The sequence below is a fragment of the Chiloscyllium plagiosum genome, unplaced genomic scaffold, assembly GCF_037043375.1.
Source record: "Chiloscyllium plagiosum isolate Xiang-an unplaced genomic scaffold, Cpla_swu_hap1 HiC_scaffold_8, whole genome shotgun sequence".
NCBI classification, from domain to species: domain Eukaryota; kingdom Metazoa; phylum Chordata; class Chondrichthyes; order Orectolobiformes; family Hemiscylliidae; genus Chiloscyllium; species Chiloscyllium plagiosum.
Window position 1 is genome coordinate 53,399,676 of NW_028270146.1, and position 288,358 is coordinate 53,688,033.

The 288,358-nt window shown below is 41.1% G+C and overlaps 2 protein-coding genes across 5 annotated transcripts; both read right to left on the bottom strand.

Moving 5' to 3' along the window:
- Positions 1-468: 468 nt before the first annotated feature.
- On the bottom strand, positions 469-126,280 carry pygl (phosphorylase, glycogen, liver). Its single transcript, XM_087990212.1, has 20 exons — positions 126,029-126,280; positions 116,914-117,015; positions 106,658-106,736; positions 103,892-103,995; positions 84,048-84,179; positions 72,982-73,093; positions 61,939-62,021; positions 56,031-56,171; positions 54,485-54,577; positions 53,800-53,946; positions 47,521-47,684; positions 39,721-39,835; positions 31,602-31,703; positions 31,358-31,505; positions 30,201-30,259; positions 17,698-17,839; positions 14,437-14,644; positions 10,320-10,454; positions 1,596-1,662; positions 469-624 (listed from the first exon to the last, which is right to left on the bottom strand). The coding sequence occupies exons 1-20, from the start codon at positions 126,278-126,280 to the stop codon at positions 469-471; spliced, it is 2,541 nt and encodes an 846-aa protein (XP_087846338.1).
- Positions 126,281-148,392: 22,112 nt separating this feature from the next.
- On the bottom strand, positions 148,393-241,054 carry trim9 (tripartite motif containing 9). 4 transcript variants are annotated; one of them, XM_043697628.2, is made up of 11 exons: positions 239,738-241,053; positions 202,505-202,600; positions 199,822-199,944; positions 182,427-182,537; positions 181,429-181,582; positions 174,460-174,605; positions 169,284-169,422; positions 168,791-168,814; positions 154,175-154,478; positions 149,945-150,107; positions 148,393-148,758 (listed from the first exon to the last, which is right to left on the bottom strand). In XM_043697628.2, the coding sequence occupies exons 1-11, from the start codon at positions 240,515-240,517 to the stop codon at positions 148,657-148,659; spliced, it is 2,142 nt and encodes a 713-aa protein (XP_043553563.1). In that variant the 5' UTR covers positions 240,518-241,053; the 3' UTR covers positions 148,393-148,656. The 4 variants fall into 4 exon arrangements, with proteins under 4 accessions (XP_043553563.1, XP_043553561.1, XP_087845976.1 ...); XM_043697626.2 differs by having other exon boundaries at positions 174,460-174,617; positions 239,738-241,049; XM_087989850.1 differs by lacking the exon at positions 168,791-168,814 and having other exon boundaries at positions 239,738-241,054.
- Positions 241,055-288,358: the final 47,304 nt, after the last annotated feature.

Below are 288,358 nucleotides of genomic sequence, written 5' to 3' on the forward strand. Positions count from 1 at the left end.
TGATGACAACATCAATTGTTTTACCCCGTGAGATAATGACAATACTCCATGTATATGGCAATTGAAAACTAAATTTAAAAATGTTTTAGGTGTCTATGGAATTATGTTTTGAAAAAATTCACCTTGACCTGGTAATGTTTATGCTTGTAATAAAATTATGGTGTTGCAACAGCAGGTTAAAACAAAATATTCTTTTAGATAAAATTGTGGCTGGATACCAACTCTTTGCTATGTTTGAAGTTGAAACTGCATTTTGTAAAAAATATAGAATATGCTTCTTTGGAAATTAAGTCCTGCAATTACTAAATGGTAAATTGTAAACGATCTCAGGCATTGTGAAATATTAAATTATGAACTTAACATGTTTTATTTGGTTGAAACTGAAAAAGGCTAGCCAAAATGCTCATACTCCCTCTTTACACTTATAATTTTGTACAAAGTAATGTATTTAAAATTCACACTGAAGTTCTAGGTATCCTTTGATTCGGTAGGAGCAGGAATCTTCAAGAATTTGGGTTCAACACCCCAGATATCACGGGCATACTCTGTAATAGCTCGATCGCTGGAGAACTTTCCAGAAGAAGCTATGTTTTTAATTACTATTTTGGTCCATTCTATTGGGTTCTGTAAAAATATACAGATAAAACATAAAATATGCTGATTTTTTCTAACAAATATTATCCAATTACTTATGAACTTTCATCATAGTTTCTCACAGAGGATCCTAATAAATGAAAATACCAATTCTTCTCGTAACCTTAGCTCAGTTTTCAACTTCTGTGAAGGGGAAGTAGCACACAGGATTACTACATCCCAATTTAACTGTACCGCTGCAAATGGATGTAACTATGACACATATAGGCCAAGTATTGCAAAGGAATTGAGGAGAAGTGGCTATCTTAGGCCTTTTACTTCAATTTCCTCCTCATGTTTTCCAAAAACACTGACACTTCAAAAATTTAATGTTAGGGCAAATATACCTCAGACAGCTGTGGGCCAGGAACAATCCAAAAAACAGAGAAGCTGTTTTTCAAGTGCTTAAAAATGCTGTTCTCTAAGGATGGTGGTGAGATCCACAGTTGCAAGTGTCACAGTTTAAGCTGACATTTGAAATGCATATTATCTGTACTGATAAATGTAAACTTTAACCGCTGATGTTTCAATTCTTCCCAACACAAGGAAACTGTAGAATGGGTTATCTGAATGCCAAAACCTTTGCCTATATTGTAATGGCTGGTAAAGCATATCCAGCTTGCATACTTCCTGTTCCCCATATTAGAAACATAGGCATCTGCTTATTGCTTGAAAAACAGTCATATCTCCATGATATGCTCCTTACTACAAACTATCTTTCACTATTAGTTAGATGCCACCTACGTACTTGAAACCAGCACTATTTCTCCTATGCTTTACTTATTTTCAAAAATTAACTTGAATATAAGCTAAAACATAATTTCGAACTGCGAAATGTGCGTGTTATACAACTTAATGTGAACAATGCTGAAATAAAGGCTAGGTCTAGATTACTTAAGTGCTTTATGTAGAGCTTTACATTAAAATGTGTTAACAGTATTGGAGGAGTACAATATTCTGACCTGGTATAATTGGTTGACTTTTTCTTGAATACTGATATAGGATTCAAAATCAGCAAACACTTTGAACCTGGGATAAAAAGTAATGTGAAACATTGTTAAACTATAGAAGAAGGCTATTAGAATTGAATTATAAATTACAAAGTTGAAATTGCTCAGCATGTTAACAATTATTAGGAAATCTGGAAATAGAAAAGCACTCTTTTTAATTCCACTTCTGAAATTGTGTAGAAAGTGGGACAAGATTGTCACTTGCATCTACTTTCCTGTTAAGACATTATTGGTTGAAGCACAGCTGGTGAGATCACATTAAGCATCCCAGAACTTGCCTGTTATTCCCAATATAGGATGTTGGAAGTCCTAAGCAAGACTTACTTGCTCCATAAAACACCTCCGGATAGGTTGATTAGGGAATATCAAGAGTGAATTCCAGGATTGAAATCTGGTGGAGGTGAGGCTCAGAAGCTTAAATATCAGTTTCTATGAACACTGATCATGAGCAAAGCATCAAGTTTAGTTTTTGGGCTGTTTAATACTTCCACTTCTAATTTTGTTCAGTTTGGCTGCAAGCAAAATCCCTACCTTTCCCACATTGATACTGGTGCCTCAATTTTGCTAAACATATTGGTGAACTCCATGTGAAATTTGATCACACTGAATTCAGACCAAGTCAGCACTGGGGCCAGTCAAGAGGTGAAAGTTTAGTTCTTGCTCAAATTCCAGTGAGGAACTTTTGTGGTCACTTGACTAAATATGTGGTAGCAATTAGAAAATGAAATAACGGCATACATGAAGCTTCAATTATAGTAACACTGTTAACCTGTTATTTAACTTTCTAGATGTTTGATGTAAGATGCACATCAGAACCTTGTGAAAGTCTTGACATGCTGACCACTGTGGAAAGTGAACTTCTGACAGGCAATTCCTCAGCTCTCTGGGTCCCTCTATAAAACATTCTCATTCAGTATACTAATCCTGGCTGACCATAAATGTTTTCCCTTTAACCACCTCACTATCCGTCTGACTAGACTGATCCCCAATCTATCATCACATCCATCGACTAACTTTATACACTTGCGTCACCAACCCTACCTACTGACCTTACCCATCTACGCATCCTTAGTTTACAAGAAATGTTCGACATAATATAGATTACCATGTCTGTGTTGACCATGGTCCCATTTGTTTGTACATGGTTTATATCCCTCCATTCCCTGCCTGTTCATGTCTCTGTATAAATGCCTCTTAAAATTTGATGCCTTATCTACTTCTACCACCTCCCTTGAAAGCACATTCCAGGAACCTACCATACTGTGTAAAAAAACACTTGGCTCTCACATCTCCTTTAAGTTTCCCCCTCTCACCTTAAACATATGCCCCTTAGTATTTGATATTTCCACTCTTGGAAAAAAGTCTTTGACTGTCCATTCTATCCATGCCGTTCATAATTTTTTATAGACGGGCAGGAGGCAGGAAGAATACAGCAAGCCAAGGAAGTTTCAGGGAGTGGAGAAGTTGGCGTTTCGAGTGTAACCCTTCTCAGAACTGGGGATAGGTGTGGGGGGAGCTGCAGATAAAGGGGGTGGTGGGGGCAGGGTGGTGAAGTGGGGATAGGTGAAGACAGGCAGAGGGTACGACCTGGTTGGTCAATGGAAGGAATTAATCCGGTTGGTGGCAGAGAATATTGAAAGCGATAGGGTGGGGTTGGGAAGGGAGCCGGGGATGGGGAGGGAGATTATTTGAAATTGGAGAACTCAATGTTGAGTCCTCCGGGCTATTGGCAGCCCAGGCAGAAGATGAGGTGTTGTTCCTCCAATTTGTGCTATGGTTTGTTTTGGCAATGGAGGAGGCCAAGGATGATCACGTCAGAAAGGGAGTAGTTGGGCGAATTGAAATGGGCGGTGACTGGGAGGTCCGATTGGCCCCTGTGGACCTGGCTGCGATACTTGGTGAACCGTCTCCCCAATGTAGAGACCGCATCAGAAGCACTTGATGCAGTAAACTATGTTGGAAGAGAGACAGGTGAATCTCAGTCTCACCTGGAAGGACTGTTTGGAGGTTTGGATGGAGGTGGTGGGGGGGGGGGGGTAGTGTACAGGTAGGTTTTGTTTCTTTTCTGATTGCAGTGGGAGGTATGGGGTGTTTGCGGGGATTGGTGGGGAGAGTGGTGCAAACCAAAGACTGTCGAAGGGAATGGTTTTTGCAGAGCGGAGTGGGGAGGGGAAGATGTTCTTGGTGATGGGATCTAGTTGGAGTTGGTGGAAGTGTTTAAGGATGATGCGTTGGATGTGGAAACTGGTGGGGTGGTAGGTGTCTTGTCTTTAGTGCATTGGGGGTGGGTTTAGAGCAGTGGAACAGGGAGTGGAGGTGGTTTGGCGGAGGGCCGTCTGGATGACGGAGGGAAGAAAAGCATGTTGTTCAAAATAGGTGGACTTCGGGGATGCTGGCAAGTGAAATGTCTCCTCATCTGAGCAGATGTGGCAGAGGTGGAGGAACTGGGAGAATGGGATGGGTGGGGGTAATGGAGAAATTGATGCGGCTGATGTCATTTCGGCAGTCTGCAATGAAGAGGTATAAGGCTGTCAGGTCGTGATCAAGTGGAGGAGGAAGGTTGAAGGATTGAGAAGGGGTCGTCCAAGGGAGGTTGGCAGTTCTTGTCAAAGAAAGAGGCATGGAGGCGGAGGCGGTGGAAGAAAAGCTCCACGTTGTGGCGGATCCGGAATTCGTTGAGGTGGGGTTGGAGGAGTATGAATGTGAGCCCTTTCCTGAGGAAAGTCACCTCAATTTCTCTACCACCCTCACCCGCTGCATCCTTACCCCTCCGAATGTGCAGGACTCTACTTGTTCTGCAACAATCCTCGGTTCACCATCAAACCGCCTCCACCATACCCACTCCCCACCCCAACAAAGGCGGGATGGTGGTTATCTGGAGAACGGTCATCAATGTTGCAGAGGCCGAATGCCAACTCTCCAACACCATGTCCTACCTCCCCTTTGCCCACAACCCTATCGCAACCCATCAGGCCAAAATCTGTCAGACCACACTGTCAGAGCGAAGACAATTTTGGCTATTGTAAAGCCGAATGGACTGTATCAGTTTAAAGTCATGCCATTTGGTATGAAAAATGCACCAGCTACATTTCAGAGACTAACCAATAAGGGCATTGCTGGATTAGCCAACTGTGTCGTATATACAGGTGACCTGGTGAATTTTAGTCACACATGGAAGGAACATTTGCAACATTTATCAGACTTGTTCATTCGACTTCGGAAGGCAGGCTTGGTGATAAACATAGCTAAAAGTGAATTTGCCAAAGCTGAAGTCACCTTCCTGAGCCATGTTATTTTGATGGGTATATGAATAGAAAGGGTTTGGAGAAATGCTTGAAGGTGGGACTAGATTGGGTTGGGATATCTGGTCGGCATGGACGGGTTGGACCGAAGGGTCTGTTTCCATGCTGTACATCTCTATGACTATGACTCTATAAGTAACTTAATAATTTATCCCAATTTTTGACAAATTCCTCATTGTCCAATTTAATTTGAGGAATGTCCAATTCAGGATCCTCTGAACTTGGTTCTTGGTGTTGTAACCAATAACACAGTTTCCTTTGGATTTCCTTCCCTGTCAAAATACCTTTTGAGCATATTCACATGTTACACTCACTGAGATTTCTTTGTGTCTGCAGTCCTTACCAAATAGTCCACCTCACTCAATTTCCTTTTTACTTGATAAGGTCCACGAAATCTTGCTTTTAATGGATCACCTATCATTGGAGGTAACACCCTTATTCCCGATAGCAAAATTGTGAAATTTTGATTTCTTGTCTGCTTCCTGTTTCATTGTATGCTATGATACTTGTAAATGCTGTCTAGCCAACTTCCCCACTCATTAAATCATTCCTGAAAATTTCACACATAGTTCAAATATGTGGTCTCTGAATTCTGACATAAATTTCTCCATCATCAAGTCCTCTCACTTTATGCCCAAAAACTAATTCAAATGGACTGAATTTGTCAATTCATTTGGTGCATCTCTGATCACAAAAAGCACAAGGGGAATTCCCTCATCCCAATCATCTGGATAGTCCTGACTATAAGCCCTCAACGTGGTCTTTAATGTCTGATGCTGCCTTTCTAGCGCTCCCTGCAACTCTTGATAGTACACACTAGATTTGATTTGTTTTATTCCTAAGCTGTCAAATCTCCAAAAACCTCAGAACTCTCATTTGAGACACACTGGTGGAAAATGTAGGGAAACAAACAGGATTAAGAATCAGGATCTGATCATGACAAATGCTCATTACATTTAAATAACTACATCAGAAATTCAACTACTTGCTACTGGGAGAGAATAAGATAGCTCAAACACTGAAGTTAACCAAACAGAGAGCACCTTATGAACCATTTTTGCTAAATTATTTCCTATAGAATTAATATGTCACTGAAGGGTATAGGCTGGACAAACATAAAATGTGGACATGGACATCTTTCTTTTTCCTCTCTAAATTAAGTTTACAACAAACAGAAAATCTGATGAAATGCATGTAAAATATTATTCAGTCCATCTTTTTTCTGTCCCCTCACTCCCTTCTACTATTTTGCAAAAAAGACATTTGGCGCTTATACAACCAACAGTATGTATTCCAGCAACGAGCATTCGATTCAATTTGGTCAAAGATTAGATCGAAGCAATTGCTTTACCTAGGTAATACGGTCTCCTTTTTGTGGTTATTGGGATTACTTAAAAATTTACATGTGTTCAGACAGTAACACAAGATGGTTTAAACAGAGGACAACAATTTATTTACCTCATTATACACACAAGCATACCGTCCATAACTTTCTTGAATAATTTCGATGTGAAGTTTGACCCTTGATCTGATTGTAACTCTGTGGGTAGTCTGTACCTAGTGAACAATATGAGTAACTCCTCTACAATCCTTTTACTGCATAATGGGACAGCCTCTGGAAATATAGTGACACGTCCATTATTGTTAACAAATACTGATTCCCACTTATTGTTTTAGATAGGGTTATTAGATTAGATTACTTTACAGTGTGGAAACAAGCCCTTCGGCCCAACAAGTCCACACCGACCCGCCGAAGCGCAAACTACCCATACCCCTACATTTACCCCTTAGCTAACACTACGGACAATTTAGCATGGCCAATTCACCTGACCTGCACATCTTTGGACTGTGGGAGGAAACCGGAGCACCCGGAGGAAACCCACGCAGACACGGTTCCTACGCAATCAATTAAGACTCTTGTAAAATATTCCTCAAATGCAGGAATGTATATGAAGGATGTGGATTTTAGTACTGCTGTGGTTTTCCAATGATCTGACATGTATGACATGTCTGGAAAAATTCAACTACATCCTTGTGCAGTCTAGGCCAGTAAAAATGTTTTTGTGTTTTAGTTTGCATTTTCTCACTCCTAAATGACCCCCTAGACATAGCTCATGTGCCACTCACAACACTTTCTTTCTATAACCCACTGGCAAGGTGATTTGATGAACTTCTACCTATTTCTCATCTGCCTGAATATGTGATGGTGTTCATTTCCTCATTGAGACATTATTTTCAAGATAATGACATTCAGGGATACATTCGGATTCTCTTTCTGTGTATGCCTTTTGATACAATTGCTTTAAATTTTCATCTTTCTGCTATAACTCAGTTAATTTATCTGAGCTAACGATGTCTGCTGTGTCAACTATCTGCTCCTGGTTTATGTCAACCATCTGATGAAACAAGGTGTCTGCTAATTCCACTTCAACTTTCTTATCTCAATTCTTTGATCTCACCTGTTTCAACTGGTGACTTTGTGACCTCACTACCATACAGTCAGGAAAAATCCCAGGATGTGTCCTGTAATAGTTCAGTTGCTGAGTTTCCACTGGCTTTTCAACCACAACAGACAGCACTCCTACCTGTGAACCAGCTATATCATTAGCAAGGAAAAATTGTATTCTTGGAACTGAGAGTTTGTCCAGTACTCCTATCACGACTTCTCCACTCTTCACTGGACACTCTAACCTCACTTTAGATAACTGAGCGCTTCTTGTCTCACCACAAATTCCTGCTATTAGTACCTTTTCTGGCAATAGTCTTTCAGAGGTATATATTTCCTCATCTTTCAACATCACAGATTGAGAGGATCCTGTATCTCTAAATATTGTATCCCTTTTACCTTCTGCTCCTGGCCTATGCGAGTCAACTTTACCTTCACAGGCATATGGTTTAAGGAGATCTGGCACTTCCTCCTTAACCAATCTCCAACCAGTTTGTATATTCTGGTGCAATGTTCTAGCCTCCACTGTGCTTTTCGTTACCACTCCAACAAAATTCACTGGCTTATCCTGTTTATCTACATCTGGCTTCCCAGTGCTTTTCCTAGCCCACCAACACCGTGATTTTATGTGGCCTACTTTATTGTAGTGAAAACACTGGAGCTTTTCAACTTCTCTGTCACCTTCAAGGATTTCCTTTTTACCCGGTAGTAAGTTATCCTTATGATCTTCACCAAGATCTTTCCCTTTCCCTTTCCATGTGAGGATTCCTCTTTTCCTCAATTTCTATCCCTCATGGATCGAAACTGATTTTGGAAGCCAAATTTTGATTTCTGACCAATGCATAATCATCAGCCATTTCAGCTGCTAATCTTGCTGCTTAACTCTCTGCTCTTCCACATGAGTTCTCACTACTTCAGAAAGTGAATTTTTGAACTTCTGTCTAAGTGCCATTTTTGAAGTTCACACTCCCTTTCTTTCTTCCTTTCCTCTCTCTCCTTTTCTCTCTCTTCTGTCTTTTTTTCTTTTTGTTCTGCTAAAGCAATTTGTTCTTTTTCTCTTTCCTCTGCTTTTAATTGCAATTCAAACTGTTAAATTTCTGTTGCCCTTTCCTTGTCTTTTGCCTTTAATTCAAGCTGCTTCATTTTCTATTGAGTTTTAGTCATATCCAAAGATCCTGATGGTGTTTCCAGCAAATTTAAATGCTGAGTTATTACTGTAATTATCATGGAAGAGGCTGCTCCAACCCCAGCTTGTCGCTAATTGCAGCAGCTTGGTCCTAATCATTTTTTGCAAAACTCCCAAAGTCCCTTCTTCCACCCCCAGAAAATTCTTGGTGACTGAAAGAGCCATTGCTATCCCAAACATGGTTTAAACCATCCAAATTCAATACCTGGAACAAAAAACACTAATACCTACCACTCGCTGCTTTCGAGTCCAACAACACTAATCCCAATTTGGAACTACAGAACAAATCCCGCAAAGAGCCCCCAATCTGCTATGGACCAGGCCAGATCTCCCTCCCCCCACCTCCCCCAAACACATTTCCAGCAAGCAGCCCAAACCCTAACTTTGCTAGTTGTTTTAAGCAGGTGTAACATGGGTACTCTAGGAATAATGCAGCTGGCCAATCTACTTAGTTTTAAACAAAACAGAATTTATTTACAAGATTACCAAATGAAACATAAACAAAAGAGAACAGAATACAGAATAACTTAACCTATCTGAAAACCCAACAGATTATCTCAACTTAATGATGCTGTTCCAAATACTTGCAACAATAAACACCGCTGCTGTAGTTCTGTTCGCCGAGCTGGAAGTTTTTGTTGCAAAGGTTTCATCCCCTGTCTAGGTGACATCCACAGTGCTTGGGAGCCTCCTGTGAAGCGCTTCTGTGGTGTTTCCTCCGGCATTTATAGTGGCCTGTCCCTGCCGCTTCCGGTTGTCAGTTTCAGCTGTCCGCTGTAGTGGCCGGTATATTGGGTCCAGGTCGATGTGTTTGTTGATGGAGTTTGTGGATGAGTGCCATGCAACATGAATTTGACTGGGACAACACTACCATTATAGGGCAAGCCAAACAAAGAACAGCCAGGGAATTCCTAGAAGCTTGGCACTCATCCACAAACTCCATCAACAAACACATCGACCTGGACCCAATATACCGGCCACTACAGCGGACAGCTGAAACTGACAACCAGAAGCGGCAGGGACAGGCCACTATAAATGCCGGAGGAAACACCGCAGAAGCGCTTCACAGGAGGCTCCCAAGCACTGAGGATGTCACCTAGACAGGGGACGAAACCTTTGCAACAAAAACTTCCAGCTCGGCGAACAGAACCACAGCAACGAGCACCCAAGCTACAAATCTTCTCACAAACTTTGAACAATAAACACCCCTTGGCACAAAAGGTAAAATCAAACACAGGGTCTCACAGGAGAGATGTCAGAGAGAGGGTACTAGCATGGACCTGCTTTTTTGGGTCTGCCGCCTCAAATGACTACTGTGCTAAAACCAAACCAAACCAAACCAGAGAAAATCTGAGCTGGGACAATTGGCCATTCCCCTTTCATTGTACAAGTGTTTTCCTTTTAAAACTTAAAAGCCTTTTACCTGAGGCAGTATCTGTTAGCTATAATCAAATTGGCCCTAAAACTCTTCAACTTGGACTTTTTGCAGTCTGTGTCTTTTACAACCTTGCTGAAAAAAAACCAAGGACAGCATAACCTTGTTAAAGGAGCAGCATCGTCACAGAATGCAATATGCTCCAAAACATGTTAGGAAAGGAGAAGGAGGAAAGCTGGGAATGAGTAAAGAGAACTGGCTAATACTAAATCATTGGGAGAGGTAGAATTGGGACTTCATATTTGGCAGAAACAGATACAAAAGATATAAGACATTAATGACTTCTAAACATCATTAGAATTGTTACCTATCATGATGAAAAAGCATATTCAGAATATCTCGGAAAAGTTCAGGTTGATTTGGAGAAAAATATCCACTTGCAATCTGATCGATCACTTCTTTCAATTCTGGAATTTTTTCATAATATTGGGAAGCATTATATCTGGAAGCAATATCAACATAAGTTAGCAATGAATAATCTGATATCCTGAAGCAGGATAGATCATCAAATGCAATTGAGGTTGAGGAAATAATAACTTGAGAAATAGTAATAGATATTTAACAAAATATTTTATGAAATTGGTTTCAGGAAGAAAATCACATTTCTCCCACTTAGCAGTTAAATTTTGTAGCAATCTTAGTACATCATCTTGTGTACTTCTTTTCAAGATTAGCCTTTCGCCATCATTACTTATACTTTCCTGCCATACTATGATAATGAGTATTTAATTAAATGTTAGGTATTACTAAGAAAATTAGGTATTAGAAGAGATTTAAAAACTTCCAAACACACTGAGGTTTGAGACAAAGGGGTAAGCTAATCATAAATGACTCTGTCCTCCTCACCATGTTTTCCTTTTATGATTCCAACTATAGTAATACTAAACAAGTCAGACGTCAGAATGGCAGGTTTTATTTTTCCTTTTTGATTACTGTGGAGGTCAGTCATTGACAGCCTCATGTGAATATGTTCAATGTACTTTTAACAATAAAACATAAAAGCGTATCAGTGAACAAAAACTATATTGTGCTGTACAATAACTATTTGAAACATAGGAGAAAGTGAGGACTGCAGATGCTGGAGATCAGAGCTGAAAAGGTGTTGCTGGAAAAGCGCAGCAGGTCAGGCATGAAGAAGGGCTCATGCCCGAAACGTTGATTCTCCTGCTCCTTGGATGCTGCCTGACCTGCTGCGCTTTTCCAGCAACACATTTTCAGCTATTTGAAACATACCCAATATAAATATCGGAAAGTATATTCAATCCTTTTGTCCCAGCAATAAGTACAGATACCCCAACCTTAGAGACGATTCATACCCATTTCCATGCTAATGCTCCCTGTTTAGCTGGCACAGCTGTATATAAGTTTCCTTTTTGACAAATATTTTTGCATACAATTGATGGTATTTTCTTCAACCGATATCTTTGAGACTTTTAAACAAGCTGCAAACTCAGCTCACTTTTACTGTTGAACATTGGTGCAAAACTCAAGTTTTCAAAAGCCTTGTTGGATGTCTTCCTCTCTGATACTTCCACAACTTTCTCCATAGACCAGCACTGTGTGATTTGGAAAACTGCTACTATTAACACCGCAGCTGTACTAGACCTCTTTGAATGAAACTGTTTCTCTGTTCCCTCGCTTTTGCTTACTCTCTGGATTGCAAAGCTCAGCAACACCTTAGCAATTATCTCCCAGGTAGGAGGGAGGGTAGGGCTTTTTAGTCATTTTGCTGAAATCACATGATTTCTTGGAATTCTCGTTTTATCTCTATTCAAAATAATTTTCTGGCCTTGTATTTAAAAAAGATCTGACATTTACAGAACTGAAAACTTAAATCTAAGTTTCCTCTAATTTTACTTTTCTTTCCAAAGAATAATATTATGAGGCTTCATCACAATTTCAAATCTCAGTCTGTGCAGTATTGTTTGAAACACTCCTGTAAATGAAGGGGACATAAAAGTTTTAGGAATGTACAAAGAACAGGGGTATTAAAGAAAGCAAGCAGTGCAGAAACATTCATTTGCAATTGATGCAAGGAGTACTTTATGCTTTGTTCTTACTCATACTAGGTTATTTTTATGCTCTTTCCAATGCAGTTCTTGAATACAAGGCTTCTTACTTTCTCTTGTAGGGGCTGAAGTATTCTCATTTGACCATCTTCAAAACTAGTCATCATAATTGCGTAAATGGCAGAGAAGTAGGAAAATAAGGCCATATGGGCAAACTATGGCACACAGCTATTATTTTCTATTTTCTAACAGTTGTCAAGATAAATCTGTTCATCAGTTTATAGCCTAAATCACAATATGCTGAACCATCAATCTTTAAGAGTAAAGACAAGAGTTTTAAAAAGTCCAAAAGGTAATAATTAATTGCTCCTTTCATTTTGCTTGCCTCTAGATTTTAAGACCTGCTGCCCCTATTAATGGGTATATTTTGATTCAGTTTACAAGTTCAATTTACATCTAACATATCATCCTCTGATCCACTTGTTCCATGTATTTGCCTGTGCTCTGAGCTGAAAATCACTTTTGATTTCCTAGGCCTTTGGACTTGTTGGTTTGATCGGCTTTGGTTGCCTTGATTCTATTTCAATGGATTCTAGGCTTTAATGTGAGCTTCAACACTGCTTTCTACTGAGATTGTATTATCTGCCAGACTACTTTAATTACAATACCTGTTCTGATACAGCTTTCTACACCTTCACTGGGATTAAACTCTGTCAGCTTTATGGTTTCCTCCAGGCTCCCTGTAGCCACTAATTCTGCACTGCTCCAATGGCACTCTGGATTCCTGCAACATCCTACATTAGACTGGACTAGTTCCTTAAAACCTCAATGCTGTTCTCAATTCATTTCTCTTCCACCCAACTCCCTCATTTGCACTCCTCCTTTCTGGACTGCCATTGATTTTGGTTCCTTTATTTAAATCCCTTTGCTCCTCTGCTATTATAATAGATTTGTGGATCACACTTAATGCTAGACGCTACTATGCACCTCTGCTTGGCATTAACATTTATTATCTTGAAAAATGGTTTACTTTCCAATGTTCTCATGCCCTCTGAACAAATCCCACAAGTATACTGACTAAAACTTTGTATCTTGAATACTTCCTGGATTCATTCACTCTGATAATTCTTCTTGAACCTAGGCATTAGTTCAAGCTGATTTCACTCCATCTATAAGTCAACTTCATACCAATACAAAATCTCATACTTGATCTTTATATAAAAATCATTTCCTTCTTGTCATCTCTTTACAACCCTGACTTGACTGCTGTAATTTCTGCCATGCCAATAAATTCTGAAATTGCTCAGTGTTAATTTGCATAGCACATTTTGGTTACTGCTCCATTACTTTTATGTCTCCTTTTCCCCTCAGTTCCTTCTCTCCTGCTTCCTAACCTTCCTGTTAGATAGTCATTGTGTCTTTATTTAAACTAACATTGACTGTTGTAAATACCTACCTTGTTCATCCATGCCCTTTAGGAGTGGAAATCTGCCATACCTATAGTCTGGCATACTTGTTACTCCAAACCCACACCAGCGCAGTTGACTCTTAACTATTCTCTGCAAAGGGGTGACTTTTTCACACAGAAGGTGGTACAGGTATGGAATGAGCTGCCAGAGGAAGTGGTGGAGGCTGGTACAATTACAACATTTAAGAGGCATTTGGATGGGTATATGAATAGGAAGGGTTTGGAGGGATATGGGCCAGGTGCTGGCAGGTGGGACTAGATTGGGTTGGGATATCTGGTCGGCATGGAAAGGTTGGACTGAAGGGTCTGTTTCCATGCTGTACATATCTATGACTCTATGTCACTCAAATGCAACAAACTACTTCAGAAATGGAATAAAAGCAGACAGACGACCAGGCACTGACCTTGGCATTGGAAATGACATTGACACAGCCAGTCTTGTCAACCTTGCAAAGTTCTCCTCACTAAATTTGGAGGTTTGTGCAAGAGCTGTCCCACAGACTAGTCAAGCAATGGCCTAACAGTCATACTCATTGGATGAGACCTCACAGACACTACCACCATTGTAAGCTGGTATGCCCTTACATTGACTGCAGACCTCATGAAGTCCCAAGGCATCACTGAGTCTCATGATGATTAAGTTTAACCACCAGCTTGTAAACAAGACCTACTGTTAATTTCAGCTGATGGCCAATAAATTATTAACAGTGGTACCAGTTTTAAATAAGCTGTTGCTCAAATGTATCCATTGTAATGTTAATCTTTATATATCAAGATAATTGATTGGAATTAGTAGCAATATAGATTAATAGTAATTTAAAGATAAATATTTGTGTTGCATATGTTTGCTGCTCTGCCCACCTTTGTCTTCCATTATTATTTAACATTATAAGTAATTTCTCATGGTCACTGCAAACAATATTTGTTAACTTTTATTACAAACATACCCTTTCTTGTCCAGTTCCTTCACATCTTGAACCCTCATGCCAAAAATGAACATATTTTTTTCACCAGCTTCCTCAGCCATTTCCACATTTGCTCCATCCATAGTACCAATAGTTAGGGCACCATTTAGCATGAACTTCATATTTCCTGTGCCAGAAGCCTCTGTGCCAGCTGTGGAGATTTGCTGTGACAGGTCTGTTGCTGGTATAACTGTAAATAGATCAGTTAAAATTGATTAATATTGCTATATAGAGCAAAAGCATCTGAAGAACTCAACAAGGAAAGGGCTGAAGGAAATAATGGCCTAATAATTTGATGGCACACACTCATTTTTTGGGTTTTATATAACCCAGTCCTTCAATACCAGGAGTAACAATTTATGCATTATGAGCTGGAAATTCTAAGTTCTCTTACAAGGAGTGGAAGGTTATACTGCTAGATTTGCCAGGTATCAACATCCAGTAATGTTAGCTTGTCAGCATTGTAACCTCGAAGATGACTGATGATCGATATTACTTGCACACATCAACACACACATATAGTATCAAAAACAGTTCACTGGCCTGACAAAGGTTGTCATTGTAAAATCCCCCTGGCACAGTTGGAACTTCTGAATACATTTGTAATTTGACAACTTTTCAAAAATTTATTCATTTGTGGAATGTGGGCATCGTTGGCTGACCAGCATTTATTGCCTGTTCCTGGTTGCTCTTGAGAAGGTAGTGGTGAGCTGCCTTCTTGAACTGTTGCAGACCACCTGCTGTGGGCTGACCCACAGTGCTATTAGGAGGGAATTCCTATATCTTGACCCATCAACAGTGAAGGAACAGTGATATATTCCCAAGTCAGGATGATGAATAGCTTGGAAGGGAACTTGAAGATGATGGTGTTCCCATATTTCTGCTGCCCTTGTCCTTCTAGATGGAAGTAGTCGTGGGTTTAGAAGGCACTGTTTGATGATCTGTGGTGAATTTCTGCAGTGCATTTTGTAAATAGTACTCATTACTGCTACTGAGCTTCGGTGGTGGAGGGAGTGGATGCTTTTGTGGATTTCGTGCTAATCAAGGGCTACTTTGTCCTGGATGGTGTCAAGCTTCTTGAGTGTTGTTGGGGCTGCACCCATCCAAGTGCAACCTAACCTTTAATCTTGTGAAGGCATTTAACAATGTACTAACATACTAGAACAGTCTGTTTCAGTCTTCCACTTTAAATGCAAAGATCCACACTAAAATATATTTCATACTTTGAAGATACCTTGCTTTTCTACCAAATTATAAAATAGGGAAATTACATAAAGGAATGACTCATTTTATTATATTGTCATACAGGCATTAAGTAATGTCCCTTATATAATTATATATTTGTATGTGCCACGTTTTAATAAATATCCTTATTGGATATGCAAAGGTTAGACTACATCTGCAAAGCTTATTCTGATTGGAAGAATATGTTTGTAAAGTTTGATCAAAACTTGTGCAAGGCATAAACAAGTCTATGTATTGGAAAATTGATAAATGTATATGTAGACAGTAATACTTAGTGGCATGGGCCTTGGTTAGAAAATTGGGCAAATTAGTTTAGATTGGTGGTAAGGAGATTCCTGACATTGAGAACAAAATATCACATTTTCCAACCAATTATTGAACAACGAGATTCTCACAAGTGACTGTTAAGGCTTATTTTCATGTATTAACATCCTCATTATTACATTGTCTTACTTCATGGATCTGCAGTTTTCCAGTTTCCTACCTGCCTAATAGAAACTAGATGGTGCGAATTTCTGACATGCAAGTTGGAGGAATAACCTGGTGACAAGCTTACTGCTTGCTCCTCCGGCCTTCCAGCTTGGACACCAGACACCAATATCTCAAAGCATGTTCTACTGCAGTGACCATACCATATCCACCAGAATGTCCAGATCTCTGTAAGCAAAGCGGGGTGCCATTCTGCTCTCCCTGACATGTCTTGAGCAACTGACCTACAGGGACCATGCCAAGAAGCTACAGACTGCCAGTGCTTGACCAGGTACATGGCTCAGTTTTAAAGAGAGTGCCAGTGCTAGAAATCCTGGACATCCTGGCAGTAGCCAGTAATTTTGGCTGCGGCAAGTAGGGAGGGGAATGTCATAAAGACATGGTCCATAAGTAATATGATTAGTTTGAGAAGACAGCATGAGAAGACTTGTAAGAGCTCATGATGAGAAAGCCTCAATGCCAAAATTGAGACTTAGCTGATTTTTGGCAAAATTCAACACTTTAGTTAAACACATCAATAAAATTGCTGTCATTCAAAAAGCAATAACTGTCAAATCAAAGATTAACTGTTATGAGTGCAATCAAAACACACATTTTTGACATATTTCAGTAGTCATATTAATAACTTGGTTGGTTATACAGAGATTTTCTGCTTTGCAATTCCCACACATAAAGTAAACATGCTGGGAAATCCCATATTATCAGCTCTTTCTTTTTCTAAATAATTTCTAAAGTACAGGAAATCATGAAGTCAGGTGTTTTAAGTGGAAAATTAACCTTTATATGTTTAAACAATCATATTCATAAAATAAATATTTGAAACCTACAAATAATTAAAGTCATAGAGTTTTTACAGCATGGAAGGAGTCCCTTCAGCCTATTGTGTCTGCATTGGTCATCAAACCCATTCTAATCCCATTTTCCATCATTTGGCTCAAAGATGTGCATGTTTCAACGGCTGTTCTAAGTGGTTCTTAAATTCTTGAGAGTTCCTGCTTCTACCATCCTTTCAGATAGTGAGTTTCAGACACCCACAACCCTCTAGGTGATTTTTTTCCCTCAAATCCTCTCTCTAAACCTCTTGCTCCTTACCTTAAAACTGTGCCTCACGGTTATTAGCCTTCCTACTAATTCATACAAAAACTTCCAATGTTATTCATTAAATTGTAAAAAGTTGAGCTATAAAGGGAACAGAACTAAGATTGGATATGAAAGAAAGATGGATGGAGATGGAATGAGAAAACAGAAATAAGAGTGATAGCAGATTTTGAAAGCGATCAAAATTGATTGTGAGTCTGTTGATAGTGAGTCTATACCAACTGCTCTTAACTCAAGTCTGTGGCTTATTTTCTTTCCCTATGCCCTCTATTCTACTTTTATTAATATGCTCAATTTGTCTGCACTTTAAAAGCTCAACAATCATTTCTAGAGCAAGTCTGCCAGCTTCTACCCTACCCTTTGTGGCAGTGTTAAACAAAGCTATTGTAGTCTTTTGCTTCTTAGCAGTACCTTTTTCAGCCAGTGAGACTCTGTAGTTTTCCAAGAAAATAACCTTTAACTTGTTACCAATTATAGGGTCATTGTTCACTTTTTGTGCCACAGATGTGATGAGTTTAATAATCAATTTAGCCATATAATAACCAGGAGCAGCCTAGGAAAGAAGCATGTTTAAACTTAGAAAAGAAACACTGATAACATTTGAACAGACGTATTTTCATCAGGAATAATAGTAATTGCATTAGTTTAAGACATTCCACAAAAGGAACAGATTTATAGAGTTAAAATTAGATTTTGAATTTTGATTGACTTTTCCATGACACAACTAATGACCCATAAGTTTGAATGAAAATAAATCAAATGTTGAAATATTAGGCTGTGTTATGACCAAGGTAAAAACAATGACTGCAGATGCTGGAAACCAGATTCTGGATTAGTGGTGCTGCAAGAGCACAGCAGTTCAGGCAGCATTCAAGGAGCTTCGAAATCGACGTTTCGGGCAAAAGCCCTTCATCAGGAATAAAAAAGCTTGGATGCTGCCTGAACTGCTGTGCTCTTCCAGCACCACTAATCCAGAATGTGTTATGACCAGATGAGCAGGGATGAATCAGATCTCTTTTTAACCCCATCGGTTGGCTATGGCTATGGTTTCAGATTTTCTGATTGCTCGACAGTCATTATTCCAGCATAGGTGGGAGTATTACATGGGCACCATATGGAATCCCCATCATAGCACACTCCAAAGGAACTGCTTGGGAAATTGAATCTTCCATTTGGCAATTCCTCTATCTCTGGAACTTTCTGAAAGTCTCCATTTACATTGGTGACTTTGGAGCGTTTTGATGAATTTAAGTATAGTAAATCCTCTGTATCCTCAAGATCGTGAATTGTGAATTCACCTATCTGCACCAAAAAATAAGTAACAATAAAAATCAACATTTGCATGCAAAAATTGCATATCCGCAATTTTAAACTTATTTTTAAACGAGCTATGCACTCATAATTTTCATCATTGCAGTTTCTCAAGATTGGATCCCTCCCAGATACGGTGAATGACTAAACTAGTCACTCAGAAGTTAGATATTAAATACATAGTTTAATTACTGAATAGCTATTTAACAGACCCATTATTATCCCCAACTACATTCCCGCCTCCTATCCTGTACCTGATGCCTCTCCTGCCCAACCGAACTACCGTAAATGTTACATCACTTATCTTGCCACCTTGCATTCTGGCATCCTAGCCACTTGGCACCCTACCCTCTCACTCTTGACATTCTATTGGCATGAAATCCTATTGTCTACCCAACTAGTACTCTACCCCCTCAGCCAACACCCTAATCTGGCTTGCTCCCTATATCCAACTCAATGTCTCTGGCACCCTATTTAGCTGGTACCTTAATCCTCTGCTGCCTTTCTGACAATGTATTCTTCCCCCATCTCCCCAAGCAGCAACCTTTACATTTCAGAAAATGCCAGGAAAAGGGATTGTGACTTGCTGTCCTCTAACAGTTCATCACTATGAAAGAACCGTCAGAAAGGAAGTACAATTCTGCATTTATGAAGGAGCCCTGAACAGAATCTACCTTCAGAAAATACGGAGCTCCCTTTTTTTTGTAAAATAAGGGCCAAAGTGACAATTTGCATGAGATTGTCACTCCTTGCAAACTCCAGCCCAAAGATTTTAAATTCTTTTTAACATGTAGCTGTATCTCAAATAACAATGTTGTTTGTTGGTTCATCAAAATCAATTAAAAATCCAATTATAACGTTTTTGTAACTGAAAAGAAAAGCAATTTTATTTCTCGCTAATACTCAGAAAATAATAAAAATGTGACATCAAACACACAGATGAACTCAGGTATAAAGATTTGCAAAAGGAGAGTGCCCAGTACAAATTAGATGATTTTTAAAATTTGTTACTTGTGGAACATTATTGTCGCTGGCTGGGCCTGTTCCTAGTTGCCCTTAAGAAGTAGTGGTGAGATGCCATCTTGAACTGCTGCAATCCTTGTGCTGTAGATAGACCTACAACATTGTTAGGGTGGGAATTCCAGGATTCTGACATGGCAAAGCTGAAGGTAAGGAGATATATTTCTGAGTCAGGATGGTGAGTGGCTTGGAGGGAAACTTGCATCCAGTGCATCTGCTGCCCTTGTCCTTCTAGAGAGAAGTGGTCATGGGTTTAGAAGGTGCTGTCTAAGGGTCTTTGGCAGTACATCTTGTAAGTAGTACACAAGGCTGCTACTGAGAGTCAGTGGTGGAGGGTGTGGATAACTATGGGGTGTGGTGCCAATCAGGCAGACTGCTTTGCCCTGGATGATGTCAAGCTTCTTGAGTGTTGTTGGAGCTGCACTCATCCAAACAACTAGAGAATATTCTATCACACTCTGACTTGTGCTTTGTGATGGTGGACAAACTCTGGGGAGTCAGGAGGTGAGTCACTTGATGCAGTACTCTTCTCCTCTAGTTTTTAGATCAGAGTGGTGCTGAAAAAGCACAGCAGGTCAGGCAGCATCCGAGAAGCAGGAAAATCGACGTTTCGGGCAAAAGCCATTGTATTTATATGGCAAGTGGAGTTGAATTTCTGGTCGCTGAGAACCTTCAAGATATTGATTTGGGGGGGGGGGGGGGGGGGGGGGGGGGATTCATTGATGGAAGTGCTGTTGAATATCAATGTGCAGTGGATATATTGTCTCTTATAGGGATAGTCATTGCCTGCTATTTGTGTGACATGAATACTGTCCAGGTCTCACTACATTTGGATCTGGATTGCTTCAGTAACTGAGGAGTCACAAATGGTGCTGGACATTATGCAATCATTAGTGAACATCCCTACCTCTGACCTGATGATGGAAGAAAGGTCATTGAAACAGCTAGAGATGGTTTGGCCTAGGACCTATCATGAGGAACTTCTTCAGAGATGTCCTGGTGCCGAGATGAATGACCTCCGAAAACCACACCCATCCTCCTATGTGCCAGGTATGACTCTAACCAGTGGAGAGATTTGCCCCGATTCCAGTTTTGCTAGGGTTTCCCTGATGTTAAGGGCAGTCACTCTCATCTCATTTCTGGAATTCAGGTATTTTTTCATGTTTGAAAGAAGCTATCTTGAGATCAGAATTTGAGTGACCCTGGCAGAGTCCAAACTGGTATTAGTGAACAATAATAAGAGGTATTTTCGAAGTCCTTATGAGTGTCTTTAAGGTGTTAAGTCTTAACATGAGACAACAGTTATTTAATTTATGTCTTGTATCCTAAGCAGAAACTTGCAGATACACAGAATTGTAGAAGGAGGCTATTCACTCCATTGTGTCTGCACCAGCTCATTAAATGAGCATCATTACCTAGAATCAAACTCCTGCTTTTTCCCCACTAAACCCTCCCAGAAGTTTGTCAGTACTAGAATATTTCACTCAGTGACTGCACTATCTCTGAGCCCATATCCTTTGAAACTCTTAATAGGTCACTTGTTTGTATTTAGTCCCAATAGGTTGTCAAGTACTTTGTCCCTTGTTATACAAACTGTTACAAGATCTTTCCTCCAATTTGCACCTTGCTTACCTGTTATCTTGAGGTGTTTATTGTGTCTTCCACTGTGAAGATTAGTTTAAATCATCTGTCATTTCCCAGTTTTCCATTATTAATACCCCAGTTTTCATCCAAGGGTGCCATATTTAATTTAGCTACTTGTTATTTTTATATTGCCATATAAGTGCTTTTTGTTTGTTTTTATATGGCTTGACAATTTACTTTCATAATCAATTGTCTCCCTTATCAGCTTTTTAGTCATATGCTGTTGGTTCCAAAAACAACCCAATCCTCTGGATCTAAATAATTATAATTGGATTTAACTCTGAAATACTAGGAATAAGGGAAATCAGGGCCACATAATAAAGTAATTCAAAGTAGTGTTAATAGAAGGGTAATTTTAATATATGCTGAAAATGTGTTGCTGGAAAAGCGCAGCAGGTCAGGCAGCATCCAAGGAGCAGGAGAATCGATGTTTCGGGCATGAGCCCTTCAGGAATCAGGAATTCCTGAAGAAGGGTTCATGCCCGAAACGTCGATTCTCCTGCTCCTTGGATGCTGCCTGACCTGCTGCGCTTTTCCAGCAACACATTTTCAGCTCTGATCTACAGCATCTGCAGTCCTCACTTTCTCCTCGATAATTTTAATATATGGCAGTGCAACTTGGTTGAATGAAAGATGTCACCTCTCATATGTGAGAAGTCATACACCCTACTGGTCTCCTAGATAACCACACCTGAAGTAAGTGTTTTCAGCTGCTAAAACCTGAGCTCCGGGTTTTCATAAGACCATTAGGAATAGGAATGGGAGTAGGCTGTTTGGCCCCTCAAATTGGATCTTGACAGATCCGACATTCCTGACATCAACTTTCTCGCACTTTCTCCGTAACCTTTGATCCCTCTACTGAACCAGAATCTACCTATTTCAGCCTTAAATATACACAAGGACACTGCTCCCATTACTCTCTGCTACAAGGGTTCCAAAGATGCATGCATTGGCTAGGATAAACTTGGAGAAAGTGAGGACTGCAGATGCTGGAGATCAGAGCTTAAAAATGTGTTGCTGGAAAAGCGCAGCATGTCAGGCAGCATCAAAGGAGAAGGAAAATCGACGAATTGGGCATAAGCCCTTCTTCAAGAATGAGGAGGGTGTGCCAAGCAGGCTAAGATAAATGGTAGGGAGGAGGGACTTGGGGGAGGGGCGTTGGGAATGCAATAGGTGGAAGGAGGTTAAGGTGAGGGTGATAGGCTGGAGAGAGGGTGGGGGCGGAGAGGTCAGGAAGAAGATTGCAGGTCAAGAAGGTGATGCTGAGTCTGAGGGTTGGAACTGAGATAAAGTGGGGGGAGGGGAAATGAGGAAGCTGGAGAAATCTGCATTCATCCCTTGTGGTTGGAGGGTTCCTAAGCGGAAGATGAGTCGCTCTTCCTCCAGGCGTCATGTTGCCATGGTCTGGCGATGGAGGAGGCCAAGGACCTGCATGTCTTTGGCGGAGTGGGAGGGGGAGTTAAAGTGTTCAGCCACGGGGCGGTTGGGTTGGTTGGTGCGGGTGTCCCACCGACTCAACACGGACGTATACTATAAACCGACTGACTCCCACAGCTACCGAGATTACACCTCTTCCCACCCTGCTCCCTGTAAAAACGCCATCCCATATTCCCAATTCCTTCGCCTTCGCTGCATCTGCTCCCAGGAGGACCAATTCCAATACTGAACAACCCAGGTGGCCTCCTTCTTCAAAGACCACAATTTCCCCTCAGACGTGGTTGACGATGCTCTCCACCGCATCTCCTCCACTTCCCGCTCCTCCGCCCTTGAACCCCGCCCCTCCAATCGCCTCCAGGACAGAACCCCACTAGTCCTCACCTACCACCCCACCAACCTCCAGATACATCGGATCATCCTTCATCATTTCCGCCACCTCCAAACGGACCTCACCACCAAGGATATATTTCCCTCCCCACCTCTATCAGCGTTCCGGAAAGACCACTCCCTCCGCGACTCCCTTGTCAGATCCACACCCCCCCCCCCCCCACCAACCCAACTTCCATTCCCGGCACTTTCCCCTGCAACCGCAAAAAATGTAAAACTTGCGCCCACACCTCCCCCCTCACTTCCCTCCAAGGCCACAAGGGATCCTTCAATATCCATCAGAAATTCACCTGCACATCCACACACATCATTTACTGCATCCGCTGCACTCGATGTGGCCTCCTATACATTGGGGAGACAGGCCGCCCACTTGTGGAACGTTTCAGAGAACACATCTGGGACACCCGCACCAACCAACCCAACTGCCCCGTGTCTGAACACTTTAACTCCCCCTCCCACTCCGCCAGGTTCTTGGCCTCCTCCATCGCCAGACCATGGCAACACGATGCCTGGAGGAAGAGTGCCTCATCTTCCGCCTAGGAACCCTCCAACCACAAGGGATGAATGCAGATTTCTCCACCAGCTTCCTCATTTCCCACCCCCCCAACGTTTCTCAGTCCCAACCCTCAGACTCAGCACCGCCTTCTTGACCTGCAATCTTCTCTCCGCCCCCATGCCCTCTCCAGCCTATCATCCTCACCTTAACCTCCTTCCACCTATCGCATTCCCAACGCCCCTCCTCCAAGTCCCTCCTCCCTACCTTTTATCTTAGCCTGCTTGGCACACCCTCCTCATTCCTGAAGAAGGGCTTATGCCCGAAACGTCGATTCTCCTTCTCCTTTGATGCTGCCTGACCTGCTGCACTTTTCCAGCGACACATTTTTAAGCTAGGATAAACTTGTCAAGGATACTTAAGGGGTTGATGGTGGATAGGCAATGGCAGACATTTAAAGAACACATGGATGAATTTCAGTAATTGTACCTCCTTCTCTGGCGTAAGATTGAAATAAGGAAAGTGGCTCAACCATGGCTCACAAGGGAAATCAAGAATAGGTTAAGCAAAGGTTTAAGCCAACAGGGTTAAGCCAAAGAGGAGGCATAGAAATTGGCCAGAAAAAGCAGCAAATGCAAGGACTAGAAGAAATTTAAAATTCAGCAGAGGAGGACAAAGGGTTTAATTTGGAAAGGAAAAATAGAATATGAAAGTAAGCTTGTGGAAAATTTAAAAACTGACTGCAGAAGCTTCCACACGTATGTGAAAAGAGAAAGACTGGTAAAGACAAATATAGGTCCCTTGCTGTTAGAATCAGGTGAATTTATAAAGGACAACAAAAAGATGGCAGACCAGTTGAACAAATACTTTGGATGTGTCTTCACTAAGGAGACACAAATAATCTTCAGGCAATGCCAAGTGATGGAGGATCAAGCATGAAGGAGGAACTGAAGGAAATCCTTATTAGTCAGAAAATGATATTGGGCAAATTGATGGGATTAAAACCTAATAAGTCCTCAGTGCCTAATGCTCTGCATCCCAGAGTACTTAAGGAAGTGGTCTTAGGAACAGTGGATGCATTAGTAATCACTTTCCAGCATTCTGTAGATTCTGGAAGAGCTCCAATGGATTGGATGGTAGCTAATATAACTCCCCTCTGTAAAACACGGAGAGAGAAAATGGGGAAATGTAGGCTGGTTAGCTGATATTAGTAGTGAGAAAAATGCTGGAGTCAGTCATTAAGGATGTCATAACTGAGCATTTGGAAAGTGGTGACAAAATTGTTACTTGTCAGCATGGACTCACGAAAGGGAAATTATGCTTGAAAAATCTTCTGGACCTTTTTGGGGATGGGACCAGTCGATTGATAATGGTAAATCAGTAGATGTTGTGTATCTGGATTTTCAAAATTTGGAGATGCAGGTGTTGGACTGGGGTGTACAAAGTTAAAAATCACACAACACCAGGTTATAGTCCAACAGGTTTAATTGGAAGCACACTAGCTTTCGGAGCGCCGCTCCTTTATCACAACCACCTGATGAAGGAGCGGCGCTCTGAAAGCTAGTGTGCTTCCAATTAAACCTGTTGGACTATAACCTGGTGTTGTGTGATTTTTAACTTGGATTTTCAAAAGACTTTTGACCAGGTTCCACACAAGAGATTTATAAGGAAAATTTAAGCTTATAGTATTGGATATAATGTATTGACATGAATAGAGCACTGATTGCCATGATGTTGAGGTGCCGATGTTGGACTGGGGTAGATAAAGTTAAAAATCACACAAGACCAGGTTATAGTCCAACAGGTTTATTTGGAAGTACAATCTTCCAGAGTGCTGCTCCTTTGTCAGGTAGCTAGTGCAGCATGATCCAATGATGAAGGAACAGCACTCTGAAAGCTTGTACTTTCAAATAAACCTGTTGGACTATAACCTGGTGTTGTGTGATTTTTAATAGAGAACTGAGTTGGTAGGCAGGAAGCAGAGTATTGGAATAAAGGGGTCCTTTTTAGAGTGGCGGGCAGTGACGAGCGGAGCGCCATAGGGTTCAGTGCTGGGACCTCAGCTGTTCACATTATACATTAACAATTTGGATAAAGGAGTTGATTGCCATATCTCCAAATTTGAAATTACACTAAGCTGTATGGCAGTATGTGCTGCGAGGAGGACGCTAAGAGGTTGCAGGGTGACTTGAACAGACTGGCTGAGTGGGCAAATACTTGGCAAATGCAATATAATGTGAATAAATGTGAGGTTATCCACTTTGGTCACAAACACAGGAAGGCAGATTATTATCTGAATGATGGCAGTTTAGGAAAAGGTGGGGTGCAATGAGACCTGAGTGTCATGGTGGAACAGTCGCTGAAGGTTGGCTTGCAGGTGCAGCAGACATTAAGGAAAGCTCAATGTGAGCTTTCTCCTTCATTGTGAGGGGATTTGAATATCAGAGTAAGGATATCTTGCTGCAGTTATACAGGGATTTGGTGAGGCCACACCTTCAGTATTGGTCTTCTAGTCTGAGGAAGGACATTTTTGTTATTGAGAGAGTCCAGTGAAGGTTTACCAGACTGATTCCTGGGATGGCAGGATTGACATAAAAGGAAAGACCGGATCAACTGGGCTTGTATTCACTGGAATTCATAAAAATAAGGGGGGGATCTCATAGAAACATAAAATCCTGATGGGATTGGAAGGAAGTTCCCAATGTTGGGGAAGTCCAGAACTAGGGAGTCACCATCTAAGAATAAGGGGTAAGCCATTCAGGACTGAGATAAAGAAGAATTTTTTTACTCAAAGTTGTGAACCTGTGGAATTCTCTCCCACAGGAAGCTGTTGGAACCAGTTCATTAGATACATTCACAAGGGAGCTGGATGTGGCCTTTGTGGCTAAATCCATCAAGGGGTGTGGGACCAAGGCGGGAATGGGATACTGAGATTGCATGATCAGCCATGATCGCATTGAATGGTGGTGCAGGTTTGAAGGGCCGAATGGCCTACTCCTGCATCTATTTTCTATGCACAACCCTCCCAGAGAAGAAATTCCTTAAATTGGTGAGCCTCTATTCTGAAACTATGCCCCCTAGTCCTAGGCTCTCTGAAGAGGGGAAACATCCTATCAGCATTTACCTTGCTAAGCCCCCTAAGAATTCTATATGCTTCAATTAGATCATCTCTCATTCTTCTAAGCTCCAGTGAGTTAAGTTCCAACCTGTTTATTCTTTGCTCATAAGTCATCCCTCCATAGGAGAGATCATCCTTATGATCTTCTCTGAACTCCCTCCAATGGAATAAAATCTTTCCTTAATTAAGGGGACCAAAACTGCACACAGATTAGGTTTCACCAGCATCTTGTACTGCTGCATTAAGATTTCCCTACTCTTATACTCCAACCCCCTTGAAATAAGGGCCAACATCCCAATAGCTTTTCTGATTACCTGCTGCATCTGTGAGCTAGTTTTCTATGTTTCATGTACAAGTATCCCCAAGCCTCTTTTTGTTGCAGCTTTGTGCACTTTTGTCCTTTAAATAATATCCTGTTCTTTTGTTTTCCTTTCCAAAAACTCTCCATTTGACAAATAATTTTTCCACTTACTTAATCTATCAATATCTCTCTGTAAAATGTTTGTATCCTTCACAACTGCCTCTCCACCTATTTTTGTCATCTGCAATTCTGGCTACAGTACATTCACTTCCTTCCAAGTCATTAATATATATTGCAAACAGTTGCGATCGCAGCACTGACTCTTATAGAAGCTCACTGTTATGGGTCACCATCATGAGAAAGAACCCTTATCTCCAGACACTGTTTCCTGTCCATGAACCTAGTCTCTAATAATGACAATATACATGCCGACTGTGGAGTTAAAGAATGATCTCAGAGCTTGGATGCAGTGACTGCATTGGCAGCGGCAAATGGGCCCAGCGCGGACTCATGCCAGCAGCTTTGGAGGCAAATTTGTGTTCCTGGCAGCTTCTTCATTGACGAGGCAATCCTAGCCTCAACTCATGGCTGCTGTGGCGGAGGCAAGTTTGGGTTCCTGGCAGTGTCTGTGTCCAGTGCAGATTCATGGAGGTGGAGGTGAGTTTGGAGTACAAGAGGAGTGCAAGACCTGGTGGTATCGGCAGTAGCTGGATGGGCCCGAAGCAGACTCATAGCAGTGGTGAGTTTGGGCCAGTGTATTGCTGAAATCCCATAAGGACTTATAGTAGTGAGGGTGTAAAGGAGGCAAGATGGTGCCAAAGAGTGGCAATTTTCATTCCAGCGGCAGCGGCATGGCAAAGGGAAACAACAGGAGGTGCAAAATTGGTGGGGGCACAAAGTATACTGCTGAATTCTGTGATATCCACTTAATACTGAAGTGTTTTGAAAAGGCACGTGGTAAGGTGGGGCAAAAACCAAAGGTGAGAGAAACTACAGGAGCATGGTAGGTAATTAATGAGGTTAGAGTTGAGAGTGTGGTGCTGGAAAAGCACAGCAGTTGAGGCAGCATCCAACGAGCAGGAGAATCGATATTTCAGGCAAAAGCCCTTCATCAGGAATTAATGAGGTTAGTTTGCTAAGATCTGGGAAGAGAACATGTTAGGCCTTCCCCTCCAAAACTCTCTGCAACTCATACTAATAACCATAAGATTCAGCTCAAAGTATGCTATAGGTACATCAATAGTAAAAAGCTGTTGAATGCGGAGTAGGAATGAATAGCAAGAGGGCAAGGAAACCTCAACGATAGGGGATCTCCCTACTACTGCAATTTTAATCCTCCGTCAGGTCCGTTGAGGACTTGTTTTGGCATTGTTTGGTTCCTCCACTTTGACTTTACAATTATGATCACCTTACCAGAAGTTGAAAACTCCTGACAGCATCGTTCTCAGGATCGACGGAACACTTAAACTTCTCCATCCCAGCAAGATGGCAATCATGGAAAAGGGTGATCAAAGGAAATTTAATAAGGAGTTGATTTATAGCTGAAAAGAAAGTTCAATACTTTGGGAGGAGAGAGAAAGGCACTGAGTGAATTGTTCCTTCAAAGAGCCAACACTGACATAATGGGTTAAATGGCCTCCTTCTATGCTGTGACTATTGTGATTCTACAGTAATACATAATCAAATTTTCAAAAGTTAAAGCCTACAAAAAATTGAATTTACAGCTTTGCTATCAAATCTTAATTTCAAAGCATAACATTTTCCAGGGAGTGCCAATAAAATCAAATGCCCCCTTATTATATCATTTTGTGCCAGCTAACTTAATTACTCTATCTTTAAGTTAGTATTCCTACAACGTGCTTCCTAAGTTAGATAAGGTTGCCAGGTCCTTTCCTAGTACAAAGGAAGGAAAAGTGATGTCTGATTCTAAGAGATGCCAATTTATCCGTTCAGTGTCTTCTTCCTGTTATCTGGAATACTTTGACCAGAACTGAGTAAAAATGTTAAACAATTCCATGGGTAGAATTACACCAGATATACTGGCAAAATAACACAAACTTTCAGAGGTAGCACGCAAAAGAAACTCATCCATGTCATAACTGCATTAGGGATACCTTAAAGCAAATAATTAATCAAGGTAGGTTTGGGACTGGAATGAAGAGCTTAAATGGGATGAAGTGGGATTCTGGCAAGGTTTAATTAAAAATTGACATGTTTGGGGTGGGAGGTTTTGAGAGGTGAATTTTATTTTATGCCATAGATTTGTGATGGCACCCTAAATAATACATTTTATCTTTTTGATTCTCAAAATGAGTGCAAATTCCAAAACAACTATCAGTACCTCTAACATTATAACAATATTTTTCATCAGATACAGTAAACAACCAGTTTTTGAAATTAAACTACAAGCGTACAAGTTGTGGAGGGTACTTAAAGAAGAATATGCATGTCCCAAATTATGTTTCTCCAACAATCTGCAAATTTCCATTTAATTTTAACCTTGATGAATTATAAATTCCACTGCATGACTGAGCCTCATATTTGGACTGATCCATACTTTGTCAGCTAGGTGGCTGGAGTCACAACACATCTGTTATTCCCTGATGGGAGGGGAAAAAGGTGGAAAAGGAGTAGGGTTCCTTTTATCAGGAAGAGTACTTTTCTAGATCTTGAGTAAATATGGACCTGAACAGCTGTCCATCAAACAAATGAAACAAAAGACAACTTGCATTTATACTGTGCATTTCATGTCCACAGGGTAACTGCACCCATAATCAATGAAATATCTTTGAAGCGTGATCCATGCTGTTTTGTTATGAAATAAAATAGGCAATTTGTGCACAGTATGACCTCTCAACTGTATTAAGATAATTGGTCTGATTATTTGTTTTAGTGATGTTGGGTCAACTTCTACATTGATAGTGAAGTTTCACCACTGGAGCCAAAAGTGAGAGTCAACATCACTTCAGTGGGTTGCAGGAACCTGAAATAAGGTATCACTGTTCCTACAGCTCTTCCTCAATTCAGCACAGAACTGTGATTCAAGGTGCACTCAATCATCTGATGCAGATTCCAAAACTCATTGTCTGAGCTTGCTCGTAAAGAATTAAAGTTTGAACAATGTACAATGCATAACTTAATACACTGCTTCATTTGGAGATTGGGAAGAAGCTGCAGAAATAAGGAAAGGAAATAAATCTTACCTTGCCACCTATCATAACAGTTCTTTGAACAAAATTCTTGTTCGGTTCTTTTTTAATTCCTTACATAAAATGTAAATCAATGTTAACAATGTAAATAGAGAAAAACGTCACTGTTACATTTAAGAACTTGTACATGATTGTATTAGTTATATAGTCATAGTTACCATACCAGGTTTTACAAGTCTTGGAAAATAACATTATTCATATTTTAAAACCATTACATACACATGTTGGTTAGAGGCTGCTCACACATAAAGACAATAGCTGTGAACTGGGGTTACTTGAGCCCTAGCTACTGGCTTGAGATATTTTGAGCTGGTTCAGCTCTGAGGGATGACTCAGCTCATTTGGTGGAAGACTAATGAGGGTAATCCAAAAGGTGTCCTTGCAGTGAGCCTATAGAGGAAAGATACCAGTCTCAGATGAGCTGAGAACCATCAGGAATAAGATGCCACAGTTCAGGAAGATAAGGAAAAAGGATAAAAATGAAGAATTTTGGCATGCCATCAGCAAAAACTCTGGAAAGCAACGTTCGCAAAGTGTGGAGAGGACACCCAGACCTAGGAGAAAAACATCTGGCCAGCATAATCTGCTATTCTTGGGTATTAGCTTTTATTTTTGTTGACTGTTCCAGGAATATCAAACTTTGTGGGTTGTGCTTTTGAATTTTAGCCTTGTTTGAATTGCATGCCTGCTGTTAACTTTCTCCTAACCAAATAGTGTGAATTGCACGTCTGTTTTAACGAAACTAATAAATGTGATACAGACTCGACTCTTGTCTTCCTTATGCCAAGTCAATAATTGTTGCCGAGGGCGGTAACTGGGCAACACATCAATATGGTAAACAATCCACTTCGGTTGCATTTCAATTGTGTGATTTAGGTCAGAGGTTGAAATGTTCTGCACCTTTTTCATGTCTGAATATTATGGGGAAATTGGATTACATTTCACTACTACAGGATTAAGAGAACCATTCAAATTTGACTTTCCTATAGTGTGTGGAAGGTACATAAATTCAGGAAGATATTGACTTCACAATTACATGGAACAAGGGTACTTCCAAGCATGAACAACCCTCTAAGAGCTATTAAGAGCCGAAACCACAACTAACGTTTCAACAATAAAGACATAAATTTGGCTAATAAATTAGGACTTACGGTTGTACATAACAATAACATAAAGGCAGTTCATCAACTGCCTTTTATATTCATGGATTCGCTTCACATGCACATCAAACATGGAAGATACATTGATCTGGATTCCATAGTCCTTTTCTAGTAGAGAAGCAAGCTTGACTTTATTCCCCTGTTGACACAGTATGGAAAGTAAAATTATTTCTGTTTATGCAGTTTTTTAAAAATTGTGCAAAACACAGAATTTATAACATTAAAAATACTATACCTGTTTTACTGAAGCAAGGTCACGAATGAACTGATCATTATTCACATAGGCATGTAACTTCTGCAACTGGCTCAGATCCTTAATATAGTCCCCTCCTATTTTCTGTATGATATTAAAGCTGGTTACTAAGTTGCTTCTAAGTTTATAATACATTCATATATTCTATACATTCCTAAAAAGACACAATACAATTCATTCAAGCAGTTCCTTTGCTTTAAAATATGCTATTATGAGGTAGTGTTATAAACAAAAGTTTAAGTTTATGAATTTAATTAATTAGGCTGGAAAGTGATCTTAATATGGACAGCTCTTTTTTTTAAACTGCATAGACATGACAAGCTGAATTGCCATCTTCTGTGCCATAAATTTCTAAGATTGCATAACCTTTCATTTGAAGACTTCCTATTGATTCTTGTCATGCTCTACCTTTTGCATATGACTGTACAAAAATTGAGTTGGGTGGAAGGAAAAGAAGTTGGCTGTGGGGAGGGAAGAGACTAACCTACTGCCACTGACCTTTCAAAATTAGTTCAAGGAATAATCTTCTTTGAGGGTATGTGCAATGCTGTAAGAAGTGGTGTTTTGTATGTTTCAACTGTGTTTGCTATAAAGATGGCCACCAAGTATTTTTATACAAGGAGTACTTTGTTAATGGACAGGTAGTTCAGAGGTCTTGACTAATGATGTGAAGGTAATAACGATGTGAAGATGTAAGCTCAAGTCCTACCACAGAACCTGGAGAATTAAAATTCAGTTAACGGAATTAATCTTGAATAAAAAAAACTAGATCCAGTAATAATGACTACATACCTATCATGATGTTGTATTAACACTACTAGTTCACAGACATTCAATTTGGAAGGAAATCTCACATCCCTTGTCAGCCTGCATGTAAATGTGACTCCAGTAATGTGATTGACTCTTAACTAAGCTCTGAAAATGCCTTGCAAGCCACTCAAGATGGCAACTGCCAGCAACCTACATCCCATGAATGGTGAAAAAAAAATCTTGTTCTCACTCAGTCCTTAGGTTTCTACTGCCAAGTTCAATCTAAAAGATTGCTAAGTGCCACCAGCTGCTTAACTAGAATCAATTTGAAACATGTTTATGAAATTAAAAAAGATTCACTGACAATTGAAAAGTTAAATTGCAAAGTATAGAGGGTTAGAAACTATTGAGCTCTGGTTTTTGGGTGTAGAATTTATGATTTGCAACCTATCCACATTGATTTTAAATTAAAAGGGTAGCAGATAAAACCAATGCAGCCACTTCAATTTCATGAATCGTTGCCAAGCTGCATTCCTCCCTGTAGCATTGTTGGATGCTACTGAACATTCCAAGGCAGTCTTCCCCCCACCATGAAGCAGCATTACACCAGCTATGCTGTAGTCACTGCTGTAGCACTGCATCAGAGCAGTGGATTATGCATTAGACCATGCCCTCAAGTCATGCATTAAGAAGATGGACATGGGTGATTAATTTTTACTTTATTGCTGATGTGACACCTGAATAAAGTTTTTGAGTGAAGGCTTTTTCTATTAACCTTTATAACAGGGGAAGGGGTCATCAGCTAGTGTAAAAATCAACTAGGAGAAAGTGAGGACTGCAGATGCTGGAGATCAGAGCTGAAAAATGTGTTGCTGGAAAAGCGCAGCAGGTCAGGCAGCATCCAAGGAGTAAGAGAATCGACGTTTCGGGCATAAGCCCTTCTTCAGGAATGAGGAGGGTGTGCTAAGCAGGCTGAGATAAAAGGTAGGGAGGAGGGACTTGGGGGAGGGGCGTTGGGAATGCGATAGGTGGAAGGAGGTTAAGGTGAGGGTGATAGGCCGGAGAGGGGCTGGGGGCGGAGAGGTCGGGAAGAAGATTGCAGGTCAAGAAGGCGGTGCTGAGTCCGAGCGTTGGGACTGAGATAAGGTGGGGGGAGGGGAAATGAGGAAGCTGGAGAAATCTGCATTCATCCCTTGTGGTTGGAGGGTTCCTAGGCGGAAGATGAGGTGCTCTTCCTCCAGGCGTCGTGTTGCCATGGTCTGGTGATGGAGGAGGCCAAGGACCTGCATGTCCTTGGTGGAGTGGGAGGGGGAGTTAAAGTGTTCAGTCACAGGCCGGTTGGGTTGGTTGGTGCGGGTGTCCCAGAGGTGTTCTCTGAAATGTTCCGCAAGTGGGCGGCCTGTCTCCCCAATGTAGAGGAGGTCACATTGGGTGCAGCGGATGCAGTAAATGATGTGTGTGGAGGTGCAGGTGAATTTGTGACGGATATGGAAGGATCCCTTGGGACCTTGGAGGGAAGTGAGGGGGGAGGTGTGAGCACAAGTTTTGCATTTCTTGCGGTTGCAGGGGAAGGTGCCGGGAGTGGAGGTTGGGTTGGTGGGGTATGTGGACCTGACGAGGGAGTTGCGGAGGGAGTGGTCTTTCCGGAACGCTGATAGGGGAGGGGAGGGAAATATATCCTTGGTGGTGGGATGTGTTTGGAGGTGGCGGAAATGACGAAGGATGATACGATGTATCTGGAGGTTGGTGGGGTGGTAGGTGAGGACCAGTGGGGTTTTGTCCTGGTGGCGATTGGAGGGGCGGGGTTCAAGGGCGGAGGAGCGGGAAGTGGAGGAGATGCGGTGGACAGCATCGTCAACCACATTTGAGGGGAAATTGCGGTCTTTGAAGAAGGAGGCCACCTGGGTTGTTCGGTATTGGAATTGGTCCTCCTGGGAGCAGATGCGGCAGTGCGAAGGAATTGGGAATATGGGATGGAGTTTTTACAGGGGGGAAGGGCGGGAGGAGGTGTAATCTGGGTAGCTGTGGGAGTCGGTCGGTTTATAGTAAATGTCCGTGTTGAGTCGGTCGCCCGAGGTAGCGCTACCATGAGGAGGTTGAACAGTTCATTCACTGTACTAACACCTTCCACCCCGACCTCAAATTTACCTGGACCATCTCAGACTCCTCCCACCCCTTCCTAGACCTCTCCATTTCTATCTCGGGCGACCGACTCACCTTATCTCAGTCCCAACGTTCGGACTCAGCACCGCCTTCTTGACCTGCAATCTTCTTCCCGACCTCTCCGCCCCCACCCCATCTCCATCCTATCACCCTCACCTTAACCTCCTTCCCCCTATCGCATTCCCAACACCCCTCCCCCAAGTCCCTCCTCCCTACCTTTTATCTTAGCCTGCTTGGCACACCCTCCTCATTCCTGAAGAAGAGCTTATGCCCGAAACATCGATTCTCCTGCTCCTTGGATGCTGCCTAACCTGCTGCGCTTTTCCAGCAACACATTTTTCAGCTCATCAGCTAGTGTGGCAGCCTTGTCGCTGACCAGCAATCCCCAAATGCATCGTGGTATGCCAGACATTAGGTATTGGAGAATGGCTTCAGATAAATGCATCCCCGATACTGTCAAGCTAGCAGGCATTCATCAAGATTACTGTCTTGGTATAGTTACATACCAAGAGGAATATACAGGACAGTATAATTAGGGGGTAGATACTATTCTCTACAACTATGAACAAAGTGCCAAGACTATGTTGCCTGCCCAGAATTAAGGACATTTCCTCAGGGCTGGAGAAGAACTTGAAAAGGTGGGGACGATCCAATAGTTATCATCCATGTTGGTACCAATGATGTTTGTAGTACTGGAAAGGAAATTCTGCTGAAAGACTTTGAACAGTTAGGAGATAAATTACAAAACAGAATCTCCATGGTAATAATCTCTGCATGAATATATGAGCCAAAGGCAAACTGATGTAAGGTAAGTCAAGTGAAGGAGTTAAATACATAGCTGAAAGATTGGAAAGGTCTTGATTTGAACTGTGCCAGGACCAGTGTCCTGGTGAATTCAATAACTAAGGCTGGATACAGAGCTTTAAACTAATTAGTGGGTGAAAGGATTTGGGAGAGAAGAAATGCCAGCATGCAAAGCAAGAGGATATGGCAGCATTAGAGGGTAGTTATTTATATATAGGGAGACTTTCCAAAACAATGTGTTATGGATCCATACTGTCTTTATATGTTAATGTATAATAAAACAGCCTTAATAAATGGTCAGAAGGAAAGATTCCCTCATAAATAGTGACCATAACATGGTAGAACTTAGCATTCAGTTTGAGGAGGAGGAACTTGAGTCAGAAAAAACTGTGCTGAGTTTAAATAAAGATAATTACAAAGCAATGATAGCAGAGCTGGTTAGAATGGACTGGCAAAGGAATTTAATAATAAAATTGGTTGAGGAACAATAGCAGAAATTTAAGAAGATAACATGACTCACAGCAAAGACATATTCTAATATGAAAGAAAGATTCTAGGCAACAGGTAAGCCAACTATGGTTAACCAGGGAAGTAAACGATAGCATCAGATTGAGAGAAAAAACATTAAATGCAGCGTAGATAGGTAGAGAATTGGAAACATTTAAAAACCAACTAAAGACAATCAAAAAAAGGGAGAAATTAAATTTTGAGGGTAAAGTTACAAGGAATGTCAGGATGAATTGCAAGAGCTCCTTTAAATATATATAAAGGAGAGAAGCCAAAGTGAACATATATTTTAAAGGGCCTGAGGCTGGGGAAATTATATGGGAACCAGGAAATGGTTGAGGAATTGAATAAATACCTTGCATCTAAGTTATTATGGTCAACTGTATGTTCAATGGGAAATACTCCTTGTGGTTTATGTATCACTCCTAATTGACATGGTGGGAGGTCGGGGAGGGATGGTTGTAGAGCCACTTGCATTGAGTGGTGCCCTGCACCATTAGAATGCCTGCTATGTTGAAGAATCAATGTTATTATTGATCCTGCTGCTCCCCCCTCAGGATAATAAAGTTCCATCCATTTGTGTACAGCATCTTTGTGACCTTTCTGATGCATGTATGAGTGAAGAACAATGAGAGATAACTATTGTCAACTGCCACTGCTGAGAATCTACTGTGATGTACATATAGGGAGATGTTGACTGTCATAGCCACTGAGAGGGCTAACCTCACACTACTTTGAGACTTAAGATCAGTGTACAGGAGATGATACAATGCAGTAACGACTCTTTGATGAGGTTTGGTTTCCTCCTCCTTCGTGGCTCATAGCTAATTAGGGATGGCATTCTGGAAGGCTGTTTGTGTTCAAGGCCTTAAATAGAAAGTCATCTTCTCTTCCCTTCACAGAAAGTTCTTCCCTCTGCTGCCTCCTTGCCACATTGCAGACCAATTGGCAGTTCAATAATTATAGTTCACTGTCCCTATTTCCTTTATAAATACAGCAAATACATCCAAATTGCTTCAATAACTCAAAACAGTGCTTTGAGGTTGACATTTTGTTCAGAGGATCTTTGAAAAGCCCAAAACAGAGCTCATCTTGTTTTACAACTAATGAAAATATTGGTCTGCACATGTATTGATCTGATTTAGTATCCTGGTGTTGCATCAGCCCATTAGCCAATATGTCAATGATAGCATTCTTTCGGCATCATCATGTAAACTCAGGGTACCCACCAGCAATTTAATTCAATAATAGAAAGGCTGTGAGTGCACGTCCCACATAGAACCATTTTACGCAATTTCATGCTTCAAGATTACAAGAAAGTAAACTCTAGATAAAAGTTGACTTAGCATAGGTAAACCCTTCCCTAGCTTTATGGACTTCACTCTGGAACAGAGTCAAATTAAATATTTGAATTCTCCAATGGAGTTACCACACCCAAAATAATTCAAACAAGTTTAATGACTAGATGCAGAGTTGAGAGTCAAAACGTGTGCTGCTGGAAAAGCATAGCAGTTCAGGCAGCATCTGAGGAGCAGGAGAGTTGATGTTTTGGGCATAAGCCCTTCATCAGGAACGTGGGGGGGTGTGGGGTGTGGAAGGGGAGCTAAAAAATAAAAAGGAGGGTGGGGGTGGGGTAAGGTAGCTCGGAAGGTGATAGGTGGATTTAGGCGAGGAGGCGATTGTGATAGGTCATTGGGATGGGTAATGGGCGAAGGAAGGCAGACAGGTAGGAAAGGTCAAGAGGACGGTGCTGAGTTGAAGGGTTGGATCTGGGATGAAGTGGGAGGAGGGGAGATTTGGAAACTAGTGATGTCGATGTTGATGCAGTGTGGTTGAAGGGTCCGAAGGGGAAGATGAGACGTTCTTCCTTCAGTCATTGGGTGGCTTGCATTTGGCAGAGGTGGCAGCCCAGCATTTGCATGTCCTTGATGGAGTGGGAGGGAAAGTTGAAGTGGTCAGCCATAGGTTGGTGGGGTTCTTTGGTTTATGTGTCACAGAGATGTTCCCTGAAATGTTCTGCAAGTTGACATCCTACTTCGCTGATGTAGAGAAGATCACATCGAGAGCAACAGATACAGTGGATGAGGTGTTAGGATGTGCAAGAAAATCTCTGCTGGATGTGAAAAGATCCTTTGGGGCCTTGGACGGAGGTGATAGGTGTGGGTGCAGGGTTTATACCTTTTGCAGCAGCAAGAGAAGGTGCTGGGTGTGGAGGATGGGTTGGTGGGGGATGTGGACCTAATGAGGGAATCACGGAGGGAATGGTCTCTGTGAAACGCAGATAGGGTGAGGAGGGAAATATATCTCTAGTGGTGGGGTCTGATTGTAGGTGATGGAAATGGCAGAGGATAATGCAATGCAAACACATTGACTTGGATCGCATTTACCACCTCCTGAAGAAAAGAACAGGAAATGACATCGCCACAGAGAATGACATCACCAACCCAAGGAAACCCAAACATATCAATAGAAAGCAGGCTACATCTGGAGGTTCACTGAAGATGTTACCTAGTATGGTGACAAAACATCTGAAAATAAACCTTTCAGCTTAGCAAGCAAACCTACATCCAGATAATTCACTGTATCCAGAGATTAGTGGGATGGAAGATAAGAACCAGGAGGTTCTATACTTGTCGCATATGGAGGGTTGGGGTTCAAGGGTGGAGGTGCGGGAGGACATCGTTAATCACATGGGAGGGCAAAATGCAGCCCTTGAAATAGGAGACCCTCTGAGATGTCCTGGGAGCAGATATGGTGGAGGCGGAGGAATTGGGAGTAAGGGATTGCTTTTTTGCAGGAGGAGGGTTGGAAGGAGGTGTAGTCCAGGTAGCTGTGGGATTTGGTGGGTTTAAAATAGATGTCCGTGTTGAGTCCGTGCAGAGTTGAGACCATTGTATTCTTCTGAGCTAAACATGGAAATATCTAAGCAATATCTTGTTTGGCAAGATAACAGAACCAAACTTGAGAGTACACAAATGAATCATTTTAGTAGCACTTGGAAGAGCAGCAGATGGATAAAGACTATGAAGTAGAAGCAGTAAAACTGAAATGACACATTGTTTCATTCTCATCATCCTGAAAGCCAGCATATTTTATTTTAATTGGGGTTCAGAGACTGTGAGTTATATGCCATGAGCAATGTTGCTTTGTGGCCGCTGTGCCATTACATTAGTAGTGAAGGCAAAGCTGGACTGCCAATGCTTGTCCAGCTGCACAGTCGTGTTTTAAAGATGGAACTGGCACCACTAGCTTCACGGAAAATATCCACTGAGAGATGCAGTTGCAGGAACAGTGCACACCCAAATGAGTGCATTGGGTGCTACAGTGGGACAATAGGAGAACCATGGGGGTGGGCAGTTAATGAGGCAAATTTGGTAGGGTACAGTGAGAAATGTTGCAAATGTCACAGCAAAAAATGGTCCAAAAAGCTTGAAGCAACTGTCACTTAGCCACCCAAATGTTAAGATTCAGCCTTTTGTCTCCTAAAAATCCACCATATGAAACTTCAATTTAATATTTGATATAGCACATCTTCTTCACAACAAATATTCTCAAGATTATCTGACCCTGAGTTAACTGCTTTACCAAAGTGACAGATATAGTTAATGGTTTTGCAGTTAATGAGTAATTACCAAGTAGAGAAACGTTCAGCATCTAGTCAAAAAGAGTAGCAACATCGAACATGTAAGAAGTAAAAAAAACTAAGTGCCAATCACCTGGCAATTATATTCACCATCTTATTTTCAATTAAGTTCAGTGAAACAGAAAATTGGACAGAGTGCATAATGAGTGGCTAATTCACTGGCATTTCTTGAGATTGAAACTGAAGTTAAAAATAAGTTAAGCTTCTATTGTAGTTGGATGATACACTGCATACCTCAGCTATAAGAGCAGCCAGTCCTGGATTGCAAAGCAAAAGCCAACGTCTTGGTGTGATTCCATTCGTTTTATTCTGAAATTTTGCTGGCTCGATATCACTGAAGTCCTTAAATCTGATTCATGGAGAAAAGAACAGAACATCTAAAAAAATACCAATAACAAAGCAATTTGATTTTCAATTATTTTCAAATGTAATTCTAAGAAAAAATCACTAATAAAGACAAATAATGGACTAAGTATCAATTAAGGTAATCTCTCAGAGTAAGTACAACATTGATCTTATCCCAAAGCATTGCTTAGAAAAATACAATGACCAAGATATTGTTGGAGTGGGGCACCTTGCAGAATGGCCCAGTAGACATATTCATGTATGTTTAGTTTTTGAAACATTTTTGCTGTAGTTGCTGTAAGTGTATTCCTTGCCCAATTAAAGAATTGTAAATAAACAGAACATCAATTGATATAGAAAGTAAAATAGAAAGACAAAGGAAAATTAGATTCAAGAGACAATGACAAAAGGAGAAGAAAGCAAAATAAATACATTTTGCAATAATTCAGAACCTGAAAAAAATGGGATCCCACATTTTCTGTGCAAGCGAGGTTCATGAGCAGTCATTAACAACTAATGTGTTGTTAAAAAGCTACTGATATTGTTAATACCAGACTTACCTTTCTATGATGAATTAATGGGCAATAAATCTGCAAATACAGGAATGTTATGAACCTCTCAGGTCCAGATGTAATTTTTGCTGGGTGACTGGTTGAGAAAATTGGCCAGCAAATTACAACTCATAGGGTACCTTTTCCTCCAATTTGCATTACCAATATTGTATGCTGTTCAAAACTATACTTTATCAGCAAAGGCACTTAGCACCTGATGGAGGAACTTGGTATTTGTGAGGGTATTGCTACTGAGGGCCAATTGCCTGTCTTACTGACAGCTCCTTTCCAAACAGCACCACCCTGCAAATCCCTATAACTCCCCCATGACCTCTGGCATGGATTCTAGGCCTTAGGTTGGTGTTGTTCCACCAGCAGCCACTGCCTTCTTGATAAGGTTGATGTACAATAGAAATACCAACCCCTATGGATCTTCTACTCCTGGGGTCTTCATTCATGGGAGGAAGGTCCAATGCTGTCTTGCCAATGGCTGATTAACCTTCAATGCAGTGGACCTGCCAACTGCGACAGGATTCCACCCAAGATATTGTATTCCATTCTTGCATATTTTTAATTAAGTAATTCATATTTTCATATGCCAACTTCCTCAATTTTGTTATTAGTGCTTAACAAGTGATACAAATGTATTAACTATATATAATAACTGGGTGACGCTACAATTCAATTTCACTAATTCTACAATTGTGGTGGAAAATCAGAAGGGGCTTATTCTTCATTTTCATCAATATCCCCTGTTGGAAATCTTTGTATCTGGAGTTCGAATCAGATTCAACTAAAATATCATTTCTCATCTTGCCACTCCATCCATTCTATTAAGATATCTGGCTATGTCAAAGCCTTGTAGATCAAAATCACATACTTGCTTAGGTAAGGCATCAAAAGATGATAATGACAACAAAATAATCCTTTTTAAGAGATGAGGAGGAAGTCGTAATTGCAGGAAGAGAGAAATGTTTTAAATAAGTGTTGCAAAGTCAATTTAATATTTTCATGAAAGAATAGACATGTGGATAGGAAGACTTTGAGAATGGATTTCCACCTGGTGAGTTACATCACTCTTTTGGCATTGAACAATGATTTGTGTCTGCCTTTTTTTTCTGAAGAGGAGATTCAATGTGAATTCCCTGCACCAGCTTACTTCTACAATACTGAAGCGTCAATTTACATGACTAACTTAGGAGGATAGAAATTACATTTCAGCCCTTTAAAAACACAGTTCAGGTTGTGCACACCAGTAACATCTGGGAACCACTAGGTAAGAAAGAAATGATGCTTTGCTCTCATATTTCACTCTCAGAAAATTTGCTATACTGCTCATCAATTTTCACAAACTTTCCAAGAATCATGTCTATATTAGCACTATCTGGAGAGCAAAGGCAGGAAACAGCACAGGAATCTGAGAGATTTAGAACTGTTCTGATGTAGAACTCAAAGCCCTTCATGTGAAGTTGGGAGGAAGCAGGAATACCTGAGTATGGGTATCTGTAAGCTGCCCAGAGATATCATATGTGCTACCTGAATAGAAATGGCACTGAGAATTAGTTCCTTACCCCAAAGATTAAGTAACATGCCTCAAACAGTTCAATGGCATCTTCCTACTCCAAGGCTGGCAATACAATCTACTTGTTACTGTCCCTCCTCATGTACACTTTCCTCCCTCTTAAACATTATGAACAATTCACATTGTATTTAGGTTCAAGGTGGCTCTAAATTGGCATCCTTTACTATGTTCTATTCAATGCTATGAGGTTGGCATCTTTCCAAAACACTACACAGGTATACCCATCAGCCTTTTTGCTGATTCCTTAATTTTAAAGAGGTATTTTTCACTATTTCTTAGCTCCAAACCCCATTTCAACAGGTCTACTATAAGAATGGGAAGGAAATATGGGGAGACAGATGACAATGCTACTTACATTGGTAATCAAGAAGAGAAACAAGGAAGTTATTTCTCTCATCACTTCTGATAATGATAAAGAGGACGACAATGGGTAGTCACATGTGAAATCCAGCTGCACTACATTTCCCCTTGCTCCTTTGTTCTAAATCTCTGCAAGTCAGTATCTGTGACACTTGTTCCCCATTCATAGATATCAGCTTAGATGCTTTCTCCAGAGGTGATTAGATTGGGATACAGGAACAAACATAGATCATTCAGCTTCTTTAGCCTATTTCACCATTTTAGATCAGGGCTGTTCATCTAGCTCAACGCCATCCTTTATGCTATATTCTGATGTCAGTAGTATCTAGAAATTTATCTAAACCCCAGTCACGGGAAGCATCCTTTCTGCATTCGAAGTCATGATACACATTGAAAAGAAGGAATCTTGTCCCGACACACTGATTCTGACATCAATCACTGAGGATATGAAACACCTGAGAGGTGTGATTGTTAAGCCTACAAACGTTCTTTCTGGTATCAGCATGGGAGATTCTTTGTTAGAAGCACAAATACAACAAGTAGCAATCAATCATCTTTGTTATCTCCTCAAAAAACTCAATCAAGTTTGTAAGACATGACCTTTTCTACACAAACCACCCAGCCTATCACTAATAAATCAATATTTTTCCAAATGTCAGTAAGTCCTATCCTTAAGAATCTTCTCCAATAATTTCCCTAACACTGACATAAGGCTCACCAGTGGTAACATCCAGGGTTATCCCTGTTGTGCTTCTAAACCAAGGAATAATATTGGCTATTCTCTAATCCTCTGGGACCTCTCCTGTAACTAAACAGGATACAAAGATTTTGTACAAGGCCCCAGCAATTTCTTCCCCGGCCTTCTCAGTATTTTAGAATAGATTTCATCAGGTCTTGGGGCTTTGTCTAGTTTAATGCTTTTAAAAACAATTAACACCTCCTTTCTTTTTACATTGACATGTCCTAGAATATCAACATATCCCTCCTGAGACTCACCATCCATCATGGCCTTATTCTTTGTGAACACCAATGCAAAGTATTCATTAAGAACCTCACCTACTTCCTCCAGTTATACGGATAAATTATCTCCTTAGTCCTTGAGTTGACCTATCTTTCCTGAGCTATCCTTTTGCTCCTTTTATACATATAAAACATTTGGAATTTTCCTTAAACCTGTTTGCCAAAGTCAGAAGTCACATGATACCAGGCTATATGCCAACAATCTGAAATCACAAGCTTTCGGAGCGCTGCTCCTTCGTCAAGTGAAATAGAGGGAAGCGCACAGGCAGAGAGATCATTGCAAGTTAATTCCAGGTAATTAAGAGTGTCAAAAGTAGTACAAATAGTGTGAGTGGAGTGTTGACAGAATGAATAACAAGTCTCTGCAGGTGATCAAAAGTGTCAAATGGTGAGTAAAATGTCAACAGCTGAATAGCAAGTGAAGGGATGAACTATGATCTGATTAACTGAGGCAGAGAGATAATTTAAAAAATCAAAACTAAAATGGTGCTAGAGACAAACCAAATGACTCTAATAACAATGTATAACCTGTTTGCCAAAGACATTTCATAGCCCCTTTTAGCACTCCTAAGTCCTTGACTGAGTTCTTTCCTGCTACATTGCATTCTCTGAGGATTCTCTCTGTCTTCAGTTTCCTAAACCTTGTGCATGCCTCCTTTTTCTTTTTGACTAAACTCTCAATTTTTCTTCTTATCCAAGGAACTCTAATCAATTGGCCTTTAAAAGATTCCCATGTGCCAATGTGGATTTACCTTCAAACAGCTGCCCCCAGTCTGCATTCCCTCATTCCTAACGTTGTGGTAGCTAGCCTTCCCTCAATTTAATACTTTCACCTGAGGACTAATCTAATTCTTATCCATAAATAACTTAAAAATTCAAAAATTATGGTCACTGTTCCCAAAATGCTCCCCCATTGAAACATTGATCACCTGGCGAGGCTCATTCCACAATACCAGCTCAAGTATGGCTCCTTCCCTAGCTGGACTATTTACATATTGTTTCAATAAGCCATCCTGGAGACACCTAACAAACTCTCCCCAACCCAAGCCCATTTTTCCATAATCTGTCCACATATCCGTTCCTCTATCACTTGCTGGCTGTTGGGAGGCCTCTAATACAATCTCAAAGTGACTGCACCCTTCCTAGCCCTGAACTCTAACCACATGGCCTCACTGGATGAGCTCTCCAAGATGTCTTCCCTCAGTAGAGCTGTGATATTCTCCCTAAACAGTAATGCAACTCCTCTACCTCTTTTATATCCCTCTCTATCAAGCCTGAAACATCTAAGTCATGGAATGTTAACCTGCCACTCTCGACCAAGTCTCTGTAGCAGCTACAACATCATAGTTATATGTATTAATCCAAGCTTTAAGTTTTCTGCCTTACCTGTCATATTCCTTGCATTAAAACAAATACACTTCAGACCCCAATCTCACCGTGTTCAGTAACTTTTCCCTGTCTGTTCTTCCTCTTGGTATTACTGGTCTTAGTCTGAGACCCGTCCTTGATCATTTTACTTGCTGACCTACTGCACTTGGTTCCCACCCTCAGTCACACTAGTTTAAACCCTCCTGAGTGGCCCTAGCAAATCTCTCTGCCAGAACATTGATGCCTGTCCACTTTAAGTGCAATTTGTCCTTCTTGTACAGTTCCCACCTGCCCTGGAAAATATCCCAATAATTGAAATATGCCCTTCTATACCAGCTCTTTCACCACTTATTTAACTGTACTATCTTCACGTACCTTGTGTAATGGCATGTCACACAGGAAATAATCCCGAGATAATAACCCTAGAAATCCTGCTTATCAACTTCCTACATAACTCCTTGAACTCTATTTGCAAGACATTATCTTTCTTTCTGCCAATGTTGTTAGTACCAATATAGACCACAACCTCTGGCAGCTCACCTTCACCCTTCAGAATATCCTATGCCTGCTCAGAAATATCTTTGATTTTGACAACAAAGAGACAAGACACCATCCTGGAGTCTCACTTGCAGCCACAGAAAAGCCTGTCTGTCCCCCTGACGACAGAGTCCCCTGTCACCTCTGCTCACCTACGTTTCAAACTCATCACTGTGATGCCACTGATCTAGTTGCCGCTTTCCCCTGAGAAGCCATCTTGCCTAACAGTATCCAAAACAGTATACCTGTTTGAAAGAGAATGGCCACTGGGGACTTCTGCCTGCTCACACTTATTCACCTTTCTGTTGGCACCCAATTCTTCTCTGATGGAGTGACTAGCTCGTTAAATGTACTATCCAAGACATTCTCAGCCTCATGGCTGCTCCATAGTGAGCCCATTTGCATCTGCTGGTGCTCCATCTGACAAATCAGAAGCTGCAACTCAACACACTTCCTGCTTATGTAGTCAGTATGGACACTGGAAGTGTCCCTGATTTCCCACATATTACAACACAAGTACTCCGTATGTTGAGTTCTCCTGCCATTCTGAACCATATCAACTAAATCAACCATATCAACTACAGACAGTCGTCCAGAAACTGATTGCACAACCTAATCCACTAGTCACCAAACTCAGGTCTCTCACTTCAGCTCTCTATTCCTAGCAGACTACAATTACAAAAGGTTAGTACTTTATCCCACAGTCCTGGTTGTGCTGAAGGGCCTGTTTCCACACTGTAGGTAATCTAATATAATCTCTCTCCAGACACTACTCCCTCAGTCTGCAAACTTGATTCCTGAGCAGCCATGCCCAAGTCACATTTTGAATAGTGATGTCACCTTCAAAGCTCTGCCCCTAGATACATTTCCACATTCACTCTGACTAACCCTAATCCTCAGGTATTTGTCCTGCTGCCACTCCTGCTGTTCATTCCAAGGTTCACTCTCTTTCACTCTGCTGTAAGGACATTAATGAACCAGATGGGTTTTTCATGACAATTTCCAATAGATTTTATGGTCATTATTAGACTCTTAGTTCAATCAGGATTCAAACCTGTGTCCCCAGAACATTATCTGAGTCTCTGGATTAACAGTCCAGCAATAATACCACTAAGCCATTGCCTCCCCAAATGCATCTGCATCCATCTTCAGTCAGAAATGCCGGGTGATTGGCCCTCTTGGCTTTCTGCTGAGGTCTCCAAAGTTCCAGATGTCAGCCTTTAGCCAAGTGGACACGCTATATAAAATCAAGAAACAGTTGGACGCAAAGGATGTGGGCCCTGACAACATTCCTGCAGCAGTACTGAAGGCTTGTACTCCAGAAGTAGCCACACCCTAGTTACACACTAGTCAAGTTGTTCCAGTCAAAGTACAATATTGGCATCTTCCTCACAATGTAGAAAATTGCCCAGGTATGTCCTGTTCACAGAAAATAGGATAAAGCCAACTGGTCAGTTATCAGCCAATTAATCTAATCTCAGTCATCAAAGAAACTTCTATAGGTTACACAGTAAAAAGGATCCACCAAAAGTCCAAACAGAAACAATAAAAGAGAATGCTATTGAACAGTGAAATATGAATTCTGAAATATGCCTTTAAGAAAACAGCAGCACACAGACCAGAAAAAAACTCTTTAAACAGAATGCTAGAATCAGAACTGAATTGGAGTTGAATAACTGTTTTCAGCCAACACTGGTACAATGGACTCAATAACCTTCTTCTGAACTGAAAAAGTCCTACATTTCTATGGAGGATAAGATCAGGTAGCAAGCAGTTGAAGCATTTTTCTGGGGCCTTTGAGGGTATTTCTGCATCTTCTATGTTTATCTATAGGATTTATCAGATGGGATTTTCTTTGGCTGGACTGTCAGTTGATATTGACGATAAACGCAGTCCATGTCATCTTTGCAACTAGTACTCTCTTAAAATAAGAGTGTTTTTTTCTGTATGTCAATGAGTAGCACACTACTCATGGGAAGGGAGATTGCGGAACCTTCAGCTGCCCATTGAACTGGGAGGATTATCTTGGCTACAGTGTCAGCAAGAATGGGCAGTAAATCATTTTGGGGCAATTTGCTCCACTCCCCTGCGATTGCTAGAAATTAGATCCAGTCATCATGACTTTTGAATGTATTCTTCAGTCAACTTTTATGATGTACGAATGGTGGTTCGGTCTCTTGCAAGTAAGAACAATTATATAAAAGTTGGCGAAGATCATTCAGAATTATTATAGGCTAAGAATAATTTAAACACATTCAAATATATCCTTACACTTGATCTTTGATGATCTTGGAATGAATCTTGGCTACGCCATTCACTGTATGAGAACCAACAATACAAAGGTGCGCCATATTTATCTTCTTTTCTCCATCCTCTTCTATCAGTGACATTCTTCTTAAACGTTGGTTATCTTCAGGATAAAAAGTTCGAATTGCCTATGGAAAAGAGCAGTTGAATGAAAAATGCAGAATTTTAAAAAATAGACCAGTTAGAGTCATAGAGTCATAGAGATGTACAGCATGGAAACAGACCCTTCGGTCCAACCCGTCCATGCCGACCAGATATCCCAACACAATCTAGTCCCACCTGCCAGCACCCGGCCCATATCCCTCCAAACCCTTCCTATTCATATACCCATCCAAATGCCTCTTAAATGTTGCAATTGTACCAGCCTCCACCACATCCTCTGGCAGCTCATTCCATACACATACCCACCCTCTGAGTGAAAAAGTTGCCCCTTAGGTCTCTTTTATATCTTTCCCCTCTCACCGTAAACCTATGCCCTCTAGTTCTGGACTCCCCAACCCTAGGGAAAAGACTTTGTCTATTTATCCTATCCATGCCCCTTATAATTTTGTAAACCTCCATAAGGTCACCCCTCAGCCTCTGACGCTCCAGGGAAAACAGCCCCAGCCTGTTCAGCCTCTCCCTGTAGCTCAGATCCTTCAACCCTGGCAACATTCTTGTATATCTTTTCTGAACCCTTTCAAGTTTCACAACATCTTTCCGATAGGAAGGAGACCAGAAGTGCACACAATATTCCAACGTGGCCTAACCAATGTCCTGTACAGCTGCAACATGACCTCCCAACTCCTGTACTCAATACTCTGACCAATAAAGGAAAGCATACCAAATGCCTTCTTCACTATCCTATCTACCTGCGACTCCACTTTCAAGTAGTTATGAACCTGCACTCCAAGGTCTCTTTGTTCAGCAACACTCCCTAGGACCTTACCATTAAATGTATAAGTCCTGCTAAGATTTGCTTTCCCAAAATGCAGCACCTCGCATTTATCTGAATTTCAATTTCAATACAACAAAATTTGAGAGTAGGAAGTCATTTTGGTCAAAACAATTGATTAATCCATTCCAAATTGTTGCAGCACATTTTTTTAAAAATGAATGCACAATTAATTAATGAAAATAAAGAATAAATTGACCTCACTCCATTTTAGTCCCATACATTAGATGCAATGTCCTATGACTAAACATGTTAGTATTTCTTTGTCAACATGGACAACTGTTCAGCTACTAGCCTGAAACATAATATGTTCTTTAATTATATGCATGAGGTCTCTTAATCCTGTTTCAAGAACTGCACACTAATGTAGGTTTGCTCGCTGAGCTGAAAGGTTCATTTGGAAATGAGCCTTTCAGCTCAGCAAGCAAACCTACATCCAAAACCTCAACCTGGGCTACAAATCTTCTCAAAACTCTCAACTCCACGCTAAATTGGTGTAACCATTCAGCATTTTTCAGTGGGCCACTCCTTCATTTCTTATACTCTCACACCATACCACCTTACGTAATATTAAAACTTCCTTCCTCTGTTTCCTATTCCTCTTGGAAACAGGCCCTTCAGCCCAACTCATCATTCCAAGCTGTTTACGTCTACAACTCTCTGCCAGTCATTATTAGGAGATAACTGCTCTTCTTTCTGATTGCACTTGCATGGGGAAGCTTCTACTGTCCTCAATATTTCTCTCTCTTGCTAAGATTAACAATTTTGTCCTGCTAATTTATACGTTGTGCTATTCTGCTTCACGTGTCTGTAAAACGTTTCAACAGAGTACAATCTAACCTACTAGAACAATTCTTGGAGAAGTGAGCACAAATTAAATGACAGAATTGCAAGTCCAGGAAAACTCATGTACTCACACTAATGACAGAGGCTACCTGTGCATGATAAACAACACTGGGGATGGTTGTGAGAATATGATGGGGTAATGGATCAAGCACCAGTATTGAAACACTTAGGAAATTGTGATCTTACTGTTACAATATTTGAGATAGCTTTCGAAAAGAATTATCCAGAGTGAAAAATAATTAACTGGGGAGGGACAATATCAACAGTGAGAACATATGGGCCAAATTGATTCAAATGAAATTTTAGCTGGAAAAATGGATTTGAAGAATGGCCTGATTGTAAGGAGCAGCCAGTTTGGGCACAGTAGGTATATGTTCCATGAAGGATGAATAAAGGCAGAACTCTCTGGATGACAGAAAAGATACAATTAGATGAATCAGAAAAATTATCTAGATGACTGATGTCAAATTGATATTTCAAGAAGAACCAGGCTGAATGCAAAAAGTTGAAGGGAAGCAAAAAAAAAGCAAAGGGAAGTATAGACAGATTGAGTAGAGACTGGCAAGTAACACAAAAGGGAATCCCAAAATCCTCTATAGGCACCTAAATAGCAAAGATGTGATGAGAAGAGGGGTTGGACTGATTAGGGATCAAAAAAGGGAATTCGCATATAGACATAGAGGATGTGGCTGAGATAGTAATGATAATACTGTAAATCTGTTTTTATCAAAGAAAATGCTGCCAAAGTCAAAATGAAGCAGGAGATAGGTAAAATACTGAATGGGCTAAAGATTCATAGAGAAACATTATATAGAAAGGCTAGCTGAATTCAAAGATGTTGTTATCAGAAATAGATGAAACATCTCCAAGTATGAGGAATAAGAGTAGATATGGACAGGATGAAGAATCAGAGTGCTCGACTTTATTGTCCCCCACACTGCAAAATAGTATCTGGCCCAGGATCATTGCAGTGGTCCCAACCACCTATTTCACCCTGAATTTTTCTCTTAATCTAAAATAGGTAGAGTCATGTCAAATCCCCTAGCCTACGTCCTTTCTGACCTTCAACTTTTATCATGATTTCTTTAACAGACTGACATTGATAAATTATATGAATGAATATGGTGGGAATAAGTCTGAGAGAAGCAGATGGTACATGAGACCCAATAATGGATAAGGGCAATCATTATGTCCTAGCGTTACCTGTTTTTGTGTCATCCTTTTTAAAGAAAAATGTTGCCATTGTCCAACCCTCTGGAACCTTTCCATAGAAAGGTAAAAATTAGGAGCATGAGTTGACCATTCGGTCCTTTGAGCTTGCTTCACTCATTTGATCATGGCTGATTAAGCAACTCAATATCCTGTTCCCACCTTCTCTCCACATCCTTTGATTTCTTTAGCCCTAAAAACAATATCTAATTTCTTCTGGAAAACATTCAATGTTTGGCCTCAACTGCTTTCTGAGTCAGAGAATTCCACTGTCTCACCACTGAATGAAGAAATTTCTCATCTTAATCATAAAAAGCTTACACTCTATCCTGAGACCGTGCCCTGTTTCTAGATTCTCTGTTCATTGGGAGCATCCTCGCTGTAATTGCCATGCCTAGTCCTGTTAGAATTTTATAGATTTCTATGATATCCTCTTCTACACTCTAATAAATCAATTTCAACCAATCCAGACTCTCGTCATATATTAGTCCTGACATTCCAGGAATCAGTTTGTTGCACTCTTTCCATAACCAGAACATCCTTCCTCAGGTAAAGAGACCAAACCTGCACTCAGTACTCCAAGGTGTGCTCTCACCAAGACCTTGTATAATTGCAGCAAGACATCCCTGCCCTTATACCTCCTGCGATGAAGGCCAACATACCAATTGCATTCTTCACTGCCTACTATGCATGAATGCATACTTTCAACTGCTGCTCTACAAGACACCCAGGTCTTGTTACATCTCTCCCTTTCTCAATTTATCACCATTCAGATACAGATATCCCCCGCTTTTTGATCATTCGCTTTACACAACTTTGCTTTGAAAGAGCTACATTAGTACCTGTTTTCATGAATCCAAAGAGGATTTTCGCTTTTACGAAAAACAGCGACACTTTTTTCCACATCAATCATGCACCTTTGCTTTACGCCATTTTCGACTTGCGAAAGGTTTCCTGGGAACCCTCTACTTTTGGATAGCAGGGGCTACCTATAATAATTTGCCCTTAATTTTGCTACCAAAGTGAACAACCTCATAGTTATCCATATTGTACTTCATCTGACATGCATTTTCCCTCTCATAACTTGTCCAAATTACACCGAAACATCTCTGCATCCTCTTCATAGCTCACCCTCTCACCCAGCTTTGTGTCATCTGCAAACTTAGAGATTTTATATTTGGTCATTTATTATATTTCATCTAAATCATTAATGTATATTGTGAATAGGTGGGGTCCAAGCACTGACCTCAAGCATAATCTAAGGATTCTTGGAAGGTTACTACCAGTGCATCCACTATCTTCGTAGCTACTTTGTAAATTTTTCTCTGTACTTGAGCACATGTGATAATAAAAGATATTCTGTTCTTCCATTCTATTTTTCTACTTCTTTTAATACACTACGATGCATCCCATCAGGTCCAGCGGACATATCAGTCTTTAGTTCCATTAGTTTCTCTCATACTTCCTCCCTCGTGATAATCATCATACTTATTTCCTCTCCTTCTTTTACCCCTTGATTATTTCATATTTGTGAATTGGTATTCATGTCTTCTTCTGTGAAGACTGATGCAAACTATTTATTCAATGTCACTGCCATTTCCTGGTTCCCCATTATTATTTCCCCAGCCTTATTCTCTAAAGGACTAATGTTAACTTTGGCCATTCCCTTCTTTTTCATCTTTTTAAAGAAGCTTATTTTATAACTCAACCATGGGATGTGAGTGTTGCTGGCTGGCTAGCATTTACCGCCTATCCCTAGTTACCCTTGAGAAGGTGGTGGTGAACTGCCTTCTTAAACCACTGAAATCCACATACTGGAGGTAGACCACAATGCCCTTGGGGACACAATTCCAAGACTTTGACCCAGTAACAGTGAAGGAACAGCTATTTCCAAATCAGTATAGTGAATGGCTTGGAGGGGTATCTGCAGGTGGTAGTTTTCTCATATATCTGCTGCCTTTGTTCTGGATGAAAGTGGTCGTGGGTTTGGAAGCTGCTGCCTAAGGATCTTCGGTAAATTTTTGCAGTGCAGCTTGTAGATCGTACACACTGCTGCTGCTGAGCATCAGTGGTGGAGGAAATGGATGTTTGTGTAAGTGGCATCACAGAATGTTCCCACAGAAATTTTAAAAATAATTTTAAATACTGGAAAATCAAAAGACATTTTAACACTTCTTAAATTCTGAATGTTTCAAATATATCTTTGATTTAAAAAAGCTAAGTTGTTACTGATGTATAGACTCCCTATAGTGCAGACAGATGCCATTCTGCCCATCGATTCCTTACTGACCCTAAGAACATCCCAGTCAGAAACCCACACAGATACAGGGAGAAGTTGCAAACTTCTCAAAGTCACCCAAGGTTGGAGTTGAAACCAGGTCACTTGTGCTGTGAGGCAGCAGTGATAACCACTGAGCCACAATGAGACCCTTAAAGGAACAAATGTTTTTAAACAAACAAATATGACATTTTAATTAATCTACATAATATCAACTGCGGGGGTTAGCATGTAAAATGGTGACTGCTAAATTCCATTAGTCATACTTTTTGTATTTTAGTTATCTGTAATGCATTTCCCTCCCTTAGTATTAGATGTGTTACATGTAATGGAGTGTTAAAGTATTACCGTTCCAGTGCAAGTCGTCAGCAGGGATTCTGCTGCTAGTAAGCTCTTGCTGTCTGTCATAATATTGATTGCAAATTTACCTTGAAGGTTTAACTTCGTTTTTTTTTGATCATCTTTTGTTTTTTTTTCAAACTTTCCCAATCCTCTCACTTATTACTAAACTTCACCACAGTGTATGTTTTTCATTCAGTTTGATGCTATCCTTAAATTCCTTGATTAACGATGGTTGGCTTATCCCCTTTCTAGAAATCTTCTCTATCACTGGGATATATCTTTATTGGAAGCCATAAATTATTTTCTTAAATGTCTGACATTGTTAGAAATATCATAATGGAAAATTAATACCAAGAAGATTGCAGTAGTTCAAGAAGGTTCACAACCAGCTTCTTAGAACAAATGAATGTCATCTTTCCTGGCAATCCCAATATTTCATGAATAAAAGAATATATATGCACTGAATTTATATCATTACCCAAATGTAAAAATAATCTCTCCTGCACTGCATTTTATCATATTCATCTGTGCAATTCATTATGCTCACTATGCTTCTGCATTTTTCCCATAGCATTTAAAAAACAAAATAAATAAATAAATATTCCAAAAATGTAGTACTATATTACACACTTACATTTAGATGCCTCTGATTAATCTCATAGATAATCTCCAGATGCCTGGGTAGGAGTTTCTCAAAGAGGCCCACAGGCCAACGCTCAAGGGCTTCAGGTAAAATTGTGTGATTAGTATATGCAAATGTTTTCTTAGTGATAGTCCAAGCCTGAAAAATGTTAAAAATTGTTATTGCTTAAAATATCATTTCAGCTTCTAATCTGTAGTGTACTCATTTTATGTTCAAAAAAATGCTTTTAGCATTTAATGAGCTTTCACCAAAACCCCTATTCTCCACTGCTGTTTCATTTTTGTGACATTAACAAATGAGATGGTAAATTCACATCAAACCATGAACACTTTTGAGCTTCGGAACCAGATTCAAGTTGAAATTGAGTTGACCCTGCAAAGATTCTTTTCCATTCAGTTATTTTTAGTCTGAAGAACTGAGTTCAACATTAGCCACACTTCTGGTTTAGACATTCAAATTCAAAATACGCTTTTCTGTTCTGTACAATTCTTTGTTACTTTTCCCAATTTATCATTATCAAAAGAGGTATAAGGGAGTCCATTTTAACCAAATGGAAACTTTCTGACTGGAAAACAACTGAATATATTGAGATGTTTAAAAGTGCTTTTGTGATTTGTTCTCTTGCATTTCAGAACTGCTATGCTTAGAATAAGTTATTTTCTTTACATGGTCTAACCTGATCCCAATCAATTTTCTCGATATCCACTAAAATCCTCATTAACTCTGGAATTGCCAAAGCAGGATGAGTGTCATTCAGTTGAATTGCTACCTGCAGGTATAAATGGATTAATTAATATAAAATCATATAGAACAGCATCTTTTTTTCATATTTTACCTCTTGTATGTCAATTGATTTAAGAACAGTTCACTTCAATTTAGGATTAAAATCAGTCCACTAGACATTTTAATTTTCTGGTCTCAGAACAAGTTTAATAACTACAGACCTTATCCATTGTTCTCAGTTAAGCCCCTACAGTAGATGGTAATGTAGAAGGGATGCACAAAAGAAGCTTGGAATGGCATAGGTACAGGCTTGTGCTTAGGATGGGAGATTCTCCACACTACATGGCTGTATGGGTGCTCTGCATTCTTGGTGACTACCTGCCTTTCTTTTTAGACCATAAGAAATAGGAGTGGAAGTAAGGCCATTTGGCCCGTCGAGTTCACTCTGCCATTCAATCATGCTGATGGGCATTTCAACGCCACTTACCCACACTCTCCCCGTATCCCTTAATTCCTTGCAAGCTTAAGAATTTATCAATCTCTGTCTTGAAGACATTTAACGTCCCCGCCTCCATTGTGCTCTGTGGCAGTGAATTCCACAGGCCCAGCACTCTCTGGCTGAAGAAATGTCTCCTCATTTCCGTTCTAAATTGACCCTCTCTAATTCTAAGGCTGTGCCCACAAGTCCTAGTATCTCTGCCTGACGGAAACAATTTCCCAGAGTCCACCCTTTCTAAGGAGCCCTTCCTGAAGAAGGGCTTATGCCCGAAACGTCGATTCTCCTGTGCCTTGGATGCTGCCTGACCTGCTGCGCTTTTCCAGCAACACATTTTCAGCTCCACCCTTTCTAAGCCATGCATTATCTTGTAAGTTTCTATTAGATCTCCCCTCAACCTTCTGAATTCTAATGAATAAAATCCTAGGATCCTCAACCATTTATTGTATGTTAGGCCTGCCATTCCAGGGATCATCTGTGTGAATCCCCACTGGACATGCTCCAGTGCCACTATGTCCTTCTTGAGGTGTCGGACCCAAAACTGGATACAGTATTGTAAATGGGGCCTAACCAGAGTTTTATAAAGTCTTAGTAGCACTTCACTGCTTTTACATTCCAACCCTCTTGAAATAAATGACAACATTATATTTGCTTTCTTAACCACGGACTCAACCTGCAAGTCAACCTTTGGAGAATCCTGTACTAGCACTCCCAGATCCCTTTTACTTTTTGCATTATTTCTACTGTGACCTATGTGGAATAGGAACTGAAATGGCATTAGTTTCACTGGAAGTAATTAACCTTGTTAAATACATTTTCATCCCACCAATATCAATTGGATTAAAGGATATTGCCCAGCTCGGCGAACAGAACCACAACAACGAGCACCCGAGCTACAAATCTTCACACAAACTTTGAATATTGCCCTAAATTGACTGCACCTACCTTTTCCTTCCTAAACAACAAGGTTTTGATGTTTCTGTTCCAAGTTACGCACACTTACCTTGTCAGAGAAGGAATCAAAACAATTCCTAGTATCCTTGCAACTAAATTTAGAAGACTTGAAGCGACGGATAATGTCTTGAAGTGAGGCAGCAACAACAAAGTATTCCTGCTTTAGTCTCAATTCTTTGCCCTCAAAAAACTGAAGACAAAATATAATTAAGATTACTCTACCTTTTAATACAATAAAAGGTATCAATACAATTAAATAAGAAAAGGTTGGTATAGTTTCCAAAGTCAACCCTTTTACTGTAGTCATTTAACAATATTTTGTTTTAGTTTCTTTTAAGATGGAAGTTTAATTTACATGGTGGCAACTCATTAAATTGTTTCAGCCATAGTTTTGAAGAGAATGAAAAAGTGACCAAACCTTTGCAGTGCTGTTTAATCAGAAGGAACAAAAGTTTGGATTGTAGCAGTCTTCTTAGTGTGATTTATTTACCTCTTTCCTTGCAAGACAATACTGGACTTTACTTCCATCCTTTACCATCTATCAGTCCAATGACTAATGTGTATGACAACATGAATAAGCATTTTTAAAAAATTAATACCTATAATATGCTATTCAGCAAGTAATGAAAGAATCAATAATAAGCATTGACATTCAGTTCTGATTCCAACAGAAGCATTTAATTCCAGATTTTATTTCAACAGAACCTTCTAGCTCTGTGATCTTTGCACCAAAGTTATAATCAACAACATTTATACAGTATAGTTCAAAACCTCCTTAGACAATTCATATGAATGTTATGAAACAAAATTTGACACCAAGCCATAAAAGGTTTAGTCAGTCAAAAGGTAGATTTTAAGGAGCTTCCTAAAGAAAGAAAAAGACATAAAAAGGTGGAGAGGATTAGAAAAGGAATTCCAGAGTCTGAGGCTAAGGCAACTGAAGCCATGGTTGCCAATGGTGAAATGAATGAAATTGAGCATGTGGAAAAAGACAGAACTGGAGAAATGCAGATATTGTGGGGGAAAAATGGTGGGCCTGAGGAGATATAGAGGGTGAGGTAATGGAGATATTTGAAGACAGGGATAAGAATTTTACAGCCATGGTGTTGGCCAACTGGGAGATAATGTAGATGAGTGAGCGCCAGAGAAATGGGTTAATGAGACTTCCACAAGAATAGATGAAATCAGTACAGGATCAGGAGTAGACCAAATGACATGTCATCTCTATTTCACTATTCAATATGGTTATGGCAGCTATTTGGCTCGTGTGTTGGTTTTTTGTTCATAGAACTGGACATTAGAAAACATCTTGATAAGAAGAAAACCATTCAGGAGTTAAAAACTGAACTAAGTGGTTCAGAGTTTGTTTTAAAAATTGAAAACCCTGTTAACAATTTTTTGCCCAGCTTTAAAGAAGAACAAAAGAAAGCCAGGGGTCAAGAAACATTTCAATTCCTAGCTGTCAGTATCCAGAAGCGAGATGGATTGCCAGCAATGACTGTCTTGACAAAATTAAACAGACCAAAAAATTTGAAAACTATGGGCCTGTCATGAATACAAGTATGTCCCAAAGTCTAGACTCTATCCAGTTCAATACAGAGTTTAAAAAAGCAACATGAGAGTTGCAAAACCACAGTTTAATCTTGCAGTCAATGACATGCAAATGGCACAAAGAAAACTCGAAGGAAAAAAGGAGATATTTTACAGTGATTGACAATAAACTGGGGTAGCACACTGGAAATCAAGCCCTGTTATTCCTGGAGCTGTCACAAGAGTTAAAACCTTTGAAAAGTTTTCTCTGAATAAGAATTATTATTTCTGACAGGTAATTAGATTTTAGCTACAGGAAACCATTAAACTTAGTTAAACTCTATAAATTAAAACACTAAACCAATCTCTCTCTCACTCTTACACACACACACACAAACACAAACAGGAAAATAAAACTAAAGGTTACTAGGAACACTGGAGAAAATTGTTCCATTGTCTTTGTTATCAAGACTTTTCTTGTTGATTTTTACTGATCCAATGGTTTCTCCTGAACTTTCCTTTTTCCAAATGCTTCCACTGGTTTGCAAGAGACAAAAGGTGGTTTGTTCACTTATGAATGATCTCTGAGTAATCCAAATCAAAGTCACAACTTTTGGCATCAGCTGAAGGAAAGATACGCTGGTTGTCTCAGGTTTAAGATGACTTACTGCAGAGAACTGGGGGACAGAGCTTTTTGTCTGCAGCAGACTGGCTGATTTACTTCTGGTGTGCTTGGCTTCTCTCTGTCTTCTTCATAGCCCAAGCCATTCAGCTACCTTACAATCAATCACATAGCTGTTGGCAGGTAGAGATCTTTATCATCAATAACTGGTCTCGAGTCCAGAAACCAATGGGCTTCACTTCTAAACAACCCTACAAGACCAGTTTGTCCACACATTTCTGGAACCCACATCTACACAAATGGTCTCACAACAGGTGTTCACAACATGGAGCCAACCTTGTAAATCCCTGATTTTTAAAACGGTTCTTTCATTTTTTTCTTACATTCACTTGTAAGATGTGGGCATTGCTGGCTGGGCCAGCATTTATTGCCCATGTGTGGTTGCCCTCGAGAAGGCAGTGATGAGCTGCCTTCTTGAACCGCTTACAATCCATGTGCTAACTTTAAATGTGTTTCAGTCCAGAGTTATAAAAATCAATTATTACATTCGTTGGTTTTGTAACAGGTAAGCTTATAATTTTACTAAGATAGAATGTTGAAAAGTGACATGTGACAAAAGGAGAAATGAATGTTACCTCTACTGTGTGTACTATGCTTGTTGTTAAAACGTTTACAATGTTCTATTTTGATAGTATTATGAGGAAGTGTGATAGTGTCATTGAGACTGAATCAGGCTGTTCTTATTCAAAAAATAATGTCCAACTATTTACCTGCACCATCACTAAGAACACCTATTTCTTCCTCTGTAACATGGCCTGCCTCCATCCCACCTCAGCTCATTTGCACCTAAAAATCTCATCCCATTGAGATTTAACATATCAACTGCACTCCTGGCCAATTTGTCACTTTCTGTCCTCTGTAAACTTGGGGTCATCCAAATTCTGTCTGCTGATATTCTGCATCATACCAAATCCTGGTCACATATTACCCCATACATACTGACCTACATAGGCCCTGGTTAAGTAATACTTTTACTTTAAAATGCTCATCACTATTTTTGAATCCCTCCTTGTTACAATAATCTACATCAACTCAAAAATCTGAGATATCTTAAAGCATCCTTGATTTTAATTGCTGAACCATTAGTGCTTTCAGCTTCCTATGTCCTAAACTAAGGAATTTCCTCCCAAAACCTCTCCTCCTCTCTAGCTCATTTTCCTCTTTTAATTCAGTCTTTAAAGCCTAGCTCATTGATGAAGCTTCTGCAGGTCAGACTTAATGGGCTGAATCTTATGTTTTTGGGTTGTGTTCATTTTGTCAAGTTTCACAAAGGGTTTCACTTTGTGAATCCTAGAGTTTTCTCACCATATTGTCCCAGATTTACCACATTAACTACCCAGCCCACCCGTATAGCAACACTCTTGTCCAATGCTAGCCCTACCGTACCACTCAATGTACCCAGAAAAACTCTACTGCCAGAATGGACTAGCATCCTACATGCCGAAATCATTTGTAAAAGGTTGTTGTGCTCCTGAACAAGCACTGTTAGACTGGAGCTGCCCTGCATAGTTTGTGACACTTGTCCTGGACATAACAGATAAAGAGAAATTGGTGCTTCACTTTGTGGACAGGGATCTGGAAGTCCTGGTGGAGGCAGAAGAACCCAGCCAATCTGGTCCATGTTTGTCACCAGATAGTCTCAGTTGTCTGGAGGAATGCCCAAATTTTCAGGAAGGCCAATGATTTTTTCTTCTCCATCACCACGAACTACCGCCATCTTCTCTCTGCTTTCTTTTACTGACTCCATCTTCACTACTCTACCTTCCAATTTCCCACCAAAGTTCATGCTCCACCACTCTCACTATTGCTTGCAACTCCTTCCCTCATTCACTCTCACATGCCTCCCATATCATTAACCCTACATGGCCTCTATGTTGCCTACTCACTTGCTTTGGCCAATTGACCATCTCCACCATCCAGGTTTTTGATCTCAAGATGATATTCTTGTTAGTTAGTGCCATCAAACTTCGCCATCAAACTTCTTTTGCTATCATTCAGGGAGAAAATAGGATAGAAAGAGCCAAGATGATTGGTGGGCTGTCCAACATTCAGCTCCTCACTCCTTACAAGGAGAGGATCTTATCTCTGACTGCCCCAAGTGACTGACTAACCGTGTTCAAGTCCTGGATGTTTATCAGAGGCTGCCCTTGAATCACTGTATTGGGACCCCTGACTGAAGGCTATTTAATTTGGCTGAGGACTGCTGACAACCACGACCAGTTTCCTGGACCTCTCTGTGACTGTGCTAAATAACAGGATGAGACAGAAATGCTCTAAGCCTGCGTATCTCTGATTGAATGTGCAAAACACAGAAAGGCAAGACAAAGCTGTGATGCTGTGAGAAACCAGGTAGGCTCAAAATGAGTAAATGCTAAGGAAGCAGTGAATGGCCCTAAATGCTGCCTGATCCAATTTTTAAGCTGGGTGCCTGCCTCTGTACATATAGTATCTTTGCAGCAGCATTGCAACAATAGTTGTCAGTGCACCCCAATGCACAGTTTTAAAGTGCAAAAGGGTACTGTAAGTGGAACAGAGACGTGCCATGATGACATTGGGAGACTGGCAAGTCTCCAGTACCAAAATCTGTGGATGTAGGTGTGTACATCTGTGCCCATGAACATGCCTTGGGATTTTTTTGCCAGGTGTTTTTAGCATCTAATTCTTTTGTTCTTAGTGCCCAGTATGTACCTAGTAGGTGGTAGAATGGGACTGGAATATTAATATGATTATATTTGGTAATAATGAAGGTAATAGTGAGTAGGTAATCCCTATCAATAGATCTCACTCCACTAACTAACAAGAATATCATCTGGAGATCAAAAACCTAGTTGGAAAATGAGACTTGTTGATCCTGACATCGAGAAAAGTCTCCTTTGATTTTACATATGATTTTTGCAAACTCCTTGCCATTGCCCACATCATTCAGAGCCTGGGAAGATTCTGCCAAACAAGACACTTTTGTTTATTAAAACCTTATAGATTGGAAAACTTCTTTTTCAGCTCACAGATGACCTGGCTGGCTCAGACAGAAGAACAATTGTTCTTAGAAAAACAGTTACAAAATACGATTTGGAGACGCCGGTGTTGGGCTGGGGTGTACAAAGTTAAAAATCACACAACACCAGGTTATAGTCCAACAGGTTTATTTGGAAGCACTAGCTTTCGGAGCGCTGCTCCTTCATCAGGTGATTGTGTTGTGTGAGTTACAAAATAGGTCAACTGAGTGTAAGAGTTTCGTTTGATAATTCCAGGCTAGAAGTGTTTGGTTAGAATTCTGAAGGTGTTATTTAAAGCTACGAAAGTTTTTAAGCTCATTCATGTGAATAATCAAGAAAAAGGTTAGCAACCTCTCTAGATTGGAAATTGAGGGAGATAGTTAGGTCAAGCCGAAAGGTATGATGGAGAAGGGAACTCTCTCTCTGGTCAGGACACAATGCAAAGCAGCCATTTGTAAGTACAGAAAATGTTCATACTGTCTTTAAAATTATAACCCTGTAATGAACTCTGTGTTCATAAGAATGAGTGATCATCAATCAGATGTTTGTAAATTGGAGATCCCATGTAAACTTTTGTTTTCGTTTTAAATCAAATTGACAGCATAGCAGGTTTCTGTTTCATTGAAAGAGCACCACATTAAAAATATCAGCTGGGATCATGACAATTAGCAAAACTAAAATGACCAGTACTTAATTGTATAATCACACAGGCACATACAATACTTCTAGAAAATACTCTTTGTGCTTACATTATCATTCGGGTAGAGAACTCTGCTAATATTTTCAGCCAAATTTCTGTCCAACACTGCCTGGATATAGTCCCCAACATTAACTGTTGAAAAATAAACAAGTATGTTTGATATATAGTGTAACAACATAGACACCTTTGATAGCAATTCCAAAACAAGAATAGAAATGTCAGCCATCAGTAAAACTAAATTGCAGTTACTGTCAAAATTAATGTATAGATGATGTATCACAGTAAAGGATTCTTGATTGTAATGTTTTGGCAGTTTCATTCCCGAAGCAACAACTTTGATTCACTCAACTAAGTAACAAAACATCAAACTCTTTAACTATTACATCAGTAATTGTGTAGACTTGGGAAATCTCCTACTCCGAAAAGCCGACTTGTCAAATCACTCAGGACATTATTTAAAATCCTTTCGGCTCCCAATCTTTATCAAGTAGGTGGAAGCTTTGTAACATATAATTTTTCTTTTTCTTTAGTTCTCTGTCCATGGGCAGCCCCCCAGGATGTCATAATCTCCACCTCAGATAGATCAAGGAGAGAGATCCCAAATCCACCCAGCTGGTATGAGGATTGAACCCCTTGCTGTCAGCACCAATTTAATCTACACTGGCCACCAGGCATTCATACCTATTTAGCAAATGGTTGCAGTGAATGGACCAGTTAGGTACAGTACCTTGCTGAATAATTGACTGTAAACACAAGATAAACTTCAAATTTCAAATGTTCTACAACTGCTATAGGAAGGATGTTGTGAAACTTGAAAGGGTTCAGAAAAGATTTACAAGGATGTTGCCAAGATAGAAGGGTTTAGCTATAAGGAGATGTTGAATAGACTGCGAATATTTTCCCTGGAATGTTGGAAGCTGAGAGCTGACCTTATAGAGGTCGATAAAATCATGAAGGGCATAGACAGGCTGAATAGCTAAGCTCTTTTCTCTGAGATAGGGGAGTTCAATACTCGAGGGCATAGGTTTAAGGTGAGAAGAGAAAGATTTAAAAAGGACTCAGGGCAACCTTTTCACACTGAAGGTAGTACGTATCTGGGACAAGCTACCAGAAGAAGTGGTGGAGGTTAGTACAAAATCAATATTTAAAAGGCATCTGGATGGGTATATGAATAGCAAGAGTTTAGAGGGATATGGGCCAAATACTGGCCAATGGGACTAAATTTAATTTAGGATATCTGGGTTGGCATGGATGAGCTGGACCGAAGGATCTGTTTCTGTGCTGTACAAGTCTATGACTCTATGATTCCAGAATCTTTGGAGGGGTTGCAGGCATTTGCAAAGGAAATCAAACCTTTAAGCCTAGGCAGAGCTCCTAAAGTGGCCTTAAGGAAGCAAGTGATACCTCTGATTGGATATTCTACTTGCCAATGTGCTGGATGGTGTATAGCTTTGGGATAAGACCAGAAACATTTGTTGTTCTGATGCTTGTAGACTGGATTGAGGATGCATATCTGGTTATGGCATCCAGGGGCCTCAATACTAATGAACAATGGAACATTTGTGTAGGTAGATCCTCCAGGAAAAACTGGGATGAGGTGCAGAAGTTCAAAGAGGTCTGCAGTGGATCATTGCATACTGACAAAGGTTTTGGGGAGAGTGGTAGCTTGACAGAGCCACATTATGAGTATTATAAATGTAAGCAAGCTAAAGGAGAGGACCGATCTCTCATGTTTGTGAAGCTGAAGTTATTCAGCTGCATCATCCTCCTGGAACCATCCTTCAAATCGACCAGTGGCAGACTATTGAAAGACAGCCTGGCTGATGCAGTGGGAAAGGGTCATATTGGAAAGGAGTTGAAAAAGCTTAATAATGTCAAACCTCAATTATCCTTCTTTGAAATTTAGGACCACATTATCTATACTGTGGGGAGAAACTGGACTCCTAAGACCAGGAAAGAGGATACTCTCAGGGAGGTGACTGTTGACATGGACAAGGGTGCAGACATCAGGCTGAAAAGGCAGGTGGAATAAATTGCTGCATAGCAAACACAGGTCTTGTCTTTGCTGTTCTATATCCATAGGAAGCCATTTGTCCAATCTTTCCCAAGGAATACTCCAAAGATTTGAATAATTGAGAAAGGGCTAGGCACCTCAAATATCAATGCCTTCAATAAATACAGACACTGCCCTCAGGACTAGAGATCCTGTCTAGTGCAATGATCTTCCCTTCTCACCAGACAATAAATGTGTTTCCCGCTCCCCCACCCATAAAGAATCATGCCAGGTTAGGAGGAGGTTCCGTCAGGTAGAGGCTCAGTCCTGTGAAGAGCGATAGGGAATTGCCCTAAAGTAAACATGGAATTTGGCAAATCATTATTATCATGCTTAATTGACATAACTGCAGAAGTGTCAAAAGTTACTCACTAGTTTTTCTGACAACATCTTTCTGAAGGACATGAGCTGATTGACCTTTCTTTCAGCATTTGGGTCTCCGCTTCAAGGACATCTCTTATCAGGTTACATTGAGCTCTCTCTATCTATCCTCAGCCACACTTTTCATAACCTAGGGTGATAGTTCATGACCTAATCAATACTCCAGTGGAAATAGGAAAATTCAGAATGTGTGTGATGTTGGGGTTGAAAGTTTAAGATATTTCTGAGTATCATTGGAAAGCATCTAATGGCTAATATAAATAAACTATACATAATGAGGTTGACACATGGGGCTCAAGGGTTTTTGACCTTGTTCCATGCATTCAAAGTGTACTAGCCTTAGATCAAGGTATCATCCAAACGTCATCAAATCCGTATACGCCAGCCCATAGTCCTCATAATGAAGAAAAAGGACCTATGTTCATTAACAGTCACTCAATACAAAGGCTGAAAAGGAAGAATCTCCAAGTTCTCAAAAGGTAGTTCTCTGCAGTCTCAATTTGGCCATAAATTAGAAACCAGCTATCTATTGTTTGACAAGATTTTGAAGACGTTCTACTCTGAATAAGCAAAAGGGTACTTTATGAATACATTAGAATTCCATTTGTGTCCCTGCCACTTTCATGTGTGTGTCTGGATGAAATATTCACCTTCAGCTCAATGTTTGAACAGACTTTTGGAAGACTAGACATCATCTTAATTTGCTTTTCAAAATTGAAAGTAAAGCCTGTTGAGTGCCAACACTTCCAAACAAAAGTATGGTAGCTCTGATACTTATTTCCGAGTAAGACATTATGCCTGATGAGAAAATCCGACCAGGATAGAAGTGATCTCAACCTAAGACATGGTGAGAACTGCTTGGGTTCCTTAGATTACTTACACTGTGGAAACAGGCCCTTCGGCCCAACAAGTCTACACCGCCCCGCCGAAGCGCAACCCACTCATACCCCTACATTTACCCATTACCTAACACTACGGGCAATTTAGCATGGCCAATTTACCTGACCTGCACATCTTTGACTGTGGGAGGAAACCGGAGCACCCGGAGGAAACCCATGCCGACACAGGGAGAACGTGCAAACTCCACACAGTCAGTCGCCTGAGGTGGGAATTGAACCCGGGTCTCTGGCGCTATGAGGAAGCACTATGCCACCGTGTCGCCCTTGGTCTAGCTGTTCACGATGGGAGTCGAGAGTGTGGTGCTGAAAAAGCACAGCAGGTCAGGCAGCATCTGAGAATCAGGAATCATGAAGGGCTTTTGCCCGAAACATCAATTCTCCTGCTCGTCCGGATTCTGCCTGACCTGCTGTGCTTTGCCAGTTCCACATACTCGACTCTAATATCCAGCATCTGCAGTCCTCACTTTCACTTTGTTCATGATTAGAGGTTTGCACAAGGCCATCTCTCTCCATAACTTGCAGAAAAAATCAGAAAATGGTGAAGGAGCCAGTGGGAATAGATGTACAACACCTGATATGTCATGAAACATCATGGGCAGGCTCCCAGCATGTGAAGACTCCTTTTGTGCCTTCAAGCAAATGCTGTCTCATCACCTGCTTTGGGTTACACTGTTTTCCATATCCTTTTCATATTAGAAATCAAAGCCAGCTTTCTTGACCTTGAAGTGGTGCTCTCACTTGTTCAAGGTCAGAAAAGAATGGTAATTGCTCATGTCAGTTTGAGTCTCAAGTTGAACGACAGCAATATGCAAAATGACCTCAAGTATGAAACTTAACCTGCTAGCTTTGAGAGGTCTGTTTCCCAGACATTCAGAGACATTCTAATCAATGCAAAGTTTGAACTATTTATGGACAAGAACCCACTCAGCTACTTCCATATGTCGACCAAGCTTGCAGGAAGAAAGACCCAATAGATCAGAGTTTCAAATCTTGATTCAAACAGTGCAGACTGAAGTATTGCACATGCAGATGCACAAAGTCATAAGACTGGCCCTGGGTGAAAACCAATCTCTGCCTAGGTGGAGGGAGCTATTTGCCTTTGCACATGCCCCAGGTGAAAGGGCACATTACAACTTCGATTTCTTATGCCTTTCAGACTAAAATTCATCCAACTCTCACCAATTAACTTATGAGTGAGATCCAAACCAGATCTAGAAAAGTAGAGCCAGGCATAGTGTCACCTGAGCTATCTATCTTAAAAGAGGACCTCAAACAATTTCAGCTGATTGACACAGGCAGACTCTCAACATCCACCACCTGGCCCCAGCTGTTGAGGAGATAAAAACAGGCATGAAAACTGTTCAGATGCTGGAAGAGGACCAGGGAGAGAGATGGAGTACCCTATCAGCTGATTCATGACAATGAGAGAGTTGAACCAACTCATTCTTACCAAGTGTCAAGTGCCGGTAGTGGATCATGATCAGGCGGGACACCAAGCAACATAAAATATGCCAGTAATGACCAGAGAACAGTATTACAGACCCTGGATGGCTGTTGATATTGATGACTATTATCAAAATTGTGAGAGATGTACTTTGGCCAAAGTAGGAAAGAACTTTACACCAGCATGGGATTTCTGGTTGCCATGGGACCTCTAAAGATCTTGCAATGGATACTATGGTCTAACCCATTTTGAACTTATGGATATCTTCATTGAGCTTATGCAGGTCATTCTCACCCCTGGCCAAAGGCCAGTTATAACCAGAAGGTTAGTACATTATTGGTTTATCTGTTTTGGTGCTCCATGTCGGATTCAAGTGATCAGTGGTGCAACTTTGGAAGCAAGATCCTATAAGACTGTTGTAAAGACTAATGCATTGATGCTGATTGTATGACTCCTAGAGAACTGACAGATCTAAATCCCAGTGTAGTTTATCATTCACAGAGCCTGGATCCCATGAAAAGTACTGGTGTAGACAAGGAGCTGAGAAAGTGCCTCCCAGCTGGATACCACGTTAATCCTTGCCGATTGCTTAGATCAGTGATGCAGGAAGAGAATGTTGTCCAAAGGTTCCAAGCATGGCATAATCAAACCTGTTGAGCACAAATCTGCTTAATAAATGGTCATCTCGCTAAGTGTGTTTCAGGACCTCCAGTGATGGTGGTAAGGGATGACAAGAGCTAAGGAACTCGAGTAGTCAACTTTTCCTCACTGGAGAGAAGGGTGTCTTCCTCATAAGGACTGACCACACAGGCGACTGACTATGTGGAGTTTGCACATTCTCCCCGTGTCTGCGTGGGTTTCCTCCAGGTGCTCCGGTTTCCTCCCACAGTCCAAAGATGTGCAGGTCAGGTGAATTGGCCATGCTAAATTGCCCGTAGTGTTAGGTAAGGGGTAAATGTAGGGGTATGGGTGGGTTGCGCGTCGGTGTGGACATGTTGGGCCGAAGGACCTGTTTCCACACTGTAATGTAATCTAATCTAAAGGAGGCCTGATGTAGAGAGTATGGGACAGCCAAAGAATTTCCTCAACTAGATGTTAGCTACAGAATTATTTCCATGTACTCTTTTTGTTACAGTAACTTTAATTTCCCTTTATGTTTGCAAAAACTGAAGCGAGTAGAATAAAGAATTCTTTCTTAAAGATCTTTGGCTGTGCATGTTGTTGAGGCCTACTGAGAAATGTACTGGAAATCAAGCCCCACTATTTCCAGAATCACCACAAATGTGAAGATTTAATGAAATTACCAAAAATCAAATTTGTTTCCAACTGCCATGTTATTCAGGATAAAAGCAAGCCATAAAAAAAACCTCTCAACATTGTAACATTCTTACTTTAACAAGAACAGTAAAAAAGACTACTAAGCTATGTAACTTAAATTTTACCATCTTTTAAAATTCACTTTACATACACAGACACACAAAGAAAAACACCCATACAAGATGCAAATGTTAGGAGTGGAGAGAAATCAATCATAGGAAGAACACAATTCTTTTTTCAATCCTTTTGATTCTTCAAATTATGCCTTAATATTATCTGATAAGTCTGATCTGATTAGTTCACTGGTTACTTGGCCTTTCTTGTTGTTTATGGGCTTTCGAATTAATTCCTTCAGCATCTCCAAATGTAGTTTTTTGGCTCTTCTGGCTTTTACAACACAGTAGTGAACCCTTCTGTTAATTAAACCAAACACCCAGAGAAGCTCACCTCACCTCATAATCTATTAAAATGAGTGACAGAGAGCTCTCACATTCCACTATTTAAAGAGAATAGTATCAATTTATTTTTTAACTCTAAAAGTGAACATTAGAGTTCAACAACTATTCACAACTCTAAGCCTCCCCTTTCTCTTAACTGCTTATTACCTGCCTCCAATTCTATAACAATATGTTGTTCCAATAAGACATTTATTAAAATTACATCAACTTAATTTCAAAACTACACAGCCATTGTTGTCTTCGCTATCTGTCTTCTTCTGGCTGAAGATCTCTGTGGATCATCTTTCTTTTTACTGTGAATATGTTTCAAATGAAAAGGTACCTTTGATAGAGTGTTCCCTAATTTCTTGAATCTCTCTCGATGGCAGTTGCTTTTTCTCCAATTTTCAAAATCTCTGTATTTTTATATCCCCAACAAGGGGCAACATGGTGGCTCAGTGGTTAGCACTGCTGCCTCACAGCGCCAGGGGCCTGGGTTCTATTCCTGCCTCTGGCAACTCTCTGTGTGGAGTTTGCACATTCTGCGTGGGTTTCATCCGGGTGCTCTGGTTTCCTCCCACAGTCCAAAGATGTGCTGGTCGGGTGAACTCACCATGCTAAATTGCCCACAGTATTAGATGTCTTAGTCAGGGGTAAATGTATGGGACTGGGTTTGGGTGGGTTGCTCTTCGGAGGGTCAGTGTGGACTTGTTGGGCCAAAGGGTCTGCTTCCATAACGTCGGATCATCTCATTGGTTCAATGTTGGCAAAACAATAAATTCAAACTTGATTGGGTTTAGTATTCTGGGGCATAATTTAAACTGATTGGTTAAATTTGAATTTTTGTCAAAACAGCAACCGACTCAGGTATCCATTTCACAACCAAATGTTACACTTTTTCAATTTTCCAGTACATTCTGGGACTGCCATCTTAATCAGGTATACAGGTGCTTGTAATCTTTCAGTTCAGAACAGTATTCACTCTCTCTTCAAGGAACAGTACATACCTTCAACTTCATAACATAGAGGAACAGGGAAAAAAAAATACTGATGCAGCTAGCTTTTTGGAGACTTTCTGCTTCTCTCTTTTTCAAACCCTTCACAGAATCTGTGTTAGACTGCAACTTGCTCTATCAGAGGGTTATTGTTATTCAGAACTCTCCTAAGCCCAATAGCAAATGATGCCAATTTGTCTGGGCTCCATGTCCCAAAAAGATAACATGAGGCGGAATCTGAATGACAGATATCAAGAAATCTAGGAGAATCACGTAAGGAATCCAGCAAGGCCTTTCTTGACAACACGAATAACCAGCTGCATTTTCTAAATTAGTCCTGGACATCAAAGTGAGATTCTCAACAGGCAACAGTGAAATGCCTATTAAGGGGAGTGACTGCTTGTTACAGGCCTCATTAACTGCACAATGAAAAAGAGACGAAAGAATTCACAACAATCTTCAGCCAGAGGTGCTGAATGAATGATCCATCTCAGCCTTCAGACACTCACAGCATTACTGATGCCAGTCTTTAGCCAATTTAATTCACTCTACATAATATTAAGAAAAGTTTGGATGCACAGGATGCTGCAAAGGATATGGCCCAAACAACATTCCGGCAATAGTACTGAACTGGCCACGCCCTCTGTCAAGTTGTTTCTGAACAGGTATAATACTGTACTTACCAACCATGTAGAAAATTGCCCAGGCATGTCCTTACCCAAAATACAGGACAATTCTAACCTAGCTAATTACCATTCCATCACTCTAATCATGATCATCAATAAAATGATGGAAGGTGTCATAAACAGTGCCATCAAGCAACACTTGCCTATTAATAACTTGCTCACTGAAATTTTGTTTGGGTTTGATCAGGGCCACTCAGTTCCTGGTCCAAACATGGACAAAAGAGCTAAATGCCAGTGCTGAGGTGAGAGTGACTGCCCTTGAAGTCACGGTTGCATTTGATGGGAGTGTGACATCAAGGAGCAATAGTAAAACTGGAGTCTATGGAAATTCGGGAATGCTATCCACTGGTTGGAGTCATAATTGACACAATGAAAAATGGCTCTGGTTGTTGGAGGTCAGCTATCTCAGCTGCAGGACATCTCCACAGGAGTTCCTCATGGTTGTTTTCCTGGCTCAACCATTTTAAGATGCTTTATCAATGGTCTTCCCTTCATTAAAAGGTCAGAGGTGTAGTCACTCATGGATGGCTGCACAATGTAAGCATTATTTGTGACTTCTTAGATACTAAACAGGCCATGCCTAACTGTAGCAACATATTGACAATATCCAATTTTGGGCTGATGTGACAAGTAACATGTGTTGCACACGTGCTGGGTAATGACCATCTTCAACAAGAGACGATCTAACCATCATCCTTTGATATTCAATTGAATCACTAAATCCCTCAATATCAATTTCCTGGGGCTACCATTGATCAGAAACTGAACTGGATTAGTGATCTAAGCACTGTGACTACAAAAGCAGGTCACAAGCCAGGAACCTGGCTGTGAGTTGCTTACCACCTCTCTCCCCAAAGTCTGTCCACCAACTGCAAGGTACAAGTCAGGAACATGATGGAATACTCCCCACTTGCCTAGATGGAGATCCAATAACATTCAAGCAGCTTGATACCAACCAGGACAAAGCAGCCCGTTTGTGTGGCACCACATCCACAAGCATCCACTCCCTCCACCACCAGTGCTCATAATAGCAGTGTGTACTATCTACAAGATGCACTGTAGAAATTCATTGAGGCTTCTTAGCCTGCAACTTCCAAACCTCAATCGTTTAGAATGACAAGGGTAACAGTTTCATGAGAACACCACCACCTGCTTGATACTCTGCAAGCCATATATCATCAAGACTTGGAAATATATTATCGGTTCTTCAGTGTTCTGGGTCAAAAGTCTTGAAATTGCCTCCCAAATAGCATCATGGATGTACCTAAGCCAAATGGTCTGCAACAGTTCAAATACTCACTACAACCGTCTAAAGGGCAACAAGGGATAGCTAATAAATACAGGCCCAGCCACCAATGCCCACATCATATGATTGAAAAAGAAATTTATCTCACTAATACCACCCATGAAGTGGAAACCAAACACCTAAATTCCTGACATGAAAGTCCAAACAGGATGTATCCGGCAACTCTAGCTTGCAGACTTGCTCCTCTGAACCAACAGCTTGGATAACCGGCAATAAGATCTCAGGACATACTCCAAGGCACTGGCCGCACTCTCACCCCTTGACAAATGCTAGCATCCGACATCTGCCAGTCTCTCCGCACCTGCATGGCATCTCTTGAATCTTTAGAGTGATTTAGAGTGTGTATCAGGATGATTTAGAGTGTGTATCAGCTTCCAAAAAAGGAGAGTGCATAGCATGAGAGTGACCAAATAGAACCCCAAGGCAAAGCAATTTCATTACTTTAAAACTGTCTTTTGTTTAATTTGGGTCATGATTAATGTGATGCGTCCTGTCATAGGAAATAGAACCATTAATAGCTGCAGACTGTATTTGGCTGGTGTTTACACGGAAAATGTAGCCCTTGTGTTCCCTAGCCATCCTCTTCCTGGTAATTTGTTCTGAATATCCTTCACTCCCTTCCTTTCACCCACACCAGTTCCTCCTACCCTAACATTTTAATCACTCCAGTCATTACCTTTTGCCTTTTCCACTCTAAGATATTGACCCAATTCCTGTGTACCTTCAAGATGTTTGTCATTCACCTTATTCATAGTTGTCTATTCATTGCTTCCCTAATACAACACTTCACCAAGGATATGATTTGGATATGCCGGTGTTGGACTATAACCTGGTGTTGTGTGATTTTTAACTTTGTTCACCAAGGATAGGTAGAGAGGCTAAGGGCTCCTAATCCCTTATCAGTCTTCCTCCCTCCTTATTACTAAGTTTCCTTTGTGTTTCTGCAAAAGTCTTTGTATGATTCCAAAATACAAATTTAATACTCATTACTTAAAGAAGTAGAGGAAAGATATTTCATTTTGTGTATCTCTTTTTCTTTGACTCATAGCTCTCAGAAATTGGAACCTCTACTCAGATGTAAAACAGTTACAGAATTTACTTTTTCTTCAAGGAAGCATTGATCAGAATTTCAAATAAGAGTCATAACAGTTACTAAAATATCTTTCTTTAGCTCAACATAATCTTGTTGGTTGGCTTGTTATTACTTACAGTAAAAATACCTAACTGCATTTTTAATTGGAGAGGGGTATAGCCTCTTGCAATAATCAAAATTAAACACTTTGCTATGGTCAACAGAGGAGGTTGTTCAGAAGGAAGCCAATTCACCCCTTTGCACCTGGTGATAACAGTAGATAAAACACAAATGGCTCAACATAGCTTATATTTTGAAGTCGCAGACTTTTAGAAGGTGACAGCACAGAAGTGGACCATTCAAATCATCAAGTCTCTGTCATGGTTTATCTCCCTGTATTTTAATGCAACTACCAATATTCCTTAATATACTTGTGAATATCTCCTATACATAACGATTACTTTTCTAGTATCGGGGCTGTTCACTTTCTAGGAATACTTACAGTGATGCAAGTGGAAGTCATTTGGTGCTTTGGCAGACCACAGCCTCATAGTGTTCACAGTGTTGTTCAGATATCCTGGCACTGGAGTATCATACGGTATGGCAAGAACTACCTGCAGGTTTAGCAGCAGCACAAAAAGCATTGTAATTTCAATACAGGAATTATTATCTTCCTGCTGAAATGTAGAGTACATATGTAAAATGCAAATAATTTATATTTTTCTTTATAGATGTATTTTCAACATTTTCCATTATCAGTCAAATGTATAGATTTTCTATATTTTCCTTTTTGATTTTGTTTGCTTGTCATAAATTATAACCCACAGAAATTAAAATTGCCATCATATTTATTCTTTCATACTAAAGTCCGGACCTCATTCTTCAGCAGAAATAACAACTTTATTTTTGATGAGGAGGTGCTGGTGTGGGGTCTGGGGTGGACAAAGTTAAAAATCACACAACACCTGATTAGCTACCTGACCAAGGAACAGTGCTCCAAAAGCTAGTACCGTACTTCAAAATAAACCTGTTGGACTATAAACTGGTGTTGTGTGATTTTTAATTCTATTTTTGTGAAATTAGTCTTAAATCTTGATCTCTATCACAAAAGTTTAAAACATGTACTGTTGTCTCATCAATGTGTCACTGTTTAATTATCTTACAGTGAAAGACTTGTAGCAAGACTTTGTTATTCTTGTGCTCTGATAAAGTAGTTGGTACAAATGATAAATAACATTACTAAATTAAAACTGAACTATATAATTCCAGAAGTTCAGACATAAAATTGACAGGTGCAAAAACCTTCAGGAAACATCTTTTAACCCATAGCTTTAAATTTAAATGACTTAAATCTTTAAATTTTCCAGATGCTCCATATCCACCTATGTGTGTTTAAAGTAATTACATTACAAAGGTGTATGCAATTAACAATTATCATGGCTAATTCTTCTCTGCCTCAATTCTGCCTACCTTCTCCATTTCCCTTGATTCCCTGAGAATAAAAATATGGCCATTCCAAACTTGAATAGATTCAATGATGGAGCATTCACCATCCTCTTAATGAAAAACATTCTCCTCATCTCAATTCTAAATGATCAGCCCTTACCTATAGACTTTGCTCGTCCTATATTCCCTAGCCAGATGAAAAATATCGTCAATATCCACCCCATCGAGTCCATTCAGAATCTTCAATTTTACAGTGAGCTAACCTCTCATGCTTTTAAACCCTAAACAGTAATTGTCTATTTCCAATTTATTCTGCCTCTCATCACACAAGTCTCTTATCAAATGAACTAATCTGTGTTTAGCCAATTTCCCTCGAATCACTTCCTATCCATGTACCTATTTCAATTTTTTCTCAATACATTACTTTAAGTTGAAAGCTATGGTTTGATTGTTTTCATTCTACCCACTTCCTCTGGTAGCTCATTTTATTTAGGCACCGACATTTTTCTGGAAAAGTTGCCCCTTAGGTCTGTTATGGATCTTTCAAAATACTTTAAGAAGGTAGCCCAGACCCTAACTTTTTCTTATTTCAAAGGCAGATGTAAAATGGGTATTCTAGAAGTGATGCAACTGGTCAAAACACTCAGCTTTAAGCAAACCTGAGTTTATTTACACACTATGAGCAAAAGAAATCAGAATTTAGAACAATTTGAAAACCCAACCGACATGAAATCGCAACTTAACGAAGGAGCTGTTCCAATACCCGCATCATTGCAAAAACATACCCCTTGACAAAAGGTAAATTCAAACTCAGGTTCTTACAACCAAGAAGAATCCAGAGAGAAGATTCAGGCAAGAAACATTTCTTGAAGCATGGAACCTTTTTTCACAGCAACAGCATCTCTGCTACCTGCAGTTTCTGCTGCCTGCTAAAAGAAACCAAACTAGAAAAAAAACCTTAACTGGGAGAACTGGTCACTCCCCTGCCATCGTTTAAAGTCACCACTTCCAGACTTAGCAGCACCTCTGCCTTTACAACCCTTCTTGAAAAAGACCAATGACAAAATAACCTTGTTGAAGGGGCAGCGTTGGCACACCCTTAAAAATTTAATTTTGATAAATGCTGCAAATGTTCCTTCCAAGTGCGACTAAAAATCACCAGTTCGTCAATATACACCACAATTGGGTAACCTAGAAATGACTTTATTAGCTAGTCTTTGAAATGTGGCTGGTTCATTTTTCATACCAAATGGCAGGACTTTAAATTGATACGGTCTATCTGGTGTTACGAAAGCCGAAATTATCTTCGCTTTTTCGGATAAAGGTACTTGCTAGTATCCTCTGAGTAAGTCCAACTTAGAAATATAAGTTATTTCAATACAATCTTCCAAAGGTAGAATTGGGTATGAATCAGACTTTGTAACTGCATTGACTTTGTGATAGTCCACACATAACTATTGGGTATCATCTGGTTTTGGTACCATTACTATGGGTGAGCTTTAGTCACTGCAACTCACTTCAAGTTTGTCTCCTTGGAATATGCGTTCAATCTCTTTTTGAAACTGTGCCAACATTAGCGTGTTGCGTCTATAAGGATGTTGCTTAATTGGAACTGTATTTCTTATACAGGTATCCCCTGCTTTTCGCTTTACGCCAATTCGCTTTTACAAAAGACCTACTTTAGTATCTGTTTTCGCTAACTGAAAGAGGACTTCACTTTAACGAAAAAGCATGTGCAGCGAGAGTGATGCCCCAAGTGCCTTCCCTGGGAACTACACTCAGCATTTCAGTATCAAGCCGCCATAGCTTTGAACTGTGTCTGTGAGCATCTGTGCTTTATCTCAATTTATTTTGTGCATCCGTTAGCAAGATGTGTTCTAAGGTATCCTGTACCTCCCACCATCCCAAACTCTGATGGCCTTTACGATATGTTAGTGCTAGTTTAGTTTTTATATGTTATTTGGTATAGTTTTGGTAGGTTTTTTTTGGGCCTGGGAATGCTCAAAAGTTTTTCCCATATAAATTAATGGTAATTGCTTCTTCACTTTACACCATTTCAGCTTTTAATGGTTTCATAGAAACGCTCTACTTTCGGATAGCAGGGTACACCTGCATCTACATCATGCATAAATAAATTAGTACTTCGCAGTTTATTCCCACATATTTCCCCATGCGTAGCAATAACTCTTTCAGGTCATTTAGATTTTCCTCTGGGAGGTAACTTAATTTATTATCCCAATTTTTGACAACTTCCTCATTGTCCAATTTAATTTGAGGAACATCCAAATCAGAATCCTCTGAACTTGGTTCTTCACTCTGTGTTGTAACAAGTAATGCATTCTCCTTTTGCTTTCCTTCCCTATCAAAATATCTTTTGACCATATTCACAAGACATACTCTCTGAGATTTATTTGTGTCTGGAGTCCTAATCAAATAGTTCACCTCACTCAATCTCCTTTCAACGTGATAAGGTCCATTAAACCAAGCTTTAAAAGGTTCATCTTTCACTGGAAGTAATTTTATCTCAATTAGCAAAACTGTGACTTTTTGATTTCTTGCCTGTTTCCTGTTTCATTGCACAGTGTGATATTTTTAAATGCTGTCTAACCAACTCCTCCGCTCTATTTATCCATTCCCTAAAATTTGGCACATAGTCGACATATGTGGTCTCTGAATTCTGCTTCACCAATTTTTCCTTAATTAATTTTAGTGGTTCTCCAACTTCATGCCCCAAAACTAATTCAAATGGACTGAATTTGGTCAATTCATTTGGTGCATCTCCATTAGAAAAAGTACAAACAGAATTTCTTTATCCCAATCATCTGGATAGTCTTGACTATCAGTGCTCAACATGGTCTTTAACATCTGATGCCACCTTTCCACCAGTCTCTGTGATTCTGGATGGTTTGCAGTGGATTTGAATTGTTTTATTCCCAAATTGTCCAAAACTTCCTTGAATAATTTTGAAGTAAAGTTTGAGCCTTGATCTGACTGTAATCTCTGTGGGTAGTCTGTTTCTCATGAAAAATTTGAATAACTCTTTTACAATCCTTTTAGCTGTGATATTGCATAAAGGAATAGCCTCTGAAAATCTAGTGGACACATCCATTATTGTTAACAAATACCAATTCCCACTTTTTGTTTTGGGTAGGGGTCGTACGTAATCAATTAAGATTCTAGTAAAAGATTCCTCAAATGTAGGAATGGGTCTCAAAGGAGCAGGTTTTAGTATTGCCTGCGGTTTACTAAATATCTGACATGTACGACATGTCTGGCAAAATTCAACTATATCCTTATGCAATCCCGGCCTGTCAAAACATTTTTGTATTTTAGCTTAAGTTTTTTTTACCCTTAAATGACCTCCTACTGGGAGTTTGTGCACTACCCGCAAAACCTCTTTTCAATAACCCACTGGTAATATGACTTCATGAACTTCTTCCCATTTCTCATCTGCCTGAATATGTCTCCATTTTCTAATTAAGACATCATTTATAAGATAATAGCACTCAGGGATATATTCAGATTCTTCTTTCGTGCATGATTTTTGATACAATTGCTTCAGTTTTACTCAGATTGCAACTCAGATATCTACATTGTCCTCTACCTGTTCCTGGTTTGTCTCAACAGATATGGTCTCTGATAGTTCAACTTCAACTTCCTTATCTGTATTCTTTGATTCCCCCTCCTGTTTCAACTGCTGACTTTGTGAATTTGTTACCACACAGTCAGGAAAAATCCCAGGGTATGCTTCCTGTAGTACCTCAGTTGCCTAATTTTCCACTGGCTTTTCAACCACAGTAGGCAGCTTGTCTACCTGTGACCCAGCTATATCATTAGCAAGGATAAATTGTACTCCTGGAGCTGAGAGTTCTTCCAGTGCTCCGACTACCACTTCTCCATTTTTCACTGGACACTCTAACCTCACTCCACATAATTTAGCAATTCTGGCCTCACCATGAATTCCACATGCTAGTACCTTTTCTGGTAATAGTTCTTCTGAGTTACAAACCTCTCATCTCTCACTGTCAAAGATTGGCATCATCCCGTATCTCTTAATACTGTGACCTTTTTACCTGCTGCTCCTGACTATGCAAGTAAACCTTACCTTTGCTGGTACAGAAGAACCTCGATTATCCGAATGAGATGGGTGGGCACTATTTTGTTCGGATAATTGATTTCCTGTGGGGCTCTGAGTTTTCTGTGAAGTCTGCTCCCCGTTCAGGAGACTAGGCAGCAGCACACCGCGTGCTATAGCTCAAATCCTCCAACCCTGGCAACATCCTTGTAAATCTTTTCTGAACCTTTTCAAGTTTTACAACATCTTTCTGATAGGAAGGAAAACCTTCAGACTTCGGAGCTTTACGGATTTTGGGATTTCGGATAAAGGGTTGTTTACCTGTACATCCTTCTCATTAAGTTGAGGCAATGCTTGGATATATTTAAACAGATCCCCACTAGGCCTTTGGCTACAATGTGTTTGTTCATCCTTATTACCTTCTTCACTAAGCTTACCTTCTATCTTTACCTCCATCCTTTGAAGCCAATTTTCCTAAGCGCCAATTTAAATGAAGTTCAAACTCTCTCTCTTTCTCCCTTTTCTCTCTTTCTTTCTCTCTTTCCTCTTTCTCCTTTTGTTCTGCTAAAGTGATTCTGTTCCTTTCTTTTTGGCCAACTTCTTTAGGGCAACTTGTTCTTTTTCTCTTTCCTCTGTTTTCAATTGTAATTCAAACTGTTTCATTTCTTTTTCTCTTTCTTTTTCTTTTTGCCTCTAACTCAAGCTGCTTAATTTTCAATTGGATTTTAACCATTTCCAAATATTCTGATGGCATTTCCAGCAAATTTAAATGCTGAGCTATTGCTGTAATTATCTCTTCTTTTCTCATGGATGACTGGAACTCCAACCCCAGCTTGTCTGCAGATTCCAGCAGCCTTGCCTTATTCACCTTTTCTAAAGTCCCCAAAGTCACTTCTTCCACCCCCAGAAAACTATTAATGACTGAAAGAGCCATTACTATATCTAATTACTATATCAAATACAAAACCCGGAATAAAAGAACTAATATCTACCACTCACTGCTTTTGAGTATAACAACCCTAATTCCAAATTGGAACTATAGAATAAATTCTACCAAGAACCCCCAATCTGTTGTGGACCAGGCCAGATCCCCTGAAAACATTTTGAGAGGGTAGCCCAGAACCTAACTTTTTCTTATTTCAAAGGCAGAGATAAAGTGGGCATTCCAGGACTGATGCAACTGGTCAAAACAATCGGCTTTAAGCAAAACTGAATTTATTTACACACTACAGTTGAAACATGAACAAAAGAAAACAGAATTTAGAATAACTTAATTATTTGAAAACCCAACCGACTCGAAATCGTAACTTAAGAAGGAGCTATTCCAATACCTGCAACATCACAAAAACACATCCCTTGTCAAAACGTAAATTCAAACTCAGGCTTTTACAGGCAGGAGAGATTGCAGAGAGAAGATTCAGGTAAGAAACATCTGTTGAAGCATGGAACCTTTTTTCATAGTAACAGCTTCTCTGTTACCAGCAGTTTCTGACTGACTACTAAAGCAAACCAAACTAGAAAAAAACCTGACCTGGGAGAACTGGTCACTCCCCTGCCATTATTTTAAGTAGCTATTTACGGACATATTGGCACCTCTGTCTTTACGACCCCTGTTCAAAACAAAAGGACAAAATAACCTTGTTGAAGGGACAGCATCACCACAGGTCCCCTTTAAATCTTTCCCCTCTCACCTTAAACCTATGTTCTGTAGTTTTGGACTCCTCTACCCTGGGGAAAAATCCTTGGATATTCACCTTATCTATGCTCCTCATGATTTTATAAAACTCTATAAGGTTACCCCTCAGTCTCCTATGCTCCGGGGGAAAAGTCCCAGTCTTTCCTTATAACCCAAACCTTCCAGTCCTGGTAACATGTTTATAAATTTTTTGCACCCTTGCCTGTTAAATAACATCCTTCTTGTAGCAGGGTGATCAAAATTGTATGCAGTATTCCAAATGTGGCCTTACCAATGTCTTGCACAGCCAAAACAAACTGTCCCAACTCATGTACTCAATGCTCTGATCAATGAAGGCAAGCGTGCCAATCACCTTCTATGCCACCTTGTCTATCTGTGGCACCACTTTCAAGGAACTATGAACCTGCACCCCCAGGTCTCTCTGATCAACAATAGGGCCCTACCATTAACTGTGCAAGTCCTGCCCTAGCTTCTCTTACCAAATTCAACACTTTGCATTTATCTGAATTAAACTCCATCTGCCATCCCTCGTGAACCTGCTCTTGTTAAAATGGTTGAGGGCTGAAATTCTGCTTGCCCTATTCAGTGGCCAATTTTTATTCTGGTCTCACTTGCTCGTGGTTTATATTTGGGACCATGACAATCAGGGTCAGAGTGTCTACCAGCCAGGGACATTTTACATTCCACCAAACCCATTCTGCTCCACTGGTGTTTCACCATTGTACTGCCACATCTAAGGACTACCAAACTAGAATGGGACTACCCCAAATTCCCAAAGGTTTGGGATCAGAGTGCAAAAGAAAAATCACAATCTGCCATCTTTGGAAAGAAAAGTCCCACTGTTTGGAATTTCTCAAAGCACAACTAGTGGCTATGGTGTTAACTTTATCCTTTAGGACTTAAGCAAGCTCAGTCAATTGTGCTGCTACCAAGCTATTCTTGGTAATGGGCATTGAATCCAGCCACCTAAAGTACATTTTGTGCCCTTGCTACTACCAGTGTTTCTTCCAGTTGGGATTCAACATATAGAAAAATTGATTCATTAACTAAGGAGGCTAGAGGCAGTAAAGTGGGTCCTTCATAATTTTTGAAATCAATGTTGAGGGCTCCCAAAGCAACATCCTCCTGACTGTCTAGCACTGTGCTGCCACCTCTGCTTATGGAACAGGACACACTCAGGATGCTGATGGTGGAATCTGAGGTATTGTCTGTAAAGTATGATTATGTTTATGCCAGTCTGTTGCTTGAGTAACTGGCACAACTCTCTCAATTTTGGTATGAACGCCAGATGTTAGCAAGCAAGATTTTGCAAGAGTGACAATGCTGGGTGTGTCACTGTAGCTTCAGCTAACTGGGTTACTGCCAACTGGTCTTTCTGGTTTCATTCCTTGATTTAGCCCCTGTAGCAATTTTTGGCACAATCACCTTCTTAGCCCAATTTTAGAGTCAACAACACTGCTGTATAACTTCAGTCAGATATAAACCGGACCCAATAATGTAAAGACAATTTTTTTTTGTATATGCAGATAGACTTATAGATCAATGGGAATAAAGCAAGGGAGTGATAAATTTTGGATGATTCTGCTTAAAAATTGTCACAAAGGACGAGTGATTTCTTTCTATGTTATCTAAATATTTGGACAGGCTTTTTTGCATCCTGAAGGTTGAGGTAGCCCATGAAGTAGTCTCCCTGTTTCAAGCAAAGCCCTGTTCAGGGTGACCTGCTAGGTTTCCTGCCTGTTTCTGAATACACTCAGCCAGGCCAAATTGAAACTGGGGGGGATGAAACAACTGTGAAATGAGAAATAATGAATTACTTAAGGCCCTCAACTGAGACAACAGTCGGAAGTTTCTCTCAGTTTTGCCTGCCTTTGCATCCCAAAAATAATAGATAAGTTGGCGCCAGGCGAACGTTGAGTGGGAAGGCCACAAGGGGAATTTTAAGGAACACACCTGGCTGCAAACCAAGAGACATGAGTGAGAACATATAAATTCTGGCTCTGGACCCAAGACTTTTAATTATTTTGAGAAATTAAATGCAATTTGAATGTATTCTGTCTGTTTTCAGTACAACTACAACAACATGCTTGGACAATGGATCTTGTAGCGTTAGCAGCACAACGTAGCATTGAAAGGATTGGAAAATAATGTAAGGAAATGGTTGAATTCTTTCTCCTAATTATTTCAGTTAGCATATTCAGTTAGTAAAATAAATTCCTACCTGATGTTGTTTTAACTAATAAGGAAGTCACAAAACTTTTTGTAAGTTCTGATTTAAAAAAACAGACATGGCTTAGGATCTAGAATATTAGGCAATCTGGGAAAGGTTTGGTGAAGCTAAAGTTCAGCTAATAGTTTGCAACATGGTTTCTCACAAAGCAAAAAAAGGTATAAAAATCTTTTAAAAGTAAGAATATGTATTTGAAAACTGAAGAAGGCTTGGGTACCCAATCTGCTCAACTAGTAATCTTGATCTGAAGTGTAACCCTTAATGTATATGTAAATATAATTAGATCTGATGGAAGATCATAAGAATTAGGAGCAAGAATAGGCCATTAATCCTGATCTGCCATTCAACATAGTCAGGGCTGATTAGCCTTCTACCTTTACCGAGCTTCTTATTTTTCTTATATGTCATATGCCCCTCAATATTCAGGATTCAATCTTTGTAAACCAGCAACCACCTTTCTGTAATGGCTATCAGATCGTATTTGTTTACTTCAATGTGTGCTGTAAACTTGTTTGCTTTGTTGTGAATGCTACATGTGTCCAAAGACAAAGTCTTTAATAGTCCAGCCTAAAATTAACCTTTGCAGGTTAATTTGAGAACAACATGTAACTTTAATTTAAATTTAGATTTTGTATATTAAGATGTGGAAAACATGGTTTGTAATTTTTCAGAATTTCATTGTAAGCTCAGAGCTGGGTTGCCAGAAGTCTGGAGGTTTGTTTACATGCATCTTAGTTTTACAACCTAAACTTGAAGAGTTGGGGTGGTCGATAGATCTTTGCATTAGTGAAACACAGAAATAGAACAATCCAGATTATCATTCAGTTTATGTGTCGGTGTGTCCCAGAGTGGAAGCAAGACAGCTGAACAGCTGAATTTGGGGAACTCATGTGTGTTTCCTCTAAGTTAAGCATAATTGTGAATTTAGTATGGAGTTTGTTTCAGGTGTCTTGGGGCCAGACATCAGATGAAGGGTAAAAGCATTTAGTGACTGAACAGAAATTTACAGTAAGGAAGCCAGTTACAACCGTGCTTGCCTGAATCTGAGTAAGAGGCTATAGTGTGCATGAATGTAGTGAATGTTCACTAAGATTTTGGGTGTTTTTAAGGAACTTACTGCAGTAAAAATGGATAATGTGTGGTTGAATCCCCCTTCTGAAGACTGTAATGAAGTATTTCTTATTGCCTACTTTAGCATAGTTCTTATTTTTATCATTGTTTAATAATAGTTTTAATATTAAAAGTACACTGGCATTCTCTTATGAATGTGTTCAGTAACTGAACTACACAATTTTAAAAAATACAAAGTTAAGATCTAACAAACCAGATTTTAATCTGGGATCTGAATTGTATCTAGTTAACATTCTCCCTTCCTGATGCACCGCAGGATCTGAGTGTGAATACACTTCATTAACTCCAAGCTCAAGTTCTATCAGCTGACGACATTTCAGATGCAATTGACGTGGATCATTCAATCAATTATACCCAAATGGTACAGTCCCAAATATCATCTGCACTGCCATCCCTAACACGTTACATAATTGAGTTTTGACTTTAGAAATATCATTCAACAATTACTTATATTAATAAGGTTAACTAGCTAAAATACACAATTAATACAATATTTGTATCTCTGTAATATTCATATAAATTTCTGCCCAATATAGAGAGAGAAAAATTTCTTCAAAATTCCTCAACCAATCAACTTGTTGTTTAGCTAACTTATGTCTCTCTTCTTCCATTCTAAAGTCTAACTGTCTCTGATTCTCTCTCAGACTACACCTTGTTTGGGCAATCAGGCCTTTCTGTGAATTTTCTTTTTTTTTCACTTCTTCAAACTCGAGTGTTTTTGTGTTCTCTTAAGTTTGTTCCTGCTTCTTCTCAAGTGTGTCCCTGCTCCCAAACCTCCAAGTAAGTGATAGGTTCCAAGTCTAGGTTTCAATTTAACCTCTTCCTTCTGCTCCTCCTTCCTCTCAAGGTATGCTTCTTGTCCTAGCTCTCTCTCCTGATAAGTGACAGTCCAATAGCCTGGAGTTACAACTTGTTAGAAGAAAGCTCTGTTTTGATTATGAATAATAAACTAAATTTGATTAGATAAATATCAAATAAAAGAAGTCATACCTCTGCATCAATCCACTTGACACCATCTTTGGTATGCAGTACATGGCCATAGAAGTAAACGGGCAGTACATATTCTGGACGAGCCTTTTCCCAAGGGTTACCATGTCGTAGCCAATCATCAGCTTCCTCCACCTTTAATCATACAGAATAAAACTCACATTTATTAGATTTGATTTATTATTGTCACATGTACTGAGATAGTGAAAAGTATTGTTTTGTGTGCTATCCAGACAAATCATAACTTACATAATTACATCAGGGTAAAATCATCATAAAAGATGTGAGGAGAAAATGTGCTGAGAACAGCTTGCAAACTGTCACTTGTTCATATATAAATAATCAATCACAGTCCATACAGATGCTGATTTACAGGTTTGGAAGCAAAGTGCAAACAATTTGAGAACAGATCAATTTTATCTGCACACTTCGGTTTTGTTATTGATGGATTTTTATGTTTTGGGTATTCAACTTTATACATGGTTTCCATAAATTATCCCAAGCCCACTGTGAAATGTTGTATTTTTTATTTGCATAAAATCGACATATTTACAAATCAGATTTTAACTATACCTCTTGTAGTGATGTGAGCTATGGCAAGATCTGTGGCAGAATCAAGTGAGGAGACCATGAGGCCAATCTTGACATCAAGATCACCTTGCTCCATTTCGTAAATAAAAAGAGGTCCCCAATTTATGAATGTCAGACCTACGAATGCTCATACTTATTAATGCGATCTCATAATTGTTTTTTATATTTAAAGACCCAACCTACAAACATTTCTGTATTTAAGAATAGCTGCTTCAAACTGTCCTGCGTTATGCCCTGACTTGCAAATGGCCTCCAGAAAGCATTCTGAGCAGATATATTAAGACACACCTCTGGAGCAGGTGGAAATTGAACTTAGGTCTTCTGGCCACAATTTTCACAAGCAGCATGGCAAGATTGACAATTGATAGCAGTTAATGCTTGTTTACCTCTTCATTGATAGCCCAGATCACCTCATTCATATTTTGTTTCCAATCTTCCCAAACTTGCCCAATAAACTAGCCATCAGGAAAACCGAACATGGAAACCAGAGCGGGTGCCTAGCAGATTCAGCTCACCGCTTTCTCCAAGCAACTACTGGCTACACAAACCTTTTCTTCACATGATTCGGAGATGCCGGTGTTGGACTGTACAAAGTTAAAAATCACACAACACCAGGTTATAGTCCAACAGAAGTGAAACTATCACTGTATTCTAACAGATGAAAGGCTTAACAGACAATCAATTCTTCAATGTATAATTTCAGTTACATCACACTGCAAATTTTTGCTATAAATTCTGTGTTACGATCAAGCCCTCCACAATCACCTGATGAAGGAGCGTCGCTCCGAAAGCTAGTGTGCTTCCAATTAAACCTGTTGGACTATAACCTGGTGTTGTGTGATTTTTAACTTTTCTTCACAGACATTCAGCAAACCCTCGCGACCATCCTAGCACCTCATCAATGCACTAGCAGTGGAACCTAGAAGTATAGACTTGCATATCAAGACTTAATGGGAACCAGTAGTGCCTGATGCATCAGAGAGTTACCACACAGGGACAGGCATCCAGCTACTGGCTTGGACCAGTACTGCTCACTTGCTCCCTCGGTATGTATTCTTTTGACACCTACCAGCATGCCCAAAGTATTCGCGTCTTGCCTTGCAGTGCTCGTTTGAACATTTACCCAACCAGGCAGCTGGTTGTGCTGTTCAGTAGTCCATGCCATCATAAGACAGTGTGCTATGTCACTGTCACACTTGTACCATGTGGTAGCAGCTTTTGCACCAAACAAAATGCATCTGCCCATCAAGCAGTCAGCTGTGTCTCAATGTTTTCAGGGAATACTCCACAGTGAAGTCTATGGGGATACCCATCAGTTGTGGGTGGGCCTACATGTTTAGTCTTTGGACCTATCACTGTCATCTACTAACGTAAAGCAAATAGAAATAGCACCACGAGGAATAAAATGGTCACCACTACACTCGGTATGGGCGATGTAAGTGAACCAATGAGTAAGGGAGATGACTGAAGTTACCACTGGTTATTGGACTCCGAGGGGAAGAAAAGATCGATTCACTGATTGCGACACAGATATGCAGGATGCCTACTTCATGGCCATCTGATCTTTGATCCTGTGTGTTTATCTCCCTGGCTAGGGAACTCACTGACAGCTACACTCCTAAGCTCACAGATAGCTGAACAGTGGGGAATGTTGAATGGGGTGTGCCTAAGGTGCTGAAATGTCCCAATGCCATGTACATGTAATGTTCCCCACTTTTCTAACACGATGTAGTCGGTGCTCAGTCAACATGCTCATTTATTGCACCTTATTAGTGCTCAATAAGTAGTGCCTGAGGGTGCAATGAAGTCCTTGGGTTCTACAACCCCATAAGAAACAAACACATATGATGCATTTCTCAACTGTTTACAGAAGTTTTACTAATGTGGCTGCAATCTTCCTCTCCCTCCTGTTGCATTGTATTGAGCTCTCTGTCCACAGATGGGGTGGAGAGAATGTGGATTAGTGGTGCTGGAAGAGCACAGCAGTTCAGGCAGCATCCAAGGAGCTTCGAAATCGATGTTTCGGGCAAAAGCCCTTCATCAGGAAGAATGTGTTGACTCTAGAGTTTTGGTCGTTCAACCCTGGGGGAATTTGTATCTGGATGACCTACATATGCCAAGAGTCCTCTTGCCAGAGGCAAGCTGATTCTCCTTGGTCTGAACTTCCAAAGGTTGGAGCACAGACAGGTAGGATTAAGATGGAGAATTATCACCTCTGCACTGCCCTTAATGGAAACTGCTGATGGGCCTGTTTGTGGCTCCTTCTCTGGCTAGGTGTTTCTTAGGACAGTCTACTTCCATGTGAGATTGGGGCATCTGGATTGGGTCAAGATTTCCTGCCCTGACCTACACTGTTAAGGACCCAAAGGCTGGGATGGTGTACAGGTCTTGCATTTCTGCAACATTCCATGAGGGTGCTGGACCTAGCTCTCCATGTCAGCCACCAACCTGTCCATGGAGGTAGATATGCTGTTGCAAGATTTGCTGTATGGCTGCAGCTTTTGGGCAATTAGGACCATTGCATCTCAAATGCCTAATGCAATTCCTGATCTGCCTTGTGCATGTGGATGAAGTCCCTCAGTGGTGAGACTACAGACCTCTCCTTCCAGGGACTAGTAATTGTTTGGTGTCCAGCAGTCCACTTAGTGCTAGTTGCTTGGTCTGTTTTTTTCTCTCTAGGAGAAAGTGAGGACTGGAGATCAGAGTCAAGAAGAGTGGAGCTGGAAAAGCACAGTTGGTCAGGTCACCCTTTCGAGCGTAACCTCCTTATCAGGAATGTAGCTGTCAAGGGGGCTGAGAGATAAATGGGAGGCTGGTGGGGCTGGGGGATAGGTAGCTGGGAATGTGGTAGGTGATGGTAAGTAAAAGTGGGGGTGATAGCTTGGACCAGAGGGTGGAACAGATAGGTGGGAAGGAAGATGGACAGGTAAGATGGTGTTTTTTTCTCTCTCTCTCATCTACTGTACTGTCATTGTATGGTGCTCACCAATCTGTGATATCACACTGTGCCTATCGAGCTCACAGACGTGTCAGTATAGAAGGTATTGGGGTGGATGAGGTAGCCTTCCTGTTGCTTCCTTTGGAGCCTAAATGCTCCTCAGCAGCATTCCCCCTAATTTTCTTTCTGGCTGCACAGGCTTCCAAGGTTGGTGTGTGGCATTGACTTCCGAAACCACAAGAAGTTTGGCACACCGTCGACTGCCTTGTGCGTAACCTTGGAGTGGCTACGCATGAAGATGGTTGCACTCATAAGACAGAAAAGGTGTAAGGCATTGTGGCCAGTGGTTAGAAGTGGAGTTCAATGCATGACAGTGATTGCCTGGTTAATGTCACTGTTGTAGTGAAGCAAGAAGTGGTACTCACTCCGTTGCCAGGACAGTGATGACTATGCAACCCTGCAGGACAGGTCCTAGTCTTGAACTGCGTGGGCATAAATTCTGTCCTCATAGACGGTGGAGACATGGACACAGGGCTTCCCTACCCCAGGCATATAGTATTAATCTGCACTGTTATATGATGTCTTCTCCTGTAATAAAATAAAGAGGACACAGGAGTAAGATGCAAGTTGATAGTACAACTCTTAGTGCTGGTGCATAGGGGAATGGTGTGAGTTGTTCTAGTGAAGTGAGGAGACAATGAAGAGAGGATGCAGGGTTAGTTGTGTGAGTATGGACTATAATGAATGTGAATGAGGGAAGGTGTTGCATGGAATAGAAGGTGTCACAGCATGAGCAGATAGATTAAGAGTGAAGTAATAGAAAATAGAGTATGACACAGTTTGAAGCAGCAGAGAGCCATTGACTTTCTTTTGGCAATGCAGATGGCCTGCAACACCTTTGAGATGGCACTGACCCAGGTGGCAAGGTCCAAGTTAGCTGACACCAACTGGGATGTTGCAGGTCTTCTCTGATGGTCCCCCAGGAAAAAAAAATCTATTCATTGACACCACACTGTTGATCAGGTTCCCATTGGAAAAATGCAATGCTAACTTTCCCTTTTCAGTCATCTCTTCTCACAGATACCAAAAGCAAGCAAGACATCTGCCAATTGTCTGCCCTACTTCAGGTGAGCAGTTCAGTGGACTTTCAAAAGTTTTGATTTTATTGTCAGGTGTATTTTACAATAAGAATACAAATGCAGTGAAAAGCTTTCATTTGTCACCTCAAAATGGTGCCATTTTGAATAATTTATGAATAAAGAATAAAAAAGAAAAATATAGCTTGGAGAGTCCATCAGGCCTGAGCCAACTCATTACCATGAATGACACCTGTGCTGCCATCCCTCTGCCTTGACTTTGCTGGTGCCAGCACTAGACCCAAACAACAACAAAAGTCACCAATCCTCAGGTGCCATCTATTGCCTCTGGGCCTACCTCGCCTCTGACGATGTAGCAGCCGCTGATTCCAGGTCCTGTGCTTGCTCCAGGAAAGTAAGTAGGGACTTACTGTCCTCTGCGCTGGGTCCACTTGAGGTCCACGTGCTGGCCTTTTGCTGCTGCTAATGCCATCCAAACTCAGGACAAGGTAGATAAGTAAAAGTAAAAGATGAAAAAAAAAGAAAAGCTGTCAGAGAGGACGAGCTCTGGCATAGGAACCCTACACAGTTGCCATTATGGTCTGGGAAAGGTGGTATGAATGCAAGGAATGCTGGTCTTAGGGCTGATACCTGCTGAGTGTTGAATTCGTCCTAGACCAGTATGTGGTAAGATGTGGCAGATATTGGACATGAGAGACACCATTGAGGTAGGGTTGGCGATTATTGCAGCGAGTTTGGTAAGATAAAGTGAGAGAACTCGCTAGGTCTCGTGGTGAGATACTGCAAATCCCCGGCAACTCACAAGTAGTCAAAAAGTGTAAGACTCAGCTTTCTGTTTTTAACATTGTTATCCACAACCAGTCACACAATACCAGTATAAGAAAAGCAGCTAAGCTTTATTTGTTTAAGTCCACCATACCAAAAAAAAGAACAATACCATTAAGAACACAAGAAATAGGAGCACAAAACTATACAGTCCATGGGCCTGCTGATGATTAAAAACATAGAAAACAGTAGCAGGACAAGGCCATTCAGCCTTTAAGCCCCATTTGACACTAAATGAATTCATGGCTGATCTTCTACCTCAACATAATTTTTACATATCTTTTGATGTTTTAGTTTTGTAGAAATCAATCAACCTCATGCCTAGATATACTCAAAGACTGAGATTCCACAGCTGTCTGGATAGAGAATTGGAAAGATTCTATGAGTAAAGAAATTCCTCCTCATCTCAGTCTGAAGTGGTCTGCTCGTCATCCTTAGATTGTGTCCCCTAGTTCTACATAATCCTACCAGGGAGGAATTAAAACAAATCACAGTATTCCAGGTATAGCTGCACCAACACTCGATATAACTGCAGTAAAACATCTTCTTTGTTCAAATTCTCTTGTAATAGAGGCAAATAAACAATTTACGTTTTTAATTGCTGGCTACCTGCAAGCAAGGAGATGATACTACATCTCTATAACCATTGGTCAGACCACATTTGGAGTACTGTGTTCAGTTCTGGGCACTTAATTTAAGGAAAGATGTCAAAGCCCTGGAAAAAGTGCAAAGAAGATTAACTCAAATGATACCAGGAATGAGGGATTTTAGATTAGGAAAAATTAGAGAAATTGGGCTTATTCTCCTTGGAGTAGAGAAGATTAAGAGATTACTTATTGAGACATTCAAAATTATGAACAATTTTGACAAGGAAAAGAGGGATTTTCTTTTCCACTAGTTGCTATTTCAGGCAACTGGGAGTCACAACTTCAAAACTGTCAGCAAGACGGCTAGGAGTGAGACAAGCGAAACTTGTTTACTCAAGAGAGTTGTTGGGAGTCAAAATGGGAGTGGTGGAGATTTTAAAAGAGAGCTGGACATACATTTAAAAGAGATGAGTTTACAGAGGTAGGGCTGGAGAATGGGACTAGCTGGGTTGTTCTTTTGGGAGCTGGTACACGATGGGTCAAATGTTAACTATTCTATGTTAGCTTTCTTTGGCTCATGAACAAAAGCATCCAGGTCACTTTGAAATTCAACACTGCACAGTCTCTTGCCATTTAAGAAGTTTCTGTATTTTGTTTTTCCCACCAAAGTGGACAATCTCATGTTTCTCAGTGGTCTACTCAATCTGCCAAATCCTTGCCCACTCACTCAACCTCTCCAAATCCCCTTGATGGATCTTTGCATTCTTCTTACAACTCATGTTTGCAAATTGAAAATGTTACATATAATCCCCACATTCAAATCATATGAAACAGATTGTGAATAGCGTGTATCCTACTAGTCACAGGCTGCCAACCTGGGAATGCCTCATTTATTCCTACTAGACTGAAAGCTGGAATAAGTGAGTTGTCTTATGTGGAAAGGCAGACTAAATGAAACTTGATTCCATAGACTTTAGAAGAGTAAGGGGTGATTTTATTTAAGTATGTAAGATCCTGAATGGTCTTGACAAGGTGGATGGGGAAAGGATGTTTTCTCATGTGAATGATTCCAGAACTAGGGGCCACTGTTTAAATATAGTGCATGCCCTTTTGGGACAAATATGAGGAGACATTTTTTTTCTATCAGAGGGTTGTGCAACTTTGGAACTCTGCCTCAGAAAATGGTGGAGGTAGGATCATTGAATGTTTTTAAGGCAGAGATAACTAGATTCTTGTTGAGTCAGAGAATCAAAGGTTACAAGGGGTAGATAGGAATATGATATTGTAAAAACTGACAGATGTGCAATGATCCTACTGAATGGCAAGGGGCTGAACAGAGTACTTCTGCTCCCAAATCATATTTATGTGCACTGTATGTATGCAAAATCTGTTTACTGTCTATTAACCTAGTTCTTGTTTCATGGTGGTTTATTCCCTATAATCCCATGCATTTTGATTTCATTTATTAACCTCTTTTATAGGATCTTAAAGCTTTCTGAAAATCTAAATATTACACATCCACTGCTTCTCCCTATTCTGCTAGTTATCCTCAAAAACTCCAACAAGCTTTGTTAAACTTAATTTTTCATTCATAAATCAAAATTAATTATGCCCAATCCTACCATTATTTGCTAAGTGTCCTATTATCACATCCTTTATTATAGATTCTAACATTTTCCCAGAAGTGATGCTAAGCTCACAAGTTCCCAGTTTTCTCTCCCCACTCCTTGCTTGAAAGTGGCATTACATTTTCTATTTTCCATCTGCATGTATTATTCTGGTATGTATAGAACGTTTGAAGATGATCACCAACACATCTGCGAACTCTTACGCCATATTTCTCAACATGCTGTTATGTAAGGGTAAAATAATTTATCTACTTTAGCTCTCATTTTTCCTCACGAACATTAATTTCTCGCAGTGCCTCATTTTCAGTCTTGAAATTTCCATTATTTCTGGAGTATTTTAATATTTTCTTTTGAGAACACAGATACAAAGTATTGAGGGCGGCACAGTGGTTAGCACTGCTGCCTCACAGCGCCAGAGACCCGGGTTCAATTCCCACCTCAGGTGACTTACTGTGTGGAGTTTGCACATTCTCCCCGTGTCTGCGTGGGTTTCCTCTGGGTGCTCCGGTTTCCTCCCACTGTCCAAAAACGTGCAGGTTAGGTGAATTGGCCATGCTAAATTGCCCGTAGTGTTAGGTGAAGAGGTAAACGTAGTGGAATGGGTCTGGGTGGGTTGGGCTTCGGAGGGTCGGTGTGGACTGGTTGGGCCAAAGGGCCTGTTTCCACACTGTAAGTAATCTAATCTAGTTGCTTTGTCAGTTCCTTATTCATCATTATAAATTCTCTTGACTTCACTTGCAATAGATTCAGGTTGGTTTTGCTGATCTTTTTCCTTTTACTTTCCTGTGTAAGCTTTTGCGTCCATGATCATGTTTTCAACTGACAGTAATAGAGTCAGTGAGATGTACAGCAGGGAAACAGACCCTTCAGTTCAACTCATCCATGATGACCAGATATCCCAAACCAATCTGGTCCCACCTGCCAGCACCCAGCCCATATCCCTCCAAACCATTCTTATTCATATACCCATCCAAATGCCTTTTAAATGTTGCAATTGTACCAGCCTCCACCACTTCCTCTGGCAGCTCATTCCATACATGTTCCACCTTCTGTGTGAAATAGTTGCCCCTAAGGTCTCTTTTCTGTCTTTCCCCTCTCTCCTAAACCTATGCCCTCGTATTCTGGACTCCTCAACCCAAGGGAAAAGACTTTGTCTATTTTTCCTATCCATGCCCCTCATAATTTTGTAAACCTCTATAAGGTCACCCCTCAACCTCTGACGCTCCAAGGGAAACAGCCCCAGCCTGTTCAGCCTCTCCCTATTGCACAAATCCTCTAACCCTGGCAACATCCTTGGAAATCCTTTCTGAACCCTTTCAAGTTTCACAACATCTTTCCGACAGGAAGGAGACCAGAATTGCACACAATATTCCAACAGTGGCCTAACCAATGTCCTGTACGGCCGCAACATGACCTCCCAACTCCTGTACTCAATACTTTGACCAATAAAAGAAACCATACAAAACGCCTTCTTCACTATCCTATCTACCTGCAACTCCATTTTCAAGGAGTTATGAACCTGCACTCCAAGGTCTCATTGTTCAGCTACACTCCCTAGGACCTTACCATTAAGTATATAAGTCCTGCTAAGATTTGCTTTCCCAAAATGCAGCACCTCGCAGTTATCTGAATTAAATTCCATCTGCCACTTCTCAACCCATTGGCCCATCTGGTCAAGATCCTCTTGTAATCTGAGGTAACCTTCTTCGCTGTCCACTACACCTCTAATTTTGGTGTCATCTGCAAACTTACTAACTGGACCTCTTAAGCTTACATCCAAATCATTTATGTAAATGACAAAAAGTAGTGGACCCAACACCGATCCCTTGTGGCACTCCACTGGTCACAGGCCTCCAGTCTGAAAAACAACCCTCCACGACCAGCTTCTGTTTTCTACCTTTGAGCAAGTTCTGTAACCAAAATGGCTAGTTCTCCCTGTATTCCGTGAGATCTAACCTTGGTAACCAGTCTCCCATGGAGAACCTTGTCGAATGCCTTTCTGAAGTCCATATAGATCACATCTACCGCTCTGCCCTCATCAATCCTCTTTGTTACTTCTTCAAAAAACTCAATCAAGTTTGTGAGACATGATTTCCCATGCACAAAGCCATGCTGACTATCCCTAAACAGTCCTTGCCTTTCCAAATACATAGACATCCTGTCCATCAGGATTCCCTCCAACAACTTGCCCACCACCGACGTCAGGCTCACTGGTCTATAGTTCCCTGGCTTGTTCTTACCACCTTTCTTAAACAATGGCACCACGTTAGCCAACCCCTAATCTTCCGGCACCTCACCTGTGACTATTGATACAAATATCTCAGCAAGAGGCCCAGCAATCACTTCCCTAGCTTCCCACAGAGTTCTAGGGAACACTTGATCAGGTCCTGGGGATTTATCCACTTTTATGCGTTTCAAGACATCCAGCACTTCCTCCTCTGTAATATGGACATTTTGCAAGGTGTCACCAGCTATTTCCCTACATTCTATATCTTCCATATCCTTTTCCACAGTAAATACTGATGCAAAATACTCGTTCAATATCTCCCCCATTTTCTGCGACTCCACACAAAGGCCGCCTTGCTGATCTTTGAGGGGCCCTATTCTTTCCCTAGTTACCCTTTTGTCCTTAACGTATTTGTAAAAACCCTTTGGATTCTCCTTAATTCTATTTGCCAAAGCTATCTCATGTTCCCTTTTTGCCCTCCTGATTTCCCTCTTAAGTATACTTCTACTGCCTTTATACGCTTCTAAGGATTCACTCAATCTATCCTGTCTATACCTTATATATGCTTCCTTCTTTTTCTGAACCATACTCTCAATTTCTTTAGTCATCCAGCATTCCCTATACCTACCAGCCTTTCTTTTCACCCCAACAGGAATATACTTTCTCTGGACTCTTGTTATCTCATTCCTGAAGGCTTCTCATTTTCCAGCTGTCCCTTTACCTGCGAACATCTGCCCCCAGTCAGCTTTTGAAAGTTCTTGCCTAATACTGTCAAAATTAGCCTTTCTCCAATTTAGAACTTCAACTTTTAGATCTGGTCTATCCTTTTCCATCATTATTTTAAATGTAATGGAATTATGGTCGCTGGCCCCAAAGTGCTCCCCCACTGATACCTCAGTCACCTGTCCTGCCTTATCTCCCAAGAGTAGGTCATGTTTTGCACCTTCTCTAGTAGGTACATTCACATACTGAATCAGAAAGTTTTCTTGTACGCACTTAACAAATTCCTTTCCATCTAAACCCTCAACACTATGGCAGTCCCAGTCCATGTTTGGAAAGTTAAAATCCCCTACCATAACCACCCTATTACTCTTACAGATAGCTGAGATCTCCTTACAAGTTTGTTTCTCAATTTCCCTTTGACTATTCAGGGGTCTATAATACAATCCCATTAAGGTGATCATCCCTTTCTTATTTCTCGGTTCCACCCAAATAACTTCCCTGGATGTATTTCCAGGAATATCCTCCCTCAGCACAGCTGTAATGCTATCCCTTATCAAAAATGCCCACCCCCCTCCTCTCTTGCCTCCCTTTCTATCCTTCCTGTAGCATTTGTATCCTGGAACATTAAGCTGCCAGTCCTGCCCATCCCTGAGCCATGCTTCTGTAATTGCCATGATATCCCATTCCCAAACCATGCCCTGAGTTCATCTGCCTTCCCCATTAGGCCCCTTGCATTGAAATAAATGCAGTTTAATTTATTAGTCCAACTTGTCCCTGTCTGCTCTGACTGTTTGACTCTCTTCTGTTCTCAACTGTAAAAGTCTCAGATTGATCACTTTCCTCACCACCCCCCACCTTACTAGCTTAAATCCTCCCGAGCAGCTCTAGCAAAATCTCCCTGCCAGTATATTCGTTCCCTTCCAATTCAGGTGCAATCCGTACTTCTTGTACAGGTCACTCCTACCCCAAAAGAGATTCCATTGATCCAAAAATGTGAATCCTTCTCCCATACACCAGCTCCTCGGCCATGCATTCATCTGCTCTATCCTCCTATTCCAGCCCTCACTAGCTGGTAGCAGTGAGAGTAATCCAGATATTACTACCCTTGAGGACCTCCTCTTTAAATTCCTGCCTAACTCTCTGTAATCACCCTTCAGAATCTCAACATTTTCTCTTCCTATGTCGTTGGTTCCAATGTGGACAATGACCTCTTGCTGGCCCCTCTCCCTCTTGAGAACATTCTGCACCCTCTCTGAGACATCCTTGATCCTGGTACCAGGGAAACAACACACCATTCTGATTTTTCACTGCTGGCCACAGAAACGTCTGTCTGTACCTCGGACTAGAGAATCCCCTAACACAATTGATCTCTTGGAACCCGACGTACCCCTCATTGCATTGGAGTCTGGCTCAATACCAGAAACTTGGCTGTTTGTGCTACGTTCCCCTGAGAATCCATCACCCCCTACATTTTCCAAAACAGCATACTTGTTTGAAATGGGTATAGCCACAGAACACATCTGCACTAGGTGCCTACCTCTCTTACTTTTCCTGGAGTTAACCCATCTATGTGACTGTATCTGAGACTTTCCCCCCCCCGCCTTCCTATAACAGCCATCAATCACATACTGTTGCTGTTGCAAATTCCTCATTGTTTCTAACTGTCTCTCCATATTCTATTTTCCTTTTCTTAATTATTGTTGTCCTCCTTCGCAGAATTCCAAAATGCTCCCAGTCATCTGATTTACCATTTTTGTTTAGCAACTTCATAGGTGTCTTCCGTTAATCTAACACAATCGTTGATTTCTTTATTTAGCCATAGTTGGTACATTCTTCTTGTTGATCTTTTGTGCATTAAATGAAAGCATTTTTCTTCTAAACTATATATTGGTTCTTTAAAAGTCAGATATTTCTTGTCTACCATCATACCTTTTAATGTAGTTTCCAAATTCACCACGGCTGACTTTGGGCTTTAACACTACATACCCATTCGTTCTCCATATTCCTTGTTTATCTAGAGAGTAAAAATCTGACTTTCTCAGCATTAACTATATTCAATGAGGGGACATCCACAATTCTACAGAAATAGAGAATTCCAAAGATTCACAGCCCTGAGCCAGGCTATTTATTTTAATATAAATTAACATAAAACATGTAACAACTTAATATCACAAATCTGACGAGCCTCAAGTAAAGGATTAAAGTAACTGTCAACTAGCAGCAATTCGTACTAAATGATTTTTAGGCTGTGCAAGAAACAAAATGTCTGTTAGGTATCACAAGAGACTTTATTAGATGCATAATGGACATAACTATTCCAAAAACCACAACCATGCATTCAATTGTCTGCTTTATCATGAGTATTTTTGCACCACTTTTTCTTCTATTTTAAGTCTGACAGCAGAGATGACGCAGACCTTATAGCATTCCCTGGAGAAATCTAATATTAAGCATTCCAGTTACCTTGGTACTTAAAATAAAATAACAGCTTTTAAAATTGATTCATGGCTAACACTGGCAAAGCCAACACTTAAGGCTCTTCTTTATTTGCCCTCGAGAAAGTAGAGCCAATCCACTTTCTTGAATGCAACTAAGTAGTTTGATTGGCTAATTCTAAGGGCAATTACAGCCAACGATATTTTTTGTGGAACCACATGTAGAAAGGCTTATGCTAATATTTCAATGAAGTTTGAAAGCAATTTTACCCTTTGCTTTCCAGAATTTTCAATATCTAACTTCAACAAACCCTTGTTATGCATATACCACACCTTAAAGACCCTGCTCTCACACTAATCTGAGTTCTCTAACTGCAAGTGTTTACTATTGCTAGGACCTTCTGTTTCCCATTGCAAGTGCCATAGAAGCAGACAGCGTGGACCCTGGTCCCGGCCCGATGATACCGGAGCGGGCAAATGGACCAAGTGAGGAGCTGGACAGCTACCTCTGCCCTGCGAGGGTCCAACAATTCGTGTTCTGCATGGGGATGCAGACAGCTATCCCAGAGGGGCAGGACCAGCGGCAATTGGACACGGGTAACCTCAAAAAAATGGGGATAAAAATTGCAAGTATTAATGTGCGCAGCATAAAATCTGCTGCTCCGCACCCAGGTCGCGACGTTCTGCCTTCAGACCTTGCAGCGATACCTTTACGTCGAGCCTCCTCCAAGGTGGTGCGCCCTGGCGACGTATTTTTTCCGCCAGGTGCGTAGCCTCAACTACGACACACAGCTCCTGTTCGTCGACCGTGACGGTTTGGAGGTCGCCCTCAAGACGCTGCCTGTCTTTTACCAGGACCTGATCACTGTCTGGAACATGGTCGAATCGCGTTGCGCCTACCCTCCGGCAGGAGTAGCGGCTGTCGTCAGGGAGCCGTTGCGCCGTGCTATGAGGTAGCTGTGTTAACCACTGAGCCACCGTACCACCATGTAAATAGATCCCTGAAAGTTGCCACCCAGGATGACAGTGCTGTTAAGAAGGCATATGGTGTGTTAGGTTTCATTGGTAGAGGGATTGGTTTCCGGAGCCGCAATGTCATGCTGCAAGTATACAAAGCGCTGGTGCGGCCACACTTGGAATATTGTGTACAGTTCTGGTCGCCCCATTACAGGAAGGATGTGGATGCATTGGAAAAGGTGCAGAGGAGATTTACCAGGATGTTGCCTGGTCTGGAGGGAAAGTCTTATGAGGAAAGGCTGAGAGACTTGGGTCTGTTCTCATTGGAAAGAAGAAGGCTAAGGTGGGATTTGATAGAGACATACAAGATGATCAGAGGATTAGCTAGGGTAGACAGTGAAAGACGTTTTCCTAGGATGATGATGTCAACTTGTATGAGGGGGCATAACTACAAATTGAGGGGTGATAGATTTAAGACAGGTGTCAGAGGCAAGTTCTTTACTCAGAGTGGCAAGGGCGTGAAATGCCCTACCTGCCAATGTAGTTAACTCAGCTATATTAGGGTGATTTTAAACAATCCTTGGATAAGCACATGGATGATGAAGGGATAGTGTAGGGGTTGATTAGTTCACAGGTCAGCACAACATCGAGGGCTGAAGGGCCTGTTCTGCGCTGTATTGTTCTATGTAGTCCGCACCTCCGTACTCGCGGGTTCGAGTGGCTGTCGGAGGGGAGGGCTGTGGCGGCGAGGGTGACCAGGGTCGGGCACGTGCTGGGTGCCGGGGGCCTGGGCTGGACGCTGCCGCAGGACATAGCGAGCAGGGCAGCGGTAGACGTCCGGTACGTGGCCACTGCCACCCGACGCCTTAAAACGGCGGTGCTCGGACCCGACGTAGTGCACCATTTTGAGGACGCTCACGTGTGCGGTGGGATCCCGTCCACGCTCACCCCAGCCCGGACGGAATTTCACATTGGCCCCAAGGTCCCGTACTTCCCGCGGGAGCCTGTGCCCCACAACCTGAGCTGCCTCCGGAATTTTAATTTTGTTTCTTTCAAGGATGTAAAAAGGCAGTCCCTGTATAGACTGCTGCTGCACACCGTCCACCTCTTCTCCCTCATCCACCGTCCGGACACACCTTGGCGTACCCATTTGCCAGCGGGCGGTGGGGATCCCCAGTGGAGGGCTCTCTACGCGGGAGTCCTCCCCCTTTCTCTCGGGGATCTGGGGTGGAGGGTGCTGCACGCAGCAGTCCCCTGCAACCGCAGTTTGCGGTGGTTCACGGACTCCCAGCCCAACTGCTTGTTCTATGGCGTTGTGGAGTCTGTGGAACATGTATATATTGGGTGTGGGCGTTTGCACTCCCTTTTTGATTTTTCTGAAAAACCTCCTCCTCTGCTTTTGGTTGCACTTCAGTCCCACACTCCTGATCTTCGGGCACCCGGTACGGAGGAGGGAGGGCAGGTCTGAAGACCTCCCCGTGGGTCTGCTCCTGGGCCTGGCCAAACTGGCCATCAACAGGTCGAGGTAGCGGGCCGTGGAGGGGGTCGTTAGGGCCGACTGCCTGCCCCTCTTCCGCGGTTACGTTAGAGCCCGGGTGTCCTTGGAAAAGGAGCATGCGGTGTCCACCAACACCCTGGAGTTGTTCAGGGAGAGGTGGGCGCCGCAGGGAGTGGAGTGCATTATTTCCCCCTCCAACTCTATTTTGATTTAGTCCCTACCCTCCCCTTCACTGTTTTGATTACACAGCACTGCCCTTTGATGTGAAGGGCAGTGCTTGTCACTGGCCACCCGGGTGTTTTCCTTTCTTCCTGGTGGTGGAAATTGAATAAAGATTCGTGCACCTTGTGTCTCTCACTGTGCCTCACACCTACACAAACACACACCATGAGTGCTGGGGAAAAATAAGCACTACCGCAGTTAGGCGGTAGTGTGGGGGTTTAAAAAAAAAGAAGAAAAAGAAAAATTTAACCAGGAGGAGCATTGCCCTTGATAAAAAAAAATCTGCTGCGCGATGTGTTTCAACGCTGGCCTTCCTGGCCAATGTGAAAGCCGATGTCCTGTTTCTGCAGGAGTGTGGGATACCGCACCTCAGCAGTTACAGGAGATGGTCGAGCTTGTGGGCCCATGGGCCGTCAGTGTGGTCGGGGTGCCACGATAACTGCTCTTCAGGCCTGGGTATCCTGTTGCGGGAACGCAACTTCACCATCTCCGAGGTGGTGGGCGGGCGTCTCCTCGTCGTGGATGTTACATACAGAAACACTCCCGTGAGACTAATCAACATGTATGCCCCAGCAGGTAAGAGTGAACGGTTGGCCGTCCTGCAACAGCTTCCACTGTTGCTGGCTACATCCAGGCCGGTCATTCTGGCCGGAGACTTCAACTGCATCATTGATGCAGATGGACGATCCGGCGGGAGGGCAGTAAACTGGACGCTACGTCCAGAGCCCTGAAGGAAACGGTCAAAGATGCCAAGCTGCACGATGTCTTCAGCACCCCTGCAGACGGAGTGCAGCATAGATACACCTGGTCACGGGCAGATGGGTCTATCCGCTCAAGGATAGATTACCTGTTTGTGTCCCGAACGCTCTCGGTCAGAACCACCGACGTCAAGCCGGTGTTCTTCTCTGACCACTGCCTCCTGCTGGCTGACTGTCACTTACAGGACGAGCAGCAGGCTGGTAAGGGAATGTGGAAGCTGAACACTTAGCTGTTGACCCCGGGAAACATCGAGGAGCTCAAGAGGGATTACGCAGCGGACTGGTGGGAACCAGTAAAAGGGAACGTCAAGAGGTTCTTCATCCTCAAAGGTGTTCAGGAGGTGAGAGAGAGGCGGGGAAAACTGTCCAAACTCCAGGAAAGTATGCAGAACCTGCTCCTGCTGCAGACGTTGTGGGTCGATGTCGCGGAGGACCTCCAGGAGGTGAAGGGCCAGCAAGCCTTGCTCTTTGCCTCGGAGGCCTCCAAGATAATCTTCTGGTCCAGAGTCCGCTCGGTGGAGCAGGATGAGACGTGCTCATGTTTCTTCTTCCAGAAGGTGCACAAAGAGAGCTCCGTGCTCAGCAACCTGAAGGAAGAAGATGGCTCGGTAACGTCATCTCAGGCTGACATCATGAGGATCAGCAAATCCTTCTATGTCAGTCTGTATGACTCGAAGCCAACCGACAGCGTGACTTCTCAGTCGTTCCTGTCCTCTATCACGGAGGTCCTAGACAACGGAAAACGAGAGAGGCTGGACCAGCCGCTATCTCTGGATGAGCTGACCAAGGCCCTCGAGTCCTTCGGAAAGAATAAAACTCCCGGAAGCGACGGCTTACCGATCGGGATCTATTCTACTCTTTGCGACTTGATTGGCCAGGACCTGCTGGAGGTGTATGTCAGTATGCTTCAGGCAGGTACCATGAGTGAATCCATGAGGAAAGGCATCATCACCCTCATCTACAAGCAGAAGGGGGAGAGAGAGGAAATTAGAAATTGGAGACCAATCTCACTGTTAAACACAGACTATAAAATCTTGTCAAAGGTCATCGCCAACCAGGTCAGGTCTGCTCTGGTATTGGTGATCCACCCTGACCAAACCTGTGCTGTACCGGGCAGGAAGATCGCTGAGAGTCTCGCACTGCTCAGAGATACGATTGCCTACGTGCAGGACAGAGGGGTGGACACCTGCCTCATCAGCCTGGACCAGGAGAAAGCCTTTGACAGGATATCACATACATATATGAGGGATGTCCTCTCCAAAATGGGCTTTGGGGATGGAATCGGTAATTGGATCAGACTGCTCTACACCAACATTGTCAGTGCAGTCTCAATCAATGGGTGGGAATCAGATAGCTTCCAAGTCAGATCTGGAGTCAGGCAGGGCTGCCCTCTCTCACCCGCTTTGTTTGTGTATTGCATAGAGCCATTTGCCGAATCCATCAGGAAGGATGCGAGCCTCAGAGGGGTGAATATTCCTGGCAGCGGGGGCCTGCAGGTTAAGGCCTCCCTGTACTTGGATGACGTCGCCGTTTTCTGCTCAGATCCGCTGTCCGTGCACAGACTCATGTGCATCTGTGACCAGTTCGAACGGGCCTCGGGGGCCAAGGTAAATGGAGGCAAGAGCGAGGCCATGCTCTTCGGGAACTGGGCCAACCAATCCTCTATCTCCTTCACCGTCAGGACTGACCACCTGAAGGTGCTGGGTATTTGGTTCGGGGGGGCTGGGGCGTGCGCCAAGACCTGGGAGGAGCGGATCAGGAAGATGAGACAGAAACTAGGCAGATGGGAGCAACGGTCACTCTCCATCGCCGGGAAAAACCTGGTCATCAGGTGTGAGGTACTCTCAGTATTGCTATATGTGGCACAGGTCTGGCCTATCCCCAGAACCTGTGCCGCCGCAGTCACCCGGGCCATCTTCCACTTCATGTGAAGATCAAAGATGGACCGGGTCCGAAGAGACACAATGTACAAAGACCGGTGCAATGGGGGAAAAAACACGCCCAATGCCACCCTCACCCTGATGGCCACCTTTGTGTGTGGCTGCATCAAGCTGTCCGTGGATCCCCGGTACGCAAACACCATGTGTCACTACGTACTGAGGTTCTACCTGTCCCCAGTGTTGCGAAGGATGGGCCTGGCCTCGCTGCCGCAGAACGCTCCGAATAGTTGGACCGTTCCGTACCACCTGTCCTTCATGGAGAATTTATGAAGAAAAACACCTTTGACCACAAGTCCATCAGGAAGTGGTCAGCACGTAGTGTCCTTGAGACCCTTCGGGAAAAGCAGAGGGCGGATCCTGTCGAGCGGTTCCCTGAGCAGACTGTCAAAGCCATTTGGCAGAATGCCTCATCGCCAGAACTTTCCAACAAGCACCAAGACATGGCTTGGGCTGGTGGTGAGAAGGGCTCTGCTTGTGAGATCCTTTATGCACGCCCGGACTCTCTGCCACACCACACGTGCCCTCGAAGCGGCTGCGTGGGGGACGAGACTGTCACACACCTTCTTCTGGAATGTGCCTATGCAGAGGAAGTCTGGAGAGGAATGCAGTGTTTGTCGAGGTTCGTCCCGAGCAGCGCCGTGACGCGGGACTCCGTGCTCTACGGCCTGTTCCCTGGGACGCACATCGAGATGAACATCAACTGCGCCTGGAGGATCATCAACTCGGTGAAGGACACTCTCTGGGCGGTCCGAAACCTGTTGATCTTCCAGCTGAAGGAGTTGACCCCGACTGAGTGTTGCAGACTGGCACATTCCAAGGTCCAGGACTACGTGTTGAGGGATGCGCTGAAGCATGGGGCAGCTGCCGCCAAGGCGCGGTTGGGAAAGACCACCGTGTAACATCTGCCTGCCTAAGAAGAACGGGGGGCCCACGCAGTCATTTGGGCTCTGCTGGCGCCTTAGCTAAAAATGTAATCATACCGACCTGTAAATAGGAATGATTACTCTGTTTTGGTATGCAAAGAAGTGGAATGTTTACATATGTATGGCATGTCCAGTTGTATAGATCATCAAAGTATTTATGAATAAAGTATATTTTTGAAAAAAAATTTAGTGTTGTGCTATGCATCAGTCAAACAATGCTAGCCAGGAATATTCCTTCTATGATTATAGGAAAAGCCCTTTACAGTAGATGTAATGAGAAGGAGACAAAGAAGGAAAGCTTCTGAGAACACATTAGTGACACTTTGGGGAAAATTCAGCCCGTTGTCTTTCTGTTGACAATAAGTGGTCATGGAAACTTCAATCCTGTGATTACAAAAACGTTAAGTCTGTGAAACTAATCATGAATAATGAACTAGGTTATAATACATTTGAGAAGACAATGAAAAATGAAGGATATTATTTAATCCAAAAACCTGCCTGCCACCCATCTTTGATCTTCTGATTGAAAATCCCATATTCATATCTTATACCATACCCATAAGCAGCCAAGCCCAGTGTTGCCATGGAATCAAGGAAACAGGCTGTTGGAAGAGTAAAAGCAAAAAATCAATTCATATCACTTATAAATGGTAATGATTAGATCAGTAAAAAATCACATATGAAAGCCTTGCCCCAATTAAATTGTAAGCATTAACTTCAAATCTTTTCTGTCATGCCTCTATGGTTACTTATTTAAATATGGTATTGTTAATTTACTGATGAAACTAGCACTCATGAACATAAAGTGTTTTCAGATTACAAAACAACACTACAGAGTTCCATAGTTCATGTTAATCAGATACTTACAGCATCAGCCACACATAATGTAAAAGGAAATAATTTGTCATTTTCTTAAAATCTTTTACAGAAATTTGAAATGTTCCATTTCTGTAGAAACTTGTTGTTCTGCATTTGTTTTCCTTTCCAGCCAACCCAGAAATTCTGCTAATTATGCAGAATAGCAATGCGCACTCCGAAACAATTATATAACTTAAAATGGAATGTACATTTGTACTGGCCTAGGATGCAAACTAGCCGCCAATATCCCAAATACCCCTAGTATTAAAAAAAACATAGGGTGAAATATTATTGGGGTCTGAATAACATGGGCTGTGGTGAGATTGATGTCAGAATTGGACAAAACGTCCGGCAAGACAGTCTCAATGTCAAAAACATCTCGCTCCATCTTTAATGCTTTTCAGCAAATGGCATGAGGAGAAAGTGAGGACTGCAGATGCTGGAGATCAGAGCTGAAAATGTGTTGCTGGAAAAGCGCAGCAGGTCAGGCAGCATCCAGGGAACAGGAGAATCGACATTTTGCCCGAAACGTCGATTCTCCTGTTCCCTGGATGCTGCCTGACCTGTTGCGCTTTTCCAGCAACACATTTTCAGCAAATGGCATGGCCAGCTAATGCAGTCGGGGAAATGTCAGTTAGGGATCTGGGCACTTTTTATCCAGGGATGTCTAATTAGTTCACTCAAGGGAGTGGACCACAGTCTGTTGGCTATGTCTGTAAAAACTAAGGTGAAAGGAAGGGCAAATGGGGTTAATGCTGGAGGAATGAACCTCACTAGTTGTTCTTTAGGACTGGGGACTGCAGGCTGGGGGTGATGATAATCATGATGTAAGGGGCAGCAGTATCTGCATGGAGGAGGGTAACAGTAAAGCATGAAAAGGAACAGAGTCATGCAGGCGTGGAGCTAATTCATGGTCCAGAGTATTATGATTTCAAGGGAAGATACCGTGAATGACCACACTTGGCATGGTCAACTCATACAGGCTGGGTGGAAAAGATGGCTAGTTGCAGACTCATGTAGAATCTTGGGTGGGGACCTGGGGAGGTGTGAAGTCTCTTGCATTTACAAGAAGAGTTACCAGGAAAGCGATTTGGATGTTTGGGGGCTCACTGAAATGCTGAAGCAGTGGCTGCAAGATTCTGACCGAGGAGTACTTACTGACTGTTGCTAACCAGCTGGAATCAAAAGTGTGTAATAGTGAAGGAAATGGCTAATACTACACTTAGGTCAGGGTAAGTGACCCAACCTGTGAAGCAGGGGGCCTTCATGTTAGGGCTAATTAATGTTAGAGCTTTTAATGGGAAATATTATTGCTTACAATCCCATGTACTTCACAGGACATAGAACTATGACACCCCTAATACCTGGCTATCCTAATGCACAGTTCTTGGCTTTGTGTTGTACCTCCCTGCCACAGACATTGCTGAACAATACATTCACATTTAAATTTTTGATATGAAGGCTGTAAAAAATAGGAATGTTGTACAAGGAAGGCAGGGAGATGAACAACCAGATGTAAGGTGGAATCAGTGAAATTGATCTTTAAAAGTGCAAAATTATGCACAGTGTATTGTTATACATGCCACTAAAGTGGCTTCAATAAGCCTTCTTTTTCCTTGCCCTTCCTCTATGTCTTAGTCACTTCCTGGTTCCACAGCTGGGATAGCCAACTTGTCCATGGAGGTAGCCAGATAGCTACATGATTTGCTACATTACTGTAGTTTCTGGGCAATGAGTGCCACTGCGTCGCACATACTTGTATTCCAGTTTATTTCACTCTACGCATGTCAATGAAGTTGCTGACTGCCAACACCATAAGCTCTCCCTGTTTCATTGGTCTTCATATGGCACTGCTGGCCACTCCTGCAGAATTTGGATATGGCACTGACCCAGGTAGTGACCTCAGAACAGGCTTCCAGAGGTTGGTGGTGTGGCCTCCTTTGCTGTTGTTGCCTCCTTCTGGAAAGAGGACTGTTCTCCTCTGAACCATCCCCTCAAACAAAAGCTTCAGATCTGTCTGACAATTATGGTGCCATTTTGAGCTTCTTCAACATGTTTAGACCTTTGACTAAGCAGGGCAGGTTTGGAATGCTTGTGCTCGTCTGAGTGGCCTTTTAAAAACGGCAGGGGTGCAAGAAATGATGGTCTTTGGTGGATATCTGCTGAATGTTGAGCTATTCTGGGAACAGTGTGTGGTAAAGTGGGGCTGAAATTAGACATGCTGGATGCCATGAGGCAGACTATAATAAGGTGAACTGGCAGGATAATGCAAGATAATCCATGAAGCTTCATGGTAGAAATCCCTTCAAAAAACTGGAAGCAACTTGACTTAGCCAAATACACATAAGATTCAGCTCTTTGTGACTCCCAAGCTGCAGTATATTTTTCTAGGGTGTGATGTCTTACCTGCAAGCCTTCCTAAACCTCCATTACCAAGCCCAGCATCATCTTCAATTTCCTCCAGTTCTTCAATATCTAAGCCCAGCTGATGTAAACAGAATGCAATAAAATTAAAATTGTTTCCAATTCAAGTTTTATATTTCAAACTGCATGTTAGCTAACTCTAGCCATGAAATATAAATTACTGGTCTCCCTTCTTTTCATTCTTTGTGTTGGATACTCACTTTCAGAATTTTTTCCTTCAAAGATCCAGTTTTTATTTCTACCTTCATGGTATGTAACTTTCCCAGTTTAGACTTAGTTGAAACTTTCAAATAATTCACTGTTATGTCTTTTGCTCCACGTACCTGTTTCTTTGAAAGAGACCTAGAACCTTTTAAATTCAATGAATTCAAATCCATACGAGTGTTTACTTGTTATGATGAAACTACTGGATAAATCAGATGCCAGAGCAAAACTTGGATTGATTGATTTTTAAAAAATTTTAATGAACATAGTGGGCAGTTACTGAATCACAGTCACATGAACCTAACAGTTTTTATTTTAAACAAAAGAACAAAAGTTTATTACACAAGGGTTAATTTGAGAAAAAAAGGCGAGGAAGAAAAGGAAAAAGAAAAGAAAGAAAGCAGAGAATGTGGGCATCCTTATTTCTGCACTCCTTGAACTTTTCTGCTAGTGAATACTTTATTTATTTAGTTTATTTATTCATATGAATGTATGGGTGGTAACTTTGGCTAATTCTACCTTAAAGTATTACAGGTCCTCTTCCATGCAAGAGAAAGCAGCAGTCAGTGTGACAGGGCAGTAACATCACATGGCATTTAGTTTATGTGGCTTTTAAGGATTCACTCAGAATGTGAGATCAAAGTATAGTACAGTGCACTCCTTCAAGATAGACAGTAGGTTGGAAGCAATCCTGAGGTGCTTCCTTTTCACCCATCCATCTTCAGTTAACCTTTAACATTTCAGAGGGCACACAGACTGCTGAATTACCCAGAAATGCTTAAGCATCCTTACCCTGAGAGGGTCAAAACTTTTGCAGCCTCTCTCAACAGGTCACTGAGCAATGAGAAAGAATAGAGATGTGAACTTCCCACTGTACATGTCCCAGCCTTGAATGGCTGTGTGCTTCCTTGAAAAGCTGAAAGGGAGAATAAAATGTTACCGCTGGAAATGAGTTGAATCATCACTGATGCTGTGCCCTCATTCACAGGCTAGGTGTAAGTCTGAATGACCCTACATAGGGCAGGGCCCTACCTCAATCCCTGCACATTGATTTTAGTGTCAGTGGTGTCCACATTAATGTACAATACCTTGAATGCTGTTGTGAAACTTGAAAGGGTTCAGAAAATATTTACAAGAGTGTTGCCAGGGTTGGAGGATTTGAGCTATAGGGAGAGGTTGAATAGGCTGGGGCTGTTTTCCCTGGAACATCGGAGGCTGAGGCTTATAAAATCATGAGGGGCATGGATAGGGCGAATAGACAATGTCTTTTCCTTGGGGTGGGGGAGTGCAGAACTAGAGGGCAGAGGTTTAGGGTGAGAGGAAAAAGGTAAAAGAGACCTAAGGGACAATTTTTTCATGCAGAAGGTGGTGTGTGTATGGAATGGGCTGCCAGAGGAAGTGATGGAGGCAACATTTAAAAAGCATCAGGATGGGTATATGAATAGGGAGGGTTTAGAGGGATATGGGCTGGGTGCTGGCAGGTGGGATGAGATTAGGTTGGGATATCTGATCGGCATGGACGGGTTGGACTGAAGGGTCTGTTTCCATGCTGTACGTCTCTATGACTGTAACTATGTGCTCATTCAAGGATCAATGACATTCAAGTCTGAGGTCAAACACCCAGTTGCTTGTGTGAGAGGATCAATGCCTGGCCATTAAACGTCTTTCATCCTTGGCATGTAAAAAGTGGATAACCATCTCTCAATGACAAAGATACTATTGTAGACATTTTAACAGTGTAAGTGAAGATATATTTACAAAAAGAAATTGCTGACAATGTCACTTGTGTCACTATGTGTACTGAGCAGATTTTTTTCTTCTTTCTGCATCTAAGTGCAGTCTCAGCTTCTGTTACATGGGTTGACAAACCCTGCTCTGTAGTTGGTCCTGTTAACCTGGAAGACTTGACCTGAGTAGTTTGGGCCTAGAGGTTCCAGGCCTGCTGGGAATGTCCTGCCCTGATACAGATTTACCATTCCAACTGGGAATGTCCTGCCAGATACAAGTTTACCATTCTTGGCTTGAACTTGTGCAGGTTTTAAACATCACAGGCAGGGGTGAAGTGGAGTGTCCCAAGAGGAAGCTTATTGCAGTTCTGTATATGGCTCTTCCTCCTTCTCAGCAGCTAACATCTACTAAGCACCACCGACTGGAGTGATGGAGTACAAGTTTATGCATATTTCTGGAAGACATTGCATATGCTGGACCAAGGTCTTCATGGTGTTGGTCAGCCTGTCCATGGAGGCAACCACTGCATGATTGCCAAGCCAGCACAGCATTGATAGTGCTGGTGAACTTCTCCATCTGTTGAATCTGACGAATCTGCCTAAGGCTCTTGAGACTCTGTGCTCTGACAAAGTCATTTAATGGTCAAGACCATGGAATAGTCTGTGCATGCATTGCCTGATCTTTGGCAGCCTGCTAAGTGTCAGAGACTTGAGCATTTCTTCCTTGACTACCTGTAGAAACATGCCAGTGATTGGCTCAACAGATTATATTCCCAATTCTAACACAGAAACAGCACTCACTGAGCAGAAAGTCTGATCTGATGGAGGGTGCAGAACCTTGCTGATACATCCTCTAAGGGTTGAGTGTCTTCCTCCTCAGACATGGAAGTGGAGCTAAGGGTTTCCAGTGCTGGCTTCATTCTCATGGTGGTTATCTGGGTCTTACTACTGTCTGCAAAATGGTAGAGAGGGAATTAGTTATGTAAAATGGCTGAAAGCTGACCGGGACAAGAATGAGTTGTACTGGCGAGGTCATTGAAGCATCGCGCCACAAAGTTTACTCATTTGTTTGCTCATGGAGATTTTGTTGCTTCAAAATGAATGCTCAACCACTTCTCCAGCCAGCTGCAGAATGTTTCTTCATATAAGGCAGTGAGTTTACTGTTTGTTAGCCTGCTGCCGATCTTTGCTGTCTCTGCTTGATTATGACACTTTTTTTTCTGGAATGAGACAGAGGGAAGACTGATTATGTTAGAAGTGAACAAACCCTGCTCTGTAGTTGGTCCTGTTAACCTGGAAGACTTGACCTGAGTAGTTTGGGCCTAGAGGTTCCAGGCCTGCTGGGAATGTCCTGCCCTGATACAGATTTACCATTCCAACTGGGAATGTCCTGCCAGATACAAGTTTACCATTCTTGGCTTGAACTTGTGCAGGTTTTAAACATCACAGGCAGGGGTGAAGTGGAGTGTCCCAAGAGGAAGCTTATTGCAGTTCTGTATATGGCTCTTCCTCCATGGGGGAGGCTTTAGTGGTGGTGCAGGGGTAAGAGTAACGAGGAAGCTTAGAGGGCAGGAAGGGCTAATATTTTGGGAGAATGAGGTGGCTGAGAGTTGATGAATGTGAAGGTTGAAATTCTATGAGCCTTGGTGAGAGATGTTTGCAGTGGCAAAGTTCAAGTGAGTAGTGGTGATCCTGTGAGTATGAAGCAGCAGAGAGACGATAACAGTATGTAACCTTGTGCGGTGCAGAATGTCATTCATCTTATTCCCTCACAGCTGGACATTTGTTTTAACCTTAGCAACTGACTGTCCTGGGCTTCCACCTCAGACCAGACTGGCTGTATCCAGTGGTGTGGCCTCCTTTGCCAGCTAGCAGGAGAACAACTAGGAGAAAGTGAGGACTGCAGATCAGAGTTGAGAGTGTGGTGCTGGAAAAGCACAGTAGGTTAGGCAGCATCCGAGGAGCAGAAGAATCGATGTTTTGGGCATAAGCCCTTCATCAGGAACTGCCTTTCTTAAAGCCATCCTGTGTATGAACACCTCCTGGTGCCTGTCATTAAGTCGAAGAGGTAACTTGCCTTTCTGGGCTATGTTATTTGGGATATGAGTGCAGGACTGGAGCAGTAAAAACAGCTCATGGATTGCAGCATCTGAAGTGCTGTGCAGCTGGGGTTTAAATATGGTGCTCGTGGTAAGAACATCACAAAGTGCCAGCACTTCTGCCTCTTCTTCCACATAATCCACAAGCACTGTAGAGGCTGAATGCCCAAAAGTAATGAAAGTCAAAAGTGAAGGATTACATGAAAAAGTCAACATGGGCCATTGTAGGATGTCTGTCGTGAAACTCACCAAAAACGAACAGGCAAAAAATGGAAACATGCAGGCTATTGTCTTGAACCAACAACTCAACAGCACGTTTCATCTTCTCCTAAAGTACATGGACAATCCCAATGCAGTATAAATTTGACATAGCTGATGTGATCACCTGATGTACAAGCTGCAACTCAAAATCTCGACTGTTTGTGACTGTGGAAACTCTAGTCAAGTCATGGAGCGTATAATAACATCTTGAGGATGACACCTTTGAGTTACACATGTTTTCCAGAAAGGCATTGTACAGGTTAAGGAACATGACAGGAAAAGTATGCTGACGATCATGATCCATTGTTTCACAAATCATCACAAAATGTACAACTCCCCCTCTTATATGCACGGAGACAAGGAAGCAAAAACATGGGTGTTATGGACAGAGGGAAAGGCTAGGAAGCCAGTTTAGTTATTTTTGTTCACAAAGTTCATATGATTCTGTGCAGATCAGAATGTTTCTTTCTTGGTTGTTCTTCTCTGAGGTGCTTACACTGTTTTACAAAAGGCACAGGGTGGCTGGTTAACTGAGAAAAGATCTCTGATTTATAGATTGAAAGTCACAGCTCACAGGAACTACTGAAATGAAGATTAATTGTTTTTTTTGGCTTCAAGTGGCTTTTATTGCAGAGAACAGAGTGAACTCTTGAGCTGGTGGAGATCTAATATCATTTCTAATTCTTGTTCACAGACACAAATTGGTCAGCTAGCTGAAAACCAATCACAATCTTTCTGTCTTTTCACACTTGGGGAAAGAGATATGAATGCTTTCTGTTTGCAAGTTCTGCAGATTTTTCTCCTCTACTGCTCTTGGCATTTATAGAATCATAGAGATGTACAACATGGAAACAGACCCTTTGGTCCAACTCATCTATGCCGACTAGATATTCTAAATTAATCTAGTACCATTTGACAACACTTGGTCCACATCCCTCGAAACCCTTCCTATCCATGTACCCATCCAGATGCCATTTTAATGTTGTAATTATACCCACCTCCATCACTTCCCCTCGCAGCTCATTCCATACACACATCACCCTTTGCGTGAAAAGGTTGCACCTTAGGTCCCTTTTAAATCTTTTCCCTCTCACTCTAAACCTTTGCCTTCTAGTTCTGGACTCCCACAGATTTGAGTGGGAGCAGCGTCGAAGTAAAAGCGAACCCGGGAGACTACAGCAAAGGTAAGACAGTTTGTTTTAAAATTGCTTACCTGTAGCGGGCAGCGGTGTGTTTTTTTTACTCTCTCTCCACAGAAAGAGCGGGAGCAGCAGAGGAAGTGACGGCAAGCAGAGGGGCAGCCGGGAAGGAAAAGTGAGTATATAAGTCAGGAAGGCGGCTAAACCCGAGATTCTACACCTGTAGTATCTCCCACCCACCCTCCTCCTCTAACCTTCTTAACTACTCTGCTTTTTCTTTTAAGGTAAGGATTTTTATTTCTTTACCAAGGACTAGTTAAAAATTTACTTAGTTTTTTTTGTGTGTGTATACATCAAGTCCTTATTTAGGGTAAAAAAACTATAGCAGAGAGGTATCAGAAGGTATTCTAACTCATACTTGTACAAAGTAAGTAATTAACTAACTAAGCAGAGATGGCTGGGCAGGTGATGTGCTGTTGCTGTATGATGTGGGAGCTGGTTGATCCCATTGTGAACGGCAGTGACCACATCTGCAGCAAGTGTTGGTTGCTGGAAGAACTCCAGATCAGAGTTGATGATCTGGAATCTGAGCTTCAAACACTGCGGCACATCCGGGAGGGGGAGAGTTACCTGGATGCTTTGTTTCAGGAGGCAGTCACACCTGGGAGATTAAGTAATTCACATTCAGCTAGTGATCAGGCACAAAAGAGTGTGACTGTAAGTGAGGCAGGTAGGGGGAACCGGAGTTCAGGAGTGGAGGAGCCTCAGCCCTTGACCTTGTCCAACAGGTACGAGATTCTTGCTCCCTGTTCGGATGAGGAAAAGGGCTCTGGACAGGATGAGCCAACTGACCAAGGCACCATGGTGCAGAAGGCCATTCAAGAGGGGGGAGCTAATAGACAAGTAGTGGTTATAGGGGATTCTATAATTAGGGGGACAGATAGTATCCTTTGCAAGCCGGATCGGGAGTCTCGCATGGTGTGTTGTCTGCCCGGTGCCAGGGTGCGAGACATCTCCGACCGGCTTGAAAGGATATTGGAGCGGGAGGGGGAGGATCCAGTTGTTGCGGTCCACGTTGGTACCAACAACATAGGCAAGACTAGGGTGGAGGACCTGTTTGGGCATTACGAAGCACTAGGCAGGAAATTGAAGCACAGGTCCTCAAGGGTCATAATCTCCGGATTACTGCCCGAGCCACGTGCCAATTGGCATAGGGACAAGAAAATTAGGCAAGTAAACACGTGGCTAAGGGATTGGTGTGGGAAAGAGGGATTCCACTTCATGGGGCATTGGCATCAGTTTTGGAACAGGGGGGATCTGTACCGTTGGGACGGTCTCCACCTGAACCGATCAGGTACCAATGTTCTAGCGAAGAGGATAAATAGGGTGGTCAGTAGGACTTTAAACTTCTGAGTTGGGGGGAAGGGAAAGTGAAAGCGACAGGGAGTATGGAGGTAAATGGCAAGACAAGCAGCAGGATAGCATGTTTCCAGGCGGATTTAAAATTGAGGCAGACTGAGAATACAGTAAAAAGCAAGGATAACTTAGGACATATGACTTCCAACATCTCTAATGATAAGGAAGTTAGCATTAAGGCACTTTACCTGAATGCTCGTAGCATTCATAACAAAGCCGATGAACTAATGGCACAGATAATAGTGAATGATTATGATGTAGTAGGCATCACAGAGACTTGGTTACAGGGGGGTCAGGACTGGCAGTTAAACCTCCATGGTTTTTCAACTTATCGAAAAGACAGAGAGGTGGGCAAAGGGGGTGGGGTTGCCTTGTTAGTTAAGAACATAATTAAATCTATGGTATTGAATGACATAGCGTCGGATGATGTGGAGTCTGTGTGGGTGGAATTGAGGAACCACAAAGGCAAAAAAAACATAATTGGAGTTGTGTATAGACCTCCTAACAGTGGTCAGGACCAGGGACACAACATGTACCGGGAAATAGAGAAGGCATGTCAGAAAGGCAAGGTTACATTGATCATGGGAGACTTCAATATGCAGGTGGACTGGGTAAATAATGTTGCTAGTGGATCTAAAGAAAGGGAATTCATGGAATGCTTACAGGATGGCTTTTTGGAACAGCTTGTCATGGAGCCCACAAGAGAGCAGGCTATTCTGGACCTAGTGCTTTGCAATGAACCAGACTCTATAAAAGATCTTAAAGTAAGTAGCGACCATAATATGGTAGAGTTCAGTCTGGAGTTTGAAAGGGAGAAGGCAAAATTGGATGTAATGGTGTTACAGTTGAATAAAGGTAATTATGAGGGCATGAGAGAGGAACTGACTAAAATAGACTGGAAGCAGAGGCTAACCGGGAAGACAGTAGAGCAAAAATGGCAGGAGTTTGTAGGTATAATTGAGGACACTGTACAGAGGTTCATTCTCAAGAAAAGAAAGATTAACCGGGGAGGGATTAGACAACCTTGGCTGACAAAGGAAGTCAGGAAATGTATTAAAGAAAAAGAGAGATCCTATAAAGTGGCTAAGAACAGTGGGAAATCAGAAGATTGGGAAGGATACAAAAGTAAACAGAGGATAACAAAGAGTGTAATAAGAAATGAGAGGATCAAATATGAAGGTAGGCTAGCCAGTAATATTAGAAATAATAGTAAAAGTTTCTTTCAGTACATAAGAAACAAACGACAGGCAAAAGTAGACATTGGGCCACTTCAAACTGATGCAGGAAGCCTAGTGATGGGAGATAAGGAAATAGCAGGAGAACTTAACAAGTACTTTGCGTCAGTTTTCACAGTGGAAGACATGAGTAATATCCCAAAAATTAAAGGGTATCACGGGGCTGAGTTGAGTATGGTTGCCATTACGAAAGAGATAGTGCTAGAAAAGTTAAAAAGTCTTAAAATTGATAAATCTCCTGGCCCCGATGGGATACACCCTAGAGTTCTGAGAGAGGTGGCTGAGGAAATAACAGAGGCATTGGTTGAGATCTTTCAAGAGTCACTGGAGTCAGGAAAGGTCCCGGATGATTGGAAGATGGCTGTTGTAACCCCCTTGTTCAAGAAAATATCAAGGCAAAAGATGGAAAATTATAGGCCAATCAGCTTAACCTCGGTTGTTGGTAAAATTCTAGAATCCATCATTAAGGATGAAGTTTCTAAATTCTTGGAAGAGCAGAGTCTGATTAGAACAAGTCAACATGGATTTAGTAAAGGGAGGTCATGCCTGACAAAGCTGTTGGAATTTTTTGAAGAGGTAACAAGTAGGTTAGACCAGGGAAACCCAGTGGATGTGGTCTATCTAGACTTTCAAAAGGCCTTTGATAAGGTGCCACACGGGAGGCTGCTGAGCAAGGTGAGGGCCCATGGTGTTCGAGGTGAGCTGCTGGGATGGATTGAGGATTGGCTGTCTAACAGAAGGCAGAGAGTTGGGATAAAAGGTTCTTTTTCAGAATGGCAGCCGGTGACGAGCGGTGTCCCGCAGGGTTCGGTGCTGGGGCCACAGCTGTTCGCATTATATATTAATGATTTGGATGAGGGAACCGGGGGCATTCTAGCGAAGTTTGCCGATGATACGAAGTTAGGTGGACAGGCAGGTAGTACTGAGGAAGTGGGGAGGCTACAGAAGGATCTAGACAGGTTGGGAGAGTGGTCCAGGAAATGGCTGATGGAATTTAACGTGAGCAAGTGCGAGGTCTTGCACTTTGGCAAAAAGAATAAAAGCATAGACTACTTTCTAAATGGTGAGAAAATTAATAAAGCCAAAGCACAAAGGGATCTGGGAGTGCTAGTCGAGGATTCTCTAAAGGTAAACATGCAGGTTGAGTCCGTGATTAAGAAAGCGAATGCAATGTTGTCTCTTATCTCAAGAGGGTTGGAATATAAAAGCAGAGATGTACTACTAAGACTTTATAAAGCTCTGGTTAGGCCCCATTTGGAGTACTGTGTCCAGTTTTGGTCCTCACACCTCAGGAAGTACATACTGGCACTGGAACGTGTCCAGCGGAGATTCACACGGATGATCCCTGGAATGACAGGTCTAACATATGAGGAACGGCTGAGGATACTGGGATTGTATTCGTTGGAGTTTAGAAGATTAAGGGGAGACTTAATAGAGACGTACAAAATAATACATGGCTTGGAAAAGGTGGATGCTAGGAAATTGTTTCCATTAGACGAGGAGACTAGGACCCGTGGACACAGCCTTAGAATTAGAGGGGGTCATTTCAGAACAGAAATGCTGAGACATTTCTTAAGCCAGAGAGTGGTGGGCCTGTGGAATTCATTGCCACGGAGTGCAGTGGAAGCCGGGACGCTAAATGTCTTCAAGGCCGAGATTGATAGATTCTTGTTGTCTAGAGGAATTAAGGGCTACGGGGAGAACGCTGGTAAGTGGAGCTGAAATGCGCATCAGCCATGATTGAATGGCGGAGTGGACTCGATGGGCCGAATGGCCTTACTTCCACTCCTATGTCTTATGGTCTTATGGAAAAGATCTTGTCTATTTACCCTATCCATGCCTTACAACTTTTTAATACTCTTTAGCTCAATCAATTAGAGGGCTATTATCAGGCAGAACTTGAAAACCTCTTGGTGCTGTTTCATCTCAAATTCTGCTTCTCATTGCTTCCAAACAGCAACATTGTATTGCATGGATCAAAAATATACGGAGTACTTCATTTTCAAGTTGTAAAACTCTCCTGGTATTTCAGTTACAGCAGTCCAACTTCCCTTTCAGTTTACTGTTCCAAAAGAGAAGATCTGTTGTCTTGTAATAACTGTGACAATTGCTAGTTCTCAAAACTATACAAAATAAGTAAAAATTAGTCTGACTAACCTGGTACATTGCTTCATCACAAGAACTTTCTATACCTAGATTAATCATCGTATTTTGCAGGGTGCGGCCTATGTAGAACTCCAGAGATAGATAATAAATCCGCTACGGAAAATAAATCAGCATTTGTTATTCTGCATAGGTAACTACAAATTACTAAATAGCAATTGAAAAGTCATAAACTTTGCATTATATTTGCAATACATTTCATCGAGTCATACAGGATTGAAGACCATTTATCCATTGTGCTGTACAGATTCTTTGAATGGGCTATCTAATTAGACAGCCAACGCTGCTCTCTCCCTGCAGGCCTGTCATTTCTTTTTTCCATTCCAAGTATGCATCCAATGATACTGGATGCTACTACTGAATCTGCTTCCACCAGTATTCCATTGCTGAAAAAAGTCCCCCCTCCCCATCACCATCTGCTCATTATAGCTATGTTCTCTTCCATCTAGCTTTGAACATTTCAATTAGATTATAGTCTAAAAATTAGGGTCAGGCCATTCTACAGACATGTTAGGAGGCACTCCTACACATAAAGGATGGTAGAGGTTTAGAACTCTCTTCCACAAATGGCAAATGATACTAGATCATTTGTTAATTTTAAATCTGAGATAGATAAATTTTTGTTCAGCAAAAGTATTAAGGGATTTGAGCCAAAGTCAGGGATATGGAGTTAGGCAACAATCGGCCACAATCTATTGATTGGCAAAAAAGGCTCAAGAGGTTGAATGGCCTACTCTTGTATACCTATGTTTCCTGCATAAAGTTCTCTGCTCTGAGAAGAACAATCCCAATTCTCTTGACATAACTGAAGCCCATCACCCTTCCAAGCTGGTAAATTAGCTCTGAGGCCTTGACATCTTTCCTCAAGCATGGTATGCATAATTGAATATTATACAAAGATTGACCGTAGCTTCATTGCTTCTGTACTCTTTATAATACCCAGGATTTTATAAACCCTTTTAACAGCCTTGTCACTTGTCTTGTCATCTTCAAAGATGTGTGCATGTGAAATCCCATTTATTTCATATTGGTTGTCCTTATTTTGTCTTCCATAAAGCACTATTTCATAACTTTCTCTGCAATGTATTTGACCTTCCATGCGCCTTCACCAACCTATGTCACCTAGTCGCCTTCTATTTTTCTCAATACCTGTGTTTCCAAGTTTAGTGTCATCTGCAAATTTAGAAAGTATTCTCTCCAAGTACAGATGAATAATATATATCAAAGGGTCAATAGTTCTAATATCAAACACTGGGAGACATTTCCACTAGTCTGAGGTACAGCTATTCTCTTTTTCTGTCTTTTGGCCAATTTCATGTACAAAATACCCGTTCAATTCCATAGACTTTAATTTTGCTAACACATTTCACATAATTTTTTTATTCACTGGGGATTGTACTGGACTGGCAGAGTTTGTCAAGTCAGTTCTTTAAAGTCCCATTAATCTGAACTGGGATAACAGAGAAAAACAAATTAAAATAATCAAATCAAAATACAGAGAAATTAAAAATGGCAGAAAGAGATTGATTCCTCATAGGTAGTGTGTGTGTGTGGGGGGGGGGAGGGGAGGGGAAGAATAATGATAATGGTAGAGTCAGTGGAGGTTACTTCTACCACTACAAATGAAAAAGGAATCAAAAATTGACAAGGTAAAGTTGAGAAACAAATATACATTTGTCTTTTCTTTACAGAGATTGCTTCCAGTGTTCATGGTGACAAAATATGCAGGAAGTGTGTTTAGCTGCAGCTCCTAATTTGCCATATGGAGCACCTGGAGCTGCCGAGGGACACACTATGAAACATGCATGAGGCTGAGAATGTTATGGATAGCACATTTAGCGAGCTGGTTACACCACCAATAAGGACTACACAGAAAGACAATAGTAAGATGACCACCAGGAAGACTAGTTAAGCATAGGCAAGCAATGCAGGAATACCCTGAGGCCATTCTTTTCTCAAACAGGTATACTGTTTTGGATGGGGAGGTGGGGTTGGCCTGTCAAGGGAAAACAGCAGCAGCAACCAGTGGCATCACAACGGTCACTGATGTGCAACAGAGAGGGTCAAAGTGTAGGCAAACAGCAGTCAAGGATACAGATAGGCATTTCAGTGGCCATCAGCAAGACAGGTTGGTTTGTCCTGATATTTATGTATAGGATATACCTGGACAATTTTCCGCATCATTGGATAGATGCTAGTGTTGTAGCTATACTGGAACAACTTGGCTTGGCACAGGAAGTAACATCAAGATTACAACTTCCTATCTAACTCCCTTTGCAGTTCTGAGGAAGAGTTACTGGACCTGAAACATTAACCCTGATTTCTCTCACAGATGGTGCCAGACATGCTGAGCCTTTCCAACAATTTCTATTTTTGTACCTTTGCGGGACTGTATTTTTCTCTTTGCTAATGGTGTTAGTATCAATATGGACCACAACCTTTGGCTGCTCACCCTCTCTCTTCAGCATATTCTGTGCCCACTCAGAGACATCTACCAGGGAGGCAACAAACCAACCCAGTCAGTTACCATCCCACCAGTTTACACATGCTCATCAATAAAGTGATGGAAGGTATCATTAGCAGTGCTATCCAGCAGCACCTACTCAGCAATAACCTGTTCACTCATGCCATTTTGGCTTTTCCAAGACCATTCAGCTTCTCATTACAATCTTGGTTGAAATATCAACAAAAGATTTCAATTCCAGAGCTGAGATGAGATTGGCTGCCCTTGAACATCAAGGCAGCATTTTACCAAGTGTGCCATTCAGTAGCCTCAGCAAAACTTGGTAAAGTTGCCATCGCCCTACCAAATCATTGGGCTGTTCTCTCTTTTGACAGAGATGACTTATGGTGGTTTAACCAGAGGGTTTCCACGCCTCAGGAGAGGGAGAAGTTACGAGAGTCCTTCGTGGTGACCTCAGTCAGTACAGGAATTGAACCCAAGTTGTTGTCATCATTCTGCATCGCATATCAGCCATCCAGCCAACTGAGCTCGCCATCCAGGACAAAACAGCCCAACTGATTGGCACCACATACATCTCCATCCACTCGCTTCTGTTCAGTAGCAGCAGTGTGTACCAACTACAAGATGCACTGCAGAAGTTCATCAAAGTTCTTTAGATAGTACCTTTCAAACCCACAACTACTTCCGTTGGCAACACATGCATAGGAGAATCAGCCACTTCCAAATTCCCCTTCAAGCTACTCATCATGGTGACTTGGAAACATATTGCCAGTCCTGTGTCGCAGGGTCAACACCTTGGAACTCCCTTCCTGACAGCAGCATTAGTCTACCCCACCTAAGAAAAAGACCTTGGCTATTCACTTACCTATGGCCCTCAAAATTCAAACCTTTATTAGGCCATCTTTCAATCTCCTACAATCCAGTGATAAAAGTTCCCACCAATGCAGCCTGTCTTTATAACTCCATACCTCCAGATAACATCCTGGTAAATATTTTCTGCACCCTCTCCAATTTAATAATATCCTTCCTATAGCAGGGCAACCAAAACAGTACACAGTACTCGAAAAATGGCCTCACCAATGTCCTGTACAACCACATGACATCCTAACTCCGATACACAAATATCTGAGCAATGAATGCAAACGTGCGAAACGCCTTCTTAACCCATCCTGTCTACCTGTGACACAAACTTCAAAGAATTACATAACTGAACCCTAGGTCCCTCTATTCTGCAAAACTACTTTAATTGTATAAGTGCTACTTTAATTGCCCTACCTCAATTGTACAAGTGCTATCTTTGTTTGTATTCTCATATACAATCACTCACATTTATCCAAATTAAATGCTATCTGCCACTCCTCAGCCCACTGACCCAAATGATCAAAATCTCTTTATAACCTTAAATAACTTTCTTCACTGTCACCAAATTCATCAATGTTGATGTCATCTGCAAACTAACTAATCATACCTCCTATATGCTCATTCAAATCATTTATATAAATGACAAACAGGCCTCCAATCCAAAATAAAACCTCCCACTACCACTCTCTGTCTCCTAGCATCAAGATTTGGAGATGACGGTGTTGGACTGGGGTGTACAAAGTTAAAAATCACAGAACACCAGGTTATAGTCCAACAGGTTTAATTGGAAGCACTAGCTTTTGGAGTGGTGCTCCTTCATCAGGTGGCTCTACAACCACTTGATGAAGGAGCAGCGCTCCGAAAGTTAGTGCTTCCAATTAAATCTGTTGGGACTATAACCTGGTGTTGTGTGATTTCCTACCATCAACTCAATTTTGTAACCACATTTGGAGTACTGTGTGCAGTTCTGGTCGCCTCACTTTAGGAAAGAGGTGGAAGCTTTGGAGAGGGTGCAGAGAAGATTTACCAGGATGTTGCCTGGAATGGAGAATAGGTCGTACGAGGATAGGTTGAGAGTGCTAGGCCTTTTCTCATTGGAACGGCGAAGGATGAGGGGTGACTTGATAGAGGTTTATAAGATGATCAGAGGAATAGATAGACAGTCAGAAACTTTTTCCCCGGGTACAACAGAGTGTTACAAGGGGACATAAATTTAAGGTGAAGGGTGGAAGGTATAGGGGAGATGTCAGGGGTGGGTGCTTTACCCAGAGGGTGGTGGGGGCATGGAATGCGCTGCCTGTGGGAGTGGCAGAGTCAGAATCTTTGGTGACCTTTAAGCGGCAATTGGATAGGTACATGGATGGGTGCTTAAGCTAGGACAAATGTTCGGCACAACATCGTGGGCCGAAGGGCCTGTTCTGTGCTGTATTGTTCTATGTTCTAACCAATTGGCAAGCTGTCCCTGAATCCCATGTGATCTAACTTTACTGACCAGTCGACCATGCGGAATCTTGCCAAAGGCCTTACTAATGCTAGGCTAAAAGCAGCTATCTAGTCTAACCCCATCTCCTTGTAGGTAAGGACATCTCAAATATACATTAAAATATTTTAAAAAATGTTTTCTGTGTCAGCTTCTGTCAACCTTTCGTGCAATGAATTCTGACCCCAGAACTTTTTGGATGAAAATAACGCAACTCTCTTTAAATACTTCCACCAATTACTTTAAAAGAAGCTCCTGCTTAATGACTACTCTGCAAACAGAAATAAGTTTCTTTCGATCCATTCTAGTCAAGCTGCTCAAAAATATATGCATCTCAATTAAACTTCTTCTCAGCCTCTGCTGTTTCAAAGAAAATCCTGCCTATCCAATATTTCTTCATGATGAAAATTCTTAATTCTAGGCAAATCTTCATAGGCCTGTTAAGTATTCACTATGTGGTCACATTCTGCCTATATTGTAGAATATGCAATACTCCAGCTGTAGTTTACCAGTGTATTATATAATTCTAATGTAACTTCCCTGTTCTTTAAGCTAGGCCTCAGCCAATAAAAGAAAATATCCATATAACTTCTTGACTATTTATCTACCTGTCCTTGTATGTATACTTGCAAAGTCCCACTACACTGCACAGAATGCTACCACCTTTAGTTTTTCCCTCACTTTGTTTGCCATTCAAAAATACATTATCATACTTTTCTGGATTAAATCCCATTTGCCACTTTGCTGCCTACTTTACCAGTCCATTGGTATCTTTCAGCAGTATACAGCTTTCTTCTTGTTTTTTTTTAATATTCGTGTCATATGGGCACAACAAAGTTGTTGTCAGGAAGAGTGTTCCAGGATTTTGAGTCAAAGACTGAAAGTATTACAATAAATGTACAAGTCAGCATAGTGTGCAACTTGAAGATGCGGTGATCACATGCATTTTCTGCTCTTCTCTTCTCGGTGCTAGAAGTCACTGGTGTGGACAGACTTGTCGAAAGGTCACTTAGTGATAAGTTGCAGTGTATCTTGTAGATGGAACACATTGCTACAAGTACATGTGGAGGAAGTGAATGTTTATGATAGTCAACTGCATGCCAATCCAATGGGTTGTTTTATCCTGAATAGTGCTGAATGTCTTTAGTGTTGTTACAGCTGCACTCATCCAGGCACAAAACTATTCCATTACAGTCCCCTGGTTTGTGGTTTGTAGATGGTGGAAAGGCTGTGCAGAATCAGGGAGTTACTTTATGCAAAATTCTTAGCCCATGATTTGCTCTTGCAGCCACAATGCAAATAAATGGTTGGTGTAGTTAAGTTTTTGGTCAGTCGTAACCCACAAATTGTTGACTGTGAGGGATTCAGTAATGACAGATACGAACATATAAATCAGAAGCAAAAGATCATTCAGGCCCTCACGCGTACTCTGCCTTTCAGTAAATCAAGATGTTCTGACTGTAACTTCAAAACCACATTCCCACCACCCCCGATAACTTTACAATTCCATGCTTAATGAGAATCTATCAACTTCTGCCTTAAAAATATTCAAGGACGGCATCCACCACTTTTTCACAGACTGTTCTAAAGACTCAGCCCTTAATTTTTTTTTGACTAATTTGTGTTAAATGGGATTTCTAAATCTAAATATTCTTTATTGTCACATGCACTCCATTGTAGGAGTACAGTGAAAAGCTTTTACAATGTCTGCCTTCTGATAGCGATACCTTAGGTACAAGTATATAGGTACAATTCTTGGATACAGCAGAGGAATAAAAGGAATTGTATTAGTTTACAGAGTCAAAAAGTAAGTTAAAAATAGGACATCATTAAAAGGTTGACGTTACAATAAAATTGGAAATTTCAAATAAACATTACATTGTAGCAATTCAGCCTAGGACTTCCACAAGTTGTCTGACCGCCAGCGCCAGACCACAGTCCAAGAGCCATCCGTGCTCTGCTCCAAGTCTGCACTCAGCTGCTCAAGGTAAGTGCCAGGGCTGCCTCCCCTGTGCCGGTCTCTGCCTGGGACTTGCTGCCCATGCGCCGTTCCCCCGGGTGCACAGCCCTATCGCTGCTCCAGGACTTGCAGCTCTGGGGATTTGGTGCTGGCAGCTGCCGTTGCTCAAGTATTCGCTATCAGCGCTGTTTATTAAAAGGAAATAATTGTTCCAGAGTTCCAGATTCTCCAGAAGTGGAAACATCCTCTCCACATTTATCATTTCAAGACAATTCAGGATTTTAAATGTTTTGATTAAGGTACCTCTTAACTCTCTGAACTCCTCTGGCTACAAGCCTGCCCATCCTTTTCTTATAAAACAATACCTTTCCAGGTATTAGTCTGCTAAACCTTATTTGAATTGTCTCTAAAACATTTACATTGTTCGTTAACATTTACATTGCTTTCTATGGTGTGGTGTTCTCATATCTGAATATAGTTTCTAGGGTTAAAGGAAGAATATGGAGCAAAAGTGGGAAGAAGGTACTAAGTTGGAAAATCAGTCATGATTATACAAAATAGTGGAACAGGGACAAAGGGCTGAAGACATTCACCTGTCCTTATTTTCCATTGTTCACACCATTGCCCAGTACAACTGAAGCATAACCTCCCTACTTCTGTATACAATTCATCTCACAATAATATTCTATTATTAGCCTTCTTACTTACTTGCTGTACGTACATACTAACCTTTTGTGATTTATGCATGAGAATAGCCAGATCCCTCTCCATCCCAAAATTCTGCAATCTCAAACCATGTCAATAGTGCTTCCATTTTATTCTTTCTACCAAAATGGACAACTTCACATTTTTCACACATTGTACTCCATTTGCCCTATCTTTGCCCACTCACTTAACTAATCAATACATTTTTGTAAGCTCATGTCTTTTGCACAGCTTATTTTCCTGTCTATCTTAGTCTCATCAGCACATTTGGCAACCACACCTTCTATCTCTTCATCTAAGTATTTTACAAAAATTATAAACATTTCAGGCTCTAATCCCTGTTGCACCATACTTGTTCCATCTTGTCACCCTGAAAAAGATCCATTTACCCTTACACTATTTCCTGTTAGTCAACCAAACTTCTATTCATGTTAAATGCTAACTTCCACACCACAAATATATTTTTCCAAAGTAATCTTTATCATATGCATTCAGAAAATCTCAATACAGTACATCCACAATTTCCCTTTATCCACAGCATATGTTACCTCAACAACTGTGATAAGATTGGTCAAACATGATTTCCTTTACAGAAAATCATATTGACTCTGCCTCATTACCTTAGCACCCAATTATAACTTCTTTAATAATACCCAACATCTTCCCTATCTTAGATGTTAAGCTAACTAGCCTACAATTTATTGCTTTCTATTCCCAATTCTTTTATCTCCTTTCACTTCCACAGCAGTACGGAGTTAAAATTGAAGTCATTTTGCCTCATTCAATAAATAAAAGTTGCAATTTGCTTTTAAACCTATTATTTGTTGTTTTTTAGTAGCTGGCTCTCTTCCTATTCTGACTGTCTGCATATTTTCAGTTACACATTCCTTAATGTCTTTTTCCCACTTCTTCAGCTCTGAAAAAGCCCATATTTTCAGCGGTATCATTCCTGACACCATGTTTCAACTGGTCACTTGTTATAGCTCCCACATACTGCATACTTACTGCAGAGGTATAAGTTGATTACTACAGCAAACCACCCAGAAAATTTAACATAATTTCATCAGCCACACTGGATATTGTTTTCAAGTTGTAGAACTCAATCAAGGGCAAATCCCCATTTACCTGGTTTCTCTTTTTGGTGATGTGGAACTGTTTGCAGTAAGGCTCATCACCACTATTGTCACCCATTGCTATATTTTAAACTTCCATACAGTACTAATAGTTACTGGCAGCCCTTTACATTTCTCCCCAAGATTACGCTCATAATATAAGGAGGATCCCTATCCATTTTTACCTTGAAGCCCCTTCTGATAATAATAAAGAATAATCCCTACTATTTATAACAGGACCTGGTCAAAACAGTGGTCACTGACATTGGTTTTTACCTTGGGATCCCATTAAAATGATTAAATCTTATTAAAAGAATGGAAGAGAAAAAGGATATGCACTGAGTATCATGTTGGGCTCTTGCTCGTGAGATTAGTCGTGAGAGCTTTCCCATTTATGTACTGACCCTCTGCCCTGGGCAAAACAACGACGAACCCTCAGTTTTGGGGAAGCTCCTCTTTACAAAGCTTTTGAAGGTTGTTTGTTTAACTTCGGGATGCATGTGCCGTAACGTATGTCCCCAATCTACCTTGGGGTCCTTATCGTAATAGTACTGCTGGGTTCGTATCCAGCGGCCCACCAGATGATCACGCACAATGTGTGCTAGCGCCAAATAATAATCCCTCATGGTAGCCACATTACGGTCTTTCACCAGAGTGAAGTGCAGGTGCCGATTAAATCCTAACTTTAACCCCGGAACATTTTCTAAACCGACCAATCCGCCTAAACCACGAATAGTGATCTGTTTCTTTCGCTCGCTTGCTAAGACTTGTTTTGCCATGTTGCTGCTCAGATCACCGGGGGCTCGAGCTCTTTCCGTTTGGCCGTTTTCTTCAAACTGCTTCGCTTGGTCCCGCCCCTTTCTGCTGCACCCAATCATTTCAAAGCACGTTCTGACCTCACCCAATCACCACAGCTTTCCTCGCACCCAGTTATTTTGATAATCGCTGTCCTGTTCGAGTGCTCCTGCCTCTGCAGCTCATTAAATAACATTCTCCTATTTTTCCCAAACATTTTTGATATTCTTTTCCTTTGAGGCTCGAGATCAGGTTTGCGATTCTTCCCTACATTCTCTCCATGATTTCATTATTTACTTTTAGACATTTTAGAGCCACAGAGATGCACAGCACGGAAACAGACCCTTCGGTCCAACTCATCCATGCCAATTAGATATCTGAACCGAATTTAGTCCGATTTGCCAGCACTTGGCCCATAACCCTCGAAACCCTTCCTATTTAAATACCAGCCAGATGCCTTTTAAATATTGTACCACCCTCCACCACTTCCTCTGGCAGCTCATTCTATACACTCACCACTTGCTGAGTGAAAAAGTTACCCCTTAGGTCCCTTTTAAATTTTTCCCCTCTTCCCCTACACAAGAGAAAATATCTTGTCTATTTCCCTATCCATGCCTTTCATGATTTTATAAACCTCTCAGGTCACCCCTGCAGCCTCCAATGCTCCTGGGAAAACAACCCCAGCCTATTCAGCTTCATCTTTGTAATTTTTTTCTGAACACTTTCAATTTTCACAACACCCTTCCACTAGGAGGGAGACCCAGAATTGCACATAACATTCCAAAAGCAGCCTAACCAATGCCCTGTACAGTTGCAACATGACCTCCCAACTCCTTTACTCAATGCTCTGACCAATAAAGGAAAGCATACCAAACATATTCACTATCCTATGTACCTGTGACTCCACTTTCAAGGAACTATGAACCTACGCTCCCCAGGATCTTACCATTAAGTGGATAAGTTCTGCTCTGATTTGCCTTTCCAAAATGTAGCATCTCACATTTATCTAAATTAAACTCCATCTGGTACTCCTCGACCCATTGGCCCATCTGATCAAGATCCTGTTATACACTGAGTTAACTTTCTTCGCTGTCTACCACACCACCGATTTTGATGTCATCTGCAAACTGACTAACTATACCTCCTATGTTCACATTAAATCATTTATATAAATGACAAAAAGCAGTGGACCCAGCACCGATCCTTATGGCACACCACAGGTCACAGGCCTCCAATTTAAAATGCAACTCTCCACCACATCCTCTGTTTTCTACCTTTGAGTCAGTTCTGTATCTCTGCCTGTATTCCATGAGATCTCACCTTGCTGACACAGCCTGAATGGGGCACTGTGCAATTTTGCTCTGCCATTTTCAAATTATATCAAATTGTTTATTCAAAAAAACATCATTCACAGGATGACTTGACAAGTGTCCATATTACAGTCAGAAATAACACAACAGCAGAAATCACAAGTTTTCAGAGCGTAGCCCCTTCATCAGACCACAGAATTTATGGCCAAAGAGATCAAGGGCAGAGAGATCAAAAGATCATATAAATGGTGTGAGTGGAGTGTCAAATAATAAGTCTCTGCAGGAGACCAAGGGTGTTAGATGGTGTGAGTAAAGTCAATAGCTAAATAACAACTGAAGGGATGACCTATAATCCAATTAAATGAGGCAGAGAGAGGTAATTACAAAAAATTAAAAATAAGGTGGTGCCGGAGATAAAGCAAATGATTGGAATAACATGGAACAAAAACAGAAGCTGCTAGAAAAGCCCAGGAGGTCCAGTACATCTGTAAAGAAAAACCAGAGGAAGGGTCACTGGACCCAAAACATTAACTCTGAATTTTTCTTCACAGATGTCACCAGACCCACTGAGCCCCTCAGCAACCCCTATCTCCGATTTACAGCATCCGCAGTTCTTTCAGTTTTTATTTGACAGGAATAACCTGATAGGTATAAGAGTTGATATGTCGAGGTGATGTGTCAAAACAGGACAGTAAGGAAGATTTTACAGATACTGTACACAAGTGTGGTGGGGTCACACGTAGTGTGACATGAAACCAAGATCATGTGAATTTTGGACTGGAGGCCTGTGACCAGCGGTGTGTCAGAAGGATTGATGCTAGGTCCACTGCTTTTCATCATTTATATAAATAATTTGCTCGTGAATATAGGTGGAATAGTTACGAAGTTTGCAGATGACACCAAAATTGGTGATGTAGTGGATAGATAGTAAAAAGGTTATTTCAGAGTACAATGGGATCTTGATCAGGTGCGCTGAAGGGCCGAAGAGTGGCAGATGGATGTTAATTTAGGTAATTGTGAGGTGTTGCATTTTGACAAGGCAAATCAGAGCAGGATTTATACACTTAATGGTAGGGTCCTGGGGAGTGTTGCTGAATAAAGAGACATTGGAATTGAGGTTCATAGCTGCTTGAAGCTGAAGTTACAGGTCGTCAGGGTAGTGAAGAAGACATTTGGTACACTTGCCTTTATTGGTCAGTGCATTGAGTATGGGAGTTGGGATGTCATGTTGCAAATGCACAGGTTAGGCCACTTTTGAAATACTGCATTCAATTCTGGTCTCCCTTCTTGAGGAAAGATGTTGTTAAACTTGATAGGGTGCAGAAAAGATTTACAATGGGTTGGAAGGTTTGAGTAATAAGAAGAAGCTGAATAGGCTGGGGCTATTTTCTCTGGAGCATTGGAGGCAGAGAGATGATCTTACAGAGGTTCAAAAAATCATGAGGGGCATGGATAAAGCCAAGGTCTTTTTCCTAGGTTAGGGGAGTCCAAAACCAGCAGGCAAAGGTTTAAGGTGAGAGGGGATAAAAGGGACCAAAGGCGTAACATTTTCATGCAGAGGGTGGTGCATGTATGGAAATGAGCTGCCAGATGAAGTGGTGGAGATTGGTACAATTACAACATTTAAAAGGCATCTGAAAGGGTTTAGAGGGATATGGGCCAATTGCTGGCAAATGGGACTAGGTTAATTTAGGATATCTACTTGGCATCTACAAGCTGGACTGAAGGGTCTGTTTCTGTGCTGGACAACTCTATGATTCTATGTGAGCATCAAAAGTTAGGCCAACAATTTTTGCACATTCCTGATTGCCCTTGAGAAGGTAGCCTGAGCTGTACTTGAATCGCTGCAGCCCATGTGGTGTAGGCAGAACCATAAAACCATTAGGGAGGGAATTCCAGGCATTTAATCAGGCTACAGTGAAAGAATGGCAAGATATTTCCAGTGGAGTGCCGCAAGGATCAGTGCTGGGTCCTCTAATTTCTTGTCATTTACATAAGTGATTTGGATGCAAGCATAAGAGGTACAGTTAGTAAGTTTGCAGATGACACCAAAATTGGAAGTGTAGTGGACAGCAAAGAGGGTTACCTCAGATTACAACAGGATCTTGATCAGATTGGCCAATGGGCTGAAAAGTGGCAGATGGAGTTTAATTCAGATAAATGCGAGGTACTGCATTTTGGGAAAGCAAATCTTAGCAGGACTTATACACTTAATGGTAAGGTCCTAGGGAGTGTTGCTGAACAAAGAGGCCTTGGAGTACAGGTTCATAGCTCCTTGAAAGTGGAGTCGCAGGTAGATAGGATAGTGAAGTATGCGTTTGGTATGCTTTCCTTTATTGGTCAGAGTATTGAGTACAGGAGTTGGGAGGTCATGTTGCGGCTGTACAGGACATTGGTTAGGCCACTGTTGGAATATTGCATGCAATTCTGGTCTCCTTCCTATCAGAAAGATGTTGTGAAACTTGAAAGGATTCAGAAAAGATTTACAAGGATGTTGCCAGGGTTGGAGGATTTGATAGGGAGAGGCTGAACAGGCTGGGGCTGTTTTCCCTGGAGTGTCTGAGGCTGAGGGGTGACCTTATAGAGGTTTACAAAATAATGAGGGGCATGGATAGGATAAATAGACAAAGACTTTTCCCTGGGTTCGGGGAGTCCAGTACTAGAGGGCATAGGTTTAGGGTGAGAGGGGAAAGACATAAAAGAGACCTAAGGGGCAACTTTTTCACACAGAGGGTGGTACGTGGATGGAATGAGCTGCCAGAGGATGTGGTGGAGGCTGGTACAATTGCAACATTTAAGAAGCATTTGGATGGGTATATGAATAGGAAGGGTTTGGAGGGATATGGGCCAGGTGCTGGCAGGTGGGACTAGATTGGGTTGGGATATCTGGTCGGCATGGACAGGTTGGACCGAAGGGTCTATTTCCATGCTGTACATCTCTATGACTCTCAGTCAGGATGTTGCCTGTTATGGTGTCAGCTTAGGTACGAAGTACCTAGGTACAAATCTTAGATACAAAAAAGGGTTTAAAACAAAGTTGTATTACTTTACAATGGTTCATAGTATAAGATGGAAAAAATTAAAAAAATAATACAACATCAGGTTATAGTCCGACAGGTTTATTTGAAAGCACTAGCTTTCTGAACGCTGCTCCTTTATTAGGTGGTTGTGGGGAAGTAAGACATGGTTAAAAGAATAAATATTACAGTCAGATAAGTAAATTTCAAATAAAAATTACATTGCAGTAGCTCAGCGCAGGGCTTCTACGTGTGGTCTGACCGCCCTTACCAGACCACAGTTCAACAACCATCTCTGCTTTGCTGCAAGCCTCCAGTTGGCTCCGCACCAGCTCTCAGCTTGCTCCAAGGTAAGTTTTCCCAGGAATTAGTTCCCCACGCTGGCCTCCACTTGGGGATTCCTTCCCTTTGCCAGCCTTGGAGGGGAACTTGCAGGTAATGCTATTCCCATAAATCTGTCATTATCTTCTAGATGGTAGTGGTCACAGGTTTCGAAGGTATTGTGGAAGGAGCCTTGGTGAATATTTCCAGTGCATCTTGTAGATAGCACACACTGTTGCCACTGAGTAGGTGGTGGAGGGAGTAAACGTTCTTGGCTGTGGTGCCAATCAAAGAGGCTGCTTTGTCCCGAATAATGTCATGATTCATGAGTGTTATCCAGGCAAGCGGGGAATATTACATTACATTTCTGACTTAAGCCTTGTAGATTGCAAACAGAATTTGAGTCAGGAGGTGAGAAACATGTTGCAAGATTCCTAGCCTCTGACCTGCTCTTGTAGTCACAGTACTTATATGACTAAAACAAAAACAGAAATTGCTGAAGAATCTTAGCAGGTCTGGCATCATCTGTGAAAAGAAAGCAAAAATCAATGTTTCAGGTCTCCTGACCCTTCTTCATAATGGTGGCATATATGCTGAAGACAGGTGCTGAGGGGGAGGGTGTAAATGATAACTGGAGATAGAGCCCAGAGAGAACAACAATTCGGCAAAGAGATGGATAATGGTGAGCCGGGGAGAAAGAAAAGCTGGTAATAGGGACTTTTGATGGGTGAAATTGGGTTGGCGGTGACAAGAACAACCCATGTGATGACAAGACTAAGGGTGTGAAGATGGGTAAAGTACATGGAAGGAGGGGTTCAAACTCTAAAATTATTGAACTCAATATTAAGTCCTGAAGGCAACAGGTTCCCAAGTGGAAAATGAAATGCTGAGTGGCATATGTGTTGAAGACCTATGCGAATAGTCCAGTTCAGTTTCTAGTAATTGACAACTCCTCGGATATTGATGCAGGGGGATTCAGTGATAGGTATGCCATTGGATATCAAGGGGTGATGGTTAGATTCTTTTTTGTTGGAAATGGTCATTGTCTGGTACTTGAGCAGCACACGGATGTTATTTGCCACTTGTCAGCCTGAACATTATCTCAATCTTGCTGCATTGGGCATGGACTACATCAGTAGCTAAGGAACCCTGAACATTGTGTAGGCATCAGCAAGCATCCCCACTTCTGACCTTATGATGGAGCTAATTCCAATAGATGTGAACAGAGAGCAGTGATCGCTCATTGACAGTAAAATTGTTGTTGGTCAAAAGCTTCTGTGTGTTCCCAGCGCTTATTTCTGTTTTTTTTTTACCTTTGCTTTTGCTGTTGCTGAATAAAACAGAATGATTTGAACCACTTTAAAGCTTTCCTGTATGTTATGCTCCGACATTGAATAATGAGAAGCTATTGAACACTGGGGAAGCAGTAGCACTCCCTTTGACAGGATTCTAAGATAAGATGAGGTTAAGTTTGGGTAAGCTATGTTGCTCGTATCTTAAATACTAATAGATGTCTGAATGTGAACTTGTCAGTGTAATGATGTTTCAGCCATGTCACCTATGTGTCCTGAGAAACATTTGTTTTTGGTTGCCTCCCACTGTCTATCTGTGAAGGGCAGCTCTGGAGGGACAATGCTCGGCTACGTGCATGACCAAGCTTTAAAGATGGTATGAAGCCAGGAATCCTTGGATATCCCAGCAATTGTAAGTATTTCTGCCTAAAGTGAGTGGGATGCCATAGGGATATGGTACATTGGTAAGACAGCATGACAAAACCTGCCAGGCATCATAGGGGGAAACCATTCATGAAACTTGCTAAAATTAACACTAGACAATTGCTGACAAAATTCAGCCTGCAATCTTTGTTCAGGGTCTCCTCTGCCTTACATCACTGAAATCAGGATCATTATATTGGAAGATACAGTGGAAAAATGATATTCTACTTTAATATAAGGTGCAGCACATTACAGAACCACTATGCTGTGCTGCTGCCCTATGAGAAATGTGTGATCATACTTTTTAATATTGTAGTGTCATACTTCTTCAATTGTCATACAGTTCAATATTTTAACCACCCTAAAAATAAAGCTTTTTAAAATTTATTTCCCTTCTTCTGATTAGATTTTTGAGCAAAGAAAGAAAACACATTGAATCAGACACAATAATCATGCTTGAACTTTAGGGCTCTTGTGATGCAGGGCTCGTGCCCCTACCTTTGGGCCAGAGATCCAGGTCCAATTCTCACCTGCTCAAGAGGTGTGAAAAAAATCCCATGAACTTCATATGGACTAGGCTTGATAATCCATCATGGTCTTTGTTCACTAAACTTTATTTCATTTGAAATGTATTCATTCATCCATATATCTGCATTTAAACTGTTAAGTAATCACTAATACCTTTATATCACATATTAATACCATACAAAAAAACATAAAACTTGCACATATGTGGTGTCTTTCACAACCTCAATTTACTGTTATTTGCAAGAAGATTCCTCTGAATGCTGCACTGCAGTTTTAGCCTAGATTTTGGGATTAAATGTCTGAAGTGGAATTTAAATACCACCTTCTGCGTTAGGGTAGAATGCTGCCACTAAATAAAAATAAACACCACTGTGTCCTCAGTTAATGTCTGCCCTTGAATTGTTCACTTTCTCCAAAGGGTTTTGAAATTCGCTATTAACTAGCCCCTTTTGTGGTAACAATCTGTTATAGCCAATTGAAATACAGTTTACTGATCCAAGTCTCAGAGTTTCCATGCTATGCCCAAGCAAAGATCAGGAATTTAGCTTAAGTTACAGACTTACTTATGGGACTGCTATGTTTGAGATAAGCCCTAAAACCTACACTTCACCATACACAAGAAAGCTCACAACTTAAAGGGACATGCCTATTAATACTGTGTTGAAGATGGGGAATGAAGTTGTTTGTCCCAAATGAAATGTAGATGATTAGAAAGGATAATCCTTTGGCCATCTGTTTCTGAGGAGTTGATGAAAAAAAATCTGCAACTGTCAACCTATTTAGTGCCCAACAATATAATTTCTCTTCCTGCAATAGAAGAATTCAGCTTTGTTATGTAACAATCACCACAGTTAAAGGGCTGATTATATTTGCTATAATTTTTGATAGTAGTGTTAAACTGTGGCTTATTTGAATTTTAGTTGGATTATTTAAAAAATTGCACAAAAACTTGCATTTCTGTTGCAATGGAATAAAAAGTCCCTGTGTGTTTCAAAGATCGTTAGCTAAGGAAGTATACAGCTTGCGTTATGGCTAGTATTTTCTTTGTTAATCAACAACCCCACAATCTGATCACCTTCATAACCCTTGCTGCTTGTGGGAATTTGTGAGCAAATTTAATTTTGCTTCCAGGTAAATAAGAATATTTGTGGCTATTTTGCTGCTTCTCTAAGGCATCAACTGTTGTTTGCCTCAGGTACTGTAAGCTCTCCAGGATCTTGCCAAGATGCCATTGACAGCAGAGCTCCTGAATTTGGTTTAAACTGATTATCTCTGATATCATCTCTTTTAAGTCCGTTTAAGAAAACCAGTGATATATCAAGTGAACTTTCCTTTTCACTGCCCTTGTGGCAGAAAAATACAATTGACATATTGCTTAATATATATTTTATTGCTTTATTGTTCAATACTTTATTTGATTTCAAAAAAAGAGGACTTGAACCTGGTCCTTTGTATATGTTGTAGATTGGCTAGTGTCAGGATTATCAAGAAAACTGGCTACTGAATACTGACAACCCCAAATTTTTCTGCTCTTACATCTTTGAAATGAATCATTATTTTTGTCACTTATGGTTTTCATTCCAGAACCACAATCACATTAGACATCATCATGTCATTCTTCCTCTCTATGGAATGCAATACTGTCTTTCTACAATCACCTGGCTGTCAAAAGATGTGCACTCAGCCATTCACTTCACCTAGTCCGACTGTTGCAACATGTTCCTCCTATTAAATATACTAAAGTGTCAGCTTAGACTGAGCTCCTCATACATTATTACCACCATACCAGATGATCTGAGTTGAAGTGATGCACTCAGAAACAAATTTAGTTGTTGCCTCTGATTGGGATATATTTTTCAGTGACCTAAGTCTTACCTTCTTCAGTATATGAATGATCGCAATAGAGTTTAAAAACAGTAGCATGTTACTACCTTGTAGTGTTTATACCGAGATCATCTATCTTCTTCTAAAAAGACACTGGATCAAATCTAGAAGTTAAATCCAGATTGAAAATTAAATAGTTAAATATATTCAACTTTCACCCAATCCCTCCATGCACTTACAATAGAGTAGTTACCATTATGCACTTTTGGTCTTGTTATGCCAAAATGATATTAACAAGAAGATTGCACCTTCTCACCATAACACTTCCACAGGGTATCTGCTCAAATCTAACTCACGCAATACGACACAAATTTTTCCTTTCCTGCTTAATCTTAACTCAAGGCTCAGGAATACTCTCAAACCCCAATGATCAATGTATAGTTACTAAAATACACAAAGCTATGCAAGTTCTCAGAATGGATGAATAAAGATACTGAGGTTCAAGTCAAGAATAAAAAAGAATCATGTATTAGATAAAGACAACTGGGATCATCTGAATCTCTTGAAGAGTATAAAGAGTACAGGGGCATTTGTAAGAAGGAAATCAAGAAAGCAGAGGGAATATGAGATAGCCTTGGAGATAAGGTTAAAGATATTCCAAAAAGTTTCATCATATACATTAAGAGCAACAGAGCAACTAGAGAGAGAGTAGGACCCCTTAAAAATAACAAGGTCATCTTTGTACTGAACCTCAGGAGATGGGAGACATATTAAGTGAATATTTTGTGTCTTTTTTTTACTATTGAGAAAGAAATGGAAGCTAAAGAACTCAGGGAAATAAAAATTGATGTTTTGAAAACAGTTCACATTACAGAAGACGAAGTGGTGGAAGTCTTAGAAAACAAAGTTGATAAATCTTCAGGATCTGATCAAGTATATCCCAGGACATTGTGGGGAAGTTAGGGAGAAAATTGCGGGGCACCTGAGCAGAAATACTTGTGTCCTCTATAAACACAGGTGAAGTACTGGAGGGTGGCTAGTGTTGTGCCATTATTTAAGAAAGGCTGTAAGAAGCTTGGAAACTATAGACCTGCGAGTCTGACATCAATGGTGGGTAAGTTGTTGGAGGTGAATTTGAAAGATAGGATTTATATGCATTTGGAGAGGCAAGAATTGATTGAGAAAGTCAGCATGGTTTTATATGAGGAAAATTGTGTCTCACAAACTTGATTGAGTTTTGAAAATAAAGTAAGCAAAGAGATTGATGAGGGAAAAGCAGTAGACATTGTTTACTTGGACTTTAGTAAAGCCTGACAAGATTCCACATGGTAGGCTAATTAGTAAAGTTAGATCACATGGGAGTCAGGATTAAGTTGGCTGTCCCTCCCCCGACTACACAGCAGGTACTCGTGTGACATGGCCAACGTTGTCTATCTTATACACTGCAGGCAAGGATGCCCTGGGGCATGGTACATTGGCAAGACTAAGCAGACTCTACGACAATGGACACCCAGCAAAATTGCCAGACAGGGATGTTCCGTCCCAGTTGGGGAACACTTCAGCGGGCAGGGATATCTAGCATCCGCTCTTCGGGTGACCGTCCTGCAAGGTGGACTTTGGGATATGCAGTAAACGCAGAGTAGCCGAGCAGAGGCTGATGCCAAATTTGGTAGCCATGAGTGTGGCCTTAACCAGGACCTTGCGTTCATGCCAAACTACAGGTGGTCCCACTACACTTTACACTCATACACACACACACACACACTCCTTCATGCTCACACATTCATGCAGACCTTCTCTCATACATATAGACCCCACACCTTCTCTCATGCGTATACCCACTCACAGGCTTAGACTCCATTACACTCACACACACTCATGTAGACCCTCTCTCATGCATATGCTGTCTCTCAGACAAGGGCATATACATCCCACATCCTCTCACAGGCTTATACTCTGTCACAATCATGCGCACACACACTCACACATAAATCGATAGGGTGAATTAGCATTTGCAGAATTGTATTTGCAGATAAATCCTTTGTTTTGAAAAAGCACACACTCCGCAGGCAATCAATCCATGTGACATTTTATAAATTCCTACTTTGGAAATAGAACCAGTCTGACTCAAGATTGGCATACGACAGACTCTAAACTTACATCTTTAATGCATTGTCTGAGCTGAGATGTCACCTTTTTATATATAAAACCTTAAGTTATCTCAGGAATGTGGCTTAAAAGAAGTTCTAGAATTTACATATGAATGAATCATTACCTTCAACCCATTCTAAAAGATGAAAGACTAAACAGCAATCTAGGTTTGCTCAATATAAGGTATCAGTTGCAAGACGTTTGGATAAGTTCATGAATAGTAAAGGTTTGGAGAAGTATGGGCCAAGCACAGGCAGGTGGGACTAGTTTAGTTTGTGAATATGGTGGGCATAGACTGGTTGGACCGAAGGGTTGTTTCCATGTTGTATGACACTATCTAAATGCAAACATCATGTAAACTACCCATATATCACAATCCAAGGAAGGGTATATTTTGCTGATCAATACAAATAACTTTAAATGAATTAGTGCAAGCAACAAGTTGTACAATTGTATCTTAGCATGTTCTGATTGTGGTCACACGTTGTAGGATTTATAGCAGACATATATTTGGTTAAAGTAGCTAGCTTCTACTCACAGATTTCCATTTACTAATTTTTTTATTGTTATTCTTTTTCTCATCTATATGCTCCAGGTTCATAGTGTAATCCATTTTCCACAAAGTAGACACATTGTGTTCAATCTTAGATTTTTTGGCTAAGGCCAAGTTGGGCAAGTTTTTTGGAAGGTTTGTCGCTGTAAGGACTAGCAAGTTCACTCATTGTATATTGCTGTACTCACCTCATTAATAACTTACCACCCCATAGCATCTCTCAGGTCTGATTTCACCCCATCTTACCATGCACTGTTCCAAGATCAACTCGCCACTCAGCAGATATCTCAGAAGTCTGGCATGCCATGCAGCTGCACCATCTTTAAAAAACTGCTGTGCACCTGGATAAACATTGTCAGTCTGTAGCTGCATTGTATGGTTCTTGACATTTGTCCCAGATATGAAAGACAGGAAGAAATCAGGATTTGTGGGCAGGATTCAGGTGGTCCTACTGGATGGAATGATACACACGCAGGACTTCCACTTCCCCCTGAATGAGCAACAAGCCAGCGAGTTTGAGATTGAGACCCAGGTTAAAGCAATCTCAGGCACCTGGAGAAATGCCAAGTACAATAGGAGTAAGCTCAATGTCCTTCTCCAGTCTGCTAATGTAATTTCCACCACCTTTTCTCCGATACCTCATGCTCACTCTAGCTCTGCTGCTGTAACCCACCTCCCACAAAGGCTCATATTTCACCTTGCTTTCTGTTGTCTGCAATATCTTCCCTTCTCACTCACCCTAACTCCTAACACTAATGATCCTGCATAGCCTTTGCACTGTCTACTCATTTTCTCAGGACAGCTTTCCACCTCCATTAATAGTAATCACTGTGTCACCCACTTCCAACTTCTGTAATACCTGCTTCTGTCATTCCAGGATTGCACCCACAACACAGCAGAAAGAGTCAAGATGGGTGGTCTGCTTCTCATTCTTCAACTCCTCACCCCATTTGAGAAAAGGATCCTGATACTGACTACCTGAAGCAGGGCCTGGATTGATGTTCGAAGCTGCCTTTAACTTACTGTGTGGAATACACTGAGCGAAGCCTATTTTTGTTTCTTATATGCAAAGTACTCTTACACACAAGTGACCACTTTTTTTTCCATTACCAAATCCCTAAGTGAAATCTATCCCCTTGATTTAACTGAGATTGACTGATAACTGTGATAAGATTCCTAGCTTTCTGTCTGTGCTAAACGGCACAGCAAAGCAGCAGTAATGAGAGTTTGGTATCTGTGGCTGAGGGGTCGATGTACAAAAAAAAGCAATGCAAGGCACGGATGCCTTGAGAATTGATATAGGCTCAGAATGGGTAGGTTCTAAGAAGGCCCAGTCCAGTCCATGAGCTGGAAAGTATCCCTGAGCACAAAGTGTCCTTGCTGTAGCATTACAACGATAGTTGCTAATGCAGCTCAAGGTGTGTCATTGAATATTCTGCAAGTGGATCGAAGATGTAAAATCAGTGCTCTTAGAGGCTGTCACATCAGATGCCAATGATTGTGCTCATGGAGTGTGTGTGGTCAATGTGCATGGAATGTGTCCTCAGATGTTGGTGCTCTGTGTCCAACATGGAGGTTATTTGGAGCCAGCGGTGAGCCAAGTCTGACAGGTACTCACTGGTTCCCTTGTGAAGCTTTTCCAATGTTGAGCTTATTTGGCAAGTTTGGGAGGATGGGAGGTTGAAAATTAATGGGGTGAGTTGAGCTTTGTAAAACAATAATCAATGTCAATTGGCAAAGCTCCACTGCCTAGTCAGAATCTCATCTTGCTGTTTGTGAAAAGCAAAAAAGATGGCACAAGTCGGTCCTGAAGTTCAGATGGGCCTCACTGCACTTTGTCACTCGTTTCTGTCAAGCATCTTGCCAAAGTCTATGTTGTTCAGACCCCATTAGAGCCTGTCCATGAATTAACTCTGAATTATTGAAGTTTGTTCAAGTTTAGCCCAACCAACTTTTGGAAAAGAAGACTCTTTAAGTGTACAAAAATATGACTTTTTTAAAACTTTATGTACCTTACATCCAAAATCCAGTTATGCAATTTAAATGGAATGGCACAATAACTTATAAAAGTTTATTAGAACAGCAAACATTAGCAATTTCATCATTATCCACAACAGTAAGCAACATAATCAGCTTGCTGTACGGTCATGGGCTCCATATTACAATATACTACAAATCTAACAAGCTTGATGAGCACTATATTGGCCACCAATATCATCACTGTGAAAAGTGGGAAATTTGTGGTCCAGCCACTTCAAACTGCTGAATTAGACTGACGTTGCTCAGCAAAAGTATCAATGAACTTTAGTGATGATCTTAAATGAATCAAAATAAATGTAATTAGCAAATAAATTAAGTCAAAATTTCAGAATTTGGCAAAGTTGAACAAATATAACATTCAAAATTATATTGAACACTAAAGTTTCACATATTTTCAGTTTCTTTTAGTTAGCACAGTTTTAATGAAGTGATGCTATGACCTCATGTATTGATTTTAAATTCCTGCCCTCCTACAAATAGCTCAAGATTGGCACGTCAAGGATTTTAGCAACTAAACTCATCACCATTTTGTCTATAAAGTCTTTTAAGACAGATAAAAATTAACTACTTAAAATTGTATCATGCAGCATGCATATGTCATCAACACTTTGATACAAGACTGATTATAATCAAAGTTAAGGTTCTGAAGGTTAAACACAGTGTTGCATTGTCCTTTTAAATTGATACCTAGTTGTTTGAATTACCAACAAGTCGACCTGCACCTTTAAAGACTCACTTACTAACACTGTATCGGTAATGATTTGGAATTTCCTGAGCAGATGAGTTGAGTATTTCTTTTAAAAGAAGATGCAATGCAAATCAGCCACTATTATTCATACAAAGTTATAAAGGAAATTTAGGCTTGTAATTAACCAGGAGTGAGCATGAATGAAGCTTGGTATCATTTGAACCCTGAGATTAGAATATTTGAAAAAGGCATTGTCAAAGCAAAATGGTGTAGGACATATAACGTTTTCATTGTCAGATGTCTTCTCAATGACAATAAGAAACTGATTAAGTTTAAAGTCTGAAAACAACATTGTAAACTTTGTACTATAGCAGATAGCGTACACTTCTACTACATTGCTGTTAGTGGCCAATCTTATAGAGTATGCCATAAAATAGTAATATGAAAAAATGCTGTTTCGGAAACTAGGCCTTTCTGAAAGTTTCTCATCAAACCGCCATCATTTTCACAGTCTATCTTTATTACAGCACTTATTCACCCTGTGAGCAGTGTGATGACAGGCTGTAAGTCACAATGAATCATAGCTAGATTAGTTACATTGGTGTGGATCCTCACAAAAGCTATAGCTTAGATGGACAAATGAGGGATCTGTCCCTTATGTCTGGTGCCTTTGAAATATTGGACAGAATCATATTCTTTTGATAAGTACAAGCCACATTGCATTTGATGGAGCAAGACTAGCCATGAGACCTAGTGAGTTTTCTTGCTGTACCTTTACCAAACTCACCACTTTAATTTCTGACCCAATGGCAGGTATTACCTTATATCTCTGTCCCATCCTATCATACCCCATTCCCAGAAGAACGCATTACTCACTGAACATCCATCATAAGACAAGCATTCCTTATGGCTGTGTTGTCTTTAAGTACCCACAGTGCATCTGAAATAGTAGTAGTATTAAAATACAGACATTTGCTCGGTGGTCAGTGTGCTGCACCAAGCACTGCCTCTAACCATTGGCTGTGGTGCCTTATGCCTTTTTATGTTACAGCTGCAACTAGAGTTGAGTACAGTAGCCAAGACCATCATCTCCCCTGGAGGAGATCACCTTATGGCTGGGGGAAGAAACTGTTCAGGTTGTGGAGGAAACATTGGCAAGGCTGCCCACTGCTCACCTCCAACAACCACCCCCACCCCCGCCATCAGCAGCAACATCGCATAGGTGAACAGAATGTGGGTTGGGGAACTGCTAAAGACCTCACAGCTACAGTTGCACAGATGGGTGAGGGAGAAACACCCCAGGCCACTGACATTCAAGGAGTACTGACAACTAGGCACCTGCTCATCCCATGGCAGGAGGAGATGCTGTGGTCCTGTCGATGAGAAACTTCATGGACATGTTCAGAAATAATCAAAATTGGGAAGCATGTGTTCAGGAAGTTTTGGAGGTGCTATTGCTCCTACGGAGAAAAAGGACTGACTGTGATCATTCACTGAATCATAATTTGCAAAACCAACCCAGTCCAATGCCTGTCTGTGGTGATGATTGGGACTGGTGTGGAAAGTTGCGATTAACTAACTGTTGCTAACATCCCTGACTGATGGGTGCCCTTACAGAGCTGAGTGCAGACCACTGTCCAAAAACCTTCGGGCATGTGCCAGTGCTTGCTGCAGTTGCCCCGAGTTTGGTGTAAGTGCTGCTGCCACGTGGTATAGATAGTAGCCTGATGTTGCTCACTGACATTCGCGATGTAGTAGATGCCCTTTAATGAGCACTGCTTACAGCATGGTGACCTGTCTGGTTATGTGTCAAGGCATGGCATCACAACACATGGCAGGCTAAGGGCTCCATGCTATGGGCATATTTGCAGGCATCAGGTGAATGTGCACTGAGAGAGAAAGGGAGCAGCCTGATTCACACTGTCAACCTGGCGTCTCTCCCTTAGTGGCTACTGTGTACTTCAGGTTGCCAGTCATGCACTGCTTCACAAGTGTTGGATTGTAGGATGCAATGCAAGGGCACTTTATTGATGCCAGGATAGTTCAATGGCTCCCTGAAAGTTGGGTGCTACTGCCATTGGTGAAAGGGTGCAAGTGGCTGCTGCTCGTGGGTTACGCCCTGTACTGCAGTTTGACTGTGGGTAACGTGAAAGTCATTTGGAGTATGTAGCATGTTAAACACTCTAGGTACCCACTTGGATTTTTCTGTTGAGTTTTCCTGGCAGCTAGTTTGTGTTGCTTATTTGGTAAGATTGCAACCTGTGGCAAGTTGAGCTGTTAGCAAGCAATAAAGAGCATTAATCAGGAACAATCTTTCCAAATTCTTGTGCGAGAATCCCACCATATCATCTGAGCAAAGCAGGGAAGTTGACTTAAGATGATATTAAAATTGAGACAACAATCTCGCCTGTCTGCCACACATCTCACGACAGCCCATACCTTCAGTTGCTTATTAAATTCTATCTGTTGTTTTAATTTGGCAAAGGCAGTTTCTTATTAGGTTGGTAAATTATTTGTACTTTGTTCTTTTTTCTCAAGGCCTAATTATTGTGACTATTAGGATTCATACAATGAAAGAAAGTAGTGTTTTAAGTGGTGCTTTTAATTTTATGAATTGCCCCAAGGCACTTTAGAAATAGTCATAATAAATATAGATGTGCACTTAGGGAGAAAGTAATTTGTATGGGTATTAAACTTTCTCAAAACTCATTTACATTTTTAAAAGGATTGACCTAGGAAAGGGTTAAAAAAAAAACACATTATGCCTGTTATTTCTGCTATTGCTTGTACAGATGGTTAGAGTTGGAAGAATAGATTATTGAAGATGGAAGAAATTAGAGATAGGAAGAATAAGGCTATGAAGGGCTTTATAAATAAGGATAAGTATTTTAAATAAATTGTATGGAACCATAGAGCCAATGTAAAATAGCATGAATGAGGTTGACAACATCATGGTGGGAAGAATTGACCTAGCTTTAGATGCCTTGAAGAACATTGCACCCTCCAGACAAAGGGCCAAGAAAAATTAAAACTCTGGAGGTACACAAATATTTTATATTCGGAAGGAAGCCGAGGTAGGAATGGAATAGTTAGTTGGGCCAATATTGGAGAGGTGAAAGTAAGTGTGTGTGATTGGTTGTAAGAATACAGAAAGATGGTTAAAGATCAGCTCAAATCAAACGATGTCAAAAATATTAATGCCCTGGTTCAGTTCTAGCACAAAGCCAGAAATTGTAAAAGAATTATGACCTAAAAATGTAGTTCAATGTAACGCACCAAAAATAATGGCCTTTCTCTCCCTCAAGTTGAACTAGAAGAAGGGGACTCAACAATCAATCTAGTAGCACTGGCATTCAGAGTCAAGAAAAGTAGCAGAGGTAGAAACTTCTCCTCAGCCTGGCAAGACTGAACTGTAACATTTTAGGCTACCTTATTAAGCAATCATTGATGAGGAATCCTTTCCTTACCCAACTTCTCTCCAAACTGTACAGGTTGAATTTTGGTTACCAGCTTACATTTGAAATTAGTTGTGAATACACCACAACCAAACTAAATCTTGTATTCCAAGGTGTAGTCTAATTAATGCCTCAGTGTAACCTTCATTTTTGTTGTGTCCAATATTCAAAGAATTTCCAATTGTGATTCCTTTGCTCACAATATAATCTGTGCTCTGTTTAAAATGTAATGTTAATTCTTTTGTTAATGGACATGAAAGTGTAGACGCTGGGAGAATGCTTCCTCTGACTTGTGTCAAATTAGGGTGTCACAGTTTCAAAATAATGAGCTGGCCATTCAGGATTGAAGTTTGGAGAAATTTATTCACTCAAGGAGGTGTGAATCTTTATTATTCTGTATCTCAGAGCTGTGAATACTTAATCATTGAGTATATTCAAAGCAGAAATCAAAAGAAATTTGAATACTAAGTGAATCAAGGAATATGGAATAGTGTAGAAAATTAGAATTGAGGTATATGATCAGCTCTAAGTTTACTGTGTGGCAGATAGGCCAAAAGAAGTACTCCTGCTTGTATTTTTTACATGCAAAAATTTTATGTCATGTACTTTATTCATATCATAATCTGTTCAATGAGACAGATCTCAGTGGAAATAATATTTTTGATAAAAATACTAATTGTATGTTTATCCACAAAAATATACCAAAGCGTTTGACTCAAGGGAATCGCAGCTTGGTCCAAAATTCTAATTTTTAAAAAAATGATTTCAAGTTTGATTTGTTTTTCCAGGAGCAACTCTTAAAATTACGTCAAAAATAATAAGTAAGCAGTAAAGTCAAAAACCTGGCAACTAATTTCCACTGATCAGATATTCTATTTGATCCTAATTTATGTCAGAAATTAAAATTTCTCAGTTACTTGTTGGAACTGTTAAATATGGCAGAGATTGCAGCATATGACTTAAGGGAAAAGACATTTCAAATGTTTGATTTAAAAGTTTGTAATTGTATTCAAAGCATGAACATTCCTGAAGACTAATGACTTCCCATTTTATTGTGGAACTGGTTTAAAACAAATATCCAAAACAAGTGGGATACAGTATCTTGCATAAAATTTAATTAATTCTAAATCCCAAATAAAAACATGCCTGCATACCTATTTACAAGTTTAATTTGCATTAACTGAGCCGAGAACATAAGTGCTACAATTTTCCAAAAAAGAATGAAAAACAGGAAGCAAAAAAGAAAGAACTTAAGGAAGAGGGACACATGAAATTTAAATACAGAGTGAATGCAAAAAATTTTGTATTTTAAGTGGAAGACTAAACAGAGACAATCTAACCAGAATGGTACAATTTACAGGTCAGAAGAGTGGATGTTTATTAACAAAACCTTGAAAGTAGCAGGACAAGTTAATCAAGCACACAATATTCTGGGCTTGATAGGTAGAGGTAGAGGGCACAAAAACCAGTTCATGCTAACTTTATAAATTACTGCTTAGGCTTCAACTGAATTATTGGCTCCAATTTGCTTTTCTAGGTTGGGAACACAGAGACAGGAACATTCCTCGCTCCACAAACTCAACCTTTAAAAATGGTGGCCTGCAATTTTCATTTTGGTGCACAGTGGTGGACTGCTCTCCTTTTTCATCATTGGATGAATGTGAAAGCACTTCTCATTCAGAGGTAGCAAGTCTGACCAAGACCTCATCCTCACTTATTTGGATCTTCCACTCCACCATGTCATGCCGCATGCAGCATACAACAGTTATTTATGAACTGTTACAGCAGCATGTACTTCTGAGTGAGTACTTCTGAGCACCCAAGTCTCATTTTTTACAATGCCAATCGTCACTGTATCCTGTTTGTGGTGAAACTGCTGCTGTTCAGTTGCACTTTGCATTGGATTGTGGATTTCTAAAGGCTGTCATCAGGCAAGATCTTTGTCCCCTCAAAACTAATCCTGATGTGCATTAGTTACTGAATTATATGAGGGACTTGAGAATTCATTCATATAAAGTAGTCATGGTAGCATGCATAAAGTGAACAAATACATTATTGTGATAACAGGGCCTTTATTGCAAAACGAGTGTAAATCAATAACATTCTGCAGCTGGGGGAGAGCTATACTCAGACAAAACCTGTGGATCTCTGACTTTGAATGGCCAAAAAGAAATTAACGTACTACGTGATATGAGCAAACAGGGTTTACATAATATCCTTTGTGCTGCTGAGTGGGAAATAATAGCCAGATCATCTGATATGCTCTGGAAAGAGTCTATAGCACAGAAATGTATTGAGACGGTTAGCTTTACAGTCACTGTCAAGGTATGGTGGTCAGAGGAGTGTGGTTCCATTTGGTGCTATACTATGTGATAATCTCTCTCAACTCTATTCAAACCTCCTGTGGCATGGGTTTTCCATCAGATTAAAATAGGATATTATACCTGTAGACTCTCTCCACAGGATAAAACTTGATTCGCCATCATTCTCCTAGTTCTTGGTGCTGCTGGTGCAAACCCTCCTGATCTTCGGCCCTCTTTCTTCACTCCAACTACTCATAGTTAATTATTGAACTGGCCTGTATGTGAGACACAAGCCATACATATGTTCTATGCTCTCTTGTATGAAGTTCAATATGCCCTTCAAAAGGAAGAATATTTTCTTTGCACCTGGGTGCAACTGTTACGTAGGGACAAAAAATAATTGCCTTGGCAGACCATCCCAGCCTCACTCTTCATTCATTAGGTCACAATAATAGTGTGATTCAAGTTACTGACTTTCCTGATCAGTTAGTGCAAGTACCTCTATGGAATGCTCCAAAGTATACGGTGGCTATCCAAAGGGAATCCACTGAAACAGACCTGCTCTGGTTAGGTTTGACACAGCAGGGAAACCAAAACCTAGCTTAAGTGGAACAGGTTGAGTATTTAACTGTTCAGCAGTTTCCAGGAACTGTGGCATATCTGCCAAAATAAGAAGTGATCAGTTCTGGGGCAGGATTCTGATTAGCTGCAATCTCTTAACACTAAGGACAGGGTCTCTGATGCAGTGAAAATTTGGCTCATTATATCCAATTCTAGGTGTCATATTTTAAAACATAGGTTAAGACCATGGGAGGGCAAATATGCAGCTTTAGCAGATTGATAGGGATAACGGATTTCAGTGACGTAGAGAAACCAGAGATACTGGGATTATTTTCCTTACAACAATTAAGGTTAAGGAGAGATTCAGTAACTGCTCAAAACTGTGAGAAATTTTAATATAAAACAATAGGGAGAAAACATTTCCACTAGCTGCAATGTCTGTAAACAAAGGGCATTGATTTAGGATAACTGGTGAAAAAAATGCTGGCAGAGATCGAATACATTACCTCAAAAATAGATAACAGCACCTTTCAAAAGGGAATGATATATACTTGAAAAATCAAATATCTGCAGAGTTATGCATAGGCTCAATGGGCTAGAAAGCCTCCTGTTGTGCATTTCAATTCTATAATCTATCATATCATTTTCCTATCAGGTAGGGTATCAGGCTTCATAATGGGCATTTATTTTGTTACACAAAACTATATTCAGATTTAAATAAAATGAAGCACGAAGAAAACATTAAAAACTTTTAACTAATTGGTCAAGCAACAGAAAATCTACAAAGATTTTCAAAAATTCTTTGTAAGAATGTTGTGCTTCCAATAACATTTTCTTAATCGCAAATTAAAACAATTCTTAAATCCTTATATCTCTTTCTAAATAATAACCTATTGTTCAATTTTTATCATAAATGTGCGTAAACTATGTTAAAATTTGAACTGTGTAAATCCTTCCAAAACTATTCTACCATACAACCAAAGAAACACATTCACATTTTTGGTTCGATATCAGATACTGCACATACATAGACAAATGCTGAATCAGTTATCTCACTAGTTTTGAGAATGCCTTGAAACTTCCCCAATTGCTTTTATAAAAGCACGAGATTTATCATCTGAGTCTAGGATTTTGTCAGCACAGACCTAATGGGCTAAACGGCCTTCTGCTCTGCTGTAAAGACTCTACAACATGTGTTGTAACACATCCCCACTCTTCTTTAGCTTTCATTAAGCCAGCATAGTGCCCAATATTTATACAGTCATTGAAACAAGATTAAACAGTACCTGACTGAGTATTTCCTAATTCTTGGGTGTTCCAGGTATGTTACTTATTGCAATCTTTCCCTTTCAATGTCTGAACAGGAATCTTATCAGTTTAGTGAAGATGTGCAGATTACTTTTGGTAATTCAAATAGCTGATTTGGAATGGTGTTGAATATAGATTCAAAGGCAACAGGAAAGAATAAATCCTGGAGGTTAATAGCAACTGTGAATACCTTGCAATGTAATTGATTAGAAATATAGCACTTTCTACAATTACACTGCACTGCAGTTTTTCTTTCTGCGGCAGCTAAACCTGTATGCACGACAATTTTAGTAGCATAAAAAATAAATCAGTAAACAGAAAATATGCTTGACATTAAATTACATTTCAGGCTGCATTGATACTTTTACAATTTTAGTTAGCACGAAGCGTCAAAACAAACACAAATGTTCTGATATCATGACTGTAGAAACTTCAACTATTTTTGGTATTCCTCCAGTCATTAAGCACCAACTAGCAAACTTGTATCAAGAGATGTTGAATCTTTTAAGAATCTTAGCAGCAGGCAGGGATTCCTGTCACTTGGATCCCAAAAGACAATACAGCAGGTTTTGTAGAATGACCTGGATTAGGATGCTGTTGGGTCTCTTGCTGTAGCACAAGCAGCAGCAGCGGCGGCAGCAGCAGCAGGAGGTGTTTGAGGAATTTCCAAACCAGTGTGGAGTGTCACCTATAGAGAGGTCGAGAATATAACTGATGAAAAATAACTATTTTTCAGTTATTTCTAAGAACCAATTAACACTCAGTGCATCTTCAGTGACACTCAAATTTAGAAAAAAGGTAAATAAATTTGCACATCCCCATAATTCCTTATACTTGATTCCTCATTCAACATTGCTGAAAATGTGTTGCTGAAAAAGTGCAGCAGGTCAGGCAGCATCCAAGAAGCAGGAGAATCGACATTTCGGGCATGAGCCCTTCTTCACGTATGCAAACTTGCCCAGCTATTGGAATTTCATGAACTATACATAATATTTCTCCACAGTGCCTCGCTCCCACAATAGGTTTCTGGTAACTAGATTAAAGGGTCTTTCTGCTTGTGGTGCTACCTCAGCTGAGTTTGTCTGGCTTTTGTTTGTGTGATCATAGCTCAAACCAACTATTGCAGGAAATGTAACTGGTTGTCTTCAAGTTTAAACAGAGTTTATTTACTGTAGAGAATAGGTAGCTCCTGCTGGGGAGAACAATTACACACACTTCTGTGTCATTCTCTCTCCATTTGTCTGTGTGTCTGTAACCTATTTCCAGTTCCAACCTGCTCAGTTAGCTGAGAACCAAATCAGGTGCATTTGTTGAGAAAGTCTTAATTCCTCATTGGTTGCATATTGTAGGAACCTCTTGCTACAAAAGCATAGTTCACAATCGATATCCTTGCTGACAAATTATGAAGCCAGTGTAGTAAATCTAATTTTTTTAAACTGTTTTTTTCTCATTACAATCCAGTTACTAATGACAAAAATTTAAAAACTTGATTCTTACAAAAGACTCACTTTCGAACTGCACAATAAAAATGACATTATTTGGTCACAGTCAAAAATCACAGAACACCAGGTTATAGTCCAACGGGTTTAAGACTAAAATCTGATGAAGGAGCAGCGCTCCGAAAGTTAGTATTTTCAAATAAACCTGTTCGACTATAACTTGGTGTTGTGAGATTTTTGACCTTGTCCAACCCAGTCCAGCACCGGCACCTCCACATCATTATTTGGTCATGACACAGGGAGAATAAAAAAGAATTCAGATTCAAATTACGGGATTATTAGAGTAAAAAATCTGAAACATCCAATAAAACTATCATAGAAGGAACTATGTTTTTTGAAAACGTATAGAATTAAGTATTGTACCACAGAACACACCTGTACGTTTCTATTCAGGCTTACTGCTGGGAACAGGAGACCTTCCATATCTTCAAAGGCAACAGGTCCCTGTTGCTCATCATTAATGGAAAAGTTAAGTGTTCGTCTGTTGAAATCCAAGAGCACACCAACAGTGACTCCTTTGGTAATACCTCCCTCAGTTCTAGAACAAAGAAGTAAGAGTGCTCATTTGTTACATGTATAAAATAATAATCTTAATGTTACAATTTCACATTTTACAGACTACTGTATTTGCCAAACCAGGACCTTTGCTCCATAAGCCTTCAACTCCTTTGAGTTCACTTGATCAGCAAAACTTTTTATTAATTTTTCTCTTATGTACTTGACCAGAATCCACTAAAAAAGTATTCCACTGCCAAATTGGTCCATCTTCACTTGAAGGAAGCACTTTGTTTTCAAGGGATATGGGTGTTGCTGACAAGGCCAGCGTTTGTTGCACATCTCGAATTACCCCTGAACTTAGTAGCTTGCAAGGCATTTCAGAACCTAGTTAAGGGTCAACCACATTGTATTAAGTCTGTAGTTACATGTAGGCCAGAATGGGTCTGGGTATTTTCTTGCCTTAAGGACATCAGTAAACCAGATAGGTTTTTAGTAATAATCAATACCAGCTTAATGAACACTATAACTAGTCTAGGTTTGCAATTCTAGATTTTTTTCTAATTTCAAATTCCACCAGCTGTCAAGCTAGAATCATAGAATCCTTACAGTGTTGAAGCAGGCCATTCAGCCCATCAAATCCATACTGACCCTCTAAAGAGCATCTCAACCAGACACATCCTCCTACCCTATCTCTGTAACTCCGTATTTCCCATAGCCAATCCACATAACCTGAACATTTTTGGACTGACAGAGGAAACCAGAGCACCTGGAGGAAACCCACACAGACATGGCCAGAATGTGCAACTCAACATAGTTGCCTGAAGAATCAAACCCAAGCTCCTGGTGCTATCAGGCATCAGTGCTAACCACTGAGCCATTGTGCCACTCCAGCTAGGATTTGACCCCATTTCCTCAGAACATTTGTAGGTCAACTTGATTATTAGTCCAGCAACATCAATATTACACTGATATTTTGATACATGCTAAAGATTAAACATAAAATACTGTAAATACTCAGTGGATCAAGTAGCATCTGTGGAGAATGTTTCTAGTCAATAACTCTTCATTAGCACTGCATCAAGTGTCCTCCCAATAACAATTTATCTGCCCAGAAGCTGCCTGAAGTGTTGGATTTTAAGATTGTACAGTTAACTCTGGTAAGATCACAATTCATAAATAGTGCTACATAATTAAAGGTTAGTTTAATAAGTGCCGAAAGGAAACCAACTATGTATACATAGCACCAATGACCTAATGAAACATCTCACGGCACTTATTATAATTGCAGTGAAAATGGATCATCAATTAACTTTCACAATTGGACTTTAAAATACCAGAAAATTTCGTGGACTTAAGTTTAAAAAGGACAAATCTTTAGCTAAAACAGATGCTGTAATCTCCTGAATAGATTGAGCCAAGCTCAGAAGCCCATCAATAAACAGGGGTACCCTGAAAAGAACATTGAAACTCAATGCATATCTTCCAGTTTATTCACATCTTTCTGGAAACTTTACATTGGGATGAAAGGTTATATACAGAGTACTCAGCTTGGGAAAGCCAAGAGCAGACTCAGGAAAATAAAGATGGACTGTTATCAAGTTTGAATGAGCATTTTCTTTCATTCAATAGCACCTTGGAATTGACTCTTCATTTTTGACCTGGATAACTAAGTTTAATTGAAGCTTGACAAGCTTTGTGCTAAAACTGGAAAATAACATTTTTGTTGCGACTGATTACAATTGGATTCTCAGCAATAGAAGAGAGATAAGGAAGAAGAGATTTTTGAACAAGAACTGAAAGCCTCTCTTTAAACCTCAAGTTCAGACACTAGCTGATTAAAAAGAACTTGGGATAATAGCAATGATTCAATTAGGATAGGATTTTGAGACACCTGCAGTTTTATTATTATGGAGAAAATAAAATCACAGCTGAATAGTTGGACTCAGGTCTTTTTATTCTTACCTCACAAAGACTCTAAACTAAATTGCAACTTCCCTTACCTGTTATCTGTACCAAATACCTGCCCCCATCATGCCCATTACTTTGTAAACTGTGTTTTTGTGTTTGCTGTCACATTTTACCTTTGTCCTTTCAGGTAATAAAACTGCATTCTCTTTCTTCAATGATACCTTGGAAATGATTCCCATTCATTTTTGATCTGGCTCACTAAATTTAATTAAAGCGTGTTAGCTCTGTGCTAAAAGGGAAAAAAGAAGACATTTGTTGCAACTGATTGCAATAGGATTTTGAAAAAAAAGACCAGCTGTGATCCCTCCTCAGCTGGTTGAACCATAGGAACATAATAAAACAAAATAGGAAACTGAACTACATCAGGCAGTTGGTCAGATGACGAAAAGCACAGATGTCATTGAATCGTAAAGGAGGACTTGTGTGTGTGTGTTTGGGGAGGTGGGGAGAGAAGAGCTGTAGGAAGGTTATTCCTAGCTTTGGAACTATGCAGCTGAATATCTCAGAAAGTTATGGGGCTAAAGGAGGCAATATAGATATACTGGAGCAAGATGGTGAAGGAATTTAAAATAATGATGAGAATTTTAAAATCAAGATATTGTTTTACTGGGACTTAGTGTAGAGGAATGATAAGGAAATAAGTCTCAGGCAGTTAAAATGATGCCCACAGAGATTTAGGTAGCCACAAGCTTACTGAGTGTAGACTGTGAAAGACCAGCCAGTAGGAGATTGGAAAAGTCCACTCTAGAGATTACTAAGGCATAAGAGGTTCAGAAGCAGACAAACTGAGACAGGGCCAAAGTAGGGCATGGTTACAGAAGTGGAAATAGGCAGACTTAGTGATGGCACAAATGTAAGGTCTGTAGCTAATCTTGCAATTATATGTGACAATCAGGAGCAGGGGTCAAAAGCAGCATCTTGAGCTGTCCCATTATTTAATTGGAGGATATTTCTGCTCATCTAGTTTTGATTGTTAGATAAGCAACCTGATAATTTAGCAACAATGTGGTGTCATGAGAGAAATAAATAAACTCAAGGTGGCTTTAGAATCCTCAACAAGTGGGTTGTAGCAGAACTTTACAAAATTGTGTTTTAATAGATAAATAATTTGAGTTATTCTTTTCATTTTTCCATTTCAACAGTTCAAGATCTTCCTAACCTCTTTTCTAATATACCCACTGTACCTCTGGAAAGAATTCAAAACAAATTTTTTGGAATGAGAAACATTTTGCAATGCCCTGAAGAGTAATGATGAGTATTGGGTATTTTATATCATTAATAAAATACATGTTATTGCTGAAAAAAAGGCAAATATTGTTAAAGTTTTCATCTTGCACTGCTCATGACAATTCACAATCAGCACTGTCATCTCATACAGTATCAATGTTGTTTTTCCTTTAATTTAGCATTTATTATTTAGTCCTGATGCGTGCAAAACAAAACGCTTTGACAAATATATATTTCTTTAGCAATACTCAATTCTGAACTACTGGTCGACAATTTAAAATACGTAATTCAACATGTGTGCACAATGATTATATATATAATATTAAAGGAATGCGCTTCACTGGGCTGAATGATAATTTTTCGATCCTACTTTTCATATTTTTCTAGACAACTCTTAAACACATTAAAATACATTCTCAAGTTTGTGTACAGGAACTGAAATTCTCACTCTTAATCAGTATTGGAGGGAGGATATGTAGAAAAGATCCAAGAGGGACTGACAGTAGTGATTGCAATGGGTTCAGCCAGGTGGACCTCATAGAACAGGACTTCCCTGACTGGACCAAATTAACAGCCTCAGTCAGGGAGCTCTGGCTGACAGAAACAAACATGAAAGTCAAAGGTTTTGTTCACTCTTGAGACGTGGCTCTGAGGAAGCTGGATTAGTGTCAAGGACTTTTCACACGTGAATAATGGGTGACTTGGTGACAGGATGCTGCCTCTATGGAATTATTTCACGGACTCTTCAATTAGACTTGTTAAAAATCAACTGGAAAGAATGAGTATCTAATTTTTGCTTATATAGTGAAGTTTGGATAGGCTGGATAAATTATGCAGTTTTTCTGATGCAAACGAATTTCAATTGAGTCCAGCATTGAATAGTTTAACAATAATCATCATTTTTCACTTTACCTGTTAGTGTGAGAGTTGTTATGCATAAACCAGCTTCGATTGTTGTCAACATACATTGCCCAGGCTTTATCATCCTTTCCTAACATGACATCTTTCAAGACATCTATACGGGCCACACCAAATGCAGGGTCAGGATGGTTGTCGTAGCGGTCAATACTCAGCTCCCAGTAATGGATACCTCGGGAAAATCCAGTGTTTCCTAGTACTACCCTGTCATCATAGCTGTTGCAGGTAACAGTGAGGTTGTCATTAGAGAACAGAATGTCAGGATGAGCTGAACCCGAATCAAAACCAAACCAGGCAACTGAAAAAGAAAATAGAATATTATACTTAATATGAATACATCATATAGAATAAGACAAGAGACCTTTTGGTAAATTTGCATACAATCTGACAAAACAAAACAAGAATCTCACACTTCAAAAAGAAAATAAAAACCACCGAAAGACCAAGATTGAACCGTTCCTTTATGGAGGTAAATTTAGGCCATTTCTTATTACTAGGACGAAAGTGGTATCGCAAGAGCACATCAAACCAGTATTATGGTAGTCTTTGTTCTAATTTTCCTAACAAATAATAAAAGCAACCACATAAATATTTTCATTACTTCACACACGTCTGATTTGGAATCATATTGCCAGTCTTTCATTCTTGAAGTGCAAAAATCCTGGCACTCTTCATAACAGCACTGTCCTTGTACTCACTGGTTTGCAGTGGTTATGGAGGTGGGAGAGATAGGGCCCAGTCAGACAGAATGACAGGAAGTCATAGGGATGAATAACAGTATGCTCAGGAGAAAAAAAAGCTGATAAGGGCAATTAAAGCAACAAAGGTTGGTCTTGTTACTAACGTCCACATCCCAAAGAAGGTGGCATTCCAACCTGATTTCAAAACCATCAACTCAACAACTTATCTATTAGCTTTCTGTCCTTGCAATCTGCCAGCTACTAGCCCTATAGAAAGTTCTTGACCAAATTGTCAAAAATCTACTGTTATGTTCTTATTCTTTTTTGCACCCCCAACGTCCTCCACGCAGAGCCCCTATCCCTCCAATCTAGGGTCTATATTTCTGTATCCTGCCACATGTCCAAACATCCTTCATTCTGACTTTCCCAACAGCCTCTTTCCTGCCTGACCTCTAATGTTTCAATCCCCACACCCTACCCCAGCCTTTCACTTTTCCTAATCCCCATTTAATAATCCTTCTCTTGTCATAACTCCCTCTGTTCCAAATGAATCTATTGTCACACTCCTGAATTCCAGTTTCCTACAATCTAGTCCACTGATCTGGTAGACGTCCACAGGAAGAATTCCCTGGCTGGGAAGTGTAGAAATGGGGTTATAAAAAGTATGGGTGCAAGCACCACCCACAATCACCAATAAAATTAATACAACTGTCCCCACTCAGCTCAGCAAGAACTTATTGGCAAGTTTGGACAAGTCTGTCAGTGAATTACAGGCCTCAATATTGGCATCTCAGATCGCCAGAAGCTACAGGCCAATCAGAGTTTCTGGTTCCAAAAGTCCTCTGGCTGAGGCCTATTCCTCAGAGGATTAAGTTGAAAATCACACAACACCAGGTTATAGGTCCAACAGGTTTATTTGGACGAAGGAGCAGCGCTCCAAAGGCTTGTACTTCCAAAAAACCTGGTGTATTATAACTTGGTGTCATGAGATTTTTAACTTTATCCACCCCAGTCCAACGCGAGCACCTCCACATCATGGCAACCAGTTCTCTATCAATGTCAATACATTACCTCAGATATCATAGCTTTAATTTTCCTTACAAATCTCCTGTGTGGAACCTTGTCAAAAGCCTTTTGAAAGTCCAAATGCACAACATCTACTGATTCACCATTGTCTACTCTACTGGCCACATCCTCAAAAAAGTCCAGAAGATTTGTCAAGCGTAAAATCCCTTTAGTGAATCCATGCTGACTAGGACCAATTTTGTCACCGCTTTCCAAATACTTAGTTATTACATCCTTAATGACTGACTCCAGCATTTTCCCCACCACCGATGTCAGGTTAACCAGCCTATATTGTATTCCATCCCTGGTATGATTCTGAAACAGCTTTATCCAGAACCACAAAGGAGATCCTCTGTAACAAACACAAGAGGAACGCTGAAGAAAAGTCACAATGGACTCAAAACTATTAAGTTTTTTTCCTCCACACATGCTGTCAGATCCACTGAGTTTCTCAAGTATTTTCTGAGTTTGTTTCAGATTTCTAGTATCTGCAGTATTTTGATTTTATTCAAATCGCATCTTCTGTAGCTGGGATTGTGATGATATTTCCCTTCTTATCACCTCTGCAGCCTTTGACAAAGTCCACCATTCTATTCCAACATGTGTTCTCTGTTATACAGCTGCTGTCATTTAACTCCATTTTTACAGCCACAGGATTGCTAGCAAAAATACATATTCTTATCTCTGCCCAATTTCCTCTATAATACCCCAAACAGTTATCCTTGACATTTTCCTCTTTGTACAAGTTTCTACAAGTTTCCTCTTCACAAAATGTGATGAAATAGGGCAAAATGTTTACTGATTGGACCTGCATGGACGTTTCCCTGTATGGTGGAATTTTCAACTCCATTGCAGTGCCAATGATGACTTGACAGTCACCTCAGCAGGTAACTATATGACAGGAATGTTAGTGCCAATGAGAATTAGGTATGGTTAGATCAGGGAAGATGATCACAAAGGAACGTACTGTCTTCATTAAAAGACAGCCTTAGCTAAGATAAGTAAACGGAAAAAGAAAATTAAGAGCTCATAAAGCTAAGTTCTCACATTATGCTTAATAGGAAAATATGACTAATACTTCACAATACACAGAATTATGATATTTCATGGAGATAATCCTTTACTAAAGACTGCATCAAGATATATACAATGTTTAAACTGAATATCACAAAATAAATATAATATGTACACTTTATGACCAGAGGTTGTCAAATATTTTACATATTTTCTTTAATTATTGGCTACCTCTTATAATTGACTTAGAATTATGAAGCAAAAACACCATTTTCTCCAGCAAACTACTTCCTTCAAGAGATTTTTTGGCTCGTCAAAGTGATTTTTGCTTATGACAATGACAAGATGATGAAGGAGAATATATTATGCTTTGTAAAGGGCAGATCGCATTTCCTTGTTGTAACAATTATAGATGTTATGATTAATTTTGGTGTTTTAGATCAGTATCATTTTGATCTTCCTTGTATTCTAAAACTGACATAACATGGAATGACAGGCCGTTTCCACAATTAGTATTATAAGTTTCAGCATACATCTCACACTTGAATTAAATATTTGTAAAAACATATGGAACACAAAACAGAAATCTGAAGCCCACAAACTAAAAACATATCAGTTTTGTACAAAAGGTGGCTAATTAGACTAATCTAGGAAATTGAAATGATACAAAGGCAGTATTTCTAGTGCGAGGGGGTAAAATAAGGCCATGTAATAGAATATAAATTAGCTTAAAAATTAGATGTATCTTGAAAATCCCTAGAGATGTTACAATTCTTAACATGGAGAGAGAGAACAAAAAGTGAAAAGAATCACACATGGAACTCAGAATACCAGGAGTGTGGATGAGAATGGAGGATATTTCTTTCCTCAGCATTGGCATTTCCCCTCAATAAGGAAATTATCTACTTTTATGCGCAATAGAAAGTATAAAGTGCAACAACTTAGATTTTCATTGCCCGTTTAATGTAGTAAAACATTCCAATGTGCTTAACAAGATCATTATCAATAAAAATATTTTTTAACCAAGCCACATGAGAACAAGGAATACTGAATACATTTTTATGTATTCTCATTTTTCCTCACCACAAACTCTTACATTTTCCACAGCAAATAAATTAGTTGATCTCCCAATGTTGCTCTGTTTGGAATTAGCTTTTTTTATTCCCTAAGTACCAATCCATTAACTGTGATTCTCCTAATACCATGTAAATTACTGGTGTGAATCTGAAATCCTACTGATTCACCATAAAACACTAATTTGTGTTGCGCTGCTGCATCTGTCTTACAGTTCTATGCTGAGATGCTTCCAGTTAGTTTATGTTTTAGACTCCAAAACAGTTATCTTAAGTTTTATGTCTCATTAAGCAAATGACTGATCACAAATGTTATGCCACAAAAGATATGGATATTTAAGACTCACATTTCAGCTTAACAATTTAACATTTTTTTATTTGTTCATGGAATGTAGGCTAAGCCAGCATTTATTGCCAATTCCTACTTTGGATTGAGAAAGTGGTGGTGAGCTTTTCCTGAACTGCTGCAGTCTTTGGGATGTGGGGACACCCTACAATACTGCTCAGAAGGAAGTTTAGGGTTTTGACCCAGTGACAGTGAAGGAACGGCAAGATAGTTCCAAGTCAGCTTGGAACTCAATTGTTAACAACACAGTGAGTTTTGAGAAGATTTATAGCTCAGGTTGAGGTTCTGGATGTAGGCTTGCTCGCTGAGCTGGAAGGTTCAATTTCAGACAATTTGTCACCATACTAGGTAACATCATCAGTGCGCCCCCGGATGAAGCACTGTGGTATGGCCCACTTTTTATTTATGTGTTTAGGTTTCCTTGGGTTGGTGATGTCATTTCCTGTGGCAACATCATTTCTTGTGGTGACATCATTTCCTGTTCTTTTTCTCAGGAGGCAGTAAATCCTAGGACAAGCCAAACAGAGACACACGCGAGAATTCCTTAAAACATGGCATTCCAACTGGAACTCTATCAACAAACATAATGACTTTGATCCCATTTACCGACCCTGAGAAAAAGAACAGGAAATGATGTCACCACAAGAAATGACGTCACCAACCCAAGGAAACCTAAACACAAATAAAAAGTGGGCCATACCACCGCTGCTTCATCCAGAGGCTCACTGATGATGTTACCTAGTATGGTGACAAATCGTCTGAAACCGAACCTTCCAGCTCAGCGAGCAAAGTTAACAACACAGCTAAAATTAGCCAACTTTAACTTAGAATTCTACTAACTGAGTGGAATTAAAATAAATATTCACATAACTAAAATAATCATAATCAAATAAAATAATCATGGCATTGATGCTTGACATCACAAGTAGTTCCTTGGGTTTTAAGTCATATAGATACAAGGGCAAAGGACAACAAGCTGTACATTTTACAACCAGCTATCAGAATAAATTTAATATCAGGTTTGAAAGATGTTCTGCTTTAACAGCAAAATCCACCCACTGATTAAATTTATAACAGAACACAATGCTTCTTTACTGATGTGACACCATCTGTAGAAATCTTGCCTGCAGGAAAAGTTTTAATGAATATATAAAATGGAAAAGGTGGGCTAAAGTGGACGTAGGTTCCTTGCAGGATGAGTAAGGGTAATTAATATTGGCTAATGCTAAAATGGCTGAGGCCTTGAATAACTATTTTGTATCAGTCTTCACAATGGAAGATGTGTCTAACATGCCAAAGAATGATGTTAAGGATACGATGTGAGGTGAGGACCTCAATTCAATTGTTATCACTAAAGGGGTAGTGTTGAGCAAACTTGAGGGGCTAAAGGTAGATAAATCCCCTGGTCCTGATGGAATGCACCCTAGGGTGTCTGTGCAGAGGACGTGGAGGGTTTGCAGAGAGATTTAGATAGGTTAAGTGGGTGAGCCAGGATCTGGAAGATAGGAGTACAATGTTGATAAATGTGAAGTTCTCTACTTTGGAAGGAAAAATAGCAGGTCAGAGTATTATTTAAATGATGAAAGAATGCAGCATTCTGTTGTGCAGAGGGACTTAGGCGTGCTCGTTCATGGATCACTAAAAGTTGATTTGCAGGTGAAACAGGTAATCAGGAAGGCAAACAGAACATTGGCTTTCATTGCTGGAGAGATTGAATATAAGAGCAGGGAGATTCTGCTGTAATTGTACAAGGTGTTGGTGAGGCCGCACCTGAAGTATTGTGCGCTGTTCTGGTCTCCTTACTTGAGGAAGGATATACTGGCTTTGGAGGTGATACAGAGGTGGTTCACCAGGTTGATTTTGGAGATGAAACATACAAAATTATGAAAGGGATAGGTAAGATAGAGGCAAGCAAGTTATTTCTGCTAGTGGTTGAGACTAGGGCTAGGGGACATAGCTTCGAGCTTAAGGGGAGTAGATTTAGGATAGAGATGAGGAGGAAACAGCTTTTCCCAGAGAGTAGTGAATCTACGGAATTCTCTGCCCAAGGAAGCAGTAGAGGCAGCTTCACTAATATATTTAAGACAGAGTTGGATGGGGTTTTGCATATTAGGGGAATTTCATGTTATGAGGATAATGCAGGCAGGATGAGCTGAGGCGATGGAGAGATCAGCCATAATCTTAATGAATTGCGGAGCAGGCTCAACAGGTCAAATAGACTACTCCTGTTTCTATTACTATGAACCGATGAAATTTGGCAGATTACAAACCTCCCATCAGTACACTGGCTCAGAAAGACAAAGTAAATATTGTTCTTCAGGAATTGAATCCATAGTTAGTTTCTTTGTATACAGTGTAAAGGAGGCAGTTATTGGCAAGTTATGCAACTAGATTTTAGCTACGAGTTTTGTGGCAACTAAGGATCAACAATTTGCACATTGTAGAGCTAAAAGACAAGAAGCCTCCAGAGGTTGTAGTGCTTAAACTGCTGCTCTGTCACAAGCCAATGCTAAAATTAGAGATTAAACACAAATACAATACAGATTATGAAGTCATGATTTAGTGCAGTCCAATTTCAAATTCAGCTATTTTGAAAAGCTTCTTCCTTCTTCTGTTGAATCATTAAATATTATTTTTTGCACCCAATGTTAATACCAACCAATTTTACATCAAACAAATCGGAGTAAAACATTCAAATATTGTATGATGAACCTCAAACTAACCTGAGAAAATCATACAATTTTAATATTTCTAGTTCCCAATTTCTACCCTGATCAGAGAGAACAGCTAGGTGGTAGACAGTATGTACCAGAATTCAGAAAGACATGCAATACTGTCACAAAACATTACACAGGATACTCCCATAGGATTAATGGCAAACAGTTAGGTAAGCCTGAACTGTTATTGGAATATTTCTTTGCTTCTACAATGTTTGTTTCTTGCATATCTCCAATTTTCATTGCTCCATCTTTCAGGGCCACGCCTTTAGCAGACAATGGTCTAAGCTCTGGAATTTTAAATATGATTTCTCCTCACGTTTACAGATTTGATAAGAACGATTGTATACATTATAGTGGCATAAAATGTTCTATTGTAACACTGCAGTAAAGGATATTCATTTTTACAATGTTCGAAGTTAGTTTCTTATGATTTATTTGACCAACAAACTACATTGATTAATTTTCAGATTTACTTACAGGTTGCAAATACATTTACACTTTCTTGACGGTTACATGCCGAAACACAAAACAAGTAATCAATCTTTCATTTTACTCACTTTTAGAAACAGAAACAGTTGAATTCATGCTTAGTCTCTTGGTGCAGCTACGTAAAAATATACTTAGTAGTTCTTTGTAAGGAACTCATCTAATACATAGCTTTTGTTTTATGAAGCCAATAGTAAAGAATAAATCATAACAACACCTTCATATGCAATATACACCATGACCACAGCTTTTACTTTACATAAGTACTATTCTTGAATAAAATAAGTCTTTTTTCAGAACAGTCTCTATAATCAAACAATGATATGAACTAGAAAAGTGACGGTAGATTACTGTTCAATAACAACTTAATAGCAACAACAACTGTCCATGCATTTTAAGAGTAATGATATTAAAAATATTTTAAACATCCTCATACTACTCTAAAAAATTTAAACAAAAATTATTAAGCAATGAAAACATGTAATGATTTCACAAGTGAACACTGCAGAATGTAATTAAAACCTGCAGTTTCACCTTATGATGCCTATTAATAATGTGACATAGTTTTGACAAAAATAAACAGCAAAACCTAAATGTAAAAATCATGAATAGTCTGTCTTCTATATCCTGAAATTACTGCTTACCTTCTGGATTTAACGTAAGCATGAGAATCAATGCAAAACTTGAATTATTCTAGTACACGGCAGATAAATTTGGTATCCAAGAAAAGCCGAAACAAAATGCTATCTTTAAAAAAAAGAGCATAACATGTCAGAAAGTAAATGATATAAAATAAAAGATCCCCTTTTCAGGATATACTTTAGATTGACAGTGTTTTTCAGGTATTGCATTTATTGAGTGATGCTGCGTATGCCATTTTATATTTGGTCACAACATTACAAGTCAAACACATACAGGCAATAATACTATGGGATAGTGTAAATGCCTAAGCATTTTTGGAAGTCATATAACATAATTTGCACTCCTAAAGCACAGGAGAATCAAAAACAAGGAATGTACAGTATTTTGTTCGCAATTTGTTCTTGGAATGTGAGTGGCTGGGCAGGTAGCATAGTTTGAAACAGCAAAGATCTAGAGATCAGATAAGGTAGGGATGGCAAATTTTGTGTGTTTGTTTGTTTATTTGTGTACGCACACATAGGGAGGGGATGGTCTAGGGTTTGGTCGTTGGACTCTTAATCCAGAACTCAAGTAATGTTGTGGGTGCCTGGGTTCAAATCCTGCCATGATAAATGGTGGAATTTGAATTCAATTTTAAAAATCTGAAATTAAGAATTTAGTAATGATCCTGAAACCATTATCGAATGTCAGGAAAAACCCATCTGGTTCCATTAATGTCCTCTGGGGAAAGAAACTGTCATCTTTACCTGATCTTAACAATACCTTGGTGGCAAGGTGGCTCAATAGTTAGCACAGCTGCCTCATAGCCAGGGACCCGGGTTCAATTCTACCCTTGGGCGACTATATGGAGTTGCACATTCTCCCATGTCTACGTGGGTTTCCTCCAGGTGCTCCAGTTTCCTTCTCAGAATCCAAAAATGTGCAGATTGGGTCGTTTGACCATGCTAAATTGCCCATAGTATCTAGGGATGTGCAGGCTAGGTGGATTAGCCATAGGAAATACAGGGTTACAGGGATTGGGGAGTTGCTGTGTGGGTATCCTTGGAGGGTTGGTGTGGACTCGATGGGTTTGATGGCCTGCTTCCACATTGTAGGGATTCTATTTCATGATTCTGCATGTGACTTCAGGACTACAGCAAGGTGGTTGACTCTTAACTACCCTCTGTGCAATTAGGGATGAGCAATTAATGCTGGCCTAGCCAGCAAGACCCATATCATGCAAATTAATTTTTAAAAAGTTGGGTTTACAATCTTGGCTTTTGCTTTCTGACAATGCATGCTGGTCAGTCCATTTAAACATCCAAATCTCATTATTGTATTGCAATGCAATGCACAATAAATACTGTGGAGCCTACAATGGCTAGTTGTAGCCTTTCTTAGTAAAAGGATTTTAATCTAACTTCTATTTTTAGGGTCTGTCATAGTTGTGTTTTAATCACTGGTTGTAGTAACTTGGATACAAAAGGGCTTATGTCTGAAACGTCAATTCTCCTGCTCCTCGGATGCTGCCTGACCTGTTGTGCTTTTCCAGCACCACACTCTCAACTACATAGTGATCTGTTTGCTTCACAACATAGTTTTGTTCTTTTTGGCATAAAAGTGTTAAAAACCGTCTCATGTAGACTAGCACTCATAGTATCAACATAGTCCATGGCAGAACTTTCCATCTTACTTGGTTTCCAGTGTGACAATACTATGGCTTTGAGAGGTGTATTTTGTCCTGTTCTTTTTTTATTATGAAGTTGAGACAGAGATTATGAGTGGTCTGTTCCAAGCTAATAAACAAGCTTGGGGTTTTAGAAAAAGCTGGAACAATAGAAGCAGCTTGAATAGGTGAAATCAGGTTCCCACAGAACCAAGGTTTTAGTTCAGCTTTTGGAGGATGTTAGATGTTTTTGGAAGCTCATTGCCAAAGCTGCTACATCTGTCTCTCTTTGCTATAACTAAAAGCTGGAGTTCTCTGTTGCCAGAATTACATGTGAGACAATCTCTTTTACTGAATTTGCCTTTGTCAAAAGGGGTGTTTATGGGATGTTACTACATTAGAACAGTTGCTGTTTAGTAGTTAAATAATCTATTATTCTGTTAAGGTTTCTAATAGAATTAAGATATTCCAAATTCTTCTTTGTTTTGTTTGCATTTTAATTAGAAGGTAAGAATAAACTATGTTTTGCTTAAAGCCACATAGTGCAATTAATCAAATTACATCTGGATATACAGCACCTTACACTTGCCTTTAAATAAACTAAATATTAGGGCCTAGGCTATCTCTTTGATGTATTTGAGGGGTATCCATAACACCAGATGTTGTAAATTAGTTTTTCCTTTTTTATCACGAGGAAAGAAAAACTAAAATCCATGTGGCAGTACCCTAGAGTAGTTACACCATGTGGATATACTTTTGGAAAGCTTTGCATATGCAAAGATTATTTGACAGAATATTTATGAAAGTTGTCTTATTTCATTTCTTACTTCAAGTGTGTATGCTATTTTCAAGATGACACGAAGATACAGTCCACAAATGTCTCCACTGCCAATTAACTGACCAATGTCAACAAGCATTATTTTACATACAACTTGTGAAAACACTTTCTCGAGAGGGGCAGGAGAGAGGCTTATTGGAAGTAAGGAATTGCCAGGCAGGTGAAGACCAAAATTTGCTGGTTTGTTATCTAACATCCTGTAGTCATAGTGTATAATAATTGGGTCCTGTTGATCAGATCAATCAAAGAATCTGCAGAGGACTTAAACATAAGTTGAGGAAAACCCCCAAGTTGGTGGCAAGCTCTGGGAATCATATGTATAAAGTCATCTCTTTCTCGTATGTACATCATCATCTTGAACTTGAAATCAGTAGTTGTGCATCAAATTTAAAAAAATGTAATACTCTACATACACAAGCAACTAGATTTCTGTATGGACTCTGGAGGCAGGCCTCTCCAGAAAGCTTACTTTAATTTGAAAATTTCAACTTTTTTTGGACAATCCATTTTTACATACATAAAATATGTACACAAAAAAACATGCTCCTACAATGATTGAGCTCATCCAATGAGTAGCTAAGCCATACAGACTAAGACACTCATTTAAACTGCCACTCTGCAGTCAGCTCACAGCTAGCCAAAACCAGTCAGCCAGTCACCAGAAGCTAACAATCTGCCACGAGCCAAAATGCAGTCAGCCATCATACACCACCAGTCAACGAAAGCCATAAATCAGACAGCTTGTAGCCAGCACCAGGAATTACCCAATCATTCTAGAAGCCAGTTAGTCATCTACCAGTAGTCATTTGCTACGCTACAGCCAGCAGCTAGTTAATCCATGATCAGACACTTACTATTTTGCCTCAGGCATGGGGAATCACTGGAATTCAAGTGCCCATGTCACTGAAGGACTGAGGAAGACTCACAACCAAAGATCTGAGTGCATTGCCAATTCTTGCATTTTATATATTGTCTTTCATAACATCAAGAAGTCCCTAAATACTTGACAGTCAATGAAGTACTTTTGAAATTCAGTCAGTTTTAATGTGGAAAAAGCAGAACCACCAAATGCTGCCACATCCATTTTAAGTTCCCATCCAATCAACACTTTAGCACAAACCAAAAGAGAAAATGCTGGAAAATCAAAGCAGCTTTGACAAAGGGTCAGTTAGACTCGAAACGTCAGCTCTTTTCTCTCCTTACAGATGCTGCCAGACCTGCTGAGATTTTCCAGCATTTTTTCTTTTGGTTCCAGATTCCAGCATCCGCAGTAATTTGCTTTTATCCAACACTTTAGCACATATGAGCAATTTATTTGGTTAGCTTTGTTGTCCTCGTAGTCTAAATGGTTATCACACTTCTGAGAGGTTAATAGCTCTCTAATACTGGCAGTACCATTGGGAATGGTCCAGTTCTGGTACTGCAGGGAGCCTGAGCTATAAGATGTCTGGCAGGCACATTGCAGTCAGTCAGTGAAGTCCTATTTATGGTTGGGGAAAAATTGTTAGTATTACGAACAGATGAGTCTCTTCACCAGTTTGCAGCACTTGCCTCCAAGGTTTTTCTATTAAGCATGGCTACCCTTGTAAGAGAGGGTCACCTCGTAAAAAGACCACAGGTATACCTGCTGGTTTCTCGCATGATAGTAGCTACATGCATACTGGGAATGGTAGAATGAGGCCCTTATGTGACCATTTATGGACCTCAATTGGCTTTTAGGCAGGAAACCAGCCTTGATACTTCTAATTCTGGATTTAATCAGGGGAGTCACCACTCCACAGTTTTGTGCCTGATTAAACATCAATTTTTTTGCTAAAGGCTCTAGAATAGGACTCAAAGCCCAGAACCTTCAGACCTCAAAGGGGGTAACAAAAATGCAAATGAAAACCAGGCTTTTCTGATTTTGCTTCAAAGCCAATCATCTCAGTTTCATTTTATCCGGCTGCGTTTGAAAACCTGTTCCTTGTTTCGGCTGCATTCAAACAGCATAAAATATGACATTTTAATCTGCTTGTTGCTTTCGCTGTGGTATAGCTTTTGGCCATAAAGTACTTAATTCCAGCACATTTGCATTTAATTCTTTTCATCACCCATTGCTGATGGTGGTATATGTGTTGAGCTTGGTTATAAATCTGTTGTCATACGTGGTGGGCTGCAGTCCTCTAGGGAAGATGCCTTGATCTGCAGAACAGGGCTAACCTCCGCAAATCCACCTTCTTCCCATCAATTAGTTGGTCAGGGTTTGCACCTCCATTGTGATTCTGCAGCACAGCTTTGTTTCTCTGAGTGGGGATCCTTTGACTTTCTTTTTATTGGAATTTTCTCCTTCTTCCCTTCCCTGTCTTGGCAAAGGTATACAAACATTTAAGAATAGTTTTGAAAGCATTTTAAGACAGTATTGTTTGTGTATGAGTTAGCATGCTACTTTAATTTAAAGGTGATGAAAAGAGCCAGTCTGCTGTTTAAATAAACATTTGGTTGGTTAACCTCAAACATTTATTTGCTCCCAAGAATACAAATGGAAAACAGATAGAGAACAGATGAAAGTCATAACTTAGACAACAGTCAAGAAAAAATTACTTTGGCAGACACTACTCCAGGATAATGGTGTTGTTAACTTGCATTTTGAATGGTATTCTTCAGTTGTTAATATTATTTAGCTATGTTGTTTAGCATGGAATTAAATGCTTAGCAAATCTGGGACTGGACTTATGAGTATTTGTTACTCAAATCTTGCTGTTGCAAGACCAATAAAGAAAGTTCAGTTTGGTGCTCACAAAAGGCTAGATGGCCCTATAACTGGCAGGACCAAAGTTGTGGTTGCAAGTTGGTTCCATAGGTAACAGTACCCATGTTAATTTTATATTGTGAAGCTTCTGTTCATATTGTTCTGAACAGATAATTTAAACATCTTTAATTTCTCTAAATTTCAACTGGCGTTTTTGCAGCATGTGCTTTATGCAAATAGGAAACAGTATTATGTTTAGGAATATATATTTCTTCATTATATTTAAAAATCTCATCTGCAAGTGCTTACATTTAATATTTTCTTCTCTGCTCCTTTGAGGACATCCTTGGTCCAAATAACAACAATCATTATATTTCAAAAGTACTTTATCACATTAAACATGGGCAAAATTTTGAACAATGTGTTAAGACAATTAATAAATGCAAGATGTGTATGCTTATGGATATTCATGAACATACTTAAAAAGAATTAGCTAGCTATTTAATTGCAAGGGCAATCTATAAAATCAAATTTTTCCTTACTTGATATCCACATGACTAGTTTCCAGTAAGGATCATAAAACTGCAATTAAGAATAGAAATCCTGACTCAATTTCCTATTTCTTACTATTTCTTAATTGGAATACATTATGAGTAACTGCACCATCCTTACTGCTGACCTGGCTGCAGCCAACTGAGTCAGCACGGATCACAGTCAAGCTTGAAACCCTTCAGCACAGTAACACCACTGAACTATCAGGAGTATTCCCACAGAAACAACTTTCTCAATGCATTGTTAATTAAGATTATATTAACTCCATTCTCATCTTAGTTCTGATCACAAAAATGAGCAATCATTCCTGCATTTGAAAACTCGGCTAAAGATATTTTTAATCATCCTATTCAGCCACACCTCTGGAGCAGGTGGGACTTGAACCCAGGAGTGTTGGCTCAGAGGTAGGGACATTACCACTGCTCCATAAAAGCTTTAAAACTTGGCTTATATGCTAACTACATAACATTTGATACATTTATTCTTAATGAGTCACAAGATGGCTTACAACATTTCTAGCTACCTGCACAGTTTGGTCATAGAAAGCCTGCAAACAAAATGCTTAGTATAATCTAACAAGTTATTAACAAAGGAATGAAACACACAATTCAGGATCGCTATGCACTTGCAAGCTCCAAAACAGTACAATCTTGGAATTATACAATATTTTATTTTTCTACTCCACTACACGTTTGGTTAACAATATTCCTATGTCCTTTTCACATTTAATACCTGCAATTACAATTCAACAGCAGACAAACAAACAAATAAGCAGTGACCAGGCCACTGAAGCAAGACATTTAGAATAGTGACTAACTTACACTGATTGTATGGACAGGTGGTATCTGCAAAATACAACAGGGATTTCTTTAGAAAAAAGTCTTCCAACGCTTAGCAAATCAAATGCACGAGACTAATACATTTAGCTTTACAGAGAGTTTAAGAAAAGATGTTGTAATGTTAAGTGTCCGTAGCATAAAATACATAATGCAACTGGTTTCATTACACAGTTTAACTTTAAAAATATTTAACATTTGCAAATACAATCAAACCTACAGGCTAACATTCCTTAAGTACAAGGCATTAACTTTCTAAAACTTTACAAAGCTTTCTATACAATCCATGAATACCTGGGAAACTGTATATGATAATTTATCACAACCTATATTTTGCAAAGATGTGCAGTTTAATAATTTTATACATTAATATTTGACTTTATAAAACACAGCTTCCTATTTATTTTAGAGTGCATGTGTCTACGAATAAAAACATAATGTTTAAGGTATTCTTAAAGTATCTGTGATGAAGCCTCACCCTCTGAAGTCTGCAGGACAAGTGTCTTGCTGTAAGGACCCACTCCTGACTTGTTGAAAGCTTTCACTCGGGAACTGTAAGTGCTGTTGAAATGTAGCCCATCAACAGTGCACATGGTTTCTTTTCCTACATACACCTCCTGTTCATGAAAATCAGAAACAAATTAATTTTGGCCTGTGTACAAAGAAAACTTATTTACCTATTGTGTGTGTCTAGTTCTCTGCCCATTATGTACAATGAGTAGATAAAGTTAGAAATATGTTTTTGAGAAATTTCAGTAACCCAATGCATATCATTAACTATGATTTTGAATTTTGTACCTATATCTGCTATATTCTTTCTCATACTGTCAGCAGCTTTATTCCGTGTACAAATAAGTAACAGTTCTACAATACAGACATATTTAAATTCAAATGTTACATTTCAATGGATCCATTAAAGAAGAAAAACTGTCATAAGTTCAAGTACAACTTTCAATTGCCTTTGCCATCGTGATTTTAAAACCTTCCTAATACAAACGAAAGAGTAGAAATACAATATAAAGCAGTTCATATCCTAAAGATATTTGAGTGCATAAGCTCCAAATTAAAGTGAGATAACTTTTCAGATAACCTGATCTCAATACGAACATTCAGTAGACTTTTGATAAGGTCCCACATAAGAAATTAATATGTAAAATTAAAGCACATGGGTTTGGGATAATGTACTGACACAAGTAGAGAACCGGTTGACAGACAGGAAAGAGTAAGAATAAACTGGTCTTTTTCCCAATGGCAGACAGTGGCCAGTGAGGTACTGCAGTGGGCAGTGGTTAAATCCCAGCTATTCATAACATAATCATTTAGATAAGGGCAGTTAATGTAATATCTCCAAGTTTGCAGACGAGATGGAGGGGTGAGCGGTGTGCAGGATTCAGTATGATTTTGACAAATTGAGTAAGTGATCAAATGCATGGCAGATGAAGTATGTGGATAAATGAGGTTTATCAATTTTGGTAGCAAAAACAGGAAGATAGATTATTATGTGTATGGCTGTAGATTGGGAAAGATGGCAATGCACTGAAATCTGGGTGTCCTTGTATACCAGTCTCTGAAAGCAAGTGGTGAAGAAGGCAAATGGCTTTCATAGTGAGAGAATTTGAGAGGAATTAGGGATGTATTGCTGCAATTATACAGGGCCTTGGTGAGACCATGCCTGAAATATTGCGTGTAGTTTGGTCCCATTATCTGAGGAAAGATGTTCTAGCTATGGACAGAGTGCAACAAAGGTTTATCAAACTGATTCCTGGGATGATCAAACTGAATTATGGAGAGATACTGGATCCTCTAGACTTTAGAAGAATGATTGGGGAATGTCATACAAGCCTATAAAATTCAAACAGGACTAGACAGGGTAAATACAGGAAGGATGTCCCTGATGACCAGGGAGTCCAACACCCAGAGGTCTCAGTTCAAGGGTATGGGTAGGCCATTTAGGACTGAGATAAAGAGAAATTCATTCACGCACAGAATGGTGAGCCTGTGGAATAATCTGCTACAGAAAGCGGTTGAAGCCAAAGCATTGAATGTTTTGAAGAAAGGTTTTGAATGGCCCTTTGCCATTCCTAGTTTCTATGTTTCAATGTAATTTTTATGGTAAATGTTATCTGATCAGTTTTAATTGGTAATTAATGTCTCTTTAGTTACATCTAATTTCACATTAGTTGTAGTTATGGTATGAATATAAAATTACAATATGTTGGATTTTAATTCAGAAAATACCTTGCTTAGTATAACTATAGTATGGCATACATAGAGAATCTACCCATAGTCATTCCCAACAAAAAAGAAATTCAACCATTCAGAAATCGAAATGTCTGGACTTTTGCCGAACAAATAAACAAAATCAATAACTCAACAGTAATCGACTATCTAAATGTTATAAGAAAATGATACATAAAAAATACAAATGAATAGAGAAATTATTTGCAACTGGTTGTAGAAAGCAATTACAGGTTTCAGTTCTGAGATTGAAAAGTGGTTACATGTGGAATATAAAAAAAAATCAGTGATTGCTGTTAAGACAAGGTTGTTTAAAAAAAAGACTGTTTCTCTCTCCTCAAAGTTTGCCAGATTTTCTGAGTATTTCAGGTAATTAGTTCTTTTTTCAAAAAACACCTTGCCTCTATTGCTATTCAATACCTAATTAAGAACTGTATTGATTTGTTGGCCTTTTAGAGAAAAGCAACTAAGACCATCATCTAGTAAAGTCTGCATACAAACCAAAGACTAAAGCTTTTATGAAAAATCTTCAGTTTGTCCCTGATTCCATATTTCCCCTGTAACTTTTATTGCATGTGTTCTGCATTATAACAATTCACACAAACTCAAACAAGGACTGAGCATGGAGGTAAGATGAGAATGAAAGATAGCCCAAAGCAAGTATAGTATGCAGTACTATACTGAATACACTGAAGCTACAAATCTTTACACAACCTTTCAACTGTATTATCTTACTGATCAATTAGTATTCATTTAAAGCCTGAGAGATTGCCTTTTAACATAGTTTATTTAAATAAAATGCTGAACCAAGTCCTTTCTCAGCCATATTTTAATTTAGTAATGATTGCTGTTTGCATCACAAGAATTACTGAAGGACATATCCCTTTGAGTTTTGCATTTTTATTCAACAGGTACCTTTTCACAGAGGAGAATCATAGAATCCCTATACTGTGGAAACAGACCCTTCGGCCCAGCAAGTCCACACCGAGCCTCCGAACAGTATCCCACCCAGATCCATTCCTCTATTACTGTACATTTACACCTGACTAATGCACCTAACCTACAGAACCCTGAACACTATGGGCAGTTTAGCATAGCCAATTCACCTAACCTGCACATCTTTGGAATGTGAGATAAAACTGGCGCACCTGGAGGAAAGCCACGCAGACATGGGGAGAATGTGTAAACTCCACACAGACAGTCACCCAAGGCTGGGATCAAACCCAGGTCCCCGGCGCTGTGAGGCTGCAGTGCTAACCATTGTGCCGCCGTGGTAGTATTTACATTGCACAGAACATATATGTGTTGTGTTAATGGAAAGAGTTTGGCATATTAATTTTGGAGAAAATTGCATGCTTACTAAAAAGAAAAGCTTAAACACATTTACCTTGTTAAATTTAATTTATGCTTTGCATGCTTTTGGAGAAGGAGCATATTTAGTATGAATTCTGAAGAGATATTTAATCTTGATTAATTAATGAATGCAGCACTAGTTTGGCATTGCTGCTAATCTACAAAAATCACTGGTTATATTCTGATGTCATGAAGATATACAGCAAGGAAACAGACAGTTTAGTCCAACTCGTCCATGCCAACCAGATATCCGAAATAAATCTAGCCATATTTGTCAGCATTTGGCCCATATCTCTCTAATCTCTTTGTATACCCATCCAGATGCCTCTTAAACGTTATGATTGTACCAGCCTTCACCACTTCCTCTGGCAGCTCATTCCATTCACTCACTACCCTCAGCATGAAAAAGGTGCTTCTTAGATCCCTTTTGAATCTTTCCCCATTCATTTAAACCCATGCCTGCTAGTTTTGGACTCCCCCACCCAAGGAACAGACCTTATCTATTTATTCTATCCATGCCCCTCATGATTGTATAAACATCTAAAAGGTCACCCCCTCAGTCTCTGACGCTCCAGGAAAAATGATCCCAGTCAATTTAGACTCTCCCCAGCCCCAGCCTGCTCAGCCTCTCCCTATAGCTCAAACCCTCCAACCTTGGCAATATCCTTGTAAATCTTTTCTGAACCCTTTCAAGTTTCACAACATCTTTCCTATAGAAGAGCCACTAGAATTGTATGCAGTATTTTAAAAGTGGTATCACCAATGATCTGTACAGCTGCAATATGACATCCCAACTCTTGTACTCAGTGCACTGACTAATGAAGGCAAGCATGCTAAACATTGCCCTCACTATTCTAACCAGCTGCAACTCCACTTTCAAGGAACTATGCCCCTGCACTCCAAGGTCTCTTTGTTCAGCAACACACCCCCAGAGCCTTACCACTAAGTGTATAAGTCCTGCCCTGATTTGCCTTTCCAAAATACAGCACCTCACATTTATCTAAATTAAACCTCGTCTGCCACTTCTCAGCCCATTGGTCCATCTGATCAAGATCCCATTGTATTCTGAGATAACCTTCTTTGCTGTCTACTACACCTCGAATTTTGGTGTTGTCTACAAACTTACTAACTATACCTCTTATGCTCACATCCAAATAATTTCTATAAATTACAAAAAGCAGTGGATCCTGCATCGAACCTTGTGTCACAGTGCTAGTTACAGGCCTCCAGTCTGAAAAGCAATCCTCCACCACCACCACCCTCTAACTTCTATATTCGAGCCAGTTCTGTATCCAAATAGCTAGTTGTTCCTTTATTCTATGGTGATCTAACTTTGCTAACCAGTCTACCATGAGGAACCTTGACAAACACCTTACTGAAGTCCATTTAGATCATATCCACTGCTCTGCCTTAATCAACCTTCTTTGTTACTTCTTCAAAAAACTCAAATCAAGTTTGTAAGACACAATTCCCCACACAAAAAACCATGTTGACTATTCCTAATCAGTCCTTGCCTTTCCAAATGCATGTTAATCCTGTCCCTCAGGATTTCCCATCAACAACTTGCCCACCATAGAGTTCTAAAGTACACCAGATCAGGTCCCAGGGATTTATCCACTTCTTTGCATTTTAAGACATCCAGCATGACCTCCACTGTAATATAGACATTTTTCAAGACGTTGCTATTTATTCTCCTATGTTCTCTATCTTCCATATCCTTCTCCACAGTAAACACTGATGCAAAATACTCATTTAGTATCTCCCCATCTCCTGCAGTTCCACACAGGTGGCCTTAAGAAAAGCCGTAAATAATTACAGTCCAAATTCTTTGCTCGGCTTTAATTCAACAGTATCATTAGCAAAAGGCCTCAACATGTAACTTTATAATGACGAGGGCAAAGTGAAAATAGTTATTCACTGGAAGTACTACCTCACACTTAAACACAACTCCTCTGCAGACAGGTGGTCAGGAAAGCACTTTGACTTCTTCTAAAGAAAAAGGATATCACAAGCTTTTTGGTTCTTAATTACTTTCATCCATTAGTACCTTTGACAATACTTACTCTAAATTGACCTCCATTTCCATCATCTAGTTCCAGTATGTAACCTTCTGCTTGAACCAACGAGAGTGGTGGCTGCTTCCATGACAACGTAACACTGTTGTTGCGAGTACAACATTCCTCCAGCTGCAGGATTGGGGCTGATGGCACTGGAGAGGGAACTAAGTATAAATGAGTATAACTGGTGCTTCTAGAAAGCTACAATGTGCTTCTCAACTTAAAATCTAAACGTAATTGAGATAAGTGCACCAAGGCCAATATCCTGTCACCAAGTCACTCTTTATTTACTTGTGCACAATACACTGGCTCTCCTAGCCAGCTTGGAGAGTGTCCCCTGAACTGAGGAGATCTAATCTCCTGGTTATATTATCAGCCAGCGCTTTCCTAATCAATAACTCCAATCAAACAACCTCGTTTCAATCTGGTTTCAATCACTATATCTCTTGCTCACCCCCCAGCCCCAAAGTCCAGGGATGTAGGCCTGGTCTTTGGCTTGTAGCTTTTTGCCCCAAGTCTGGTTCCTCTGATTCAGACTCTGGCACGGGCAGCATGTAACAGACCATAGCCTGGCTCTGGCGTTCAGAGCGTCTCAGGAGAATTTCCTTCTCTTCTTCCGGCGGTAATGGTATCGAGGCCGCATCCATCTCAGACTCTGAGGTTTGCTTGTCACTAAACAGAGAGGGAGAATCCAGGGTTTCTGGCAAGTCTTCTGGCTGTTCTGAGGGGCCAGGTATGTTTTGCTCCTGCCCTGTTTGCGAGGTAATAGTTTTCAGGTGACCCACGTTTGTTCAGAAGTGTATCACCTACCCGAACTTTGTAAATGACAGGTGTCACAAAGCTAGTACCTTTTTCTTCTAAAAGTTGTTCCTTGGCTCAAGGAGACTCTGTCCTTGATTTCTTTCAGAGGGGTAATAAACCGGGCCAGGCTCCGATCAGTCTGGTTTGGTACAGAGATGGAAAGGATCTTTAGAGGCCTTTTGTTTATATGTAAACAGATGAGACTTCAGGCCAAAGTGGTCATATTTTAGAAGTGACCTGTATAATGAAAGAGGAGTGGTCAGCTCTCTAGCTAGCTGAGCAGTTTTAGTTCAGTCTTGAACTGGTTGGATGTTCAACAGGGAGCTGTGTGGAATCACTCTCTCTCTTTTCTGCCCTTCAACTTCAACCTGTCAGCATGTGTTGTATTTATACTGGATTTTAAAGGGAGTTTGTTTATTGGGACTGTTGTGTATATTCAGAACAGCATAATTAAGTCTAGTTGGATAGATTGAGTTCTGTAGGGGTTTTTTATTCTGTTCTTTGTGTTTCATTGTGTAATTTTGTGAATAAATGTTTGTCTGTTTTAAAATCTATTAGTCAACCTAGCTAACTTAATCCGGGTAATTTTCACTGTACACTTACTGAAACAAATTGCAAAGTTATGGTCTGAGCTGCCTGCTCAAGAATGTTTTGAGTGGTCTGGCTTAGTCCATAACACAGGACCTGACCTTGCATCAACCTTCACTCGTACCTATGCAGGGCCATTTCCATAGTTCCAGCACAAAACTTTGTCCCCTGAATTAAATTGTCTCTCTTGCTTAGAGTCAGCATGTGGCTGGCATTGGTGTTCCTGCTGCTATTTCACATCCCCCTTCCAAAAATATCAGGTATAACCTGGTGCGGAGTCTTTTCCCAATCAGCAACTCTTTGGGAGCTATCTCTGTTCCTGTGTGTAGGGTAATCCTATAATCAAACAGTAACTGGGATAGTTTGGTATCAATTGACATTGTAGGCTGCTTCATTAAGCCTGCTTTCAACATTTGGACCGCTCTTTCTGCTAGACATTGGAAGAGGTGTGGTATGGAGTTGTCCTTATGTGCTGAATGCCATTGGACTTTAGGAAGTTTTCAAATTCCCAGCTGGTAAAGGACATCCCATTATCCATGGCTAATACTTCAGTGGCTCAGTGTATTTTGAACGATGCTCACAGCTTCACAATCGTCATGTGAGTTTGCCAAATGAACTTTATGCACGTCCAACCACTTTGAATGGGTGTCCACAATGACCAGAAACATTGAGCCTGAGAAAGGACCAGCATAGTCAACATGCAAATGAGTCCAGGGTTTTGCCAGTCATTCCCACAAATTTGGGGGTTTTGCTGGGTGGCAGTTTTTGTCTATGTTGGCACTCTGGGCACTGCCCCACCAACGCAGCTAAGTCATCATCCAACTCTGGCCACCAGACATAGCCTATTACTAGCATCTTCATCTTGAAAATTCCTGGATGACCCTGGTGGAGTTCAGCCAGTATCTGACCTTTATTCAGGCCAATCACTCATTTTTACCCCACAGTAATATGTCATCCTCTATGAAGATCTGGTCTCACCGGATCCAGAATGTTCCAATCTGTTTCTCTGCTGTTTCCCCGATTACCACCAGCTACTTTTAGTTTCGCTGGGACCGGATCTTTTTGTGTCCACGGTCAGGTATTGTCAGTGGTGACTGGAAGGGTGTCCAGGAAGTTCAAAACCAAAACGGGGAGGCAACACTAGTTGAGTAACTGCCGACAGGGTGCGGCTCAAGGCATCTGCATTTGCCACTTGGCTTCCTGGATGGTGTTCTAATTTGTATGCGCTGAGAAAAAAAAGGGCACAACACTGATTTCTACCAGAAGCTATGGACGGCATCAGTAGCCTTAGCAAAGATAAGTGATCTGTTACTAATGACAAATTCCTGTCCATTAAGGCACTGGTGAAATGTCCTCACACCAAAGATGATCACCAAACCTTCGTTCTCTATCTAGGCATGTTTGCATTGGCATTAGACAAAGTCCAGGAAGCATACACTGTTGTGTGTTCCTTTCTACTGGTTCACCAGTGAGCTAACATTATCTCAATTCTGAGCTGGGAGGCATTGCATGTCAGCACTACCCATCTCTTTGGATTGTAGTTGGCCAATACCTTAGATGACAATAGCTTCTTTTTCAATTCCCTAAAGGCTGTTTCTTGGCTATGCAACCATTTCCAAGACTGACACTTTTTCAATAGCAGGTGTATGGGTGCCAAGATGGAGGCCCAGGCCATGCATGAATTTTCTGTAATAATTCACTAACCCAAGGAAAGACCTAAGCTCTGGTACAGACATGTACCGGGGCTCTTTCCATCACACTGTCTTTCTCTTCCAATGGGTGTAACCTGGTTTTGTTGACTCTGTAACCCAGGTAGGTCACTGTGTGTTTGTCTGAAACACGTATTTTTTCCTTCTAAGGCTTATACCTGCTGGAGAAATATTTAAGTACTATGTCCAAGTTCTCCAAGTACATGTTATTGGTCTTCCCTGTCATTAATACGTCATCAAGATAGATGGCAACCTGAGGTAGCCCCTGTAAAATGCTCTCCATGGTCTGCTGGAAAAGGGCACAGGCTGATGATACCAGGTCTTGCATATGGATATAAACCCTTATGGGTATTAATTGTAGCATACTTCTGGGACTTGTCATCCAGTCACAATTGCAGGGAGGCGTGTCTCATGTCCTGCTTCGTAAAGGATAAACTTCCTGGCAACTTTGTGCATCATGCGAGGGATCGGGTACTTATCCGGCTGCAAGTAGTTTACCATTTGCCTGAAGTCCCCACAAAGACGAACTGAGCCATTAGCTTCACAATTGGTTCAACCAGTGCTGCCCATTCTGTAAACTGGACTGGTTTGATGATTCCTGCACTCTCCAGACTCCTGATTTCTGCCTCTACTTTTGCCCACAAGGCAAATGGCAATGGACAGCCTTGCAAAATCGTGGAATTGCCTACTGGTCGACATAAAGTGGCTTTGGTTCTTTTGATAGTCACAAGTTCTTCCTGAAATACTCCTGGGTATTTCACAAGGACTTCACTGAGGCAGCCATTTTCTAATCAAAAAATGTTGAGACAATCAGATGAATCTTTCTCAATCAATTCTGCCCCAACAGGCTTGGGCTCGAGCCTTTGCTACTACCAGTGGTAACTGCACCAATTGCTTCTCATGGGAGACTGGAACCAAAATCGCACCTTTAATCTGCGATGAGTCCCCAGTGTATGCTCACAGACTAGCTGACGTCTTGTGCAAACTTAAGGGTTGGAATCCCGAGCGAATCTTGTTAAAGATTAATTTCGCAACCACATACAGTTGCGCTAGCATCGACCTCCTTAAGAACAGGGTGACCATTTAAATAAACATTCATTTTAATTGGCTCCGAGCCACATGAAACGGGACATTCCATGGTTCGCATTCTCCTGGGTACTGGCTTACAAATTTTCTTTCTCAAGTCAGGCTTTGTAGGACTCCTTTGGTGTCTCTAGTCCACATTTGGGCTTGCCGGCCCAAATTCTGAAGAATTTGTTAGCCACTTGGCTGAGGCTCAGCTTTGTTGTGGGGTTCTGCTTTGAGCTGGCCAAAGGTCCCTCTACCAGGATATGCCCTATGTGAGGCTCTGCGATTGTCTACACTGAAATGGTGTTTCCCAAGTTCAGAAGGAGAGGTGAGGGAGTCCACTTCCATTGGGACGCCCTATAGCTCCCATGCTCCACTGCCACAGTTTTTTAATGACAACACTAGTAGTGCCAGTTTGAAGTCCAGGTGGGCTTCAGCCAGTAAGCTTTACACATGGTTACATCAATAATCCCACATACCAAATGGTCTCTCAGCATCTCATTCAGTGTTAACCCAAAATCATGTCTCTGCCGGTTGTCTCAACCTCGTCAAAAATCCCAAAACGGATTCCCCGAGTTCTGTAACAGCTGAATGAAGTCTCAGAATTAGAGGAGGTTTGAGGTCGTAATATTCTTTAAATAACTCAATCAATTCTTGGAAGGTTTTAGTGTCCAGTGCCTCTGGGAAAGTTAAGCCCCTGAAAAGTGGAGAATGCCGCGGGTCTGCAAGCAGCCAAAAGAATTACTCATTACTTTTCATCTGCCCCAATGCTATTTGCACAGAAAATGTATTGCATTCTTTCCACATACTTGGCCCAGTCTTTGGCTGCAGGATTAAATGAACCTAGCTTCCTAAATAAAGGCATGATGCCAGAAATGTTTACCCCAACTCCAAGATGACTGTAGCAAGCAAATGTTCTTCAGGCACATCTTATTTTCTTTCGTCACTACTGAAATGACTGCACCGAGGCTGGTATCCTGTCACCACATTACCCTTTATTCACTTGTACATAATACACTGGCTGTGGCCAGCCAGCTTGAAGTCAGTCAGTTGAACTGAGGAGACCTCAACTCCTAGTTATATTGGTCAGCCAGGGTTTTCCTGATTAACAACCCCAATCAACGACCTCGTAGTCAGTAAGGTCAACCTGGTTCCAATCACTACAGTAATTTAGTGTTCACTTCTATATATACAATCAATTATGCGTAGCTGGTAGGTAGAATTGTCACATTTTGTGAAATTGTCCTTTGTTACTGAACCTACATAAGAGCTATGCAAAAAAGTCAAATACTTCTTCCTCCTTTCCCTTGGAAACACAGCTCATTACTCAAGCACATTGGTGTAAATAAAAGTACATCAAAACTGACCCAAGAGAGGTGCTTGTGGCACTATTCCCTCATGTGTTGATCTCATGTATCTCAGACCTCAGCTAGACTGTGAGCATACACTGGGGACTCATTGCAGATTAAAGGTGCGACTTTGGTTCCAGTCTCCCATGAGAAGCAGTTGGTGCGGTTACCACTGCTGGTAGCAAAGGCTCGAGCCCAAGCCTGTTGGGGCAGAATTGATTGAGAAAGATTCATCTGATTGTCTCAACATTTTTTGATTAGAAAGTGGCTGCCTCAGTGAAGTCCTTGTGAAATACCCAGGAGTATTTCAGGAAGAGCTTGTGACTATCAAAAGGACCAAAGCCAGTTTATGTTGACCAGGAGGCAATTCCACGATTTTGCAAGGCTGCCTAGTGCCAGCTTCAAATATAACATTTACAGGATTGGCTGAGAGAAGCTACCAGGAAGAATCAGGGAACACTGTCTTCCTGATGACTGATCCTAATAAAATCAATGAAAATTACACTGGGTTACTGTAGATGCAATGTAGCAAGCTTAATTTTGACAACTGAATTTCTTACTCATACTCACATTCTGTACTACGATGTATTACTTCAAAATAGCAACTACATTTCCACATGCTAATGCAGAGAGATTGCTTTTATTTTTGTCTGCAGCTACAATTCTAGATATACACCTTCACTAAAGAGGAGGAAAAGTGTCAAATTAGCTGCTGCGTTAACTTTCAGGATTAAGTATAACTTATAATAATTTTATTACCCATCCAGCAAAAATTAAACCAAAGGAAACACCTTATTTCATTACAGCTATTGACTATTCAAATATATTGGAACTTTTATGACTTTGTAACATTAGAACATTTTTCATCAAGTTTTAATGCTATTACAAAAGTAAAGATCATTGAATATATTTAAGGTTGCGATAGATTTTTTGATATCTCAGAAAGTTAAAGCATGTCAGGAGTGGACTGGAAGTTGGAACTAAAACCCAAGGTCACCACAATAATAGTAAATGGGGGAGAAAGGTTGCTAGGCCATGTGGCCTACTCTTGCTGTTATTTCTTGTATTCTTGTACAGATTGTACAGATAAAACTAGAAAGACAATTGTGAACTCTTAGCAAACTGTAAATAGTAATCTGCAAAAACTGCTTTACAGTCTATTTATTACCCTGAAGCAAGAGATCCCAAGTTTAGGAGGGCTTGTAAATTAATTACGGCAGCTTTCAAAGGCTGAGAAGTCATGCCAAAACATAGATAAGACTGTTTACGTTCTCCAGAGAAAACAAAAATTGAAAATGTCATTCAATGGGCCTAGCAATTAACAAGCTCCTTAAGGAGCTTCAGGCACCAAAAATTCCCTGTATTCCGCCACACAATCTCTGGTATCATAATTTTTTAAAACCTGCCCATTCCTCATTCTTTGAAAGTTCTGGGTCAAATCTCTGTGGACCAATCCCTACCTTTCATTTGTACAAAGTCCAACTGAAGAATAGTTTGTAGCAGTGATGCATTATCCAGCGTTAAATCAAAATCAGTATTCATGCGAGGTTGAAGTATTCCTTTACCCCATTGTTCATCAGTAAAATGCACACGCCTTATTAAAGCATCCGATATCTGAAAACAAGAATTTAGATTAGATTACTTACAATGTAGAAACAGGCCCTTCGGCCCAACAAGTCCACACCAACCCGCCAAAGCGCAACCCACCCCCCTACATTTACCCCTTCACCAACCACTATGGGCAACTTAGCGTGGCCAATCCACCTAACCTGCACATTTTTGGATTGTGGGAGGAAACCGGAGCACACCCACGCAGACATTGGGAGAATGTGCAAACTCCACACAGTGAGTCGCCTGAGGCGGGAAATGAACCTGGGTCTCTGGCGCTGTGAGGCAGCAGTGCTAACCACTGTGCCACCATGCCGCCCATTTAACAAGTCAGAAATACACTAACATCTGATTAATACACATCATTAGAGACACAATAGCAGGCTTTAAAACTAATGACTGACAACCTCGGAAAGTATATGGTAATTATCATCCTCATATAGCATAATACAGTATATTTTTAAAACATTACCATAGGTTGAAGTTGCATGGAGAACTGTGCCTTTCAAGATAACTTTTTTTAGACATGGACACCCTTTTGTTCCATCTGTGGTTACTGTCAATAATCTATTTGGGATTTGTCAGTAATATGGCTAGAATTAAATCAAAGAGACTGAATATGCACTTTGCAAGGTTTTAAAAAAAGAGGAAAACAATGGGCCCACATTTCGCTACACAAATAAATGGAATTATTTCTACATATTAGTTTGAACATAGTCAACAATCAAGTGCAATTCTCCAAGCACTTGCTTTACCTAGTTACCAGAGACCAAGCCAAGAATAAAATCAGGGGAATGCATGCAAATTGTTGAAAATCATTAAACAGTACAATTATGAGTTCCACACTGACCTGTAAAAAACCACTGGGGTCATTCTCCTTAATTACCTCCAAACAATATTCCATCAGGCCAGTAGTTTGGCGCAGTTTAACTGTGCAATGACTGATTTGATCTCTGACCACCTGAAGTAACAAATATCAACAAATCTTAGGATACAGTATCAAACATTTGCAGAATGGACAATCCAACAGGAGCGACATATCAAATGTTATAATGTGCTCAGATATGCAGCTGCAGAAATGAAAGCTTGACACACATCTCCTGAGAAACAGTTTTGACAGAAAATGTCTTAGGATTGGGATTGTAAGGATGGAGTGGTAAGTTTGCATTCATTGGTGATTTGATGTCAAATGGAGATGCATGGGTCATGCAGCATAAGGTTTAGAGCTGATTGGTTTCCAGAGGTATTATGTTTGCTGAAGGGGTGGCATGGTAGCAAAGTGGTTAGCACAGCACTAGGAACCTGGGTTCCATTCCACCCTCAGACAACTGTCTGTGTGGAGTTTGCACATTTTCTGTGTCTGTGAGAGTTTCCTCTGGATGCTCCAGTTTCCTCCCACTGTCCAAAGATGTGCAAGTTTGGTGCATTAGCCAAGCTAAATTATCCTGTAGTGCCCAGGTATGAGTAGATCAGGTGCATTAGCCAAGGGAAATGCCAGGTGACAGGGTAGGGAGCTGAGTAGGATTCTCCTCAGAGGGTCGGTGTGGACTTGATGAGCTGAATGGCCTGCTTCCACACTGTCGGGATTCTATGAAGAATGAGAGATTCACGAGCTCTGTACATTTCTGTCCTTGAAACCTCAAAAGCCAGTTGTTCCTCTTCTGATACCATCGTTGTTTGGTGAGAAGCATGATTCCTCTGTGTTACTGGCAGGTTCGTTACCTCCGACCTGCGAGATTGTGCAGCTGCCTACTATAATCCTAGAGATCCTCTAGATGTATACGCTCTTGCTCAATCACAGCAATCAGGCCAGCAGAACCAAATGCTGTAGCCTTGTGTTAGCATGGGAAATATTGTGCAGCCTGTTGGCTGGATTTTAAAGCTTTATGCCTGGTGTCACAGTAGATTTTGAGTAGACAGACAGCCCAACATCCAGAATTAATCCCGAGAGGTGGGCTGGAGAATCAAATAGCTGTGGCACCTGAGAGTGACAGAGAATATATCAGAATTGAATATATTCCTGGAGGATAATGTTTGTAGATCAATTGCATGCTATTGCTGAAAAAAGTGGCTTTTCATTTTGCACATAGATCAATATGCAAGAATACCAATGTAAAGGGAAAACATGGTTATATCAAATGAGAGGAGAGAACTGACTGGCTAGCGAGTGGATTCTGATTGGTGGAGGTGTTGCTTTTGAGAATGATGACTGGCAATTAATTGCCAAGCTTTGTTTAACCTCTAAACCAGGCAGGTTGACTGGTCAAGGCATTGGCCAGTCTCCTCCAACTTATCACCATTACCTCCACTTCCATCCACCTATTGCACTCTCAGCTACCATCCCCCCAGCCCCACACCCCTCCCATTTATCTCTCCACCCATTCGGCTCACAGCCTCATTCCTGATGAAGGGCTTTTGCCGTACATCGACTCTCCTACTCCTTGGCTGCTGCCTGAGTTGCTGTGCTCTTCCAGCACCACACTCAGCTCTAATCTCCAGCATCTGCAGTCCTCACTTTTGCCTGGTCAAGGCACTGTCTTATGATACGAACCAACAAATGAGTGTCACCAATCCTGTTGGATTGAAACAGACACTGCATGCATACATTCTGTCGACAAAGAACAGGGCCATATGTATCAATATATTTAGTTTCCAGTAAACACAAGTATGTCACACCAAAATCCCAAATTAAACAGGGTGGACAAGATCCATGTTTCTTCCAGAAACTGAATAAACATGCCTTCCACGGTTTACCAGCTCCTCAAATAAAACCTTGTCCCTATATATGAATGGTACTTATATCACAATCTTCTTCAACCTAGATCATGCTCTCAACGCCCCTTTGCCTTCCCTAGTCTCCCTGACCTCCCCAACAATGCATTTCAGGCTGTTCTTTCTTACAACTGACTCTTCCAATACGGAGAGACAACTCTACTCATTCTCATCCAATGTCAAAGGCAGTCTCATGTTTTCCTTATAAGGTTTAGCCAGTTGTGAAATTGAAGGCCTGTATTTTCCGTCCTCCTCCAACTTATTTGCATGATTAATCCCAAAGATTTCTGTAAATGACTTTTCAACATATGCAGATTCATTAATTACGTTCCTGCCTGCTGAGAAAATTTGGCACTTCTACCCTAAAGTCAAGAACTTGAAACCCCACTTTCCATAAGCCTTTTTCCTGCTCCCTCAGTCAACATCAAGTTCCCCAGCACCTTAAATAATCAGTAATACAGTGAGAGATTCTATACAATGGAAACTGTAAAATCTATAATTTGTATATAATCTTAATCTCATTTATTTCAGAGTTTGGATTTAAGGTAGTGGCATGTGGTCTTTAGGCTGTGTCTGGAGATGTTTACTAATTAACTTGTAAGTACTCCTGTAGCCATGATGATTTCTTTTAAGAAACAGTCGGGGAGAAAGAGTTCCAGTGTTAATAGGGCTATTTTTTTCACTGGTAAAGCTTTTACGAGTGAACAAAGTAAATAGGCGGCAGTTCAGGCAGCATCTGAGGAGCAGTAAAATCGACGATTCGGGCAAAGGCCCTTCATCAGGAATAAAGGCAGAGAGCCTGAAGGGTGGAGAGATAAGCTGGAGGAGGGTGGGGGTGGGGAGAAAGCAGCATAGAGTACAATAGGTGAGTGGGGGAGGGGATGAAGGTGATAGGTCAGGGAGGAGGGTGGAGTGGATAGGTGGAAAAGAAGACAGGCAAGTAGGACAAGTCAAGGGGACAGTGCTGAGCTGGAAGTTTGAAACTAGGATGAGGTGGGGGAAAGGGAAATGAGGAAACTGTTGAAGTCCACATTGATGCCCTGGGGTTGAAGTGTTCCGAGGCAGAAGATGAGGCGTTCTTCCTCCAGGCGTCTGGTAGCGAGGGAGAGGCGGTGAAGGAGGCCCAGGACCTCCATGTCCTCGGCAGAGTGGGAGGGGGAGTTGAAATGTTGAGCCACAGGCAAGTGTGGTTGATTGGTGTGGGTGTCCCGGAGATGTTCCCTAAAGCACTCTGCTAGGAGGCGTCCGTCTCTCCAATGTAGAGGAGACCGTATCAGGAGCAACGGATACAATAACTAATATTGGTGGATGTGCAGGTAAAACATTGATAGATGTGGAAGGCTCCTTTCGGGTCTTGGATGGAGATGAGGGAGGAGGTGTGGGCGCAGGTTTTGCAATTCGTGCGGTGGCAGGGGAAGGTGCCAGGATGGGACGGTGGGTTGTAGGGGGGCGTGGACCTGACCAGGTAGTCAGGGAGGGAACGGTCTTCGCGGAAGGCGGAAAGGGGTGGGGAGGGAAATGTATCCCTGGTGGTGGGGTCTTTTTGGAGGTGGCGGAAATGTCGGTGGATGATTTGGTTTATGCGAAGGTTGGTAGGGTGGAAGGTGAGCACCAGGGGCTTTCTGTCCTTGTTATGGTTGGAGGGGTAGGGTCTGAGGGCAGAGGTGCGGTTTGTGGACAAGATGCGTTGGAGGGCATCGTTAACCATGTGGGAAGGGAAATTGCAGTCTCTAAAGAAGGAGGCCATCTGGTGTGTTCTGTGGTGGAACTGGTCCTCCTGGGAGCAGATACGGCGGAGGCGGAGGAATTGGGAATATGGGATGGCATTTTTGCAAGAGGTAGGGTGGGAAGAGGTGTAATCCAGATAGCTGTGGGAGTCGGTGGGTTTGTAAAAAATGTCAGTGTCAAGTCAGTCGTCATTAATGGAGATATGGGGGCCAGGAAGGGGAGGGAGGTGTCAGAGATGGTCCAGGTAAATTTAAGGTCAGGGTAGAATGTGTTGGTGAAGTTGATGAATTGCTCAACCTCCTCGCGGGAGCACGAGGTGGCGCCAATGCAGTCATCAATGTAGCGGAGGAAAAGGTGGGAAGTGGTACCGGTGTAATTACAGTAGATCGACTGTTCTACATAGCCAACAAAGAGACAGGCATAGCTGGGGCCCATGGCTACCCCTTTGGTCTGGAGGAAGTGGGAGGATTCGAAGGAGAAATTGTTAAGGGCGAGGACCAGTTCGGCCAAACGAATGAGAGTGTCGGTGGAAGGGTACTGTTGGGGACATCGGGAGAGGAAAAAACGGAGGGCTTTGAGGCACTGGTCATGGCGGATGGAGGTGCAGAGGGATTGGATATCCATGGTGAAGATGAGGCATTGGGGGCCAGGAAAACGGAGGTCTTGGAGGAGGTGGAGGGCATGGGTGGTGTCTCGAATGTATGTGGGGAGTTCCTGGATGAGGGGGGATAGGACAGTGTAGAGGTAAGTAGAAATTAGTTCAGTGGGGCAGGAGCATGCTGAGACAATGGGTCGGCCAGGGTGGTCAGGCTTGTGGATCTTGGGAAGGAGGTAGAACCGGGCAGTGCGGGGTTCCCGGACTATGAGGTTGGAAGCTGTGGGTGGGAGATCTCCTGAGGTGATGAGGTTCTGTATGGTCTGGGAGATGATGGTTTGGTGATGGGGTCATGCTCGAGGGGGCAGTAGGAAGAGGTGTCCTCAAGTTGGCGTTTGGCTTCAGCAGTGTAGAGGTCAGTGCGCCAGACTACCACTGCGCCCCCTTTATCTGCTGGCTTGATGGTGAGTACGGGATTGGAGGGCTGCATGTTGTGAGGGTAAGAGGTTGGAGTGGGGGAGGGACGTAGACAGATTGAGGCAGTTAATGTCCGGGCTGCAGTTGGAAATGAAGAGGTCGAGGCCAGCGCAGGGTGTCCAGGTGGATGCAGTGTGTTGGAGGTGGGCGAAGGGGTCCTCGGAAGGTGGGTGAGAGTCCTGATTGTGAAAGTAAGCTCGGAGGCGGAGGCGGCAGAAGAAGTGTTCGACATCACGGGGGCGTGTATTAAATTCATTGATGCATGGACGGAGGGGGAATGAAGGTGAGTCCTTTGCTGAGGAATGATCGTTCGTCCTCAGTGAGGGTGAGGTCTGGAGGGATGGTGAAAACTCAGCAGGGCTGGGAGCTGGGATCTGGTGTGGGTGTGGAGCTGGGAGTGGGAGCGGAGCCAGGAACTGGAGTGGGTGTGATGGTGGGGGGAATGGGAGTGGAGTCATGAGCAGGGGTGGTGTTCCCCTCAGAGTTCTGTGGGGCGGGGATGGTGACAGTGGGATCTGTGGGAGGGTGCGTCAGCAGAATGCAGGTGAGTGGCGTTGGTGGGGGCGGAAGTGGTGGCAGACACGGCAGCAGGGATGGCGGAAGTCACTGAGCGTGTGACATCAGTGATGATGTGAGGGGTGGAAGTGGCTGTGGGAATGGCCATGATGGGGGCGGAAGTGACATCATCAATCAGCGTGGGGGTGGCAGCTGCACCAGCCGCATGGCTAATGGCATCCGAGCAGTTCCAGAGGCCGGGGGAATCTTCTGGAATGTTTGAGGAGCGCTGGTTATGGAGGTGGGTAGATAAAAGTTTGTTGTACTTACAGTTTTTGATGTTTGAGATGGAGTTGAAATAATGTTTGTTGAGAGTATGAATTCTCCTGAGGATGTAGTACAGAGTGGGTCCTTTGCGATTCTGAGAGAGTGTGGCTCTCAGCTGAGGCAGGGCTGACTGTAGAGAGGTTAGGTGCCGGTGCATTGCTCCAAGCGTGGACCGGAGGATCTTGAAGGAGAACCGTTGCTGGTGTTTTTGAATCTGTAGTCTGTACTGTTTGTCCTGTTCGGGTCCGAACTCTGCTGGTTTAAAGGTGGTCCGGAATCCGTGTGGGATGAGTCGGTTACGGAGGCAGGCACTGAGGAAGCAAGATTTTACTGCTCCTCGTATGCTGCCTGAACTGCTGTGCTCTTCCAGCACAACTAATCCAGAATCTGGTTTCCAGCATCTGCAGTCATTGTTTTTACTTTTTACAAAGTAAACAGGCATTCAATTCAGAAGGTCAGATTTTGATTGTTTTTCTTTTGATTCGAATTAACACCCATAGCTTGAAAAAATATAATTAGGTACTATTTAGGAGTTTTGCTGAAGTCATGGCTAGAGCTGGATAAATAAAACAGTTTCTCCTGATAAAACAAATTGGCTTAGAGCTGTTAAGAAATAGATTATCTCAGTGTAAGCTGTTTAATATGGAAGTTCCAGGCCAGAAGTGTTTGGTTATAACACTGAAGGAGTTATTTGAAGCTGAGAAACTTTAAATTCAAGAGAAAGTGAGGGCTGCAGATGCTGGAGAATCGACGTTTTGGGCATAAGCCCTTCAAACTTTAAATTCGGTTGTATGAAGTTTCTTTAAAGAAGCCATCAGGTTCCCTGTAAGGGGAATTGAAGTAATTGTTAAGTTAGCTCTAGAGGGGTAAAAGGAAAGGTAATTCTCTCTGGTGTGACTGCTGTGAAGTATTATTTTTGGGGTTAATGGGATTACATTTTCCTGGGTGTTTTAAAGTCTTTGAACTTGTGTTATATATAAATAGTTTGGTCTATTTATATTTTATCTTTTTTAGGCATAACAAAATTTTGTTTTTATTGTTAAAACCAAATCTGTAGCATTCCATGCTTGTGTTTCAGTGAAAGGCCACTTCATTAAATCCATTAAAAAGACATATCTATCAAGGCAGATGTGAGTCAAGAATTGACTATTCAGTGAAGACATGAGCTGACACTGTAACAACTTTAGCAGGTTTGAGCATTTTGGGAACTGCAAGCACAGATACAGTTCAAAAATTCCATGAGATGACAATGAGTATTTTTTGATGATCAAGACTATTTAAACCAAAACCCTAATCTGAGAAAGCCCGATGTATCAATTAACAAAAGTAGTCAAAGATATCAAATATATTTTGTCTTCTCTTAAACAAATCTTAATATTATGAATTTTAGTTAATATGATAAAATAAATCAGCATTCCTCGGAAATATAAACAAACTATTTCAGTTTACGTATTTAGATTGCCAGCACTTCAGTCAGAAGTTTTGATTTGCAATCAAATGGATTGATGTTTTTCTCCATTTTTAATAATTTTAATTGGATTGTTAAGATTTTTCTTTGAGCACTGAATAGGAATCTGAATAGGAAACTGATGCCATTAGGCATGAGTTTTTGCTTCCAGATGAGGTGAGAAAAATGACAAATATGAGCGTTTATATGGTGAGAGTCCAAAAATCAGATTCTGCATCAAAATAAAATTTAACAATTAACTTCAAGAGGAGGAAGAAGGTTTGTGAGGATGAGCCATGAAGTCTCAGTTAGGGGGCTTCAGAGTTATAAGTTAGCTAGAAAAGATCTAAAGGGAGGGCTAAGAAGAGCCAGCAGGGGACATGAGAAGTTGTTGGTAGATAGGATCAAGCCTCAAACCTTAAGGCCTTCTATAGGTATATCAGAAATAAAAGAATGATTAGAGTAAAATTAGGGCCAAAGGTAGCAGTGGAAAGTTGTGTGTGGAATCTGAGGATACAGGGGAAGTGCTTAATGAATACTTTTCGTCAGTATTTACATTGGAAAAGGGCAATGTTAGTGTGAATACGGAGATACAGGCTATTAGATTAGATGGAATTGAGGTTGACAAAGAGGAGGTTTTAGCAATTTTGGAAGATCTTAAAATAGATAAGACCCCTGAGCTGGATGGGATTTATCCTCGGACTCTCTGGGAAGCCAGGGAGGAGATTGCAGAGCCTTTGGCTTTGATCTTTATGTCATCATTGTCGGTAAGGATAGTGCCAGAAGACTAGTGGATAGCAAACGTTGTTCCCTTGTTTAAGGAGGGGAGTCAAGAAAACTCTGGTAATTATAGGCCAGTGAGCCTTACTTCGATTGTTGGTAAGGTGTTGGAAAAGGTTATAGGAAAGAGATAGGATTTCTAATCATCTGGAAAGGAATAATTTGATTAGAGATAGTCAACACAGTTTTGCGAAGGGTAGGTTGTGCCTAACTAACGTTATTGAGTTCTTCGAAAAGATGACAAAACAGGTGGATGAACGTAAAGTAGTTGATGTGGTGTATATGGACTTCATTAAGGCGTTTGATAAGGTTCCACACAGTAAGCTATTGCACAAAATACGGAGTTTCGGGATTGGGATTGAAGGTGATTTAGCGAATTGGATCATAAATTGGCTAGCTGAAAGAAGACAGAGGGTGGTGATTGATGGGAAATGTTCATCCTGGAGCTCAGTTACCAGTGGTGTGCCACAAGGATCTGTTTTGGGGCCACTGCTGTTTGTCATTTTTATAAATGATCTGGATGTGGGTGTAGACGGATGGGTTAGTAAATTTGTGGATGACACTAAGGCAGAGTTGTAGATAGTGCCGAAGGATGTTGTGGGTTACAGAGGGACATAGATAAGATGCAGAGCTGGGCAAATGGAAGTTAATGCAGAAAAGTGTGAGGTAGTTAACTTTGGAAGAAGTAACAGGAATGCAAAATACTGGGCTAATGGTAAAATTCTTGGCAGTGTAGATGAACAAAGAGATTTTGGTATCCAGGTGCATAAACCCCTGAAAGTTGCCACCCAGGTTGATAGGGTTGTTAAGAAGGCATATGGTGTGTTGGCGTTTACTGGTAGGGGGATTGAGTTTCGGAGCCACGAGGTCATGATTCAACTGTACAAGACGCTGTAAGGCCGCACAGTATTGCATACAGTTCTGGTCATCGCATTATAGGAAGGATCTGGAAGCTTTGGAAAGAATTCAGATGAGATTTACTAGGATGTTGCCTGGTATGGAAGGAAGGTCTTACGAGGAAAGGCTGAGGGAACTGAGGTTGTTTTCATTGAAGAGAAGGCGGCTGAGAGGTGACTTAATCAAGATAGAAACATAATCAGAGGGTTAGATAGGGTGGACAGTGAGAGCCTTTTTCCTCAGATGGTGAAGGCTAACACGAGGGGATGTAGCTTTAAATTGAGGGGTGATAGATTTTGGAGAGATATCGGGGTAGTTTCTTTACTCAGAGAGTAGTTGGGGCATGGAACGACCTAACAGCAACAGCAGTAGACTCGTCAATGTTAAGGACATTTAAATGAGCATTGGACATACAAATGGATAATAATGGAATGGTGTAGGTTAGATGAGCATCAAATTAACTACACAGGTCGGCGCAACATCGAGAGCCAAAGGGCCTTGACCGCACTGTAACGTTCTATGTCCTAACTACTATCTCCTCAGAAGGCAAGCTGATCTTTGACTATTCTGATGGAATTTCACATTGGGCCGGCACTGAAACCTCCATTGGAATCCTGCTCCCCACAATTTGAACAGTCTGGCAGAAACTCCACCCGTAGCATGGAGGGGTTGTATGCTGCTGCACATCCTCCACTTTCTCAATCAAGTCAATAGTCTGTTACATTCCATCTGTCATCTAGAGGTGGCAGGGAACTTCAGCAAGACGCTCTCTGCATGCAAGTCCTCCCTACTTCATCAGGGTTTTGGCAAGGACAGTAATGAACACAACACAGTCACATGCAATAAATATTTAAGGTCATTAATGGAATCGAAGGCTGCCTGTGGGTTTTTTTTTGTGGCCTTGAGAAGTCAGTGTTCCACATGTACATTGGTAAATTGCAGCTCTTTTTCACTTTAAAAGGGTTTCTCCTTAATTTTTGTTTTAACTGGTCAGCCCCACACTTAGCTGTTTAGCTACCAATGCAGAGATGAGGTAGGCAGATCAGAGGCCCTGCTCATGAGTCAGCTCCTGGCCCTTGCCACAATGGTCATGAACCGGTCCAGGCAGCAGATGGTTGAGGGTTACTCTGTCTGGCAGCCTGCCCCTCTTTGTTGTCGTTATGTACAAATCTGGGCAACAAAATCACAGAAGTCTCACATTTGAACCTTTGTGTTCTTCAAAAGAGCATTATTACTCAGTGCCAATCACCTCCTTTATCCACATACCTTTGCACATTCTTTTTATCCAAATAATCATCCAATGACCTCTTGAATGTCTCAGTTGTACATACACTTACGCACAGTGCATTCTGTCCCCCAATTACTCGTGAGTGAATCTGGTGGGTGTTTTCATATCACCCTTGCCTCTTGCAAATTACTTCAAATCTATGCCCTCTTATTCTTATTTCATTCACAGATAGGAACCGTTTCTCTATAGATGCTCTATTCAATCTGCTCAAGGTGGTGAAAACCTCTCTCATATCTCTGTTTAGCTTTTTTAACTCTATCCTTATAACTGAAGTTTCTCATCCTTGGAAATGTTCTTGTAGCGTGTTCGGAGAGGTCTGGCGTGGTAGAGAAGGGGATGGGCAGGGGTGCTTAAAGTAGCTGTTTCACACAAGGGTCAGAATGACTTTTTTTTGAGACAATGTAAATTTGGTCAGGATGACTACTGTGAAAGGCCAGGTGTAATGTCATGCTGAAAAGTACTCCAGTAGCTTTGATTTCCTTGAAGCACCTGTTGTATTGGTGGCAAAGAGCTATCCTCTCAAGCCACACAGCAGAACAGAATCATATAAAGCACATGCCAGTGGGGACAAAGAGAGGTACTTGAAACTAATCTCTGTGGACATAACCTGCACTTTTGGGGGCAGGATATCAAGAGTGAAGCATCCCAATATTACGGCTGTGTGCTTTCACTTACTGTTCTCAGATTCCTGAAAATGGAATGCTCAAACTGAATTGGCCAAGTCCAGAACATTGTTCAATGGAAAGAGACAGAAAGGGTGGAACAGTAAGCAAGCAGAAATTGATGCAGATGCAAAATAGGGTCAGATATTACAAGTGCATGACAATCAATTTTCCTCTTTCCACCCCCACTGGTAAATATTTCTGATTAACTTCCATAGCTAAATTTTCTTGAAATGGATCCTTTAGCCTGTTGCAAGAAGCGATGCCAATCTGTATCAAGCATGGCTGAACAGGAGGCTCTCCCACTCTTCCCATCTGCCATAGATATACTGGAAGGAACTATAATTTAATAGTCAACCTGTTTATCCACGAAATGAGCACTTTCTATAGCCATCAAATCCTGGAGGGGGACTTGGAGCTTCTAACTCAGAGGAGAACGCTACCACTGTGCCACAAGACTTCCTTATCCTACATACTAGCAGAGAGTAAAATCTTAACTAAATCTTTCTTAATTCGAAAGATTGATTTATCTCACAAGTGAGAAGTTTGCGTTTTGAATTAAGCAATCTGGGAATGTGTTACAGTTTTTTCCTCTGAAAATTCCAGCAGTTAATTGGAGCAAAGATACGTTAACCAACATTTCCCTCTACAGATGCAACTTCAATTGTTACGAGTGGTTCTACCATAACACAAAGATCAAATTGTCGATGCATGAAAGAAAATGTGGTAGTCTTCTGGAATGATTTCATGAATTGGAACAGGATAACTTTTATGCATCATTCCCTGCTAATCTGGAGACAACATCAGGCTTACACCAGAAATAGTTGCCCTCCACTACACTTAGCAATGCCATCATTTTTCATATCTAAGTCTAATGGGGATATGTAAGTAAGTCTTAAAAATCTGCACTTAAAATGGAGAGGAAAAATGTACATCTTTACTTTATTGTAGTAACAACTTTCTGTTAGTTAATGAAACCAGATGATGATAATGAATCATAATGTTCAAAAATTCAGATACTCACTTGCATAAGAAATCAACTTTCAACAAATGGGAAATTTTGTTTACCTTGTGCGCACTTTTTTTCTTGATTCAAATGTCCAATTTAGCAATAAATTATGAGTTTATGTTGCGCACCAAAATGCATTTGTCTAAACCTGTAATTATTTCATTGCACTGCATCAGTAATTCTTATTTGCTTTTACTTTTTAGAAAGCAAAGATTGTAGCAAAGAGAGTTTTGTAATTGTCTCCAATTTTTATGACAATTCTGGGACAGTTCCTAAATTGGAGAAAGGTCATCCCTGATGAAAACTGGCCTGTGACCAGTGGAGTGCCACAAGGATCGGTGCTGGGTCCTCTACTTTTTGTCATTTACATAAATGATTTGGATGCAAGCATAAGAGGTACAGTTAGTAAGTTTGCAGATGACACCAAAATTGGAGGTGTAGTGGACAGCGAAGAGGGTTACCTCAGATTACAACAGGATCTGGACCAGATTGGCCAATAGGCTGAGAAGTGGCAGATGGAGTTTAATTCAGATAAATGTGAGGTGCTGCATTTTGGGAAAGCAAATCTTAGAAGGACTTATACACTTAATGGTAAGGTCCTAGGGAGTGTTGCTGAACAAAGAGACCTTGGAGTGCAGGTTCATAGCTCCTTGAAAGTGGAGTCGCAGATAGGATAGTGAAGAAGGCTTTTGGTATGCTTTCCTTTATTGGTCAGAGTATTGAGTACAGGAGTTGGAAGGTCATGTTGCGGCTGTACAGGACATTGGTTAGGCTACTGTTGGAATATTGTGTGCAATTCTGGTCTCCTTCCTCTCGGAAAGATGTTGTGAAACTTGAAAGGGTTCAGAAAAGATTTACAAGGATGTTGCCAGGGTTGGAGGATCTGAGCTACAGGGAGAGGCTGAACAGGCTAGGCCTGTTTTCTCTGGAGTGTCTGAGGCAGATGTGACCTTACAGAGGTTTACAAAATTATGAGGAGCATGGATAGGATAAATAGACAAAGTCTTTTCCCTGGGGTCGGGGAGTCCAGAACTAGAGGGTATAGGTTTAGGGTGAGAGGGGAAAGATATAAAAGAGACCTAAGGGGCAACTTTTTCACGCAGAGGATGGTACGTGTATGGAATGAGCTGCCAGAGGATGTGGTGGAGGCTGATCCAAATGCCTCTTAAATGTTGCAATTGTATGTGTATATGAATAGGAAGGGTTTGGAGGGTTATGGGCCGGGTGCTGGCAGGTGGGACTAGATTGGGTTGGGATATCTGGTCGGCATGGACGGGTTGGACCGAAGGGTCTGTTTCCATGCTGTACATCTCTATGACTCTATATTAACATTCCCCGCGAGCTTCCAACAGGAAAAAAAAATTGCTGTCACAAATTAGGTCAGGTTCTACCAGGCACAACTAATGTGACAGGTCTGCAGATTTCTATTTATATGTGGGTCTCTGAACACCACTTCCAGTAAAGATATCACGAACAGAAATTAGCCTGTGTGAGAAGAAAGCAATCAATCAACCTGTAGAAATAAAGTGGGGAAAATCAATTATGTTGACTTTTTAACAAATCATTTGGAAAATCTGTTCAGAGATGTAACGTTTCATTGTGTGGAACATATAAAGGCAAGGACTATCACACATCAGTGGTGTTTAAGTGAACTGTGTTCCAACCTGTAAAGTCACATTTCAGAAACAACATTACTGGATTAGCGACTTCTTACACGATTGGATATGAAGTTGAAATTATGGGTTCAATTTCTTCCTGATTACAAACTAGATTTGTGTGTCCTGTGGTTTGGACTTGCTGTATCACTATCCATAGAACATAGAACAATACAGCGCAGAACAGGCCCTTCAGCCCTCGATGTTGCGCTGACCTGTGAACTAATCAACCCCTACACTATCCCTTCATCATCCATGTGCTTATCCAAGGATTGTTTAAAATCACCCTAATATGGCTGAGTTAACTACATTGGCAGGTAGGGCATTTCACGCCCTTGCCACTCTGAGTAAAGAACTTGCCTCTGACATCTGTCTTAAATCTATCACCCCTCAATTTGTAGTTATGTCCCCTCATACAAGTTGACATCATCATCCTAGGAAAACGTCTTTCACTGTCTACCCCAGCTAATCCTCTGATCATCTTGTATGTCTCTATCAAATCCCACCTTAGCCTTCTTCTTTCCAATGAGAACAGACCCAAGTCTCTCAGCCTTTCCTCATAAGACTTTCCCTCCAAACCAGGCAACATCCTGGTAAATCTCCTCTGCACCTTTTCCAATGCATCCACATCCTTCCTGTAATGGGGCGACCAGAACTGTAAACAATATTCCAAGTGTGGCCGCACCAGCGCTTTGTATACTTGCAGCATGACATTGCGGCTCTGGAAACCAATCCCTCTACCAATGAAACCTAACACACCATATGCCTTCTTAACAGCACTGTCATCCTGGGTGGCAACTTTCAGGGATCTATTTACATGGTGGTACGGTGGCTCAGTGGTTAACACAGCTACCTCATAGCACGAAGGACCCTGGTTCGATTCCAGCCTAGGCTGATTGTCTGTGTGGAGTTTGCTCTGGTTTCCTCCCACAATCCAAAAAGGGTAGGTGCATTAGTCAGGGGTAATTATAGGATAGAGGAATGGGTCTGGGTGGGTTACTCTTCACAGGGCTGAAGGGCCTGTTTCCATACAGTAGGGAATCTAATCTTTATGGGTGGCACAGTGGTTAGCACGGCGGCCTCACAGCACCAGAGACCTGGGTTCAATTCCCGCCTCAGGCAACTGTCTGTGTGGAGTTTGCACATTCTCCCAGTGTCTGCGTGGGTTTCCTCCGGGTGTTCCAGTTTCCTCCCACAGTCCAAAAATGTGCAGGTTAGGTGAATTAGACAAGCTAAATTGCTCGTAGTGTTAGGTGTAGGGGAATGGGTCTGGGTGGGTTGCACTTCAGTGGGTCGGTGTGGACCTTTTGGGCCAAAGGGCCTATTTTCACGCCGTAAGTAATCTAATCCCTCTGCACATCTACACCACCAAGAATCTTTCCATTGACCCAATACTCTGCCTTCCTGTTATTCTTCCCAAAGTGAATCACCTCACATTTAGCTGCATTGAACTCCATTTTCCACCTCTCAGCCCAATTCTGCAGTTTATCCAAGTCCCCCTGCAACCTGTAACATTCTTCCACACTGTCCATTACTCCACCAATTTTAGATTAGATTAGATTAGATTCCCCACAGTGTGGAAACAGGCCCTTCGGCCCAACAAGTCCACACCAACCCTCTAAAGAGCGACCCACCCAGACCCATTCCCCTACATTTACCCCTGCCTAATGTACCTAACACTATGGGCAATATAGCATGGCCAATTCACCTAACCTGCACATCTTTGTGATTGTGGGAGGAAACCGGAGCACCCAGAGGAAACCCACGCAGACACGGGGAGACTGTGCAAACTCCACACAGACAGTTGCCCGAGGCAGGAATTGAACCTGGTGTTGTGAGGCAACAGTGCTAACCACTGGTGTCATTTGCAAATTTACTAATCCATCCACCTATGCCTGCGTCTAATTCATTTATAAAAATGACAAACAGCAGTAGTCCCAAAACAGATCCTTGTGGCACTCCACTAGTAACCGTACTCCAGGCTGAATATTTTCCATCAACCGCCACTCACTGCCTTCTTTCAGAAAGCCAGTTTCTAATCCAAACTGTTAAATCACCCTCAATCCCATGCCTCTGCATTTTCTCCAACAGCCTACCATGTTGAACCTTATCAAAGGTTTTACTGAAGTCGATGTACACCACGTCAACTGACCTACCCTCATCGACATGCTTCGTCACCTTCTCAAAAAACTCAATGAGGTTTGTGGGACATGACCTACACTTGACAAAACCATGTTGACTATCTGAAATCAAATTGCCGCTTGCTAGATGATAATAAATCCTATCTCTTATAATCCTTTCCAAAACCTTTCTGACAACAGAAGAAAGACTCACTGGTCTATAATTACCTGAGTTATCTCTACTGCCCTTCTTGAACAAGGGCACAACATTTGCAATCTTCCAGTCCTCTGGTACTAAACCTGTAGACAATGACGACTCAAATATCAAAGCCAAAGGCTCTGCTATCTCCTTCCTAGCTTCCCAGAGAATCCCCTGACAAATCCCATCCAGTCCAGGGGACTTGTCTACTTTCACTCCTTCTAGAATTGATAACACTCTTTGTAACTAACCTCGATCCTTTCTAGTCTAATATCTCATTCTTCTCCTCTACAATATTCTCCTTTTCCTGAGTGAAAACCGATGAGAAATGTTCGTTTAGCACCTCTCCAATCTCCACAGGGTCCATATTCAACTTCCCACTTCTGTCTTTGATTGGCCCTATTCCTACCTGTCATCCTTTTATTCCTCACATACCAAGAAGTCATTAATAAATAATGTGAATGATTCAGGCCCTAACACAGATCCTTGAGGGACACCACTGATCATATTCTGCCAATTTGAGTACATACGCATTATCTCCACTTACTACTTCCTGCCACTCAACAAATTTCCCAGTCATACTTGTAATTTAACAGTAATTCTGTGGGCATCTAGCTTAGTTAAAAGTCTCTTATCAAATGCTTTCTGGAAGTCCACATAAACAAGATCTGCAGACCCCTGTCTGCTACTTCAAACACCTCTTCAAGTGATTCAAAGAGGTTTGTCAGATATGATCTACCTATCACGAATCCATGTTGGTTCTCCATGATTAACTGAACATTTTCAAGATGTTCAAGTACTCCATCTAGGATTATAGACTCCAACAGTTACTCCACCACAAATGTGTTGGTCTGGGGTGGACAATGTTAAAAATCACACAACCCCAGGTTATAAACCAACGGGTTAATTTGGAGGTATGAGCTTTCATAGCTCCTTCATCAGGTGGTTGTAGATCATAAGACAGAATTTATCGCAAAAGATTAGTGTCAAGCAACTCAAATGATATGTTGAACAAACCTGGATTGTTAAGTCTTTAATCTTTTAGAATGGGTGGCATTAATATGTAAATGGGTTGTATTAATATATTCGTTAATATGTAAATCCCAAAACTTCTTTTAAGTCACTTCTTGAGATAACTTAAGGTTTTATAACAAGAAGTGACATCTCAGCTCAGGCAATGCATTAAAGGTGTGAGGTCAGAGTCTGTCTGTATCTTTTTTTTTAAAAAGGCTGTAACATTTGCAATTCTCCAGTCCTCTGAAGCCACTTGAGTGAATACTGTGAAATTATTGCCTATGTCTCTACAATTTCCACTCACTTCTCTCAGGTGCATATCATCCAGTCCTGGATGTCCATGACCTGTGCAGAACTTTCTACTTCAGTGCAAAATATTAATCTAGTGCTTCAACTTACACCCCCACCTCAAATTGTAAATCCCTTTACTAGTCCATAACTGGCCCTAGTGCGACCACATTTTTGCCATTTATATACTTAACTAAAACATGGACATACAAAATTTATTCAATTGTATGGAAATTGCCCACTACAATATCTAAGGATAATGGCCTGATGCCTAGTGGCACTAAGTGAGATTATCAATGCTCACTGTTATTATGGACTTCAATCAAATAGCAATCGTGGAAATGACTCAATATAGTAATGTATAGAAGGATGTACAGTTGTGGTATTTTGCTACTAAACATGGAAGAAAAAGATATCCACTCATTACTATATTGTGCAAGCATTAATTGGACAACACTAAGTTTGGAACACTGCAGAAAACTCAGAACTAACCTTAAGTTTATGTTCGTGTTCTTTGGTCACCCGTGAAAGCAACTGTCCCTTCCTTCTGTTCAAAGCTTCAATGAGGGCATCACACTGGGCAACAAGACAAGCTTCAAACTCAACACTGTTTTCCTGTATACAATAAAGAAATACAAACTGATGGAATCAGACAAAGATAAACAAAGCATAACCGAGGCCTGCTGGAAAAGCATTCATAGCACAATCAAGCTAAAATCCTTCACTACCCAAAACCGAACATATCCCAAATTAATACCGTATTGCAGATGTGGGAGATCTGAAATAAAAACAAATAGATAAAGTTCCACCAACACTTCCAGTTTCCACTTCTTTGGGGGTGTCAATAATGGAGCCCCAATGAGGTGCTGCACAGTATCTTGCAGATGCTACAAACTGCTGTTGTGTGTTGTTGAAGAGTGTAAAGGTAATGGTGTGTGCCAATCAAGCAGGCTGCTTTGGCTTGGACACTGTCGAACTTCTTGAGTTGTTGGAGCAACATCTACTCAGACAAGTGGAGAGTATTCCATCACACTCCTGATGTGTGCCTTGTAGATGAAGCATGAGTGTGGAGGAAACAGGAGTCATATCTCATATTTTTCAGTAATTAGATTACTTACAGTATGGAAACAGGCCCTTCAGCCCACCCAGACCCATTCGCCTAAGTTTACCCCTTCACCTAACACTATGGGCAATTTAGCATGGCCAAATCACCTAACTTGCACATTTTTGGACTGTGAGAGGAAACCCACGCAGACATGGGGAGAATGTGCAAACTTCACACAGACAGTTACTCGAGACGGGAATTGAACCCGGGTCTCTGGTGCTGCAGTGCTAACCACTGTGCCACAGTGCCGCCAACAGTTATATTGTCAGTGTGCAGCTTCATTACTTCTGCAAAGCTGACAGTAATGTTTGAAGCCTGACTTGGAAAAATTGAATTTTAGGTGCTGCAGTTAATGATTCATACTTCTCCATTGGGTGTCCAGCTAAAACCCTTACAAACTGCAGTAAAATAGAAATCACTGAACGGAGGAGAACTTATGCTTTTATACTATTAACTCTCAATGGAAAGTTACACAACGAAGCTGCTTTTCAAATGGACACTAAGTTCATGAGCACTGCTGAACATCCTTACTGGACTCAAAAAAACTCAAGATTTAAAAATCTACATTAAATAAAATGAAGTTTGTGAAAACATTGCTTCTATCTTCAGCCCAGGAAATACCCTGATCATTTATTTTATCTTTTGTAAAATTTAATTAGAAAGGTAAGAACCAATCAGGACATTTTACTATTTGGTTTGCTGCTGAACCTATTTGGTTTTGAAGTCATTGGTGAAGTACCCTGCTTGGTTGTCAGAAACTTGGAGCACCCCCTGTCATTGCACCAGATTCAAACCAACATTGAACAGAAGGAAAGATATAGATCATAGAATAAAAGGAACAGTAGCAATATGGAAACAACATTGTTGAGGGATAGGAATTATGATTGGATATTTTTTGGACTGAAGGACTCTGAAATACAGTGTCTAGAAGTGTGTCAGACCCTGTTTAATTGAAGCATTCGTGGAGTGGCGGCGGGGGTGGGGGGGTTCAGATGACTATTTAAATAGAAGCAATGTTCTGAGGCACAGGGAAAAGGCAGGACACTGGCATTAGGTTGTGTAAATAAGAAGGATCAATTATAAAACCGAGACAGAGAAAGATTGCTAGAATATTTGGGGCCAATTTCTTAAAAGTCGGTAGTGAATGTAGTAGCCTCAATGTTGGACATGAATTGAGGCCATAAAACCCAAATAATTATTTTTGAAGATAGATTTTCTAATACAAAATCCAGACCTAATTATATCTACAGTGAGTACAGCCTCAGTAGCTCACAAGTCCCAGTTAGGAAATTAAAATCTAAAAGGATTTAGTTTTCCTTGGAGAAAACCTTCACTAAAACTGAATTCTGGGTAGATTAGTCAGAAATTTCACAAAGTAATTGTTATCCAGCTGGTGCCAAGCAGTATAGACTTGATAGGCTGAAGGGCCTCTGTACTATATGATTCTCTGATACATATCATGTGAGATTTATGAAAGGAGAAAGTGAGTATTACAGATGCTGGAGATCAGAGTCGAGATTGTGGTGCTGGAAAAGCAAAGCAGGTCAGGCAGCATCCGAGAAGCAGGAGAGTCGACGTTTCGGGCAAAAGCCCTTCATCAGGAAGAATGTATGTAAGCAATGGATGCTGACACTTTGTTAATGCACACATCTCAGACAAAGTTTGTTGAATGTCTCAGCAATATTTTTCGTACAGTGACCTAAAAGGAACAGGAATTCTGAGTAATAAAGACATTTAAACCGAAATAAAAATATTGACAAAAGTCCATGCTTTGTGCTATTTTTACTGACTCTCTACTTTGATCCAGTGCAGTAAATTCTTGAAGTGCACCATGTAAATTTTGAGTTTCTTTTGTTTATTATCTCCTGACCAGAAATAGAGTAGCTTTTGCAGTTCCCTTACAGTTTACAATAACAAAACAAAATTCCGTATTTACTTCTTAGATATTAAATGCATTAAAGGTAATTGAGTAAACATCTGAAGTAATACATGAAGTAATAAAAAAATCTATACTAAAGTGAGTTTAATCACAGGCAAATCAAATAGTAATTCAGACCATAAGACTTATACCTGGATTTGCTGCACCATACTCCTTAGCAATGACAAGAACTCTTTGGCATCCTTTGCCTTCTCTGACAACCCATTCAATGCTTGAGAAAGCTGATTCTAAAATCAAACATAAAAATCAGCTTTGTTAGCTTTTATATACTGCAAAGCAAATATTTCTATTTTTAAAACAAACATCAGAAGTTTCTTTCAAGTATTTTAAATAAAGTTCATTTTTGTACTATAAAGCCAAAATATATATTTTTAAAATTCTTTAGTCTTCAGAAATTGTATTATTGATTTAAGGTGAAAGTTAAGCCTATTTCGTTTCTGCAAACATACTTAAAGAACCATTAAATATCTATGAGGCTCCTTCACCCATTTAATTGTATATAGGTTCAATGGTGCGCAAGGACAAATGAGAACTATGAGGTTACTCATAGATTACAGGAAGAATCAGAATGATCCTTGCAATTTTTCCCCAATTTCAGGCTCACAAAGCTACCAGCTGAAGATATGGCAATTAGCCATGTCAATGGAAATAGAACTGATTTATATGATGAATCCAATAGCTGAAGAAAAAGAAAACAAATAATAGGTTGCCTGAACACTGCTGTGCAGACCATTTTAATCAATAAGACTCCCTCAGGAAGGGAGGATTTTATACTGGACATTCACTCCAATATTCAATCTTTGTTTATTTCTCTAACAACTATGTGAATTAACAGACTAAATGAGTCTGTTGCTGATGAGTAGGATTTTCTAATCATTATTGTCACTGCTAACAAAAAGTCACAGTTTTTTTTTGCAAATTACATCCTCCACATTGCCACTTTCCTGGTTGTTGAAATCAAATAGCTTCTCAAAGTGTTGCCCACATATCCATTTACTCTCAAGATTTTATGTTCATTCTGAGTAACAGGATGAGAACACTAGTAGCAGATGACAAGGAACCAGTTTCAATCAATAAGGTGGAATCTTCCAGGCATTCACTTGATGTGGGCTACAGCAAGATGTGTAACAGACCTGGGCGACAAATGTTGTGCGGCTGGGAAGCTTTGTGCACACTAGTCATTGTACCAATGTACTGCTTCCACTTCCAAGAAACCCTAGAACGCAAGAGCTTACAAGTCCACAAAGCAGCAAGAAAAACTGCAGGGAACATTCGTGGCTAGGATCATCTCAGCATCAAGATCATCTTGCTCCATCCTTGATCCTTTCCACAAGTGGGTTGGCGAGATATCAACAGACAGGGAATAATGCTTGTGAAATGTCTCACTAATAGCACAACTTGCCTCATTAATATTCACCCTCCCATTTTATCAAATTCGCCAAACAATCTAGAATGGGAAAACTCACCAAGGAAACCAGAGCAGGATATTCTGGAATTGACCAGCATCCCTAGTGATGGCACCATCTTTGAAAGGTCCTTGTGTACTTGGACAAGCATGATTCAGTTCCTGAGTCATCCCAAAATGTAGTGTTACATCTGCCAGAGTACTCTCCACCTTTAGTGGAAATGAGTGGGACAAACCACCAGTGGACTGCTCCACTGTCAGAACTTGAATGCTAAATTTAGTCATTTTAGCACCTCTGAGCAAATTCAATTATGGTGATCAGCAATTAAGTCCAAACATTGTACACAAAATCCAGACTTTCAATCAGGAAGATCTAATAAGCACAATGTGTACTCAGCATCTAATTTCATCTCGTCACTAAAATAACCCCATAAAATTCAGCAGAGAAAGAACTCAAGCCTTGAACCTCCTGTTCAGTGAGACTCCTGCACCCTAGTTAACATTCAGCTCCTACCTTCACTTGTCCCAAAATTCATTGTTCCCCTCATTCCCAAATTTTATAATATGTACAGCTGAAAGAAACATCTCAGTGAGCAGATATGGTAACTGATTGGAGTACTAAAAAAGATTTGATATTATGCATTAGTATTTTATTTGCGTGTAAAATTGGTGTTTTACCATGAGCTGAATGATGTCAACTTAAAAGCATAATCAATATATTACCCAATGGTTTTAGTATGACAGTTGAAAGGATGTAAGTATCGAGAATAAAACTGTTAGATGGTACACAAATCAAGATGAGCAGTTATTGTGATCATAATATTTGTGTAAAAAAAAATCATTCAAGTGCTGGAAAAATATCAAAGGCAGCTATCAGGCAATACCTACAGCCAGAGATTTATACTGCAGCTCATAATATTTTGTACCATAAATACTAATAAAAGCGCATTAAAAATATCAATTAAAGTAAAAATAATCATGGTCAGAATACATTGTAATTGCTCAGTCATGTTAAAGTGATGACAGTCTAATCAATGGATTGATTCAAAGCCTTATATTCATGGAAGATTTCATCTTCAATTGGACAGTGCTGATTATAACCCTGCAATCAGTTAGAATATGAAAATAGCACAGGTAGAAAGAAAACCTTAATTTTTATTCTTTACACACTCTGCTTTTCTAATTTTTTACAACTTAAATTAGAAAGAGGTGAAAGTGTTCGAATGCCTCCAAATTTATTCCACTGCAATTGACTATTAGGAAATGCACTACAATAGACAGGATTCGTAGCTTTCAATTTTCTCTTTTTCCCTATTTGAGACAGCTATATAGCACAACAATGAACAATAGTACATACGATTTTGGTAGGAACATGCCAGGCATGCATATTGAACTCAGTGGTCCTAGTAATTCCCTACTGTTAAAATTAAGAGATGGAATTCCTGATTTGTTCCCAACATATACCTGGAGAAAAATATTAATTGTCTATGCTAAATAATATTCAAACTTTGCATCAAGGCTCATAATCCATTTCTGTATTATGGGATTAATTTGGTTTTGCTCAAGATGCAAACTATGTCCAAAGATGTGCAGGTTAAGCAGATTGCTAAATTGCCAACAGTGTCAAGGGATGTCCTGTTGAGGTGGATTAGCCATGGAAAATGCAGGGTTTCAGGAATTTGGTAGGGGGTTGGGTCTGGGTGGGATGCTGTTTGGAGGGTCAGTATGGATTTTGACAGGCTGAATGGCCTGCTTCAACACTGAAGGAATACTATGATTCTATGGTAAACCCAAGTGTAATTTAAATCAGAGCTTCTGGCCTTCAAACAGAGCAGTTTACATGTATACTGCATGATTTGCAAGCTCTCTCACTATTCCAGTCATTCTGCTCAGCTACTTTATATTTCTAAATCTTTGACATATTTCTGCATAGCTCACAATAACCTAGGACAAACCATGCATTTTGTCTTTAATGAGAAAAAAATGCAAATTCCATGTTAAAAAGCAATGATTAAACAGGCTGAAAATGATGCTGCATTAGAAAGTACAGATTGAGAAATACCTATCAAATTCTTTTTACCATTACAATTTTCTCAATTTATTTTTAATCCCTTGAGGCCAAAGAATGCTGAAGCAGAGGTAGGCTATTCAGCCCATTGAATCTGATCCAACGTTCATAAGGTTTTATGGCTGTTATGGATATCCTCAGCTCCATTTTGCTGTCTTATCCCCATACACTTGATTCTATTATTGCTTAAAAACCTGTCTGTCTATCTCAGCCTTAAACATAATTAATGACACAGCATTGACAACCCTCTGCGGTAAAGAACTTTGTAGATTCACTACCCTCTAGGAGAAGAAACACCTCCTCACCTCTGCCTTAAATGGATGACCACTACTCTAAGATTATTTTCTCTGATCCTTGACTCTTTCATGAGAGGAAACAACCTTTCCACATTTACCTTGTCAAGCTCGCTAAGAATTTTCTACATTTTGAATAGATTAGATTACTTACAGTGTGGAAACAGGCCTGTCGGCCCAACAAGTCCACACCGACCCGCTGAAGTGCAACGCACCCCCACATTTACCCCTTCACCTAACACTATGGATCATTTAGCATGGCCAATTCACCTAACCTGCACATTTTTGGATTGTGGGAGGAAACCGGAGCACCTGGAGGAAACCCACACAGACACTGGGAGAATGTGCAAACTCTACATAGAGAGTCGCCTGAGGCGGGAATTGAACCCAGGTCTCTAATGCTGTGAGGCAGCAGTGCTAACCACTGTGCCATAGTGCTGCCCATAAGGGTTCCTCTCATTCTGCTAAACCTCAATGAATACAAATCCAATCCATCAGTATCCCATTAGAAAATCTCTCCTTCCCCAGAATCAACCTAGCAATCCTTCTCTGGATTGCCTCCAATGCCAGTGCATCTTTCCTTAGATAAAGAAACCATTACGGTTCAGAGTATTTAGGTATGGTCTGATGAGTACCTTGCATAGTTTTAGGAAAACCTCCCTGTTTTCAAACTCCATTCCCATTGTAAGGCCAATAATCTATTTGGCTGCCCAATTATCTCATGAACTTGATTGTGCTTTATGACTCATGCACAAGAACTCCTTCTAACCCTGCGCTGCAACGTATTTGCAGTATTCTACCATTTAAATGACATTCAGCTCTTCTGTTCTTCCTAGCCTCACTTTTTCCCCACATTATGTTCCATCTGTCAAGTTTTCCTCCACCCTCCTAAACTGTCTGCATCCCTCTGCAGACTCTGCGTTATCCTCAATACTTTCCACCTAACCCTTCAGTGATTTTCACTACTGCCTCAACCTTTATTGGACTGCGGTAAATGTGAAGGAGATGATGTGTGCTGTTGAATTTCCCAATCGGTCATGAAATAACAACTTCTTCATCTGCAAACTGAGGGGAACTCTGTCACTCATGACAATGCTGAGAATGCCACTGTAGCTCAAGTGTGATTTTAGGCATTTGAAAATCTTAGTGATAGCCACTGAATTCAAATCAGTCAGCTGTTGTAATAGTAGTCTCCTGCGACAAGATATGAAGTTCCTTCAAGGGTGAAGAGGTCTACTCCCCACGTCATCAGTGGTCTATCTGGGATGTGATGCATCATCAGCAGGTCTCCAGCTTGTTTGGCTTGATACTCATTATAAAGCACAGCTCTGGCTAATGACTGGTTATTCATGTTTGACCAGCCCAGCACATTTCTTGCCTTCTTTAGGCTTGATTCAATTTGTTGGCGATTTAGCTTCTCTGCTCTCAACTCCTTCAGGATGATTCTATTTCCTTTGTATGATATGCCATGCCAACTCACCTTTATATGCTTATTATGTTCTTATATCCTCAACACAGCACAGACGTGTCCTTGATGTTCTTTGGCCATCTGAGGAAGGATTGCTCGACCTGAAATGTTAACTCTGCAAATGCTGCCAGACCTGCTGAGCTTTTCCAGCAATCTCTGCTTTTGTTTCTCAGCTTTTCATGTTGCTTCACTACCCACCATGCTACTAACCTAAGCAGTAGAAGATTAGATTACATACAGTGTGGAAACAGGCCCTTCGGCCCAACAAGTCCACACCGCCCCGCCGAAGCGCAACCCACCCATACCCCTACATTTACCCCTTACCTAACACTACGGGCAATTTAGCATGGCCAATTCACCTGACCTGCACATCTTTGGACTGTGGGAGGAAACCGGAGCACCCGGAGGAAACCCACGCAGACACGGGGAGAACGTGCAAACTCCACACAGTCAGTCGCCTGAGGCGGGAATTGAACCCGGGTCTCTGGCGCTGTGAGGCAGCAATGCTAACCACTGTGCCACCGTGCCTTATTAATCAAAGAAGTTATCACTTTTTTGATTACCCCCTTCTTTTTCAAGCTGGCCTTGTCATTCTCATCTATTTCAGATCATACTCTCTTAGAAATCATCCTAACCTTGTGAACACATCTTTGTACTCAGCCAGGGTGTGTTCCATGGTCAATCATTTAGTGTGCAGTGACACAATGCAAATCTCTTTTGGCACATTGAGGGTTACTAGTCCAATCTTTAGACTTGCTCCTGACTATATAAGGAATTCTAAATATTTGCTCATCTTATTGCAAATGATTTGCAGTGTGATCTGTCCTCTCGTCATATAGCCTTAACCTTACTTTTGAGGCCTTCATTTTAGGATCATCATACTGTGCCATTTTGCACAGGTCTATGATAGTCATGATGTTGCATGGCACACCAGTGTTTGATATTTTATATTGATTTGATGTTATCCTTCTGCAATCCTCATCTCAACATGTTTTATCTTTTGACTGAACAATGCTGAGGGTTAAATCCTCACCTCCAGGCTGCATGCCAACACTGGAATTCTCTAACTCTCTGCTAAATGACTTGGTGCAAACCTGGAATCGCTAGCTCATTTCTTTTACAATGTTCTCCTGGGAAGGAGATCCTTAAAATGAATCACTTACTTTTAAAGGTCATTTGTGCATTGCCTGCAGACAATTTACAAGCACTTCTTATTTCTCAATAGAAAGATAATTTTGTCAAAATGCTCTACAGATTGCTTTGAAAGGTTTAATAAATTCCTTATAAATTACGTAATACAATCAGTAATCAAACAGTAACCAGTTGCGATGAAATCAATGTATATAAAGGTACAACCAAATTGCAGCAATTATCCATCACTTTTGCATCGAATGAGCGCCCTGCAAGTAATTTCAGTCTCCTGTTGCGTTAAAAGAAAATCAGTGAAACTGTTAACAGTTCTTTGTGATGCCCATATGAATCTCATACTTAGTTAAAGTACATAAGCTACCTCACTGTTTTCTAGCAATAGTGTCCAACCCTGGCCTGAATTAGAACATAAACCACATCGGTATCACTGTTCCCAAAATCAATAATAAAGGTTCTAAGATTGTTTCAATCAGAAGGTTAAATGCAAAATGCTGGAGTTTCATAGAGTGCAATCATCCATGGGTGGAACTTTACCCTCCCTGGTGTAGGGTCAGCAATGTCTGCATGTATATTGTTTGGAAATAAAGTCCAGAAAATGCAAGTTTGGATGATCAGACATTGCTTTCACAAATCAAAGGCAAGGTGGAATTTTGGTCACTTAATGATTACACAATAGCATATACATTGCTGAAAGTTAGATTTTGATACTTTTGTGGAATACATTGACAGAGGTCTCAGGGAGGCAATGTAACTGCTCAGTAACAGGGTTTGGATTGGCTGCAAGTAGCAGCTGGACACTAAAGTGACATATATGCTACCAGCATCTTTTAGCAGAGAGGGTTATCATGTTCAGTTAGAGGCTGCCAGTCCCTGTGGCTTGCATTATGTATAGAGGGAGAGTCAGGCAGTATGTCATACTGGGAAGAACTGAATAGACACCGTGCTGCACCATACAACGTTAACATCATACCTACAGCACATGCCAGGAGCTTATATGCCAAGCACACTGCATATGCTTCAAGGAAACTGTGTAATTTGAAGGGACAGTCCTTAGTGGAGTCAAGGAAGCTATGATTAATCGGGGGTAGCACCACAGTCAGTCACAGGTCTTGTCCAATTTCAGTCCTGGAAGCTGTCTACGGTCAGTCAGGTGTGTGGTGCTAGCAGAGTCCAAGGATCAACATCTTTGCAGTCCAGGGATTCGGCCCCGCTCAATTCTGCAGTGTAACCTGTTAGGGATTGCAGGTAGGTCATTTGGATTGCTGTGGAGACACTGGTCTAGGGCTGGGCAATGCTCAGTTGGAACTGTCTTCCCAAGTTAGACTGGGCTGGGGAAGAGAGCTTGCACATATCTGGGGGCTTTGGTTAATAATGCATTTATCAGAAAGTCCATGGATTTCTTGGAAAGGCAGGTTACTCAAGCATAAGGATAGACTTAACTGTATTTGGTCGCAAAGGGAATGGTGACAATTTTAGTTGTAGGGTGGGATCTCAGTCAATGGGCAGAGGGTGTGAGCTCAGAGTTCAGGATGGGGGTGCAATTTGCATTGTTCATAGTCAATGTGACCTCAACATGGGGTGGATTTTGACTCAACAAGAAATGGGAACTGACAATATCATGGGCTCAGGGGGGTAAAGTAATTATTATATGATAATTGTCATATGAAAGCACAAGTGGAAATGGGGTGGGAGAGGAAGGCTAAAATGTCATTGGGGCCACGGGGAAAGCATCACAAAAGGGAACATGAAAGATAAGAGAAAATGATCTGATGGAGACTGCAACTCACAAATACACTCGGTTAAAACAGTGCCATGCCAGATCTGAAGTTAACTGCACAATTACTACACAAAATGGTTGACACAGCATGCAAGGAAGGTTGTTTGGGAGCGGAGTAAAACTCTTGGAATTGGAGGCCCTGCTTGGGACACTGTATCAATGATACATCCATTGATTCAATAATGTCACCTATTTGGCTTCCATTTTAACTTTATCAGCAGGCTATTCATTGCCCAAGGATGTGCTTTCAAAATCTTGGCCTCAGGAGCATCACATTGTCAGATTAATTGTCTCTGTTTTACATTAGCAAGGTTACTGTAATCAGTCAAAGGTACTTAAAAGCCGACCGAATGTTCCTATTTCACAGTAACCTGGGATGTTTCATCCCTGTTCATCCGTGGAGACATGACAGTGATGTGCTCAGAGTGTGTCCCTGAGTTGAATCTAGAGAACATATTCACTGCAGTGTCTCACAAAATTGGTGGAGCAAGGGTCTGCATTTTACCATGGATTTGAAATCTTTAAACTTGTGTTCTATTTTGCATTTGTTTTGCAAAGTAAGCTTGCTTTATTTTAAAACCAAATCATCAGTAATGCATGGTTGTGTTTCATTAAAAGATCGCATCATTAAAATGAAATAAAATACAACAAAACATGATATATCAAGTCAGATTTCAATCTAGAGTCTGGCTTGTCGAGTAATAACATCAGCTGGAATCATAACATACTGAAGTCTTGTGCTCCAGAATTAGCTATACCCCTATCCCAAGCAGTTCTAGCACAGCCATAACACTGGCATCTACCCGACAATATGGAAAATTGCCCATGTCATGGATAGAAAAGGAGGATAGATGTAACTGCTCCTTCAATTGGCAGGAAAGTGATGGAAGGGGTCATTAACAGTAACCTACTCAATGATGCTCAGTTTGGGATCTGTCAATTCCATTCAGCTCCTGTCCTCATAACAGCCCTGTTCGAAACAGGGAGAAAAGATGTGAACTCAAGTTGACTGTCCTTGACATCAAAACAGCATTTGACTGAGTATGGCATGAATGAGTCCTAGAAAAACTAGAATAATGGAAAACAAAAGGAGAAAATTCTCTGCTGACTAAAATCACACCAGGCAGAGACAATGGTTATGGTTGCTAGAGGTCAATCATCTCACCCCAGGATGTCACTATACACATTACGCAGTGGCGCTAAAGAAAGCTTTGGGCAACGGGTGAAGGCAGCTCTTTCCCACTGCTAACTGTGTGATAATTGATGGAGAATTGAGTGTACATGGGGAATAAGTAATCAGTGTGCTGGAGTTGTGCGCTTTGTGAGTTGAAATAAAACTCTGACTATAAAAGTATATGCCTGGAGTCAGTGATCACAGGGGATATTTAGCGGTTTTTCAGTCAAATTTTATGAAACAAGCACTATTCTAAGCAAAGAGCAATTTGGAGAAAACATCAGACAGTTGGCTGTTCAAAAACTAAAGAATTGGGCATGATTACCTACCAGCTCTCTGAATACAAACATTATATCCAGTAGAATAATGAAGTAGCTGTATGTTACTTCTTTGACAATAAAGAGACAAAACATGTTTTTTGCTCTCCCACTGCCAGACAAAAACAGGATAAGAAGCAAAGGTTTTTTTTTAAACCCGAACTGGAGACTGATGATCTGGACATAATTGAAGGTTTGGACAAATTATTAACGTTCATGGATGAAATTTATCAAAAAGGTATTTTATTAACTGCCTTGGAGGTATGGTCGCATTTTGACAAATTCAAAAAGGTGAAGATTGTTCTACTGAAGACTGCATACTGGAATTCAATAAATTATAACAAGACTGCAGAAATAATTCTTGGAAATTATCTTTTGTGTTCACCTTTAAGTCGTTATTGTGTTCCAAAACATCAACTTTAGATAAACTTCTAAGGCCTATTTAGTGCAGTTTTAGTGTCTCTGCCTTTGAGCCAGAAGACCTACACATTCAAGTTTCACAAGCTCCAGATATGTGCAATACCATCTCTCAACAGGTTGAATAGAAAATGTCTGGACAGATTTGTAATTTTGAAAGGAGTTAAGTTTGTAGATAAACCCACACTGTTACAACAAATTTCAGAAGCACTAAAAAAACCTGAAAGCAATGTTTGTGGAGCAAATGGACAATCCACTTTGGGCTGAAATTGGAGGACACAATGTTATCATTGTTAAACTGTCTAGAAAAAGGATGCAGACAACAGTGAGAAAAAATAATTTTAACGAAGAGATATTAGGCCACAAAACCTTCCAATGAGTTTGAGAAGTGAAGAGAATTTGGGGTTTACAATAAAAGAGCTGACCCCAGAAATGCCCAGGATATAACAATTGATTGTTCTGGTTCAATTCTAAGTACACTGTGCCACAAACTGTTGCAAAGATGAGAGTATTTGAGACCAAACATGAAAAGATTCAGAAGAAGAAGATTGAGTTATGGATCTAAGGGGTCATTGTACTGGTCATGAGAAATTTCAGCCTAATGCTGAAATCAGTGGTAGTATCTTTCAATTGTGCAGTATTAGTCAGTGGGTGCAGACACTGGGTGCACATCTACAGTGTATGGAATAGAATCACTAAGATAGCTAGGCTCTGAGTAATAGGATTGGGACAGAGATCCTAACATTATTGAAGGGAAATTTGAAAACCCCAGTTTCAGATCTGGGGATAAAAGCAGTAGCCATTCATGCATGAATAAGTGAATGGTTCATAAAAATTTGAAGGATCAACCTTTGCACTTGCATGTGCTGTTCATGCTAAGAATTTGCTGCAAATGGCAGATGTAGTCCATGTTAACTAGTTTTTTGGTAGGTATCCTAAATTTCTTTTGGTAATTAGTGATCAGTCAACAATTTGGAAAGGGAGCACCATAAGCATTTCATTTTTCGAACATTTGAATGCACTGCACACAGGCAGAAAAGCCTTTCATTAAAGCCCAAGTATCCAATACAATTTGGTGAGCCTCAAAACATTTTGCAAGGCCAATAGAAATCAGTTTCATCAAGAAGATATTATTGTTATAAAACAGAAGGGAAGCCCAGGAAAGGGTATTGATAAATACAGAAAAATAATAATTGTACAATAAAGATACTAGATTGATTGAGTATACACTTCAAAGTTGCTTGGTATGGATTATAAATTGGTAGATTCTAAAAGAGTTACTGAAAGTAACAAGGAATCAGGTACTTTGCATAACCTAATAAATAGCTATGAAGATCAGGCTGTCACAGTTGACATGTTTTCTGATGAAGGGCAGATTCAATCTAAAGATCAAAATTAAACCATTGGTTCCAAAAGACATCTACAGCAGCAGCAACTCGAAGGGCAGGAGCTTGCACCAGGGGTACCGGGAGTCACTGATTTGAGCATTTAAGAACTTACCACGAGCGCGGGAGTCCTCCATTTCTGGTTTTCAGCGGCAGCAGCAACTCGAAGGTCGGGAGTGTGCAACTCGAAGGTCGGGAGGGGCCTGCCGGGAGTGGTGAGTCACTGATTTGTGCTTTTAAATTTGAAGTCAGACAGCAGAGGTTTCTGGGAGAGGAGGAAATTCTTATTTTTATTTCCATCCTGCTAAGTAAGTCAGTGTTTTCTCAACCCGAGACCCTACCTTTATAGGGCCTCCCACCCAACCACCCCCTTTAACCTTAAAGACCAGAGACATATCAGGTAAGCGTCTCTTTTTTACTTTGTGACTAAGGGACTAGCAGGGATGGCAGTGCAGGGAGAGCAAGGTTCCGCCTGCATGATGTTTGAGGTCAGGGACGCCATTTGTGTCCCATCCAAGTACATCTGCAGGAAGTGCACTCAACTCTCGCTCCTCCAAGACTGTGGTAGGAAACTGGAGCGGGAGGTGGATGAACTTTGGATCATTTAGGAGGCAGAGGCTGTGATAGATAGGAGTTACAAGGAGGTAGTTACTCCTAGGCATGAAGAAAGCTGGGTGACTGTTCGAAAGGGGAAAAAAGTCAGTGGAGGGATCCCCTGTGGTCGTTCCCCTGAAAAACATGTGTACCATTTTGGATACAGTTGAGGGGGACGACTTACCAGGGGTATGCAATGGGGCCCAGGTCTCTGGCACAGAGCCTGTCCCTGTTGCACAGAAGAGAAGGAGGGAAAGGAGGAGAGTGTTAGTCATTGAGGTCTCAATAATTAGAGGCTCAGACAGAAAGTTTGTTGGGAACGAACAAGACTCAGGATTGGTGTGTTGCCTCTCAGGAGCCAGGGTCCGTGATGTCTCTGATCGTATCTTTGGGGTCCTGAAGGGTGAGGGTGACCAGCCTCAAGTCGTTGTCCATGTAGGTACCAACGACATAGGTAGAAAGAGGGACAGGGATGTAAGGCAGGATTTCAGGGAGCTAGGGTAGAATCTGAGAGCTAGAACAAACAGAGTTGTTATCTCTGGTTTGTTACCCGTGCCATGTGATAGCGAGGCAAGGAATAGGGAGAGATATCAGCTGAACACGTGGCTGCAAGGATGGTGCAGGAGGGAAGGTTTCAGGTTTTTGGATAATTGGGGCTCATTCTGGGGAAGGTGGGAACTGTACAAACAGGACGGTCTTCACTTGAATCAGAGGGGTACTAATATCCTGGGTGGGAAATTTGCTGGTGCTATTTGGGTGGGTTTAAACTGGCTCAGCAGGGGGATGGGAACCAGAGGTGCAGTTGCAGTGCACAGGAGGATGAAAGTAGGAAGGAGAGGGACAGGACTTCAGGGTCACAGGAATGTGCTGGCAGACAGCAAACTGCTTTGAAATGTGTCTACTTCAACACCAGAAGTATCCGAAATAAGGTTGATGAGCTTGCAGCATGGATAGGTACCTGGGACTTCAATGTCGTGGCCATTTCGGACTCATGGATAGAGCAGGGTGAGGAATGGATGTTGCAGGTTCCAGGATTTAGATCTTTCATTAAAAACAGGCAAGGCGGTAAAAGAGGGGGAGGTATGGCCTTGTTAGTCAAAGATATACAACAGTGGCTGAGAGAATTTTTGATGAGGACTTGTCTACTGAGGTAGTGTGTGCTGAGGTTAGAAATAGGAGAGGAGAGGTCACACTGCTTGGAGTTTTTTATAAGCCTCCGCAGAGTTCCAGGGAGGTGGAAGAGAGGATTAGCAAAATTATTCTGAGTAGGAGTGAAAGGAACAAGGTGGTCATTATTGGGGATTTTAACTTCCCCAACATTGACTGGAAATGTTATAGCTCTAGTACGTCAGATGGATGAGTTTTTGTCCAATGTGTACAGGAGGGTTTCCTGACAATATGTCGAAGGGCCAACAGGGGAGACCACACTAGATCTGGGATTGGCAATGAACCAGGCCAGGTGTTTGATTTAGTTGTAGGTGAGCACTTTGGAGAGAGTGACCATAATTCAGTTACGTTTAGTTTAGCGATGCAAAGGGATAGGTACATGCTACAGGTCAAGAGTTATCGATGGGGCATGTGATTAGGCAAGAATTAGGATGCATAGAACGGTGTAGCAAAATGTAGGGGATGCAGACAATCGAAATGTGGAACTTGTTTAAGGAACAGATATTGCGTGTCCTTGATAGGTATGTTCCTGTCAGGCAGGAAGTGATAAGGTAAGGGATCTGTGGTTTACTACAGAAATTGCATCTCTTGTTAAGAAGAAGAAGGAGGCTTATGTGTTTATGAGGTAAGATGATTCAGATGAGGCGATGGAGAGTTAGAGATCAGCTAGGAAAGATTTAAAAAGAGAGTTAAGAAGAGCAAAGAGAGGACACGAGCAATCTTTAGCAAATAGAATAAAGGAGAACCCTAAAGCTTTCTATAGGTATGTCAGGAATAAAACGATGACTAGGGTAGGAATAAGGCCAGTCAAAGACAGAAGTGGGAAGTTGAGTGTGGACCCTGTAGAGATCAGAGAGGTTCGAAATGAACATTTCTCATCTTGTTCTCACCTTTCACCCCACCAGCCTTCACATGCAAAGAATAATCCTCCACCATTTTCGCCAACTCCAACACGACGCCACCACTAAACACATCTTCCCTTCCCTCCCCGTCTGCATTCTGCAGAGATCGTTCCTTCCGGGACAACCTAGTCCACTCCTCCATCACACCTAACACCTCTCCCATCACACATGGCACCTTCCCATGCAATTACAGAAGGTGCAACACCTGCCCCTTTACCTCTTCCATGCTCACCATCCAAGGCCCCAAACACTCATTTCAGATTAAGCAGCATTTCACTTGTACCTCTTTCAATTTGGTCTATTGCATTCGTTGTTCCCAATGTGGCCTCCTCTATATTGGACAGACAAAACGCCAACTGGGTGATTGCATACAGACCGAAGGTGCTCAGCAAAGCAATCAGGTCCCGGACCTTCCCGTGGCTTGCCACTTCAACATACAATCCTGCTCCTATGCCCACATGTCTGTCCTTGGCCTGCTACAATGTTCCAGTGAAGCTCAACGCAAACTGGAGGAGCAGCATTTCATCTTCCGACTAGGCATGTTACAGCCTGCCGGTCTCAACATTGAATTCAACAACTTCAGATGATTATCCCATCTCGACCCCTCTGTTTCCATTCTGCTCTGTAATTTTATTTCATTTATTTTATTTATTTTTAAAGTATTTTTTTCACTGTTCTGTACCTCTTATTTCTTGATTGTCTCTCTTTCTCTCGCTCCCCACTCTCTCGGCACCTTTTTCCTTTCCTCTTCCCCCTTTGCTACCCTTCTCCCATGTTTTCCATTTTGCCTCTGCTTCACCCATCCCCCACATATTTTGTCACAAAGCACTGGCTTCAGGTTTGGTCATTCACAGCTCCCAATCTCCCTATAATCTCTCTATGCACTGCATCACCTCTTTATTGCTACCTTTGCTTCTGGAGCCATGACTCACCTTCTCTCAGCCGAGTATAACTACCTCCATATTTCTCCTTTTTTTTAGCTTTGACAAAGGATCAGTTAGACTCTAAACATCAGCTCTTTTCTCTCCGTACAGATGCTGCCAGACCTGCTGAGAATTTCCAGCATTTTCTCTTTTGATTTCTCATTGGTGTTCACTCAGGAAAAGGAGTATATTGTAGAGGAGAAGAATGAGGTACGAAATATTAGACTAGAAAGGATTGAGGTTAGTATCAATTCTAGAACTTCTGTTGTAGGAAAGGTTTTGGAAAGGATTATAAGAGATAAGATTTATAATCATCTAGCAAGCAACAATTTGATTTCAGATAGTCAATGTGGTTTTGTCAAGGGCAGGTCGTGTCTCAAAAACCTCAGTTTTTTGAGAAGGTGACCAAGCACGTAGATGAGGGTAGGGCAGTTGACGTGGTATACATGGACTTCAGTAAAGCCTTTGATAAGGTTCCAAATGATAGGCTGATGGAGAAAATGCAGAGGCATGGGATTGAGAGTGATTTAGCAGTTTGGATTAGAAACTGGCTTTGTGAAAGAAGGCAGCGAGTGGTGGCGAGTCTGGAGTCCAGTTACTAGTGATGTGCCACAAGGGTCTGTTTTGGGACCACTGCTGTTTGTCATTTTTATAAATTACTTTGATGCAGGCACAGGTGGATGGATTAGTAAATTTGCAGATGACACTAAGGACAGTTGGAAGAACGTTACAGGTTGCAGGGGAACTTGGATAAACTGCAGAATTGAGCTGAGAGGTGGTAAATGGAGTTCAATGCAGCTAAAGGTGAGGTGATGCACTTTGTGAAGAATAACAGGATGGCAGAATACTGGGTCAATAGAAAGATTCTTGGTAGTGTGGATGTGCAGAGGGATCTTGGAGTCCATGTGCATAGATCTCTGAAAGTTGCCACCCAGAAGGATAGTGCTGTAAAGAAGGCATAAGGTGTGTTAGATTTCATTGGTAGAGGGATTGAGTTCCGGAACTGCAATGTCATGCTGCAACTATACAAAACACTGATGCGGCCACACTTGGAATATTGTGTACAGTTCTGGTCGCCCCATTACAGGAAGGATGTGGAAGCAATGGAAAAGGTGCAGAGGAGATTTACCAGGATGTTGCCTGGTCTGGAGGGAAGGTCTTATGAGGAAAAGCTGAGAAACTTGTGTCTGTTGTCATTGGAAAGAAGAAGGCTAAGGGGGGATTTGATGGAGACATACAAGATGATCAGAGGATTAGATAGGGTAGACGGTGAAAGACGTTTTCCTAGGATGATGACGTCAGCTTGTACGAGAGGGCATAACTACAAATTGAGGGGTGATAGATTTAAGACAGATGTCAGAGGAAGTTCTTTAGAGAGAGAGTGGTAAGGGCGTGGAATGCCCTACCTGCTAATGTAGTCAACTCAGCCACATTAGGGAGATTTAAACAATCTTTAGATAAGCACATGAATGATGATGGGATAGTGTAGGGGATGAGCTGAGAATAGTTCACAGGTCGGCGCAACATCGAGGGCCGAAGGGCCTGTTCTGCGCTGTATTGTTCTATGTTCTATGTCAAGTGGATATCTCCACAGTCAAACTTTTACTAAGAGTTACTTAATGGAGAAATGCTATTATAAGTAGAGCAGCAAAAGCACTGGAAAGTATAACAAGTGGCTGAATGTACAGGATGAGGGGCAGGAAGTTAGGTCCATGGATTGGGAACGTGACGTATAAAAATGGAAGGAAAGAAAATGCACTGCAAACCAGAACATCGGCTCTGGGAGTGAACTTGCCTGTGGAAAGAGATCACAAATTGTTGAAAGGAATCTTATTATTTAATATCTGACTTCTATTCATTAGAGTCCAGAAAGAGGCTGAAAACAAGATGGCAAGCATTCCTTAACAACAACGAGGAAGATAGTACAGAGCAGGAATGGCTGCAGGTTTAGATGCCCATTTGCTCAAGAAATCTAAGTGGCTATGAAAAGGTCGAAGACAAACTCAGAAAAGCTGTCAAAGATAAAGAATTACAAAGCTAGAGAGAATTTCTGATGAAGGGCTTATGCCCGAAACGTCGATTCTCCTGTTCCTTGGATGCTGCCTGACCTGCTGTGCTTTACCAGCAACACATTTTCAGCTAGAGAGAATTTCAGGTGTACACAAAGATGCCACCGAGGGAACAGCCACCCCCATTAGATAGGTGAACATACACAGAATAGGTAACTGATATTGGGACTTACTTGGCTAAAGCAAGGCTGCTGAATTATAGAGTATAATAGAATTAGGTTTATTGTTATGTGTACTCAAGTACAGTGATATAGGAGTACAGTGAAAAGTGTACAAAGTCCATTCCCGGTGCCATCTTTAGGTACAAAATAGAAAAATAAAGAAATAAGTTAAAAGTTCAACATTACGCTCTTTCTATAGCCATGGGCCTGCAGTCACTCCACGGTGGGCTTTCCCTACAAGGGCTCATTGTCCTCTGCGCTGTGCCCACACTTCCACAATGGCATGCTCTCCCTGTGCTGGGCTGAATCCTTCACCATCTGAACACAATCCAGGCTTGTCAGCCACCTCACCACTGAATGTCAAAGTGCTGCCAGCCCCAGCCATTGCCACGCTCTGGACTCTGAAGAGAAAGTGAGGTCTGCAGATGCTGGAGATCAGAGCTGAAAATGTGTTGCTGGAAAAGCGCAGCAGGTCAGGCAGCATCCAGGGAACAGGAGAATCGACGTTTCGGGCATAAGCCCTTCTTCAGGACTCTGAAGCCATTGCCACCATAACTGAGCTCTCTCCAGCAGGTAAGTAAAAAAATCTTGAAAAGCAAAAAAAAAAGGAAAAGTGGATGTAATGGATGAGCCTCGGGCTTGGGAGCAGAGATGTTGTCTACTCCATTGCCACCAACTTGCTTTTGGTATGAGGTTTTGAAATTAAAACTGGGGAAAGTCAAGGCATGAGTAGATTCATGCCTTGAAGATTTTCTTGGCTTCGATTGCAACAAATACATGGAAATGTAGATCAACTGATATTAAAGCTGCATTTCTGCAGGATCAAAAGGGAAGTGTATTTTCACCTTTAAAAAGAGTGTGGAACCATTCTGGAAGTTAATTAAATGCATATATGGCTAAATGATGCCTGTAAGGATTGGTATCTCCCTGTAAGGTACATCTTACTAAAACTGCGCTGTCTCCAGTTGAAAGCAAATCTTGTCTTGTTTACTGGCACCATGGGGTGCAGCTTTCAGACATCTTTGTAATGCAAATAGATGAATCTTTGCTAGTTGGAAGCAATGGATTTAAAACAGAATTCAAGTTTGAACCTCAGGCTTCTGGGACTTTTGAGTACATGTGAGTGCATCAGCAATCTTATTAGGAAAATATTAGATCTATTACACAGTTTGTTCAAGTAGGCCCTCATAACAAAGATGCAGCAACTTCCAAAGTTGAAATGGAAAAGCTGAGAAGTTTACTTGGACACGTGAATTGGTTGGGCACCCAATAGGGGCCATACGCCTGTTTCAAAGTCTGGGATTTGAATATGACGGTGGAAGATAACATTTGGTGGGAAAAAAACACTGATAAAATTAAAATAGAGCAAAGCGTCTGGAATTTCCATCATTGGGAGATTCCACAGCATGAAACTTATTATTTTTAGTGTTGCTTCTTATACAAAACCCTACTATGGGTTCTCAAGTGCAGGAGAGTTTATCATTTTTCTTTTGGGAATGAGAGAGGTAAAATGGCTAGGAAGCTAAAAAGATTTGAAGAGTAGTAAAAAAACTCACTTCTGTTGTGGGGCAGATATGTCATTTTTCTTGACAAACATACTGTAAGAAATTTTATAGGAGATTCAACAGCAATACCCATTGAGTGCTATGTTGGTGATACATTACTGCAGATATTACAAAAAAAAATTTTTTAAATGCCCGAATGACAATGATTGAGGATTGATACTATACTTTTAACTCAGATGCTGAAAATCTCAAAACTGAAATGAGTGGTTTTTTTTGTTACTATTGTGTGTATTGATTTAGTTTAAAGAAAAAAAACAGAGGCCATAGAGAAGGCAAATGGAATGTCGGTTTTTACTTAAAAAGGTATGCAGAATAAAACCAGATATGTTTTGTTACAGCTATCCAAGGCACTAATCAGATCACAGCTGAAATACTGTGAACAGTTTTAGGCTCTCTATCGAAGCAAAGATATACTGGCATTGGAGGCAGTCCAGGGAAGGTTCACTAGACTGATGCCAGGTGTGGAGAGACTGTCTTGAGGAGAGGTTGAGGGGTTGGGCTTGTAGTCATTAGAATTTAGAACCTGAGAGGCAAACTTATTGAAACAAAAAAGATTCTTACGGGACTTTACAAGGTAGATGTGAAGAGGTTGTTTCCCCTTGTGGCAGAGTCTAGGACCTGAGAGCATAATCTCAGAATAAGGGATCAGACATTTAAGACAGAGACAGGAGTAATTTCTTCCCTCAGAGAGTAGCGAATCTGGGGAATTCTTCACCACAAAAGGCTGTTAAGGCTGGGTCATTAGATATATTCAAGGCTAAGATAGACAGATTTTAGGGAATCAAGTTTGTTAGGGAAAAGATAGGAAAGCTGTGTTGAGGATTGTCAGGCCAATGATGATCTAAGTGAAACTGGAGCAGACTCATTAGGCAGAAAGGCCTGTTTCTGTGTCCACATCTTATGGTTTTATAGGTGTCTGTATGATCTAGTGGGGTCTAACAAAGAACTAGGGAACAGGTAATTGTTATGTCTTAATCAAGATAATAGGCTACCCATGGCATGTATGTAAAAATATGGAGAACATGCAATCAATAGTGTTGGGCTTTTAAATTTGTGTGAGCTCAAATAAAACTAACTAGAAATATGTCCAAAGTTAAAAATCACACAACACCAGGTTATAGTCCAACAGGTTTAATTGGAAGCACACTAGCTTTCGGAGCGACGCTCCTTCATCAGGTGATTGTGGAGGGCTCGATCTGCTTCCAAATTAAACCTGTTGGACTATAACCTGGTGTTGTGTGATTTTTAACTTTGTACACCCCAGTCCAACACCGGCATCTCCGAATTAGAAATATGTCTGCACTTTGTCTAACTAAATCTTTAATCTCTGGTGTCTATGCAGAACAATGCAGCCCACTTAATTGGTACTCCATGCGACACCTTCAATATTCTGTGCCCTATACTCCTAATGCACAGTGACAACAGTGTGTACCATCAACGAGACACACTGCAACAATACACCAAGATTTCCTGGGACGGCACCTCACTAATCTGTGATTTCCATCACCAGAAAGGACAGCAGCAGATACATGGGAACATTACCATGTGCAATTTCCCAAGTAAGCAAGTAACCATCCTGATTTGGAACAAGATCACTCATTCCTTGCTGCACCAAAGCTCTAGAAATCCCTTCCTAGAAGCACTATGGTGTACCTGCACCACGTGGACTGGAGCGATTCAAAAGGCAGCTCATCAGCACCTTCTCAAGGACAAGTGGGATGTGCAATAAATGTTGATCTGGCAAGCAATATCCACATCCCATGAATGAATTAAAAACAAACAATCTCAGAAACCATTAGCTCATGTTGAAACTACACTGGCTCAAATTCATGTACAGGATGAAAATGCAATATCTGAGATTCTAACCACATCCAGTCCTACTAAAAGCTTAAATTAATAATTGGAATTAAAAATGTTGACAGTTGATATATAGGAACTAGATTTAAAATTATTTGACAAATGAGCCTTCTCAACAAAAATAATGATGCTATTATATTAGAGTCCTATTAATAAATCAGCCATATTTCTGTAGTTGTAGGTAATGATAACATCTCCAAATTATACTAACATACATTATCTGAATTGCATATTTCAATTACCATAAACCGATTTGCTAGTCACTGTAATCCATTAATTCTGACCAGCTAAATGAGAATCTCTCAAGATAGTGAAATATTTAAATTAGTATCAAACAAACAAAACCTTACCTAGTTTAACATCAACCTGTATTCTCCAGCTCTGTTTACTAGACCCTTTCACTATTATTGCCAAATGCACAAGCATTGATTTGATTTTAGAAGCTAACTTTGCTGTCGAACATTTAAGCTACTGCATTAAGTACAATTATTTCAGAAATATTATTCATCTTATTTTTACAAATATAGTGCCAGCTGCAGAGCCATAAAATTAAAGAATACCAAAAGTATTTATAAGAAACAAATACTTTATAAGAAACAAAAATACCAAATCAAAAGCTTTTTCAGTCACTATGAATATATCAATTATTTCCAGATTCAGTACAGCCAATGGATTTATAAAATTTACAATTGAAATAGAACGTCAAAGCAATGTTTGCCTCTTTTGTTAGATGGGGGTAGGGTGCAAATTATTGCTGGGGAGGTGGAAAAGAGAAAAAAAATGTAATGTTGCTTTACTTTCAATAGTTCAGTTTCAATAAAGGGCTTCATTTAAAATGAAATAAGACGACACAGAGGATCAGATAACTGATTAGTATAAAGTTATTGTGTAAGTACTGGAATTTCAATTTATTTCCAATTTTACAAAAAGTAGGATCATGATGTTAGGATTCTCCCTCAGCTGGTTTTGAAATCATGCAGCATTTATTTGCTATAAAGCTTGGCATGAGCCTAATGCTGCAATTCTCATTTGACGTAACCTTGAATGAAACTACAAATCTTACCATCAATTATATTTAAGAGTCACAAAGTCAACTGTAATTACCAAGTTACACACAGCAGCTGCCATTGCATTCAACATAAAAATTCCAATGGTTAGCCTCATGCTTCTGCTGGAGAGATCAGAGTTGTGCATTGGCACCATGCGGAAATGTAGATGCAGCTGACTTTACGGGAATTGCCCAGAAATTGAAATTCCCTTGGAGCAATTACACCACAGAATTCCAAACAATCATGCCAATAAAGATAGCAAAGAAGCTGCATGACAAAAAAAAATTAAGAACCTCCATCTCTCTGCTTCCCTATTAAACAAAGCATCATCATTAAAAGAACACCACATCCAAAGCTTGAGCAGTGATGTACAGCAATCACTTATGATCCATCATATACAGCATTTTAAAAGTAACATACTGCAGCTGCAGTAGTTAATTATCAGAATCAATTCAGAATTTCACATGGCATCCATCAAGATTACTTAAAAGTCCCCATCAAGACTATTTGATAAGTGTTAAAGAGGTGTATAACTGCATAAAATTATTTTAATAAAACATGTACAAATTTCAGACTGGAAGTCAAATTTAGCTACAAATTGTTCAATGCAAATTTAGTTGAGTAAAGAAATTGTATTGATATAGCTTCCAAGATATACCAAAGTACTGCAGCTTTGCAACTGCAGATAAACCCAGCAGTCATTTCCCATATCGCCATGATGCACAAACAGCAATGAAGTAAATAACCAGGTAAAATGTGCAAGATTAGTAACTAATATAACAATGATGATGTGCCTAGAAAAAAACGAACAAAAGAAATGCGATCTGCATATCCAGAGAATAGTTAATTAATTAAATTGTTTTATTTGAATGCTAGGCTATAGCTTTATCCATTCAATGGCTACCTTCATGAATGCTCATCTAGGAATTCATGCTGCATAACTGCAGTTTTTGTTTTGCCCAGCTGAAAGTGGCAAACAAAATACTCTGCAAAATAAATTACATCAAAATTCTTAGTTCAAACTGTTTTCAAACTGATTGCTGCAATTGATTGCACGCTAAAATACTCTTGATTAATCACAGGGTTACCATATACATGAAGTTAATTTCAAATCTGTTAGTTAAATGGCCCAAGTCACAGATCCCTTGCATTCGACACAGAAATGCCAATGGCTAGACAGCTGTGTGTGCAGGGTAGATTTGAGTTGTACATTGGTACCATGTGGAAATGCTGATGCAACTGACTCTACGGGAATTGTCCAGAAATTGCTCTGAAATTGAAATTCCCTCGGAGCAATTACACTATGTCTGGAACCCACTGAAGTAGAGCCATTGATTTTGGAGGGTTCCAAATCTCTTAAGCTTAATAGTTATTCAAGAAACGTTTGTGGATTACTCTAACCCTGGGCACCTGATAAACTGATCCCCTGACTTACACCAAAAGCAACAACCTTTCCCCAACCTTTGACACCACAGACTCCTCAAATAAATCACTCATCCGCTTACCTAGTACCATAACCCCATCACTCACCTTACATACCTTTTCACAATGGCTATGTTTATGGTAGCATCACTGCTAGGCAGAGGATGAACACACGAGCAGAAAAGCAGTGTTGCAGTTGACGTTAACTGAAAATTAACTTAATTAATTCTTGCTTCAAATTAAATGCTGAAAATATTTAGCGATGCATCACAGCTGTTTGATTTGAAATTTGAAGCCACAAAATTTTAAACAAAGCTCTCTTTCCCTAATCTATCATATTTATGCAAGTAATAAATAACAATTGCCTCAGCTCACATGTTCCACCCAATCTGTGTAAATATCTTGAAACCCTGTTCTTTTATTTTGCTTTTGTTGCCAGCCTGCTGACTATTCTGCTGTATTTTGTGGGGTTAGCTCATCATCTCAGTGTCTGTTCCTCAGATCTTGGAGCTGAAAACAATATACAGTGTAATGTTATGCTGGTGTGATGTCACAATGCAACTGCACTGTGCAGATGGATTACAGTGGGCATTTTTGCATTGGGAATGTGCACTCCATTTCACATTAACTGTCAAAGTGACTGCTGGTCACTTAAAACGAGAGAAGGCAGCACACTCAGAGCTGAAAATGAATAAGGTTTCCAGATTGAGCCAGATTGCTCCTGGCTGTGATATTTCCTTGATTGGTTTCCACTGTTTTGTAACAAGAGACCCATGTCCAGGAAATTCAATAGCAGAACCAATCAAGCTACCTATCATATTTAGACCCATCAGGCTTGGAAATGAGGTTTCCAAACCCAGTAAGAATTTCTGGGCTCTTGGATATTGAAGGAAGCTTTTTGTTGAACCTTGTAGTTTATTTTGAATATTTTACTGAATGTCTGAAACCAAGTTTTAATTTGAATCATAATATGACCAAGCAATTTGGCCTTGCGATAAGCTAGCTACAACAAAATGGGCTGATTTTCCTCCTTTAGTGCTGAAACCATTCTATGATATGTAAAATTTAATTTTCTACTTCTGCTGAGGATCACATTTACTTTCTAAATATGTGCTTGTACTGTTTTCATTTGATCCAAGTGGTTAATGGAATTCCCAGAGGCTCCGTTTTAAACGAGGGTTAGGAAATGACTAATATCTCAAATCCAAAAGACTCAAATAACTAATTCCCTTAAGTGGTTTTCCTTCGTCAATATGCATTTCCTCTCTTAGGATTTTTTTAAAAAACATAACCAAATATTGCATTCCTATGTATGTACTCCAATGTTTTACTGTCCAATTGTCAAGACAAAGAATACACAATTAATGGGATAATACTTAGTGGCATAGAGGAAGTGAATAACCATTGAGTGAATGCACACAGCCCCCTAAAAGTAGGAGGACAGGTTGATAAGGTGATTAGGAATGTGCATGAAATCATTTCCTTTTTCACCAAGGTATAGCATATTAGAGCAGGGTAGTTATGTTGCAACTGTATAAATCATTACTTAAGCCAAAGCTTAAGACTTTGTGCAGTCGGATCACTTCATTTCAAAAAAGACATAATTGTATTAGAGAAGGTATGGAGGAGATTCAGGAGGACATGCCAGGATGGAAAGATGCAGATAGGAGGAAAGATTAAATAGGTTGAGTTTGTTCTTCTTGGAAGAGAGGCTGAGGAGAGGCTGATTGAAATGCAAAAAACTGGCAAGATATACACTTTGGATAGAATAGATGAGAAGCCTATTTACCACAGAGAGGGTTAGTGACTAGGAGCATAGATTTAAAGTAATTGGTTGGAGTTGAGAAAATATCTATTTTATCCAGTGGGTGACTGGGGTCTGGAACTCATTTCCTGTATGGTAATACAGGGAAAACTGCCAACTCCTTTAAAGAAGATATCTGGATACATACCTCAGGTGCTGTGACCTGCAGAGCTATGAACCAAATGCTGGAAAGTGTGAATGAGACGGGATGGTTCATTTCACAGCTGGTGTAGATATGATGACCAACTGACCTACTTCTGTCCCATAAAATTTCTGTGACTCTAAGACAATGAAAAATTAGTCCCTAGTAAGAAAGTAGTCTGTTAAGTGCTGAATAAAACTACTTTGTTCAAATAATTCTTAGTATTGCCATACTGGCAATGTATAAGGTTTACATTAACATGCTTGGGTAAAGACCCAAAGAAACAAAGATAGCAAAGAATCATTAAACTGAAGCTTCAAAATTTTCAATGATTTTCCCTTTTGAATTAAAATACTTATTAGCTGTCAAGTGAAAATATACTCTTTTCAAATAACCTAATGCATTAGTGTGGTAAGGGTGCCCATTTTAAACTATAGGGAGGTCGTGAAAAACTTCAGGCAATGCTCTGAGTAAAAACAAAACAAGAATATATTAACTTTAGCCTCGAATTCAGTTTCTACCTTCACATTCTTGTCAAATGTAAATGTCAAAGCCCAAAAAAATGCTCTCTCAATAGTGGTTGCTGAACTCATTAAGTCTTAGGTTAACAATTTCCATTAGGGTAGATCAATAGTGTTTGTTAGTAACTACGATTATTATCGTTTGACCTTGTGGGTATGAAGAGATAATCCAACTTTGGACAGAGAAAGTTTGTATGCAAAGGGGTATGTGCCAAATTGCCATTCAATCACTGCCTATTCCTCCTTTAGGAATGGGTAACTGCTGGCAATTTCAACCATGAAAAGCAAATTAAAAGCAGTATGATTTATTCATGAACTTTAGGAATGTATAATTACTTTTAATAAAATATGATTTAAATTATTAAAAATGTGGTAGTAGTTTTGCATTTAATAAAACGTTTAGGTCAATGATTACACATTTGAATTTTCAAATTAATTCAATGAGCCGAAATCCATTGCAAATAAATGCAAGCACCACACCTTCGGCTCGATGTCATTACCTTCTCAAGGTACACACCACCCTCTCAAGGGCAACTTGGGATATGGGCAATAAAGGCTGGCCCAACCAGTGATGCTCATATCCCATGACAGACAGTTTTAAAACAAAACATTAACTATCAGTTGCAGCCTCAACTAGTGCAGATACCAAATAAATGCCAGGGGTAATGCTGCCCCTCAAGTATAAATCTTACTACCATCAATAAAGTGCAAAGTGTTCCTCAGTCCTCAGTGACAATATTTCACTTGAATGATCTCTCTGTATCATAAGCATCAGTGGGAGCTAAACAGATAGTACATCTTGATGTGCATTTTTTGAAAATTAGTGGATGCTCCAAGATATTTCCACAATATGAAATTTTCAAAATATTGAAAGATACAGAACATCACTAATATCACCAAACATCTGTTGGCAGTTTGTTTTTTGCTATATTTTAATTAGAAACCGTATCAAAACCATTTACTAATTTGTGTTGGAATTTTTAAATAATTCATAACAAATAAAGATAATACCCTTCCATTTGCCATTCCTCACATACTGAAGCTATATGCAGCAAGATCTGGACAATATCAAGGCTAAAGTTAGGGTGGCAAGTAACATTTGCATCACAAATGCCAGGCAACAACCATCTGCAACAAAAGAGAATCCAGATATCACCCCTGACATTGATTGGAATTACCATTGCGAGAGTTACCATTGACTATAAATTGAATCAGCCATATACTGTGGCAATAAGAACAGATCAAGACTAAGAATTCTGTAGTGAGTAACTCATCTCACTACAGAATATTGCCATTTATGAGGCACAAATCAGAAGTCTGACTCTCTGCTTGCCTAGATGGCCACAGCTCCTAAACATTCAAAAAGCTCAATACCATCCAAGTCAAAGCATCCCACTTGATTATTGTCCCAATGCCCAATCATTTCAATATTCAGTTGGCTTCACCATTGATCCATTAGGCTGCGGTGTATATTATCTCCCAAGATGTACTGTAGCAACTTACTTTGGTTCCTTTAGCAGCACCTAACAAACTTATAACTACCCAAAAGCATAAGGGATGAAGATGGATGGGACCACTACCATCTGCATGTTCCCCTCCAAGCCACACATCATGACTTGCAACAGCAATGTAGTCCCCTCACTATTGCTGGACCAAAATCTTGCAACTTCCAGCTTAACAGCACTGCTGGAATATTGAAAGGATAGCAATGCTGCAACAGGGCTACTTCTCAAGGGTTATGAAGGACGACCTAGTCTGCACTACCTATCTCTCAAGCAGGAATCCAAATACCTCCACACATTCTTAACCTTAATGTTATTACAATTATGCAGCTCTTCCTTTTCCTTGCCTGGTTATGTTCTGTAACTACAAAGTTGAAAAAAGATCTTTTGTTACAAACAGTTACCATTTCACTGATGAAGTATCAGGAAAATCGGCATCCAACAACCTGCTCTAAAAATGCTGTTCAAAGTTCGACAGTTGTGATAAATTGCACAACAGCAGCTGGGGTAATCTACAATATTCAAAAACAAGTCAACCACAGTCCAAACAAAACAATTCAATCTTATTTTAAAAAAAAAACTCAATAAAAACAAATCCAGGATCTGAACAGACATCTTCATCAAAACTAATCCGTTCTTCCTTGGGTCATACCCTATCAGAGTACCATGTTTCACTGAAATCTGCCCATTAATTTTTGAGAAATTTTGTTTACATACAAACAAAGGGTAAAATCATTTACTTCACACACTTTCAATTGTGACAGTAATAAATATTTCTTGGCAGCAAACGTCACTGTGTTAAACTGGCTTAAAAAGTACGAAACTAAGATAGAGTTAATGTAACCTCCAAAGTCTCTGGTCAACTGCACAAAGTCAGCAACATTTAAGCATCTGACAAGACATCACCTGACTTACGGAGTCAGAGTTATACAACATAGAAACAGATTCTTCTCTCCAACGTGTCAGTGTCAACCAGATACCGTATACTGACGTTATAATTATACCTACCTCCACAACATCCTCTGGCAGCTTGTTCCATACATGCACCACCCCTTGCATGAAACAGTTGCCCTTTAAATCTTTCCCCTCTCACCTATGCCTACAATTATGTAACTGATGATAATAATCTTGCTCTTTGTTAGATGGGTGTCTCACAAGCTGTTTGCAAAGCACCAAGACACACATGCTCACACTTAGAAGGAAGGCCTGCTGGATCTTCAGCCCATCAAATCGCCTTCCTCCCAAATGCAAACTCTTGGACTGACAATGCCTGGAGATTCTGACCAATTAGAGGCCAGCAGCTCCAGCACTTAGCATAATCACTGAGGCAGCAAGGTTGCTACTGGTAAAGCACCCCTCAGTTGCAGAATATGGAGGAGTGACGTAGGGACAAAAAGGTAGATGTTGTTGGGAGGTCAAGTAGGGGAAATCAGAAGAAAGAGGAGGAGGTGGTTGTCAACAACCAGCCCATGCCCATGACCTCAATCATGCAGAGATTATTGCACATTGAGGGCATCGCCACTTGACGAGCAGTGAGCACAGTTTTATCTGTGTGCAGGCCAATTGTTATTTGTCCCAACTTGTCAAGGAATTTTATTTAATATATACTCAATATTATATAAAATTGTCAATACACATGACACACTATCAGTGAACAGTCAATAAAAGAAATACAAAGAAACAGGGTCTTGAAAACAAACGTCCCAAGTCCCTCTACAACCAACAGGAAAAGCAGTACACAGAACCAACAAAATAAACCACATTGCTATCCTCCAAATAAAAACAGTGAACTGAAAAACAGCAGATAAAAGGAACCCACATGCCAGCAGCCCCAGCCAAATTAACTGTCCCCAGAGATACACAAAACTTAATGCACATATGGAAACACGATTCAATCACAACCTACACGACAAGGTACAGTGCAAACATGATATACACAAAAGAGTAATTGCAAACTGCGAGGGGCAGAGTCCACTCACAAAACAAGAGCTGCCCCTGACACAGAGGCCATTCCCAGAGTCCGCCATCTGACCCAGAATCCACTTTCCAAACCAGAATCTGCCTCCAACAGCAGGTTTCGCTCCCAAGGGCAGGTACTCCTCCTATCGGCAGGGTGTACACAATGCACACGAGAGCTCAGCCTCCCCATGAGGTCTGGTCCACTCACACCGCCACAATCTGTTCCTGGAGGCCCAGCCCCATATAATGAACCAGCCTACTCAATAAAGTCGGGCCCACCAAGAAGTTCAGTCTATGCACTGGAATCAAGGCATGGCAGATAAGAAGTTCGGTCCAAACAGCTAACTGTGGACAAAGAATAAGTTCCACTACCAAACCTTGTCAAGGTATATTGCAGTCAGATGGCAATTGGCAATAGACATTAATTGACCACTTATCGGTTTTAAGTGGAGATGGAGCTGGAAGGTGGCCCACGCCCTTTCCCACTCAGAACGTATTTGGGTGGAGGAATAAAGGCATCAGGTATTGGAATGACATCCACCTAGTTTTACAGGACTCTTGGCTCATCCCTCATCTACAGGCACATTGTGGATCAATAGATTCTACACAGCAGGGGAGCTGTCAGTGGTTCTGATTTAATAGTTTGCACTATTTAGTCAATCAAGGCAAATTAAATCAGACTTTTATAAAAATTATAAACACATTATTATTAAAATTTTTGGTTTTCACATTTATTTTCTTAAGTGATTTAAACAATTGTTTGAAAATAATACATGAAATCAAATAGAGAGGGAACATGACATCACCTCAAGATGACCTCTTTTTGACCTATTTTTGCTTTTTCCACAATAGAGTAATTAAGTACGTCAATTTTACAAGCAACTGACATCAGTTGACTATGATTGCCCTTCTATTTTAAACACGAAAATTAAATCAACACTTAAAAGCAAATTTTGTGTTAATCAGCAAACTGACAGAGCTCTGTGCTGAAGTAAGCTGCCCACAAAAGACAGCAAGTTTTGTGACCTAGATTTCACATTTTTTGGCATTAATTTAATGTGTATGTCAGTTTGTGAAGACATCCGGCATCAGGCAACAATGATGCATTCAAGAAAAGAAGGCAATCACAATGATGATTTCTCAGACAGCAAATCAGGAATTAACAAAAAGTTTATTCATGTGTGCCTTAACAGAAAAGTTAAAATAAATGTCAGGACAAACACAGAATTAAATGTGAGAGTAGAATTATTGTAAGCAGATATTTAAAAATCTATGAAATTATTATGGAGTAAATAAATTTGATATTCCACAATAACAAAATTAGTACTTAAAAGGCAAATACATTTTTCAGCAGTAATACTTAATTTGTATAAGGCTAACAAAGAAAAAGTTAAAACTCATATGCCTGCATGGATTTCCAATTGATTTCCATTTTTGAAGTTCAAAGTGACCTTGTGGTGAACAGCCAACTTATGGATTTTTGCATTTCGTTCTTCATGTGCAGATGCCACTAGGTGCTGTCAATTTCATCAATGTCAACACTTTCACAGTTATTCCAGTAAGAAAATCAATGATGTTTAAAAAAAGTTACCAGCAACAGATAACAAGGCAGAGTAATGGTCATGAAACAAACAGGTTTGGGAATGCAGAATGGAAATTGTTAACCACGTGAGGAAAAGTCGGTTGGGGGTTTGACTGTGCAAAAGGAGTTAAGTGGCTGTAAGGGTTCCATGTTTCCAAGCTTAGTCCTTTCCAATTGTAGTATGCCTCTGCTTCTCTTCTAAAACTGAATTTTAGCAATTCATTCTGGTCAACTTCCCTGATCCCCAATTCTAGATCATCTCAGCAGGGAATATAAATCCTGTAATCAAATTCTTGGCTCCCTGATCCCAGAACTACTCGCAAATTTCCTAGGTCCAGAAAGCAGCTCCCACATGTATTCCAGATTCTACGAACAGTAATCCCAAACCTATTATTGTTACGTTCCAAGAACACTTTAAATTTCCTACTGAGCTTACACTCAAAATTTCACCAGATCTTTCCAGTTATTCCTTGGTTCAATGGTTACCCCAACAGTTTATAATTTACTGTCCCTGATAATATTTCACAAAATCCCTTTACTTAAAATTCATTTGTGGGATGTGGGCATCACTGGCTACTCCAGCATTACTTGCCTATCACGAAGTGCCTTTAAGAAAGTGATCAGCAGTCTTCTTGCACTGCTCCATTCCACAGAATGTACAGCCACCCGCAATGCTATTAAGGAAGTGAGATCCAAGAACTTGATATAAGAGCTGCCAGGTTCAGTGATTTGGTGCCAAATTAGGATGATGCGTGACTTAGGAGGAGAATGTGCAGGGGGTGTGTTTCCATCCTGTATGACTCTATAAATGATGCATCTATGACTATTGGCCAGGTGATGTGGTAAAGTGGGATCTTTCTCCCTCACCACATTCCACCGACCCAGTCCAGCAGCTATGCTCTTTAGGATTTGGCCAGCAGTGGTGCTATTGAGCCACAAGGTGATGGAATTTAAGATCTTCCAGTGCCCAGGTCAATTTTAGATGGTCTCACAACATCCGATTCCATTCCTTTTAGCTGTTATCGATTCTCCAGCAATTTTGATTTTGTTTATTGGCTTGCTAAGTCTGACATTACATGTCGATCAGATCTAGCAAGAATAGCAAATTTCCTTCCCTAAAGGGGATCAAGGTTGAACCAGATGGGTTTTTACAACAATTAGCAATGGTTTTCACAATCACCATTATAAAGACTAACATTAATTCCAAATTATTTAATTTAATTCAAATTCATTCATGGTAGCATTTAAACCCCTGAACCCAAAGCTTTAACTGAGCTCTTTGAATTGTTGGCCCAGTGACATGATCCACTGCATTCCCCAGAAGTTAAACTAAAAACGACAAGCTCAAGAGACTGATTTTTTTTTAAAGCATCAGTGACTAATGCATGATGGTAAACTTCAGGTCAGTTTAGAACTGCATACTTTTTTTTAAAAACACACTAAAAGTAGAACAGCTTACTGAAGAAAGATGAACCCACACCTTAAGTGGTTCATATGTGGAAGAGACATGTTTACAAAGAACAAAGCTGCAGCCCCAAAGATTCAGCTGTTTATAATGGAATTGCACTACCCTCCAACTTAATCTTAAGATGTGCTGAAACATGATAAAACCATAGAATATCTTTAAATCAGCTCAAACCTTAAGCCTACAGCAGATGGTATTATACAAGATTGAATTGGATGATAACATGTTTTCAAAGAATGGGCCCCTCTTTTAGCACAGTTGTAGTGTCCATACCCTGTACCAGGAGTCCTGGGTTCAAGTCCCATCTGCTCCACAGGTGTGCAATAACACCTCTGAACAAGTTGATTAGAATAAAATATTTTCAAAGATCATAGCTGTTTGGAGTGTATTTACCATTTGCTGTACATAGATGACAGCTTCAATTAGGAGACACATGTTCTAAATTGCTGAGCTGATGCAATGATGTGGAGGAGCCAGTGTTGGTCTGGAACGGACAAAGTTAAAAATCACACACCACCAGGTTTTAGTCCAACAGATTTATTTGGAAGCACTAGCTCTTGGAACACTACTCTTTCATCAGGTGGTTGTGCAGCAGCACCATGAGACACAGAATTTATAGCAAAAGATTAGTATCATGCAACTGAAATGATATATTGAATAAACCTAGATTGCTGTGAAGTCTTTCATCTTTTAGAATGGGTTGCGGGTTTCAGTTCATTCATATGTAAATCCTAGAACTTCTTTTAAATCACATTCTTGAGATAAATTAAAGTTTTATAAAAAAAGTGACATCTCAATCAGACAATGCGCTAAAGGTATGAGGTCTGTCTGTATCCCAATCTTGAGTCAGACTGGTTCTATTTCCAAAATGGAATTTATAAAATATTACATGGATTGACTACCTGCATACTATGCACTTTTTGAGCAAAATAGAATGTACCTGCAAATATAATTCTGCAAATGCAAATTCACCCCATAGACTTGTGTGTGCGTGCATGAGAGACTGTGCATTTGTGTGCATACATGCTTGGTAAATTGTGTTTGCGTGCGAGTGTGTTGGAGTATAAGCCTGTGAGAGTGTGGGGGGTATATGTGTGCATGTATGAGAGAGAGCATGTATATGAGAGAGGGTCTGCATCAGTGTGTGAGTATAAAAGAGTGTGCGTGTATCTGTATGTGTGCGAGTATGTAGTGTAGTGGGGTCACCTGTAGTATGACATGAATACAAGGTCCCTGTTGAGGTCACCCTAATGGGTACTGAACTTGGCTACCAGTCTCTGTGTTATTGCATTTCCCAAAGTCTGCCTTGGAGGATGGTCACCCGAAGATCCGAGGCTGAATGCCCCTGACTGCTGAAGCAAGACAGTGTACAAATCAAGAATAATGGTCATGAAAATGGGATAATTGAATGACCTGTCAGCTGACTTGTAAAGAGAGACCACTGTTAGGAAGCAAGGGGTAATCCAGAGGACCCCTGCAAATCACTCAGCAACTGCATTCTCGCTGACCTTTGCATCACTGTTTCTGACTGACAGCATCATGCCTTGTAATGAAATCTGTAAAATGTTAACTCTGCATTTAAAAGCTTAACTACGGCACAGAGACAACAGCTAGTCTCTCTAGCAGTAGCAACCAACACTTGCACCCAACATAACCGTTACATTACAGACCCTACTCATATAATCCAAACACACCAGTGGTTAGTTGATGTGGCAATTTACAATCCTGGGCAAGTACCCTGACCTCATATCAGAAGAAATTCTGTTACAATGCCACTGCTGGAATTTGGTGTTTGTAGTCTATAATTAATTCTAGACTAATTTCTATGGTTTGCAAACCAGCAGGAAAACAAGTGCATTAAAAGAGAATGCATATGCCCAGGCTATTCAGCCACTGCAATTACCAAACAATTATTGTTCCAAATAATGACAGCTGAAACTCTCAAAAGATATTATTAAAAATATTCAGTGATTTTAAAACTGAAATACTACATGAGTTATGATCTTGCACAGCAGTATAATAGTTTTCCTTCCAGAATATAACTTGACAGATCAGGCATGCTCAAAGCAGAAATGAAATACAAACATGCACACTTAAAAGATGGTATTTACACAATGACAGCAAGAAATATTGTTCCTTCTGTCTATTGGGTTCACACAAAGTTGGTTTCAACCAGTAATACAGAGGCCCCATAATTCCATAGTGCCTTAGTTCAAATCCCACCAAAGGAATTTAAATAGAATGAATTCTCAAATCTGAAATGACAAGCTATTCTTAGTAATAATGACCCATTGACCTACTGGCCCATTGAGTTGCTCACTCATTAAAGAGAAATGATAGATGGTGAGTTTAACCTGAGGATCACCACACCTCAGGAGAATGAAGAAGAAGGAGGAGAATCTGTCACAGTAACCTCAGCAGAATAGAAAGTGAACCCATGCTGCTGGCAACACTCTATATCACATCCCAGCCATTTAGCCAACTAAGCTAAGCAGCCCCTTAACAGTCTACTCCCTCATAAGCAACAGATGACCAGTGGTGACCTAACCCAAGGCTCACTATGCCTCAGGCAAGGGGAGACACTGAGAAAGTGAGTCCTTTTTGGTAACCGCAACTGGTGTGGGAAATCTGTTGTTGTTACTCATCCAGCTAAATGAGCTAACCAACCACTTAGTTAATAATGACAATGAAGCCACTGAATCATATCACTTTTTAAAATTTCATTTAGAGGATGAGGGCGTCACTGGCCAGGGCAGCTTAAGAGTCAACCACATTGCTGTGGGTCTGGAGTCACATATAGGTCAAAACAGGTAAGGACGGCAGTTTCCTCCCATAAAAGACATTAGCAAATCAGATGAGTTTTTTCAACATTCGACAGTGGATTCATGGTCATTATTAAACTCTTAATTCCAGATTTGTATTGAATTCAAATTTCACCCTCTGCCATGGCAGAATTTGAACTCAGGTCCCCAGGGCAGAACCTAGGTCACTGGATTAATAGTCTAGCGATAATACCACTAGGCCATCACATCCGCAATGAGGACGGATATGTGCTGCCCTTGTGGTCAAGCTAACACGTGAGCCTAACAAACCACTTAGTTGTATTATTCTATGACAGGGATCTTACAGTGCTGTTGTAATGTCCTTACCTCTGAGCCAGGAGGGCCAGGTTCAAGTTCTACCTGCTCCAAAGTATATAATAATATTTCTGAACATGTTGATTGGAAAATATAAAAGCTATTGCTACAACTACAAAAAAAGATCATGAATAAAATTGGACAGATCTTCCAGCATCTGGAAATACAAGGGCAAACTGTGCCCTGTCAACCCTGCAAAGCCCTCCTTACTAAGAACAAGGGACTTGAGCCAAAAGTGAGTGAGCTGTTGCACATACTAGTCAAGTAACAGTCTGACGTAGTTGTACTAACCAAATGACACAACGTTCCAAACCCACAACTTTACCACTTAGAAGGACAAGGGATGGAAATGCCAACACATGAAAATTCCCATGTTAAACATCATTCTAATTTAGAACTATATTCCCATTCCTTCAGTGTCCCTGGGTCTAAATTCTGGAACCTCTTTCTGAACAGCACTGTGGAAATACCTATATCCTCGATGGACTGCAGTGGTTCACCACCATCTTCTCAACAACAATTAGAGATGAGAAAGTATGACAAGTATGAAATGCTCACAAACCATGAAACAACACAAAAATCAAAGCATCACTAAAATAATTACAAACTAACCACAAAGACTAAAATTTGTATTTAATTAATTATGCCTTTATCGATTATATTTTAAGTGTATTAACATTTAAATTAGAATAAAAAGCAATGGTAAACATTGAAGTAGTAAGAAATATTTTGAAATGAAAATATTTAACAAAAACCTTGCACTTTGTGCTTCTTAATGGTATGGAGACATTGTCTTCTACCTAATGCTATGTGAGATGAATAGCAACAGGAGGCTGATGGAATGAAACCAATCTCTTCAGAGCCCGCAAGAATGAAAGAAAATTAAATTCTTCTCATTAGCTTACAGCTGATGGCTCTGAACAATATAGGTCAGGAGCTGTAGAGGGGGCTGGGAAAGCAGGACTGCACTTGCTTTGCTGCGCTCTAACATATGTTGGTAACAGCAACTAACAGAAATGACACCATCTGCTAAGTTACATATAGAGACACTAAGTGATTTCAATAACACAAAAAAAAGGCTACCTCAAATGGAAAAAAGTAGTGAACAGAACTGCCTTTTGTTTTAAATTGTAATGAAAAGATCAATTCACCATTAAATAAAGTGAACATTATTAACAGTTTTTCCAAGCACTTCAATTCTGACAAAAAGTAAAAGGCTGTAATTTTATAGTGGAATTGTAGGTAGTTAATATATTTCCTCCAATGTAAGTGACGTTTGAGCTCCTGAGCCCGCCCACTCTAGGTCAACCGCATCTTTCTCTTTCCTTTTCATCTTCTTTATTTTTCTTCATATTTTTGCTATGTGGGTTTCCTCAGATTCCAATGATGTGCAGGTTGGGTAGATTGGCCGTGCTAAATTGCCCACAGTGTCTACGGATGTGCAGGCAAGGTGGACTAGTCATGGGAAATGCAGGGTTACAGGGACAGGGTATAGAATTAGAATCCCTACACTGTGGAAACAGGCCAACAAGTCCACGCCGACCCTCTGAAGAGTAACTGTCGCTAGAAGACGCAAATAGATAAACGTTATAGCTAGATGCGTTAATTAGGAGTGCAAATGGCAAAACATTTGAACTCGAACTGGCTAGTGCATGTGGCTTTTACAAAAGCCAAGGAGATCGACATCTGTATAACTTGCACTACTTGCAAGGGATTCACAATGAAAACTACATTGATTTTAGGGTAACAATAAGCAAAACTCTTTCCAGTTAGCCGGCAGATACTTGACTGGGTTCCGTAAAACTGACAAACCTAACGAAAATGTAGTATTTACGTGCCCGTCGCCAACTTTGACAGAAACGCCAAGACAATAAAACCTTCACTGCAGTGCACAGTCCTAAATGTATATCACAAGTGAATCAAGTATCCATTCTGCAAACAAATTGCTACACATCGCAGATGATTTCTGACTGCGCGTGGTATGTAAGATGTGACTGAGAGGGAATACAGGCGCCATCATCAATTCGGAGTCACCAAACTGATGGAGCTTTTGCATATCAATGACCCATTACTGCCATTTGAGCGCTCACCTTATGAAGTTTCCACATGGCTCCGAGTGCCTTCACTTCATGACTGGAGTGTTTACCTTCCTCCAGGCACTGGTAACAGACCGGGGTCTTGCAGTTGACACAGTACATGCTGTGATTCTCCAGCTCGTGGTCGGTGCAGGTGGAGATTTTGCGCGGGCTCAGCCTCCGGCAGATTCTGCCTTGGGCGGGAGGGAGAAGGCGATGCTTGACGAGCGGGCCGCGGGGGGGATGGCACCTCAACCGGCAAGCCTCGCAGTAAAAGACGTCGCACTGCTCGCACATGACCGTGGCCTCCTTGGGCGCCTTCTCGCAGAGCTGGCACTTGAGGGCCACGGCCCGGCCCTGCTGGTAGCGGTCGATGATCCCTTCGAGCACTCGGTTCTTGGGGAAGCCGCGGAGCCCCCGCTCGTCCAGGATCAGGCTGCGGTGGCACTGCGGGCAAGTGATGCACGAGTTGCGGGGGGGCACCGCCGGCGATGGCGGGAAGACCCTCACCCCGTTCGGGGACCGCTGACACGGGGTGGTCGGGGCGCTCGCGAAGCCGGCGTAGGAGCCGTAGCCGCTGTCGGCTTCGCTGTACAGGCTCATCTTGTCCAGGTCCAGGTAGTCGTAGTCGGAGCCTGAAGCGCGGCTTGGAGGAGACTCGGCTTCAGGCGTCTGGACCAGGATGTTGCGAGCGCAAGCCATGCACAGGTTGTGGGAGCAGGGCAAAATGATGGGCTCCCGGTAAAAAGCCCCGCACACCGGGCACTTCAGCTCTTCCTCCATCTCCTCCATCATGGGGCATCAGAGGAAGGAAAAAGATCAACCGCAAGTAGAGCGCGCCGCTCACTAGCCGGGTGCTCAGTGAAGATGTTCTCTGGTTTTCAGCAGCTTCCCTCCCGCTGCAGCCGCGGCTCCAGAGCAGGCGGATCCGGCGCTCCGCCCACTCCCCCAGCCCCAGCAAGCCCCCCTCTCCGCCGCTCCTATTGGTCACTCCATCCGGGCCACGTTCGATCCTGGCTGGCGAGCTCAACCTGTCAATCACGGAGACACTGCAGCCGGCCTGTGGCAGGATTGGAGGTGGGTGCGGGGGTGCTGTTAGATAAGCATCCTGCGGTTCACTTATAATTGGAGATTGCGAGGATGCTAAGGTTTTAGCGAGTACAGCAAATTCATGACTGTTGTCTCCCTTGTTTGGATGTGATGTACATCAAATGATGATCAATAACTGAGATGTGTTATTAAAACGCGTGAAATTTACTAGTGTTGAACATTCCATTTTCTGCATTTGGAATTAGCCATTATAGATTTTTCACCTGGATTTGTGTTCGATTACAAGAGCAGAGAAACATATAACCCGTATATAGTCTGATATTTGATAAAGAATTTTACTTCGGAAAAACGGTTTTCTTGACGGCAATGAAATAAATCTTTGTGGAAATGAATGTTGTGTGTGAACAATGTGCATTATCAGTATACAATACAAAATAGGTTTGTCCATATATCAAGCTGCATTAATGATACACCTCAACTGTCAAGGCTTCTCCAGCTTTCTGCTTCTAAAAGAAAAAAAAGATCTGTATTCACTGGGTTTGGATTTTGTCAAGATTAGCCAACCAAATCTTTGGAAAGGCATGACTGGAAGTAGCCAGAACTAATGAGAATCAGGTCACATCGAAAAGGAAATGGGGGTAAACAAATTGTTCTCCGCCACCCACCCTCAACCAACTTCAATCCCTCACCATTGTAATTTGCTCAAAAACCTGTGGCAGCGGGGTTTTAAGGTGAGCTGATGTAAGATTCAATCATGGACGTTATGTAGTTTTTTAAAAAAATAATTGTACACAACAAGGGAACTTCTAAAAAGATAATCAAAGGAAGCAATTTTGGGGGATGCTCTTGGTTGCCTTTTATGAAAGTCTATTCTCCTCAGGACTATTGGGAATTGTAAAATGAACAGCTTAAATGGCTTGTGCCTTCCGATCACTGCACTCAGGGAATTAACATTGTGATAGACACGTCTATAATATTGTTTCAGCGTGCTATTACGGTTAACCGTACAGATTCACAGAATCAAGTGTTACCGAAGAAGGCCATTCGGCCTATTATACCTACTCCAGGATCGCTAAACGAGCGTTATGACCGAGTGATATCTCCTACTTTTTACTGTACCTTTGCTCATTATTTATTCTAAATAATCCTCTATCCCATCGAATGTCTCAATTGAACCTGTCTCCAACACACCTCCAGACAGTGTATTCCATACCCTGACTATTCACTGACTGAAAAGATTTTTCCTTACTGCACCCTTGCTTCTTTTGCAAATCACGTTTAATCTGTACCATATCTGAGCAAAAACAATTTCTCTCTAACCAACTTTACCCAACCTGCTCATGGTTTTGAAAATCTCTATCAGATCTCCTCTTAGCCTTCTTCTCTGGAAGCAGAACAGTACCAGTTTCTTCAATCTATTGTCATAAGTGAAGTTCCTCATCCCTGGAACCATTCTTGTAAACCACCTCTGCAGATCCCCAATGTGTACACATCTTTCCTATGATGTGGCATCAGGAACTGCAACTAATATTCCAGCTGATGTCTAACAAGTGTCTTATACAAGTTTAATGTCACCTCCTTGCTGTTGTACACTATTGTTATACAGTCATTGAGTCATAGAGTCATAAAGCATGGAAACAGGTCATTCTAAACAGAACTTGTCCCATTTCCCTGGCTTTGGCACATATCCTTCCAAGCCTTTCCTATTCATGTATCTGTTCAAATGTCCTAAATGTTGTAGTTGTACCCACTCTACCATTTCCTCTGGCTGCTCACTCCATACATGCACAACTCTCTATCTGAAAAGGTTACTCCTCAGGTTCCTTTTAAATCTTTTCCCTCTTACTTTAAACCTATGCCCTCTAGTTTTGGACTCCCCTACATCTGAAAAACAAGCTTGGCTATTCACCTTATCTATGCCCCTCATGATTTTGTAAACCTCCATAAGATTACCTCTCAGCCTCCAATTCTTTTGGGAAAAATGTCCCAGACGATCAAACCTCTCCTTATAACTCCAGTCCTCGCAACATTCTTGTAATTTTTTTCTCTACTCTTTCTAGTTTAACAAGATCTTTCCTATAGCATGCTGTCTCTCCATATTCTCTGTACTAAAATGTACCACCTCAAACTTCTCTCCATTGAGCTTATTTGACACATATCCACCTACTTGTCAATGTCCCTCAGAAGTTCCACCTGTCCTCATCACAGTTTTCAATACTTTCAAGTTGTGTGTCATCTGCAAACTTTGAAATTGTCTCCTTTTTGAGATCTGGATCACTATATATATCAGAAAAAGCAAGGGTCCCAATACCAATCACTAGGAAATTTGACTACAAACATTCTGCCATGTCAAAAAGTACCCTTTAACAATACTCTATGTTTGCTGTACTCAGCCAATTTTGATCCATTCTGTTCCTGTTCCTTTTATCCATGACCTATGAATTTCTTCACAAGTCTGATGCTGATTTAATTTGATTCATATGAACTGGATGCCTACTGTGGAAATTATTTAACATGCTGTATTGTGAGGTTAAACAAGTAAAATCACCACAATCCCATTCTCTCATTAGGGAAAGTCAACTTGTGGCAGTTTAACCTGAGGGTTACTACACCTCAGGTGAGGTGGGAGGTTAAAAATGAGAGCCCTTCATGGTAACCTCAACTGAGGCAGGAATTGAGCCCATGTTATTGGTGTTGCTGAGCGCTGCAAGCCAGCTGGCTAAGCTAACTGGCACCCATAATTGTAAGGTAATTCATCTCCAACTGGTACAGATTGTGCTTTTGTCTTCTGAGAATCAAGTGCATTACTGTGGATGTCATTGTCACTTCATATAAATCACAACTTCATTATTCCATTGACTGGTTACAGTCTAGCTAAAAATGATCTATTTATCCAGACTGTCTGTGTTCTGTTAATTTGGCGATCCTCCATCCATACTATATATTACCATAACATCATGAACTCTTTACTTGTAACTTGTTATCTTGTTTCCTGTATTTGATACTTGAGAGAACTTTAAGCTTCCAGGGCTCATAGATACAGTTCATGTTGGAACATCAAAGAATGCTGGTGTTTTGGAAACCACTAACTTATGCCTTTAACTAGAGCCTGTTGATCTGCATGCCAGTTTCTCAGGCTTCCACCAGGTTGAACAAGGTGAGAGATTTGTGAACTTTTGAGAAGCTGGAAGGCCTTTAAGTACTAAAATAAGATGACTATTTCTTTGTGCAGGCCATCGTGTCTGAATGTTCCATGCAGGCAGCCACTCCTTCCATGGAGACAAACACAGTGCAAAAATCTGAGACATTATGTCACCAATATGAGAGACAAAGTCTTCCAATCTTGCTCCAATTTTGAGCAGTGCCCCGGAAATGCTTTGCAGTTTTTCTGCTGCTACTTCAGCATAGTCTTCTTCATATCCTCAAGTGTTAGCATCTTCAGCCTGCTGACCAGAACTTGCAATGTCCATAATCGTCTGTTGGGATTTCTCCAGTGCTGTTTCTGCTACTTACTGATGATGTGCATGTAACAGGTGACAAACTAAATTTCTTCCTTGAAAACCCCACTGAGGTATTTATATAAGTACCTGAGCTAATAGAGAGTATACATAAACCAGGCGACAGTGCTTCCTCAGTTCTCATGACCACTTCAGAGGCATCTTCCTCCAGCACTAATTGGCATGGTGAAAGCACTCTAATCATGCAGATCATCACTCCTCATGAATTGTTTATATGAAATTAATATGAGTAAGTGTTATATACCTTGGAGTTTGCTGTATCTAATGTCATCAGGTAGTTGGGAGACACACATCTTTCCCCTGCCAATGGTCATTCATGCCATGATTTTACTTTATGTCACATACTAGTCACTAGTGAAGAAAGCAAGGTGTTTGACAAATGAATCTGTTGAGAGGACAGAATAACAATATTTTTAGAGGGCGGCTGTGAGAGATGAGAGAGAGATGACGATCAGATAATGATATGGTTTGATCGGAGTAACAGTAAGTACTTTGACCGAGTGGAATGTGTCAACCTGCAAAGCAAGTTCATCTGAGGAGGAGAAAGTGAGTCTGCAGATGCTGGAGATCAAAGTTGAAACTTTATTGCTGGAACAGCACAGCAGGTCAGGCAGCATCCAGGGAACAGGAGATTCGACGTTTCGGGCACAGGCCCTTCTTCAGGAATGAGCAGAGAGTGTTCAGCAGGAGAAGATAAAAGGTAGGGAGGAGGGACTTGGAGGAGGGGAGTTGGAAATGTGATAGGTGGAAAGAGGTCAAGGTGAGGGTGATAGGTCGGAGTAGGGTGGAGGCGGAGAGGTCAAGAAGAAGACTGCAGGTCAGGAAGGCCTTCCTGACCTGCAGTCTTCTTCTTGACCTCTCCGCCTCCACCCTACTCCGACCTATCACCCTCACCTTGACCTCTTTCCACCTATCACATTTCCAACTCCCCTCCTCCAAGTCCCTCCTCCCTACCTTTTATCTTCTCCTGCTGAACACTCTCTGCTCATTCCTGAAGAAGGGCCTGTGCCCGAAACGTCGAATCTCCTGTTCCCTGGATGCTGCCTGACCTGCTGTGCTGTTCCAGCAATAAAGTTTCAACAAAAGTTCATCTGAGGAGCCTTGTGAAAGGGAAGGCTGGAGAAGTCAGAGTAGGACCATACTATCCTGCCCTGATGAAGTCATTGGAACACTTTCTGCACTGTGTCCATGAGTGAATGATCACATCTTTGCTGTTAACCTACTCAGCTACTTCCAGCCAAACTTGCTTGATTTCCAAGCTAAGCTTCTTCATTCCATCCTCTGGGATCAAAATGTCTCTGCAGATTCCAATCAAGATGATGTTAAGGGAGGCCTCGGAAAACTGCTGGACTGTCTTCCCTCATTGAGATTCCATCATTTCAGGTTGCATTTGTCACTTGTTATTTGTAGAATGGGTTATGAAGTCTCCTGCTGGAGTCACTTTAAATATAAAAGCTTTGTCAATTGGTTGGCAAACCTTGGAAGCAGGATGCCAAAGTAGAGTTAAAGAACCATTGAAAAAAACCCATTCCTCAAACTTGCAGATTCCTAATCCACTGACTGCCTGCCCCACTGAGACTATGTTCAAATATTAAAATTCAGACCTTTGTATCTTTCAAAGTATAATTATTTTTTATATTAATTAACTTAAAAGCAATGTTGGGCTGTGTCAAAAACCAATTAATGTATCTTAAGTGCAGAACAATCTGTATAAAAAATCTCATATGCCTATCACTGACATAATTTAGCAGTAAGTCTACAAGCTGAGAAGAAAGAATCCAGCCGCCTGGGAGTGAAAGTCTTACCCTTATTTTCTGCATTACTCAAAACCCACATGAAACAGGCAGTCAGTTTTGGCAAAATTCAATATTTGAGATATGAATGACTTTGATGTCCAGAGAGAAAGAGATGGACCTGTAGGAACAAAAAAGTAAACTTGTCCAGAGCAAATGTCCAGAATGGTTTCAACTTCTCAACACCAATTATAAAATGGAAAGTAGTCTGTGAATGGAGGAGACAAAATAAAACATGGTGTACTAACATGGAGCTGTGAGGGTTTTCTCTGTGTTCTTGTGAAACAAGTGACATGCAGATGGTGGACACAGTTGGAACACTTTTAAAGATGTAACCTATGATGATGGTGGGCTCTAAAATCTGAATAAAGCTCAAACATAAATATAAACAAATGCTCAACATGTTAAAGTCTGGATTCTCTTTTTTATTAACAAAATCAACTTGTACTTGTATAGCAACTTAACATACAGGTAAAAATGACACAGGGTGGTTTGATGTTAATGTCACTGGGCTAGTCATTCAAAGGTCTTGGCTAATGCTGTGGGACATAGATTTAAACCCCATCATTATAGATAGTGGAATTTGAATTCAATGGAAAAAAATCTGGAATTCAAAGTTTCAGAGTAGCCATGATTGTTGTGAAAATTCTTCTATTTCAGCAATGTCCCTCACGGAATAAAATCTGCTGTTTTTACCTGTCCTGGTCTGCATGTGACTCCAAACCTACAGCAATGTAATTGATTCCCCTTTGAAATGTCCTAACAAGCTGTTCAATTCAAGGATAATTCACTTTGTGCAGCAAATGTTGGCCTTGCCAGCAATGCCCACAGCCCATCAAAGATTATATTAAACAAAAGACCCAAGGGTATCCCCGGGGCATTTATAAGACAAGACAGGACATCGAGTCACATAAGGAAATATGAAAGAAGATGATCAAGACCTTGGTCAAAATGATAAGTTTTAAGGACTGACTAAAAGGTTAAATAAATTGAAGAGGTTCCAGTGCTTGGGGCACACGCAGCTGATGGCATAGCTACTGGTGGTGGAAGAATTAAAATTGGGATGCTCGAGGGGTCAGAACACATAGAGCACAGCTATCTAGGACTCAGAGAATGCAGCGATAGGGAGAGTTGAGGCCATGGAGGAATCAGTAAATAGTGATGAGATTTTCAAGTCGAGTATTGTTTATCTGGGAGCCAACATCAGTAATCACATGGGTTTTAGGTAACTAGGACTTGGTATGAGTTTAGAGTACAGTAGAATTTGGATGACCTTAAGCTTAGAGAGAAAAGAGTAAAGGATGCTGAGAGGAGAGCATTGGAATAGTCAAATCTAGAGGTAACAAAGGCATAAATAAAGTTGAACTGGGCAGAAGTAAAACTGGGCAATATCCTGGAAGTGGAAAGAGGGATTCTTTGTGATAGTGCAAATATGTAGTTAGAAACTTAGTTTGGGGCTAAATATGACGCTAAATTTGCAAACAGTTTGGTTCAGTTTCAGATAGTTGCCAAGAAGAAGGATGAAGTCAGTGGTGAAAGGTAAAGTTTCACATGGGGATTGAAAACAATGTCTCTTGCTGTAAATTAACTCCGAATGCTGAAAACCCTCACTTAAAGTTGTAGAGCCATACAGTCATAGAGACGTACAGCTCGGAAACAGACCCTTCAGTCCAACCCGCCCATGCCGACCAGATATCCCAACCCAATCTAGTACCACCTGCACCTGGCCCATATCCCTCCAAACCCTTCCTATTCATATATCCATCCAAATGCCTTTTAAATGTTGCAATTGTATGAGCCTCCATCACTTCCTCCGGCAGCTCATTCAATACCCATACCACCCTCTGTGTGAAAACGTTGCCCCTTAGGTCTCTTTTATGTCTTTCTCCTCTCACCCTCTAATTCTGAACTCTCCCACCACGGGAAAAGACTTTGTCTATTTATCCTATCCATACCACTTATGATTTTATAAACCTCTATAAGGGCACCCCTCAGCCTCCCACGCTCTAGGGAAAACAGCCCTAGCCTATTCAACCTCTCACTATAGCTCAAAACCTCCAACCCTGTCAACATCCTTGTAAATCTTTTCTGAACCCGTTCAAGTTTCACAACACCATTTCGAAAGGAAGAAGACCAGAATTGCACACAATATTCCAACAGTGGCCTACCCAGTATCCTGCACAGCCGCAACATGACCTCCCAACTCCTGTAATCAATACTGACCAATAAAGGAAAGCATACCAAATGCCTTCTTCACTATCCTGTCTACCTGCGACTCCACTTTCAAGGAGCTATGAAACTGCTCCAAATTCTCTTTGTTCAGCAACACTCCCTAGGACCTTACCATTAAGTGTATAAGTCCTGCTAAGTTTTGCATTCCCAAAATGCTGCACCTCGCATTTATCTGAATTAAACTCCATCTGCCACTTCTCAGCCCATTGACCCATCTGATCAATCCTCTTTGTTACTTCTTCAAAAAACTCAAGTTTGTGAGACATGATTTCCCATGCATAAAGCCATGTTCACTATCTCTAATCAGTCCTTGCCTTTCCAAATACATGTACATCCTGCCAATCAGGATGCCTTCCAACAACCTGACCACCACCGATGTCAGGCTTACTGGTCTATAGTTCCCTGTCCTTACCACCTTTCTTAAACAGTGGCACTACATTACCTGAAGTGACACTTCCTGAAGAAGGGCTTATGCCCGAAACGTCGATTCTCCTGCTCCTTGGAGCTGCCTGACCTGCTGCGCTTTTCCAGCAACACATTTTCAGCTCTGATCTCCAGCATCTGCAGTCCTCACTTTCTCCACTACATTAGCCAACCTCCAGTCTTCCGGCACCTCACCTGTGACTATTGATGATACAAATATCCCACTAAGCAGCCCAGCAATCACTTCCCTATCTTCCCACAGAGTTCTAGGGTCCACCTGATCAAGTCCTCGGGATTTATCCACTTTTATGCATTTCAAGATATTCAGCATTTTCTCCTCTGTAATATGGACATTTTTCTAGGTGTCACTATCTATTTCCCTACATTCTATATCTTCCATGTCCTTTTCCACAGTAAATACTGATGCAAAATACCCATTTAGTATATGCCCCATCTCCTGCAGCTCCACAAAAAGACTGCCTTGCTGATCTTTGAAAATTTTACTACTTTCTTGTTCTTGTGTTCTTTTTGCTTCTGTGGTACACTATGGTTTGATGATCCAGCTGTGGAGAGATTACCAGACTGACTCCTGGGATGACAGGACTGACGTATAAAGACACACTGAATTGGTAAGGACTATATTCATTGGTATTTAGAAGACTTGGGGGGGGCACGAGGGGGGAGAGCGGCGGGGTGTGTGCAGGGAAGGATCTCATAGAAATCTGTAAAATTTTAACAGCACTAGAGAGGTTAAACACAAGAGAGATGTTCCTGATGGAGAGGAATCCAGTACCAGCGGCCGCAGCTTAAGGATATAGGCTAGGCCACTTAAGACTAAATTGAGGAGTTTCGTCAACCAGAGATTGGTGAGCCTGTGTAAATCTCTGCCACAGAAAGCAGTTCAGGCCAAAACATTGCATATTTTCAAGGAGTGAGATATAGTTCTTAGGCTGAATGGATCAAAGTGTATGGGGAGAAAACAGAAACAGAGTACTGAGTTGATTGATCAGCCATGATCATATTGAATAACCTACACCTGTTCCTATTTTCTATATTTAGTCTTGGTCCTGTTTGAATCCAGTTCAGTGTCCTGAGCCTCCTGCTCATCCTATATCTTGCTCTCTATTTTCCTGGGTTGCCATGGACTCTCCCTCCCATACTCATGGTGTCAAATCCACATTTGGCAGCAGCCAAGTTTACATTTTCTTTCACATTCAAGCAGGTTCTAGGTCTGAGGCATTCAAGTTTGCTGTTCCTGACCTATACAGGAAATCTCGGTATGATAGTCGCAAAGCCATCAGGGACACCAATAGACATTGCCAGACTAACCTAGAGTCCCAGACTAACTACACAAACATACATCGTGGGAAGCTTATAACTGACTGCAAAGTGAAGTAGAATTGCTGAAAACAACGATTAGCTCAATGCATTCTCTGCTCGTTTTGAACAGAAGTTTAGTCAAATTATGTCACCTGCCCTGACAACCTCGGGTGCTCCTGCCTCTACAGTCACTGCCTCTAGTGTCAGACCAGCCTTCTTCCAAGTGAACCCCCAGAATGCAACTGGTCCAGATGGAGTCCCCTGGCTGTGCACTCAGATCCTGCATGGACCAGTCAACAAGAATGCTTGCAGATATCTTTAACATCTCCTAACTATGATGTGAAGTTCCTACTTGCTTCAAGAAAACCACTTTCATCCTAATGCCAAAGAAAAATAAACCAACGTGCCTTAATGACTACTGCCCAGTGCCTCTGACATCATCATTAGGAAGTGGCTCGAGAGGTTAGTAATTGTACACATCAACTGTAAACTACCATATTGCCTTGATCCACTACAATTCGCTTACTGTCACAGCAGACGCCAGCTCCCTGGCTCTATGGTCATCCCTGAAACATCTGGATAACAAAGATATTTGTTGACTTTGGCTCCGCCTTCAACACCATAACTTCAACAAAACTCGTCTCCAAACTCTGAGACCTAGGACTCTGCTCCCCTTTCTGCAACTGGATCCTTGACTTCCTGACCTGCAGACCACAATCAGTAAGAATAGGCAACAACACCTTCTCCATGATAATCCTCAACACTGACACCCTGTTGGCTGCTTATTCAGCCCCCTACTATACTCTTTATACACTCACAACTGTGTGGCCAAATTCAACTCTAACTGCATTTACAAATTTGCTGGTGACACCACTATAGTGGGTCAGATATCAAACAACAATGACCAGAGAACAGGAAAGAGATAGACAGCTTAGTGGCATGGTGTAAAGACTACAACCTCTCCCTCAATGTCAATAAAGTGAAAGAGATGGTCATCAGCTTCCGGAAGTGAAGTGAGGGGCATGTCCCTGTCTGTATCAATGATGCTGAGAGACAGCTTTAAGTTCCTTGGAGTACATATCACCAACACTCTATCCTGGTCTATCCACTTCAACATTACAGTCAAAAAAGCACACTAATGCCTTTACTTCCTCAGAAGTTTATGGAAATTTGGCATGCCGATGATGGCTCTTACCAATTTCTATAGTTGTACCACAGAAAGCATCCTCTCTGAATGCATCACAACTTCGTATCCCAACTGCTGTGCCCAAGATTGCAAGATATTATAGAAAGTTGTGAACACAGCCCAGACCATTATGAAAACCAGCTTTGCTTCCATTGACTTGCCTACACTCCTGCTGCCTCAGGAAAACATCTAACATAATCAAAGGCCCCTCCCACCCCAGGTATACTCTCTTCCACCTTCTTCCATCGGGCAGAGGATACCAAAGTTTGAAAACAAGTACCAACAAATTTAAGAACAGCTTCTTCCCTGCTGTTCGTAGATTTAAGAGTGTACCTCTCATATGTTAGAGTTGATTTTTCTCTGCACCTTCTTTGTAGCTGTAACGCTTTATTCTGCATTCTGATCTATTATCCTGATGTACTTATGTAAGGTATGATTTGTCTGGTTAGCATGAAATACAATACTTTTCACTGTGTCACTGTGAGTAATAAATCAAATCAACTCAAAAATTATACAACATATCCAGGAAAATTAATTTATTTGCTATTGGGCACACATCATTTAGACAATAATGGTGTATAACACCTGTTTGATTAAAAATAAACAGCATTACTACAGGTGCACAAAGTGTCAGATTTTCTTTTATTTGTTCATAGGTGTGTGCATTTGATGGCAAGGCCAACATTTATTGTCTATACATATTTGCCCTTTGGAAGGTCATGGGTGAATATAATCATTGTAGCATATTCCCTGAGAATACTGCATGTACAACACTGGGCTGTCTCTTCAATGTCAGAAAATAGATCTCTCATGCTATTTTTCTTGTTACCTTTGTATTAACTTCATATTTTCATTTAATAACAGGATCTTTTTTGGGAGCCTTTTTTGTCCGATGCTTCATCTTAAAAACAGAATTGCTTGATATATCTTATAAATGTACAAAATGTCCTCCCATAAAATGTGAAGAATTATGGTTTATAATTGACTGTTCCCTGTACAGTTTAAACTGGTCAAGTAATGAAAAATAATAGAGACATAAATGATTTAAAAATGCATTTCAATTAGTATTTAAATTAAACCAAAGAAGAATGCAATGCTCAAATCTAATTCTATGTCATTAAAGAGTAACAGTCACCACAAAGTAGAAGAACGCCATATCCTAATTAGACTTAGAACAAAGAACAAAGAAAATTACAGCCCAGGAACAGGCCCTTCGGCCCACTAAGCCTGACTCAATTTAGATCCTCTATCTAAACCTGTCGCCTATTATCTAAGTATCTGTATCCCTCTGCTCCCTGCCTGTTCATGTATTTGTCTAGATACATCTTAAATGACGGATATGAAAATGTAGTGAAAATAAAGAAGAGGAATCAAAGATAAAAACGTTTGATTGGAAATGAGTTAGTTTCAGCTGGATAAAACAGCATTGATCTTAGCGGTCTCAAACAAAATTGATAGACTAACGAACAGGCGAACATGATATCATCAAACAGATCAAGTACAAATTAAATGCATTTCAAGCAGAAGCAAAAAGATTTGTCAAAGATTGTGGTTTAATTGGATAAACAGAGATTCAAGAGAAAAAGGTATGCATTTCAATTGGGCCTTTTACAACAACTGGACATCTCCATATACATCACAGCCAACAAAATACTTTTGAAGTGTGCAATTCCAATATAGCAATTGTAGCATCAAATGTTTACACAGGTAACCCCTATGAACAGCAATATGAAAATGACAAGAACATTTGTTTTTCTAATGCTGATTGAGGGATGAATTTTGGGCAGTATGTTGAGAAATAGTCCTCTGCTGTTTTTCAAATTTGGCATTTTTATCTACCTGAAAGGACAGGTGAGATCTTAGTTCAATGTATTATCTAAAAGACAATACCACCAACAATGCAGCACTCCTCCAGTGCTGCAATGGAGTGTCAGCCTTAACACTTATGCTCGTATTCTGCAAACAGACTTTAATCCAAAAATGTATGTCCTGAAGTATAGTACAGTGGCATTACAGTGTAACCTGGATGGGGCTATAATTCTTAAGCTTCACTGATGAAGCACTTACTACTGTGCACTTGCCTGTTTGACCCTTGTGAGTATATACAGCTTGGAGAGGACATGTGCCTTTTTATTTTATTCACTTGTAAGATGTGGGTGTCTCTGGCTGAGCCATCCCAAGTTGCCTTTGAGAAGGTGACGTTGAGCTGCCTTCTTGACCAGCTACAGTCCGCTTGCTGTGATTGACCACAATGCCCTTAGGGAGGGAATCCCAGGATTTTGATCCACTAGAATGAAAGGATAGCAGTATATTTCCAAGTCAGGATGATGAGTGGCTTAGAGGGATCTTCCAGGTGGTGGTAATCCCATGTTTCTTTTTTTTCAATATATTTTTATTGGAAAAATATTTTTTTAATATTACAACAAGTAAAAAAGCAAGCTCAATTGGTAATTTTTAATGTCTGGAAGGTCCACTCCCCCCAATCTGTGAGGCAGTTGCAGTTTAGCTCATTTAGTGAGGGGCTGCTTACGTTGCCAAATAAAGGAACTGAACCAAATGTTCAGCCTCCTGAGAGTTTGCTTATTGAAAATCAGGGAAGCATCCGTATAGGGTATAGCAAACGGGGGAGAATATTCATCTTAATAAGCGCTATCCGACCCAGCCATGCGACTAGAGGTGCCTCCCATCTTTGAAGATCTTGTTTAATTTTTTTCAAATAATTGGATAAAAGTGGCTTTGATCAGCCGATCCAGAACTGGAGTAATGAATGTGCCTAAATACACAAAACATCCCTGTGACCACCTAAATGTTAATTGATAGTCACCCTCAAGACCTAGCTCCTTCGAAAGACCACCCATAGACATAGCATCCGATTTCACAAAATGAATCTTGTACCCTGAAAAAGCACCAAACGCATTAATGCATTGTATCAGGTGAGGCACTGAAAATGCTGGATTTGTCACAAAAATTAGGACATCGTCTGCATACAATGAAATCTTATGTAATTTTGACCCCACTTCTGGAGCTGATGTATTGGGATCCCCACGAATGGCCTCCACCAATGGTTCAAACACCAACGTAAAAAGCAGTGGTGAAAGGGGACAGCCCTGCCGGCTGCCCCTAAAAATATTAAAATTGCTTGATCATACCCCATTGGTGTTGACCGCCATGAGAGGGCCATTGTAGAGAACCTTTACCCAACTTATAAAGACTTCGCCTAAACCAAACCGCTCCAGAGTATAGAAAAGCTACGGCCACTCGACTCGGTCAAATGCCTTTTCTGCATCAAGAGAAATCACCAATCCCTGTACTGACTGTTGTTGACATGTTTGAATTATACTAAATGGCCTCCTAACTTTACTGGAGGATCTACAGCTCTTCATGAAGCCCATCTGATCCTCTTTAATAATAGAAGGTAACACAGTCTCCAGCCTTAATGCCAGTTACTTAGAGAGGATTTTAAAGTCCACATTTAAGAGTGAGATGGGCCTGTATGAAGCACAGTCTTCTGGGTCCTTCCCTTATTTAAGGATAAATGAAATATTGGCCTGTCTCAGAGATAGTGGTAGACAACCATGACTGTATGAATCATTAAACATATTGAGCATTGGGCCTGACAGTATACTTATAAATTCCTTATAGAATTCACTGGGAAGTCTGTCAGGACTGGGTGCCTTTCCACTCTGAAGCTGCCTCATAGCTTCCTGTATCTCTTGCTCTGATAAGAGGGCATTGAGAAAGGACTTTGTTCAGGAGTCACGCCCGAGAGCTTCAGTTCCCTAAAAAAAAATTCCATTTTGGCCTGCCCCTCCTCACAATCCTCAGATTGGTATAACTTAGAGTAAAATCTCTGGAACACCACATTAATCTTTTTAGAATCACGTTAGGTTCCCAAACCCTTCCCTAATCGCCGTAATGGCTTGTGGGGCACTCCTTTGTCAGGCAAGATACGCTAAGTATTTGACTGGCTTGTCACCATGCTCAGAAAATCTTTGCTTTGCAAAAACCAGCTCTTTCTTTGCCATCTGCATGAGCACGGAATTTAATGCAGACCGCAGTGCCGTAATCCTCTGTAGTTTGGCCAACGAGAGTCTGTCAAAGTAAGCCTTCTTGACTGCCTTCAACCGTGCTTCAAGGGGACATTGCTGCTCACCCTTCTGTCGCTTCCTACTGGTGCAATATGAAATAACTAACCCCCGGCATAAGCTTTGGCAGTTTCCCAAAGGACGGATGAGCTACCAACTGAGCCTAAGCTGATGACTAGAAACACCCAAAATTCCCTCGAGAATTACTCCACAAACTTATTATCCTTGAGGATGAAGGGATCCATTCACCAGTATCTCGAACCCACTGTAATGTCCTTAATCTTAACCATAAGGTACACTGGAGCATGATCAGAGATAGTAATGTTACCAATTGTACAAGATGCCACCAAATCCAGCGTTGCTGCAGGAGTCAGAAAAAAATCAATTCTAGTGTAACATCTGTGCGGATTGGAGAAAAATGTAAAATCCCTGCCTGTAGGGTGGAGACGCCTCCAGATGTTCACCAACCCTAACTCCCCAAACAGACCCATTAACTGTTTAGTTTGTATAGAGGGTATTGAGGGACCTTTGGGCAACCTGTCTACTGTGGGATCCATGAGACAGTTAGAATCTCCCCCTATAATGATTTGCCGGAACTTGAGACCTTTCAATTTAGAAAAAGCGTCGACCGAACATTTAAGGGGATGAGCTGGAGGGCAATAAATATTTAAAACACCAAAATTCTAGAAACCATTAAGGATGAGAGTTCTAAATTCTTGGAAGTGCAGGGTTGGATTAGAACAAATCAGCATGGATTTAGTAAGGGAAGATCGTGCCTGACAAACCTGTTAGAATTCTTTGATGAGGTAACAAATAGGTTAGACCAGGGACACCTAGTGGATGTTATCTATCTAGACTTCCAAAAGACCTTTGATAAGGTGCCTCATGGGAGGCTGCTGAGTAAGGTGAGTGCCCATGGCGTTTGAGGTGAGCTACTGGCATGGATTGGGGATTCACTGTCTGACAGAAGGCAGAGAATTGGGATAAAAGGTTCCTCTTCGGAATGGCAGCCAGTGACAAGTCGTGCCCCCAGGGTTCAGTGTTGGGGTCGCAGCTGTTCACTTTATGTATTAATGATCTGGATGAAGGATCTGGGGGCATTCTGGTGAAGTTCACCGATGATACGAAGTTAGCCAGACAGGCAGTAAGTTCTGAGGAGGTGGGGAGGCTGCAGAAAGGCTTAGACCTTTTAGGAGAGTGGTCCAGGAAATGGCTGATGATATTCAATATGAGCAAATACGAGGTCTTGCACTTTAGAAAAAAAGAATACAGGCATGGACTATTTTCTAAATGGTGAGAAAATTCATAAAGCCAAAGTACAAAGGAATCTGGGAGTGCTCGGTTAACTTGCAGGTTGAGTCCGTGAATAAGAAAGCAAATGTAATGTTATTTATCTCAAGAGGGTTGTAATATAAAAGCAGTGATGTACTTCTGAGACTTTATAAAGCTCTAGTTAGGGCCCATTTAGAATACTGTGTCCAACTTTGGGCCCCATACCTCAGGAAGGACATACTGGCACTGGAGCATGTCCAGTAGAGATTCACATGGATCATCCCTGGAATTGTAGGCCTAACATATGATGATTGGCTGAGGACCCTGGGATTGTATTCATTAGAATTTAGAAGGTTGAGGGAAGATCTAATAGAAACTTACAAATAATGAATGGCTTAGAAAGGATGGATGCTGGGAAGTTGTTTCTATTAGGCGGGCAGACTAGAACCCGTGGGCATAGCCTTAGAATTAGAGGGGGTCAATTTAGAATGGAAATGAGGAGGCAGTTCTTCAGCCTGAGAGTGGTAGGCCTGTGGAATTCATTGCCACAAAGCACAGTGGAGGCCAGAACATTAAATTTATTCAAGGCAGAGACTGATAAATTCTTGATCTCGCAAGGAATTAAGGGCTTCGGGGGAGTGTGGGTAAGTGGAGTTGAAATGCCATCAGCCATGATTAAATGGTGGAGTGGACTCCATGGGCTGAATGGCCTTACTTCCACTCCTATGTCTTACGATCTTATGGAAATTAATTTACCCATTTCATGTGGAAGTTGTATATTTTTTACATTGGTCCAGATTCATCAAATTATTATTTCATCACCTTGTAGTTTTGTGACGTAATTTCTACCACTGGTCAAGCTGTGGATAGGTAGATCTCTGAATTCACGCATCTGGAATACCTGAAATATTGATGGCTGCTTTCAAGTGTGGAGATGTAGGAGTTCACTTCTGTGGTAGCAATTTGTTTTTGGGGCCCCAGTCAGTTTCTGGTTTTTACATATTGGACATTGGCATGGCAATGTTTCCTATAATTTTTCATTGTCCTGCATGAACCTATTAGACAAACAGCAGAAGAAAGCAAAGTATGTCTACGGAGAATGGACAGATGAATAGGACTAGCTGAGTTGCTGTTGCAAGGAGTCCACATGGACATGATGGGCTGAATAGCGTCTTATATAACAGCTTCAAACATCGGTTCCTAGTATAGTTCTTACACATTTGCTTGTACTGCCACCACAAAACCTATTTTATCCTGTAATGATAGTCCATCTGGAACACGTTGTAACAACCTGGCAAAGCCTGTTAAGAACATACACTTTTGTCTAGCTGTATGATTTCCTGAAGTTGTAGTGATGCTGCAGCATGATGAGCGATGTGCTCATATCACGAGAAGGTGGATGGATGGTGAGATCAACTGTCAGATATACAGATTATGAGGGTTTAATAGTGAGTGGTGGGATCAAATGCCGATTAGTCATTTGCAATCTATATATTGGAGACCTTAGTCTTAGATTGAGGTAATAAAACTATTTGGCATATAAAATTTGAACCCATGTGTCATATCCATGCAACTCTCCCCCCACCCCATCAATCCACAACACGAAACAATCCCATAGTGAACAATCCATCCTTTTTTCTACCATCCATTATTGATTCCTAACTCTTGTTTTGCCATTATTCACAAAGCAAAAACTAATTTACCAGGCAGCAGGAAGACATGGACAAGATAGGAAAATGGAAAAAACAAATAAATTTTATGCTGCACAAAAAATAGGGATATATGTAACAGTGATAAATAATTGCGCATACTCTTTGTGCAACTACAAATCCTGATCCTTCTTTTCTCTCTTAGTACTACCTGGTGTTACCCTGTGGCTTCAGCAGGGATCAAGGCAGATTTCTTGTTCTTCTCCTTGATTCTTAATGCCAACTTGTCTCTCCTGTCAGCAAGGAACAGAACTTCCCTTACAGCCTGCAGCAGCGTTTTTAGAGTCATAGAGATGTACAGCACGAAACAGACCCTTCAGTCCAACTCGTCCATGCCGGCCAGATATCCTAACTTAATCAAGTTCCATTTGCCAGCACTTGGCCCATATTGCTCTAAACTCTTCCTATTAATATACCCATCCAGATGACTTTTAAATATCGTAATTGTACCAGCCCCCACCACTTGCTCTGGCATCTCATTCCAAACACGCACCCGTCCTGTGTAAAAAAGTTGCCCCTTATGTCCCTTTTAAAGTTTTCCCCTCTCATCCTAAACCTATGCCCTCTAATTGAAGGAAAAGACCTTGTCTATTTATCCTATCCATGCCCCTCATGATTTTATAAACCTCTACAAGGTCACTCCTCAGCCTCTGACGCTCCAGGGAAAACAGCCCCAGCCTATTCAGCCTTTCCCTGTAGCTCAAATCCTCCAACCCTGGCAACATCCTTGTAAATCTTTTCTGAACCCTTTCAAGTTTCATTCTTCTGAGAAGGAGGGAGACCAGAATTGCACACAATATTCCAAAAGTGGCCTAACCAATGACCTGTACAGCCACAACTCTAGGGTTGGATCATTAAAACCTTGCAATGTTTTGCATCTGTTGATCCAGGTTTTGGCTTTGTCTAAGCACCAATGTAATAGGAGTAACCTCATCTGAGGAGTCTTCATTGTCTTCATGCACCACTTTCTGTGGGACACATGAAGGGCCAGAAATATACCTAAATTAGAATTGTCAAGTTATGGGGCCGCTCCTGCAGACTGTCAATACAGTCATGAAAGGCTGTAACCATTCTAGGATTCTATGACAAGTCATCATTGTGTACATTATCATCTGTCATCAAGTCAACATGAGTGAGTGTATTTATATCATACGAATGAGTGATACATAATTCTAACACTCTGCAGCTTGCAGAGCCCCATCTAAGATAATTAGGCATGCTAAGACTCACTTTATCTCCAGCACATCTTCCTCTGCAGCTGTTGGTATGTAAATTGTTGGAGGGCCATATCAAGTTTCCTGCTTCTCCCTTGTGTTCTTTACTATATTCCCCTGTGCAATGTTTTTTTAAATTAATGTATATATGTGAAAAATGGAATGCTGTCAGAGGATAAATGGAAACGTGTGGAGTGGCACTGTGTGGGATATGTATGACATTGCATTATGATAACGGTTATGATGAGCAGTACCTAATCAAATGAGGATAAGAGTTGATTCCTCATCAGAGAAAATGGCTACACCAGCAGTGTTTTGTTGTTATAAAATGTGCACTGAAGGCTGGGGAAAGTAGTCCAAAGATTAGGTTAAGTGGATTGGCTATACTAAATTACCCCATAGTGTCCAGGAATGTGCAGACTGAGAAGATTACCTATGGTAAATGTGGGGTTATGGGGTTAGATTGGTGAATGTGGGTCTTGGTGGGATGTTCATTGGAGGGTTAGTGCAGATTCAATGGGCTGAATGGCCTCTATCTGCACTATAGGGATTCTATAACTCTATTCTATGATTCAGGTAGAGTGAGTGGGTTTGGGGTAAAAGAAAATCTAGTTAAATATAAATGATCCTTGCCCCTGGCCATCCCTGTCCTTGTTACCTCTACAAGTATTTCATTCAGGAGTATAGCAAGACACTGTCAATGTTGACCTCCTTAGTCAATTCCAGTCAATCTTTCTTGGTCTGAGGTAGGCTTTTTCCTCATAGTCAGCAGTGGAGCAACATCTCACCTCCCTTACATCCTGGCAGCCTGCAGCATCATATCTACAGAGGCACCATTTAAGAGTAGTGCTGTGTTGTCATGTTTTGTATCCATGGTTCCGGATTCTGGCTTTCTCTAAACACATCTACAATGCATCAATTCCCATTCTCACAAAATCCTTAAGATGGTTCCGATCATATGAGTTGTTATTTATTACATCTATTTGTTCTAACGGGTCAAGAAACTGAAACTCACTTGAAAAGGTAGTAATTGAGTTAAGAAACCGTAGATAAATGCACTCCTGGAATTTCTGGGATGTTCACACACTGCCAGTGTATAGTCACAATGGTTCAGAAAGTTAAAATACATGTGTCTATATTACAGGACATGGTGGCAGAATAGCAGAGTGTAATTTGAAGCACTACGCTCAGTTCATGCTATATATTTGAACTTGATAGTTGTTAGAATCACGAGGATACTTACAATGAAACTGAAGTTACTGAATTTAGAGAATTAAAAGTTTGTCTATTTCTTTATTGCTGTGTTTTAAATACCATGTTATGTTTCAGTAGACTAATTTCTCCTACTGCTTTAGGTCCTCCCACACAGCAATATACAGCAAGATTTTGCTGCTGTGACTCAGAGCTGCTATCGTCAAGGCCAACTAAAAAAAAACTGAAAAATGCCAGATGTTCCAGAGAGTTAAGTAAATGCAACCATGACAACAGTGTCCAAGTGCGTCAGATATTCCTTAGGAATTCTAACTTTTGTTTCTTACCATTCTTACCAGTGGATTAGGTATTTATAAATTGACAGGAGTAACAGGATAATTATGATCTGGTTTGTAATATAATGCAGATTTTGCCAGCAATAAATTAATAGGAAATAAAGTATTTGTTATAACTCCACATTTCCTCGGCAGTTCCACTTTATTCATTCTGTAAATCTGGCCGGAGAGTGCAGTCTCCTGGTAAATACCAGACACCTAATTACCCTGGCACAGCCCTACATTTCTACTCTCACTGTGTGGGAGGTGTATTGTCAGAAGTGGAGGTGAACCCAGTTTTGGATTCAGGTCTCTAAATGTTTTGAGGCCAAGATTTGTTGGGGTTTGTGCTTGTATCAATTTATTCAAAAAATATTTTTAGAGCAATCACAGCAGATATTAGTTGTGCTATTGGAGACACGTTTGGTGTTGGTCATCTGGGGAGAAGCAGGGTTGACTGCTTTTTGATAGTGAGAAATCCTGTTGCTTTGGACAGACCTTTCTTGAGCTGAAATTGGTTTTGGATATACTAGAGTTTTGGCCAATAAATTTGACAGAAAACAGAAGACTCTACCAATGGAAGAGACACTGTAGAGAATGAGATGCAAATTTCATAAGAAATGTAATGATTTCAAAATAAGGGCTAGGTGAGAAGTGGTGGGTTGGGTAAGCACTGTTATATTACTGTTACTGTCATCAACTTTTTTTTATCTATAAATTCATTCACTTTTTCCCTATCTTCCCATGGGGGTTCATTATGGTGCACTGTGTACTTTATAGTTTCTCCCTTGTCCAGAACCTTCAATAGATATCTGTACACAATAATTAATTGCTAACTGTTTCCATGACTAGCATGTATATGTGGATATTTGTGTGTGCAATAGTTATAGAGAATGTCCTAACATGGGTTTTAGGAACTTGAGTGATATGAAATAGACAGTGATGGCTAGTGGGTATTTTCAGATTGGAGGAAGTTTCGTAGAGAAGTTCCCCAATGGTTGAAATTGGGTTGCTTGCTTTTCCTGATATATGTAGGTGATTATTTAAAACAACATGCAGAACTACGGGGATAAGGCTGAAGATTAGCAGTAAGTCAAAATGCTTAGAGAGCAGACAACTTTGGCGAAGTGGCCTTCTCATATACCATAACAAATCTATGATCTGCAAACAACTTATGTTAGTCCACCAGTGCATATATCTATTTTTGTTGGAGAAGATATATATAACAAGCAGAAACAGACGACTACTAGAGAGGAATTGAGGAGGTGTTGGCATTGTGATATTGTCACTGGATTAGTAACCCAAAGTCCCAAGTAATGCCCCACCAAGGCAGATGGTTGAATATGAATTTAAAACAAAAATTCTGAAACTAAAGTCTCATGATGACCATTGTTGATTATAGTAAAAATACACCTGGTTTACTAATGGCTTTTAGGGAACCAACTACACTGCAATGTAGTTGATTTTCTAAAATGCCTTGGGAGGGTCAGTCTGTTGTGTGTAGAAAGTCTCAAAAAATGACTGAAACAGGACCACATGATATCAACTTAGGCACCAGGTCCTTATGAGGTAGGACCAGAAATATGAAATTCAGCTCACTGAGTCTGCTCACCATTCAATGAGATCTAATAATTCTCAATACCACTTTATGCATATCTATCTCATCCTTGAGTAGTCTTAATGACCCAGCCTTGACAACTCTTAGTGGTAAAGAATCCCACAGATTCCCCACCCACTGAGAGAAGAAACTCATCCTCAACTGTGTCTTAAAAGACTGATACCTTACTCTGAGCTTATGCTTAAAGTCTTCCACAAAGGGGAACAACCTCACCACATCTACCATGTTAAGTCCCCTAAGAATCATGTATGTTTTAACATGGTCACCTCTCATTGTTCCAAATTTCAATGAGTACACGCCCAACCTACTCAACTTCCTCTCATAAGAAAATCGCTCCACACCCAGGATCAAACTAGTGAACCTCCTCTGGATTGCCTTCAATGCCAATATACCTTCCCTTAGAAAAGGGGCCAAAACTGTTCACAGTATTCCAGCTGCGATCTGGTAAATGCTTATATAGTTTTATCAAGATTTCCTTTTTTTTATACTTCATTCCATTTGAAATAAAAAAAAATCACTATTCCATCTACCTTCCTGTTACCTGCTGAACTCGGATGCTAACTTTCTGTGTTTCAAATATGAGGACATCCAAATCCCTCTGTGCTGCAGCTTTCTGCTGTCTTTCTCCATTTAAACAATATTCTGTTCATCTATTCTTTCTGCCCAAGTGCATAACCTCACATTTCCCACATTACATTCTATTTGCCAAACTTTTGCTCACTTGCTTGACCTTTCTATATCCCTCTGTAGATGTCATCCTCATCAATTTTCTCCACATCTATTTGTGTCATCCATAACCTTGGTGATAGTACAGCCAATTTACTCATCCCAGTTAATAATATGGATTGTAAATAATTATGACCCCAGGACTGATCACTGTGGCACCCCACTAGTTACAATTTTCTTTCGATGCATCATGCAATTGTCCCCTGTATCTCAACTCTGTCTTCTAATAGTTGCTATTTTTTGTATCCATGTAAACACACAACCTCCACAAAGTGTCATAGAGTGATACAGCACGGAAACAGACCCTTTGGTCCAACCAGTCCATGCAGAACATAATCCCAAACTAAACTAGTCCCACTTACCTGCTCCTGGCCCATATCCTTCCAAACCTTGCCTCTTCATGATCTATCCAAATGTCTATTAAGTGTTGTGATTGTACCCACATCCATCACTTCCTCAGGAAGTTCATTCCACATGTGAACCACCCTCTGTGTAAAAAAATTGTCTTTTTTAAATCTCTCTCCTTTCAATTTAAAAATGTGCCCTCTAGTCTTGAAATCCTCCATCCCAGGAAAAAAATAACTATCACTAATTCTATCAATACTTCCCATTATTTTATAAACTTTTATAAGGTCGGCTCTCAACCTCCTTCACTCCAGTGAAAGAAGTCCTATCGAGCCTTTCTTTATAACTCAAGCCTTCCATATCCAGTAACATCCTGGTAAATCTCTTCTGAACCCTCTACAGCTTAATAATATCCTCCCTATAACTGGGTGACCAGAACTGGACACAATATTCCAGAAGAGGCCTGACCAATGCCCTGTACAACCTCAACATGACTTCTCAACTCCTATATTCAAAGGACTGAGCAATGAATGCAAGCATGCCAAATGCCTTTTTAATCACCTTCTCTACATGTGATGCAAACTTGAAAGAATTATGTACCTGCACTTCTAGGTCCTCCTGTTCTACAACACTACCCAAGATATGTTGTAACAAAATGCATAACCTCGCCTTTATCCAAATTGAATTCCATCTACCATTTTTCAGCTCATTAATTCATTTCATCTAGATCCTTTTGTAACCTTAGAAAACATTCTTCATTTCATAGGTTTTTATCGTATTAAGTTGCCTTATGTGTGTTACATTGTTGAATGCCTTATAAAAATCCAAATATATTACATGTACCGGTTTCATGTTATCTATCCTGTCTGTTACGTCCACAAAAAGTGCTAATAAATTTAGAACCATACAGTATTGAGGTCTACAGCATAGAAAAATGCCCTTCAGTCCATCAGGTCTGCACTGGTTAAAAATAAGCACTTAACTATTCTAATCCCAATTTCCAACACTTGGCTTATAGCTTTGTATGCCTTGGCATTTCAAATGCACATATAAACCCTTCTTTAATGTTATGAGGGTTTCTGTCTCTACCACCCTTATCGAGGTTTACAAAATCATGAGGGGCATAGATAGGATAAATAGAAAGTTTTTTCCCTGGGGTGGGGGAGTCCAGAACTAAAGGGCATAGGTTTAGGGTGAGAGGGGAAAGATATAAAAGAGACTTAAGAGGCAACCTTTTCACTCAGAGGGTTGTACGTGTACATAATGAGCTGTCAGATAAAGTGGTGGAAGCTAGTACAATTGCAACATTTAAAAGGCATTTGGATGGGTATATGAATAGGAAGGATTTGGAGGGATATGGGCCGGGTGCTGGCAAGTGGGACTAGATTGGGTTGGGATATCTGGTCGTCATGGATGAGTTGAACCGAAGGGTCTGTTTCCATGCTGCACATCTCTATGACTCTATGACTCTATTTTCCCGATGATGGATGTGAAGCTAAGTGGTTTGTAATTGCCTGTTTTTTTCTTTACCTTTTTGAATATGAGTTTTGTATCAGCAGATTTCCATCCTCTCAGACCTTTCCAGAATCTATGGATTGTTGGAAGATTATTACCAGTGCATCCATTATTTCTGTAACTACTTCCTTTAGTATCCAGAATGCAACCCATTATATCGAGGGGATTTATTGGCCTTTAGCCCCATTGGTTTGCCCAGTATCTTTTCTCTAATGATACTGAATGTATTTATTTCCTCCCCATCATTTTCATCATGATTTAGTATTTTTGGAGTCCCATTAACCTTCAGCCAATGATGCCCACCCCCAATTAATGATTTAAGAACAGCACATCCCTTTGGCTGTTCACAGAAAGCAATGTAGTGACAACTTAATCAGCTCATGATTGAAAAACTGAGCACAGTGTCCAACATTGGTGTGATTCTGCAACTGGAGAACACTTATTACATAATCTTGAGTCGGCAAACAATTATTGTGATAACCAATTTAGCATTGTCACTCAGGCTTGCTGCATGGCACTCTTGCACATATTGGAGGTTACATATATTAATTCACAGGTTTTTTTAGCATGCCCACATTTGTACCTACTTCAGTGCAACTAAATAACTAACATCTATTCTCTGGTTCATTTCTCAGGGCAAAGCCTTGATCAATCACAGTTTATATGCCTGGGTTAAAATTTAAACAAAGCTAGGCAGCTAATTGTTAGTCACTATTCACAAGTTAATTGTCCAGGGTAACTTCTCTTCCATGAGAGCATGTGCCAACCAACCAACACTCTCTTCTCACACAGTATAAATATTGTTTCCCTCTACATTGATATTTCTTAAGGACTGTTCTGATGATTGCAAAATGGAGGGTTTTGACAATGTCTGAATTTTTTCAGCAATACTCAATGTCATTTTACACATTTTGCATCTCAAGTTCTGCTCAGAATATGATCAATTTTCTACAGCATTAACTTTGCTGATTTAAAAGCATCAGCAATTTTTAAATCACATTTTCAGTTGGAACACAGCTGTAGGTATTTTCTTAGAAGACTGCAGAGATGTGCTCCCAAGCTGTTTAAAGCAGGTCTTCAAAACATTATTTATTTCATTTGGTGTGAACTGCTTGTATAGCCTGAATGTTCTTTCCTCCACTGTTTATCAGCAATATTCATCATTTCAGCTGTTCACGCACCAGATTATAATTATTAAGGTAAACATTTAACTGTTGATCTGGAAAGATAGATGTTGGATGTGGATAGGAGGCACAATGTCCCCAGTAAAGGATGGTACCTAGGTACAATAACAGACCTAAAATCCGGGTGCTGCAACTCACCTTCATGGACATTTTTTTTATTTTAAAAATATACTTTATTCATAAAATAATTTGATGGTCTGTACAGTTGGTCATGCCATACATACGTAAACATGTACATACAGAGATCAAAATTTATCATTTTTATACAGGTCTGTACATTTTTCAATCATATGCCCATATAATTAGCTGAGGCGTCAGCAGAGCCCAAATGACTGCATGGGCCCCCTGTTCTTCGTTAGGCAGGCAGACTTTACACAGTGGTCTTTCCCCACCGTGCCTTGGCGGCAGCTGCCCCAAGCTTCAGTGCATCCCTTAACACGTAGTCCTGGACCTTGGAATGTGCCAGTCTGCAACACTCAGTCGGGGTCAACTCCTTCAGCTGGAAGATCAACAGGTTTCGGACCGCCCAGAGAGCGTCCTTCACCGAGTTGATGATCCTCCAGGCACAGTTGATGTTCGTCTCGGTGTGCATCCCAGGGAACAGGCCGTAGAGCACGGAATCCCGCGTCACGGCGCTGCTCGGGAAGAACCTCGACAAACACCACTGCATTCCTCTCCAGACTTCTTCTGCGTAGGCACATTCCAGAAGGAGGTGTGTGACAGTCTCGTCCTCCCCGCAGCCGCTTCGAGGGCAGCGTGCGGTGCGGCTGTGAGTCCGGCGTGCATAAATGATCTCACAGGCAGAGCCCTTCTCACCACCAGCCAAGCCATGTCTTGGTGCTTGTTGGAAAGTTCTGGCGATGAGGCATTCTGCCAAATGGCTTTGACAGTCTGCTCAGGGAACCGCTCGATAGGATCCGCCCTCTCCTTTTCCCGAAGGGTCTCAAGGACACTACGTGCTGACCACTTCCTGATGGACTTGTGGTCAAAGGTGTTTTTCTTCATAAACTTCTCCACGAAGGACAGGTGATACGGAACGGTCCAACTTCTCGGAGCGTTCCGCGGCAGCGAGGCCAGGCCCATCCTTCGCAACACCGGGGACAGGTAGAACCTCAGTACGTAGTGACACTTCGTGTTTGTGTACCGGGGATCCACGCACAGCTTGATGCAGCCACACACAAAGGTGGCCATCAGGGTGAGGGTGGCATTGGGTGTATTTTTTCCCCCGTTGCCCAGATCTTTGTACAGCGAGTCCCTTCGGACCCGGTCCATCTTTGACCTCCATATAAACTGGAAGATGGCCCGGGTGACTGCAGCGGCACAGATTCTGGGAATAGGCCAGACCTGTGCCACATATAATAGCAATGACAGTGCCTCACACCTGATGACCAGGTTTTTTCCCACGATGGAGAGCGACCGTAGCTTCCATCTGCCCAGTTTCTGCCTCACTTTGCTGATACGCTCCTCCCAAGACTTGGCGCACGCCCCAGCCCCCCCCCGAACCAAATACCCAGCACCTTCAGGTGGTCGGTCCTGACGGTGAAGGGGATTGAGGATTGGTCGGCCCAGTTCCCGAAGAGCATGGCCTCGCTCTTGCCTCGGTTTACCTTGGCCCCCTAGGCCCGTTCGAACTGATCACATATGCACATGAGTCTGCGCACGGACAGGGATCTGAGCAGAAAACGGCGACGTCATCCATGTACAGGGAGGCCACCTTCATGGACTTTGTAATCGTGCAGGTGTAATCTCACTGCACTCACAAGACCTGCAGCTATTCAGCTGTGGAAGGTACATCACTGAAACACAGTACAGTACAGCACACTAGCTGACATCTGCCCCTTTCTCTAGCTGGACAGAGTTAGAACGTAGGAGGTTTCATAGGTGTTATTCTAACAGCTAGAGTGCATTATCAGTGATGTCAGAGTACATGGAACTGGGACCTGAGCGAGTAGAGTCGGAAACAACATTCCCTGTAAGTTGTGTGCGTTGATGTAATGGAAAAAAGCCCCATGCAAATACCCTGTGCACCCCATGGATATGAAGCCCAGGCCCTCTGAACAATCGGTCAGTATTTGCTACTTGCCCACATGCTTCCATGCCATTGGAGCTCCATCTTCTGCACAAGCACAAGTCCAGTACACGGAAGGAGTGGGAAGTTGGCTTGTGGAGAGGGAAGGGCCAGGCCTGAACTTGCAAGTTCCAGGAGTGAGGAGTTTACAGTTTACAGTCTGCAGTTACCGATAGGATCAGTCAGCACAAGGTCTGGGAAGCAGGTGCCAGTCCGGAAGGACGTAACACATGTAGCAAGTTAGACTTCCATTTCATATTTTTAAACTTACATTAAAATGACCTTATCAAGAAAACAATATGTAAAGAAATGCAAAGAACCTTCAAGCTCTATTAAAAAAAGAAATCCTGCAAACATTTCAAAAAGGAATGACTTTTGAGATCATTGAAACCAAGTTGACATCTTCAAGACACAAAGAGGAGGTACAAAGTGGTGAAATTTCCATCTATCGTGAAATTGACGAAGTCCAATACAGTATTGTTTGAAATGCAAATCCTGAAGGCAAATTCAGTGCTGGGTAAAGGTGGTTTAGTGGAGACTGAGCTATCTAAAGCAGAATTTAAGCAAACGGAGAGCTCATTGGTTTAATTATTAGTTTACAAAACTATAACAAATGTGGAATTTTATGAATGCTTACCAAAACACCAGGAGATCGTGAGATGACAGTCAATGTTCCCCTTAATTATTTTTCTTTCTATACGGACTTCCAAATTCTGAATGCTCAGTATAAAGTGGAAGTCACACAACAGAGGATACAGCCTTTCCACAGCTGAATAGCTGCAGGTCTTGTGAGTGCAGTGAGATTACACCGGCACGATTACAATGTCCATGAAGGTGAGTTGCAGCACCCGGATTTTAGATCTGCTATTGGACCTAGGTACCAGTCCCTTTACAGGGGACATTGTGCCTCCTATCCACATCCAACATCTATCTTTCCAGATCAACAGTTAAACGTTTACAGGGTTTCCCAGTGACTGCACAGCTGCTTACTGGGAACATTGATAAGGATGGAGAGTTCAGGCACAAACATTCTAATCCCAATATGGTGAAAGTTCTAATGGATAATGTTGTACTTGCAATGAAGATGAATACATCTAAACTTTCATGCAAGACATTCATGGTCATGTAGTGAAGTATACAGCATTTACTGATAGCTGGTCTGAAGGAATTTGTGGAGTACACTAACTTCACCACATGGAAACTGTTTCTGAATGAATTATTGTGAGAAACAAAGCTCACTCACTTCAATAATTTCAGTCCGAAACAAGATCTGAAGCAATCAGTATGTTTATTATACGCTTGCAAGCGTGGTTCCTAAAATAGACACACAGAGGTTAGCAAGTACATATCTTATGTAGGATTCACTACTCCAAACCCAGTGCCCAATACTATTGTTTATCTCTTGTCATATCCGGCCTTGTGCATAACAAAGTACAAGTTTTACTCGGCCATTTCACCACATCCTGCTGTGGTCCATTGTTAGGTATATCCTTCTTCATGATTATCTACTTCCTCCACATGTGAAATTTCCTCCCTTTCCCTAACCATATTGATCCTTATGACCTTTTAATTGGGGTTTGTTTTTGTGTTTTTGCAAAAGTGGGAAACAGATGCAGGGAGAGAACAGAGACATATCTGGCTTAACCTACATCCTCACATCTATTTGTCTACTATTATTAGCAGGCACGTTTCATTCTTGCATTCACATTTTAGCTAATACAAAAACAATTATATATTTCCTCCACATGGTTTTCATTCTTGATGACTCAGCTCTTGGGTTGAAACAATTATACACCGGTGTGAGTGCATTTACCTTGCATAAGTAATTGTGATTGCAGAAGTAACACTACTTTACCTATATCCCACAATTATACAAACTGCTTTTGCATAGATTGATAGTAGATGGAAGTACAGACATTTCTGAGCAAAAAATATTGATTTTTTTTTATCAAGGTTTGACCAAAGCTTGATATTGTTTACAAGACTGTCATTCCAGAAATTTTGAAATGGACCGCATGAGCGATCAAGCAATTGGTAACTCTGACCTTGATTTACAGAAGTTGGTGATATTTACAGATCTTCTGCTATGGTTGGAAAGAAAATTAGAACAGTGGCAGTTTTATAAAGTGAAATCAAGCATTTGCTTACAGAGAAGATCTTAGAATAGATGATGCTTGGAAACAATTCTCAAGCATGTCTAATATTGAAATGTTTCTCAGGAGAGAAAATGCCAGAAGGTGTGGCAGCAACTGTGGAAAGAGGAGCAGAGTTAATGTTTCAAGTTCAAAATGACTTCTTCAGAACCTCAGCATGTCTGGCCGTGCAGATACAAACCTGGGGCCTTCCTGACCAAACCTCCAGGACCAACAAGCTCCACAGTCGATCAAGCTCCATCCTCTGCAGAACAGGGGAGCATGTAACAATGCAAAGGGAAGGAGAGAAAGAGTAAAATATAATGAGGGCATGTTGGTGGCACAGGTGAGACTGTTTTGTAAGTAGTTGAGATATATATATATATTTTTACTGTTCATGGGTTGTTCATGTTGTTGTGTAGGGGCCAGAAAGCTCTTGGTACTCTTCAGCATCACTTCATCAGCACTAACTAAAGAAAGGGCTGTCCAATGAACACCTACATTTAGAGAAATGGGAACAATACATGTACATGGCATTGGATCACTTCAGCACCCCATTCAACATTCCCCATTGTTTACATAGGAATGTAGTTCTCAGTGAGTTCCCCAGCAGTGAATGTCCGGGGGAGATACAACATACAGAGAGAATCAAAGCTGTAGGTGATCAGGGAGTAGGCATGCCTCTGTCACAATCAATGAGTCTCTGTTCTCTCCCTGCAAGACCCCAATGACCAGTGATAGCTGCAGCAGCCTCCTTCACACATTGGTTCATACTCCAGCCATTCCAAGTGTAGTGGCAGCTGTTTTCTTCCTATTGTATGCTTTCTAATTGCTTCATGATGGACAGCGAGTAGTCCTCTGCCAGTGCCTACAACCTCAGTCTCTGTGCCAGTGAACCCCAAAACATCACTATCCCTTTCCTAAGTGCCTATCCTATCAACCCCACAGGCTTCCACTTGTTCAGGTACTCATGTGAGCCAGATACATGTGTCTTGATGTGCCTACTTCTGAAATCCCTCCCCTCACCAACCATCACCCTTTATTCACCACTTCATATTAGTGCAATATAACACAGGTGAATTGTGCAATGGCAAGGTCGCCTTGATTCAAGACTTTCCATGTACACAAGTGGCACATCTGCATGTGTTCTTTTGCATACAAATGGCATGTGGCCTGCACTGGAAGCAGCTCGTGGTACAAGGCATAAGACAAATAATGTCAGCTCTAGCACATGTCGCAAGGGACTTTCATGTCTAAGATCCCTTCCAGACCAAAAAGGTAAAAGTCACATCATACTACACCTCTATTATATTAAAATGGATTGAATTAATTTGTTGAGCAATCAGATTAAAGACTTTGCTTATCAAAATTTCAGAACAAATAGAACAAACAAAAGAAAGAGTTCATCTGCAATGTTTGAATTTTCAGTATTATGTAATAAATATGTATAAATAAGATTGACTGTCTATGGGTTCATTTTACCTATAGTCAGTTCATGTGAATATTGTAGTGACTTTTACATATTTATATAAGTCAATAGCTTGATGTTAGTTAATGAATGTTGGATTAATCGACTAAAATTTGCCATATAACTAAGGCAACATTTCCCAATATCAGCTGTATTTAACTTATTTGAATTCTTCAATGATACATCTTGCATATAAATGATCCAATAGATTACAGTAATGATATTCAGTACAAGTTCAACACTTTTTGGCTCTCATTGAAAGATAAGCACATAACAGAACTATATACAAAAAATAATACCACTTGCACATTAAGCTCATTTAGTGCATATACACTAGCAGTCTTCTACTACACTCCTCCACAGCAGTAATTTGTGACCATAGTAACAGAGATATTCAAAGCTTTATCCTTTTATTTCAGACCATTTGCCCTGCTTTATTATTGCAGGTTCTATAATGGATAATCAATATTATCACGGTTATGCAAAAAAGTAGCCAATGATGTTTTGCACATTACTTATGCACTAATGAATAGCTTATGCCTGAAATGTTGATTCTCCTGCTCCTTGGATGCTGCCTGACTGGCTGTGCTTTTTCCAGCACCACCCTCTTCAACTCTGATCTCCAGCATCTGTGGTCCTCACTTTGTCCTAATGAATGTATATTCCATTTTGTAGCAGAGTTTACAATTGGTGAAGGCTGGAATTTTCCTTTCTGAAGGAAAAGAATGGCATGGTACATGTTAAAGGCCATCAGTTCTGGCATGGTCTGGGATGGGTTATCACACATAATTACATGTATTTCACGTTATCATCTGTGCAAACAGGAAATTGCACAGATGAGCTACTGAATCATGTTAGAGTCAAGGAGCCCTAGCAAAACAGGAATTACTGGGTATCGGGGACAAACTTGCCATTTGGTTGGAGTCATACCTGGCACAAAGGATACTGTTTATAGTTATTTGAGGTTAGTCATCTCATCTCACGGACATCTCTGTCAGAGTTCCTCAGGGTAATGTCCTAGGCCCAACTGTCTTCAGCTGCTTCATCAATGATGCTTCCTCCATTATAAGGTCAGAAGGGGAGATGTTGGTTGATGATTGCACAATGCTCATCACAACTTGCAACTTTTCTGATACTGAAGCAGTCCATGTTTGAATGCAACAAGATTTGGACAACATTCCAAATTGGGCTGAGAAGTGGCAAGTAGCATTTGTGCCACACAAATGCCAGGCAATGACCATCTCCAATAAGAGACAATCTAATCACTGCCCCTTGACATTCAATGATGTTACCATTGCTGGATCCCCACTGTCAACATTCTTGGGGTTGCCATTGACCAGAAACTCATCTGGACTCATAACATAAACACAGTAACTACAACAGTGGGTCAGAGGGTAGGAATACTGCGACTCAGAATACTAGGGCTAACTCACCTCTTACTCCCCAAAGCCTGTTTACCATCTACAAGAAGTTAGGGATGTAATGAAATACTCCCACCTACCTGGATGAGTGCAGCTCCAACAACACTCAAGAAGCTTGACACTGTCCAGGACAAAGCAGCCCATCTGATTGGTATCACACCTACAAATATCCATTCCCTCCACCACCAACACTCAGTAGCTGTAGTGTGTACTATCTACAAAATGCACGCAGAAATTCACCAAAGATCCTTCAACAGCGAGTTACAAACTCATGACTACTTCCATCTAGAAGGGCAAGGGCAGCAGAAATATGGGGAAACCACCACCTGCCAGTTCTTCTCTGAGCCACTCACCATCTTGATTTGGGAATATATCGTCATTCCTTCACTGTAGCTGGATCAAAATCCTGGAATTCCCTCCCTAAATACATTGTGGAACAACCCACATCAAGTGGACTGCAGCAGTTCAAGAAGGCAGCTCACCATCAACTTCTGAAGGGCAGCAAGGATGGGCAATAAAATACTGGCCAGTGAACAATGTCCATGTCCACAAGTAAAGAAAGAAACAATGGGCTGAGTGGGCAAGATGTTCTCAAGGGATGTTCCAGGATGGTAGGTTCCAACACCACAATTAAAGGCTAGCTGGACACTACTGCTCACTGCAAGATTCCCTGGAACATGTGAAGGATGCTCAAAACTCCATTGAGAATGTCACCAAAGAAGCAGCACTCACCCCATGGTTCAGTGACACCTGTGGAGAGGTTCTGTTGGATACTGTCCAGCAAAACATGCAGGTCCTCTTCATGGGGAATTGCATTTGCAGGCCCAGCCATCAGACCAATACAATCTGTTTCTAGGTAGAAACAAAGGTCAGTATGAATGGACCTCAATAACAAGTTTGGTTACAGTCCAGGGAAAAAATAGGTGACCTGCTGCACACTGCAAGGATGAGTGATGCCATCGTTTCTCTGCGAGCTCATACGAACAGGGGCATCTCTCAATCTAACTGTGCCACTACACAGACATCTGACAAAGGGTCACCATCACTTGCTATGATGCACACTGAAGGGCTCACAGCCACATCATGCTCTCAGACTGTTAATCCTTCCTGGCACTCCACTTCCTAAATACTTACTGAGCAGTGTTCACCACCTGGCATGGTTATGTATTATTGTATACCATAGCCCATCACGTCAATACCAGTGCTCCAAATGAACATCATGACTTAGTGCCATTCTCCTGCCTTTTCCCTGTAATCCTGCACATTATTTCTAATTAAATAATTATCTAATAATCATCCTGATTGTCTCAATGGAACCTGCCTCCACTATACTTCCAAGCAGTGTAATCCAGATTTGAACCATGTGATGCATGAAAAAGTTTTTTCACCTCTCATTTGCTTCTTTTACAAATCACTTTAAATCTGTCCCCTGTTTCTCTTGATTTTTTTATGACCAGGAACAGTTTCTCCCTATCTACTCTATCCAGCCCAATCATTATTTTGAAAATTTCTATCAGATCTTGTTTAGGCTTCTCTCTAAGCAGAGGAGTCACAATCTCTCTAATCTCTCCTCATAATGGAAGTGTCTCATTCTTCCTGTAATGTTGCACTCGTAAGTGTAATCAATACTCCAGCTGATGTTTAACAAGTATCTGATACAAGTTCAGCATTGCCTCTGGGCTCTCTAACTCTCCGCCTCTATTAGTAAAGCCAAGGTTACTGTATGCTTCATCTCTCCTACCATCTTCAATGATCTGTACACATGTACACCCAGGAACTTCTGCTCCTGCATCCTCTTTAGATTCTTACACCCTCTTTTATAGTGTGTTTCAATGTTCTTCCGACCAAAGTGAATCAGCTCAGACTTCTTTGCGTTGAAACTCATCTGTTATCTATCTGTCCACTCCACCAACTTGACTGTGTCCTTTTGAAGTATTTCACTGTCTTTGTCACAGAATACAGTGCTCTTACGTTTTGTGTCATCTGCAAACTTTGAAATTGTCCCCTGCGCATCAAGATCTAGGTCATTAATAGAAATCAGAAAAAGTGAAGGTCTCAATACTCTACTACAAACCTTCATCCAGCCCAAACATTATCCATTCATCATCACTCACTGTTTCTTATCATACGGCAAGTTTGTATCCATATTACTCTGGCTTATTTTATACCATGGCATATAAATTTCCTCAGAAGTCTATTGTGTGGCACTGTATCAAACACTTTCTGGAAATCCATGTACATCACATCAACAGTATTACCCTCATTGATCCTTCACGTTATCTCAACAAACTCCAGCAAGTTAGTTCAACATAATTTCCCGTTTAGAAATCCATACTGGCTGTTCATAGTTAATACACCTCTTTTCCTTGTGACTACTGACTCTATCCACAATTATTGCTTTTGGAGCTTCCACATCACTGAAGTTAAACTGACCAGTCTTCAATTGCTGGATTTTTGTTACAACCTTTTTTGAACAAAGATGTAATATTTGCAATGCTTCAGTTTTCTGGTATCAGCTGTTTCATGATCGAGTATTCTGATTGCTGTATGGGTGTAATCGGTGGCTCCCTGAACCTGTGGAAAACTAGCAATGGCAGCAAAGTCTAATGGCCCTGCTTCCTGACTTCCTGTGTCAAGAGGAATGATGGGTCTTGTAAAGACAACATCAATGACATCCCAGATGCAGTTATGAGTTGATACCTGTGAAATGCAGATGGTACATTTAGGATTGCCGAGGTGTGATTGCCACCCAGCTCTTGAGGCCAAATGTTTGTCCATCAGCTGACATGGATATGAGGCATTGATTCTGGACATCCTGAACCTTCCTCTACACTGTCTGTCACTCAGATGGAGATAGCTATATAAAAATCTGTAGTACCTGCGAGATCTCCTTCAATATGTTGGCTGTTGTCCTGTTCCTTCTCCCTTGAGGCTGTATAGTAGTGAATAGAGGATTCTGCTATTGCTGATCCTGTAGGAGTCTTCAATAGTGGCTCCTTCAGAACTTCAGGAGCAAAAGAAGGTTGACCTTAGCCATGATTTGGAGATGCCGGTGTTGGATTGGGGTGAACAAAGTTAAAAATTACACAACACCAGGTTATAGTCCAACAGGTTTAATTGGAAGCACTAGCTTTTGCAAGGAGCGGCGTTCCAAAAGCTAGTGCTTCCAATTAAACCTGTTGGACTATAACCTGGTGTTGTGTAATTTTTGACCTTAGCCATGGTCCTTTAACTTTCAGAAGAACTCTAGAAACAATAAATGAAAGCACACAGTCCTATTAACATAGTGCTTCACCTCTGTTATCCTTTTCCCATGAAGCTTTAGGTTATCCCCTCAGAAGTTAATCTCACATATAGCCAAATCCCCAACTGCATATGCTTTCTGTGGTTCGACTTTGCTATGGGACTTGAGAAAGTAGCTCCTTGCTTCCAATACCATTGATGCCTGAAAGCAGATATTGCTGCTAGATTACCTTCTAGCCTGACAAAGCCCCTTCTCAAGAAAATGGTCATCCAAATATGTGTCTTGCTTACAAATTGACCTTGTGGCCTTGGTATGAAGCACCCACTCCCTCACCATACGCCACCACACCAGTCCTGTCTGTGTGTGAGGATATGGCAGCAATGAGCCATAGCTTGTAGTTCTTGTGGTGGTCTGCCACCACAAGCGGTATTAAGTGAATGAATCATGACCCTCTCCCAATCCCACCCTCATGAAAACCTGAAATTTTGAGTTTGGTGGAAGGACTTTAGATTTCAGACATCTACCAGCGTTTTCACCACAGCGGCCAGGTTTTCTGGCATGATGAAAATCTGAGTCACCTCTTCTTCACACTTTGGGTATAGCCTTTTCAAAATCAAATACGTGATACCTTTGAGAATAAAAGAGTGGATTGGTTAAGTTAAAGAGTACTCTGTGCCTTCTAAACTCACTTTCACTGAGGTTAGTTGTTGACTCAGACAGACACAGTCAACTCCTAAATTTGCTTGACCCCCTACTTTGAGAATGTACTCTCCCCTACCCAATTCTGCCAGACCCACTTTACTACATTCTAAAGCCCTCTATGACTGGAACCATTCCTTCAACTAGTCAATGCAACCAAGCCAAGCCCCAGGTGTTAGCTGCTCACAGTCTTGTCAACATCATGGACATATCCTACAAATCCTTGCTGTTTTCCGTGACCATAGCTCATTCCCAGACTGAATATATAAGATATCCCCAATTGCTGACCAACAAGGCTCAAACTAATTTGATTGACTTCCAGCACTAACCATGGCTCAATCTCAGAACTGAAATGGTTCCATTCTACAGATCTGAATTGGACCACTGCCTGACTAACTGTGGCTGGCACCTTGGACTATAAATGACTGCTGGACTGACTGTGGCAGTTCCCCCGACTTAGAGGAGTCCACTCTTACCACATTAACCATATATCCCTTTCCTGTTAACACTTCACCATTCTCTTCATCCACATGCTTTGTGTCTGCCACATGCACTGAAAGCACATGTGCCAACTTTGCTGCTGAGGCCACATGTACCCACCCTTCCATGTTGATGTTTAAGTGTGTACTACATTCACAAGCTTCACCTTCCAAGTTAACCAGCATTCTCAGCCACAAGTTGATGTCTTGCCCCATTCTGTGCTGAATTTCCACCTCCAAGATGCAAGTTGCTACTTTGCCGTTCTTGAATTGGGTTCTGTAATGACCAATAACACATCTCGCCTTTCCCCCTTGGATGTGCGTATTGCAATTGTAGAATTTACAGCAATAGTGAAGATAGCAAATATTTACAGCATCCGCTAGGAAGAGAAAAGGCAAAGAACTTACCAGTTGAAAGCCGAACACCAAGTTGCCAATGCACATTTGTCACTGAAGCACTGAGTATCTTGATTGAGTCGAAAGTTAACTTGGAAAATGAAATTAATTCCAGCAAGTTATGTAAGTAATGAGATGCAAATATATGTAGGTGAAATTCTCGACACCTAGTGTGAGAAGGCCAACTCACCTTTTGAGGAGAGATGACCGGAACTGTTTGTAAAGATGGTGAAAATCTGATTTTTGAACCCTTTTCTAATGAGAAGTTTTCAAGTCCACCATTCAGCTCACCTCTTCAGGGTAGACAAGCAGGAGGCTGGAAGAACACAGCAAACCAGGCGGCATCAGCAGGTGGAGAAATCAACATTTCGGGTAAACATTGACTTCTCCACCTCCTGATGCCAGCTGCCCTGCTGTGTTCTTCCAGTCTCCTGCTTGTCTATTTTGGATTCCAGCATCTACCGTTTTTTAACCACTTCAGGGAGCAAAACAAAATTGCACAGATCTATATTTAAACAAACACATAACAGAAAAAAAAGTACAAGTTTCAAGCTTTTCCAAACCTTTTTTGAGGTTGGCTGTTTCTAAACTGGAGCTTTATGCACCCATCTTTGGCTTTCAGGTTGAAACCTGAGGTCAGTTGCTCACCTAAAACGTATCACTGTAATTTATGATTGTTGTTTCAGGAGATGACAGCCCTTTAATAGTTTTCTTCAACTTGAACTTAACTTAAACCTGAAACTTTAGGATAAGGTTATCCCAAACTACTTGTCACAGTACCCACTGTTACCACCATGTCAAAACTTTGCATGCAGCCATTCACTGTTGTTGAGTACTGACCAAGTGCCCCTTTAAATCTCACAGTTTTTTAATCCCGGGTGTAACCAAATGCCTTACCTTGTAGACATGAATGCTTTTGTCCAAAAACAAACTAAGAGGAAAGATAATTGCATTTAGTTAAAAACCTGGGATTAAACAACATTTTTCCCCTTCCATTCTCGCAGGTCTCTCACCACCTCTAGCTACTCTCATTATCTTTCACCTCCCAACCTCTCTCCCCACCCCACAGAAGTCAAGGGCCTTTCCCCCTGCTCTCATAACCCTGGAGTCTCTGCAACTTTGGACCACTAAAGTGAGGTTACATGAGAAATATTTGGGAAGCATCATCATTGGACAAGGATGATTATCCTCACTGAAAACACTGAATTTGCAACAAATATTCACTGACAATGGAGACAGTCAAAATCACCTTTTTTTTAATTTTAAAAATATACCTTATTCATAAAATATTTTGATGATCTGCACAATTGGTCATGCCATACATCCGTAAACATTCCATTTCTTGGTATACAGAGACAGAGAAATCATTCGTATATACAGGTCTGTACGATTACATATTTAGCTGGGGGGTCAGCGGAGCCCCCTTACAGCGTCAGACCCCTGTGTTTAGGCAGGCAGACCTTACACAGTGCTCTTTCCCCACTGTGCCTTGGCGGCAGCTGCCCCAAGCTTCAGCTTGTCCCTCAACACGTAGTCCTGGACCTTGGAATGTGCCAGTCTGCAACACTCAGTTGGGGTCAACTCCTTCAGCTGGAAGATCAACAGGCTTCGGACCACCCAGAGAATGTCCTTCATCGAGTTGATGATCCTCCAGTCACAGTTGATGTTTGTCTTGGTGTGGGTCCCGGGGAACAGATCGTACAGCGCGGAGTCCCGTGTCACGGCGCTGCTCGGGACGAACCTCGACAAACACCACTGCATTCCTCTCCAGACTTCTTCTGCATAGGCACATTCCAGAAGGAGGTGTGTGACAGTCTCATCCCCCCGCAGCCACCTTGAGGGCAGCGTGCGATGTAGCTGAGAGTCTGGGCGAGCATAAAGGATCTCACAGGCGGAGCCCTTCTCACCACCAGCCAAGCCATGTCTTGGTGCTTGTTGGAAAGTTCTGGCGATGAGGCATTCTGCCAAATGGCTTTGACAGTCTGCTCAGGAACCGCTCGATAGGATCCGCCTTCTCCTTTTCCCGAAGGGTCTCAAGGACACTACGTGCTGACCACTTCCTGATGGACTTGTGGTCAAAGATGTTTTTCTTCATAAACTTCTCCACGAAGGACAGGTGATACAGAGCGGTCCAACTACTCGGAGCTTTTCGCGGCAGCGAGGCCAGGCCCATCCTTCGCAACACCGGGGACAGGTAGAACCTCAGTACGTAGTGACACTTGGTGTTTGCGTACCGGGGATCCACGCACAGCTTGATGCAGCCACACACAAAGGTGGCCATCAGAGTGAGGGTGGCATTGGGTGCATTTTTTCCCCCATTGCCCAGATCTTTATACATCGAGTCCCTTCAGACCCGGTCCATCTTTGATCTCCATAAAAATTGGAAGATGGCCCGGGTAACTGAAGTGGCACAGGTTCTGGGAATAGGCCAGACCTGTGCCACGTATAATAGCAATGACAGTGCCTCACACCTGATGACCAGGTTTTTTTCCCTCGATGGAGAGCGACCGTAGCGTCCATCTGCCCAGTTTCTGCCTCACTTTGCTGATACGCTCCTGCCAAGACTTGGCGCACGCCCCAGCCCCCCCGAACCAAATACCCAGCACCTTCAGATGGTCGGCCCTGACGTTGAAGGGGATCGAGGATTGGTCAGCTCAGTTCCCAAAGAGCATGGCCTCGCTCTTGCCTCGTTTTACCTTGGCCCCTGAGGCTCGTTCGAACTGGTCACAGATGCATATGAGTCTCTGCAAGGACAGCGGATCCGAGCAGAAAACGACGACGTCATCCATGTACAGGGAGGCCTTAACCTGCAGGCCCCCACTGCCAGGAATAGTCACCCCTCTCAGGCTCGCATCCTTCCTGATGGACTCAGCAAATGGCTCTATGCAGCACACAAACAAGGTAGGAGAGAGAGGGCAGCCATGCTGACTCCAGATCTGACTGGGAAGCTATCTGATTCCCACCCATTGATTGAGACTGCACTGACAATGTTGGTATAGAGCAGTCTGATCCAATTACCGATTCCCTCCCCAAAGCCCATTTTGGAGAGAACATCTCTCATATACCTGTGTGATATCCTGTCAAAGGCTTTCTCCTGGTCCAGGCTGATCAGGCAGGTGTCCAACCCTCTGTCCTGCACGTAGGCGATCGTATTCCTGAGGAGTGCGAGACTCTCAGCCATCTTCCTGCCCGGCACAGCACAGGTTTGGTCAGGGTGAATCACCAACCCCAGAGCAGACCTGATCCAGTTGGTGATAACCTTTGACAGAATCTTGTAATCCGCATTCAACAGTGAGATTGGTCTCCAATTTTTGAGTTCCTCCCTCTCCCCCTTCTGCTTGTAGATGAGGGTGATGATGCCTTTCCTCATGGATTCGCTCATGGTACCTGCCCGAAGCATACTGACATACACCTTCAGCAGGTCCTGGCCAATCAAGTCCCACAGAGCAGAATAGAGCTCAACCAGTAAGCCATCGCTTCCGGGAATTTTATTCTTTTTGAAGGACTCGAGGGCCTTGGTCAGCTTGTCCAGAGATAGCGGCTGGTCCAGCCTCTCCCGTATTCTGTCGTCTAAGACCTCCATGATAGAGGACAGGAACGACAGGGAGGCCGCGCTGTCGGTTGGTTTTGTGTCATACAGACTGGCATAGAAGGATTTGCTGATCCTCATGATGTCAGGCTGCTGAGCACGGAGCTCTCTTTGTGCACCTTCTGGAAGAAAAAACGTGAGCACGTCTCGTCCTGCTCCACCGAGCAGGTCCTGGACTGGAAGATTATCTTGGAGGCCTCTGCAGCAAAGAGCGAGGCTTGCTGGCCGTTCACTTCCTTGAGGTCCTCCGTGACATTGACACCCATTGTCTGCAGCAGGAGCAGGTTCTGCATACTTTCCTGGAGCTGGGACAGTTTTCCCTGCCTCTCTCTCACCTCCTGAACACCTTTGAGGATGAAGAACCTCTTGATGTTCCCTTCTACTGTTTCCCACCAGCCCGCTGGGGACTCAAAGAGGAGCTTCACAGTTCTCCAACCTGCATAGTCCCTCTTGAGCTCCTCAATGTTTCCCGGGGTCAACAGCTTTGTGTTCAGCTTCCATGTTCCCTTACCAGTCCGCTGCTCGTCCTGTAGGTGACAGTCGGCCAGCAGGAGGCACTGGTCAGAGAAGAACACCGGCTTGACATCGGTGGATCTGACCGAGCGCGTTTGGGACACAAACAGGTAATCTATCCTTGAGCGGATAGACCCTCTGCCTGTGACCAGGTGTATCTACACTGCGCTCCGTCTGCAGGGGTGCTGAAGACGTCGTGCAGCTTGGCATCTTTTACCGTGTCCATCAGGGCTCTGGACGTGGCGTCCAGTTTACTGTCCCCCCTGCCGGATCGTCCATCTGCATCAATGATACAGTTGAAGTCTCCGGCCAGAATGACCGACCTAGACATAGCCAGCAACAGTGGAAGCTGCTGTAGGACGGCCAACCATTCAGTCTTACCCACTGGGTACACATTAATCAGTCTCAGGGGAGCAGTCCTGTACATGACGTCGGTGACGAGGAGGCGCCCGCCCACCACCTCCTTAACCTCGGAGATGGTGAAGTTGCCTCCTTGCAATAGGATACCGAGGCCGGAGGCGTGGCTATCGTTGCCCCCCGACCAAACTGATGGCCCATGGGCCCACAAGCTCGACCATCTCCTGTAGCTGCTGAGGTGCGGTATCCCACACTCCTGCAGAAACAGGACGTCGGCTTTAACATTAGCCAGGAAGGCCATCGTAGAAACATGTCGCGTAGCCGATTTGATGCTACGCACATTGATGCTGGCAACTCTTATCCCCATTTTAACAGTTTACGAGGTTACCAGTGTTCATTTGCTGCTGGTCTTGCCTCTCTCAGGTAGCTGTGTGCACGTCCATAGTGACGGCAAACTGCTGGACCCTCCCAGGGCTGAGGTAGCTGTCTGGCTCCATGCTGGGGCCATTTCCCCGCTCTGGTGTCTTCGGGTCGGGCCCAGGGTCCGCACAGTCCAGTTCTCTGTCCGACAGTGGGGCTGTCACAGGACCGCTGCTCCCAGTTACCTGGAGCTGTGGGACGGTGGGTACCTCGTGGTTCTCACTGGGTGGTGGGAGGTCTTTACCTGTCCCCTCAGAAAGATCGCGTTTTCCTGTTTAGGTGGTGCTGCCCTCCTTTTTCCCCGCGGCGCTCTGTCTCTTCCTTTGGTGATGACTCTCCTTGCGCCCGTCCTCACCGTCAGAAGAGCTGCCTGTATCCTCGTCGTGTAGGTGTCATTTCCCCTTTTTCTGGGTAGCTTTGGGGGCCTGGTGAGGTTTCCTCTTCCTGCTTTTGACAGTAATCCAATCCTCTGCCTCATTTGTTCCCTCCTCTTCCTTTTCCTCCGTCTGTCTTGAAGGAGCTTGGATCGGCTGCTGCACCTCCCCGCTGTCTGTCAGTCAAAATCACGTACAGTGTTGGTTCAGAAAAATAATTGATGGCCCAGCTCACTGAATAGTTCATTCATCCTACTCACAGGAGCTGCTACCTCTTACAGGTCAGAGTCACTGTGATCGGTGAACGGAAAATGATCCATTGTTGCCTGACAGTATTGGTGATTCCCCTGCACTGCTACTGGCTCACTGATCTTTTTCTTTCATTGCAAAATAAATTGGCAATTGCAAGACCGGCTCCTGATTTCCATTTAAATTGGATCCATCATGCTCCTCTCCCATCTACTCTGTGCCTTTGCTGTCGCTGATTATATTGAGAACCTAACTGTTGGCTTCTGATCAGCCTGCTTTTTTGAAATCACATTGGGCGTCATGAACAACGCACTGGGGGTTTGGGACCCAGAATATCCTGATTTCGGGGTCCCAACTGAGAAATAAAAATTGAACCCAAAGTATTTATTCAGAACCATGCCCATCTCTTCCACCTTTGCTTCGAGGTGATCTTGCTTATTTCTTAGAGTAATACACCCTGGAAACTGGCCCTATGGCCCAACTCGTCCGTGCTGACCACATTTCCTAAACTGAACTAGTCCCATTTGCTAGTGTTTGGCCCATAACCCTTTAAACCTTTCCTATCCATGTACTTGTCCTAATGTCTTTCAAATGTTGTAACTGCACCTGCCTCTACCACTTTCTCTGGCAGCTCATTTCAAATACACACTACTCTTTATCTGAAAAGGTTTCTCCTCAGGTCCCTTTTAAATCTTTCACCTCTCACCTTAAACCTATGCTCTCTAGCTTTGGACTCCCCTACCCTGGGCAAAAGAATCTGGCTATTCACCTTATCCACACCCTTCATGATTTTATAAACGTCTATAAGGTCACCCTTCAGCCTCTGACACTCCAGGGAAAAATGTCCCAGCCTATCCAGCCTCTCCTTATAACTCAAATCTTCTCATCTCGGTAATTTCTTTGCAAATATTTTTTGCACCCTTTCCAGTTTAACAAAATCCTTCCTGTAGCAGGGCAAACAGGATTGTGCACAGTACTGCAAATGTGGCCTCACCAATATCTTGTACAGCTATAACATGATGTCCCAATTCCTGCACTCAATTCTTTGACCAATGAAGGGAAGTATGCCAAATGCTATCTTCACCACCCTGTCTACCTGTGATGCCACTTTTAAGGAACTATCTCCCAGTACCTCTAGGTCTCTCTGTTTGACAACACTCCCTAGGGCCCTACCATGAGCTGTATTAGTCCTGCCCTGGTTTGTCTTACCAAAATGCAACGCCTCACATTTATCAGAAATTAAACTCCATCTGCTATTCCTCGGTCCACTGGCCCAGTTGATCAAGATCCCGTTGTAATCTTAGATAACCTTCTTCATTGTACACTATGCCACCAATTTTGGTGTCATCCACAAACTTACTCACCTTACCTCCTATATTCTCATCCAAACTGTTTATGTAAATGACGAACAACAGTGGACTCAGCACTGATGCTTGTGGCACACTGCTGGTCACAGACTGCTGGTCACAGACTGCCAACCTGATAAACAACCCTCTACCACCAACAATGCCAAACCCTTACCACCCGATGCCTGGAGGAAGAATGCCTCACATTCTGCCTTGGGACCCTGCCGCATAGGATCAATGTGGATTTCACTAGTTTCCTCATTTCTTCTCCCCTCACTTTAGCTCAATCCCAAGCCTCCAACTCTGCACCGTCCTCCTGACCTGTCCATCACCTTTCCCATCTATCCACGTCACCCTCCTCACCAACCTATCACTTTCACCCCCACCTTCATCTACCTATCACATTCCCAGCTACCTTCCCCACAACCCCACCCCCCTCCCATTTATCTCTCAGTCCCCCAAGTCCACAAGCCTCATTCCTGATGAAGGGCTTATGCCTGACATGTTGATTCTCCTGCTTCTCAGATGCTGCCTGACCTGTTGTGCTTTTCCAGCACCACACTCTCGCCTCTACCACCACTCTCTATCTCCTATCATCAAACCTGACAGCTCTCCCTGATCCCATATGATCCAAGCTTACTAAGCAGTCTACCATATGAAACCTTATTGATGGCCTTGCTAAAGTCCATGTCGATAATGTTTACCACTCTACCTTCATCTATCTTCTTGGTCACTTCTTCAACAAACTCAATCAAATTTGTGAGATATGATTTCTCATGCAACAAGCTATGCTGACTATCCCTAATCAGTCCTTGTTTTTTCAAATGCATGTAGGTCCTGTCTCTCAGAATCCCCTCCAACAACTTACTCAACACTGGCGTTTGGCTCACCGATCTGTAGTTCCCTGCCTTTCTCTGGTCTTCTGGCACCTCAATCTGTAGTTGTTAATGACAAAAATATCTCCATTAGGGGCCCTGCAATTTCATCCTTAGCTTCCCACAATGTATTGAAATAGACCCGATCAGGTCCCGGGGATTTATTGACCTTTAATCTTTTTAAGATTTCCAATACTTCTTTTTCTGTAATGTAGTTTCTTTCAAGACATCACTGTGTATTTTCCCAAGTTCTCTAGCATCCATGTCTTTCCCCACAGATAAATACTGATGTAAAATATTCATTTAGTATCTCAAGCATCTCCTGTGGTTCCACACACAGATAACTGTGTTGATCTTTAAGGAGCCCTATTCTCTCCTTAGTCACTCTTTTGCCCTTAATATTCCTGTAGAATGTTTTTGGATTCTTCTTTTATCTTATCCGCCAAAGCTATTGTGGGCGGCACGGTGGCACAGTGGTTAGCACTGCTGCCTCACAGCGCCAGGGACCTGAGTTCAATTCCTGCCTCAGATGACTGTCTGTGTGGAGTTTGCACATTCTCCCCGTGTCTGCGTGGGTTTCCTCTGGGTGCTCTGGTTTCCTCCCACAGTCCAAAGATGTGCAGGTTAGGTGAACTGGCCATGCTAAATTGCCCATAGTGTTAGGTGTAGGGGAATGGGTCTGGGTGGGTGGCGGGTCGGTAATGGACTTGTTGGGCCGAAGGGCCTGTTTCCACACTGTAGGTAATATAATCTATCTCATGTCCCTTTATTTCCCTCTTAAAAGTTCTCTTACTGTCCCTGTACTCAAGGGATTAATTTGATTCCAGCTACCTACACCTGACATATGCCTCCTTCTTTTACTCTTCATACCCCTACTGTTTCTTTAATTATTTACATTTTCTCTATGCATTCATATCTTGGGGGGGGTATCTTGAGTTTACTTGTCATTTTTCTTTCCATTATCTCTTTGCTTTTCAAATTCACTTTTAAATTTCACCATTATACGTTCCATACTCCTGTGTGCTTTTTGTTGTATTGAGTTCTTGATATCAGCTTCCCACTTTTGCCTTAGCCCATGCTGAATTCTTTTTGATATCCAGAAATATCTAGAGTCAGGAGTACTATTTTATTTCTTTATGAAAAGAACATATTTGTTCTGAATACTCTCTATCTTTTATTGATTGCCTCTCACTGGTCTGATATTGATTTACCTTCAAGAAGCTGTCTCTGGTCCATGTTTCTTAGATCACATCAACTTAGTAAAATTGATCTTTCCCAATTGAGAACCTATACTCTGGTACCGTCTTTGTCATTTTCCATAGCAACTTGAATTATGATTACTTTATTGTGTAATTTGAAGCCACACTACAAGTTTACAGTCTTTACAGATTGATCAATGTGAATACAGTTAAGAACTGTATTTAGGCTTAGACATCAATGTAACACTAATTATTTTGCATGAGGACTAAATATTGCCGTATATGGTATTCATATCAAGCTCAGATTTTATGGTTAAATTTGGTACAGACTACTCCCTTTTCTTTTTGTGTTAATCACCATGTGCTCCCAGAAGCTTTCCGGTCTAAAGTTCCAGAGTGTTGAGTGTGCAGTCTGTTTCCAGAATGTTTTAACTTTGACCACACTGTGCCATTGATTTTCAATGATAAGCAGCTCATTGATATTATCACAACGTTGCTCTCGGGACTTGATGCTGATCCACTGATCCCCCTTCCACATACACAGCTTCATGCCTTGAACCTAAATCTGAAATGATTCTATTCTTGTGGGCATATTATGTATTAGCCAAGAAATCCCCCTGAATGCATTTTAAGAATTCTACAACATTTGTAAACTGACTTTATCTGACAGGAACCATATTGTCAGTTACATTTTGTGACCATATACTGTTGAGAATATGGGCTGTCATAAAATAAAATATTATACTGATGGCCAAAATATATTTAATATTCAGAATAAAATCAGTTCCTATTCATGTAGATCTTGGTGTTCTCCAAGCGGGTGGCGATGGCATTATCACTGGACTGTTAACCTAGAGACCCAACTAATGTTCTGGGGACCTGGGTTTGAATCCTTCCATGTCAGATGCTGGAATAAAGAATCTAATGATGACTGTGAATAGATTGTAGGGAAAAACACATCTGGTTCACTAATGCCCGTTAAGAAAGGAGACTGTTGTCCTTACCCTGGCCTATACGTGACTCCAAGCCCACAGCTATGTGATTGACTCTTAACTGCTGCATTCTCAGCAATTAGGGATGGGCAATAAGTG

Bases quoted from the DNA above. Each gene is read 5' to 3' on its own strand.
- trim9 (XM_043697626.2), bottom strand. From the start codon at position 240,517: ATGATGGAGGAGATGGAGGAAGAGCTGAAGTGCCCGGTGTGCGGGGCT. The intron at 202,601-239,737 runs GTGAGCGCTCAA...GTTTGATTTTAG, and splicing joins CCATGTGGAAACTTCATAAG to AATCAGCTTTCTCAAGCATT. The intron at 169,423-174,459 runs GTAAGTATTGTC...TTTCATGAACAG, and splicing joins GAAATGGAGGTCAATTTAGA to GAGGTGTATGTAGGAAAAGA.
- pygl (XM_087990212.1), bottom strand. From the start codon at position 126,280: ATGGCAAAACAAGTCTTAGCAAGCGAGCGAAAGAAACAGATCACTATT. The intron at 73,094-84,047 runs GTATGACTTCTT...CTAAACCTGCAG, and splicing joins TCAAGTGGATTGATGCAGAG to GTAGTTCTTGCCATACCGTA. The intron at 10,455-14,436 runs GTATGTTTGTAA...TATTGCTTCCAG, and splicing joins AAGGAACTGGACAAGAAAGG to ATATAATGCTTCCCAATATT.